We start from the raw sequence: 288358 nt of genomic DNA, 5'->3' as shown, positions 1-288358 counted from the left end.
TCTAGGATATATTTTCTAAGGTAGGTTTTAAGGGTTGTGCATGATTTCTCTCCTGTTTTTATAAGTTTCTGAAGGACACTGTGTGGAACATTTTTTGTAAAAAAATGTTTTTGGTATGCTTACTTGCCACTACATCAAGATTTATAGTTGCAGTGTTAGCAGTAGTGGTAGCTGAAGTCTTGTTAATCACTTTCTGTTTGAAAGAGGAGGCAACGTTTCTGTACTGGAAGCTTGTTTTGGTTCGCTTAATGACTGTATTAGCTGTTTTGTTTGAACCTTTTGTACAAATTCTGCTAGAGATGGATGCTTATTTTGCACACTTTTATTTTGATTTGCTCTACTTCTGTGTTGCTTTCTACAGAGTTGCTTTTTGGTAGGCATTCTTTGGAGTCTGTAGGAGAAAAAAAGAAAGTGTGGGTTGGGCTGTTGTGCATTGTATGTGTGCTTTGTGCCTGAGTGTCTGAGTATGATGGTAAGGATGTATGTGGAGGTGTGTGATTGTGCAATGCCCAGCTACATCAAGTTGAGAAGGCTATACTTGTATTTGTGCGTTAATATACTGGGGTTCAGATGACAATACAAAGTATGAAGCTGGTGAGGGGAAGCACTAATACTAAATCTAATGGTACAGGGTTAATAGACTTGTTTGTTCTACAATACTAGAATTCTAGTGTGTTTGAGTAACAGTTAGAACATTACGGTGGTATTGCATTTACTTTCTTTGTATGGAAAGAGTGGGTTTCTTCTAAATTCTTGTTTGTACTTCAGACGCTGCTGCTTTTCAAGACAGTGGTCTTCACTGCAATTGCAAAAGAAAGACGTTAGTAAATATATGTGTTTATAGCAATGTTGTTAATGTGGACATTGTTATTTTTGTTTTTGCAGTACTAGTGTTTTCTGATAACTGAGCATAGTATGTACATGCATTTTCCTTTGCCAATGTGCATCCTGTATATTTTACTTAGAATCTGTTAATTGAACATGCTTTACAAATGAGTATAATAGTAAGTGTACAGAGCACACTTGGCTTCTTAAGGCTGTGTTATTGGATGTTAGGAGATAGAAGAAATAGTCATATGCTTTTTTGCTATGTTTACAGTGTACATGGCAGGAACTGTACAGAAAAGCATGCAATGTATGCATTTGTGAAGGTGTAGGCAATAAAGCAGAATGATTTGATGTAGAGGCAGTGGTGTTGTTTCAGCTGGGAGCCTTTGTAATAATATTGTCAATCTGTGTGTATGAATAAATATGCATGTACTCATCCTGGCTGCGTGTCATTTTATAATACACTACAGAGCCTTTATCCACATTTATACTGTTATTTCTCTCATCTTTTAATATGAAATGACACTTTTTAGATAGCTGTGTGTGTAAACAAAGATGTGGAGAGCAGACAAGTTTGCAAGTGACACTTGATCATAGCAGATGGGAGAAATTACAGTACGTTTATTTTACAGGTTATATAGGGTAAGTGGCAGTTACTCTGTTTATATGCATTAATATACGAGCTGTACATGCACTGTGCAGAAAATATTCATACCTGTAGTTTCTGTTCATGCATGTGGGTGTGCATGAATCTGCAAGTAGAAATCTTGTGGAGTTTTATAGTAGCTGTTGCTGTAGGTCCTTTGCAGTCACAGCTCAATTATACTGAGAGTGATCAATAGTACATCTAAAGTGCTGATCTGTTATGATGGAGTTAGATGTTGAGTTCTTGTATGTGATTGGTGGATGGTTGTGTGACTGCTTAACAGTAGCCAATTAGGGAATGGTGCAGCAAGTGAAGTGGAAAGGGTAGAAGGGCTGCCACATTGTTACGTACTCCGCAGATACCACGGCTGTCCGCGGACAGAGCGTGCCACATACAGGACTTCTTAACATATCTGGCATAGAAATAGGACTGTAGGGATCAGCCAATCAGGTATAGAGGTTGTGGCTTGTATTGAAATAGGCTATGTGTAGTGAAGATGGCAGAAGTGGAGAAAGTCAGGGTTTTGGTGGTTGGGGATATATTTGTGAATGGTTTGAAGAAGTATGCTAAATCTAGGAACAAGCTAACAATTTTGACATAAAAGAAGTGGAGGTGATGTGGTGCACTGTGCCTGGTTTTAATTTGCAGGCAATGTTGGAAGTTTGTCAGGACATGGCTAGGTTCAATACTCCAGATGTAGTTGTCCTGCACTGTGGTGCTGTGTATTTGGGCTATTTCAGTGCCCCTACTTTGTTGCAAGATCTGCAAAACTTGGTTCAGGCAGTCATGAAAGTCCTTCCAAATGCCAAGGTTTTTTTTCTGCTTTGTTACCTAGGGCAGTATGGGAAAATAGTTCTGTTTTTTGTCCTCAGCAAAATGTTGCTACGTGTTTAATTAACCAAGGCAGGTTTGCTTTTATGAAGGGATGTTCTTTTGCAATAATGACAACATTGAATCTGGTAATGGTGTTTACTTTAAAGCAGATGGCATTTCTTTATCTTTCATGGGAAATTCCTGTTTTGGAATATATGGATTGCTTTGGAGAAGCTAATGTAAAGATATTTGGAGTAAATAAGAAAATAAAACTAAAACCAAAAAAATACAAAATGAAAGGTGTTTCTGAAGCATCTTCAAACAATACAAAAAAAGGCTCTTTCAGAGCCAACCTCAAAGGGGAAATGGGGTACACTATTTAAATTTTCATTCCCCACTCTCAGATTTTACGATTTGTCCACGGACACCATGGTTTTCCGCAGACAGCGCGTATTACATACGGGAATTTTGAGGTTGAGAGGTATGCAAATGAGACTTAGCAGACTGGGTGTGATGTGTAAGGAGAGAGTTTGTCAGAAAGTATTTTTCCTGAGAGGAGAGCACATAGCTATGGCTTGGATTCCCTCATGTGGAAGTGCGCTGGCATGGAGTGCGTGGAATGAAGTGGCTGTATTTGGTACCTCTTTGTGCTACTTTGATGACACAGTGTCATCCAGACATTATTATTATTCATTGTGGAGGGAACAGTTTAGGACATGTGTGTGGACTCTCTTTGCAATTTACAATGAAAGAAGGACTTGGGAGAGTTATGGACATGTTTCCAAACTCCAGAGTAATTTTTTCTCGTATAGCGGAGAGACAAATTTTGCTGCATTCTTCTTCATTTGGTCCACAAATAGAGAAAGCGTGGCGCAATGACAACAAGGCTGTTTGTGCCTTTTTGAGAGATGTTGGCATGGCCTTTTTTTCACAGTGAAAATATTATGTTCGGTAGCACACATATTTTTTAGCAGAGATGAAGTACATCTTACTTAGAAAGGCATTCAGATTTTTCTGCAAAACATACAAAAAGCATTGGAACCCTTTTTGGAATCATAGCAATCCATTTTGCAGTAGGTGTTGACCATTTTCAAAACACAAAAAAACCCCACGAAAAGGCTCTTTTCAGAGCCACCACTTCCTCCTGGAGAAAAGTGCAATGGGTCTTAAAAGTCAGCACTCCAAAAATTGTAAATGTCCGCAGACTTCTAAAAATGCACAGGGCTCTGCAGCATTTTATTGACACTTCTCTTTTTGAACTGTGAAAGGCAGCTCTGAAAAGAGCCTTTTAAAAAAAATGTGTGTTTTATATTTGTTTTGGTTTTTTAAACATGACACACAAGGAAAGGAGAGGAAAGGAGAGTGAGAAAGGGACACCAACCATGCGGATAAGAAAGGGCAGGTGGAGAGAAGAAGATTTAGGGTGGACCTTATTCAGGTAGGTAGCAGTCCTTTTCATGCTCCTTGACCGCAACCTCTAAAGCACTTTGAAAGGTCTCCCCCATGCAGAGTACTGCGTCGCAGTGCATGCACAATACTGTGACCCTCGAAAGGCAAGGGTCAACAGCATCACGTATGGCCTGTGAGGCAGCTGGAGGGATGCACCGTCCCTCAGGAGTGTTTCTTGTGGTGGCAGGAGCGGAAAAGGAGGATGCTGCATGGGAACTCAACCTACTAAGTTTATTGCAAGGTACAACCTCACGAACATCCCCACTGTAGAACGACATTGGGTGTCGCTTCATTGATGTAGTACCATAGCTATAGGAACCAGGCTTGCCACGACTCAGTACCATCTGGCACTGAGTGCAGCACACCTTGTTTGCACGTGCTTTTGCTACTCCATCAAGAGTGGCAAATAACCTCCACACCCAAGATTCACGATGAGTGAATGAGGTAGTGGAAGTAGGGACTTCCACTACCTCATTCTCTTCATCCTCTTCATCACTCTCCTCTGCATCCTCATGCCTGTTCCCCCCTGTAGGCCCTTGGGAAGGTGGTGGTGGTGGAAGGGGTGGGAGGGGTGGGGGTGGTGCTCAGACAGCAGTAGCATCAGCAGAAGCCATGGATGCCATCAGGACAGCTCTTAGCAATCAGCAAAAGCAAATAGCAAAAACAGCAAAAGCAGGTCAATCTGCAGTAGTAGAAAGACAGAATGAGGATAAGCTCTGGGGTGTGGCCTTAAATAGGGGTGCTGGGGTGCACTTCGCGGATACCCACGCCATCTGCGGACACTTCAAACACCAAGAAAGGGCTAAAAAGGTACCAAAAAGTATGTAGATTGGCAGGGACATTGTCTGGGGCATGTGCAATGGTGAACTTGTACTGGAAAATACCTTGGATTGCTCAAAAAAGCACTTTTTAAATGTTCATTGGCCTGGACAGTGTCTGTGAATAAAGAACCATGCTCAGCGTGGGTGCAGTCAAATGATGACATCAGGGACACGTTTGCGAATGGGACGGCTGTCCGTAGAACACCAAATGCGTGGGGTCAGTTGTGCGCATATGCGTGCATGTTCTATGGACAGTATTTCAGTCCCCGAACTAAATAAAAGTGCGACACACATGCAGCAGACAGTTATGGACAGCTGCGCTGTTCATAGGGCCCAAGAGTGTTGTACACATGTGCGCGGGTGTTCTACGGACAGTGTTGAAGTCTCCAAATAAAATAAATGTGCGTCAGAACTTTGCAGACAGGCGGACGGGATATGTGTTCTACAGACATATTTATTCTGGTTGCGAACATTGCCAACAGGAGGAGTTTTCTTAGGACACCTTAATTTGAATAGTTATGGACATGCGGACAGATTTAGTGTCCTGTAGACATCCCCATTTTAACTACGAACAGTGCGAACATGTATAGTGTCCTTAGGACACTCCCATTTTGATAAAAAACGGACAGGCAGACATCTTGTGTGTCCTAAGGACACCTCCATTTTGATTGCGAACAGTACGAACAGGTATAGTGTCCTTAGGATACTCCCATTTTGATTAATTACGGACAGGCAGACATCTTTTGTGTCCTAGGGACACCTCCATTTTGATTGCAAACAGTACGAACAGGTATAGTGTCCTTAGGACACCCCATTTTGGTTAATTGCGGACAGGTGGACATCTTGTGTGGCCTAAGGACACCTCCATTTTCATTGCGAACAGCACAAACAGGTATAGTGTCCTTAGGACACTCCCATTTTGATTAATTGCAGACAGGCAGACATCTTGTGTGTCCTAAGGACACCTCCATTTTGATTGGGAACAGTACGAACAGGTACAGTGTCCTTAGGACACCCCTGTTTTGGTATATTACAGACATCCCAGACACCTGTGCTGTCTGCGGACACCCTAACTGCCATTTTTATTTTGAAAATTAAGACACAGGAATATACTAACAACACACTTAAAATGTTATTATTGTATAACAGTATAAAAATTACGAAAGAGAGGGGGAAGCAGAAACTGACGCAAATACAGGGGAATTAGGGGTTTGGACATGATGAATGGGTGGGGAGGAAGGGATGGAAGCCTCATCGTAACATTTTTCTTGCTGGGGAGGGTTTGGGGATAGTTGACTGGGACATTGAGAGGGGGAACAGGTACGTGTGGGAAAGAGATATTTAATGTTTTCTTTTATATGGTCCTCTATAAAGTGTCTTAAAATAATGACATTTTTCATTAACATATCCATTTTTAGTTCCATTCGCTTCAATGAATTTTCTAATGTCCCTCTTGGTATATTATTGTTAGTGTCTGTATGGTCTGTTAAAAAAATTGTTAAGTACACATAAAGTAATGGTTATTAATTTACTTATATAGAGAAATGTTGTGTCTCCCATTAGTATCACTGTCTTGACTCATTTCATCCCGTGGAAAATTTTCTTCCAGCCATTCCAAAGTAGTGGACATTTCTGTGTAAAAAAAGAAATATTAGTTTTAGTGTACCTAATACAGAAAGTTTTTAAATATATGAAATAAATGTAGTGTACTTACTAGTTTCTTGGTAGGTTTTGCTGTTACTGCAGTGTAGGTCTGCTGTTGCGTTTTGCGGTGCAGTTTCTGTGAGGTAATTATGTTGGAGGCATATGTATTTTGTTTTGGCATATTGCATTCTGGTGCATATGCTATTTAAATGGAAGGTTGCTGTCTTAATTTACAGTTTCCACTTCTTATTTCTAATTGAATGTAATGTGTTTATGAACTTGTTCAGTGTTTCTGTTGCATGATACAACAATGTAAGATACCCCCTGAGTTTTTGGAGAGTATTGGTGTTGGCCTAGTCCATCCGCAGACATGTGCATAGTCTGCGGACATCAGAACCACTTGCACGGGTAGGGGGCTCAGTATGTTCTATGTTATATGTATATAAACTAAGAGTATCCTAGTAGACATTTATCAAATGTATATTAACTATATCTATATTCAGTGAAACAAGTTGTTAAAGGGGTGTTATGGTTAGGTTGAGCTACTAAAAACCTATGAAATTCAGTGAAAAAAATGTGTTAAGGGGTGTTATGGTTAGGTTGCGCTACTAAAAACGTATGAAATTCAGAGAAAAAAACGTTGTTAAAGGGACGCATGGTTCAAGTCAAACCGAAATCCCCTGAAATTCGCCAGTTATGGTAAGCTAAGCTACCATAACTCATGCCACCACTGTGCACTGCTAACACTAACACCCAGGACATTCAAGATGACATCACAAATGTCATTGATGACATCACTGATGACATCACATGTGTATTTACTTTTCATGAAAAGTCTGTACAAGGGGTTCTCATTGTAATGTTAATATAAAAGTGTCAAGGGTCATTGGAATACATATCATGAGGTACCTAGTGCATGAAGCAATGCAGTTTTAAAAATAGGATTCAATTATGAAGTTCTTTAGTATACTAAGATACTCATGTAGAAACATAGGCATTGTGTGGAGCATACATGATGGAGGTGCAATATTAATAATCTTGCCATGTTGAATAGTAAAATGATAAATGCTTTCTTATTAGAGTTTTGTGTACTGTGAAACATTTAATAAGTAGCTAATAAAACCTAGTTACTACATAACTGCAATATTGCAAACGAACCAGAAACAGACAACAACACATAGGAATATGAGCATATACAGGGAAAATGAAGTAAACAAAAAAAACAGCGGTATTACCAGACAATCTTCATAACCTAACTGATTATCTTCAAGTACAGAAATCATTGTGCTGCTTTAAAGCTACTACTTCCCTATGTACAAGTATCACATATTGTGACTGGACCTTAAGGAAAGTAGTGTGAATACAATGTATACAAATACGAGCATATCCAGGAAAAGTACAGTAATAAAAAACAGCAGAACTATAAAAAAAAGTGATGATAATCTTACTGATCATCTTCATACATACAAAGCATTGCTGTCTTTGAAGTCTGTGTTTTCCCCTATGTATATGTTTCATATGCTGTGAGTGAACCTCAAGTGAATTGTTGTAAGAACATATTTGAAGTATAATTTTTAGTTTCTAACTGTTACTGACCTACATATGTCAGTAAAGGAAAAAAGAGGGAGCCAGCCATGTGATGTAATCAGTGATGTCATCAATGACATTTGTGATGTAATCTTTGATGTCCTGGGTGTTAGTCTTAGCAGTACACAGTGGTGGTGCGAGTTATGGTAGCTTAGCTTACAATAACTGCCGAAGTTCAGGGGTTTTTCAGTTTTACTTGAACCATAACCTCCCTTTAACAAAGTTCTTTCTGTGAATTTCATAGGTTTTTAGTAGCGCAACTTAACCATAACGTCCCTTTAACAAAGTTTTGTTGGTACCATAGGAAACCCGATAAATGAATTGCTAATAACTTTATACTCAAAATTGTAGGTACGCTTTTCCCGCCATTGCCCCCCCACCCACTATCCAGACTGGAACATTTGGGAAAGATGTTTCGCCTAGTCCCCATTAATTTTCCCATAGAGGATTTGTGCTTGAGTGGAGAGCCCAAACCAGGTACAAAACAACTTGGGCACACATTTCTGGCTAGATTTAGGGGGATCAGGTGTTATTGTGTCTAGAATTTATTAAAATATTTGACAGAAAAGGGCTTACCCCTCCTCCCAAAATTATAGTAATATCTTCCATGGTGTTTAGCAGCAGAGAGTCTTTTCAGAAATGATAAGCAGCCATTTCTTTTTTGTTTGGTGCAAGTGATAATCCCAGTTATACCCGTGGCTACTCGAAAACGAAAAGGCAGAAAAATGCCATTTGGATGAGGAAAAACGATGCAATGGCATACGCTAGAACTGGGAGGGTAGAGGACTCCATTGGAAATTGGGGAGTTGGAGGGGGGATAGGGACCAAGTTAAGAGCATGTATGTTTTCTTGTAGCCACTGTTATTCAGCGAATAACCAGGGCTACAAAAGAAAACAAGATCGGGAATGAGAGTGCATCACACGGAACAACAAGGGTTAGGGCGAGGAATGGGAGAGGGCTAGGGAGAGAAATGAGTTTAAGGGAGTGGGGGAGCATACCAGGAGGAGAGGGGCACCTTGTGAGTGACTGGGAGGGCAGGGAAACATATCACCATTGTTCCTGATAACCTCAGAAATTGGACGCCTACCAATTTGTTATTATAACCGCAGTTATGGATGATTTATTTTTTAAAAGAACATGAAGAAAAAAAGTATTTGGACAGCTACAGTGAGGTAGGGTGGAAGGTGGACACAGCCAAAGGCCATCTCTAGTGGCCTGGTACTGTTGTAAAATATACAGTGTGCACGCCATCTTTGATGTCCTGGATGTTAGTCTTAGCAGTGTATGGTGGTGGTGTGAGTTATGGTTACACGGGGTACCATATCTTGTGAATTCCTTTGGTTTTTCGATTTTACTTTGCAACCCTTTAACAAAGTTTTTTTTCAATAAATTGAATAGCTTTTTATTAGGGCAGCTTAATCATAACGTCCCTTTAACAAAGTTTTTTTTTTTTATTGAATTCCATAGGTTTTTATTAGTGCAACCTAACCATACGTCCCTTTAATACAGTTTTCTTCAGTGAATTTCATAGGTATTTTATTAGTGGAACTTAACCATAACGTCCTTTTAATAGTTTGATCACTCAATTTCAATGGTGTTTATAAGTGAACATGTTTCATGATGTTACAGTACTGTATATGCTATTAATAAATTCTCTTTTACCATATGTCAAAGGGCAGTAAACCACCTTTAACAAATATTTTTTGCAGAGCATACTGATGTGTGTCATTTTTAGCAGCGCATACTGGGGATACAAGTCATGGATGAACTGCCTATGGCATGAGGCTCGACCTTGACCCCGGTTTCACCAAACCACCATGGTTATCCACTCTACATATCCTGCATCCTGGGCCAGTGCCCACTATACCTCCATAGTATGACCAATGTCCAGTGTTAATGGCTTGCAGCCATGGACAGTGTCCACAATCCAAGGGGCATGGGCTTCAGCCATGCTGCAGAGCCCAATAAACAAATAAGAGTAGACATTTGTCCTTTCTGGGGGCCAAGCCCACTGCCCAGGTACCAAAGTTATATCACTATTTTTTGTACCTACATTTTGACACTTTGGAAAAAATAAAACACAGGAGAGATTTGCAAAAGCATGCTATCAGGTCCTTGCTGATGCTCCTTGCGCAGGTTTGCTGCAAACCCGTCCAGCACTTCAGGATGTAGCTGCAAGCAGAATTGTTTTCCCTATCCCGCTAGTTATACTGTTCAAACATGTTGTGACCCCCATCGAATTGTGACCCCTCTTGATGAAACGGCACCAAACTTTGCGACAACATTCAAAGTTGGGTCTATATTTGTATTTCAAAATTTCCTGAAGTTTCGTTCAACAGAGCAAACGTTACAAGCCATCTAATAACTGCTCTTCACTGATCCTGTAATGCACAGATATGCACAGATGTCCTCGAACATTTGTCAAATTTGCAAACATCACAGCAATGTCCCTGAACATCTTAGATGCTCGTGGGCATTGGAGAAGAAGAAACACTGAAATGTTGTTTATTCTGGAAATAGCCCATCCCATCCTAATCACCCCTCACCTCCTCAGAGATAGTTTCATTTGTTTGACAAGTGTAATGCTGTGTTTTTTAATATGTTTTTACTGCAGTGTTCGTGGACTAAGAATCCAACATGTCATCTGTTTTAAAAATGCTGACTCACCTCACGCTTTTAATTGACCAATCAGCAGGGGTGCGTACAATGTCTGTGAAAGTTACGTGGCTCCCTGATTGGCCGAGAAGCGTCTGCGGACACTAAACCAGGACGGAGTCCACTGACCGGAGAGTGGTATCCAAATTGATTTTACCTACATTTTGGCCATTTTAAAAAAAAATCTCCTTGACGAATTAACATCAAATTTGCAAAAGTACGCTTTCTGGACCAGCCCGCTGTTCCTTGCACAAGTTTGGTGCAAATCCGTCCAGTGGTTTGGTCTTTGGCTGCAAGCAAAATGTTTTTCCATTCATGTCTATCCAGATTTCAAATGTTTTGGGACCCCCCTATAACTTTGATCTCCCCCTAGATGAAACCGTACAAAACCTTGAAAAATAATTCAGAGTTGGCTGTATACTTCTTTTGCAAAGTTTCGGGAGGATTCATCTAACGGCACCAAAGATATAAGCCACCCAATGTTACCATAACTACAATATATATTCAATGAAAAAACTTTGTTAAAGGGACCTTATGGTTAAGTTGCACTAATAAAAACCTATGAAATTCAATGAAAAAACTTTGTTAAAGGGACGTTATGGTAAAGTTGCACTAATAAAAACCTATGAAATTCAGTAAAAAAATGTTGTTAAAAGGATGTTTTGGTTACAAGTAAAATCGAAAAACCCCTGAAATTCGCCAGTTATGGTAAGCTAAGAAACCATAACTCGCGCCACCACTGTGCACTGCTAAGACTAACACCCAGGACATCAAAGATGACATCACAAATATTATTGATGACATCACTGATGACATCACATGTCTAGCCCCTTCATTTTTGTTCACTGCCATATCTAGGCCCGGTGGGTTTATTTACAGAGAGTCAGAATCTTAACTTTCTAAAAGGTATTACATTTATAGATATTGCTATTCTCACATGTTCTTACACTACTTTCCTTAGAATGTAATCGCATCTTATGATATACATATATAGGGGTAGAAGCAGGCCTGAAAGACAGAAATCATTTTTGTGCGTGAATACAATCATGTAGATTATACACATTTGCTAATGGTACTGTCTCTTGTTTGCTTACTTTACTCTCCATATATAAGCCGCATATTTGTATGCATTGTAGTCTATTTATGTTTTGTGTGTATTAGTAGAAATATGTAGTAAGTGATGCATTATTAGCTACTTAGTACATGTTTCACAGTACGGAAAAGTCTGATACAGAAGCATTCACCATTTTATTATATAACTTTGGAAAATTACAAATATAGCACCTCTGTGGTGTATGCTGCAGCCAATACCTACATTTCTGTTTGATTAGGTTCCTGTACTAGACAGAACACTGCAATGGAATGTTCTTTAGAATGCTACATTGCGTGATGGAGTATGTAATTTATTACACATCTCCCGATAATCCCTGATACTTTTTGGCCAACATTACATTCACAACCCCTTGTATGAAAAGTAAATGCACATGTGATGTCATCAGTGATGTCATCAATGATATTTGTGATGTCATCTTTGATGTCCTGGGTGTTAGTCTTAGCAGTGCACGGTGGTGGCGCGAGTTATGGTTGCTTATCTTACCATAACTGGAGAATTTCAGGGGTTTTTCGATTTTACTTGTAACCATAACGTCCTTTTAACAACGTTTTTTTACTGAATTTCATAGGTTTTTATTAGTGCAACGTAACCACAATGTAATTTCAATAGATGAAGACCACTAGCATCCTAGGTCCTCAAAGTGGGAACCCGGGGTGGTAAAAAAAAGATTTTTCTTCCCAAACCGGTACGTCTGTGGCGTCCCGGTGTAGGAAGGAAAATCTTTTACCAAGATGGCCACCATGGAAAGGGAAGGCGGGGTGTATAAAGAGAACACAACAGGGCATCAGCGGAGGTCTGGGGGGAACAAGAGGTCAACAATGGGCATCATAGGAGGGGGGGACAAGAGGAAGGCACGGGGCATGAGCGGGGGGTGGGGGAACAGGAGGAAGACACGGGCATGAGCCGGGGGTGGGGGGAACAGAAGAAAAATACGGGGCATCAGCGGGGGTTGGGGGGAACAAGAGGTCAACAAGGGGCATCATAGGAGAGGGGACAAGAGGAAGACACGGGGCAAGAGCGGGGGGTGGGGGGAACAGGAGGACGACACGGGGCATGAGCGAGGGGTAGGGGGAATAGGAGGGAGACACGGTGCATGAGCGGGGTGGGGGGAACAGGAGAGACACGGGACATGAGCGGGGGGTGGGGGGAACAGAAGGGAGACACGGGGCATGAGCGGGGGGTGAGGGGAACAGGAGGGAGACACGGGGGATGAGCGGGGGTGGGGAGAACAGGAGAGAGACATGGGGCATGAGCAGGGGTGGGGGGAACAGGAGAGAGACACTGGGCATGAGTGGGGGGGTGAGAGGAACAGGAGGAAGACATGGGCATGAGCGGGGGTGGGGGAACAGGAGGAAGACACGGGGCATGAGCGGGGAGTGGAGGAACAGGAGAGAGACACGGGGCATGAGCGGGGGTGGGGGGACAGGAGGAAGACACGGGGCATGAGCGGGGGTGGGGGAACAGGAGAGAGACACGGGGCATGAGCGGGGTTGGGGGGAACAGGAGAGAGACACAGGGCATGAGCAGGGGGTGGGGGGAACAGGAGGGAGAAATGGGGCATGAGCAGGGGTTGGGGGGAACTGGAGGGAGACACAGGGCATGAGCGGGGGGACCAGGAGAGAGACACAGGGCATGAGCGGGGGGTGGGGGAACAGGAGGAAGAAATGGGGCATGAGCTGGGTTGGGGGAACAGGAGAGAGACACGGGGCATGAGCGGGGGGTGGGGGGAACAGGAGGAAGACACGGGGCATGAGCGTGGGGTGGGGGACAGCAGGAAGACACAGGGCATGAGCGTGGGGTGGGGGAACAGGAGAGAGACAAGGGGCATGAGCGGGGGGTGGAGGGAACAGGAGGGAGACAAGGGGCATGAGTGGGGGCTGGGGGGAACAGGAGGAAGACACGGGGCATGAGCGGGGGGTGGGGGGAGAAGGACGAAGACAAGGGGCATTAGCGGGGATGGGGGAACAGGAGGAAGACACGAGCATGAGCGTGGGTTGGGGGAACAGGAGAGAGACACGCCATGAGCGGGGGGTGGGGGGAACAGGAGAGAGACACGGGCATGAGTGGGGGTTGCGGGGAACAGGAGGGAGGCGCGGGGGTTGGGGGGAACAGGAGAGATACACGGGGCATGAGCGGGAGTGGGGGGAACAGGAGAAAGACACGGGGCATGAGCGGGGGGTGGGGGGAACAGGAGGGAGACCCGGGCATGAGCGGAGGGTGGGGGGAACAGGAGAGAGACACAGGGCATGGGCAGGGGGAACAGGAGAGAGACACGGGGCATGATCGGGGGTGGGGGCACAGAAGAGAGACACGGGGCATGAGTGGGGGGTGGGGGGAACAGAAGGAAGACACAGGGCATGAGCGGGGGTGAGGGGGAACAGGAGGAAGACACGTGGCATGAGCGGGGGTGGGGAGAACAGGAGAGAGACACGGGCATGAACGGGGAGTGGGGGAACAGGAGGAAGACACGGCATGAGCGGGAGGTGGGGGGAACAGGAGAAAGACACGGGGCATGAGCGGGGCGTGGGGGGAACAAGAGAGAGACACGGGGCATGAACAGAGGGTGGGGGGAACAGGAGAGAGACACGGGGCATGAGCTAGGGTGGGGGGAACAGGAGAGAGACACGGGGCATGAACGGGTGGTGGGGGAACCGGAGAGAGACACAGGGCATGAGCGGGGGCTGGGGGGAACAGGAGAGAGACACAGGGCATGAGCGGGGGTGGGGAGACAGGAGAGAGACACGGGGCATGAACGGGGAGTGGGGGAACAGGAGGAAGACACAGGGCATGAGCGGGAGGTGGGGGGAACAGGAGAAAGACACGGGGCATGAGCAGGGCGTGGGGGGAACAAGAGAGAGACACGGGGCATGAGCGGATGGGTGGGGGGAACAGGAGAGAGACACGGGGCATGAGCGAGTGTGGGGGGAACAGGAGAGAGACACGGGGCATGAATGGGGGATGAGGGAACAGGAGAGAGACACAGGGCATGAGCTAGGGGTGGGAGGAACAGAAGAGAGACACAGGGCATGAGCGGGGGTGGGGAGACAAGAGAGAGAAACTGGGCATGAGAGGGGGCTGGGAGCAACAAGAGACAGGGCATGAGCAGGGGGTGGGGGAACAGGAGGGAGACACGGGCCATGAGCGGGGGTGTGGGGCAACAGGAGAGAGACACGGGGCATGAGCGGGGGATGGGTGAACATGAGAGAGACATGGGGCATGAGCGGGTGGTGGGGGGACGGGGCCTGAGGGGGGTGGGGGAACAGGAGAGAGACACGGGGCATGAGCAGGGGGTGGGGGGAACACGAGGAAAACACAGGGCATGAGTGGGGGGTAGGGGGAACAGGAGGAAGACACGGGGCATGAGCGTGGGGTGGGGGGACAGGAGGAAGACACAGGGCATGAGCGTGGGGTGGGGGGAACAGGAGAGAGACACGGGGCATGAGTGGGGGTGGAGGGAACAGGAGGGAGACAAGGGGCATGAGCGGGGGTTAGGGGGAACAGGAGGGAGACACGGGGCATGAGCGGGGGGTGGGGGGAACAGGACGAAGACAAGGGGCATTAGCGGGGATGGGGGAACAGGAGGAAGACACGGAGCATGAGCGTGGGTTGGGGGAACAGGAGAGACACACGTCATGAGCGGGGGGTGGGGGGAACAGGAGAGAGACACGGGGCATGAGTGGGGGTTGTGGGGAACAGGAGGGAGGCACGGGGGTAGGGGGGAACAGGAGAGATACACGGGGCATGAGCGGAAGTGGGGGGAACAGGAGAAAGACACGGGGCATGAGCGGGGGGTGGGGGAACAGGAGGGAGACCCGGGCATGAGCAGGGGGTGGGGGGAACAGGAGAGAGACACAGGGCATGGGCAGGGGGAACAGGAGAGAGACACGGGGCATGAGCAGAGGGTGGGGGGCACAGGAGAAAGACACGAGGCATGAGCGGGGGTGGGAGCACAGAAGAGAGACACGGGGCATGAGTGCGGGGTGGGGGGAACAGGAGAAAGACACAGGGCATGAGCGGGGGTGAGGGGGAACAGGAGGAAGACACGTGGCATGAGCGGGGGTGGGGAGAACATGAGAGAGACACGGGGCATGAACGGGGAGTGGGGGAACAAGAGGAAGACACAGGGCATGAGCGGGAGGTGGGGGGAACAGGAGAAAGACACGGGGCATGAGCGGGGCATGGGGGGAGCAAGAGGGAGACACGGGGGATGAGCGGGGTGGGGGGAACAGGAGAGAGACATGGGGCATGAGCAGGGGTGGGGGGAACAGGAGAGAGACACTGGGCATGAGCGGGGGGTGAGAGGAACAGGAGGAAGACATGGGCATGAGCGGGGGTGGGGGAACAGGAGGAAGACACGGGGCATGAGCGGGGAGTGGAGGAACAGGAGAGAGACATGGGGCATGAGCGGGGGTGGGGGGACAGGAGGAAGACACGGGGCATGAGCAGGGGTGGGGGAACAGGAGAGAGACACGGGGCATGAGCGGGGTTGGGGGGAACAGGAGAGAGACACAGGGCATGAGCAGGGGGTGGGGGGAACAGGAGGGAGAAATGGGGCATGAGCAGGGGGTGGGGGGAACTGGAGGGAGACACAGGGCGTGAGCGGGGGGACCAGGAGAGAGACACAGGGCATGAGCAGGGGGTGGGGGAACAGGAGGAAGAAATGGGGCATGAGCGGGGTTGGGGGAACAGGAGAGAGACACGGGGCATGAGCGGGGGGTGGGGGGAACAGGAGGAAGACACAGGGCATGAGCGTGGGGTGGGGGACAGGAGGTAGACACAGGGCATGAGCGTGGGGTGGGGGAACAGGAGAGAGACAAGGGGCATGAGCGGGGGGTGGAGGGAACAGGAGGGAGACAAGGGGCATGAGTGGGGGCTGGGTGGAACAGGAGGAAGACACGGGGCATGAGCGGGGGGTGGGGGGAACAGGACGAAGACAAGGGGCATTAGCGGGGATGGGGGAACAGGAGGAAGACACGGAGCATGAGCGTGGGTTGGGGGAACAGGAGAGAGACACGCCATGAGCGGGGGGTGGGGGGAACAGGAGAGAGACACGGGCATGAGTGGGGGTTGCGGGGAACAGGAGGGAGGCGCGGGGGTTGGGGGGAACAGGAGAGATACACGGGGCATGAGCGGGAGTGGGGGGAACAGGAGAAAGACACGGGGCATGAGCGGGGGGTGGGGGGAACAGGAGGGAGACCCGGGCATGAGCGGAGGGTGGGGGGAACAGGAGAGAGACACAGGGCATGGGCAGGGGGAACAGGAGAGAGACACGGGGCATGATCGGGGGTGGGGGCACAGAAGAGAGACACGGGGCATGAGTGGGGGGTGGGGGGAACAGGAGGAAGACACAGGGCATGAGCAGGGGTGAGGGGGAACAGGAGGAAGACACGTGGCATGAGCGGGGGTGGGGAGAACAGGAGAGAGACACGGGGCATGAATGGGGAGTGGGGGAACAGGAGGAAGACACGGCATGAGCGGGAGGTGGGGGGAACAGGAGAAAGACACGGGGCATGAGCGGGGCGTGGGGGGAACAAGAGAGAGACACGGGGCATGAACAGAGGGTGGGGGGAACAGGAGAGAGACACGGGGCATGAGCTAGGGTGGGGGGGGAACCGGAGAGAGACACAGGGCATGAGCGGGGGGTGGGGGGAACAGGAGAGAGACACAGGGCATGAGCGGGGGTGGGGAGACAGGAGAGAGACACGGGGCATGAACGGGGAGTGGGGGAACAGGAGGAAGACACAGGGCATGAGCGGGAGGTGGGGGGAACAGGAGAAAGACACGGGGCATGAGCGGGGCGTGGGGGGAACAAGAGAGACACGGGGCATGAGTGGGGGGTGGGGGGAACAGGAGGAAGTCACAGGGCATGAGCAGGGGTGAGGGGGAACAGGAGGAAGACACGTGGCATGAGCGGGGGTGGGGAGAACAGGAGAGAGACACGGGGCATGAATGGGGAGTGGGGGAACAGGAGGAAGACACGGCATGAGCGGGAGGTGGGGGGAACAGGAGAAAGACACGGGGCATGAGCGGGGCGTGGGGGGAACAAGAGAGAGACACGGGGCATGAACAGAGGGTGGGGGGAACAGGAGAGAGACACGGGGCATGAGCTAGGGTGGGGGGGAACCGGAGAGAGACACAGGGCATGAGCGGGGGGTGGGGGGAACAGGAGAGAGACACAGGGCATGAGCGGGGGTGGGGAGACAGGAGAGAGACACGGGGCATGAACGGGGAGTGGGGGAACAGGAGGAAGACACAGGGCATGAGCGGGAGGTGGGGGGAACAGGAGAAAGACACGGGGCATGAGCGGGGCGTGGGGGGAACAAGAGAGAGACACGGGGCATGAGCGGATGGGTGGGGGGAACAGGAGAGAGACACGGGGCATGAGCGAGGGTGGGGGGAACAGGAGAGAGACACGGGGCATGAATGGGGGATGAGGGAACAGGAGAGAGACACAGGGCATGAGCTAGGGGTGGGAGGAACAGAAGAGAGACACAGGGCATGAGCGGGGGTGGGGAGACAAGAGAGAGAAACGGGGCATGAGAGGTGGCTGGGAGCAACAAGAGACAGGGCATGAGCAGGGGGTGGGGGAACAGGAGGGAGACACGGGCCATGAGCGGGGGTGTGGGGCAACAGGAGAGAGACACGGGGCATGAGCGGGGGATGGGTGAACATGAGAGAGACATGGGGCATGAGCGGGTGGTGGGGGGACGGGGCCTGAGGGGGATGGGGGAACAGGAGAGAGACACGGGGCATGAGCAGGGGGTGGGGGGAACACGAGGAAGACACAGGGCATGAGTGGGGGGTGGGGGGAACAGGAGGAAGACACGGGGCATGAGCGTGGGGTGGGGGGACAGGAGGAAGACACAGGGCATGAGCGTGGGGTGGGGGGAACAGGAGAGAGACACGGGGCATGAGCGGGGGGTGGAGGGAACAGGAGGGAGACAAGGGGCATGAGCGGGGGTTGGGGGGAACAGGGGGGAGACACGGGGCATGAGCGGGGGGTGGGGGGAACAGGACAAAGACAAGGGGCATTAGCGGGGATGGGGGAACAGGAGGAAGACACGGAGCATGAGCGTGGGTTGGGGGAACAGGAGAGAGACACGCCATGAGCGGGGGTGGGGGGAACAGGAGAGAGACACGGGGCATGAGTGGGGGTTGTGGGGAACAGGAGGGAGGCGCGGGGGTTGGGGGGAACAGGAGAGATACACGGGGCATGAGCGGGAGTGGGGGGAACAGGAGAAAGACACGGGGCATGAGCGGGGGGTGGGGGAACAGGATGGGGACCCGGGCATGAGCAGGGGGTGGGGGGAACAGGAGAGAGACACAGGGCATGGGCAGGGGGAACAGGAGAGAGACACGGGGCATGAGCAGGGGGTGGGGGGCACAGGAGAAAGACACGAGGCATGAGCGGGGGTGGGGGCACAGAAGAGAGACACGGGGCATGAGTGGGGGGTGGGGGGAACAGGAGAAAGACACAGGGCATGAGCGGGGGTGAGGGGGAACAGGAGGAAGACACGTGGCATGAGCGGGGGTGGGGAGAACACGAGAGAGACACGGGGCATGAACAGGGAGTGTGGGAACAAGAGGAAGACACAGGGCATGAGCGGGAGGTGGGGGGAACAGGAGAAAGACACGGGGCATGAGCGGGGCATGGGGGGAACAAGAGAGAGACACGGGGCATGAACAGAGGGTGGGGGGAACAGGAGAGAGACACGGGGCATGAGCTAGGGTGGGGGGGAACAGGAGAGAGACACGGGGCATGAACGGGTGGTGGGGGAACAGGAGAGAGACACAGGGCATGAGCGGGGGGTGGGGGGAACAGGAGAGAGACACAGGGCATGAGCGGGGGTGGGGAGACAGGAGAGAGACACGGGGCATGAACGGGGAGTGGGGGAACAGGAGGAAGACACAGGGCATGAGCGGGAGGTGGGGGGAACAGGAGAAAGACACGGGGCATGGGGGGAACAAGAGAGAGACACGGGGCATGAGCGGATGGGTGGGGGGAACAGGAGAGAGACACGGGGCATGAGCGAGGGTGGGGGGAACAGGAGAGAGACACGGGGCATGAATGGGGGTGAGGGAACAGGAGAGAGACACAGGGCATGAGCTAGGGGTGGGAGGAACAGAAGAGAGACGCAGGGCATGAGCGGGGGTGGGGAGACAAGAGAGAGAAACGGGGCATGAGAGGGGGCTGGGAGGAACAAGAGACAGGGCATGAGCGGGGGGTGTGGGGCAACAGGAGAGAGACACGGGGCATGAGCGGGGGATGGGTGAACAGGAGAGAGACATGGGGCATGAGCGGGTGGTGGGGGGACGGGGCCTGAGGGGGCTGGGGGAACAGGAGAGAGACACGGGGCATGAGCAGGGGGTGGGGGGAACACGAGGAAGACACAGGGCATGAGTGGGGGGTGGGGGGCACAGGAGAGAGACACGGGGCATGAGCGGGGGGTGGGGGGACAGAAGAGAGACACGGGGCATGAGCGTGGGGTGGGGGAACAGGAGAGAGACACGGGGCATGGAGAGAGACACAGGGCATGAGCGGGGGTGGGGGGAACAGGAGGAAGACACAGGGCATGAGCGGGGGGTGGGGGGAACAGGAGGAAGACACGGGTCATGAGCAGGGGGTGGGGAAACAGGAGGAAGACATGGGGCATGAGTGGGGGTGGGGGGAACAGGAGAGAGACATGGGGCATGAGCGGGGGGTGGGGGAACAGGAGGGAGACACGGAGCATGAGCGGGGGGTGGGGGGAACATGAGGGAGACACGGGGCATGAGCGGGGGAACAGGAGGAAGACACAGGCCATGAGCAGGGGTGAGGGGAACAGGAGAGAGACACGGGGCATGCGCCGGGGGTGGGGGGAACAGGAGGAAGACATGGGGCATGAGCGGGAGGTGAGGGGAACAGGAGAGAGACACGGGTCATGTGCGGGGTGGGGGAACAGGAGGGAGACACGGGGCATGACGGGGGGTGGGGGGAACAGGAGCGAGACATGGGGCATGAGCGAGGGGTTGGGGGAACAGGAGGGAGACACGGGGCATGAGCGGGGGGTGGGGGAACAGGAGAGAGAGACGGGGCATGATCGGGGGTGGGGGAACAGGAGGAAGACATAGGGCATGAGCGGGGGTTTGGGGGAACAGGAGGGAGACACGGGGCATGAGCGGGGTGCGGGGAACAGGAGAGAGACACGGGGCATGAGCGGGGGTAGGGGGAACAGGAGAGAGACACGGGGCATGAGCGGGGGGTGGGGGTGAACAGGAGAGAGACACGCGGCATGAGCGGAGGGTGGGGCAACAGGAGAGAGACACGGGGCATGAGTGGGGGGTCGGGGGAACAGGAGGAATTCACAGGGCATGAGCGGGGGGTGGGGGGAACATGAGAGAGACGTGGAGCATGAGCCAAAAACACAGGCCGATATCTGGGACATGGGGTGCACAGTGCCACTATCCCCGCTTACCTTTGCTCTCAGACAACCCTGGCAGACCCTCTCCGGAAACCAGGAAACACCCATGGTCTCTGTTGAGAAAGCCCCTCTCGATGCGAACGATAAATAAAGATGGCGGGCGTCTCTGAAAATATGACGCACTGCACGCTTCACCGCAGCAAATGGGAGAGTGTGTCACATGTCATCAAACGTCACGCAAACCGCTTGCCCAAACCCTGTCCTGTCCGCGGACGAACAGGGAAGTTTGTCCGCGGAGCGGACATAGCGATCACTCATTTTTTTGACTTACATTTTTGTCATTTTAATAAAAACTACTGGACAGATTTACACCAAATTAAAAAAAGCACGCTTTTGGGACCAAGCCGCCGCTCCTGCCACAAATTTGGTGTAAATCCGTCCCTAGGTTTGGGCTGTGGGTATGAGCAAAGTTTTTTCCCATTATGTCTATGGGAAAAAAAGAAGTTTTGGGACCTCCCCTATAACTTTGCCCCCCTGGACCACGAACGCTGTGTGTCTCTCTCCCTTCCCCCACCCCCTGCTCATGCCTTGTGTGTCTCTCTCCCTCCGCCCACCCCCCGCTCATGCCCCGTGTGTCTCTCTCTCTCATTCCCCCTACCCCCCGCTCATGGCCCGTGTGTCTCTCGCCCTCCCCCCCACCCCGCTCATGCCCCGTGTGTCTCTCTCCGTCCCCCCACCCCTGCTCATGCCCTGTGTGTCTCTCCCCCTCCCGCCCACCCCCCGCTCATGCCCCGTGTGTCTCTCTCCCTCGAGCCCCCCCACTCATGCCCCGTGTGTCTCTCTCCCTCCCCCCACTCCCACTCATGCCCTGTGTCTCTCTCCCCTTCCCCCACCCCCCGCTCATGCCCCGTGTGTCTCTCTAACTCCCCCACCCCCCGCTCATGCCCCGTGTGTCTCTCTCCCTCCCCCCACCCCCACTCATGTCTCGTGTCTCTCTCCCCTTCCCCCCACCCCCCGCTCATGCCCCGTGTGTCTCTCTCCCTTCCCCCCCACCCCCGCTCATGCCCCGTGTGTCTCTCCCCCTCACAGCCACCTCCCGCTCATGCCCCGTGTGTCTCTCTCCCTCCCCCCACCCCCGCTCATGTCCCTTGTGTCTCTCCCCTGGCGCCCACCCCCCACTCATGCCCCGTGTGTCTCTCCCCCTCCCTCCACCCCCCACTCATGCCCCGTGTGTCTCTCTCCATCCCCCCACCCCAGCTCATGCCCCGTGTGTCTCTCTCCCTCCCCCCCACCCCCGCTCATGCCCCGTGTCTCTCTCCCCTTCCCCCACCCCCGCTCATGCCCCGTGTGTCTCTCTCCCTCCCACCACCCCCTGCTCATGCCCTGTGTGTCTCTCGAGACTCCCTCCCACCCCCGCTTATGCCCCGTGTGTCTCTCCCCCTCCCGCCCACCCCCTGCTCATGCCCCGTGTGTCTCTCCCCCTCCCCCCACCCCCCGCTCATGCCCCGTGTGTCTCTTTAACTCCCCCATCCCCCGCTCATGCCCCGTGTGTCTCTCTCCCTCCCTCCACCCCTACTCATGCCCCGTGTGTCTCGCCTCCTCCCACACACCCCCGCTCATGCCCCGTGTCTCTGCCCCTCCCTCCACCCCCGCTCATGCCCTTTGTGTCTCCCTCCCCCCACCCCCGCTCATGACCCATGTGTCTATCCCTCCCGCCACCCACCCCCCGCACATGCCCCGTATCTCTATCCCTCCCCCCGCTCATGGCCTGTGTCTCTATCCCTCCCGCCGCCCACCCCCTGCTCATGCCCTGTGTCTCCCTCGTGTTCACCAAACCCCCACTCATGCCCTGTGTCTCCCTCGTGTTCCCCCCACTCCCCACTCATGCCCTGTCTCCATCGTGTACCCCCTCACCACCCGCTCATGCCCCATATGTCTCCTGTTGCCCCCACCCCCAGCTCATGCCCCATGTCTCCCTCGTGTTCCCCCCACCCCCCGCTCATGTCCCGTGTCTCCCTCCTTTCTCCCCACCCCCCGCTCATGCCCCGTGTGTCTCTCCCCTCCCCCCACCCCCGCTCATGCCCTGTGTCTCTCTCCTTTCCCCCATGCCCCGCTCATGCCCCATGTGTCTCTCCCCTTCCCCTGCTCATGCCCCGTGTCTCTCTCCCCTTCCCCCCCACCCCCGCTCATGCCCTGTGTCTCTCTCCCCTACCCCCCACCCCCCGCTCATGCCCCGTGTCTCTCTCCCCTTCCCCCCACCCCCCACTCATGCCCCGTGTCTCTCTCCCCTTCCCCCCACCCCCCGCTCATGTCCTGTGTCTCTCTCCCCTTCCCCCCACCCACCGCTCATGCCCTGTGTGTCTCTCCCCTTCCCCCACCCCCCGCTCATGCCCCGTGTGTCTCCTGTTGCCCCCACCCCCGCTCATGCCCCATGTCTCCCTTGTGTTCCCCCACCCCCTGCTCATGTCCTGTGTCTCCCTCCTTTCTCCCCACCCCCCGCTCATGCCCCGTGTGTCTCTCCCCCCACCACCGCTCACTCCCTGTGTCTCTCTCCTTCCCCCCAACCCCGCTTATGCCCCGCGTATCTCTCCCCTTCCCCCAACCCCACTCATGCCCCGTGTGTCTCTCCCCTTCCCCCGCTCATGCCCCGTGTCTCTCTCCCCTTCCCCCACCCCCACTCATGCCCCGTGTCTCTCTCCTCTACCCCCACCACCCGCTCATGCCCTGTGTCTCTCTCCCCTTCCCCCCACCCCCCGCTCATGCCCTGTGTCTCTCCCCTTCCCCCCACCCCCCGCTCATGCCCGTGTCTCCCTCCTTTCCCCCCACCCCCCGCTCATGCCCCATGTGTCTCTCCCCTTCCCCCCTACCCCTGCTCATGCCCCGTGTGTCTCTCCCCTTCCCCGCACCCCCCGCTCATGCCCCGTGTGTCTCTCCCCTTCCCTCCACCCCCTGCTCATGCCCCGTGTGTCTCTCCCCTTCCCCCCACCCCCCGCTCATGCCCCGTGCCTCCCTCCTTTCCCCCCACCCTCCGGTCACGCCCCGTGTGTCTCTCCCCTTCCCCCACCCCATTCATGCCCCGTGTATCTCCCCTGTCCCCCCACCCCCCACTCATGCCCTGTGTGTGCCCTGTTCCCCCCACCCCCGCTCATGCCCTGTGTGCGCCCTGTTCCCCCCACCCCCGCTCATGCCCCGTGTCTCCCTTGTGTTCCCCCCACCCCCCGCTCATGTCCCGTGTCTCCCTCGTGTACACCCTCACCACTCGCTCATGCCCCGCGTGTCTCCTGTTGCCCCCACCCCTGCTCATGCCCCGTGTCTCCCTTGTGTTCCCCCCAACCCCCACTCATGCCCCGTGTCTCCCTCGTTTTCCCCCCAACCCCCACTCATGCCCTGTCTCCATCGTGTACCCCCTCACCCCCCGCTCAAGCCCTGTGTGTCTCCTGTTGCCCCCAGCCCCCGCTCCTGCCCGTGTGTCTCCTGTTGCCCCACCCCCTGTTCATGCCCCGTGTCTCTGTCATGTTCCCCCCACCCCCCGCTCATGCCCCGTGTTTCCCTCGTGTTATCCCCCACCCCCCCGCTCATGCCCCGTGTCTCCCTTGTGTTCCCCCCACCCCCTGCTCATGCCCCTTGTCTCTCTCCTTTCCCCCCCACCCCCGCTCATGTCCCGTGTGTGCCCTGTACCCCCCCGCTCATGCCCCGTGTCTCCCTCGTATTCCTCCCCACCCCCCGCTCATGCCCCGTGTCTCTCTCGTGTTCCCCCCACCACCGCTCATGCCCCGTTTGTACCCTGTTCCCTCTCACCCCCCGCTCATGCCCATGTGTCTCCCCTGTTCCCCCCCACCCCCCGCTCATGCCCTGTTGTGTTCTTAATACACCCCGCCTTCCCTTTCCATGGTGGCCATCTTTTTGTTTTTTTACCACCCGGCGTTCCCACTTTGAGGACCTAAGATGTTAGTGGTCTTCATCTATTGACAAGGATGTTATGGTGATGTTGCACTAATAAAAACCTTTAAAATTTAGTAAAAAAAATGTTACAGGGACGTTATGGTTAAGTTGCGCTAATAAAAACCTATGAAATTCAATGAAAAAACTTTGTTAAAGGGACGTTATGGTTAAGTTGCGCTACTAAAAACCTATGAAATTCAGTGAAAAAACTTTGCTCAAGGGACATTATGGTTAAGTTGCGCTACTAAAAACCTATGAAATTCAGTGAAAAAACTTTGTCAAAGGGACGTTATGGTTTCAAGTAAAACCGAAAAACCCTTGAAATTCGCCAGTTATGGTAAGCTAAGCAACCATAACTCGTGCCACCACCGTGCACTGCTAAGACTAACACCCAGGACATCCAAGATGACATCACAAATGTCATTGATGACATCACTGATGACATCACATGTCTGGCTCACTCTTTTTTCTTTTGCTGACATATCTAGGCCATATGGTTTTCTTCAGTAACAATCAGAAACTAAAAAATGTATTTTATTTGTAGACGTATCCTTCAAGTAGGTTCTTACAGTAATTCCCTTAGAGTCCAGTCACATCATATGAAACATATACATACAGGAAGACACAAGCTTGAAAGACAGCAAACCTTTTTGTGCATAAAGATAAACAATAAACTTATGAGCATTTTCTGATAGTTCTGTTGTTTCTTTTTTATGGCTTTACTTTCCCTGTATATGGTCATATTTGTATACATTGTACTCACACTACTTTCCTTAGTGTCCAATCACATCAAGTGATACATATACCTAGGGTAAATAGCAGCTTTGAAACAGAGCAATCATTTATTTGCATGAAAATAATCAGTTAAATTATGAATTGTTTCTGCTACTACTTGTGCTTTTTTAATAACTTCACTTTCCCTGTATATACCCATATTGGTATGTGTTCTTGTGTCTTTGTGTTTCTATAGTAATGCAATTATGTAATACATGTGTTTTATTAGCTACCTATTACATATTTCACAGTACACAAAAATCTATTAAGAAAACAATTATCATTTCATTATTCAACATATTAACATTACGAATATTATACCTTCATCTTGTACACTGCACACAATGTTATGTTTCTGTATGAGTAGTTTAGTATACTAGATAGAACTCCATAATAGAATGCTATTTATATCAATGCATCGTTCAATGCACTAATTAGGGTATGATATTTATTGCAATGATCCTTGGCACTTGTTTCGCAACATTATAATAAGAATCCCTTGTACACATATTTCATGAAAAGTACATACACATGTGATGTCATCAATGACATTTGTGATGTCATCTTTGATGTCCTGGGTGTTAGTCTTAGCAGTGCACGGTGGTGGCGCGAGTTATGGTTGCTTAGCTTATCATAACTGGCGAATTTCAAGGGTTTTACGGTTTTACTTGGAACCATAACGTCCCTTTGACAAAGTTTTTTCACTGAATTTCATAGGTGTTTAGTAGCGCAACTTAACCATAACGTCCCTTTAACAATGTTTTTTCATTGAACATATATATATATATATATATATATATATACATATAGAGAGAGAGAGGTTAGTTTTCTTGTACAATGTTAGCCAATGGTAATATACAAAATGTTGCTCCATAAAAGACAACAAGACGATACCTTAGATGGTTTTACAAAGTAATTTAAGCTTTTGTAACCTTCAGATCACTTCACTAGGCAGGCATATGAAGAATGAGGCCCTGATTCACGGAATTATTTCCCTGTAAAACAGGGATTTGCATGCTATTCTGCCCGCAAAACCCCATTGCTCAAACCGGGATTTATGGGCAGAATGGCACGCAAATCCCCGTTCTACATGCAAATAATTCCATGAATCAGGGCCTGAGGCTATTGGAATAGCAGAACAACTCAAGGATTCATCTCTGGAATATCTTATCTGTTTGTGTCTGTTTCTGATTTCTTTTCTTCGCAAAGAGCCCTATGGTATGACATGATATGATATGGCATTTGTAAACCACCTATACACAAGTGTTTCAAGACACTTCAAAAGTTCCCCCACGCATTCCAGTCACAAAGGTTTAAGTGGGGTTTAAGAACATACGAGCAGGCAAGAAAAAAAACAGTGCTGGGCTGTTCGCAAAGAGGAATGAAGGAATGGAGTAGTGTCAGTAATAGCATGTGCAAACCTACTGAAGTCAAGCATGTTTGAGACATAGTCAATTGCATAAGTAGCACCTTTTGAATTATAAACTTCTCTCTATTAGTGAACAAAACTACATGGCCAAGATATGTCAGTGAGCAAAAACAAGTGGCCCAGATATGTGATGTCATCAATGACATGTGTGATGTCATTGTTTATGTCCTGGGTGTTAGTCTTAGCAGCACACAGTGGTGGTGCGAGTTATGGTTACTTAGCTTACCATAACTGAAGAAGAGAATTTCTGGTGGTTTTGGTTTTGCTTGTAACCATAATGTCCCTTTAGCAAAGTTGTTTGACTGAATTTCACAAGTTTTTATTAGTGCACACTTATTTGCTACAACTTCCTAATATCCTACTCATCCCTAACACAACAGCATTGTTGGCCAATCCAGAAGTTCCAAGTGAAAACTGTGCCATTCCTCACCTTCTAGCAACATTCGTAATGCTTATATCAACTTTCTACAACTTTTGACACAGTTTTTTTGTTTAGCGAGTTTCGCAAATGTCTGATCTCATTGTGGACTTCCCGGATTGCGCGGCATGACCGTGTGCATGCGCGCAACATGATGACATGTCCCACGTGCTGGTACGCGCTTTGTGGACATTTTGAAACTGCATTTTCAGCCGATCTAGAAAGTTACAACAAATTGAGTATGTGGGCTCGACCAGGCTCTTGTGCGCTAGTGACCACTCTCTACTTCCTGTAAAAATACAGGAGAGAAAAGAAAAAGTATATAATGCTCAGAATTATGGGTGTCAGCAAGCTCACTATTCCTACAAACCACCCACAGGGTTTATGAATGTGAAAATAGTGAAATTAAGGATTTGGAAAGGCAACTTGTGCTCAACCCTCAATTTGTTGTAGAGAACACAATTTTATCAATAATAGTACTGATGAACAGTACTGATATTAAAGAAACATAGTTTTAATTGAAGATGATGGACAGCCGACATGTGTTTCAACCTTTTTGTCGTCTTCAAGGCTGTTACAAGATGTTCCCATGGGAAAACACATATTGCAATGTATAAATAGAGCAATCAAAGGATACATCACATTTGTAAATAATGTAGGTAACATAAAAAAAATTGTAAATGGAAAATAGTGTAAAAACATACCAACAGTGTCACAGTTCAGGTCAGGGATGGATGGTAGTCGGATACAAGCATATATGGGACACAACCATCAATTAGAATACAGCAGCATTGAATCTCATCAGAAAAACAGTAAGTTGGTTAGACATTATGTATGTATTGATGTATTAGAGTTACGACTATGTTACGTCCCTGTTAACTGGAAACGTGTATTAATATGGGTGCCAAGCCATTCTGTTTCACCATTGACAAAAACACCATGGGTGATCCTAAATAAATAACTGATCCTTCAAGACCTGTGTGATAAGTTAGGTTGATCGAAGAAGGTCACCAATAAGTATGCATAAAGGTCTCATGCATCACCTATCTTGAAATCATAGAATATTAAGATGTCAACCGCAAAGATGCATTGCTTACTGTGTGATTGTTCAAATCATAAGTTCTTGTCTGTTGCAAATAGATGGTTTCAAGAAGAGAAAGGGAGTGTAAGAGGACTGTACAATGCTGGATTGATAGTAAAAATACTGGTGTGTCTAGAAAATGGACGTACCTTATGGTTCAATAAATCTTGGCTTAAATACCAATCATCCGTATCCAAATTGCACTGGTAAATTCCAGAAAAGTTAGTGTGTGCGTAATAGTACAGTGCCAATAAGGGCTTGTACTGCTTGCTAACGTATGGTGTCAGAGTGTTATCCTAAAAGGTAAAAAAGGAGGAATTCAAAGTTGAACCCATTGTTCGCGAGAAATGTGAGTTGGTGGCATGGATCAGTCATAGTCAATATAATCAAAAATAACACTGTCATTTGATAGGGAAACAATCCGAAGGAAAAGATTATTGGAAACGCATCTCTATTGAATAATATGTGCCAATGTAAAGAAAACAACAAATTGGGCTGTGGGTAAATACGTGTATATTGCAATTACACACTCAGCTAAATGAGTAACTAGAAAAAACATTTAAAGATAATTGCTGAGAGGGTCTAATGAACTGTACCTGTGAACCAAAGGATAGATCCCAGCGATGAGGTCACTCGGCAGATGCCTGAAACAATAACTAAATCACAAGGAACTAGTTCCGTACCATTCCCGTATTCAAAGAAGCCGGAAATGTGTTGGAACGTGATGACGTCATACGCGCATCCAGAGTATGACATCACATGTAAACAACAATGATTTTTGGAGTAAAAGAGAGAGGCGATGGTGGCCAGAACTCTATTGGCATAAAGACAATATAAGTGTTCCTCTTGCAAATGTTAGTAACACTTATAAAAGTATAGGGGAAATCTGAACTACAGGGATAATTAGTGTGATGGGACTGGCATTAAAGTATATGAAAAAGAAAAACAATTGGCGAGAATTAAGGTGTAGACAACGGTATAAAATTGAGTCCCACTATGGCTAGAGGAATGTTTGATGGTGCTGAGAACCGATCAGAATATCATTTGTGTATGAGAGTCTTTCATGAGTTAGTAGTGATCTGGAAAGTTACCCTTCCACAGCTCCAAGACCCATTCTTTTAATTTTCCATCTGCAATCCAGGAGAGAAGAGTATTGGCACACCTGCAATTTAACTTCAAAAATGGCTTCAGCCATGGCCATGCCTCCTCCCCAGGGGCCACCACAACCACCAACACAACCACCACCACCTGATGGAGGGCCTAGACAAGGGAAAATGCGCAATGATGTAGAGGAGGATCAAGAGGACGAGGAAGATGAGAAAGAGGAAATGCCTACCTCCAGCATAGAGAATCATGAGTGTGGCAGTTCTTTAAAACCGTATGAGGGGCACAAAAGGCTCGGCTACCCATGTTTAATGCATTGATTGTAGAATCATACTCAGTCATGGACAACACAGGCAGTACTCTTTTAGTACCACCTCCATGCACCGTTCAAACCGCCTGGGTGAAAGGCTGTTCCTTTCTCAGGAGGTAGTAGGCTGTCTTTCTCTACCCCATCTACCTCAACTTCTCCTGCCGCCACACAGGCTACTCCTGTGGGGTAGAAGATCCCACCAGCTGCCTTGCAACCCACAAATGCGGCTGTTGATCCATATCTTTACAAGACAACAGCACTCTGTATATACTGTGGCACAGCACTCTGCAAGGGGGAGCAGTTTCAAAGTGTTTTTGAGGCTGCAATCAAGGAGCATGAGCAGCACTGCACCCTACCAAAGATTTAAGGTACGGCCAAGATTTTCCCCTGTCTACCTGTCCCTGTGTATCTGTGGTTGGTGCCCCTTCCCTCATTTCCCTCCCCCATCTTACTTCCTGGCCTCTCCTGCAAAAAGAAAATACAAAATAAAAAAACACCAAAAAAAGGTTCCTTTTGGAGCCACCTTTCACAGTTAAAAATTAGAACTAAAAAATTATCTTATAGACTCAATCTGCTTTAAATTTTTCAATAAAGTAATTAGACTCATAAAGATTCTCCAACACTTCAATTAGCATGTTGTACTATGCTAATAGAAGTAATGGACAATTGTATACTAGATAAAAAGAAAAAAGGACAGAAATTATTTTCTGTCGCAACAACTGTTCTATAGCATACATTTTGGACCACAATCCATTGACTTTCACAGTTGTACATGGACTCCACAGTCCCCTTTCCATGTCAGGCATCGTTAAAACAACTGGATGGCACATGCACACCATCGGACAGGACAGCCCTTCTACACTTTTTACTTTTATTTTTATAACACTCCCTCATTGCCTGCTTTCAAACAGTCACACATCCATCCACCAATCACATCCAAACACTAAACATTAACCCTGTTAACTTCCACACACCAACAATCTTATAGAAATATTTTGCATCTGCATTTCCCTTACTTATACAAAGTATTTACAGTACTGCTATAAATGCACATATGCATTTTGTATTCATTTTTTTACTTTCAACAAAATGCTCCAAAAAATAAAAATTTTAAACACACAGCATTTTTCATTTTTCCTCCCATATAAATGTCATCGATTCCAACCTTTCTCATTACATCCCTTATAGGGCCACCATTCTCCACCTGCTGACACATACGTGTATACTGACAAATTATCTATATACAACACTTCTACTCACATAAAAAGAGCCTCAAACACATAAGTTCCAAAGTCTCAACTGTGGCTAGCGCTCTATTGCTTCCCAATGCTAGGTCCGCACTCAATAAATATCCTAATAATAATAATAATAATAATAATAATAATAATAATAATAATAATAATAATAATAATATACTGTGATCTGGCATATGAACTTGTGCTTCTGTATTGAGTGATTAACACACTGATGCACTTGATCAATTTATTTCCCAAAAGAATGGAAAAAACTCTTGACGAATTGTGCTATAGTGAATGCACAAACTGTATGTACGAGGTACAGGAAATATTGATCCAACCTTAATTGCTAATCGCCAGGCAGCAGGTTTAGAACCTCAACAGTGCATTGGACAATATCATGACTTGTTATTTAAGCTGTGATGGTGTTCTGTTTCAGAACCAACAGTGACATAGGCTTGAGAGGTCTGCCTTTAAAAACAATGCAAGTGTTAATTGCACAAACCGTTCCTCATTATTTTTATTTTCCTACTCATTTCACATTAGAGACACAGAAAGGAAGGATTGGCAGATGTAGCTATCTGAGCAGGGTTTGCAATGGGGAATGCTGCACCCTAGGGTTTCTTTTCTGAAACCTTCTGACATGCCTTCAGCAGAGCAAAAAAGTAATGTTGTTTGTTATCTTTTTAAACAATGATGCAGATGATGCTGAAATTGCATTATACTTCCTTAGCAATGAGGATATATTTCTGTGCATTTCATTTCACTTTCCTTCCTGCGAAAAAGGGATGTCCTCGTAGGGTCAGAACAAAATTAAGCAGGTTAGTAACGCCACAGCAACACAACTGAATTAAAACACGAGTTTTCGAAGAATGGAGCCAGATAGGTAGAAGAATAGAAGTGAATGGAGCTTTTAACGTTTGTATTTCCTGACCATTGTATTGGCAATGCACATATCTCTGTTCATATGTCATGTGGTACCCAAGGGTCATGAAATGCAAAAATAAAAATGTACATTCTTGTGTTTGCTGCAGAATTCTAAGAGTGTTCGGTGTCGCTCTCCAGATGGAAGGGAAACTCAGGCACATAGAGTCACGTTAGTGAGTGCTTTACTCAACAAACCTGTGTGACCAGACCGGGTGAAATTGCCTGATGGGGCATTTTTCTCATCAAAGCCAACACACAACCTCTGTAGAGTAGCAGTTCGTCCATACACAGTGCAGTGGCTCGGCCTGTGCCCTTAGCGGTTGCATGCATTTAATGTACAAAAGCACAGACACAGCTGCAAAGACATCATGACCCTTACTAAGGTCAGACAGCAGACGAAGTATCCCTTCTTCCTAACAGTTCCTATACTTTTATTTTAAAAAGAAACCATTCCGCAGAGGTTAGTGTAATAGTATAGGAACAATGAAATGCAAAAAGAAAAGCAGGGGAGCACCGCTCCCAACTGCTCCTGCACACTTCAATTATTTAACTACCATCCCATTACCACCAAGCCACAGTTTCCCTTTTCTTTAAAAACACTGCAACACATTACAAATACAGCAGTCACACTCTTTCTACAATTTCATTTCTTTACTCTTTTATACCCCTGTCACTAACACACATTAGCACACATACACACACGTCCTCACCCCTTTTCAATTATTTCCGACACAGTACTCATACCTATGCACTAAATCACACCATTATAACAACCACTGTTTTCCTCAAAACAACATAATGTTCCTACTTGTTCCATCACGCCACCACTCCCATGCACACTAACACCAGTAGTGCTCAAAACATTCTACTAGCAAAACTTTATTACCCTATCCCCATCACATGCATTTTGTTATTTCACATCAAACTTATTGTTACTGCAATACTTTTCAGTAAAATCCAATATATTTAGAGTACACCAACAGATGTCTAACTGCTTTAAGCATATCCTTAATTACAACACACTTCAAACAAACCTCCCATAACACTTACACTCATATAATATAGCCATGCTACTACACACGACTATTCTGTAACATATATATTCTTTAAAACTATGTAAATGGCAAAAGCTGTATGTTAATATAGTAGGGTGTTTTTAATCCACTATGGATTTTCTCCCCAATCACCCAATCATTATTTCATGTTAATACAACAATAGTGTACCACACACTAATGTTGTACAAATATAATACATAGAATTCGCTTTTTATGAAGGTCAAAAAAGTAAAACTATATGTACAATTGTATGCAATTAAAGGTTTTAAACGATCTTGTTTAACAAAAGATACTGTTGTTTTCCCCCAGAAAAGAACCAGAGATTCATAAGGAAACAACTACACATTTTAAAAGCACTATCCTCAATGGTACTATGATCATAAATACCATATACACTTCAATTATATCATTCCACCATATTACAAATACTGTATACTCCCCCCTAGTGCCTTTTATCACTATTTGCAAAAGTACACTTTCAAAATTAATGCACCACTCCATGAGCAAATGTGGTAACAATACATACAGCAGTTTGCACTGTCTGGGCAAGCAAAATGTTTTTTCCATTATGTCTATTTTGATTTCTACATTTTTGGGACCCCCCTATAACTTTGCTCCCCTAAACGAAACTACTCCAAACTCTGCAAAATTGTTTTGATGTGTCCATATACTGTTTTTGCAAAGTTTGGTAAGGATTCTCAACACAGCGCCAAAATTATAAGCCACTCCAGAAATGCTCTTTCTATGAGTTCAGCAAGTTAACCATAACTATGCAGCTGATCTTGTCTTGACAATTGGATGAGCTTAGCAATTGCTTTAAGAAACTTCTAAATTAATTTAAAAATCATGTTATTAAAAATGTTGATTATAGCTCTCTGACTTGTACCTGTCGCCCTTGCCCCCAGCAATCACCCCAATCAACTTCACAAAATATAGCCATTACTGAAACCTGGCTACATGATGCCTCTGGCCCACTCCTCGCCTTATCCCTACCCAAGGGTTATACTATTATTAGAAATGACCGTCATTCCAAGACGTCTAAAGGAGGAGGAGTCGCCATCATACATAGAGACAAGATCACTATGAGAACTGCCAACAACACACAATTCAGCTCCGCAGAATCACTATCAGTGAAACTTTCTCTCTCTCCTACCAACACAGCAACACTCCATCTTGTGTACAGACCTCCAGGTCCACTGGGCTCTTTCATTGACGATGTTGCTTCCACCGTGTCGGCTAATACCAAGCCAAATTCCCAAATACTGTTATTAGGTGACTTCAACCTCGGCCTCTCTGACCCCAAGGACCACATGGCCTTTGAAGTCGACACTACCCTTTCCAATCTAGGCTTCCAGCAGCGCATTCGTGAACCCACACATAACAAGGGTAGAACGCTCGACTGGTTAGCGGACCTAAATTGCAATACTAATGTCATCTCCAACGATGCCTGTGCTTGGTCTGACCATCACGTTATCACCTTCCTCCTGCCAGCCTCCAACCCCCAGCCCACACCCATTATAGCCCCTGCTGTACCCACCAGAAATAAAAAGGATATTACCAGGGAGAATTTGCTTCCTCTTATCCTCCCTTGCCTGAACACTTTCGCTTCTCAGCATAAGGACAAGGACCCCACTGTCTTAGTAGACGCCTTCAACAGCTTGATGATCAAAGCTATTGAGAGCATAGCCCCACTAAAAATTTGCAAAGCCAAACAACAGTCCCACCTAAACTCCTGGTTCACTCCGGAGCTTAACGTGCTGCACAAAGAAAAGCGTAAGGCCGAAGCCCTCTGGAAAAGTCATCCCAGCCCAGCTACCAAAGCCTCCCTATTGATCACCTCTCTCAACTATAAGGAAGCTATCCTTCAAGCTAAAAAAGAGACCTATAATTCACGCATATCACAAGCAGAATCCAACACTAGAGAATTATTTAAAATCCTCAAAGAATTAGAATCCCCCTCCCCTGTCCTTGACGGGTGTACCAAAGACAGCACTTGGTGCAACAATATACAAAACGCACTTCTCAACAAAATAACCACACTGCAATCCAAAATTAACGCCAAACAAAACTCCCTCCACACTCCTACATTCAGTAACACCCTGCCACCCAAAATAACCACCCCTGACTCCCCGGCGCCATTCAGCTTCACACCACTCTCTGTTATGGAAGTTGAAAAAATTATCTGCAATTTAAAACCTTCCAACTGCCAAGGTGACGCATGTCCAGCCCAGATCATTAAGGAATCAGCTCATGACCTTGCACCGTATATCACCACGTTTATCAATGCCTCCTTTCAATCAGGAGTGGTCCCCAATAACTTGAAGGATGCCTGGGTCATCCCCCTCCTAAAAAAACCCACCTTAGATCCGGAGGTCCCAACCAATTACAGGCCCATCACGATGGTCCCATTTCTGCTAAAAATATTAGATAGAGCAGCGTATCTTCAGATACAAAACTACCTGGAAACAAACAATCTACTAGGCACGAGACAATCCGGCTTCAGACCTAAGCACGGTACTGAGACAGCCCTCCTAGATCTCAAAACCCAAATTGAGGACTTTAAAGACAAAGGCAAACTAGCCCTACTATTACTCTTAGACTTATCAGCAGCCTTCGATTTGGTTAACCACCAAATCCTCTGTCACCACCTGAAAACGGCCGCCCATTTCTCTGACAAGGCCACCAACTGGATTCAATCCTTCTTGGATAACAGACAGATGAGGGTATTCTCGCCCACCGCCGCCGCCAACCCCGCACCAGTCCCTTGCGGAGTCCCCCAAGGATCTTGTGTGTCCCCTACTCTCTACAATGTTTTCACTAAACCCTTGTTTGATGTGCTTGACTATCTGGGTGTCACCTACACTAACTATGCCGATGACACCCAGATACTCATCCCCATCTCGGGCGATTACACGGTAGACTGGAAAGCCTTAAATGATATATACCTCGTCATCCAAACTTGGATGGCACAACATGAGCTCTGTCTCAATGACGACAAGACAGAGCTCCTCATCCTAGGCACACAGCAAAGACTTAACAAGCTGAACCCATTGTTCAGCTCCTTCAACATCGATGGAAATCCCATAAAAGTCTCCAAAGATACCAAAACGCTCGGAATCTACCTCGATTCCATGCTCTCCCTCCATAGACAAACGAATGCAGTTGCGGCCGCCGCTGCTTACACCTGCAAGCTGATCACAGCATGCCGCCCTTTTCTGTCCACTCATAACTGCACAATCCTTGCTAGAACTCTGGTCATGTCCAAATTGGACTACTGCAATGCACTGTACCAAGGCACCAATCAATGCAAGTTAGACAAACTCCAGGTCATACAAAATAACGCCATTAGAGCAGCCCTGAATATCCTGAGATCGGCCCACAACTCGGAACGGAGGAAGAACCTTCGCTGGCTATCAGTCACCCAAAGGATCTCTCTAAAATCGCTTGCCCTAACCTACAAATGCATGAACAACCTGGCCCCCATCTACCTCTCCTCACGGTTCACGCACTATACACCATCTCGATCTCTAAGATCCTCCATCAACCAGAACTTAATGATCCCTAAATACAAGCTCCAAACAGCCAGTGGTTCCAGCTTCCCAGTTCTTGCAGCCAAATTATGGAACTCTGTCCCCCTTACTATCAGAAACCTTCCTTCTCTGAATCTCTTCAAATACAAAGCCAAACATTGGCTAGTCACATCTGAGGGCCAAGCTGCACTGTGAATACTTGCTCACCTATGTATATATGTATAAAATATCAATGCTGCTGGTTACTATGTCAATTTAAATGTTACTTGATATGTCGTTATACTTTGTAACCACTGCTGTTAAGATATGCGCCCGGTAGCCTCCGGCCCTGGTTTGCGCTATACAAATAAAAGAAATACAAATACAAATACAAATAAATGAAAGACAGTTTCATGAAACTTCTGTTCCAACCCTCCCCCGGTGATGGACTTTCTAGAAATTGCAAATTCTCCCATTTATGGTTCCCATTCTGATACCCCAACCCTTTACTAAATATTAATATTTTTTCTATACCATAAATATCTTGTACACTATTCTGTGATAAATTCTTTTTTTTTAAAACCCTAATTATAAGTCTGCAGACTATTTAGCTGTTCAGGGTGACTGTTTACAAAAGGGCAATGGCGGACAATGTGTCATGTTCAGGAATGTCCAGTCTGTCATGACACCCTTTTAATTAGTCCACAGATAACGCACTCGTTTGCAGACATCCATGTGCATACACCCAGTGTTTCCTGCTCACTGAGGTCAGCGGACAGCTGGACATCATCATGTGACTGCACCGGTGCAGTGTGACGCTGTGTCTGCGGACCGTGTCCTTCACTGTGGAAAGTTTTAAACTGCATTTCTGCCCAATCAAGGATGTTTCAAGTTGAAAGGTTACCCTTCCAGAGCTCCTGGGCCCACTGTTAGTTGATCTGTCAATTTTTCATAACTTTCGAAGCCCTATTTTGGGCTCTGTAGTCTGCAGACAGTCGCGTGCACTGCAGACGGTTCCTCTGAAGGGACCCACCCATTACTTTTAGTGATTCTCAATCTGGCTGTCCGGGAGAGAACAACAGGCGAGCACCTGCTTTACAGAACATTTATTACTTTATCCAATGGCATCAGTTATGGCCATCACTCCTTCCTAGGGGCCACCACAACCACCAACTGGAGGGCCTTGACAGGGGAACAGGTACAGTGATGCGGAGGATGATGAGGAACAGGAAGAGGACGGAGAGGAAGTGCCTACCTCCAGCGCCCAGAGAGAGTTATGGGTGTCGCAGTCATTTACCACCATTGGGGGTGTACCAAAAGCTCGGGCTGCCCAGGTGAAATGCATTGAGTGCAAGGCCATTCTCAGTTGCAGGAAACCTGGGCAGTACTCTTTTGGGACCACCTCCATGCCCTCCCAAACTCGATCCAACCATCCGGGTGCTCTGAGAAAGGCTGTTCCTTTCTCAGGGAGAAGCAGGTTAATATTGTCTACCAAGACTTCCTCAACCGCTCCTGCCACCACACAGGGTACTCCTCTGGGGCAGAGTATCCTGCTGACTGCCTGAAAAGCCAAACAGGATGCTGCAGGGTGGAGCAGTTTCAGAGTGCTTTCGATGCTTTGGTCAAGGAGCATGAGAAACACTGCCTCCTACCTTAGATTTAAGGCACAGGCACATACAACATCTTCCCCTGTCCACCTGCCACTCCGTATCTGTGGTTGGTGCCCCTTCCCTCACTTCCCTCCGGCACCTTACCTGCTCGCCTCTCCTACAAAAATAACAAAATCCCCAAAAAATATAAAAGCCAGAAAGACAAAGAAAAAGGTTGCTTTAGGAGCCACCTTTCACAGTTAAAAAATAGAACTAAAAAATAAATCACAGGACCCTTTGCAGCCTGCATAGTCTGCAGAAATCTGGAAAATTCAAGGCTTGAGGTGCAGGAATTAAAATCAAGAAACTTATTTTATGTAAAAGAACCTTTTAAAAAAATGTTGGGGGTTTTATATACTAAACTAACAAATGTGCTATTGAACTTATTTTTTTTTCTAACTTTCACAAAAACTGCTTCTAATTTTTTTGTTCTGTTTTTCATTTTTATTTACGACAACTACTAAAAAAATATGTATGTGTGCACAAAAACTTTTTCAATGCTTTTTGCATATTCGAAAGAAAAATCTGATTTCCGACATCAGTCAAATGCACTCCATCTCCTCCTTAAAATATTAACAATATCAAACTTGATATTTTCATAGTGTAAAGATGTCATTCCAACATCCGACAAAAAGTGAATACAGCTTTGTTTACATTCCACCTTGCTTTCTCGATTTGTGTACAAAATAAATTAGAACTTTTCTACATTTGTCTTTCAGCTATCTAAGAAAACACAATCTTCAAATATGAAAACAGTTCAATTAACTTTGCAAATGTATCCTTCATAGCAAACTGTATGAAAGTTCCAGTGCCATAGCCCCAACTGATGCCTCCACACTAAACTACGATGATATTGGGATGCTTCAAAGTAACCATACTCTCACAAAACAGGAGACATTCCGCCCACCTCATTTATCGAACTCCATACCAGGTAACCTCAAATTCTTCAACTCCAAGATTCACAGGTAATCCACACTGCTCACACTACAACTTGAAACCAATGGATCCAAGAATCACCCACCATCCAGACACTTTCTGTCCTCAAAGCCATAGCCATCTAGACTGCACACAACAAAAATGCTGCCTTATCTTCCTGTACACCGCAACCAGGAAACCTGATTGTCTAATCATCCAATGTCCACGGACATCCATAACATAAAGCAGACCCTCTACCCTTTTTACTTTTATGTTTGCACCGCCCCCTTATTGGCTGATTTCAAACAGTCACACATCCATCCACCAATCACTTCCAAAAACTCTACATGTAATCCTGTCATCTAAGTTCAGCATCTCAGTTCAACAATTCAGATGTACTTTTCAACTCTCAGAGTACATATTTCCTGTTACACACAACCACCTCCATCAAAGAATACTGTGAAACTCTCCAAGATGTCTTTGTGCACATTCAACATCTGCATCTAATTAGACATAGTACAGGTACAATATTTTTTTATATATATTTTTTAAAGTTTTTTTGTCAACACTTTTACAAACATATTTATATATAGGGTTGCTGCCACTTACCCTGTAATAAGCTTCGCAATAAGCACATTCTGTTTTTAACCACTCTATCAAATGCCATGTATTACAGCATTCTGCACCTGGTCACATCAACTGGCAGTTACCTACATGTACTACCAACATATTAAACTTCCACATATCAAGTACTACTTAAAAATGTTCTACAAATCTTTTACATCTGCTTTTCCTTTCTTTTAAAAAAAAGTTACACACAGTGCTACTGTAAATGCACATATGCATTTTTTACTTTCAACAAAATATACCTAACGAGAAACATGTTTTTAATGCACATCATTTTCCATTCCAAATGCTTTCCTGCTCACACATATGTGTATACTACCAAAGTATCTATGTAGAACACTTCACCTTACTGACCTCACTCACACTCAAAGTCGTACCCTTGATTGGATTGCCCAGCACAACTGCCCACTGGCTATTATGGCAAACTCACCGACCCCTTGGTCTGACCACCACGTCATCCAGTTTGACATCACTAACTCAAGGAATTCACACCCTCCTAAGCCACCACTCCTGCAAGCAATCGCTAGAAGCTCTCATCAACTCACTGCGGAAAGGTTATTACCCCACCTACAGGTGCCTGCCTTCAGGCCTCCCTTTTCTAATGACCCTGAGACCCTTACTCTGTCCTACCAGACCGCTATCAAACTAGCAGTGATGCTATTGACCCTCTGACAGCCCGGAAAGCCAAATCCACCAGTCAGGCCAATGCCTGGTTCACAACCGACCTTCTAGAACTGTGCTCCAGAAAAAGGGCAGCCCACTCCCTATGGCAAACAAATAATTCTGACTTAGCCAAGCTCGAATTCAAAAAACGCTCTACCGAATACAAAAAACCCATCATCCGAGCAAAAGCGGCATCATTCAAATCCAGAATCGTGGAAGCTACATCAGATACCAACAAGATCTTCTCTAGCCCCAGGGACTTAGATATGCTCCCCATCCCCCAGAACATCACCAAAGACATGACCTGGTGCGATGAAATCCAGACAGTCATGCTTAACAAACTATATACCCTCCAAACCAATATCAAAATGACTCAACAGTCCTTGACCAACTCTCCCCTGTCTGACCCGCCACTAAACAAAGAACCAACCACCACATTCTCATTCAATGAAATTAATGAAATTAACATCATGAAATCCATCAAACCCTCTAATTGCAAAGGGGACACCTGCCCAGCAGCCATTATTAATGATTGTGCCAACACCCTCGCCACCTTTCTTACCGCCTTCTTGAACGCATCCTTCTCCACCTGAAAAGTACTTGCCTACCTCAAAGAAGCCTGGTCCTGCCCGCTTCTAAAAAAACACCTTGGACCCCATGTCACCAAACAACTACAGGCCCATAGCCACTGTCCCATTCCTGTTAAAAATGCTGGACAAAGCGGCCTATGTACAAGTGAAAAAATTAATTGAGGACAAAAAACTACTCGGGCTGCGTCAATCGGGGTTCCGCCCGAGGCATCACACAGAAAAAGTCTTAATTGATCTGAAAAATCAAAAGAATGATGCAAGAGATTTGGGTAAACCCTCTCTACTCCTACTCCAAGACTTCTCTGTGGCATTTGATCTTGTCTATCATAATGTCCTCTGCCAACACCTGACATCCACAGCCAACTTCTCACCCAATGCAACTGCATGGGTCACCTCCTTCCTTCAAGGCAGGATCATGCAAGTCTTCTCGGACCTAGCCACCCCCTCACCTACTATCATCCTGTGCAGCGTACCACAAGGGTCATGCCTCTCGCTGACCCTCTACAATATTTTCACTAGACCCCTCTTCCACATCCTGGACTCATTAGGTATCTCCTACATCAACTACGCTGATGACACATCAAATCCTCCTTCCACTAACAGGGGACTATGACTCTGACGCCAGAGCTCTCAACATCATATACACCACCATCGAAGCCTGGATGGCCATGAATAGACTATGGGGGTCATTACACGGTAGGAGGTAGCCATGCCGCTATTGGCAGCATGGCTACCCCCTTACCATGTACCGGGTCCGGGTTCCTCGAATGAGGAATTATCGGGCCATTCCGACCTTGGAGGGCCCGGTAATTCCTCATTCGAGGAACCATTCCCCATTCCCATTCGAGCCGCCATAGGGCTCAATGGGAATGGGGAGGGTGCTAAGAAAGGGGCCATTAATAACGTGCCCTTTGTTAGCACCCTGGTCTGCTCGTGGGACTCGCTAAGGGCGCCTGGTTTTACCTTAGGGTTCCCGCGAGCAGACTCGTAATGAGGCGGTAAGGGGTTGACGGCTCTGGCACCATTACTGGTGCCGTTAACCCCTTACCGCCTCACTGGGAATGACCGCCTATGTCTCAACAGCGACAAGACTGAGCTTCTCATAACTGGGTCCACTGAAACCCTCAAGAAACTCAACACACAATACAGCCACTTCACTATTGAAAACATCATTATCAAAGTCTCTGAATCTGTAAAATCTCTTGGAGTATACTTAGACTCAAACCTCTCCATGACGAGGCAAGACAATGCCATTGCCTCCGCCTCTGAATACCACGCTAAACTCCTAAACGCAGCAAGACTTGACTACTGTAATGTCCTTTTTCTGGGAACCTCAGAAAAAAATATGGAAAAACTACAGGTTATCCAATACAGCGCTCTGTGTTCAACCATATGCATTCCCAAAAGAGAACATATAACTGCCGCCAGGAAACATGCGCATTGGCTACCCATTAAAGAGCGCGTCCTCTTCAAAACCCTTCTGCTAATCCACAAATGTGTGCACCCCAAACGGCCCCCACCTACCTGTCCCAAAGAATACACATATCCAATTCCACAAGACCTATCAGAACTCCCTACTCTAACTTGCACACAGTTCCTAAAATGAAGCGAGTCAGGGCAGGAGCAACCAGCTTTCCATACCTAACAGCCCTTCAATGGAATGCCCTCCCACCATCTCTAAGAGCCGAAAACTCACACATGGCCTTCCACAAAACACTCACGACCTTACTCTTCACCTAACCACCACCACACACGACTTGGAAACAACGCTCTCAACACCAACCTGTAAAATAGTATCTATATTGTATGTATGTATGTATGTATGAATGTATGTATGTATGTAGTTATCTATTCTATATTGAATCCAAAGGCTGCTCAAAGGCAGCATTTAACAAAGCTCATCACATGTAACAGCACCTCGATGCCCAAGGGCTGTTTGCGCGCTATATACATTTTAATAAATAAATAAATATAAAGTACTGAACTTTTCCATCCACTACTATAAGACACCAAAAACTGCTCCAACTACAATCTGCCATTGCATTACTACTAGGCCAGATTTTCCCTTTTCTTTAAAAATAGTACACCACAAATACAGCACTTATCCAACTAAGTAACCATAACAAGTATTATCCTAATTTATATCTTCACAAAGAAACAAATACATATTCCATAAACACTATCCTCAATTGTACGACAATCATAAATACTGTCTACACTTCCATGATATCAATCCACCATATTACAAATACTGTATACTCCCCTAGAGTATCAATAATCACTATACACACATTACTATAATGTGTGTGGCCAGTAACCAGATTCTTGGGGGCATGACCTATGGCCATGCCCCAAGAATCTGCCCATTGGCCACAACAACCACAATAGAATTAAACCATATAAAAAGTATGTACAATACACCTTCAACTAACAAGACTCACCCTGAACCTCCCCACTCTCAAGGATATCCGCAGACAGTAGAATTATCTGCGGACTCGCCAGCACCTGCAGGGCTTTTTTCTCCTATAAAAACAGCTCCCTACTTTTTTCCACTCCCCCACCCTTTCAAGGTCCTCTTTCAGCCACAAAATCACCCCAAATGTATTTTCCACACCCTTTTCTCAACACGCTATCCACAGACTATGCCTGTTGCCCGCGGATATAATATGGCAACTTTTTCAAAAAATCTAACGCACCTCATGTTTTGAACATCCAATCAGTGGACGTTTTTGGTGTCCGTGGATATTGAGCCACTGCATGACTGGCCTAGAGGCATCCGTGAACTCTGAATCTGGAAATGAGACCGCAGACCAACCCAGATATCACTAATTTGTTTTTTACCTACTTTTTGACAATGTTTTAAAAACAACTGGATGGATTTACACCAAATTTGCAAAAGCACGCTTTCGGGACCAAGCCGCCGCTCCCCATGCAAATTTGGTAAATGTCCATACAGTGATTTGGGCTGTAGGCGTGAGCAAAACATGTTTTCCATTGCTTCAATGAGGATTTTAAAAAGTGTGGGAGTCCCCTATAACTTTGCCCCCGCCAGCCGAAACCGCACCAAACCTTGCAAAATCATTCTGAGGTGGCCATGTACATTTTTATAAGCCATTCAAAAAGTGCTCTTTCTATGAGTTGAGCAACTTAACCATAACTACAGGGCCGGTATTGCAGGTATTGCAGGCTCTGTAGTATATAAATATCTTTATATATATATATATATATATATATATATTTTGTGACAAGGCCAGTATCCTAGTCTGGTCAAGATGGGATGGGAACCTCTCTCAGCCGAAGGTGGGAGCCTAATAGGGAGCCAATCAGGACCAGTACTTCCCCTAAATGTGTAGAGGAAGTTGCATAGAAACGGAAGAAGTTTTAATATGGTTGGATCATTTTGCTGCTGTAACTATCGGGATTGAGTGCATTCTAGTCCGTGTAGTTGGGTTTCATATTTTTCTATGAAAGGCCATGTACAGGAATATGCTGGTTAAATGTACACTGTATACTATTTTTTTTAAACTCCTCATCTATCCAAATAGTAGTACTGTCTGTAGTCTGCAAATGGGCATAATGCATGCGGCTTCAGCAAACATTGCAATCCGTGAGAATAATCTGGTCTGAAAAGAAAAAGTCAAATTTAATACCAAAATGTACATTATTTTAAATGCCACGTCGTTCAATATTTATCTTTTGCATTCCAAAAAACGTTAAAAAGTCTAATTTGTGTCCATTTTCAACTGCACACCTGCCACTTCTCAGCTGTCCATTTATTTTTCCAACTGTACATCTTCCCAACTGCTCATTTGTTGTTGAAACTGCACATTTTGTATCCAACTGCACACTGACAAACCCTCACTAAGCTTGTACACAAATAGGGATTCTGAGAAAATGTTTTCATAGCCTGGAAAAAGCATGTCTATGTTACAAAAGTCCAACCCTGCTGTATCTAAGGTCCCAAATGAGTGCGTCACTAGCGTCTTGTTCTGATGACAACAGTAGGGTTAATGGTTTTATTGAAATTGCAAATATTACACAACCATAATAACAGGAAATAGCTCACAAGGAGGATAAATAAAACTCTATTGATTGATTTTATGGCAGGGCAGAAGGCCGTAGGTGGCCATTAGAAAACCGCAGGTGTTATCGACTTTGCCATGGGAAAATTATGTTGGCTATTTACCAGGGAACTTACTTTAGCACAAACACAACCTATTCTCAGACTCACAGTAAGGGAGGTGATGGGAGACTAGTATGAATGCTGTTTCTTTTGAGCCAGGACACCTACATTGTAATCCTGGAATCCGTACTTTATCCATGTATGTGAAATCGGTCTTCTGGTCCATCAGTAAGCCTATCTGACAAAAGCTGGAGTGTTTAAAAATGAGCTAACCCCTATATTTAAACACTTTAATACTGTAGCTCTGTGTTATTGCGTACGGATTGCCCCATATTCTAAGCACTGTAAGAACAGGTGTAATTACTTCTCCATTTTAATGATACTTGATGTATCGACCTCGAAAATATGAAAGGCTAAGACACGCTTGCCTCATGACTCAAACCTGCACAGGGCATGCTGCCCTCATGCCAGGGAGCAATGCTTTACTCCTGATCTATCCATCCAGGCAAGCTGCCGTAGAAATAAAATGGGCAATATTGTTTCCACAGGTTTCTGGGTGGCAATATTAATAAGCGTTCTCTGGAAACCCAGCAATGGCTAATAAAAATGCAAGATTCTGATATTGTTTAGCAAACATTCATTACACTTTGGGTGGCATCTCTTAGGTTTTACATATATATATTAGCCTCTCAACACAGACACACAAACCATGCCATGCACTCAGGCACAAAACACAGCCTCTCTACTACAGACTTAACACAAACCCAGCACACAGTGATCGGTATTTCAGAACTGAAGCTACCAACAGCACATCAAATCTCTCTTGCGCTTTCCCCATTGATCCCACTAACTAACCCTTCCTTTTCAGATCTGCCAGAGTGCCTGGAGACCATAAAAATGGCAGTGATGCCCAGTATAATTCACAAAAACATAACATCTCTGATTGCTCTCTTACTGCTTCTATACAGACTTCCTGCAATATCTGTAACAGTAAAGTCTTTGGGATTCTTCTCCATGTCTAAGTTGCTTATTGTCAGTACTGTACATTTGAAGTATTTGCTTCTATCAGTAGCATATTGTACTTTGTAAGTCTTCTCCAACCTGTGTTACTTTCAGTCATCCTCCTGAGTGTTTTTCTTTCTTATGCTTTGTTCGTTCTCCTTCCGAAGCTCTGCTTTTTCATCAGTTCTTTGCCCTGAATTGAATTTATTTAACTTTTTATTGATTTTAAACATCACAAACGAGAAACAAAAACTACATTTTTACATCACTGTTACAGACCACAATATCCTCCCTTGATTCCCCCCACAACCTCCCTCTCCCAGCGGCAACCCTCTAACATCTCCCAACTGGAACCAAGCGTAGTTCAAAACACAAGTACATTTAAATAACCTTGAGCCCTAAACCAGCTCCCATGAGAACATACCCTTGATTCTGGGGGATCAACAAGGAGGACGGTCCTGGCCATTTCCCTCTAATGAATTTAAATTCCCCAACCTTGCTCCTTCATCGCCAAGAAAGATTCCTCACAGCCTCAAGTATTTATTGGAAAACCCCAACCACTCAATTTCTATGTTGCCCCTCCCCCATGGAGGGCCGCAATAATATTTCCAATCAAGTGTATTTCTTTAGCCTCTGACATCCATTCCCCAATACTTGGCAACTGTTCTCTCTTCCATTGGGTTGCCAGGCATGCTCTAGCTGCCAACAGTAAGAAATGCGCCATATGCGTTAGGTCCCTCCATTCCCCATCCATATCTTCAAGACCAAACAGGAATAAAATGGGGGTCCAAGAATCATGGTATCCCCTCCACTTCCTTTATCCATCCCAGCACTTCTGACCAGTACATCTTCACTCTATCACATGAGCAATACATGTGCCAATATGTGGCGCGCTCTCCACAATTGGGCCAGCAATATGAGCTAACCCCACCAAAACATCCTGGAAAAGTGGACCGGATCATATTGCCACCTGTGAAGTAGTTTTACTGCATGAAGCTTATACGGGCATGATATTGATATCTTGATAGCTCTACAACCCTTCCTACACCACAGCTTATCATCTATCACTCTGCCTAAGTCTCTTACCCAGTTGGCCCGGCGCCCATATGTTCCACTCATCGTCCCCTCAGCCAATGCCGCTTACAACAAGATCAAACTGTTCATCTCTAAGTGCGTGCCAAGAATCTTCTCCATCTGTGTAAGCTCCCTTTGGACCTGTGATTTCCTTTTCTTTGCAGAGATAGAACCCCTGTTATCTGCACATAAACGAATACTAACAATGTCCCTATTCATAAAGCCCCCTCCAATTCTTGAATTGAAATGAACTTTCCCCCCTTCCAGAGTTGTCCCACTCTTGCCAACCCTGCTTCAAACCATTTATGGTATCTATCTAGGTCTAGAATCTCTTCCCTTATCTCTGATGCCCACAAATGTCTCTTAAAGTGATCCCCTCCATCCCGGGTCCTCTACTCCCTATGTTTCAGATGACTCCCATTAGCCCTGATTAATCTAGACTGGGAGAGAGGCCTCATCATGAGCTTGGAAGTTATTAGCCATGCTTACTTCTCCACACTGAATTACACTTACCACTTGTAACTGTGACATATTATGAGTTGTGGTAAGTCCCCATTCTGAAATCCAACAGGACTATAATGAAGCCATGTGTCATGGTTACAACAATAAAACAACAAAGTAAATTAAAGAAAACAGACCAAAACATAAAACCAAGACATAAAGCAATAGAGGAACCCACTGATCTCGGGCAAATGTGTTCAAACCAGAAGAGTGGTTTCTAAGGTACTGGCAATGGCCTATTCAGCCTGGAGAAGACCGAATGGGGCAAGCAATATCAGTCCATGTTACAGACAGACATCCTGGATTATCTCGAGGGCAGCAGCTCAAATATCTCTCTCAAGATGGTATCCAATTTGGAATCCAAGAACAGGGACAGGTAGTCCACTTAAACATATGACTCAAACGCTACACAAGACTTCCCCCATGCCCCCAAGTGTATTGGTGGCCTTGTGATGGCATGTGCTTTTGGTGCCAGATAACCCATTAGGCTTGTGCCCACTGGTTGCCACGGTTTGGGAGTCAACATAATTACATGATTCATATTCCCAGAGCTTATTGTGCTGCAATTATTTGTTAAGTGTCCTCAAAAGACCTTCAATTATTGTTTTGTAATTGTTTTGGACTAAAGTAAAACATGAAGGCTGCTGGATATGATTTTTGGTTTTCATCTGCTGCTGAAGCCTCGGAATCAGAGCACTGCATTGATGCTGAAAAGACCTGCAGCCCAACATTGAGGCCGCCTAGTAGAATGCAATGGTAGATGAATCTTACATGCTCATTGGTCACTTTAGAATGGGGACCGCTATCTAAAGTGTTCACCGAAGTAACACATGGCTTTGGCTTGTTTTTGAAACTAGCAGCAATTCAATGGAGGGGTGTCCCCTACTTCGCTAGCAAAAAGGGGAAGCAACTAGCAATAATAAACAATAATAAACAAGTCAACAGACTCCATTGGGAAACTGTACATTTACATTAGGGATCATTGCGATTTTCCCTCTGTATTGTAAACTGGCAGTGAATTGTTTGCAGCCTCCTTTTGATACTAGCACTTTTATCACATATCACACTTTATTAGTGTCATGTTTTTGTATGTTATATTTCTGTGTGAACTCTAAACTATTTAATAACTTTTTTTTTTTAAACTTTGGTTTTATTAGCATTTTTGTAAATATAACAAACGGGCTCCATACATGTTCAAGAGCTGTGTATATGACCGGCCCAACAAACCCCCCCTCCCTCCTTTCCTCCCCCCACCCCGATGCACCCCCACCCCCTTACCGCTTAATCAAACCTGAACTGTAATGTTGGGAGACTTGGACTTTTCTTTTGTGTCCAGTGCTTGGTAATGAATGTGAACGTCGACAATCTTTTATGGCTGTGATTCGACCGCCTACCCCCGGGCCATGGGCGCCCATTATGTCATTGGTACCTCCCAGTCTTGACCCACTGGGCCCCACCTGGGCCTCCACCGGGCATCAGTGCATGTCCCATCCCCAGGACTGCTGCACCCCATACCAGTTTTCAAGGAATGAGCCAGAGTCATTTTTCACCATTGCCGTTAGCTTGTCCATTAAGAACATATTTTTTAACTTCTTTAGCCAGTCCTCTTTTGAGGGGGTCTCCGGGCTCTTCCATTTCTGCGCCAGTGCCACCCTTCCCGCCCTCAGCATTGTTTCCCACATTCTGGGGTACCTGTAAACATCCGAGGCCTCCGGGGGGAGACCCAGCAACACCGTCAGAGGGTTCTGGGGAGCAATTCCTCGGTGACCTCAGCCATCCAGCCCCTGACCTTTTCCCAGTACGCCTGTATTTTTGGGCAGTGCCACCACATGTGGCCCCTCGAGCCAGTCTGACCACACCCCCTCGGACACATAGGGGACACTCCCGTAAACATTTTTGATAGTTTCAAGGGTCTCTGTGCCACCCCTGCAAGATTTTGAAGTTGTGTTCCATGTCCGCTGTGAATAAGTTCCCGTGAAAAGCTATTCTGAATATCCGTGACCAGGCGTCCTCCGAGATCACCTCACCTGCCAGGTCATTTCAGAATGTGCGGAAACCCTGCCTCTCCACTAAATTTACAGTGTTAAGGATTTTGTACATCCGAAGACCGCTCCCTTCCTAGAGGTTGCTGTGTCAAGTAATTTCTCAAAGGGGGTTAGCTGCCTCTTCAAGTTCTCGCCCCATGACTGGTCGCAAAGGATGGCCTTTAAGCGGAGATATTCGAATATGGAGAGGGACCCCTGCCCGATGGCATCCCTCAGATCCTCATATGGTAGGAATTCCCCCCCGGAATAACTGCCCCGCCCATTCCAGACCCGAGTCGGACCAGGCCACTGCCTTGCTGAACCCCCTGTTACCCAATCTGAGGGGGTGTCCCCAGAGTGAGGACATCGGAGATGGCCACGACGTTAGGTGCGCTGTCTGGGGGCCCTCCCTCCAGATTGCCCAGGGAACTCCCAGGGTGGGGTGGGTTTTGAGTCTATTCGGGATAAACCTGCGTGGGGCCCAGAGGAGGTCTCGAGCTTTAAGAGGGTGAGCATCCATATCCTCCAAGTAGGACCAATAAGTGCCCATCCCCTCCCTCATGTGCTCCAGGAGGACGCGCAGTGGGGCGGCACGGAAATAAAGTTGGAAGTCAGGCAAGCCAAACCCACCCTCTTGTCTCGGCAGGGTCAGGACCGCCTTTGCGGTCCTCTGGGTCCTGCCCTGCCAAATAAACCTGCGGACCGCATTCTGTAGAGTCCTAAAAGTGTGGTCGGGGATGTTGGTTGGGAGAGAGGTGAAGAGATACAGCAGACGCGGCAGTACGTTCATCTTCACTGCCGTCATGCAGCCATACCAGGACAAAATCATTGATCCCCACCTCCTGAGGTCTGCAGTAATTCCTGCCAAGACGGACTCATAGTTGGTTGGGGCTAGTTTGGATAGATCGCTAGTGAGGAGGACGCCCAGGTAATGGATAGAGACCTTTCCCACTGTTATCCCATGAAGTGTACCCATGGGGTCTAGGCCCGGGTCCCTTGTTCTCATGGGGAGTAGAACAGATTTGGATGCGTTAATCTTCAGCCCCGAGAAGTGCCCGAATGTGTCCACTAGGGACAGGAAGGGGGGGAGGGAGGAGCCGGGGTCCACCAGGTAAGCCAAGATGTCATCGGCGAACAGGGAAAGCTTAAATTCCACTTCGCCCTCCTTAACCCCTTTGATGTCCGGGTGTGATCTAACTGCTATGGCCAAGGGTCCCATTGTAAGGACATATATCAAGGGGGACAGTGGGCATCCCTGTCTTGTGCCCTGTGAAAGGGGGAAGGGATCCGACAACCTGCCATTTACTTGTACCCTTGCTTTCGGAGCTCTATATAGTGCAGCCACCCATCCCCTGATGTGTGCGCCAAAACCCATTTTCTGGAGGAGGAGTTCCATATATCTCCATTCGACCCTATCGAACGCCTTTTCCGAGTCCAGGGAGAGGACACTCGCGTCAAGGTCCGACTCCTGGGCGTGGTGGATCAAATCTATGGTTTTACGGATGTTATCTGAGCCCTGCCTACCCCTTATAGACCCTACCTGGTCCCTGTGGATCAATTTCGGTAGTATCTTCTCCATCCGCCTCCCAATTACCTTGGCAAGAACCTTAACATCGATGTTAAGCAGGGATATCGGGCGGTAGGAGGAGCACTCTGTGGGGTCTTTACCTTCCTTGGGCAGCACAACAATTATGGCCTCCATCATGGAGTCCGGAAGGGTCCCCCCACTAGTACCGCGTTGAAGACCTTCACTAAGTGTGGGGCTAGGGTTGAGCGAAACCTTTTATAAAAATAGACTGTGAAGCCATCCTCTCCCGGGGAAGTGCCCACCTTCATTCCGCGAATTGCATGTTCCACCTCGTCCTCGGTCACTGGGGCCTAAAACTCTGCCGCCATCTCCCTGGTCAGGGCTGGTATTTGTATTGAGTTCAGGAACCCTTCTATCTCCTCGTCCTGACCATTGTATTCTGATGAGTAAAGTTTTTCATAATATCTGCGGAAGGCCTATGTGGGTAGTGTCGTGGCCCATGGTCCCCTCTTCGTTCCTTACTGCCTTTACCATCCTATCTCTCTGTACCTCCCTCAGTTTCCAGGCCAGGATCCTATCCGCTTTATCCCCCTTTTCATAATATCTTTGCTTAACCATTTGGAGACTTCGTTCTGTTTTGTACAGGAGAAGATCTTTTAACTGGAGCCTATAATCGGTCAGAGTGATGAGCTGATCTTGATCCAAGGGACCTACCGGAGGGCCCCCCGGCTGGAGTTGAGTTATTTTCTCCCTCAGGGATTTCTCCTGGGCATTCCTTACTTTATTTTGGGCACCCATTTTGATAAGGAGGCCCCTTAGAGTTGCCTTAAAGGCGTCCCATAGGGTGTGCGGACCTACCTCCCCATTGTCATTACATTTGAAAAACTCTGTTATGGCTTCTAGCACCTCCTGAGCGTGGACCTCATCCTTCAACAGGGAGTCATTGCATTTCCATCTACCTCTGCGGTCGCTTAGCCATCCCCTTGCAATGGTGGTTCGGACCAAATCGTGGTCTGACCAGGGGATGGGGTCGACCCTGTGGCCGGTAACAAATGGGTGCAGGGTCTCACCCACTAAGATGTAATCTATTCTGGAAAAAGAAGAGTGGATGGTAAAATAATATGTCAAGGAGGGGGCTCCCGTCCTAGGGGTCGGGATCGTGTCCACCAGTCCCAGCTCTGAGTTAACCCTTTGGAAGATCTGGGCCATGATCTCATCCGTTGACCTGGGTAACTGAGGGCCAACGCGTTTCCTGTCCTGGGTTGGGTCCATGACCATGTTGAAATCTCCCCCCACCACTAACCCATCCTGGACAAAGAGCTTGAGTTTCTCCCCCACAACCTCCCAGAACTGGGCTTGGCCCTCATTTGGACCATATATCACTGCCAGGGTGAGTGGGGCTCCCTGCAGGGTCCCTCGTACCAACAAGTACCGGCCTTCGGGGTCTTTCAGTATTTCGGCTTTTTCGAAGCCAACATTCCTCGCCAGGAGGATGGCCACCCCTCTCTTTTTGGCCTTGTGGAACGCGTAAAAAACCTCCCCTATTCCTCCCCCCTGAATCTTGGGTTCTTTCCCTCGTGCCCAGTGAGTCTCTTGTAAGAAAAGGAGGTCAAGGCTGGCCCTCCTGAATTCCCTACAGACCAGGGACCTCTTTGTGGGGGTGTTTAGGCCCCGTACATTGAGAGAGCCCACTCCCAGGGCCGGCAGACTTTCAGCCATTTTCTAGAATCGCTTCTCTCCTTGTCGACATACCTTCACCACTCTTTTCTGCGTGCTCCCGTGGTTGTAACTAGTGTCCCCCCCCTCCTCCCTCCCCGCCCCCCTGGGTGGGCCTGAAACTATTCCCTAACTGCCCCCAATCCCTGTCCAAAACTGAACAATCCCAACCTTCGTGTGTCCCCCCTCACCCCTCCCCGGCATCCAGCCAATTAGTTCTGCCATCGCTGGCTATGGCCGAACCACCAGCCTGCCCACCTCGGCCAGGCCATCTGTGTAAAGCTCATCGCCTTGAGCCCCCCCTTCCCTATTGTCGCATTGTCCCCCTCTGGCCCCCTTATACTTGCTGTTCATGGGGACACTGTGAGTGGTAGAACTTCCGAGACACCACTACACCTTTCCAGATCCTGACGGGTCGCCCCCATCCTCAGTCCTCAGAGCTGTTCTGCTCCCCTTCTTTCGCTGGCGACGGTGTATTCAATTTCCTGAATTTCCTTGCGCTCATTTTCCTTCTCCTGTCTCCCGATGGGCTGGGGCCAGTTGGTCTGCCCGTCTCTGGACCCGATGGGCCCCTCCGGGGGTTCGAGTCCACTACGTAGTCTTGGATAGCTCCTCTTATGTTGTCTTCCGTGATCAGAGTCGACCTCTGGCCCATATATTCAAAGGTCAGGGAGAAGGGGTAGCCCCATCTGTACCGCACCCCTTTCTCTTTAAGCAGTTGCGTTAGGGGGCGGCACATTCTACGTTTGGCCAACGTGTAGGCCGAGAGATCCTGGTAAATCGAGATCTGGGCATTATTGTAAGTGATCTCCTGGGCTTTTCTGGCCTCCTCCAGCACTTTTGTTTTCTCGTAGTAGTAGTGGAACCGGACCAGGATCAACCGGGGGCCCCCTGCTCTGCCCCCCGCCCTGTGCACTCTGTCAAATGTGAGTTCCGTTGTCATCTCTTCCGCGAACAGGATTGTGACAATGTCTCTCACTGTGCGGGTGATGTCTCTCTCTGTTTCACCGTCCGATTATGGGACCCCAAAGATCCTGAGATTGTTCCTCCGTTCCCTTTTTTCATAATCGTCCATCTGCCTGGCCCGCTCCTCGTCTCTCTTCTCCAGGGCTGCTAGCCGCATATCCGTTTGTAGTTTGTGGGACACGGCCGAGGATTGGTTGGTCTCCACCTGTAGTAATCTGTCCTCGACCTTGTCCACCCTCTGATCCATTGTTTCGAGTTTCTGAGCAATATCTGAACGCATGTCCCTGATCTCCTGCAGGACCGAGGCAAAACCCTTTTCCATTGCTGCTGTGGAGGGCGCCGGGCCCTCTGGCTGGGCCATCTCGCTCCTAAGGGTCGAGCCTTTGCTGTTACTCGCGGCCTCCTGAAAGCGAAATTCCTGTAATGTTTGCCGCCAGTTCATCTGGTCACCCTGAATCCCCCTCAGTCGGGACCACCGCGGTCCTTAGGCCCCTCCGGGGACAGCTGGTAGTCCTCCCACAGGGGGGGGCAGCGAAGAAGAGAGGGGGGAGACCAGGTCCGGGTCTCTCCCCACCTGCCCATAATGTGACTCTGCAGCCGCGAGGGCGTAACAGTGTTGGGTGGGCACACGCCCCGCTGTCGCCGGGCGGGGGCCTCACACCCCTTCCAGTCTCACCGTGGCAGCCGGGGTTCCCGACGGAGCAGGCCACCGGATCCGTTCGACCTGGCCCAGGAGGGGCAGGGCTCTGTGGCTACCTTCCTCAATGTCTCCCGCTGGAGAGGTAATGGACCGATGTGGCCGGGTCTTCCCCTGGTCAGAGGGTCTGGTCACTCCGCTTCGCCGTCTTCACCCAGTACTGGAAGATCCCTCCACTCCCGAGGGCGGCCTGTTCGCGCCTTCCACTCCTGTACTTCTGCTGGGATCGGCACCTCTGATCCTGTGCCGGGGTGCTGGGCCCTCTGTGGTGCGGCCCGCCTGACTGTTCAGGGCCCAGGAACGACCCATCCCAATAAGTGGGGGCCTTACTACTCCAGTCCCTCTAACCCCTACTCCCCTATGGCCTCTGGGCAGTGTGTTCCTGCCCGGGCAGGGGAGGGGGGGCTCGCCCCGTGCTCTGGGTCTGTGCTCTCGGTCCGCCGGGGGCTGCTCCTCCCGCAGGTGGGGGGGGCCCGTCGAGGAGCGGGGCGACTCGCCCGGTGTCTCCTCGTGGCCTCGGTGAAACGTCTCTGCTCCTCTGGAGCCGCGGCCGCCCAGGCCTCGTCTTCCTTCTCCTCTCGCATGTGTCAGGGCCTGTTCTCAGGCACCACGAGGCTCCCGAAGTTCGCTCTTTCGAGCCTGGGGCGCCTGGGGGAGTCACAACACCGAGTCGCCCCGTTAAGTTCGCCTGGAGGGTTCGGGGGGCTCAATCCTCCAAATCAGCCCGGCCTTAGTGGGATCTGCACGCTCAGGCTGCCATTGCCTGTGCGCCCCCTGGTGGCCTCCTTAATAACTTTTTAATTAATTTGACTAAATAATTAAATCTAGTTTTTTACAACTTTGTTGAGATTTGTATGAGGTGATCTGCAGTGTTGACTGAGGGACTTCTTTACTACATTGCTGATGGGACTGTGTCCTTTCGAGTGAACCCATTTCAAAATCCGCTGGCTTGACCTTTGTTTATTATTGTTTTTGAAATTACACACAGCAATGCCCTTTCGTCTTTACCTGGATCCATATTTGCAGCCTTATTTCCACTCACTTTTCGATAATAACTCCAGGCAGAATGTGTTTATACTGCCTCGTGGAATCTCCACAAGGCCACCCACGGTGACCACTGACAGTGCCAAGAATCAATGTACATGGCAAATGTTGTGCTATATAAAAACCGCCTAACTTCCCAACCTTCAAACCTTCCTGAGGTCATCAGGCTTGCTCATATTTGTAATAGGCATTGACACCACACTTATTTGTAAATTAAAAGCTGCCACTGGTGTTTTCTTTGTTTAAACCTTACAAAATGTTAGGTTGGCTGCCTAATGTGCAACAGTGGCCACTGTAAGAGGAGATGGGTAGCCCAGTTCAAAGGTTCTCCACACATGTTGGTGCCGACCTGTGGTGCAATGACGCAGTGGCCCACCCAGCTCTTAACCGCATGCAGACTTCATATTGGAACCTCAAAGGCTCGATACTCAGTGGCATAGGGAACATGGGCCCATCAAGGGCTGAGCGCAGCTGCATAGACTCTTGGGTTTGTTGAGGGGCAAAGGACAGCTGAAATGATTGACATGGGGAAAACCGCACCACAAAGCAGAAGATCCCGCTCCTCCCCTGCTGGCTGCTGAGTGATCGACAGGTCACCTGCTGGAACTCTGGCATTCCAGCTGTGCAAAATGTAACCAGCTTCTCCTTTTTTACTCCAACTTTAATCGCCATTGAGTTAGTTCTCTTTGATGTAGTTACAGTAAAATATATCCCAACTTTAGGAAGCTAAAAAGACCGTTTGGTAACTAAAGTAATGTTCCACGCTCCACTTAAACACAGCGTTACAATGAGAGAAATGTATCTTTTTTCTCTCATGTCAGTCCTCTATTCTGTGTGTGAATTAGGACCCTGGAAACATGGGTTTGGGGGATTGTCACAGAGCCCTGTCTCTTTAAGACAGAGACAGGGGCCTGATGAGGAAGTCACGTGTTTTTTGATGTAGGGGAAGGAAGGGGAGGAGAAAAGGGAAAGCTCACTCTCCGTATTGTATTGAATAAAGGACGACGTTATTTCACAAGCTGGTGTACAGTCCCTTATTACCCAGGCCACTCCGGGCCAACAACTGGCAACAAGGTTCGTCCTCCGCACACCAGCGTCCTCCTCCTTCAAAGCACGGGCGATCCCGCCATGCTGTGGCTTTTCAGCCCATTCTGCGGTGCACCCGATCCCGGGCCCCACTCCATTCCAGCGGTCCAGGCACTCTGCCCAGCACCGCTTGCAGTACACCCGATCCCGGGCCCTGCTCCTCTCCAGCGCTCCAGGCAATCCGCCCACCGACAGCAGCGCAGCAGCAGACCCGATCCCGGGCCCTGCCTTCCTCCTCCTCCTGCAGCCACACGAAGTCATGCTGCACACAAAAGGCGCGGAAGGATACACATGACGTTCCAGAGCTGCGCGGCAACCCGCCAGCGGCTGAAGCCTCTATTCCTCACGGAGCCACGTGTAATCTCCAGGTGGGTGGCGCCCCAGCCCCCCCAATCTGCCACTCAATCCAGACTCCTCTTCACAAGCATGTGCACTTTGAAAAAAAATCAAAGGTTACACGGGCCAGTGTAGTCCATCCCAGGCCGTACTAAACACTGCTACTGGGCACAAAAAAAACTGCACCACCTGTGGCATCCAGTGATACAGCACAAACACCAGGTGACCACCAGCCCCCAGGAGGACCTTGGCCAACCCAGCCCACTGCCACCATGAGTTCATCCCCTGACCAATGTGGGCAAGCCGCGGCGCCGCCAGCACCCACAAGGTCAAACACCACTGCATGGCAGATGCCGCCACAGTTCTCCCTGACACCACTAGCTGACAAAGGGCCCGGTGGGTGGAATAGCTCGAAGATTTCAATGATTTCATTGCTGCAGCAGGTGAAGAGACCTCACCAAGACTACGCAGCATGTTTCTCAACACAGTTGGGAATGAGGTTAAAGCACTGATCAAAACAATTCTAGCGGCTGAACACCACGATTTCACCTCGCTAATTACAGCCCTTAACAAGAGACTCGTGATAGAACTCAATAGGGACTATGAGAGATATATGTTTAACCAATGCACCCAAAGAGTAGATGAAACGGTGAGTTCATCACCCAACTACAGATCAAAGGTGCACACTGCCAGTTCCACACATTCTCACTAGAAGAAGCTACACTCAAGAAACAACTACTCAAAAAACCTCTTGCCATCGAGGAAGTCAGTTAAATGGCCAGGATCCTTGAAAGAGTCGACAGACAAGCAACCCACATGTCTGGCAACACTACGCCCAAAAAAGAGAGAAACTATGTAACAGCTACAATCCACACAAATGCAACACGAGGAGGAGACAGAGGCAATAGTCCCAACCCCCAGACGACACCGCAAATGCAGCGCCAGGGCTACTGCTGTGGGATGGCCTTTCCATGCGCAGGTACATGCCCTCCGCTCACCCAGAAATGTGGAAACTGTGGAAGAGAAGGCCACTTCCAGTCAGTCTGCCGGGAAGACAGGCCATTCCCCACACCACGAGCACCCACGACACCACAGAACAGGTCGTACCAAAGGCTGCCGCAAAAACAGCCCTACCAAATGCGCCCATATCAGCAAGGGCTGAGAAGATACGTGAGAGTCGTTGAAGAACTCTATCTGGAAGATGAACCGCAAGAGCCCAAAGCGGAAGACCTGGACTCACAAAGTCGCAATGAATTTGATGGTCCACCACCTCCACGCCAAGGGTACTATGCCATAACACCCTATGGCCAAGACCACGTAAACGAACAATATGATCTCTACGCCCCAGATGAGTATGTGAACCTCATCATGGATGACAGAGAGGCCGGAGAAGCACCTCGGATAACAGGGGACATATGCGGGAAGCTACTTTTCGTCATTGACTCAGGAGCCACCATGAACATCATGGGGGAGAAGGAACCAGCAAATCCACGACAGATCGAGGCTAACACAGACAACCTCCAAAATGTTCCAATGGGGTGCCGACACCCCACTACAATCCATAGAATCCTTCAATCCCTAGCTCATCCATCGAGGCCACACCACAACCTCGGTCATCGACGTGATCCGGAGTCCAACAAAAGGGAGGTGCCTCTTGAGCTACAGGACAGCTTCATGTTTGGGGTTAATCAACATCCATATACAGGAAGGTGAACACAGCCCCCTTGCCCGACACAAAGGAACAGATCTGCAACTTGGAAGTCAATCCACCAACAGCACCTACCATCATGAGGGAAACGATCTTAACAGAGTTTCTGCTCCTATGCACATGACTGGGCAAAATGAAAGGCCCTCCCGTCAAACTACAGATTGATTTGTCAGTCCACCCCGTCCCTCAAAACCCACGCAGAGTTGGCTTTCACCACCAAACAGCTGTGTCCAATGAACTTAACCAACTCCTGAAAGATGACATTATCGAACCTGCCACAGGCCCAACCCCATGGGTCTCACCATTCGTCATCATGCTGAAAGAAGGGGGTCGCCTACGACTATGCGTAGACCTGAGAATGGCCAACACCACCATCCAGAGGGAAGGACATCCCCGGCCAAGGATAGAGGACATGATCGTGCAACTCAATAAAGATGTCCTTTTTTCCAAACTTGACCTCAACCAAAGCTACCATCATATGGAGCTTCACCCTGAATCCAGGGGCATTACCACCTTTGCCACATATGATGGACTCTTCCGTTACAAACGTCTAAACTTTGGCATTTCGTCAGCGGCCGAAATCTTTCATGAAGCCATCCGACAAGTCATCCAGCCAATAAAAGGGACACTCATCTACAGTGAAGACATTCTCGTGTTCAGGAGATCACGGAAAGAGCACGATACAGCCCTACGGGCTCCCTGCACCGCCGTCAAAGAGGCAGGGTTGACACTCAATCTGGAAAAGTGCCGGTTTAGCAAGTCCAAACTCACATTTTTCGGTCACATCTTTTCGTCTGATGGCATGATGCCGGACCTTGATACAGTTTCCACCATATTTAACTTGCAGGAACCAAACAAGTGGCAGACGTCAGATCATTCTTAGGAATAGCAGGCTATTGTGCCAGATACATTCCCCACTTTTCCACCATCACAGAACCATTACGGCGGTTGCTGAAGAAAGATGTCCTGTTCGTATGGTCTGAGGAATGTCAATCAGCATTTGACTCCATCAAGCAAGCGCTAGCAGAAGCCAGGAGACTCACATACTTCCACCCAGACTGGCATACAGAGATTGTAGTGGATGCAAGTCCAGTAGGATTGGGAGCCATCCTGGCTCAATCCAGCGGCTCAGATAGCCACCCGAAGCACATTGTGGCTTATACCAGTAGAGCGCTGGCCCCTCTGGAATCAGCATACTCACAAGCCGAAAAGGAGATCCTGGCTGCCAGATGGGCGTGCAAACACTTCCATAACTTTGTAATAGGAAAGAGGTTCACCCTCATCATGGACCACCAAGCCTTACTATCTCTCTTCGGAAACCCCAGGACAAAAATGCCTCCGAGGATCGAGCAGTGGGGCATCAGACTCCAGGAGTACGATTTTCAGATCATTCATCGTCCAGCCGTGAAAATAATCCAGCGGACTACTTATCAAGACACCCAACAGGCAAGCCCGTCCCCAGACATGGAGACACTGAATATATCAGCTACGTCACACCCAACACAGTACCGCTGGCCATCTCCCTAGAGGCAGTGGCATTAGCCTCAACAGCAGACTCGTCCATGGCTCTTCCGATTAGCCTCACCGAAAACAACAGGTGGAAAGACTTTCGCCGTGCTGTGCTCAGACATCCGGGCGTGTGCAAAGACAAACTTGAAAGGCTGGTCAAAGAACACACAGAAGTGGCCGTGCAAGACAAATCAATCCTTCTGAGAGGATGCCGCCTAGTCATCCCAGCGACCCCTTCCTCGGAAGTCATCAAGATGGCCCACGAAGGCCATCGTGGGGCTGACAACACCAAGAGGCAACTCAGATGCCACGTATGGTTCCCGTTCCTGGACGCTATGGTAGACCGGTGGGTGAAAAACTGTGTAGCTTGCCAACGCAGAGCCAGGCCAAACCCTCAGTACCACTCCGACATACACAGATCCCAGACCACCCATGGGAGAGAGTCACTGTCAACTTCTATGGACCCCATGAGTCTGGCGAGCACCTACTACTCTTCATTGATGAAAACTCCAGGTACCCAATCATAAATAAGGCAAAGTCCACAGCTTTTGCCCCAGTAGCCACCATCTTCGATGAGGTCATCAGCAAATGGGGCATCCCGGAGATCATCAAATCAGACAATGGTCCACCCTTCAGTGGCCATGAATTTGGGATATTTGCAAAGCACATGGGATTCAACTATCAAAAAATGACACCACGCTGGCCCCAAGCCAATGAGATGGCAGAAAGACTTATAGCCTCAATCGAGAAGGTACTTCAAAGAGCACGTGTTGAAGGCACTGACACACACCAGGCACTATGCCGAATATTAAGAGACTATCGCAACACGCACCATGAGGCCACGAATAGAACCCCGGCGGAACTAATAATGAAATACCAGGTCTGCACGAGGATCATCAGGAACACAGCACAACAGCCCAAAGCAGGCCCAGAAGTCCGAAGGAGGGACGCCGAAAGAAAGGAGAAGACACAAATAGAGACTGATGAAAGAAGAGGAGCTCGACCTAAAGAGTTCCAGATAGGGGACGAAGTCTGGGTTCAACAACCCATGAATAAGAAAACTGACCCACAGTTTGCACCGGCACCCCTTGAAGTCACGGCCATAAAAGGGACAATGGTAACCACCATCAATGCCGATAAGGAAGTAACCAGAAACAGTTCACAGTTTAAGCATGCCAGCAGAGGAGAAGAAGATGGACCCCCAACTCCTGAGCCAGATCCAGAGTATTATGATGCCAGAGAGGACCTGTGGACTCCCCCAGAGCCTCTGGCTCGTCAGCAGGTGGAACTGTGTGACCCACTTGATGGTGGCCTGACTCCAGAGCCACTAAGGCGACCGCAAAGCAACGTCAAGAAACCTCCAAGACTGGTCGAAGAATGTTGAGCACACACAAGGACATTTGTTTGGTGGTGTTGTCACAGAGCCCTGTCTCTTTAAGACCGAGACAGGGGCCTGATGTGGAAGTCATGTGTCTCATGAAGTAGGGGAAGGAAGGGGAGGAGAAAATGGAAAGCTCACTCTCTGTATTGTATTGAATAAAGGAAGACGTTATTTCACAAGCTGGTGTATGGTCCCTTATTATCCAGGCCACTCCAGGCCAACAGGGATGGGTAGATTCCGAATGCATGTTTAGTTGGGCAGTAATGCCTCGCTTGTGGGCTTTAATAGTCCCCAGAGCCAGTTCATGGGGCATCAGTCAGTTACTGCTACATAAAGACCACCACTCCAGTGTTGAAGAAAAGCTTCCAGACTCTCACTCCAATTTGAAAAAAGGTTAGCTCAGTCAATCTAAATCTAAATAGCAGCAAGGAAAGCCAGGCAAAAAGATGACATGGGCACGTACAAAATGATAGGGCAGCTTGACTGGCAAGTCTCTTCCACGTGCCCCTCCCCTGAGCGTCTTGGTTTATATCCATTGCTTCGTACATAGAAACGTCTGAGCGCAGGGCGGAATTCCAAATAAACGACTTCAACTAAGTTGGTTTGGTCTTCCACTTATCTTAAGAGCTGATTCGAAAAAAAACAGTAACTCCCAACCACCCTAAATGCTTATTCTGCGGCTGCCTGCTCGTTATTAATTTACAGCCAGTATCGGGTGCTGTTTGAAGCAGAGTATCGAGTATCAGGAAGTACATTTGACAGTGTGAGCAGAGTTTAGATAAACAAAGCACAGGGCAGCAACTTTACAGGCAAAGGAATATTCTTACTTACTGTGCCAAAATGGAAATGCGTATTGTAGACAAATGTACATTATGTCAAGATGGATTTCTCTAACTTACCAGACGGTTATAGGGGTATATGGCCTACTCTAGAGTGATATAATAATGTCACCATCGTCCTTCCTTTCCCGAGTTTACAAACCATTACATTGTAACATTCTCATGTTTCCTTGCTTCAACTGACGTTTTTCCACCACCCCGGTTATGAATGCTATTAGCACCAGTATCAATCGGAGAAATGCTAATGTCAAACAGTTCCATTTGGGGAAGGCTGCTTGAGAGAAAGCACTCTTTCACACAAAAAACATATGCCAAATCAAAGATGGCTGCACTGCACAGTATAAAAGAAGCTAAACAAAAGGGAGATTATTTTCCATTTCAATGGTATAGAAGCTGATCCAGGCCTGGATGGGAGGCATACAAAGTTTAGCATGAATTTGTCTTTTTAAAGTGGACTGTGCGGCGGGGTGGGATGAGTGGAAGTAGTTGGGGAGCAGGTGGGGGTGGTGGGGTTGAAGACACCAGAGTACAACATGGGCGGATTATGCGCCTGTAGATAATGCTTGTATTCTCCACTCCACTCTTTTCTGCTTATGATCCGAGAGTATATAGTTCAAGAATGCGGATGCAGACCAAGAGCCTTCTCAGGGATGATTACACATATGCTCATCTCTGTGTGACTTACACATCCAAGCAGATATCCCTGCTAACGGTTATACAAGTGTGTGTTTATGCAGCTCTTCTTGATGGGGAAGAGGCAACGCCTCATCCCACACAGTTTTTTAGGGAAGAGTCTTACAAAAATGCATAGTTGAAAGTCCCAGTTGGCCCAATAAAGCCCACAACAGTCACGGTGGAACAATGAAGGGAAGATGTATTGCAGGCTCCTCATGTAACAGGTAATTGAGGTTATCAGGTGGGTAATACAAGACGATAAACTGGCAAATTCCCTATATACCACGCATTTACGCATGTCCAATTGATTCTAAAGACTATTCAGAGTGGTTACAAGATATAATGTAACGCCCTTTATCCGAGAAAGAATACAACTCCTCGCATTCCGAATCCAGACCCTTATTCATGCCACAGCCTATTAATCGCCCACAAAAGATCTGCTTCCTGCAGGGCTACAGTAATCTATCATGTTCCATTGAAGCACTGGCGAGGAGTTCCTATTAGATCATCTTCCCTGCTCCAAATATTACAAGCGTTCCAACATGTTCAGTGGAGTGACTTTGCTGAAAATGTTGGGGGGGACATGATACCTGAAGAAAAGGTGCCACTGTCAAATGAATGGGGACACAATGGTGTGCCATGAAAGTTGGGGGGGGACAAACACCCCTGTTCCCCCCTAAAATTACACCCATGAATAGGTTCTAGAACTTCAAGAAAGACAATTGTTGTATCTAAACCATTCACACAATAAATGGTTAATGTCATTTCTTTTATTCAGCCCTATTTCAGCCTCATATCATGCCCCTTAGTTCCTTCCACGTGGGCTACCAATGAGCCAAGAACCAGGCCGGTGGACAGAAATTATATTTGCATTTATTTGAATTATAGGTAATAGAAATCAACTAAACTACTTACGCCACTTTCTTTGTGGCTCACAATTAACTTCTTGTTACACAAATAAATCACACCAATGGGTTGGGAAAAACACAAATTATAATACATTTCTTCCTACAAATTTCACTTCAATAAACAATTAACGCTGGTCAGTGAACACAATCAATTTACAGATGTAGTGCTGTGCAATTTCGATATTCCTGCATGCTTAAATCATGGGGAATTGAATACAATGACAGTCGGGTCCACACTATGTCGCATGGCTGTTTGGCAATTTCCTGCTGTCTTTACAAAATGCAGAATAGTTAGGAACATGTAATATATGACGCACATTCTTAATTGTACCCCTCACCAGTTGACCATGCTTTAAAATCCAGGACATGTTCATAGCAGCCAGCAACAACTTTTAGCTCGCCATTACCATTATCCAAGTCGCAGGTGGATGCATTTTATTTCAACAAAAATAACCTGGAAATTACCTAACAAATTACACATCAATCAAAGAAGCATGACTTATAGTTGCTGAGAAAAATGCTTAAATGATAATAGTCATTTTAAATTAATACAACCTCCTGTTCCCAGCACCATTTGCCTCTCTTGACCAGTTTTTTTATTAGTCTCTTTGTCGTTTGAATTGTAGGCTGCAGCTCGTAAACACTGGGGCCTTGGCATTTGCTACAAAAGGATTTCACACTGCAGATAGGGAGCTAGCCCGGGCCTGTAATTTCACAAGGCCTGTCCTCTTATCTGAAGGGGACCATCATTCCGGTTTGAAAGGCTTCTATTTCTTGTATTTCTTTCAAAGTCTCAGCTTCCCTTGATTGTAGCCCCTGTTTTGACACCTCCACCCTATATTCCGATCATGTGCCAGCCAGGGTCAATTGTCTGGCCCAGAACCCAGCCTTTCAACACCTTTCAGGCAGGCCACATTTTATTGCAGTTGTAACAGTTGGGATGCACAACCCAGGCTGGCAGTGGGGGAAGCCACTTGTGAATTTTGCCCATTGTCCCTGGCTGAAATGAACTCCCATACTGAATTTTCTAACATCAGCCCTTATTCTTTGACACAAATTATCAGAATTCACTTTGCTTTTGTGCTGAAAGTGCAGGGCTGTTTCTTTCAGTCGTTAACACAATACATTTTTAATGACTTGCTGCTTGTTTTTCTGCTGAACAGTGGGTCTGAATTGTCGTAGTGCACCTCCTTCTGATGGATGACAATTTCAGTGAAAAAATTGCTGCGTTTATTTCTCAGCCCGCAATATGATGTGTTTTTGCAATCTGCACTTGGATTACATTTTTGTTTTAGCCTCCTCTGGATTTCCCTTTCAGAAAGAAACCTGCATAGTCTGCCTAAATAAGCCCAATTTCTCAGCGTGCAGGTTTCTTAATATTGGCAGGTCAGTTTCCCAAGTGGGCCGTTCAGGTCCATTGGTTTGGAGCCTTTGATTACACCCCTCATTACCCCCTCTGTTCTTCCAGGATTCTTTGGTGAGGAATAGTAGGGCAGAGTGGGGTTTCATCCAAAGTCTCCTTTTCTTTTTTTTTTAATTTTTGTTTTCATTGGAACCTGTCCGGCTCAACATCCTTCATTAGGGACTGAGCATGTGAGTCTCCCCTTCTGTCTCTGGTTTCTGGGGTGTAGTATGGCAACCCCTTTTTTCCATCATCAGGGAGTGGGCACTCCACACTCCCCTTCCATTTTGGAGTTGGGGGGTGTAGCACTGCACCCTCTTTATTCTTTTCTTCTGGGGTCCCTAGGGTCCTCTTTGGGATTTCCCTATTTCCTCTAGGGTGGAAGTTAAGGAGGCTAGTTATCTAACGATAGAAAGAAAAAAAGGTGCAGTACTTTTTGCACACCACATTTCCCTGGAAGATGAGATGGACATGTCATTCGATAGAAAATGTTTACATAGAATAAACCTCAATTTTAAGACTTCCATTCAAAAGAGCAAAACATTACAAAAAACTATACACCATATTTGAGAACATCAATTTTGCACTTTTTTTTCTACATTTCGCAAACAATATGAATTAAAATACTCACCTTCTATAATTCTCCATCCAAGGTTTTCCCTCTTCGGATGGTTGCTCTGCTTGACGGTCGTAAAGCGTGTCTAGGATGACGGCAGCTTTTCATCTGATTGATGTGGACCCATTTTTCTTCTGTTAGTTCTCCTTTTGGGATGCAGATCTTGTAGGCAACAGGTGATCTTTTATCTACAATTTGAAAGGCTCCATGCCAAGATGGAAGAAATGTCAACTCCCTGACCTTATTCCTTTGAAAATTGCACAGGTAAACCTTGCCACCTACTTCTTATTCTTTCTTGGTGGTCGTTAGATCATTATGGGTCTTTATTCTTTCAGACGACTTTTCTAAACTGCGCTGAACAAAAGCAAAAGCACGCTGGAGGTGCTTGTTTCAATGTACTCATGAGTAGTGGATGCATTTATCAGGGTCTGTTCCTGAGTTCTGTGGAGCAAATGCTGAGGTAACACCATGTTTTGTCCAGTCATGAGCTCAAAAGGAGAAGTCTTTGTTGCAGAAGATGGTGTAGACCTAATAGCCATCAGGCCAATCAGTGATTGGATGTCCCAACTGGGTCCAGAGTCTGCCACAAATTTCTTAAGATACACCTGTTTTATTGAATCCCTCTACCCCCCTGCTTGAGGCCCGGCAGTAGGCATGTGGAGATATTTTCTTTACCCCTAGAATCTCCCACATCTTCGCCATTACCTCACTGGTAAAATGACTTCCTCGATCCGACTCAATGCTTTGCGGGAGGCCAAAACGAGAGAAGATGTGAATATCATTAGTGCAACAGCTGTCTCCGCCCTACAATTCGGGGCTGGAAGAGATTCTACCCACTTTGTGAAAAACCATGTCACAGTCAACATGTACCTGTTTCCTCTAGAGGAGCAAATCAATCGCCCAATGAAATCGTCTAGCAAATATGACGAAGGCAGTGTCATTCCACTTTTGTGTAGGGGAGTTCTGTGTGTGAATGAACTGGGTTGAAATTGATCACACCCCTTCAGGTAAGTGTTGAGGACCTAGCTGATGTGTGGCCAGTAGGACTCCCACGAGCCCCTTTATTATTTGCATATTTTAAATAACTTAGGCTCTCACCATATGTTACTATGGGAATCCAGACGTGGACCCCTTGCTCACTATTCTTAGAGAGGCACAGCTCCATCCTACTGATGAGGTCCAACCAGACTGAAACACGTGTCTAAGGTTGCTGTTGGTACTCTTGTTCAGAAGGGAATTGCCTAGCATTTCGGTGCTGGACTGTCCCAAAGTCGGACAGACTGATATGTTTTGGATATTTCTCCTCTGTGAAAGATAGTGAGCTAAAGACTCTGTTTAAGGCTCTCGTAAACAGGACTAATGTCTGGCAGAGGGACTACAAAGGACCGTCCTTGTTATTTGCATTTTTAAGTAAATTTGGGTCTCATCCTAAGTTACTAGGGGAATCCAGGCGTGGACCCCTTGCTCACTATTCTTAGAGAGGCACAGCTCCACTCTACTGATGAGGTCCAACCAGACCGAAACATATGATGTTGGTACTCTTGTTCAGAGGGGAATTGCCTAGCATTTTGGTGCTGGTCTGCCGCAGGGCAGGACAAAGACTGATATGTTTTGGATATTTCTCCTCTGTGAAAGATAGTGAGCTAAAGACTCTGGGTAAGGCTCTCGTAACCAGGACTAATGTCTGCAGAGGGACTCCCAGACCCCCCTTGTTATTTGCATATTTTAAGTAACTTTGGGTCTCACCCTAAGTTACTAGGGGAATCCAGATGCAGACCCCTTGCTCACGGAATGGACACGAGAGGTAACCAGTATTATTTCACAAATACAGGAGCCATCTCGGGGTCTGTGGGTATGGTGGCAGGACAAAGACTACTATGGTTTGGATATTCCTCCTCTGTGAAAGACAGTGAGCCAAATACTCTGGGTAAGGCTCTCGTAACCAGGACTAATGTCTGGCAGAGGAACTCCCAGGACCCCCCTTGTTATTTGCATATTTTAAGTAACTTTGGGTCTCACCCTGAGTTACTAGGGGAATCCAGACATGGACCCCTTGCTCACTATTCTTAGAGAGGCACAGCTCCACCCTAGTGATGAGGTCCAACCAGACCGATACACGTTTCTAGGGTTGCTGTTGGTATTCTTGTTCAGAGGAGAATTGCCTAGCATTTCGGTGCTGGACTGCCCCTGGCAGAACAAAGATTGATATGTTTTGGCTATTTCTCCTCTGTGAAAGATAGTGAGCTAAAGACTCTGGGTAAGGCTCTCATAACCAGGACTAATGACTGGCAGAGGGACTCTTGTTAATTTCATGCTTTTGATACAACACTGCTGTTAGGCAAGTATCTGAGAAGCATGTCTCCAAGAAGAACTCCTTGTTCTTTATGGGGTAAACCAAACAAGGAGCCTAGGAAAGGCTTCTTTTCAGTTGTTTAACTGCCTCAGATTGTCTGGACCACACTTCCACTTGACGCTGTCCTTTAATAAATGGACCAACGGTCGAGTGACCTCTGCGTGATCTTCAATGAACTCCTGACTATAATTAGTGAGTCCAAGAAGACTTCTTAATTCTCATAGAGTAGTAGGGTCTTTTAATTTCAGTAAGGCTTTGACCTTCTTCACTTGGAGATTGAGACCCTCAGGGGTGATCTTGTGCCCTAAGAAGTTCACTCGAGTCTAACACCACTGTGCCTTCTGAAAGCACAGTTTTAGTCCGCCTTTCTGCAACTGGGTTAGACCATAGCAGATTTCTGCTACATGTTCCTCCATCGTTGAGCTCTTGATCAGGACATCATCTACATAGGCCAGGATTCCCCTTTTGCCCAAATTGGGCATGGCCTTATGCAGGAAGATGTTGCTAGAGTTTATGTATCCAAAGGGGATTCTGGTCCACATGTACTTTTGCCCCCTGAAGTTAAAGGCAAGCACGTACTGATCTTCCCAACTCTTGGGTACTGTCCAGTAGCCATTGGTGTGGTCAATGGTGGCGTACACCTTTGACCCTTGGATCTGTGTCAGTCCTTGATTGATATAGGCAAGTGGCCATCTTGACATGTGGACCCATTTGTTCAACTCCCTCAGATCAGCACATAGTCTCCATTGGCTGTTGTGTTTGAGTTGCCCCAGTAACGGGTTGTTGAAGGTACTGTGGATCGGACAAATTATCCCACAGGATTCTTAGTTCTTAATAATCTCTGTGAGTGATTCCATGTACACGAGAGGTAAACAGTATTATTTCACAAATACAGGAGCCATCTCGGGGTCCGTGGGTATGGTGGTTGAATGAATGGATGTGCGTCTACAGTTGTATAAGTCCACTCAAAAGATATCTTGGAATTCCAGGAAGACCTGTTTCAGCTTTTGTTTTTGCTCCTCGGTTTCACAGTCATCAGCAAGATTTATCCTTTCCACGACATCTACTTGAAACCTGGAAAGGCCGTGGGCTTGGCAATTTCAGTTGTATCCTCCAGTTGGGTGGAGAGATCTCTTTTGATGGTGCTGACCTGGACAGTTGGTTCCAGGGATTCGAGGAAGCGGTCCTTGACTGGGAGTACTAGCTCCTCCCTCCTGATGTGCAAGGTCACCTCTTCCACCCCAAAGGAGCAGTAAGAGTACACCATGAAGTTCCCCCCTGCCTAGTAAGAATCTTTTCTGGAGGAATACCGTTGAAGTTGTCGAAACAATAGTATGAGATTGGTGCCATGATTTCATTACCTAAATCAATAGAATAATGTTGGGCATCAACCGCCATTCCAATAAAGGTGTCTGCGTACAAAGTTATACTTCGAGGGGTGCTGTTATCCACCAATATTCAAATGGTGTCATGTTCTAGGTCTACTAGAGGTGTCAGATTTAAATACAAACCTTGTTGTTGGAGATGGGAATTTAAATGTATATAAGCGTCCTGATGTTTGAGGTTCTGTCCTTGCTTAATTTTGATGGGAATAGTAAATTGTCGCACCTGTCCTGAATGGTATCCTCTTCTCATACCTGAACTGCAACTTCATAAAACAGCAATTGAGCTGACTGAAATGCTTTTTCCAGTGTTGTTATAGCCCATTGGGCTACCCCCCAGTCAGGACCAGGCTTTATTATTAATTAGGTACAAATTGATTGGGAATCGCTTGAGAAAGTCACCTCCCAGATAAAAGGCAGAAGGGGAATCTTTCACGATCCAACAATTATTTTCTATGCTTTTGTCGCCAATGGAAATTCTTAGCATACACCTAAGGAGATGGTTTGGAATTTGGAGTTTCCAGATATACTTCCATTTGTCAATCAATTTAAATGTGATTATGGTTAGAACTTTTGGCAGTTTCCTGAATAATCCTTCGGTGATGAAGCTCCTTCTGTTATTCAAGCATACTCTGACGAGCACCTGCTCCTCGGCCTCATTTAACTGAATAGGGAAAAACAACTGTTTGCCCTTTTTCTGAATGTTTGTCAGACTTTGAGCAGTTTAGTTCAGTTTCTTTATTTATACCACGCGCCGAACCCTGAGGTAACTGGGCATTAGAGACTTAGAGCAGGATCAACAAGTCACATGCAATTACATACTATACAGGCAAGGACAATAGCGATAAGTGCAAGTGACCAGGGTTACATGATGGTCGCAGAGAAAATACATGGCGACATACACTACAGATGAGATACAGAGATTGGTCAAACACATGGGCAAATCTTGTTAGCGAGCCAAGACTTCATTTTTGCTCAAAGGGTCCAGAACAATGGTTCCATTCTAAGATTAAGGGGTATAGCATTCCATTGTTTGGCCGCTAGGACTGGGAAGCTAGAGCCACCGCTTTTTTTAGGTTGAATTTGGGAATGGTGAGGCAGTGCAAGCAAATACTTGGGGCGGTATTCGAGAGGCATTTGTGGATGATGACAAGTGATCTAAGGGTAATTCTGTCTCGTACTGGGAGCCAGTTGGCATCCTGTCTGAAGCTAGAGATGTGGGCCTGCCGAGGGATGCTTAGTGCAGCTCTAAGGGTATTATTCTTCAGAACCTGGAGTTTGTTCAGGTTACGCTCTGAGGTGCCTAGGAAGAGGGTGTTGCAGTAGTCAATTTTCGATAGCACAAGTGCCCTGGCTAGGGTGATGCAGCTAATATGTGAGAGGAATGATTTATAGGCGTTGATAAGCTTGTTTGTGTAGGCCGTGGAGGATGCAGTGGCGTTGACCTGTTTTTTGAGGGAGATGGTACAGTCCAAGTATACCCCTAGAGTTTTGATCTCTTTGAGCACTTTGATCAGGTTTCCATCAATGTTGATGGAGGTGTAGTGAGGATCAAGTTTGTTTATGCGTGGTTGGGAACCGACGAGAAGAAGCTAATTTTTCTCGTTGTTGAGGCATAAACTATGTTCAGCCATCCATGTGTGGATTTCTAGGTATAGGTTGTTAATCAATTTGTAATCCTTTTCGTAGCATCCTGACAACGTGATGAGAACCTGGGTAGTGTCAGAATAGTTTGTGTAGGAGACACCCAGGTTATCAAGGCGGTCAAACAGGAGCTTCGTAAAGATATTTTATAAGGTTGGCGATACACAGGTTCTTCCTTGTCAGGTTTGACAGAACTCTAAGTTTCTTCTGATTTTGGACTGGTGAAAAATGTTAGGGTGTTCCCTTCCAGTGTGGATTGCCATTGCAACTTAAAACTGGGAGTAAGTTTGATTTTCAAGAATGGAGAAGGGTTCCCATCACCAGTTTGTTCTCCTACAGAGATGACTGTGATGTCTGGGACTTGGTTGTTCTTGAAATGGAATTCTACTTTCTCAGAACGTTGATCAGTTAAATGACAGGTACCAATCATGCTTACATAATTGGTACTCATTTTTAATTTTATAGGCCGGTTAGTATGGGTCCAAAGGACCTTGTTTAAACAGACGATAAGAGGTGATAACTTCCTCAGCAGATCGTTCCCCAGTGAACAAGGTGTGCCCTCTGGAATCACGACTATCACCGGATGTTTCAGGCAATGTTGCCCAATTTATATTTCCAGACCTGCAGTCCCTTTGACGGAAATCTCATTCCTGTCGAAATTTTAGAATTGTCCGGGAAGTGGTCTGAGGTGAATTTGGTGGCCCTCCCCCATCCTGTGTTTAGTTGCTCAAAGGTCTTTTTGGACTGGAGTGTGACTGGAGATCCAGAGTCCACAAGAGCTGATAATTCACACTGACCTTGTACCCTGACCGGTGCATAGAATCTGTCTTCTTTCTCCCCCAGGGTGCAAAGAAAGTGTGAGTTATTTGGTCATTTTCTTAATATTGACCTTCGACACCATGTGATCTTGGGCAATTTTCTGTGTCGGAATTTCATTTTTGAAAGAGAAGGTCTGCTTACCTGAATCCTCTAGGAACTGTTCTCTTTCAAAGGTTCTTGAAAACTGTTCTCTTGAAACACTTGTGTATAGGCGCGTTATAAATGCCATATCATATCGAAGGGGATGACCTTGATCTCCTCCACAAAGTGGGTTCTTCTTTGGCCTCTCCTACTTACCCTTTGCCCTTTGGCATTTCAGGAGTAGAAGAGACACTTTCCGGCTGAGAGGTTGTGAGGGGTTCTGTCTGGGTGAGAAAGGAAGCTTCCTCTAAGGATTGGCATCTCCCCTCCACCCATGCCCCCTCCTCAGGAACCTGTGGTTTGTCAGATGTCCCCTCCTGTAATTTTTCAGCTGCGGCATCAGACCTGGGTGTTGGGTAATGCTGGGAAGTCGGGTTAGTTTGAGGGCTGGACTGAACCCTCAGCATGTGCCCCAGATCATCGGTCAGTTGCTGGACCTGTCGCTCCAGCTGCAAGACTTTTTCTGGGTGGTAGGGAGGTCTCGGGTGATACTGCTGCTTGCCGGAAAGGGTAACTGTCCCTTCTCCTGGAGTGGCTAGGTACTAGCTTTATTTTCAATCCTCAATCTCACTTCTCCAGACTTCAGGGATCTATTGTCCAGGAATCGGTGAGAGAGAGGAGGATTATTTTGGAATTTCTGGTATGGGGGCTATCTGCTGAAAGTGTTCCGATTTGGAGGGAGAGTGATACTTCTCTCCTGTGGGACGTTTGGGGGGAAGTTTCCTGGGTGCTACTTACCGGATTGCTTCTCCCCCTTCGGCCATGGGAGTGTATACATACCCCAGGATTGGTTTGGTACCCTTGTACCTAGTGCTTACACTGGTGGCCGGGTTGGGAGGTCCCTTCTGCCTTCCATTTTGATTGTTGGCAGGAGGGTTACTTTTAGGCCCCCGTCTCCAGATCCAATGGAGGGGTCATTTTTACCTCTGCCACCTTTGCAGCTGCAGGGTTGTTAGATGGTTTGGGGGTATTTTTACTGTCAGTAGGCTAATGGACCTCATAGATCCTAGTGGCCTGTTCAACCACCCAATCCAGGGTCCTATGCTCGTGAAAATCATGCACCAACTGAGTCATTATGTATTTGGGGAGCGCATAGAAATATGTAGTTATGAACTCCCTACTAATCGTGTTCACCCGCCGGGAAGTCTGAGCAAATGCCTGCTTTAACTCCTGCACAAACTCTCTAGTCGCCTAATCCTCCCCACATGGCAAAATATATGCAGCTTTACGGGCCTCTTGTGGGTTTGTATGTGTGGAAAAATGTTTCAAAATGGCTGCCTTATATATGGACCATTTATAATGATTCTGGTCCTCCAGTCTCAAAAAAGAAACTGGAGTACTCGGGCGAGAACGTCCATTTCACAAATGCTATACAATTCACATCATTTCTGATCTGGAATGATGCCATCATCTGCTCATAAAGTTCCAGGTGCTCCCATACAGAATTCTTGGAATTCTTGTGGTATGGGGTCAGGAAGCTCTTTATGGACTTGATTTGTCTTATTGGGACTTTCACAAAACCCTTGCTCTGTTTCCCTTTATTTTTCTTCTTCTGCACCGGACTCCATTCACCTTCTGACTCAGATCTAAGACCCCTGTCTGGCCTGATATTTCTACTCTAAATCTTCGCCTGCTGGTGGTCGCAGGCTTTCACTCAGGGAACACGATGCGCACAACCAAAAGGGTAACTGTAATACAGGGTAAAACCCCCTTGGGCTGCACATGTTGATGTTTTATTGTGCTACTTTTATTCATCATGAGCATGATCGTTCCTGAACATTGCAAGCATTGCAGCTGTGCTGCTACATTCATCAACAATGCTCAGCCCATGAGAACCAAAGTAGCGATCATAACCTGAATTTCCTGCTTATCCCGTGAGGATGTTAACACTTGGGGCCTTTTTACATCCAAACATGGCTGCCGCCATGCCTTGCACGGAAGCGCCTCCACAGCCTTCCCTACGGATGCGCTAATTGGCCCAAATCTTCCACCTATAGCCAATCGGCAGGCGTGAGCCGGCCCCTGATAAAGGCCCACACTAAGACCCCTGTCCGGCCTAATCTTTCTACTCTGCATCTTTGCCTGCTGGTGGTCGCAGGATTTTACTCAGGGACCACGAGGCACATAACCAACACGCTTACTAAAATACGAGGTAAAACCCCCTTGGGCTGCACATGTTGATACTTTATTGTGCTACCTTTATTCATCATGAGCACGATTGCTCCTGACACCGCGAGCATTGCAGCTGGGCTGCTACATTCATCAACAATGCTCTGGCCATGAGAACCAAAGCAGCAATCATAACCTGAAGCTCCTGCATAGCACGTGGGGCTGTTAATACATAGGGCCTTTTTACATCCAAACATGGCCGCCGCCATATCTTGCACATGCCTCCACAGCCCGCCCTACGGATGCGCTAATTAGCCCAAATCCTCCATCTATAGCCAATTGGGAGCTGGCAGGCGTTAGCCGGCCCCTGACAAAGGCAACACTAAGGCCCCTGTCTGGCCTGTCTAACCGTGCCAGAGTGCTGCATCACATTGCCTCCCCCCTCTGTGAGTTTCCTAATTCAGCAGTTAAGCGCTGTCCATCAGTGCTTTCCCACTGCCTTGTCTCCCACTGTGCCCATTTGTTTCTCACTGCACTTGGCAGTCTGCTACTCCCTCCCACCACCCCTTGTGTGCATACCTGTGTGGCTGTTTTTGCTCCTTCTGCTACACTATCTGCCCTCAGCAGCCTCATACTAATCTGTCAACTCTGACTTTATGTTTCATGTATCACTCTTCGCTCTTGCAGCAAGCTGTGGAGTGTCTGCCTCCTGCCTGTGCCTGGCTCACACATTAGCCCACTCCTGCTTAAGGCACTGACTACCACCTTCCTACTTTGCCTACCTGCCTAACTCCACCAAGACTTCTTTGTGTTAAATTGAGTCCGGTGAACTCCAACCCATTTCCCTTTGCTTTTTCAATTCTACTTGCAGCCTTTTACTCATGCCTGTTTCCTACTTGTATCCCTGATTGCTGTGATGCTCTGACTTTTAAATCTGCATTTTGCTTATCAGCAAATTTTAGTCTATTTTGAATCTCAGATCTAGTTGTTTCACCACTCGAACTGCATTTTTTATGTGAGCAATTTTTAGTCCAATTTTGAATCTCAAATCTAGTTATTTCACCACTCCAACTGCATTTTGCTTGTGAGCAATTTTTATTCTAACTTTACTGCTCACTTCCAACTGTTTTACTTGAATCTCAAATCTGTGCTGCATTGATTATCCCAAATGTGTGCCTTCTGTAATTCCTGTTACCTGACTGACTATACTTTCCATTTTCTTCTCCCTATATTGGCTGCTAGACAGCCTGGTGAATTCCTCTTGCACAGTGCGGTATCTCTTCCTGACGCTCCCACCCAGCCACCTGTACTCATGGTTCTCTCTGTCCTCCCTATCTACTCTAATTGCTACTCTGTCACCTATCATACCTCTCTCTCTAAGTCTGGAAGGAAAAGGTTAAAGAAAGCTCTCCTGGCTTCCAACCCAGGCCTCCCCATTGCCGACACCTACGTCAATGCTTCATCCAGACTATCACCCACATCCGCTACACTGTCCCTTCTCCAGACCTATGCTAACCCATATGGTCCCCCCATATAGTCTCTATCCTCTCCCCCTTTTCCTCCTCACCCATTAATGGTGGAACCAGATGGGAAATTCTCTTGGCATACTTCTCATCTTCTAGGTGCATCATTAATGTCTATCAAAATGTCACTATTATGGCCCAGGGCTCTCAGCACAATCTCCTTCTTCTGCATAGACATCTACTGTCTCTCATTAACTTACACCCCTCTCCTGCTTCCCTGCTATCTGCCATCCCACTGGCCTCTCCTCCCATCCCCCAATGGGTATACCATGCCCCTGCACCCCACCTTGGAAGACCTTTAAAGGTGGCAACTAGCTCCTCTCAGATACCCTCAACTCTTGCTCTGCTGTTGAACACTCCTCTGACATCTGTCACCTCCTTGAAGACGTTGACCTAGATGTCCTCGCACTCACTGAGATGTGGTTCAATGCCAGCTCTGTCACTGCTTTTGACACTCTCTTTCCTGAGGGCTAGAAGATCCTCTCCAAGCCCAGGACTCACCGGTCTCGAGGTGGTGTTGCCCTTGTCTTCCCTGTATGGATCCCTGCTCCTATCATTCCCACTCAGTCGTACTCTTCTTTTGAAAGCCTCGTCTGTAGGCTGGGTGTCTCTCCCACGCTCAATCTCACTCTTGCTACTATCTACAGGCCCCCTGCACCTATCCCCTTTTCCTCTCTGAATGGCCCCACCTCTCCACTTCTCTCCTGACCTCCTCCCCCAAACCTCTCTTCCTTGGTGACTTTAATATTCATCTTGGTAACTTTAATATTCATCTACATTTTTTTTCCGGATGCGACCACTGTATCTTTCTGCGACCTCTATGACTCTCTTTCCCTCTGGCCCAACTGCTGGAAACACCCTAGATGCTCGCACCCCAGCAGACATCCCTCTCTCCAACCTCCTAACCACTCCTCTCAGCTGGTCTGATCACTCTCTCCTCTCCTCCTGCTAGGAGCACCATGGCCCCCCAGCATTGCCTCTGCCCGCACTGCCAGTCTCCTCTGTCATTCGACCAATGAAGCACGTGTCAGTCGCTGCATTTGCGGCCACCTTCATTAGTTTAGTTTAGTTTAGTTTATTATTTGTATAGTGCCGCCTGGCCCTGAAGCATCCAGGCGCTTGAAATTGGAAATTGGTAGAGCACAGCAGTGTAATACAACATGGTCCATAGATGGACAATACAGAGAGTTTAAAAACATTGTAAAGCAGATACAGGTAATATGTACAAGATAAGGCAAACAATGCATAATTTACACAATTTACACGGGTTGCAGGCAGTAATGGAAGTGATAACAGGGTAGTTCTAAGGAGTTCTAGACTTCTTTGGTCAGTAACCAAGTTTTGGCATTGTGTCTGAACCGAATAAAGGACGGTTCAGATCTAAGCTCGAGTGGTAGTGTGTTCCAAAGTTTAGAGGCAAGCACTGGGAAGCTAGAGCCTTCTGCTTTTTGGCATTTGTATCTGGGGATATTTAGGCAAAGTGTTTGAGCTGATCTGGTCAGACGAGATGGGGTGTGGCGTGTAAAGTTATCTGATAGGTATCTGGGTGCTTGGTTAGAGAGGCATTTGTGAGTGAGTGAGAGGGTTTTGTATTCAATTCTCTGGGGAATAGATAGCCATTGGCAGGAACATCTGATGTCGGAGATGTGATCATGTTTGGGTAAGTTCAGAGCTGCTCGAATGGCGTTATTTTGTATGACTTGCAGCTTATTGATGTTTTTTTGGCTGGTGCCAAGGTATAGGGCGTTACAGTAGTCAACTTTGGATAGGACTAGCACTCTAGCTAAGGCGGTGCAGTTGGAGGGTGAGAGGTAAGGTCTGCTAGCATTGATAAGCTTACCAGTGTAAGCTGTGGCGGAAGAGATGGCGTTGATCTGTCTTGTCAGTGTGAGGGAGGAGTCGAGGTAGATCCCCAAAGTTTTGACGTTGTTGGAGACGGAGATATTGTTGCCGTCGATAGTGAATGACTGGTACAGTTTGTCAAGTTTGTTGAGTCTGGGTTGGGAGCCTAGGAGAAGGAGCTCAGTCTTGTCGTCGTTGAGGCAAAGGCCGTGCTTAGCCATCCATTCTTGGATAATGGATGTTGTTGACTGCTGTATTGTCTGTAGAGTAGTTGCCTGTTAATGGGATCAGTATTTGAGTGTCATCTGCATAGTTTGTGTATATGACGCCCAAGCGGTCCAGTATGTCGAAGAGGGGTTTAGTAAACACATTGTATAGTGTGGGGGAGACGCAAGAGCCCTGAGGGACATCACATATGACTGGGGCTGGTTTGGCAGGGGCTGGGGGTGCAAAGACTCTCATGGATCTATTGTTTAGGAAGGCTGGATCCATGCGTTGGCACTGTCTGAGAATTTGGCTGCTGAGGATAGATGTTTGCAGAGTATGTCGTGGTTGACCAGGTCAAAGGCGGCTGACAAGACAAGGAGGAGAAGGAATGCAAGTTTACCATTATCTTTGATGTCCATTTGTATCTTGAGATCAATCAGTGCAGTCTCTGTGCCGTGTTTGGGGCGGAAGCCTGATTGTCTAAGTCCTAGTAAATTGTTTTTCTCAAGGTGGTTCTGTATCTGCGCTAGGCAGCTCTGTAAAGGATTTTTAGGAGGAAGGGTACGGTCGTGATAGGTCTATAATTGGTAGGGATATTTGGGTCTAGGGTGGGCTTCTTGTGTAATGGTAGAACCCAGGAGTCCTTGAGGTTGTTGGGCACTGTGCTGGAAGTGAAAGAAGAGTTAATGAGGGATGTGATAAAAGGAGCAAGATGTCTGGCTGCGTCTTTGATGACTGGCGCCGGGCAGATATCGCCTTGGCATTTGGAAGGTTTCAGTGAGTTGATTATGTCTTCAACCTCTCTGATAGTTATTGTGGAGAATTCGAATAGGTTATTATCATCCATTTGTGTGGTGTGGGTGGGGGGATGGTGTAATCTGTAAGGGAGAGACTTTCTTTTTTAGACTCGATTTTGGCTTGTAACATGGCAATTTTGCCTAGGAGTGCTTCTTGTATATTCGGCACCAGGCAATGTCTTTGATGCATGTGTCTGGAGTGGGGTAGGTGGATTCGAGCTCTTTCAGGATGTTGAAGAGCTCTTTGGTGTTTGATTTGGCATTGCAGATTCTTTCATTGTACATATTTTTTTGGTCTGGATGATTGCTGACTTATAGGTATTGGTGGCAAGTACGTAGGATGTCTTATTGTTGGTGGATGGCGACTGTTTCCATGCTAATTCAGCTTGTCCTTTGAATTTACGGAGTGTTTTTAGTTTGGGGGTGAACCAAGAATTGAGATGTGCTCGTGGTTTAGCTTTCTGTAATTGGAGAGGTGCTACGGTGTTTATGGCCTTAAGGATGCTTGTATTGTAAAGCTCTACTAGTTCAGGGGGGTTAGTGGTGGTGGGTGAAAAGTCGATGATAGTTTGGAGTAGAGGGAGGAGTTTCTCTACTGTGATGTCTTTGCTATTTCTGGTGAGTGTAGGTGGAGCATTGGGTTGGGGACCATGTGTTTGCTTGTCTTTGTTGATGGTGAAAGTGATGAGGTGGTGGTAAGACCAGGCGCATGGTGTGTTGGAAAGTATGGTGGCGTTGCAGTTAAGGTCAGCTATCCAATCAAGGATGTGACCTTTGTTGTGTGTGGGTTGTGAGATATGGTGGGTGAGTCCTAATTCTGAGATGGTGTTGGCGATGGATTTAGCTTTGTCATCTTTCTCTTCATAGAGACCTAGATTAAAGTCGCCTAAGATGAGTAGACGTGAGTTAGGTTTGGTATTGTTTGAGAGTAAGAGTGCTATGTTGTCATTGAAGGATAATATAGGGCCTGGCAGTCTGTAGATGAGGTGGGTGGTGATTGTGCTTGTGTGAGTTGGGGATAGTTTGATGGTGAGTAGTTCTGCGGATGGGAGGGATTGGTTTTGTATGTGCCTTATGTTGAGGGAACTTTTAGCAATAATGGCTACTCCCCCACCTTTGGCTGTTTGTCTGTCTGCGCGATAGATTGTGTATTCGTTGGGTATGGCTAGTGCTAATGCAGGGCCGGAGGCTGGGTGGAGCCAGGACTCGGTGATAGCTATGAAGTCGAGTTCATTGAGGGATATGATGTCGGCAATATCTAAGGCGTGGGCTACTAAGGATCTTGCATTAATGAGTGCGCCTTTGATTGTTTCGGTGGTAAAGCAAGGTTTTATGAAGGGGGTATGAGGGGAGGAGGCGTTGGGGCAGGGAGTGATCTGGATGGTGGGTAGTATGGGGAGTGTGAGATGAGTGGCAAGTTTAGGTTTGGTGCTGGGTTTGGTGCTATATTGTTTTTTAACTGGTTTGAGAAGAGTCGAGGAGGTATGTGTTCTAGATCTAAGGCGGTTGAATCTTGATGTGCCTGTGCAAGGGTAAGAGATGCTGGTAGCGAGGTTCTTGTGGGTAGGAATGACAGGGGGGTTTGTGGTCTGTATTGCTTTTTGGAGGGTGGAAGTATCTGCTGTATGATGAGACTCGGTAACAGGGGCATGCTGGAATGGGTTTATATTAGGTAGGAAAGGAGTGGGACAGGGGATAGGATGATGTCTTGGGCATGCTGGTCTGCTGAGGCCATTGTGGTGGGAGAGGAAGTGCAGCCCCGTGCATGGGGTGTCATGGGGGACCAAGCAGAATGGAAACATGATTCATTCCACCTCCCACCGCCACTTCAGACTCTCATACCGACTCATCACTTGCTAACCTTTCTCTCTCCATCTCCGACCCTCTCGACATCCTTGCCCCTGCCATGAGATTCTGCATGAAGCCTGCCTCCAACTGCAATTCTTGGTGTGACTCTGACTTGGCTGGTCTGAAACGCATGTGCAGAGTTGCTGAGTGGAAGTGGCAAGCCTCAGGCACATCCTCTGACAAACTGACCTGCCGCCTGCTCCAAAGGCAATATCAAGTCTCCATCCACTCTCATGTCCAAGCCGCATTTCTGGAGTCACCAATACCATGGCTGAACTTTTTAAATTCTGCAAAGAACTTGCCACTCCTATTGCAATCTCCTCTTCCCTCCCAGGCCTTCTGAACTGCACTAGCCTCCCACTTCTCCACCAAAACTCAGGACATCCTGTCCTCACTCTCATCTACTCCCCTCCCCACTCCAGTTCCACTCCTGCCTCCTTTGACACTCCTGTGGCCCTCCCCCATACCAACCTCCTTCTCTCCCATTGTACTGGATGTGGTCTCTAGAGTAGTTCTTTCTATGACAGTCTACTCTAAACAGGTGCTCCCCTGCCTACTCCTCCAGAACTATTAAGGACAACATCTCCTCTCTTGCCCCTGCCTTGACTGACATCTGTAACCATTCCTTCACCACTGGCTCTTTCCCACAACCCCTCAAGCACTCCCTTGTGCACCCTCTGCTTTAGAAGGCGTCTGCTGACCCTTCCTGCCCTATCTCCATCACCCCTTTCTTGGGCAAACTCCTGGAGAAGTTGATCATTTCCCAACAAACCCACCACACCGAATCTTTTGGCTGTCTCCATGACCAACAACCTGGCTTCAGAGCAGCCAGAGGCACAGAAACTGCTCTCATGAACACTGTGAAGACCTGCTCTCACATCTTGATTCTGTTAAGGATACCAATCGGGAATCACACACCGGACCAGGACACCTGGTCTTATCCTGTCATGTGGCACTCAATAGGAATGCTTTTTCTTTAATTTCAATTAATTCAAATTGACCCGATACCCGACCCGTCTCACACCCCCCTTTGCAAATACCCCAGGTCCCAATGGACCATGAACCAGGCCGGTTGGTGAAAATACAATATTCATTTATTTTGAAAGTTCACAAAAATCACACAAATTTTAATAGTGGGCAGCAATCACCAATGGGGTGATAATGAAAATGGAAATGGAAGCAATGCACTTGGTTAACCTTCTAAAAGAACATATCCAAACCCTTTGTAATAGCATAAAATGACACTCGGAAATTGCCAAATAAATAATTCATGTGCGGTTAAATCTTTGAGACAAATATGACTTCTCACGACAACAGTAATGCATGAACCCTGGCAATCAAAAGGCAAGGGATCAACAAGAAGCACACAATTCAAAAACAAGTGGAAAATTAGAACATACTGCAGCCGAATGACATGTTGGAAAGTTGCAATTTTCTCAATTCCCGTTTAAAATGACGCAAACGAATTTGAGGAAAAACGGGTGAAATACTTGAATTCTTAATGCGGTTTTTGGGCTGGGGGATAGATATAAATCACAGGGACAATATAGCGGTGAAAATAAGTCTCTAGCTGGTGAATTGAGAGAGATTTGGAAGGCAGCGTGAGGTTTGTTTTTAGGAAAATATAGCAGTGAAAAAGAGAAAATCGGTTTTAAAATGAAAGACAAATTTTACTTAAACTAGATTTAATGGCTAAGAAAAGAGGAACGCCACCCGCGAATATCAAAGTTACACTGCAGTTGTAACTCTTCAAAAGTGTACCCCTTTTCTTTAGGGAAAATTAATTTTTTAAACAAAATATTGCTAATGACTTATGATCTATGCAAGACAGAAATGAAGAGAAAAGTGGGGTTTACGCTTGGAGATCAAGGGCAAGAGGCACAGAGAATTCTGACAGTTGGACAAGTTATCAGGATATGGATTGGGTTGCTTAGAGCGTGAAACAAAGACAAAGGGTAAAGATGGGGTAGACTGTGTGTTATTGGATGTGGGATACTCACAGTCCATGCTTGGGTTTGGGAATTTGGAACAGTCAACAGGGTTCTGGTCACTGCACCGCTCGGGTCACCAGGTAGCGGACTCTCCTGGCAAAAGACAGCTGGACAAAGGTCTGGTCACCAGACAGCAAGCACAGCTGGGCAATTCGGGTCACTGATGGCACAGGTAGTGAACAAGCCGGTCTGGTCTCAGAATGCTAAGGTACCACAGCCTTTCACCTTTTTAGTGGGGGTAGTGGGATTTTCTTAATTTAGGCCTTTGCTGGAGTAGAGTCAGCTATGCTTTGGCCTGACAGTGAAATCTGGTCAGCTTTGCTTGGGCCTTGTAGTGGAATCTGGAGTCTGGCAGGATGAATGTGGAAGATCAGGAACGCAGGTGCTGGAACTTCAGGAGAGAGTGTGTGTCTGGAGCTCTGTCAACCACTCTTATTTATAGAGCATGGTGACATCACAGAATAATTGGTGGGCAGAACTGAACTAGGCCTACCTCCAAGAAGCGGATAGGCCAATCAATGTTGGTTGCCTCCTCGAGGAGGAGTCCCAGTTCATGAGGTTGCACTTTATGAGGTAAAAAGCCATCCCACAGTCCTTTTTGCCAAAAAACAGTCATAACCTAATTTACACATTTATACATTTGTGGCACTTTACCCAATCACATGGGCAGGTTACATATTGTAGGTAGAGCATAGCAGACCAATCCTCGCGGTTGTGGGACCTTGTTTCACCCTTCTACCAGTTTTTCATGCTTTTCAGTGGGTGTGGTGGGGAGTCCCAGGAGACTCAAAGCTGAAGCCACCGCAATCATAAATACAATAAATGCTGTGGTTTTCTTTCTACGTTTCCCGGGCTCCTCCGGCCCGGGGGAGCCAAGAAGACTCAAAGCTGAAGCCACCACAATCATAAATACAAAGTTGTTGTATTTATGGTTTCCGTGGTTTTCTAACCACGGAAATCATAAATCCAACAACATGGTATTTATAATTGCTGTGCCTTTGCTTGTGGGCAAGTCTAGGCAATTATGAATACTTTACCGGCATCCAGCAGAGTTTTCATAATTGCTGTGACTTTCTTGTCTAGTTTCCCACATGGGAAACTAGAAAAGAAAGTCACAGCAATTATGAAAACTCCGCCGGCAGCCGGTGAAGTATTTATGATTGCTCTGCCTTTCATTTTACGTTTTCTGTGCTTCCCTGGGTTTGGGGAGCACCGAAAATGTAAAATGAAAGTGAGGGCAGCCTCTTCTCCATGTTCAGCTCTGCTCTGGCTGCAGTAAACAAAAGGTCCAGGTAGGGGGCTTTTGCTGCTTGATTAGTGCCACCAGAGCAGAGCTTAACATGAACAGAGGAGGCTGCTTGAAATCACAAAATGGATGCTCCCATGTAAACACTTTAAGCCTCGTTTGCTCAAAAGTTTACATGGGAACTTTCTTTAAAATGATTTTTGATAAATGTTTTTGATTATTGCCCATCTTTTAATACACATTTTTTATAGCGCACTATTCCTTTAATTATACTTGCGGGGCATGCATCATTTGGACATACTGTTGGTTCCAGCCTTTTCATCATTCTTATCATATCACTATCATCTATTTGAACAAAGCAAAATTCCAGAGGGCTGTAAAAGTGTGTCAGCTGAACACGATTGGTGATCACACAATTAATTAAGCTATCAAGTTTCTCAAGTTGCATATTAATAGTTTCCTTATGGAGTTTTAGTTTGGCCGAGAAACCTTTTGGGATTTCTAACTGTTTAAGTTCTTTCTGCACCTCATTTAGAATTTCAGCCTGACTCCGCGCACAGGCTTCACTCTTCTGCACTCACTCTTCCACTAACTGCAAGTGGAAGTATAGATAGACTGTGAGCTGAGCCATTTCATTCAGTTCTTCTTGAGCATTTCGGGACATATAAAATGCCTGTAATGCTTTGTGTCATATCTCGCCTTGACAACAAATGTCAATTCCTTCTGATGTAGCATCTTGCATCATTTTAGCTTCCCAGCTCCCTTCATCCGCCTCTGTCCACTCACCATGAATGAAGAGCTTAGTAACAAAATGTCTCCTGGCATCATCTAATTTAATTGTGTTTGTTTTGAAAAATGGCCTTTTTGAAATTTTGTAGAATTTCCTTTGCACACAGGCAAAAATCACCCTGTTATCGCTTAATTTCCACTCACAATGCCAAATCCACATCAATTCTTACTCAATCTTAATTTTTCACCTGTGCACCACCCTGGAACTCAGGGTGCAAGTCCTCACGGCACTTTAACAAAGCAAAGATGATGTTCCCTCCACCTTAATGCAATTACATCAAAATGAATGGTCTGTCCAAATCCCGGCCACGAGCTCCCAATTTGTAAAAGCTTATGGAGGGGCCACCATCAACACTGGGAGTTCCTTCCCTCCACAAACTAAGTATCACACAAGAAACTGTTAATGTCAGTTCTTTTATTCAGCCCTTTCTCAGCCTCATATCATGCCCCTTGAATCCCTCCCCCTGAGCTACGAATGAGTCAAGAACCAGGCCAGTCTACAGGCCATTTTTATTTTTATTTATTTGAATTATAGGTAAAAGAAATCACACTAAACTCCACACGCCACCTTCTTTGTGGCTCAAAATTAACTTCTCGTTACACAAATAAATCACACCAATGGGTTGGGAAAACACAAATTACAATTCTTTTCTTTCTACAGATTTGGCCACAAGAAATAATTAATGCTGGTCAGTGAACACAATCGATTTACAGCTGTAGTGCAATGCAATTTCGATTTTCCTGGGTGCTTAAAAGGCTAGCAGTTTGTTTTACAGATTCGGACAAATGCCAATATGGCAATTATTATTTTAGACAAGAAGGTAGGGCAATGAATCCTGGCAGGACGCTGCGCTTGCGAAGTAAGTTAGTACAAGGAAGGCAGCAGGTGACTGGTGGTTGTGGTTATGTTGCCTAAGTACTCCACAGAAATAGCAAGATTTGACAGGTGTTCCAGTCTCACTGCGCCAACAAAGAGAATGCAGAAACTGCTTCGATTGCAGAATTGTTTAATGGGAATATATGCAGCCTGACACGTGTTTCAAGCAATCCTTGCTCTTCCTCTGAGGCGGATACAAGTTGAATGTAAAATAAGATTCAACACAAACAAAGGTAAGTAATACCAAAACAAAGAATATGTGTATACGATTGAGGTAAATGGCATGGCAAAAGCAGCCATATCCAGTGGGAACAAGGGAAGTGGCAAAGAAGCACCACACGTAGATAACCCATGGGTTAACATGGGTATGCACAGATAATCATTGTTAAAACAGCACAGATGCACATATCCGTTCCATTCATATGATTTCAAAATTAACGTGAACCAGTAAGTAATGTGAAAATAAATGGTAAATTAAGGTGAGAAATTCAAAACATGTCATAATTATGTAAGATTATTAAATACTGTGAATATGATGTATGCCAATAGCAGGCGGAGCCATGGTTGAAAGAAGTCAATCCATCAGTAGGAAAAGGAAACAAAAGGAAGAAAGCCATCCAGTGATTATCTCCATTAGAGATAGTAGCTTTCTATTGTGTGCAATAATTAAAGAAGTATTTTGCCATTCATTGTCTCAATAAAATGCTTTTATGAGGGTAAGGATTGAGTACCTTCTATTCGATTGATTCTTATGAGGTTGGCCATATTGTTGGTTGATTTAACTAGAAGATTACAACATATATATGACTTAGTGTGATGAGATTTGTCGCTGCGGCAATATGAGCAAACTTGCATATAATAAGTAAGTAAATCAATTGTAAAAGGTAACTATATCGTGGTACATACCTTTTCTTCCTCGCGAGTGTGGAATCCATAAATTAATATCCTAACTGTCAGAGATGAACACATGGAGATAGTCATAGTAATGGAAGTGATTCCAGAATGTGAGCGGTCCCAGTTTGGTGAAGGAAAGAAAGAGATAAACAAAGCAAGTACTGGAATTACTAAACGTCTCATCTGTTATGTTCCATCAGGGGTTAACACTCAAGAAAGCAGCTGTTTTCTGCGTGGGGTCTTAGGCACTGTAGATAAATCCTTACCTGGTGGTCTGCTAGATATGCAACTGATCCCCACACGGGTGCTGAGCCATCTAACATAGTTATGTTAGTACCTGGAGCTAGCTCACAGATGGCGTTTTAAAAGGCTGCCTTTTGGAGCCGCCATTTTAGGTGAGTATTAGTCATGTTTCGGCTAGGACAATGGCAATTGAGCCACTGAATGCTACGTGGCTCTAAAGGATAATATGACTCATTCTAACCTCTAATAGGTACGGTGAAGGATGTGTATGTTTGGCAATTGAAACTTAAATAAACAAGGTTTATGGAGATATGCCGATTGGACACATATAAACATGACTGGATAAAGTCATGGCAATCGCGGAAAGTTACAATTAAGACAATGGTGCAATCACCAATACTGCCAAAAAATTAAGATAAATAAATTAGTGGATGGTGAACAGACTGGATGTCTAGAGTTGTGAGACCAAGTCAATCCCGTGGTCTTTAGTAGTATTTGAGGCAACCTGGCTCCTATTGGCATATTAGTCAAACCATACCAATTGGCAATGAGCTGAATTATTTTACATTCAACTTGTATCAGCCTCAGAGGAAGAGCAAGGATTGCTCTAAACATGTGTCAGGCTGCATATATTACCATGAAACAATTCTGCAATCTAATCAGTTTCTGCATTATCTTTGTTGGTGCAGTGAGACTGGAACACCTGTCAAATCCAATTATTATTTTACCCACTCTTTTGCTTTAAAATAAACACAGTGATTTAGCAGTTTGTTTCCCCCCCCCCCCGCCCCTACTTTGGTCTGTGTTGGGGAAATCGAACAGAAAAATTTGAATGATTTGGGAATTTTGGATTTCAGACCCCCCCTGCACTTAAAGGTCTTTGTTGGGGAAGCTGGTCCGAAACACATTGGGATGATTAGAGAATTTTGGATTTCAGATCCCCCCTCACTTAAAGGCCTGTGTTATGGGGAAGTTGGAAACATAGGATTATCCAATTAAATTGCAGTCTATAGTTTACAGCACACACTGGGAATGAGCTTTGTTAATTTAGAATTGTAAAAATTACCCTTGGTATTCTGCCAAGGGGAATTCATTAAATTAATATTTTTTTTTAAATATGCTAACGATCTACACAGTTTTGCCCCCCACCCACTATAAAGGGAAAGTATTTGAGGCAAGCAGAGTCATCCACCATTTGGTTTCAAATGGTGCAATTCTACTTCCATTTAAAACCTCTGATTGAAGTTCAGGGAAGCCAGGTGCATTTCAGGACCCTCTGGAAAGATGATAGGGCAGGGGTCTGGTCACTATAATCTCAAGGATGGCCCCCAGTTCTCCACCATAGAACCCAGACAGCTTTTAGGCCTTCCCAGCCATAGACAACTCCACCCAGAAGCAATCTCTGCAAAATCTCAATTTGGTGTTTCCTTTTGGCTGTAAGATGGCAAGTTTAAGCAGCTGTGTTCCTTCTGCAATAGTGCACCCAACTTACATAACTGTGATGACACCATCAAGATTTTCAATTTTGGGTAGTTCCCTGCAAAAGTTCTCACAACCAGGATTGGGCAGCTACCCTTCTCTCTCCTGCCAAGTCCAGCCTTTCTCTGTGAATTGGTTTAGGAGTCTGGAATAGACATATGGCAACTTCCATCTGAAATCCCCCTTTGTTACGAAGTCTACTTTTTGGCAAAAATTAGTTATGTGACAAAACTTCAGAATTGACTAGTAACTGCAATTATATATATGTATATTCTGATTCAGCTAATCATAGGGAATCAAATAAAATGACAGCTGGGTTTTACACCATGTCGCATGGCCGTTTGGCAATTTCCACCTATTTTTACAAAAAGCAGAATAGTTAGGAACATGTAGTGTATTACCCACATTCTTAATTTTACCCCCACCAGTTCCCCAACCCTTAAATCTGGGACACGTGCATAGCAGCCAAGAACACCTTTTAGCTCACCATTACCATTCCCTAAGTCGCAGGTGGATGAATTTTATTTCAACAAATTCGCCTTGAAATTACCAAAATAATTACACATTAATCAAGGAAGTAAGACTAATGGTTGCTGAGAAAAATTCCCAAATGATAATAGTCATTTTACATTAATAGGACATTGTTAGGTTATGCCAAATGCAGCCCTCCTGTCCCCAGTGCCATTTGCCTCTCTTGGCCAGTGTTTTTATTAGTCTCTTTGTCATTTGAATTGTAGGCTGCAGCTTGAAAACACACAGGGAATTTGCTACATAGAGATCTCCCACTGCAGATAATTCCGATCTGAAAGGCTTCTATTTCTTGTATTTCTTTCAAAGTCTCAGCTTCCCTTGATTGTAGCCCCTGTTTTCACACCCCCCCCTACGTTCTGGTCATGCACCAGTCAAGGCCAATTGTCCTGCCAAGAGCCCAGCATTTCAACACCTGTCAGGCAGGCCACATGTTATTGCAGTTGTAACAGTCGGAATGCACAAACCAGGCTGGAAGTGGGGGAGGCCACTTGTGAATTTTGCCCATTGTCCTTGGCTGAAATGAACTCACATACTGCATTTTCTAACATCAGTCTTTATTCTTTGACACACAGTGTGTTTTACTGATCAGAGTTCACTTAGCTTTTGTCCTCAAAGTGCAGGGCTGTTTCTTTCAGTCATTAACAAAATAAACTTTTAATTATGTGCGGTTCATTTTTCTGCTGAAAAGTGGGTCTGAATTGTCACATTGCACCCACTTTTGATGGGTAACAGTTTCAGAGAAATAATTGCTGTGTTTATTTCTCAGACCGCAAGGTGATGTGCTTTTGCAATCTGCACCCGGATTACATTTTTGTTTTAGCCTTCTCTGGATTTCTCTTGTAGAAAGACACCTGCATAGTCTGCCTAAATAGGCCCAATTTGTCAGTGTTCAGGTTTCTGATGGTGCTTTTTGTGGCATCCTTGCCCAAGCAGTAGATTGCTGTTTTCCCTTATCTGGGCAATTTGCTAGTGCACTCTTTAACCAAGAGATGAAATGCGAGACATGTGGAGTTGGTCTGTGCAACCCTTGCAAAGCACAGGTTCTTAACAAATTGGGAGAAGTTGTATGTGTGTCCATCACAGGGCTGCCAATTCATTGAGGAGCTTTCTGTACTCGTCAGGTTGGTGTGTATCATGTTGGTGTGTAGTCCTTCAGTGGCACAATTCATCTTGTGTCATGCAGCCACTATCAAGACAAATACACACATATGCTGTTTCCTTGGACATGTGACACACAGCAGCAATACCTTCAGATTTCAGACACAGCACTCCCTCTCTTTTAAAGCTACTGCCACCCGCTACCAGCTTTTGTGTAGCCTAAATCAGCATTGTTGGTTTGGGATATGGCTGTGTCCTAGTTATTGAGGTACAAGAGCTGGGTTTAGGTATGACAGGCAGCAGGCAGCAAAGAGTAGAGTGTTGTAGGTCAGGATTTGTAAGGGAGGGCTTGGCTGGGTGGCTAGATTTGAACGTGTAAACAAGACTGCATACGCGCACAGGGGAGATGGGGTGAGGTAAATAGAAAGGGGCAGCAATTGGGAGAATCTCAGATATTGTATTGGTGGGGCAGAGTACCTCTTGGTGTTAAGTGGATTGTTCCCATGATTCAAAGAGGTCCTGTTACCCAGCTCGGGTGGTGGGAAAGGTGTTTTACGCTAAAGGGGTCATGGGGACCTGCTCTTGTGATAGGGTGGTGAGCTTAGGGGGAAAAGAGGTTGGGTGTGTGCTAGTCAGCCAATGGGTATGTTTGGTTTTTAGATGTCGAATGCAGCACAGCACAACTTTGTCCCATGTAGGCTCCTGTTGATTCAACGCGTCGCTAGGACGCACAAATGCAAAACTCATAGACAGTGAAAAGTAATGTGACGGACTGCCAATGAAGGCCCCACCACTGCTCATGGGCAAAATCCTGATGTGGGAGTGTGTCCCCACTACTGGCCTCCCATGTCTCTACTGGGTGCTGCACTTAAATAATAATGTTTATACCTAGCAACCGTTGACAAGGCCTAGCCAAAAAAAGGACTTGAACTCAACCTGCATCGTATGCACATCATGTTTCTAAGAGAGAGGCATGGATTTTTGCAGACGGCCATCATGTCTTGTGCAGACTTGACTGCAGAACAGGTTTGCAGCATCTCCAGCTTTCCACATCTACGATCATTCAACACACGTAATGGTGCGTCATTGGTGTGACATTGCTGTACGATGTGGTAAAGCTGTCTCAACATTTATTTTTGCGCCCACGCCACCAGAGACGTGGACCCAGCAGTATATCAGTCAATGCTAATCCATGAAGTGGTTCGAAAATATGCATATGCTGCCCCTATCCTTACTGAACATGGGGAACAAAGATGACTACGAAGTGGTGACCAAAACTCTCATTTCAACTGTCTGGCTCACCCTCCATTGAAAAGTTCACGCTCAATCAGCCATGAGAAAAATCCACTGACTTGCTAGATAGCTCACATGCAAGGGGGTGATACCTAGCAGAGTTACCAGACACAGATGTTAAAACCTACAAGTAATCTAAGGGTGTGTGTTCACCCACCTCAGGAAACACCTTCTTTTGGAACCCGAAATGTCTCTCTTGAAAGTTTGAATGTCATCAGAGGATCCACATTGGTAACGGTCTTAATTGGATGTAACATGGCGGCGGCCTAGGGCCCTGTGTGATGTGGCATGAAGCCCCAAAGGATAACCGGGGAAATGAAGTAAACAAGTGTCACCCGAAGGTCCTGTGAACACAGTAGTTGATACTTTGCACAAGGTCATGCCTGCCAGGAGTCCAGCAAACTCAACCTGTGATCAAACCCCTGAAAGCCACTGTGGATGATTTGATGTCTAGACTGAGTTGAAAGCAAGGCTGCTGGCTGCACAGAAGTCTGAGAGTGGTCCAGTGATGAAGAAACATTCTATGTCACTGCTGTTGCCAACAGCAGTGACGAAACACCTGGGGGCCTACATCTCCCAAGCAAGGCATGCACATGGATAAAACATAACTATTGGTCCTCATTGCCACTGCCACATCAGTAAATGTCCTACTCAAAAGAAATCCAGCTACTGATCCCAATCTCAATTTTACAGCCACTCAAACTCAGATCTTCGAATGTTCTTGCACTCAGTCTATTATGCTACTAGTTGTGCCCATCCCTGTACTGTGTCACGATGCACATAATTCACAGGAGAGACTATTGTCCTAGATTGGGCCAGCATTATGCACGTTAATTTATGAATAATTCGTATAAAAATACACGGTCACAATGAAAAGAATTTCAGTTACATTTCATTCTGTCATGAAACAAAAAAATACAACAAAATGAGGAAATGAAATGAGAAAAACTAAGGCAATTGCAAAATACAAATCATTAGAAAGGCAAGGCATTCAAGGGTCGGAGAGCAGCTGCAGAGAAGGATTAGACAGAAAATGGTTGCGCCTAAAACAGGGAATTAATCAGCTAACTACCGATATCACTGACTTGCAAGCAGTGCTCATCAGGCTCCCATTTGACATCCAGCACTCCATACTTGACAACATGGTCAATGAATCTCACATCACATTCTCAGGCACTGGCTGCATGAAGAATACTATTATCAAGCTCTGCATCAACAAAGTAATGTAACCCAGCCACCTAGGCCAGTAGCCTGCCCTCGTGCCACCTGACTCGCTAGACGCCATCCGCCCCTCTGTTCCCCACCGCCCTGTACAGCTGTATCCCTCCACTGGGCCCCTCTGCATCCCGATCCCCCCCTATATATCTGTTCTGTTGTTACCTCTGAAAAGCGCTGCCCTAATGCATCTGTACTGTTGTACAGCTCTGTAAAGCGCTCCGTTGTGTATCTCTGTTGTTGTATACCTCTGTAAAGCGATCTCTGTCTTCGGCTGGGGCCACCCTTTGGAACAGCCTTCCTGCCACCTTAAAACTAGAGGAGAACCATCTCCGGTTCTGGAAACAGCTCAAGACATTCCTCTTAGCTTCTGCCTTTGCCCCTCTTCTCTCCTGCTGATCTGCTTTCTCTCTCGGCACCATGCACCTGGAAACCCTCTGTCCTTCAGGCCCAGGTACCTGCTCACCGTGCCTCCCTCCTGCCTGTCTCTGGCCCACCCCTTGCACTGGGGTCGTATCTGTAGCCATACAGCCCCCCATCCACTTTTTCTTCGCCTGCACTTATCAGATACACCCTAGCTGACTAACCTAGCACTTTACTACTTGCTGGCTGCACTACCACTGCTTATCGCCTTTATTTATTTATTTTTACTTATTACTATTTCTTCCCTACTCTGCTCCGCGCGTTCCATTTTTACCCCCTTCCATGCACTTTCCCCCTTTCCCATTCCCATGCGCTTGCACGCTCTTATGTCAATGGGCCTAGTAAGAGCGTTGTTTTTGTTCACTCCCCTGTTCCCCTCCCTTTGCCCGGTCACACTCTGAAACACTTGTGTATGAGCGCGATATAAATAAAATATCATTTAATTTCATTTCACCTCTGATGTTGCTCAAAACTTGGTCTGTGCTCAATAAATACCATAATAATAATAATAATAACCCAAAGCCGCCAGGTATCAGAAAGTATCCTTTCATATGTGAGCCAAGGTAGATGATCTGGCAGTCCTGGAGTAGGATGGCCTCATTGAGGAGGTACAAGGCCCTACACTGTGAGTGTCGCTGGTTGTGGACAGGAGGAAGCCAGACAACCAGGACAAGTCTGTTTTTGCGCAGAGATGCTCTTGTCCAAACTGCCAACCTGTATGGAAGGACACCCCACTCCCACAATCGATTACCACTTATCAGACCTTACTGGGACCACTTATTTCCCATAATACCAGAAAGCAAGGTGGCATCAGTTGAAATTGAGCAAAGAGTGACATCCAATAACAATGTTTTCAGTAGATGTGGGGCTTCAAAGATGCTGGCACCTGAACTTCAGTTTATCCTCCCATGGTCAGTCTTCTAGGACCCCATGCATCATACTAATGAGTCTCAGGCCACAATAAAATGAGAAACAAACTTTTAGAGCATTCCCAGACTATAGAGGAGCACCTACCAAGATTGAAAGCCATGGTGCATTGGATTACAGCATGCGGCTCAACCTTGCAAAAGGAGAAATGTGAGAAATATAGCTCCTCCACTATATGTTCAGCTGAAAAAGCATCATGGCAGAAGGCAGGGGTGTTGCTAGGTCTGGAAAAGATCCGGGGCTATGCTAACATCGGGACTCAGGCCAGCTAGTCTTTCGGTTGTAGCCCTGAGCTTCTATGTGTTAATTTATTTATTTATTGTTTTCTTGTAAAGCAAGTATACAATAAGAACATACTGTTTCACAGCGCCCACAGGATAGGGAGGGAGGGAGAGTGGAAGTATGTTAAAACTATTACAACACAATATTTAAGAGCAGAGGGGGAAGAGGGAGGGGGCAAACCTACAATGCCATGTGAGTATTCAGAACGTGCAAGTGCAGAAGGAAGAGGGAAGAGGGGGTAAGTGCTGGGGAGTCCGAGTCCGTGGGTGAGTCATGGACGAAGTGCTAGAATGTTGAGTACTACACGACCTGGGCCGCAAGAGGAGTAAGCACGAGTCTCCAGAGCAGAGGGAATGCAGATGCAAAGTGCTGTGGAGAGACAGGAACTGTTAATAATTGGTGTGGGACGTCAAGACCCCGAAGATGCATGAGGGCCAAGGACACCGATACAGCAACTGTGAGATTAGCAGAGCAGAGAGGAGGGAAGGAGGAGGAAAAGAGGAAAGTCTTAAGGAGCTTCTGGAATTTGAGGAGATCCTGCTCCAGGTGCAGGGGCAGGGGGAGGCTATTCCAAAGGACGGAGCCTGCAGAGGAAAGTGAGCAACATCCTGCCCTCTGTCTGACAAAAAACTTTACACACAAAGAGTTTGTGCCAGAGGAGCGAAGTGGTCTAGAAGGAGAGTATTTGGTGAGATAGAGTTAGATAGCCTTGTGGATGATGCAGAGGGATTTGAATTTAATCCGTGCAGCAACCAGGAGCCAGTGAAGACTTTTTAGTGCAGGAGAGATGTAGTCCATGGGCGTAAGGCCAAGGATAAGTCTTGCTGCCCTATTTTGGATAAGCTGGAGGGTTCGCAGAGTGGAAGAAGGAGGGTTCAGGAGGAGGCTGTTACAGTATTCAAATCTTGAGAAAACAAGAGCTTGAGTCACATTGAACCTCTGAGGGAAAGTGCGAAAAAGGTAGAATTGCTTTGAGAAGGAAGAGCTGACAGTTGGACTTCTTGGCAATATACTGAGTGTGAGGGAGGAAGGAAAGCGAGGAGTCGAAGATGACTCCAAGGTTTCTGGCTTCAGTTGAAGGTGCAGGGGGAAAGCCCAAGGAGGAAGACCAGAGTGAAGGGACGAAGGAGGGAGCAGGGGTCCCAATGGCAAGGATCTCAGTTTTGCAGGTGTTGAGGCAGAGATCATTGGAGGTGCATCAGGACTGGATGGCAGATAGGCAGTCAGGGATGATGGAGGATGCAAGAGGGTCAGCAGGGAGTCTGAAGAAGTGATGTGTGTCATCTGCATAGCACTGGAAGTTGGGGGAGAAAGAGGAGATGATGGGTGAAAGGAGAGCAAGGTAGATGTTAATTGTTAAAGAGCCAGGGCGCAGAGTATAGTGCCCTGGGGGACATCGCAGGTGGAGATGGAAGAAGGAGCCCAGGATGACTTGGAAAGAGCGGTTAGTGAGGAAAGAGGACAGTGTAACGCTTACCTGGTATCCACGGGGGTGCCACCCAGTTCGAACTGTTTCACCCTTGGACCTCTTACTTTGGACCCTCGTGTGGCTGAAGACCAGGTCTTGCTTCTTGATAAGATGCGCTCTCCGTCCTGCCACTCTGTGCAGGGGTGCGTTGGGGTTGGGCTCGTTGTTGCCTAGTTACTTCTACTGGAGAGACTCTACAGAGTCCAGACCTGCTGCGACTCCGTTCTTCAGGTAAGTCTGTCTTGATGGTGTGTTCTTTGTTTTGTAATTGTCTCTATTTAACTCTTTCCTTTGTTTATAGGTGTGGATGCTGTCCTCGTGATGTCGCGCAGTTTGTGCACGAGATGGTAAGAAAGCACGTAGCGCGGCGCTATATGGTTTTCTTGTGCTAACCTGTTTATATTGTCTTTCTTGCAGGCTGCGGTGCTGATCCGGAATACGTGTGCCGAGAAGATGGAGAGCGGTGAATAGTGGTGAGCGAACCGCTTACTGGCACTCTGAGTTGGAACCAGCCCTTCTGTTCTTCTGCTGGTGCTGGAGGCCGTTCTATGCAGGTAAGCGAGTGTTTATTGAATGCGAAGAATAAACGCTTACTAATGTTGTTTTCTCTGTTTCTTTTCCCAGGTAGCGGTTTTCTTGATGGAGCGAGATCCACCGAGATGTTGACTGTTCGGGATCCTGGAGCGGAGTACGAGAGATGATTCCAAAAGGTAAGCAAATACTAATGGTGTCTTATCTTTGTTTCTTGCAGGAGATCAGGTCCGGCGTGCGGATGAAGATTCTAGCTGACCGCGGTGAACGTCATGCTGCAGCACGCAGAGCAACGCGAAGCTTGTTCTGCAATCCGAGCGTGGTTTAAATAGACTGCAGGTATCCCAGGTGTCCCTGGGCCTGCCACACCCAAAATGCTAGACCGCATGACTCATTTGTGGAACTGAGCCATGTGAGAGCATCCATGTTGTTGAATAAATGCCCTTATGGGCCCAGATTATTGGCTTTTCACATGAGCCTGGCGCCAAAGGCGCCAGGGCTGACTCCAAATGAGTCTGGGGGCAAATGTCAAGACCCTTGAGGCCCTGATGGAGGTACTGGGTGCAGCCCACATGGTCTGCCCCAGTCCAAGGGCAGGAGTCATGACAGCACTCCCCCCAAGGCCCCTCTCAAGTAGTTCTTGCCTCTGGTACGGGCTTGGTAGGGTCAGCCCAATGAAAGCGCCAAATCAGGCGTGGTGCGTGGATATAATCATAAGGCTCCCAGGTCCTGTCCTGTGGGCCATACCCCTTCCAAACCACTAAATAGTATAGTTTCCTTCTGACATACTTTGAGTCCAGGATGGTTTTGACTTCAAACTCTGGTTTCTCATTTACCATTACTGGTTCAGGTGGAATGGTTATTCGTGTCCCTGGTTGGACTGGTTTTAAGAGGGACACATTAAACACCGGATGAATATGCATGTTAGCCGGAAAGGCCAGTTTCACTGCAGCTGGATTTATGATAGCCTTGATGGTTGAAGGTCCCAAATACTGCCGGCGAAAAGTCTGAGTCCCCTTAATAGGCACATGTTTTGAAGCTAACCAAACTTCATCCCCCACCTGGTAGTTTGGGGCTTTCTTACGATGTTGATCTGTATATTTCTCTGGCGATCCTTGGCTTGACATAGGTGTATGACAGCACTTGTGAAGGCCTGAGAAATGATGGTGTACAAGGTTTCAATGGCCGGCATCTCCAGTGTCGTTGGAACGCTCAGTTCGGAAGTGCGTGGGTGTCGGCCATAGATTGTGAAGAATGGCGTCTGTCCCGTACTGCTGTGCAGGGAATTGTTATATGCATAATCAGCTACCCATAACAAGTCTTTCCAGTTTCCTTCAACTTGGTGTAACATGCAGCGTAGGTACTGTTCGAGCGTTTGGTTCATTCTCTCTGTTTGACCATCTGTTTGGGGGTGATGGCTAGTGGATAGTCTGATGTCTATTTGAGCCATTGAGCAGCACTTTTTCCAGAAGTTGGACACACATTGGGTACCTCGGTCTGAGATCAGCACAGATGTAAACCCGTGAAGGCGTATGATGTGTACAAGGAATACCTTTGCCAGGCTGGATGCGTTTGGGAGACCTTTAATTGGCACAAAGTGGGCCATCTTTGAAAATAAGTCTACTACCAAGAGAATGGTATTGTATCCCTGACTGGGTGGTAAATCAGTGATAAAATCAAGAGATTTTGCCAGGGTGTAGGTGGAATTTCTAACGGTTTGAGGAACCCAGCTGGTTTCTGCTTAGATGATTTTTTTGTGCACAGACCCACACGAAGAGATGTATTGAATAACATCCTTACTCCACGTGGGCACCAGTAACTTCGCTTTACTTTGGGTAAAGTTTTCGCAATTCCAAGGTGGCCCTCCAGTAAAGAGTCATGATACCCTGAGATTACTTGGACCTGAAGCTCTTTTGTGGGAACAAACAAAAGGCTTCTGAAGTAGTTGGTCCTTGATTGTTTAGGCTTCTCCTCGCAAATCCCATTTCTGTAACAACTTGGGAGTCATCTTGCGTTGGATCTCATGCCGCAATTCATCCTGAGTCATCGTGGTTGTAATGCCTAGGACCTTGTCACTCGGAATCATAGCCACAGGATCGGGGGTCATATATACCAGTTCATCCATACCCATGCAGGAAAGGGCGTCAGCTTTTCTATTCTTGACTCCTGGTCGAAAAGTGATTACATAATCTTATTCTGTGAAGAAAAGGGCCCAGCGTAACTATCGTGAAGATTGGGCCCTGGCAGTCTTTAGGTATTGCAGATTCCGGTGGTCTGTTATCACAGTGATAGTGTGCCTGGCACAGAGAAGATAATGCCGCCAGGCCTTAAAGGCTGATTTGATATCTAGTAGCTCCTTATCCGTGATAGCGTAATTGAGTTCTGGTGGTGAGAACTTACGGGACCAGAAGGCTACCGGGTGCAGTTGGCCGGTTTGTGGGTCACTTTGCGAAAGAACTGCGCCCACTGCCATACTGGAGGCGTCTGTTTCCACCACGTATGGTAGATCCGGTCGAGGGTGTCGTTAAATCGGGGTGGCGGTAAATCTCACCTTGAGTTCCTGGAAGGCCTTTTCTGCCTCTTCCGTCCACTGGAACTTCTTGTTGCACTTTCTCAATAAAGATGTGATTGGATGCACTATTTGAGAAAATTCTGGAATGAATCGGCGGTAAAAATTTGCAAAGCCCAACATGCTCTGGATTCCTTTGAACAAGTTTGGAGCTGGCCAGTTTAGGATGGCATCGAGCTTATGTCCATCCATTCGGATTCCTTTTGGAGTGAGAATGAAGCCGAAGGAACTCCACCTCGGTGACATGAAACAAACATTTCTCGAGTTTGGCATAGAGATGATGCTGGCGGAGTTTCGCAAGGATGGAGCGGACATGCTTCACGTGGTCTCATTTCGAGGCCGAGTATACCAGAATATTTCTATATAGACCAGGGCACAGACGTCAATCAGCTATCAGGACATCGTTCATGAAATACTGGAATACAGCGAGGGCATTACAAAGGCCAAATGGCATTACCTGGTACTCGTACAGGCCATATTTGGCGCGAAATGCGGTCTTCCATTCATCTCCTTTTTTAACTCGGATGCAATGGTATGCGCCTCTAAGATCTAATTTTGTATAGATTTGGGCATCTTTGATTTGGTCCAGCAATTCCGGAATAAGTGGCAGGGGATAACGATTCTTTATGGTGATTTGGTTCAGTGCACGAAAGTCGATGCAAGTCCTCAAATTTACTTCCTTCTTCGGTACGAAGAATAAGGGGGATTCTGCTGGTGACTTTGAGGGGCGAATAAAACCATTAGCCAGGTATTGCTCAAGGTAGGTTTTCAAATGTTGGTTTTCAGGTTCCGTGAGTGCATAGATTCAGCTACAAGGGATTTGAGCTCCTGGTACCAGATCGATTTGGCAATCATAAGGCCTGTGTGGCGGTAGACTGTTAGCTTGTTCTTTTTGAAACACATCTTGAAAGTCCTGATATTCACTCGGTAGAGTACCAACCACCCCCAGGGTCATTGCTGTGGTTCCATGGACTGAGGGACTGGTAGTCGTTGCCTTACTTTCCTTGGGATAGCATGTGCGGAGGCAGTCTTTAGAGAACAGCAGCTCTCGAGTATGCCAATCAGTAAGCTCGATTGTGTGCAACTAACCACAGCATCCCGAGGATCAACCGGAACTGAGGTGCCTTGATGAGGTTGAAGGCAATCAATTCCCAGTGGCCATCTTGACACAGAAGGGTAGGACTGTCGTGCACTGGGATACTGGTCCGGAAGTGATTTAAGTACCATCTACTGTGGTTACTGTTTCAGTGGTCGATTTAGGACATAGGGAGAGCCCCATCTTTGCTGCAAGATCCTGGTCCATATAATTCCCAACTGCTCCGCTGTTGATGTAAGCCTCCACGGAATGCATCTTAGATGGTTGTTGGTGGTTGATTAGAATCACGGGCAAAGCAAAATGGGAGGTTTGTAGTTGATTTTCTTCGCTCGACAAAAGGATCTCCACATTTGCCGGGCTTGGTAGTTTTCCGACTCTTCACTCGTGGTCTCCTTATCCATGGCACCCACAGTTCTCCTTGGAGGTGTTACTGGGCACTCTTTGAGAAAATGACCTGCTTTTCCGCAGTATAAACATAGCTGCAGTTCCCTTCTCTTATCTCTTTCAGCCTTAGTTAAAGGCGGTCTCACCCCTCCCAGTTGCATCGGTTCCACCGAATTACCCGTTGCTCATGGAATCTGGTCTTTGGACCGCACAAACAGTGGGCGAATGCCAGGTCTGTTCCGATCTGCCCTTCGGTCTTGCAACCTGTGATCAAGTTGAACCACAAGGTTGATGAACTCTCCACAGTCTTTTGGTGGATCCACCACTTGGGCAAGTACGTCCTTTAACTCCCCCATAGACCCCGATGAAATAACGTGGTCCTTTTCTCCTCCGGCCACCCTGCTTCGACCACGAGCCTGTTAAAGGTTGCTATATAGGTTAGTAGGTCCTGGTTTCCTTGAGGAAGAGACAAGAGTTCATTATCTACTGCCTGTCCATTAGTACGACGGGCGAAGAGCTTGTCCATCTCATGCTGGAGACCCCCATAAAACGTTCTGGTGGAGCTAATGGAACTGCTCCTCGGAGAGTGATTTGTACCGGATTGGTCAGTGGTGGTGTAGGCATTGATGAAACGTTCCCAGGCAAAGGAGCTTGTCCGGCCTGTGATTGGAGAAGCTGTCTACTCAGCTTGTCAGGCTGTTCCTTTGACACTATCAACTCCCTCCACAATGCATTGGTCTACTGTCTGGCTGTATGCACTTCCGCGCTTAACTGCCCCAACAGCTGTGCTAGCTGGTCGGTCTCAGAGGTTTCCATGACGCCCAGGTGGATTTTATATTGTGAGACTTCGCATTCTGTAACGCTCACCTGGTATCCACGGGTTGCCACCCAGTCCGAAATGTTTCACCCTTGGACCTCTTCCTTTGGACCCTCGTGTGGCGGAAGACAGGTCTTACTTCTTGATAAGGTGCGCTCTCGTCCTGCCACTCGGTGCAGGGGTGCGTTGGGGTTGGGCTCCTCGCTGCCTAGTTACTTCACTGGAGGGACTCTACAGAGTCCAGACCTGCTGCGACTCCGTTCTTCAGGTAAGTCTGTCTTGATGGTGTGTTCTTTGTTTTGTAATTGTCTCTATTTAACTCTTTCCTTTGTTTATAGGTGTGGATGCTGTCCTTGTGATGTCATGCAGTTTGTGCACAAGATGGTAAGAAAGCGCGGAGCGCGGCTCTATATGCTTTTCTTGTGCTAGCTTGTTTATATTGTCTTTCTTGCAGGCTGCGGTGCTGCTCCGGAATACGTGTGCCGAGAAGATGGAGAGCGGTGAGTAGTGGTGAGCAAACCGCTTACTGGCACTCTGAGTTGGAACCAGCCCTTCCGTTCTTCTGCAGGTGTTGGAGGCAGTTCTATGCAGGTAAGCGAGTGTTTATTGAATGTGAAGAATAAACGCTTACTAATGTTGTTTTCTCTGTTTCTTTTCCACGCTAGCGTTTTTTTTGATGGAGCGAGATCCGCCGAGATGTTGACTGTTCGGGATCCTGGAGCGGAGTACGAGAGCTGATTCCAAAAGGTAAGCGAATACTAATGGTGTCTTATCTTTGTTTCTTGCAGGAGATCAGGTCCGGCGTGCAGATGAAGATTCCAGCTGACCGCGATGAACGTCACGCTGCAGCAAGCAGAGCAACGCGAAGCATGTTCTGCAATCCGAGCGTGGCTTATATAGCCTGCAGGTATCCCAGGTGTCCATGGGCCTGCCACACCCAAAATGCTAAACCACATGACTCAGTTATGGAACTGAGCCATGTGGGAGCATCCATGTTGTTGAAAAAATGTCCTTATGGGCCCAGATTATTGGCTTTTCACATGAGCCTGGTGCCAAAGGCACCAGGACTGACTCCAAGTGAGTCTGGGGCAAATGTCAAAGCCCCAGAGGCCCTGATGGAGGTACGGGTGCAGCCCACATGGTCTGACACCCCAGTCCAAGGGCAGGAGTCGTGACAGACAGCCACTCCAGTGCCCCTTGCGAGATACCAAGTGTATCGTGGAGCCTTTGAATGAGGATGGAATGGTTAACTGTGTTGAATGCAGAGGAGAGATCCAGAAGGATAAGGACAGCTGGGGAGTTGGAGTCCAGAGATGTGAGCAGCTCTTCACAGGTGTTCAGAAGAGCAGTTTCGGTGCTTCTGGATGCTCGGAATCCAGATTGGTGGTCAGCGAATAGAGTGGAAGCAGAGCCATGGGAGTCCAGTTGAATGCTGAAGGCACCCAGGAGGAGAAGGTTAGAGGTGGAGGAAAGTAAAGAAGAGCAGAAGTCAGCCCATTCAGAGAGGAAAAGAGAGGTAGTGCCTGGAGGCCTGTAGATGGTGGCAGTAGTCAGGGTGGAGGTGGGAGAGGTGACCAACTTTCAGACCAGGCTTTCAAAGGAAGAGTAGAGCTAACTTGGTAAGATGGAAGCAGGAACCCACTCAGGGAATATTAAGACAACCCCCCTACCAGTGCGGTCAGGTCGAAGCTTGGAGATTATCTTGAAGCCACCAGGGAGGAGGGAGTGAAAGGCAGTTACTGAGCTGGCATTGAACCAAGTCTCAGTAAGAGCAAGAATGTCGAGGACAATGTCTTCAAGAAGGAGACAGATGTCAGAGGAGTTTTTGCTGGCTGGTCGGGCGTTAAGAGTCGCCAGGTGGAGGAGGTCGGCACTTTTGAAGGTTTTCTGAGGTGGGGTAAAGGGGTGTGGTACACCATAGAGAGGAGGGAGAGAGGGAAAAGGGGGGATGCAGGCAAAGGAAGGAAGTTAATGAGAGAAGGCAAGACGCTGTCAAAAAGAAGGAGGTTGGGTTGTGGACCCTGAACCAAAACGGTGCCAGTGTGATAGACATTAACGAAGCAACGCCAAGAGGACTTCCCACTTGGTGCCATCGTTAATAGAGGAGTGTGAGGAGGGAGAGAGAGTGGAGATGAGGTGGGGGGTCAAGCGATCAGGAGAAGGGACTTAGAAAAGGATATTAGTGAAAACCTCTCTAGAGGAGGCACTGACATAAGTGTCTGCAATGGGATGTCCAGGGTTTGCATTCAGGATATCTTTTTTGTGCTTCTTCCTACCATATTTGGAGAGAGAAGGGGGATAGGTGTTAGTGTAGCAATTAGAGAAGAGAGATGGAGAAAGCCATAGGAAGACAGAGGATTAGCCAAGGAATGAGGGAGGAGTGGAACACACTGCACAGTTCTGGGTGAATGCACAAGGAGGCCTAGTAGAATGAGTTTGGGGAGGATAAGAGAAACCCAGAGGAAGTCGAATTACATTTGATGATTGGTACAGAGAGGTGAGTAAACTATACAGACCCAAATTAGATTATTTTTTGTAAATGGGACAGCAAACAGTGCAAAGAATATGGTACAAAGCAATGTAAAAAAACACAAAGGTTCGATTTTTCTAAATGAGGCAGCAAACAGTGCAAGGCACATGGAACACAAGTATACAATAAGAATATAAAATACAGTGAGGAATGAAGGTAGATGGGGAGGAAGGAACAACAGAGGAAGCTTCAGGAGAGCTAGTGATGGGAGTCAGATGGGCTCACTTTCATGGCAGCAGAGGTCGTGGCAGTCCTTTGGGGGCAGTTGTAGTGAAATCAGCCAGTAATATGTTTGGAGGATGGATCATCGTTTGAGATGTGGGGCTGTGGCTGTCCAGGCCTGGACAGGTCCAGACAGGAGCCTTAGGAGTGGGGCTTGGGAGGCGTGCCAGCATTCACAACTGGCTACTTCTGATTGGTCTTATCAGGCGCACAAGGCTCAATCAGTGAAGTCCCTCCCAGACCAAGGCACTCCAGTGCCAGAAGGACAGGCGGCCATATTGGAGAGAGGGTTAAAAGCAGCCATGCGAGGAAACAGGATCGCCCTGCACCCAAAAAGCAGTGCACACGTGTTATTTAAACACACGTTATTTTCGGGAATGTTACTTTTCTTCTTTTCTTTTCTCTATCCGGGGCTATCGTCCCCTCAGCCCTCAACAACCACCACCACAGGCCCCACCCCAGCAACCCCTCTGGCAGAAGGTTAGCAACCTTAAAAAAGCTTCTATGGGATGTGATTCACTCCAAATCTGGCAACACTCACAGAACTGCTATGTGACCTTACGAACACTGCAATTGAATGGGAATGGGTGATACCAGGATGCATTTCAGAACTCTAAATATGTAATTGTTGCACACACCACAATGCATAATTTGAGATCAGGAAGTACAGAAATATCATAGTGGATATAAGCCCATGGGGCTTCAATGCAACCTTGCACATTAGGACAAATTCATAAAGTATCACACTGTCACATACAGCAGTCAAGCTTTTACTCCAGATAGAGTTTATTCAACTGTTAAGAGGGTTAAAACACGTACGACTATAAACTGACAAGCAGTGATTAAAGGCCATCACGGATGATAAGCCACTTGTCTCCATCTTTCAAGGTAGGGCTTCTCCACCGGCAGTCAAGATCGAGAAGTGGCTGCTCCTATAGTAAGGTTACTATGGTATCTAATCTGGCTTCCTCTGTTCCTGTCTGTGTGTCGAGGCATGTGAGTGTCATGTCACAGTGTCTGAGGTCATGCAGGAAATGTTGGTCTATGTGGAACGTCCATACCACTGACGTTCCATCAGTGACCTTTTGAGACACACAGTCAAGATTAAAGCACAACTGCAGAATAAAGTGAGGTTACCGAAAGTCAACCAGTTGGTGGAAGACACAATATGAAACTGCATCCAGTGTTGGGACACGAGCTAAGCTGATCTACCAACCCAGCTCTGCCATAGTCCATGGTGCAGCACAAAATATGCCCCCTCCCGCGAGCCATGCTGAGACCCCCCACAAAGCTTGGCAACAAATCTTGGGTCGCGCCACACTCTGGGCCGGCCTCGACCACCACGCTTGCACAATATACACGACGATCATGGTGCTGCATGGCCATGCCACACACTGCACTAGGAGAAAGAGATACATATGTGTTTATTGCATTATACAGCACACTTTCTGAGAAAAATTGGCTAAAAAGCCAGAGTGTTTGCAATTGTTTTGAAGGCTAATACCAATCCAGAAATCCAATACATGCAATTCACCATAGGTGCACAGGAACATTAATACTTTAATGAATGTAATGCTTTGCTATTAAAAGTGCCAATGCACAATTAAATCATGTCCAACTGGCTGCACAATGTAGACAGTCTAGACACATAATAATCATATTACAGTAAAACATGCCATGCCACATTAAGACGTACTTAAACTGGTTGCACCAAAATGCCAGTCGAAGCAAAAACAATTATTATCGTTCTTTTATCACAGATGCCCAGACAAATAAGCAATGCCACAGTAAGAAAGTAAGAAACGGCAGAGGTTGCTGGTGTATTATTTAAGTAGAAGGGCGTAAATATCACCCCCTAATATGTCTTAGTTACTTAGCGTAGCGCGGGAGCCCGAACCAATGAAGGTGGTTGTGGAGGGTTCTCCCCCATTAATTTAAAACAAAATAATGGGTTAAAATGGTGCAGAAAGATATAAGACACCATATTTAACTGCATCCAGTGTTGGGACACCAGCTAAGCGGATCTACCACCCACTCTCTGCACTAGTGGAAAACGCTGCTGCAGACCTTTGCTCTTTGACATGTGGTACACACCCACTTATATGGTCGTGGAAGACGGGAACCCACCCACAGATAGAAACTGTGGGACACACAAGTGTCAAAGCGGTAAAACCAAAACTGGAAAAGGTGTTAGTAATTTCTCAGACAATGGAATCCTGTTTCAATAAAGATACATTCAAAGCTGCATTGGCCAATGGCCAGATTATCTAACATGTGCACAGAGTCAAAAATTTGGCAAATGCACTTAGCACCAGTTTCGTTACTTAAACAATATAGAATGAAGCAATGTGGGCAACTGGGTGCATCTAATGGGTTAGACAGGCACTCTCCTTTTGCTCGTTTTACCTTAGTCATGTGATCAGCTCACAAGAATGTGTACATTTGACCATGCCCTTGTTTCAGGTCATTCCAATGACAGTGGTACATTTTACAAAAAACGTTGACACTGGTATAGTGTATGACTGTCTTAGGCCTTCCACAGGTTTTTAAGGGGCTTTGTCAGTCACTAGTATTAGACCAATTCCATTCTGTGGTCATCGACAGTACTACTTTCCTGTGTGGTCACTATTAGCCTCATTACAAGTACAGTGGTTTGGTAAAAATGGTGGTTAAGTGGCGGCAATTCCGTAACCGCCATTTTACTGTCGAACTTCAGCACCACTGCACTAGTGGTTTCTTGGTAGGGTGGAGTTTTACCTTCAGCAAAAAAAGGGGTTAAGTCTTTCACTTTACCACCAAAACTCGGCAGTGCAGTGCAGTATTACCCATAGCAGTAAATGGACAGAAAATGCCCAGAGATTTGGTCTCCAAAAATGGGGCTTTACATCACTCAACCACCACTTGCAGATTTACCGCCAGATTACCGGCGAACTTGTGATAAGCCCTTATGTGCCCTGAGTAAATTCCTCTTTCTGTGATGTAAATGCATCTGCGGGATGCCAACAGACAAGTCTTTCACATGGTAATGTATATTATCTGACAACGCCCGGAAGGAATTTACAAGAACACGTTTTCAGAATCCTCACTGCCTAGAAAAATCCCCATGACGCTTCACAATACAAAATAGCCAGTGGCATTCCAGAGGCTGACTGCCTTCCCTGCAATCTCATTGAAATTCATTGGTATCATAAAGTCTTATCTTTTTCTTTTATGGCCATTGGCAAGTCAGCACTGCAGCTGGTACAAGCCGATGTGTGCTTCTGAAATGGGCAAAGTGCGGGAAGTGCTTTGCTTGCTTCAGACATGAAGTCAGCATGCACCTCACAAGTTCCAATGCCAGCAGCGTGGACTCAGCCCTCCATCCTCCTGTGGCCGATACATTCAGTGCCATGACATTGTCCACTATAACAACAGTGCTTTAAGTGGCATTAGAAATTGACGGGGGGCGGCCATCCTAACGCATTACAAAACAATGCTTAGGGTCATAACTAAGAACTGTCTGGCGCAGCCTAAGAATCCCACAGCTACGGAAACTATCAAATACTTGGGATCCATGTCAATAGTGGAGGGGCCTAGCAGATCTGGGCGCGTTTTCATACATAGAATGAATGGGAGCCAAATCTATTTTAAATGGTGTGTTAATTATATTGTGCAGTTAAAAAGTGGTCTTAAAGATAGTCAAACATGGGGCGCGTGGCTTGGAGCGCCATCGGTATGGTCGCTCCCTTGAGGCCGCCCGTGGGATGCCCGCCGCCGCCGTCAAATTCTGGTGGTTCTGATCGAGCTTCCGAATCGCCAATGCCATCTATGGCGATCGGAACCGATATGGCACAACCTGGCCCAAGATGACCTCCGAACGCGGGAGCGTTTCTCCTAGAACTTAGAGGCCGAATCTCTCCCCCGTCACCTCGCTGGAACTCAGCAACATATTACGCATCTGGTGGTGACGGGGCTCTGGACCGCCGAAGAAGAGGAGCGGACGGACCCGCCAACACGGAGCCAGCCGGATCATATCAGGGTTGCCCGGAGTGCACGTGAGAGCTTCCTCGCGGGCTGCTGCGTGGAGCCTTCTCCCTCCTCGCTGCCTGGCGGGGCCCGGGGCCTAGACGCACACATCAAGGGAGTGATGGGATCTTCCCCTCCCCCGCTCTGAAGCTCGACTCCGGCCCCCCGCCCAGCATCAGCCGGCGGCACTACGGAGTCACACGCGGAAGGCGCACAGAGTGATCACGGACCCCCCCAGCGATCGACATACGGTGAGGACGGGGGGGAAAATACAGAGGCCGCGAGATAATCCCTGCTACCCAGAGAAGCCTCGACCTCACGGGCCATACCGCAGTGACACACCCCCTCCCTCCACGCACCGATGGGTCGTCCTGCTCCGGTCCGGTCCCACTGAGATCCTACCTGCACTAGTACTTCCTGGGGCGCCCCGGCCCATTCATCCAGCCAGCGACCTAGACCACTGCGGGATCACGGCTACTCCCACCGGCTTCTCGCTCACACTTTTACGCTTGGACACTCCAGGGCGGCTGGCGCCGAAAGCACATGACCTCCCACCCCTACAACGCACTAAACTCTGCGGACCTGGAGGGAGCTAAGTGCCGTCTCCCACAGATTTGGTCCCCGCTGCAACTCTTCCAGCCAAGACCGCCCAACACGATCATCATGTCCAGGCAAACAAAGGTTAGCAAGGGTGCAGATATTTCCACCATGCTTACTGCATTAGATAAAAGCAAGAAGCAAGAGCCCCCTAAACTTACCCCACAGAAACCGCAAGAGGACGGGGGAGCCCTCACTACCAAAGGGGACCTGATAGCCTTCATGGCGGACATTAAGTCGGAGTTTCGCTCATGCCTCTCAGAACTCACCAAAGTCGAACAGACAGACCAAAGGGTTACGGAGGTCGAACAGAGGCTCGGACAAATCGAAGACCACTCTCGGGATCATACTACCACTCTAGGGGAAATGCAAAGAGGCATTGACACCCTGCATCACAAATGCGAGATCCTAGAGTTTAAACATGAGGACCTTGAAAATAGGGTGCGCCGCAGCAACCTTCGCATTCGGGGCGTTCCAACCTCCGTCCCTGAAAACAAGCTAGCGGACTATGTGGGACGCTTCTTCGAGGCCCTCCTCCCAGACCTGGATAAATCTCAGCTCTTGCTAGACCGGACCCACAGACTCCGCCCGCGCCGAGGGGCAGAATCGGACCCCCCCCAGATGTCATCACCAGGGTCCACTTTTTCACAACTAAAGAGGCGATTTCGGCGATTAGCCGTCAAGGGGAGGAAATCACCTTCCAGAGCAGACCACTTCAAATTTATCAGGACCTCTCACCACTCACCCTTCAGAAAAGAAGAGCACTCCGACCCCTGACATTGTTCCTCCAGGAGCAGCAAGTCTGCTATAGATGGCTGTTTCCAACAGCTCTACAATTCACATATAAAGGCACCCTACGCCGGATTAGTCACTTGGAGGATACAGAGAGAATCATGCATCCAATCTCGCCCCAGGAACTTTCCAGGCCAAACCCGGAGGGATCTGAGGACTCTGGGCCGCTTCCCTCCCCAAAACCTAAACGTGCGCCATGGTCGTCAACTCAGCGGAGCAACAGAAAGAGATGAACAATGGCGCTCCCGCGCCCCTAGGTTCCAACAGCATCTTTCCCTGGTCTCTTCTGACCTGACCTAAATACGGATCCGCCACCTAACGCTTAGACTAATGTGCTCTGAACGCGGAGACGGCGGACCATACCCACGGTTCATACCCACTACAAGGATACTTTCCAACTTTCGTTCCTTGGAAACCCACAGTACTCGATACGCGATGGGACAGTTGGCCCTGTTGGCCAAGGGTACGCCCGTACTTTCAATGTTGGTCTACCCGCCAGTTAAAGTTGCAGCCCCCCGTTGGGGCTCCGCGTTAAAACTTCAAGTGCAGGATGGTATCACAAGATCTCACGACAAACATGGCAGCTGAATCACCAGCTCACAACCCCCCCCCCCAACCTAAGACACAGAGAATGGGACACCACTGGACCACCAGGTTCTGCGAATCTTCTCCCTAAATGTTAATGGACTGAACTCCCCTAACAAATGAAAGGCAATTCTATTAAAACTCCAGGACGAAGACGCAGCGATAGCTATGCTCCAAGAGACTCACTTGCTGCCGGCGACGTGATCCGGCTTCACTCTCGGCTATTACCGCTTCAATTTTTTGCCTCTGGAACAAGCAAAAAGGGAGGCACGGTGATCCTCTTTAGGAAAGACTTGAACCCACAAATCCTGGAAACGAAAATATGCCCAAAAGGCCGATATACAGCAGTCAAATGCCTCCTGATGGGAGACCTATACACCCTCATCTCGGTGTATGCCCCTAACACTGGACAATCACACTTCTATGACTTCTTGGGCACGACGCTCGCTAGTTTTGTGGAGGGCCAAACGATTGTCGGAGGGGACTTCAATGGGGTTCCCGACCCTACTAAAGACCAGTCACACCCCCCGACTCCAAGCGATTTCGCCCAGGCACTCAGCCTCCTCCGGCTGTTCAGGTCCTTGGAGATAATAGACTCATGGCGGGTGTTTCACCCTGACAAAAGAGACTACTCCTTCTACTCGTTCGTCCACCGCACCTTCTCAAGGATCGACCTGTTCCTGATCTCCCCGCAAACCTTTCCCTCTGTCAAAGAGGTTTCCATCGGCACAAGAGCCATATCCGACCACGCTCCAGTGATCCTGGAACTCCGGGTTCAGAACCCCAACCTCAATAACCCACGTAAATGGTCTTTATACGACCCGATCCTCAATGACATGGCTACGAGAGACAAGATCGCAACGGGGATAAGAAATTTCTTTGACGAAAACCCAGCCTCGGACACTCCGCTAGCGAATAATTGGGATGCCATGAAGGCAGTAATCAGGGGTTCCCTGATTGCTCAACGAGCGGCCTACCATCGGAACAGACGCCAGACCCGGTTAGCTCTAGAGGATGAGCTAAGAGAGGCCGAGGCAATCCACAAGGAAAAAGGCTGGTCCCCTAAGACGCAACGGATTACACGAACAGCGAGGAAAAAGCTAGAAGCCCACTATGCGGAACAAACCGCTCTACTGATGGCGAAGGCCAAACAATCATACTACGCGAAGGGCAACAAGGCGAACAGGTTCCTGATGGCCAAACTAGCCAAGCGGAGATGCGTCAACACGATCGCGGGTCTGCGTGATTCCAAGGGGGTCACATGGTACTCAGAGCCCGAAAAGCAACGGCTCGCAACAGACTACCTGACCCAAATCATGAAGGCAACCCCACGGAACCTACCGCAACAGATGGAATATCTGCAGAAGGCAGCAGTGCCCCATCTCGCCGATACAACGAGAGGCGAATTGGAGGAGCCCATTACAGGGGAGGAGGTTGAGGAGGCCATTAAATCGCTTAAAACACGAGCCCCAGGACCAGACGGCTTTTCAACCAGGTTCTATAAACTATTCAGGCCACAACTGACCCCCCACCTGGTGACCCTGTTCAACTCCTTCAGGGAAACAGGATCAGTCACCCCATCGATGCAGGAATCAACCACCATCCTCCTGCCCAAACCAGGAAAGGACCCAAGGAGTCTGACCTCCTATAGACCGATTGCACTCTTAAACATCGATGCAAACATATATTCAAAAATTCTGGCAAACCGCTTGAATCGCGTCCTCCCGAAGATCATCCACCCCGATCAAGCAGGCTTCATCCTTCACCGGTCAGCAGGTGACAACATATGGAGAACCTTGAACCTGGTGGACCTGGCCTCCCGGAACTCCCAGAAACTAGTCTTAGTGGCTCTGGACGCAGCCAAGGCATTTGATCGTGTAGATTGGACTTTTATGAAACACACCATAGAGGCCTTCGGCTTCGGGTCAACTTTCCAAACGATGGTTCTAGCCAACTATAATAGCCCAAGCACTAGCCTGAGAATCAACGGACACAGCTCAGCTCCGATCCCCCTGTCATGCGACCCCCGGCAGGGCTGCCCGCTGTCGCCCTTACTCTTCGCACTCACCATTGAGCCTTTGGCCCAAAGGATTAGGGGAAACGACCCAATCAAAGGGCTACAGAGCGGCCCCATGCAACACAAAATCGCCCTATATGCGGACGATGTTCTATTCACGATCTCAGAGGCCCACTCATCATTGAAACATGCGATACGAGAACTTACCACCTATGGTGAGGTCTCAGGCTTTACTATAAACTTCGACAAATCCTCGGCTTTGGGCATCAGCCTCACCCCAGCAGAACGGGTGCCACTGACTGCAATGTGCCCGATGACATGGGTGAAGAAGGCCATCCCCTACCTAGGGGTCCACATCCCGGCTAACCCAAGAGACACATACAAAGCCAACTTCCCCCGGCTACTGAAAGAACTGGAAGGCGACTTGAAACGATGGGAGACCCAAGAGATCTCACTGCTGGGGTGCATCACAGCATGTAAGATGAACCTACTTCCGAGGTTCCTATATGCCTGCGCCTCCCTTCCAGTAGCGATTCCCACCCCAACCCTCAGGGATATCCAAAGGAAAATGCTGACATTCATCTGGAAAGGTAAGAGAGCGAGAATCCCTCTCAGAACGATGCTGGGGGGCTCCAAGCTAGGAGAACTAGGGGTCCCGGACTTGCAGGCCTATAGAGTGGCAGCACAACTAGCACAGGTTCAGGCATGGCAAAATATAACAAACCGCCCTAGATGGGTAGAGCTGGAACAATCACAAGTGCCCCTACCGTTGCGATTTCTGCCACACATCCCGCCCCCCCTCAGAACACACTGGGGAGACCTCCTTCTATCAACTAAACATACCCTTAAATCAATCTGCAGCTTTTGTCACCATTAGTCTTTCCATTCTGCTCCTTAGACTGAAAGAGCTCGACATCGAAGGCACTGCGTTAGACTGGATTTGATCCTTCCTACAAGTTCGGCAACTGCTTGTCTCCATGCCTCTGTTCTGCCCTGCCTTCTCCAAAGTATCACGTGGTGATCCGCAGGGATCTATCTGCTCTACACCTCTACATGTTTGCATTTTAATATCTCTCTTCATCCCCATGTGAAAATGATGCAATCATATGGCGGCCGCCTCTTCACCTATGTGGATGATACGCAGATGACCATTGATAACTTTCAAGGGATGCCTCTAAGCAATTGGATGATAGTGAACATGTTAAAATGTAATAATTGAAACACTGAATATGTAGCTTCTGACGCTTCTAAAATGCATATAGCATCTTTCTGGCCATATTATTATTATTATTATTATTATTATTATTATTATTATTATTATTATTATTATCCTTGGGCCATTGTCCTTAACTATCAAACTCAGTGAAAGTCTGGGATTTATGGTTGAGCAAGCCCATACCCTCAACTTCAGATCAACCACACCCTAAAGGTAGGTTTTTAACATCTAAGACCTCTAAAGAAACTCTTTCCATAGCTACGACAATCACATAGGCTTTAAGTTGTAATCGCCTTGATTCTTTTGTGCCTAGACTATTCAAATGTGATTTATATAAGCATTCCCCGTTATTTACTGAATAGTCTACAGCGCTCCCAAAATGTGGTTTCTGGTCTGCTTACTAGATCTACACCTAAACAAATACAGAACACTTTCCACCGGTTATCACATCTTTGCACTGGAGTGTATTTTAGCCTGCACATTGTACAGCAGGTCCTTTATGCTAAAGGCCCCAATTGTTTTTCTCTTGGTTAAATAGATTTCAATGAAACCGAGTTCTATAATCGCCCGCCAACAAAATGTTGATGGTCCCAAGAATGAGAAGAAAGTGCACTGGAGGATGATATGTTATGTGGTATTTGTATAGCACCTGCTGCCGTTGGTAGGGCCTCAAAGCACTGTGAGGATGAATACCCTTCGGAAGACTGCTCTGTGTTGAGAGTAATGAAAAGAGTGATCAAATGCATGCGTAAATTAAGCCAGATAGAAGGCGGGTAGATAATAGCGTGGTCTCTCACAGCAGGCCCTATTACAAAGACGTGCGGAACATGGGTTCTGTGTAAAATTTTCAAAGAGTCAAGCTATGTAAACAGATGGACAAAATTTTAGGTGGGACGCAGCTGTATTCTATGGGTTGTAGTATATGAGGTCGAGGGTGATGTATGCTTAGGGCAAGGTGTAGGTGTATCCAAAAGGTGTGTGGCTATGTCAACAGATGGACTGAATTTTTTGTGGGACTCAGCTGTATTTTGTGGGACTCTGCACACAAGGGTCCTGTGAAGAAGGACTGAAGAATATTTGTTTAAACATGCAATGCGTATCATATAGGTGTGGGAAGGAGTGCTATGATGCACCTAACAGACTCCTTTTGTGTGCCCAAATACCATGCAAGGGAGGGTGAGTGGCGGTTAGCGGTCGAATTGGTCGTGAGATCTGGACTAAATGTGTGAGAGGGTCAAGAGCCAGGTTTTGAGTGCCTTCCTAAAGGCTAGGTGGTCTTCTATGCAGTAGATGGTTAATGAAAGGGAGTTACAGATGGTGGGTGCTTGGACTGATTTTGTCACTGGAATGACAAGAAGAAGTGCTGACCCTGTTCTGTGTTCTTTGTTGTAAAAGGCTTGATGGGTGATGCACATCGCCTTGAAGGAGAATTTCCGTCCAATCGGGCTCCACTGAAGGACATGGAGGTCGGGGAGATGTGTTCTCTGGGGCCTAGGGTTAAGAGGAGCCTTGCGGCAGGGTTTTGTACTCTGAGCTTTCTCCGCTGTGATATCAGGGGGCCCATAGGTACAGGTCGTTAGCATAGTCTGGACGTGAAAGGACGATCGCAGAGACTTTGTGTGGGAATGTCAGGTAAGGGAAAAGGTGGTGGAGGTTGCGTATATGTATATTCAAAAAGAAGAGGTTGGGTATATAACTTGTCACTATGCGCCACCGGTTTTCAACTAGTTCTGATGTTAACACACACGTGGGGCACTCCTTAAACAAGGTTCCTCTCTGTAAAAAGAAGGGCCAAGGGAACCATTCCACAGAGCATCAATGTTCTAACTCCAATGGAGGAATTCTACAATTACATGAGAATAACCAGCCCAGATTTGAGAAAGGCCTAAGTAAGGCCGAAACACGTGTCACTTTATGGGCAATCTTGTGAATGGACATTGTATAATATAAAATGTCCACCTTCAGATACGTCTTCTGACCTCTCAATGCTATTCAACAAAAATGAGCACCTGTTTTACTGTATATAATGGAATGCCTGGCGCACCCCTAGGGTGCATCTTTTCATTGATGCGTATATGTAGGCAACAGTATTTTACCCTGAAGTTGATGTGATAGGGTCAAGTCTGTGTCCATAGTACATCTGAGATTTATTACTGTGCTGTACATGGGGGGAGATGGGCCTAGGGAGAGATGCCAGGGGGTGGGTTGAGAGAAGAGGGTGGTCTTCAAACATAGCACGATCTAGGTTTTGCCCGGATATGAGTAGGAGGTGCTTGGCCATCACCCAGAGTTTGATCTCTGAAAGGCAGGTTGCGAGATTGTGGGAGGTAGACACAGGGCTGTTTGGGCTTTTGAAGATGATTTGGGTGTCGTCTGTGTAATTATAGCACGATAGACTGTGGGATAGAATGAGTGCGGATAGTGGGCTTAGGTAAAAGTTAAAGAGCGGTGGGAGAGAGGCACCCTGCGGCACTATGTGAGTGACTGGGTGGGGAGCTGAGGAGAACTGAGGCATGTATACTATTTGAGATCTGTTGGAGAGGAAGGGGGCTATCCAATTCAAAGCTGAATCCCTATGCAGAGGATGTGTAGTCTCTTGGCGAGGATGGAGGTTGATGGGGTTGAAATCGGCTGAGAACTTGAGTAGGATTAGGGCGGCATAACCTTCTGCATCTGAGTTTCTTTTAAGATAACCACAGATGGAGAGTAGGCAGTATTTAGTTCCTTGTAAAAGTCTGCAGCCAAATTCGGCAGAGTCAAGGATCTTGTTTGATTCTGAGAAGACGCATAGTTGTGTGTATGTTGCTCGGTCAGCGTGTTTAGATACACAGTGGTTGTTCGAGATGGGTCTGTAGTTGGTCAGGACAAGAGGGTTGAGGGGGTCTTTTTGAGAAGCGGATAGATATAGGAGGTCTTAAAATCTGCTGGGAAGGTACCGGAAGTGAGTGACGAGTTGATGATGGATCTTGGGAGGTCACCACCACAGGTGAATGTCAAGATTTCTTTTAACAGTAACAGGGGCAAGGGTCCACCGGAGATCTTGAGGCCCGGATGAGTGATTGTAGCTTGAGGAATACCTGGGGTCGGGGTTCAGAAGGTATGGAAGAGTGGGAGGATTGACTGAGGGCAGTTCTGGTGTTGTGGGCGCAGAGGGGAGAACAATGAGATTTTAGAGAGGATGTGTATTTTCATATCTGGCTCCTTTGCTCTGGAGCAAACTACCACCTACCTCAAATTCATTCATAAACATTAAAGCTTCAGAAATATATTTGGGTTGTGTAAAGCATTCCTACCAGTTTGACAGATTTTTTCTTTCTCAGTGCCAAGGGGCCTCCCAGTGAAATAGGTCAGTGCACGTTTCAATTTCTGTTCATTTGAAGGTTACCAATGATTCTTATGAAATAATTGTATTCAATCATTATACTGATAAGAATGTACTCTATATATTACTCTTTCCCTTCTCTTCAATGTTACTGTTCCAAATGTGTGTAACTGATGATGTGATTCTGAACATGCCTGAAAGCGACAGCTGCAGTATTGTCACTTGTTATTTTATTTGTTAATTTTAGCACGCTAGATTACACTTAGAAGTGTGAAGAATGTAGCATGGTGCGCTTATATAACACATATGATATTATGAGGCCGATTCATGGAATTAATGTGCGCTGAAATTTTCAGCGCAAGCGTGCGAAAGAGTGCGAATCGCAGTGCCAGTGCGAAAATTGCAGCGATTCATGGAAGTCTGTGCGCGTGTAAATTCCAGAATGTGCGCCAAAATTCTGCATGGCGCACGCTGGCGCACACGTCTCCAAACAGCGTGCGCTACGTGCACAGTGAAATCGCACATAGCGCGGCACACACAACAAAAGTAGGAGGAACAGGGGGCGTGACACGCCGAATGGGAAACAACTCGTGAAAATGTGGGCGTCACGGGGGAAGTACAGGAGGCAAGTGCGCGGAATGCCCAGACGCACGTTCAAAACACGTATTCATGGAATCGAATGGTCCACATACGCCAGCAGGAAGCAGGCGTACGTGGACCCACGCAGCGTAAAAGTGTGCGCAAACAACAAACAAGCACAGACGCCAGGATGAATATACCGTTCCTAGCAGGTCGTGGGATACCGTAGGAGGAGGAAGAGGATAGTCAGGCCCAGAATTTTTACAGCCACAACCAGCCTTTTTGGGATGCCTGATGACCAGGTGTATGGGAGGTACAGGTTTCCACCTCACATAATACTCGACCTGGTCAGTGAGTGGGAGGATGACCTCACATCACCAACCCTGCACTTAGCCCCCTGCATAAGGTCCTCAATGTACTGCACTTCTTGGCCACTGGATCATTTCAGCGGACAAATGCCATAGTGGGGGGGGTGTCACAGGCCACGCAGTCACGCTGCCTACACCAGGTCTTGGCCATCATGACTGCACGCCCATCAGTCTGCAGGCACATAAACCTGCCCAGAACACCTGCAGAAAAGCAGGCTGTCGTCCAGGATTTTTATGGGGTGGCACACTTCTCCAAAGTGCTAGGTGCCATTGACTGCACCCATATGGCTCTACATCCTCCCAGGGCATCTGAGCACATCTATAGAAACCGCAAGCACTGGCATTCCATCAACATCCAGGTAGTATGTGATGCCAAGGGAATCATCACCTCAGTATAGGCCAACTATCCAGGGTCCACCCACGACAGTTTTATTTACAGAATGTCAACCCTAAACCGGGACCTAGAAGCTGGGCAGCATGGCGATACATGGCTGCTCGGTGAGTATAAATGCCACAGCACATGCATGCATGTCACATACTGAGTAATGTCACAACCCCACTAATGATACCCATCACCACCTCCCCAGGGGACAGTGCCTACCCTCTGAGCACCCACATGATGATGCCAATTCAGAACCCCACCACGCCACCCGAGGTAAGATACAACACAGCCCACATTGCAACCCGGGGCATAGTGGAGCGCACATTCGGAGTGCTCAAGTCATGCTTTCGCTCCCTTGACAGTTCTGGCGGGCAGCTGTTATACGCTCCCCCAGTAGTGTGAGGATCATAGTGGCAGCATGTGTCCTGCACAACGTTGCAACACGCTGGGGTCTGCCGGTGGACATGGTGGTGCCTCCACATCCCCAACCACATGCACGGCCGCTGCCCATGGGAGGGGAAAGGGCAAGGGGTGAGGCAGCCCGTATGCAGCTGGTGGCTAATTACTTTACCTAAAATCACACCCCTGTGGAGTGCACACCGCCCTGGCACTTACCAGCTGACAATCAATGATGATGCCATAAGGGACAGTCAACTGTCACAACCATACCAGCCTGAGATTGGTCACCTGGAAGTGTTACATTGTGTGCATCCCTACCTACACAAACACCACCAATGCTGTGTCATCAAAAGACACACTTCTATGCTGCTAAATTCATTAACCCCTTGCAAAATACAACATGACAACAGTGACATGTCACCCAACCCCTCCCCAGCACCGCCACCCAACACACCATGGCATGTCATGCTATGTGAGAGCAAACAAAGCAATCTCCAAAACATGACACAAGTGTCAAAGTACAGTGTCCCTAATGGAAACTGCCCACACACAATATGCTCCCAGTAATGTTGAACTAACAACACACATGACCAAATACTTACCAACAATACAATGCAGCTACACAACCTCAAACATAGCATAAACATGACAGTACTAAGTTAAAGTAGTGGTAGTCTTACAACCTGATTATGCCAGCACATCGACCACTTCCAACTGTACAGTGCTGCTGCCACGCAAATGTCTAAGTGCACTGCTTACAACATGAACTCCATCTCCAAAGTAGACGGCCTTGTGAAGACATGAGGAATTAACCTGCAAATTAGGAGAAAGACATGGATGCACAAGCACATATCAATACACCATGCAGTGTACAATTCAACAACAATATCCACTAGGAATGTATACACAGTATTAACTACAGACTGCCCACACAGCTCATGGGGGTCCTACGTCACCGTGTAAGTCACTATCACTTGGGCACACCCTTTGTAAGCCCATGGAAACGGGAAGCAGGAGGGGTGTGTGTCTCACAAACCCAAGCATCTATCCCAAACTCAGGACAAGCCTGCATGTGCCCAGTCGGAATACAGTGGATGCCCACGGGAGCCACACAAGGCAACACACTGTTAAAAAAAATCTAAAATCTAAAATCTAAAATCTAAAATCTAAAATCAAAAATCAAAAATCAAAAATCAAAAATCAAAAATGGCCATGTGGGGGCCGGGGGGGAGGCCACCCAGGAGGTCAGAGGACAGGGTGCGCACCAACAGCCACCTGTGTGGATGTTGGGGGAAAAAACACCTCCATGGGCTCATGGCCTGCACGGCTATGCCATTGTGGGAGAACTGCTGCTGTCGCTCTCATCACCCTCTGCTGCTGCCACAGGAGGTGGTGCTGCCACAGGAGGTGGTGCTGCCACAGGAGGAGGTGGTGCTATGGGAGGCAGCCCATGCAAAGCCCTGGTATGGTCCTCCATGGCAGCAAGCATGCGGGTGTGGAAGGTCTCGTTCTGTAGGATAATAGTGCGGAGATCCCCATTCAGCACCTGACGTGATGCCCAGATCTCCTCCCGAGTTGCATGCATCTCAGCTGAGAGCGAACGTGTGAGCCGCTCAGCTGCTGTTCTGTCCTCAAGTTAGTGGAAGCCTCAAGGGCAACAAGAGTCTCCCTAGGGTGATGGAGTTCTACCCTCAGGGCTTCCCTGTGGCCCTGGGACTCTATTGATATCGATTGGCGTAGAGTCTCCAGTGCCGCCCATCTGTCCCTGTTGGACGCCAACATGTCCTCCCTGTGTGATTGGCAAATGGAGTCTGTTGCCTGTTGTAGTTGCTCCATCTTCCTTTCAGGGGGGACAATGGAAGTGGCCACCCTCTCCATTGCTTGAGCCATCATCTCAACTGATGCTGCCTGTTGGCTTGCCATACCGTACATGGATTGTTCCCATACGGTATTGCCTGGTGGCGTACAGCCACCGTGTCAGCGGGCACCACACCTGTTTGGGGCAAGGCGATCTGCACCTTGCTGTGCCGGCACTGCCTGAGGCTGCATGACTGCATTCCCCCTCTGATCTGCTAGCCCAGGAACAGGATCAGATGTTGTGGAGTGTGACCCTGCATCCGTAACCGCGAAAGGCGGATTTACCAACACTGACATCCCCATAGAGGGTTCTACCCCTGGTGCAGGTGGGTTGGACAGAACAGAATCCCTGCCAGAAACAATTACCTGCGATGGCACATAGGTCTCATTATCCGAATCAGCACCTGAATAGAGGTCTGGGGAGGTGCACCCAGAGGCACCCCTCGACAGAATGGTCTGCAGCAAGATTGGGTTCTCACCCACCACCACACCACGTCCCCCACTGGTGCCCGGTCGTGCCTGAGATTCCTCCTGGGTCTGCACCATCTCCTCAACCTCAACAGCATCAAGTGCGTTATCCCCTGCAAAAACATGAAAGACAAAAAATGGAAACAGGCATTAGCACCATAGCACACAAATAGGCCTGACAAGCTACAGAACCAGTACATGATTTACACATGTCCCACATGACTATAACCCTCCCATGCATGCACTGTCACAGAGTTGGAAGGGGAGGCAAAAGGCAGACACTGATGACACCAAGATGGAAGAGCAACACATTTGATGCATGCTGGGTAGCACTACTATCACACATTGACCTGTGAGTGGCATGTCCAATACACATACATGACACATGCCATCACACAGATGGCATGTACCATAGCCATGGTACATTCCACAAGTACATCCATATGTCAGTGAATGAATACTGTCAGCCATCCATGTGAGATGGACATGATGAGATGAAAAATGCCTCACATGTGACAAAATAGGCATGTGCCACACACTGCAACACACCCACTGTACAAAAATACAGTGATTGTAGGCCGATGTACACATCAATGGTTGTGCACTTCAACATGACAGGAAAGAACTATCATGTTACACATTCAAACAGGCCCCAAAAATTCCTGTGAGCATGCCAATACTCAATTAGCCTGAATGGTCAAATCATTCACCTAACAGGGTAACACATGTGGGCCAAAGTGGGGTTCTTCAATGACAGAAGCATGTCACAAATGTGATAACAGGGCTGAGGAATGCATAGCAAAAGTGGGAGAATTGAAACAATCAGCCTGAACTAACACTGAAAAATACAAACAACGTTGTTGCAAGATGCCACTTCAAGGGCAACTGCCGTAATGTTGCGCTAAATTACTAATGTGGGCAGAAGGGATACTGTCACACCCAAATCCAAGGCCGCTGAATGTTTTGGATGAAGCACATGGGTGACCCATACCACTCAGGCACACACATCCTCACCTGGCACTCAATCAGAACCCGTCACCCAAACAACACACACATGCATTACACTCACCGGACAATGCATCATAATCAGGTAGTCCTCCCACACCTTGGATCTGTTCCTCTGTGACGAAGGCCCCAGCAACAGACTCATGTTCAGTAAGTTTGTTGTCCTCTTGTGGAGACCCACCGCCAGTCACCACAGTAGTGGCATGATTTGAGGCCATCTTGTTCTTTGCTCTGCGTTTCAGGTCATTCCACCGCTTGTAGCAATCATCAGCTGTGCGCCTCACAAATCCAAGGGCACTTATGCGGTCAGCGATGGTCTGCCAGTGTGCCTTACGTTGACCAGGTGTGGTTTTGCACCCTGCAGTCACCAGCATTTCGTGGCTATGTGCCGACACATAGCCCACAAGTGCATCAAGTTCCGATCATTGAAGCAAGGCTTCCTTGAGGTACCGGAGTGTGTAGCCGTTTCTGGGGTCTCAGCCTGTCATGCCAGAGCACCCTTCTTCCTCTTCTTGAAAGGTGGAGCAGAGCCAGAGTGGCTTACGCCGCTCTGGTCAGTAGGGGCAGAATCACCGGTGGACTGGGTAGTAGGAGTGTGGGACTTCACAATGACCATAGGTCTTGATGCAGGCATTGGTTGCAGGGTAATGTTGGCAGGGGGAACGTCAGTTTGATGGACTGGGACTGACACTGTCCTGGCTGGGAGAGTCAGAGCTGGGGGGGATGGAGCTGCAGCTGCCCCTGCAGCCTCCCCACCCTGCATACTTGGGGCAGCAGATGACTTAGCTGCCCCAGATCCACGTGGATTGGTGACAACAACTTGCACTGATCACCAACTCATGTCCCCCTGCACCCCTACCCCCCAGCAGTGATGGGCACCTGCCAGCAGGCCCCCTCTCATGTCCCACTCATGTCACCTTGCACCCCCACCCCCCAAGCAGTGCAGGGAACCTGCCAGCAGGCCCCCACTCATGTCCCACTCATGTCCCCTTGCACCCCCACAGCCCAGCAGTGCAGGGCACCTGCCAGCAGGCCCCCACTCAGGTCCACCTGCACCCCCACCCCCCAAAAGTGCAGGGCACCTGCCAGCAGGCCCCCACTCATGTCCCCTTGCACCCCCACCACCCAGCAATGCAGGGCATCTACCAGCAGGCCCCCACTCAGATCCACCTGCACCCCCACCCCCCAGCAGTGCAGGGCACCTGCCAGCAGGCCCCCACTCATGTCCCACTCATGTCCCCTTGCACCCCCACCCCCAGCAGTGCAGGGCACCTACCAGCATGCCCCCACTCAGGTCCACCTGCACCCCCACCCCCCAGAAGTGCAGGGCACCTGCCAGCAGGCCCCCACTCAGGTCCACCTGCACCCCCACCCCCCAGCAGTGCAGGGCACCTGCCAGCAGGCCCCCACTCATGTCCCACTCATGTCCCCTTGCACCCCCACCCCTAGCAGTGCAGGGCACCTGCCAGCAGGCCCCCACTCAGGTCCACCTGCACCCCCACCCCCAGAAGTGCAGGGCACCTGCCAGCAGGCCCCCACTCATGTCCCACTTGTGTCCCCTTGCACCCCCACCCCCCAGCAGTGCAAGGCACCTGCCAGCAGGCCCCACTCATGTCCCCTTGCACCCCTACACCCCAGCAGGCAGGGCACCTGTCAGCAGGCCCCCACTCATGTCCCCTTGCACCCCCAACCCCCAGCAGTGCAGGGCACCTGCCAGCAGGCCCCCACTCATGTCCCCCTGCACCCCCACCCCCTAGCAGTGCAGGGCACCTGCCAGCAGGCCCCCACTCATGTCCCACTCATGTCCCCCAGCACCCCCACTCCCCAGCAGTGCAGGGAACCTGCGAGCAGGCCCCCACTCATGTCCCCTTGCAGCTATAGCCCCCAGCAGTGTAATGCTAATCTCATGACACAAACCAAAAGTCAACTATGTACATCAACACATGTCCGTCACACACATACACTGTTTGGCATTGCTTGTGTAAACCTACATTTTCACATGCATCAACCCAATGAGCGAATCCCACAAATGGAACTAAAAAATGAAAATGTATTATGTACATGAAATCAAAAATGAAATGAAAGCATATCAAAATATGAAACATGAAATGAAAAGCATGTGAAAAAGATGATTGAATGAAAATGATAACCAATCCATATAAATTTGAAAGAAAAACAGACCAAAGTCAGCCTCCAACAACGCAAATCCAAAGGTAATGTAAAAAAAAAAAAATCCATTGCTTCATGTTCATAAAAAAAAAAAGAGAAAAATCAATCCATAGTCCAACTATTTACAATCCATTGTCCGGGAAAAAGGAAAAAAAAATCCATTGCTCCATGTCCATAATGCAAAACAAAAAAAAAAATGAAAACATGATTAAACTATATACAATCCATTGTCCAAGGATGTAAAGGGTCCATGATCCCAACCAAACAAATGAAACCTACCTACCTAACTACCTAAAAATATAACTATATACAAATTTGGGTGGCATTGTCCATTGACCACAAATAAAAGGAAAACATAAAGGAAACCTAACTCTAAAAACTATTTATAAGGGCAGCGGGCTAGTCCGACGGCTCACTTTTGGATGTCCCGGGCCAGGGCATCATCGAACTCCTGCTCAATTTACTGCAGGCGGTCCTCTTCCATTGCCCCGAGGGTTCGCAGGGACGACATGTTCTTCTCCAACTCCCTGCGAATTGCCTCGAGGCACTCTGCCCGCCTCAGGGCCCTCTGCATCGAGTTCTCTGCCCTGACCATCGTGAGCCGTGCCTCTTCTGCCCGCTGCCGCTCCAGATCTATAGCATGGCCTAACAGCTGCCACACGGAAGACACTTCCAGTCCTGGGTCCTCCTGCCCTCTGGCCGATGCCTGCCCCTCCGATGTCGAAGGCCCCAAGCCATCATTGCTCCCACCTAGAGCCTGCTCCTGCTGCTGCTGTCCATGTGCCATGTCTGATGGTGCCTGCACATCCTCCATCAGCTGGTCTCCAGTTGTGTCCACCCCTGCTGGGCCACCGACTCCCGACTGTGGCAGGGATGTGAGCTCCACCAAGCTGGCTGTGTTGGTCGGGCCAGGTCCACAGGGGCCCTGGTGGAATTTGGGCCGGAAGACGGTGTGGAGAATGACTGGCGCGTAGTCTCCACAGAGGAGGAGAGGTCCGCTAGAGTGCGCGACAAATGTAGGGACCCACCAACCAGGACGGAGCCCATACGTTCGTGGGACCCCTCGTCCACAGGTAGTGGAGAGGCAGATGACATGGCACTCTCCCCTACCTGCGGACGGGCCTGGGACGGGGCCTCCCTGCTGGTGCATGGTGGTGCAGTCACAGGGTCAGGGACAGCGACATGCACAGGCCCCTCCGCGGTGACCTGTGCTGCCTCCTGACCCTGGCCCTGGACTGCACCACTTGCACCAGTGGTACTACCCCCACAAGGCCCCATGTGCGGCTCAGTAGCGGGCTCCTCCTCCTCTGTGGAGACCAACAACCTGGATGTCTCCACACCGTCTTCCGCCATTGGAAGCCCCTGTGGGGGCTCACCCGGCCCTTCCGCCACAGCCGTTGTGGCAGACGCAGCACAAGCCCCCTCGGTCTCGGATGATGGTAATTCCTGGGAGGGTGGCTGGGCCTTGCGTCGCCGCCCAGTGGAGACATCCCCACCGCTTGGCTCCACAGCGCCGTCTCCGCCCTCTTCTTCACTTGACGCTGTGTAGAGTTAGACATAGAACACAAACATCAGGGTACAGTACAAAATACCCTAGACAGGAAGCAATAACACATGATTGGCACTGTAAAATGTCACTTCCATCCTGTCATTCCACAACACATGGGTGACTGCACACAACACACATGCAGAAACAGTCCTGGTGCCTGCAATCAACATCAACATCCACGTAGAAGGGCCCCTGTAAACCAAGATGCTGCCTTCAAAGTCACATGCAGCCATGGCGTTTCAAAGTCACACACACACTTCTCTGGCACACACACACACGTGCACCATACAAGTACATGACATCAGCACCAATTTCTCACCCCCCCTTCATGTCCAGGGACAGAGACAGCCATGCTTTCATGTGTGCATTCCGCATAGAGCTCCCCATGTTGCATTAAAACACATGCACCAACCATGTGGTTCACACATAACTGGTCTCACATGCATGACCATGATGTCCCTGCACACACACATCCATACATGGCCTATGTCACACATACAGGCAAGCATCAGACTAGCAGCACACTGCAACATGCCCTGTCTCACACAGCAATGCTTGGCCACTTACCGCTCAACTCTGGACGGGTCTGCCTCCGAAGGATCTGGGCGTGGAGCGCTGGGCCTACGCATTCCAGGACCCTCATCTGGATGTTACTCATGCGTGCCCGGCCCCTCTCTGCGAGGCGCCGGGCCTTGTGGAGGGTCCTGGACCTGAAGCGCTCCCAGCGCTTCTTGATGTGCTTGATGTCGCAGTTTGCCACCCCTTCTGCGTTGATGGCAACCACTACGTCGTCCCAGCTCCTCTCCCGTCCTTCCTTGTGGCGCGTGATGTTCCGAAGAGGGCATCATAATGCCCCAGGACATGCTCCACCAGGACTCCAACTTCAGTGGCAGTGAAGCTGGTGGCCCTCTGCCTCTCTGGCTGGGGGTTGCCAGTGGTGCCAAATGGAGATGTGCCCGACATGGCAACCCCAGAGGCAGGAGTGGGTGGGCAACTGGGTCCTGGGGCTGGGCTGTGGAGCGATGGTATCCCAGTCGGGAGTCTTCTGTTCCAGCAGGGGTGGACACAGCAACTGGACCCCTGCAGATGGCTGATGTGCAGGCACCAAATAGCAGGGCACGTGGGCAGCAGACAGTCAGGCAGCAGCAGATGGCAGGTGGGAGCATGCTCGGGGTTCTGGGGGGCAGGAAAATGGCCTTCTGGGCAGGAGCGTGGTCTTCTGTGTGTGTATGCTTGGCCAGCTTGATACGGAGTGATTTGGCACGTGAAAATTTGCACGTCAGCGTGTGATTCGAGGAAAGGCCCTAAGCTCGCAAGCGGGTCAGCACACGTACGCGATTTCATTGGACAAAAGGCCCTTAGCGCGTAAGCGCGTCTGTGACATATCGCGCATGGGCGTTGCCCTTTCGCATGTAAAACTTCACGCAAACCCCAGGAATACACGTACCCCACTCACACAGGGCCCTTTCGCGTGTAAAACTTCACGCGAACCCCAGGAATACACGTACCCCACTCGCACAGGGCCCTTTCGCATGTAAAACTTCACACGAACCCCAGGAATACACATACCCCACTCGCACAGGGCCCTTTCTTGTGTAAAACTTCCCGCGAACCCCAGTTATACACGTACCCCACTTGCACAGGGCCTTTCGCGTGTGAAACTTCCCGCGCACCCCCGAAATACACGTACCCAGATCCAATCGCGTGTGTGACTTCACACGGACCCCCATAATACACGTACCCTGCTGAAATCGCGTGTGAAACTTCCCGCAAACCCCAGTTATACATGTACCCCACTTGCACAGGCCCTTTCGCGGGTGAAACTTCCCGTGCAACCCCGAAATACACGTACCCGGAACCAATCGTGTGTGTGACTTCCCGCGAACCCCCGTAATACATGTACCCTGCTGAAATCGCATGTGAAACTTCCCGCGAACCCCAGTTATACATGTACCCCACTCGCACAGGCCCTTTCATGTGTGAAACTTCCTGCGCACCCCCGAAATACACGTACCCGGATCCAATCGCATGTGTGACTTCCCGCGAACCCCTGTAATACACATACCCCACTCGCACAGGCCATTTCGCGTGTGAAACTTCCCACGAACCCCGTAATACACGTACCCTGCTCCAGTCGCGTGTGAAACTTCACGCGAACCCCAGTTATACACGTACCCCACTCGCACAGGCCCTTTCGCGTGTGAAACTTCACGCGAACCCCAGTAATACACGTTCCCCGCTTGGCTTTGCTGTTTGGCAGCCCTGTAAACTGGTCCAGGGTTAGCGCAGCTCTTTGCGCTGGATTGGGGATTTTGATGGCTTTTCCTTGCGCGAGGGCGTTCTTGGGGGCGTAACTGGTGCTGCTGCAGGGTCGCTGCGCCACTCTGCACCACGGCTGGCTTTGGAGGCTAAAATCCATGAATACGCTGTGTGCGAAAATCGATTTTAGCGCACGCGGCTGCCGCAGACATTTGCACGCGCACACTGTGCGCCAGCCGCGTGCGCCACTTTTGTGCAAAATTCTATGAATTGCCCTGTATATTATTATTGAATGTTTGTTACCTCCCAAATTTACCTTAAACTGCAGAAACACAAAAAAAGTCACATTGAAGACACCTTTAAAAGCAGAAAGGGAACATAGCAGCCAGTGTAATTTGCCACCTCCATGTTCAATATCCCCCGGGAGTTTAAATAAGAAAAGCGATAGTGAAGCCAGCAGTCTAAATGGCACCACCCAGCACAATGTGTGCATTTCATCCCGAGACGTTACTTACTGTCTGGTCACTGACATCATTGCTGTATAAAATGATATCTTTGTAATGTCATGTGCGATGTCATCGGTGGTTCTATGGTTATGTTGCAAAACAACTATCAGAATTCACCTTAGCATTAGTATTGCAGACGATTGAGCTAGTTTACTTGTTTATAATTCTTTTTACCACCACTGTTGCGGAGGAAAAGGAACGCATCACTTTAAGAGGGCAGAGACTGCAGCAGGAAGAGGGAGGAGGCAAGGGGGAGGAAGAGGAGGAGACAAAGGGAAGGAGATCAGTTAGTGTACGAGAAATAAAGAGAGAGGACGTGAGCTAACTGTGTCCCATGTTATTTGTGTAGGCAGATACAGTAAGGCCCCAAAAACTGGCGACGAATCGCCAGAACCCGCAACACCCATAGCGACAGTGGCCCATCAAGTAGGTGACCGCCAGCCGCAAGGAGGGTGGCAGCCGCAGGTGGAGACCAGACCAGGAGGGAGCCGGAGGCGGAAGACGTCGCACCAACCGGAGTACAAAGGGGACACGCGGTCCCCCACAAGGAGATCCGGCCTTCCGGACGGAGGCCAGACCTGAGAGGAAGCTGTGAAGAGGTCTGCAGCGCTGCTGGGCAGAAGGAGAACGCGCTGGTGGAAGAGGAGACGGACAGCGCAACTACGCACACTATCACCGCGGTAAGGAGGACGGCTGGGGAATGGCTGGATGGCTCAGGAGAAAGTAGTGGGTGCCGACATGTGCCACAACACTTGCAAGATCCATTGCCAGAAACGAGGCTGCATAGTAGAAGTAATACGCGGCCTCGCGCAATCACATAAGCATGCGGGGAAAGGGTATACAACGGTGAAGGGCGCCAGCACACACACACCGGCACATCGCATCAAGGAGGCCTCGTATCAATAAGTACACACAGCTTTCTCTCGTAATAAAAAAAAAATCATGTTTTTCAAAAGGAGAAGGGGAGCACAAGAAGGACACTATAACAACAGGCTGCATGCCACGTGACTCCCCACACCTACAGGTCACACCAACAGAGAAGCACAGCGAAAGGAAGCAGATAGGACAGAGGACAACAGGAACATACGCAGGAGAAGGGAACACACACAGATACACCCGCCCTACGCACAAGGAAGGCACGCCCCACCAGCACCATGTCACAGGGAACATCACCAGCGGTAGATGCAGGTGCACAAGGCGCCGCAGGGGCATGCCTCACGCCCCCAACCACTTTTCTACGGCGTCTCATCACATTCACACTACAGTCACAGCAGGATCTAGACCAGAGATGGGAGGAGTGGATGGAGGAAATCAGAGGGCCTCATTACGACTTTGGAGATAGCCATGCCCTTATTAAGGGCATGACTGCCTGCAAAACCGTATCCGGGTTCCCGAATGGGGAATTACCGGGCCATTCCGAGTTTGGAGGGCCCGTTAATTCCTCCTTCAGGGAACAAGGGCCCGGACCTTCTCCATTCCCATTTGAGCCCCCATATGGCTCAATGGGAATGGGTGCGGGAGCTAACAACGGACCAATTACGACCGGCCCGTTGTTAGCTCCCTGGTCCCCTCGCGGGACCCGCTCTGGACGTCTGGTAAAACCAGACGTCCACATCGGGTCCCACAAGGGAACCTCGTAATAGTGCGGAATGCATTTAGCGGCGCCGGCACCATTACCGGCGCCGTTAAACGCATTCCGCAATTGTTGTCATGAGGCCCAAAGACTTTATGAGAGTCATGGGGAACCAGGAAGCACCCAACAAGATAGACATTTTCACAAACCTTGTGGGAAAAGAGATCAAAGGGATCATAAAAACCATGCCGCCTCAGGAGAAAACAACATACCAAAGGCTCATGGCGGCAATCGACGGAAAGTCAGTCGTCCCTGCCAACAGGGACTATGAAAGATACACTTTCAACCAGTGTACACAACTACCACATGAGACAATTGGTGAGATCATCCTCCGACTCAAAAAAAAAAAAACATACTGCGATTTCGCTAATTTCAACGACATTGAAGCCATCAGGCTGAAAGTAATTGAAGGATGCATATCCTCACAGTTCAGAAAACACCTGTTGAAGAAACCCCTCCCATTAAAAGAAATAGCTTACCTCGCGAGGGTGTACAAGAGAGTGGATGTGCTGGCAGCTACCATAGAAAACCCGAAGAAGGCAGACACAGTCGCTGCTCTAGCCACCACCCCACAGGGACAGACCTGATACCCTGGCCCACCGAATCGCCAAGAGACATTGACCAAAACGACGGGCCCCAGCAGAGACACAGTGCTACAGATGCGGCTTTGAGTTTCGCCACAAAGGCCAATGCCCAGCCATCAGACAGATGTGCATGAGATATGGGAAAGAAAATCACTTCCAAGCGATGTGCCGAGAGAAAGTACCAGTGTTATTTATTTATTAATTTATTTTATTTGTATTGGCTGAATTTTATCAACCTTTCAAATATATACAAAATAATTAAAACAGTGACAATATAATACAAAATTAATTATTTTCCTATAACCTTCCGATTAATCACACAAACATAAAAAGAATGCAACTCAACAAAAAGAAGTAAAATCAACACAGGATAAAGTATATACAAAATACAAATCAGTCCTGATATTCATTAAATGCATCGAGGTTCACATCAAATCACAAATTACAAATACCTTAAAAGTCACTTGAGACAAAATGCGCTTGTTTGTCAGTAAATAGACATCAATCAACAGTCAGTAATTACAGTGTTTTTCCCTTTTTCCATTATTACATTAGAATATCGTCGGCTCCCTCTTCCAAATTTAAGTTAATGAGATAATTGATAGCAGCTATTTGAATGGGCATTGTGTTCAAACCCAGTATTATGGACCAACATTCTTGCTGTGTGACGTTTCCCAGTCGTTTACAATGTCTGCCAAAACAGATTTCTCTTTTTGGCCGAAGCGTGTGGCATTCCGTAATTATATGAACTAAGGTTTCACGTGTATCATCCACTGCGCAAAAACAACATATATTTGTTTTTCCTGCAGGCAAAAGTTTCCATTTTGCTTTGAGATCAAGTGTGGGCCATATATTAAAACGCAAGCGGAGTATACCACTTCGAAATTTGGACATCGTAACAGATATTGTGGTAGGATGTTAACTTTTTTAGGTGGAAATCGGAGTACATCTCCATCACGATAGGTTAGACACAATTCTCTCGTTTTTATCCAGTCCAACTGATATAACTTTGATTTGGCTATATATGGATTACCTGGCAATGTCTCAATCGATATCTCTGCTTCAGCTAAAATTTCATATACGTTTCCTAACCAATTTATTACAAATGTATGTTTAGCCGTGAACATGTAGTGAGAGACCACCTTCAACAAAACATTTAACTCAGTTGACAATAAACATTTTCTAAAGAGAGCGCACACTCGCCAAGTGTAGTGCGCCTGGAGCGAAACCAGCCCAAGCTCATACCTAATCCAGGATGCTGGGATACAGTGAGGCAGATGCAATACCGCTCTCCAAAATTTGGCTTCCCATTTAGAAATTGGAGGGATGATTCGCAAGGAACGGTTTCCAATCCATACATTAAGACAGGTAGGGTTTTCATTTTCCAATAATGCCAAGCCGGCTGAATTGAAAATTTCCCATATCTATACAGGATGATACAAGCTTGGGAGATGGCTGTTTGAAACAAAAAGAGATGGGTCCTACCACTTGCTTTTGGTCACTTTACATATACATTTTTGTAAAGGCTGGATTATTCAGCATGCTTGGTATGACAGAAGCCATTTCATTAAGTTAACTCTCATACGTAATCAAGAAGAGGAGCAGTTAAGCCCTTAAAGGTTACACTGTAGCTTTTTATTTAGCCAGTGTTAGTAGGTGCAGAGAAAATGTTTCTACATTCAGTTTAACATGATACTTTTTAGTTTTTTTGTGTACATATAAATCAAAACACATTCATCTTGTTTAACAAATGCATCAAGGAAAGGTAGCAAATGCTTAAAGAAAATTAACAAACAAAACATACAAATACATAATCATTGGTGGTTTGCCTAAATGTGCAATGTATGCAAAGACACATAGTGTAGTGTTTTAACACAAGGCAACCAACTGTATAAAGTGCATGGAGTCAAAATCATGAATCAAAGAAAGGACATTTTTTCCTTCCTGACACTGAATATATTATTATTGACTCCTAGGAGGAAAAAAGGGGACCTAGTCGTTGGTCAACGTCTGGAAACAGATCGAATTATGAAACGGGATTGGGGGAATTATGCCTTCAAAATGATGTGGTCCTGTGACGTTTCGGCGGGAAGCCTTCTTCATGGGCCTCGACTTGGTCTCCCCTATGTGAGAAACAAGAAAATATAATAAAAGAGGGGCTCAAATAGTTGTGGAGCTCATCTAAAAAGAATAGATCTGATGATATTTATACTGGCATGCAATCAAATCTAAGTAGGACCGTGTAGGTGGGCAATGTTAACATATGGCTGTGACTAGTTTAGCCTCCACACGCGCCAAATGGCCCTGTGCCTTCTCTTTCCCTTCAAAAAGCATTCCTAGATAATTGTAGTGTTGAACCACCATGATGGGGGAGCTATTGATGTTCCAAACATGCGCAAGAGGGCCATTGCGTTTAGGCGAGTATTGCAAAATGTGTGTCTTTGTTATATTGAAGTACCAGTGTTATCAGCGTACAGGCCACCACCATTGTTAGCATTGAACAAGAGATACGACCCACCGAAAACGCCTACTTCCCCGACCATACCAGGAGAGAGATAGTGGGAGAATGACCCAAAACAGAAACACAGCAATTGTCCCCACCCAGCAAGGGTTCATAAACCTAAACTTTCACTCACCAGGAAGGCAATTCGACATCCCTGAATACTTCTCCGCCTTACTTTACTTTACTTTACTTTAATGCATTTGTATAGTGCATCCATGGACCTGAAGGCGTGAGGGCACTACATGATATATACAACAAGAAACAAAAAATCGAGACTCCAGTAAACAGAGCCACAGAAAATGAATTTTTGGAAACATCTCAGAACCATTTAATTGAAGAGATGGGTCTTCAATCTTTTCTTGAATAATTCTAGTGTGTCAATGGATCTCATCTCTAAGGGGAGGGCGTTCCAGGCCCTTGGTCCATTGGAAAAGGAGGCTGGATTGGCTACTCTAACAGTGTGGCACTTTGGTTCGGACAAAAGGTGCAGATTATTCGACCTTAATGTTCTCATGTTATTTTTCGTAGAGAGTAGCTGTTGCAGATATCCCGGCATATTTCCAGATCTACACTTATGTACGATAGTCAGGGTTCGAAAGAGAAATCTGGATGCTACGGGCAGCCAGTGGAGCTCTCATCTTGCTGTCGTAACATGATCTCTGTATTTAAGTTTCATGACGGCTCTAATAGCCCCATTTTTACATGTTTGCAGCCTATTACAGTCGGACTTATTAAGTCCCATAAGAAGGTTAAAACAAAAATCTATTTTTGAGCCTACTATTGCTCTAGCAAAAGTCTCTGCATTATCCTGCGATATAAGGGGCCTTAGATGTGCTAAAAGTTTAATATAGTATGCGCATGACGAGACAAGACTGCTGACATGCTGTTTCATGGTCATATGTTGATCAAAGGTTACTCCCAATGTTTTCACTTTTTTTAAAGGTTTAATTGATTCTTTTCCCAACTGGAAGTTATCATATTGTGGACCAAGTTTGTTAATGGTATGTCGAGAGCCTATGACCAGCAGTTCGGTTATCGATTTGCTCAAGGCCAACTTGTTGTGGAACATCCAGGTTTCGATTAGAGTAAAAACTCTGCAAATGACCAGTTTGTCTACCCTGTGAGAACCAGAGAGCGGGATGACACATTGAGTGTCATCGGCGTAGTTGGTAAATATTATGTTCTCATGATCAAGCATTGCGAACAGGGGAGCCGTCAATATATTGTCGAAGCATGGGGAGGTACAAGCACCCTGACGAACACCACATGTTGTTGTAATGGGCTCAGATTCAGCATTACTGCAAAAGACTCTGCTATCGCGATTATTAAGAAATGACAGAACCCATTTACAGGCCAGCGGGGAGAAATTGGCCACTTCATACAACCTGGTGGCCATGATATCATGGTCCACCAGGTCGAAGGCCGCAGAGAGATCAAGCAACATGAGCAATGACGCTTCTTTATTATCCATACGGGCCATTAGTTTAGACTTAAGTTCAAGGAGCGCGGTCTCAGTGCCATAGCCGACCCGAAATCCAGACTGATGGTCATTTAGAATAGGATGTCTTCAGGTGATCTGCAATTTGTATGTAGGCCACACAATCTAGAATTATGAGTAAGAACGCTGTATTGGTAATAGGTCGATAATTGTTTGGCATATCGATAGCCTTTCTACAAGACTACGTAGAGGAACAGAGGCTGGGGAAAGAGTATGCTGCACATGACCCGTACAAAATTCCCCCCTATTGAGGGAGAAGAATCCTGAGCAGGAGAATCATACTACGAATATGACAGGTACAGCAAAGAGTATGTCCAATTGATATATGACACCTCAGAGGACAGCACAGCGCCAAAAGTGGCAGTATGAATAGAAGGGTTGCAAAATCAATTCATTATAGACACAGAAGCCACATTTAACGTGATGAATGAAAGAGTCCACAATGCCATTGCGAGCATATACCCCCTACAACCTTCGCAAGATTGCATTTTCCATTGGGGAGTGGCGATCCCTCTTCAGTCCAAGGGCAAATTCAACTGTGATTTGATACACAGAGGGCAACGGATATCTACCACCATCCATGTCATACACAGCCCGACAACCGGCAGATTTCTTCTCAGCTACCACACGGCCAAGGCTCTAGCACTGATTGACATTCAATACCACCCGTCAGAAACCATACACGGCCTTCCTCCTAACACCTAAAGTCTCAGATCGCTGTGCCAACGTGAACTGAACATCTTAGAGAAGCATTCCCGGAGTTATTCAAAGGAGTGGGAAAGCTGAAATACGCAGTCATAAAAATTCACATCAACCCCACAATAAGATCAGTGCCGCAGCACCCTCATAGAATAAGATTCCACTTAAAAGCTCAGTTAATGAATTAACTGCAATTACTCCTCGAGAATGACATTATCGAGAGAGTAGATGGTCCTACCCCCTGAGTGTTCCCCCTGGTGGTCGTGCCCAAAACAGATGGCTGCCTGCGCCTTTGTGTAGACATGTGAATCCCCAATATCGCAATTCAGAGAGAGAGAGACTCCTGGGACCCAACATCGAAGATATGCTGGTGAGACTCAACCAAGCCACCCGGTTCTCCAAGTTAGATCTCAACCAGGGTTATCACCAGTTAGTCATCGACCCCGCCTCCAGACCGATAAGCACATTCACAACACACGAGGGACTGTTTCGCTAAAAGCAGCTCAACATCGGAATATCGTCAGCAGCAGAAATATTTCAAGAAATGGTCCTACGGCTAATAGCGCCCGTTACAAACGCATTAAACTATAGTGACGATATCCTGGTGTTCAGGATCACACAAGAACAGCATGACACAGCACTAAAATCAGTGTGCGACATCCTCCACAAGGCCGGCCTCACCCTCAACGGACCAAAATGCACCATCAACAAGTGGAGCCTACGTTTCTTTGGTCACCTCTTTTCCAATCACAGCATCATGGCCGACCCTGACAAGATAAGCGCCATTGTCAACCTGGAAGCGCCAAACGACGTCGCAGATTTGCGCTCCTTCTTAGGAATGGCAGGATGCTGCACCCATTACCTTCCCCATTAAGCCACACTCTCAAACCTCCTCTGTAAACTTCTCTAAAAAGGACTCCCCCCTTGAGTGGGATGAGCACTGCCACAAAGCATTCTGCACCATCAAGGATGAACTAGCCAACAACCAGTGGCTGGCGTACTTCAACCCGGAATGGGACACTGAGATCACTGTGATGCCAGCACGGTGGGCCGGGGAGCCATACTCAGACAAATAGACCAGAAGAACAAAGACAACGCAGAGGTAGTAGCATATGCCAGCAGAGCACTATCCACCATCGAACAGGCATATTCCCCGGCCGAACACGAGAGCCTACCAGCGGTCTGGGCGTGTGAGAAATACCATCACTTCATTATCAGCCGGACATTCATCCTCATCACAGACCACCAGGCGTTGCTCTCACTCTTTAGCAACCCCAAAACTAAAATTCCCCCACACATAGAACGGTGGGGTATTCGACTACAGGAGTATGATTATACTGTTGTTCGCAAACCAGGGGGAGAAGCCAATCCAGCCGACTATCTATCCCGGCACCCAGAATGAACAGCAGAGGAGGCCATGGGGAAAGAGGCAGAGGCCTACATAGCATACCTATCGCTCAACACTCCCCCCCAACCCGCCATCACAATTCACCTCTTCGCAGACGAGAGCAGAGCAGACCCCACTATTCAGGCTTCAATACAACAAGTGGAGACATCTGAACATAGAACACTTTGTGAATGGGAAGGTGGACAAAAGACCTTCAGAGGATGGCGAAAATCCACAGCGAGTTTGCCACAACAGAGCAAGGGACACTGGTACAAGACAACCTCCTGGTGGGCCTCAAGAGCCTAAGGGAAGCACTACTGCTATCGCCCTTGAGGGTCACAGAGGGGTCGCTAACACAAAGAAGATACTTCAGAATCAAGTGTGGTTCCCGTACAGTGACATCATTGTAGAGGACACGCTAATGCACTGCACACCGTGCCAAAAGACAGCAGCGAATAGCCCACCATGCCCACTCCAAACAGTACCATTACCAGACAGACCATGGCAAAGAGTTGCAATGGACTTCTATGGCCTTCTAGAAAAAGGGGGCCACATTCTAGTGACCATTGACGAGTACTCATGCGTTCGCCTTGTGAAGCATATACAGTCCACAGCATTCCACCATGTGGTGGGAGTGATAGATGAACTATTTAGTGAATGGGAGGTCCCCAACACCGTCAAAAGTGACAACAGGCAACCGTTCCAATGCCAAGAGTTCTGGAAGTTTGCGATACACCTCGTCTTCCGCCACCAAATAATCACACCACTATGGCCACAAGCCAACAGCATGGTGGAACGATTTATGACCACCATCAAAAGGACCCACCAGAAAGCAGCCGTAGACCTGATGGCGATGCTACAAGCCATTTCCCAGATGCTAAGGAGCTATCGAAATACCCCCCATGAGACAACCGGACAAACACCCACAGAATTGATGATAAAGTATAAGCCAAGACTCGGCTACCACAGCTGGAAGATTGCACCCCAGAAGAATATGCAGAGATCAGAGAAAGAGAGGCAGAGAAGAAGAGGAAAGCGAAGGAGTGGACTGATCGGAAAAGGAGGGCAAAGGGACATCAACTCCCGGCCAGCAAAGTTGTAATCATCAGACATAGGCAACAAAGAAAGACCGACGCGAGATACGCACCAGAGCCACTCCTGGTCACTGAAGTAAATGGACCGATGATCACTGCGATGGGAGAGGAAGGAGCGATAGCTTGCAATGCTTCATTCTTCCGCAAGCTACACCAGGAAGAAGCCGAGACCAGTCCTGTGACCACAGGAAAAGAAGAGGAGCCTTGTTCAAGAGAGACCGATGACCCGCTGGTCAGAGCCCCGGACAGAGAGACTTGTGGGTCGCCGGCCGACTGCAACGGGTCATTCGGATGCCCCCGCGTCTAATCGAGAAAATATAGACTGTGACCCTCCATGATAAGCAACAGGGGGGATGTTGCGGAGGAAGAGGAATGCAGCCCCTTTAAGAGGGCAGAGACTGCAGCGGGAAGAGGGAGGAGGGAAGGGGGGGAAGAGAAGGGGGCAAAGGGAAAGAGATCAGTTACTGTATGAGAAATAAAGAGAGAGGACGTGAGCTAACTCTGTCCCGTGTTATTTGTGTAGGCAGATACAGTAAGGCCCCAACAGCCACGTTTGTGAAAAGCATGGGTGTTGCCAGGTCTGGAAAAGATCCAGGGCTATTCTAATGTTGGGACTGTTGGGACTCGGGCCTAGCTAGCCTTTTGGGTGTAGCCCCTGAGCTCCTATCAGGGGCTACAACCAAAAGACACGGGGCCAGGGCTATAAGTGGGGTAAGAAATCGAGGTGGGGCCTCATTTGGGGGCATGGCTTGTGGGATGGGCGTGGCCTAAAAAAGTACACACATTGTGGTAAGGTACGCAAATAAATATATAAATGCATGTAAGCATATATATATTTGTATGTGTACCTTACTATGGTTTGTGCAGTATGCAAGACATATTTTATAAACATAGAAATATGTAACATATTTCCATGTTTATAAAAGATGGCTTGGAAACTACACAAACCATAGTAAGGTCGGCACACAAATATATAACATTTATATATTTGTGTGCATACATTATGGTTTGCGTACTTTTCAAGCCATCTTTTTTAAACATTTCTATGTTTATAAAAGATGGCTTGAAAAGTACACAATTCAATCCATCTTTTATAAAGCTTTGCCGACAGACAAAGCCTGAGGCGTCTTTGTCCATCGGCAAAGCTTTATAAAAGATGGCTTGAATTGTGTACTTTTCAAGCCATCTTTTATAAACCTCAAACTATTTCAAGGAATCCCCAGGTTCGCTGTGGGTTAAAGACGTCTCGGCGACCTGAGGAAACAAAGGCACAGTAACTTCCTCTGGTGACCCCTCAAAGGGGGTCACCTAAGGAATTTACAGTGACTGACAGAAGTTGCTGTGGCTGCTGGCACTTCTGTCAGTTTGCCTTATTTAATGTGGGTGCATCTCCCGTCGTGGCTGCGGCCGTGGCGGGATAATGTATCCCAGCAACGTTATGGTGGGACTGGGGGCCCCGGCAGGGCCACGGCTCAGCCCCACTTTTTGGAGACTGCCAGGGTCCAGCCGCTGCTCACTTAAAGCACTGTGCAGGGCTATAGTCCCCCGCCCCTCACGGCCCCTAGCAATGCCTCTGGTGAAAAGCATCAAGTAATGTGTATGAAAAATATGTTGATCTATGCCTGATAGCTGAAGGAATGTAGACCTTGTGGTCAGTGTAAAATTAACTACCCCTGTGAAAACATTATTGGTATAATGGTCATAGGTTGATCAAAAGAAGTCCCTGACAGGCAAGGTCTGATCCATAAAAAGGAAATTCTCATAAAAGCGCCTCCTTGAGCAATGGCACCGAATCGACAAAAACAAGCTATTTGCATTTTCTTGAACGTTCGAGAATCTTCACAAATATCCACGGAAATCTGCGTCATCTGCACTTACATTTCCTTTTGTGGCTCAGGTGCATTTTTCTGACGTGTATCTTGCACACCATGAGTGGGTGTACGCATTTCTGCAACACGCCTTCTTTTTCTCCGGCCTGCAGAGTGCATTGTGTAAGCATAATACCCCAGCCAAAGAATTAATGACTTTATAACACCACAAGGCGTCATTGCTTTTACTTTGAACAGCGTATGGCTATTATCTGAGTCCCCATCCCAAGAGGAGCTCCTGGAGTCATAAAGTGAGCTTGTGAGGTCAGGGAAGCGCCGTAGCTTGTATATTCCTTCCCATCCCGACCATGTCCAAGTGTTTTATTGATCAGATTTATTTCCGCATTAGCTGGACCCTGAGCCATTACGTAGTCCCTGCTTAGTTACTTATCACGGACGTATTTGACTTGTTGGTACTCTTTAACTCGCTGACGGAAAATAAAAACCAAACTCAGTGGCGAGGCTAGTGTATGGAGAGAGAACCCGCAGACGAAATTCCGCAATGAGCTGCTGCGAAGGTTGGACATCCTGCAATGGCTTCACGCTCCTTGTTTTATCAGTGCTGGCTATTTGCTTCAACTTGACCCCCATCATCGTTGACTACGGTCAAGATGGTCGCCTGCTTCGCTATCCCACATCCTGCTACGAGTGGTTTCTTCCAGGAATTCTAGGGGGAGGTTTGCTGGTAAGTGGCTACCCATCCCTTCTGTGGTCACTACAAATCCCAGGCAGACTACTATTATAGAGTATCTATATAGCGGCCATGCAGGATGCATTCAGTTTATTTTTCTATTCTACTCCAGGTCCACATTTTGGTTTCTTAGCCCGGATCCGGCATTCGAACTTCTGTTGTTCTGTGTGGTCTTGCTTCCAAGACCAGCTTGTTGACCCTGTGCTATCATGTGACAGTCTGATTTGTAACCCGTTAGGTGCCTGGGCAGAAAATACCAGCACTTTTACTTGAAAAAGACATAGAAGACATAGCACGACCACCCTGGGGAATATTTTTCTACATTTTGATTTGACATGTTCCCACAGGGAAAGATACATAGAATCAACATATTTCTTTAGACATTTTGTTGCACCTGGTGAACATTACTTTGGCAGTTAATATCAGGCTTTGGTTCTGTGTTGAGGCTTTTTTGCCTCCATGAATATTTACAAATGTAAGGCTAGATTTGAACTGTGTGGAACTTATAAACAAACCACAGCCATGCCAGTGTTTTCACAACACACAATTTTAGATGTTTGATGGTGGGTAAAAAGTAATAGAAAGCGTACATAGATGAGGGAGGATGGATGAACATTCTAGAAAGCAGAGGGAACCATTAACGTGCATATACATATGTTTAGAAGGGTTATGAGGGAGGAGGTATGCGTGGTGTGGGGTGAGGAAAAAGGGAAGTGGTATATAGATACATTTTTTGAAAATATGTGTACGATCAACAAGAGTGAAACAAAAGTTGGTCTAAGTAACTGTGTTTTAGGCACCCTAGTCATACCGCAACCGTGAATGAAGTCCTGGATTTAGCCAACAACAAAATGGAGGGTGAGTTAGTGCATTTCTATACTTATTAATTTATTTATTTTTACATTTGTAGAGTGCTCTAAACCCGGGGCCATCAAGGCATTGGTTACAGGATTAGATAGAGGTTAGGTTCTTAGTCACAGATAAGTAAAGTCAGACCATGAGGGGGCCCTGGGAAAAGAGCAATGTCTTTAGGCGCTTGAGGAAGATCTACTATGATTGTTTCCGATCTTAGTGTTTAGAGCAGTCAATTCCAGTTCTTGGTGGCGAAAACTGGGACGCTCCGCCCACCGGTTCTCTTTAGTCTGTATCTTGGTGTGATAAACCGGTGGGCGTGGGAGAAATGGATGGGTCTTGTGGATTGTGCTTTATTGAGTTTTTGAGAAAGGTAAGTGAGGTCAGAGTTGGATATGCATTTGTTGGCGATAACTTAAGTTTTGAAGGTAATGTGCTCACCTATAGGGAGGCAGTGGCCATTTTTCCTGGCAGCCGAGATGTGCTTGCGCCTAGGAATATTTAGGGCACCCCTGAGTGCATTCTTCTGAATTACCTGGAGTTTATTGACGTTTCATGAGGAGGTGCCAGCGAAAAGGGCATTACAGTAATCGAGTCTGGAGCCAATAAGCGTGCAGACGATGGTAAGGCAGCAGAAGGTGGAAAGGAAGGGTCTGCCGGCATTGATCAGCTTAGTAGTGTGTGCAGCAGAGGAAGCAATAGCGTTGGCCTGCCGAGTTAGAGACAGAGTGGTGTCTAGGTGAACACCCAGGCTTTTACAACCCTGCATACTGGAATAGTAATGCCATCAATGGTGAAAGATCTGTAAACTTGGTTTAAGCTGAGTAAGGCTTGAGAACCGACCAGAAGAATTTCGGCTTTCTCGTCATTGAGGCATAGGAGATGACAGGCCATCGAGGCCTGGGCGGTTTGGTAAACCTTATGCAGAGTTCCTGAGTCAGTAGAGAAGTTTCCAGTTAGAGGGAGAAAGATCAGAGTAACATCTGCATAGTTGGTGTAGGAGATGCCCAGGTCGTCTAGGTGGTTGAGTAAAGGTTTAGTAAAAATGTTGTAGAGGGTGGGGGAAATGCACGAACCTTGGGGCACACCTCAGGTAATGGGGTCCAGGGGGGCCGCGGCATTGTCAGCGAAGACTCTCATGGATCTGTCTGTCAGAAAGGAGTAGATCCAGGAGATAGCTTGAGGTGAGAAGTTGGCTGCCGATGCAAGTTGCTGACATTAGATTTGGTGGTCCATGAGTTCAAAGGCGGCAGAAAAGTCAAGTAGAAGGAGAGCTGATTTACCCGAGTCTTTGATTTCATCCAGTTGATTTTTAGATCCAGTACCACAGATTCTGTACCATGGCCAGGTCAGAAACCAGAATGACGCAATCCAAGGATGTGGCTAGATTCAAGATATAGCTGAATCTGCAGGTAAGATGCCAACTCCAAGATTTTGAGCAGGAAAAGGACTGTGGTAATTGGGCAGTAAGTTGGTAGGGATGTCAGGGTCTATGGTAGTTTTTTTTTAGTAGTGGGAGAACCCGTGCTTCTATTAGGCTGGTTGGTACTGAACAGGTGAAGAAAGAGGCATTGATGAGGGTGGGGATGAAAGGAGAGAGAGCTGCAGTGCAGTCCTTGATGACAGAGGCAGGGCATTCATCCCATTGGTAGCGGGAGGGTTTGAGGCCTTTAAAGACCAGGGTGACCTCAGCTTCCGATGCTGCTTTGAACTGGAATTGAGTTAGATCCAGTGGAGTAACTAAGGGAGGGGTGTTTGTGGACTTGTGTTATAGCTGATAGTGTTTTCTATTAGTAGGATGTTTTTCTGTAGGGTGTTGATTTTATCTAGGAGAGCATTTGGGATTTTAGTACACCAGGTAATGTCCTTAGTACTGTTGGTGGGTGGAAAAATGGGAGATTGCAGCATGCGTAGAATTGCAAAAGGTTTGCGGGTGCTTGATTTGGCATTGGATATCCTTGTGCTATAAGTGCCACCTTTTGCTTGTAATGTGATCTGTTTAAATTCTCTTGCTAAGGAGGCAAAGCAGGCTTTGTTGGGTTCAGTAGTGGGTTTCTTGGACATAAGAAAATTCGCCATATGACCGATTACATGACTAGGTGTCCCTCGACTCACCTAAGAAGCCAATACTTAAGATTCAGATTAAATCTGTGGCCTATCAATGATATGTTAGCAAGGACCAACCTTGCTATAACCAAATAACAACATTTCTCTCGCTTTTGTTAGGATTTGCCGCAAAAAGAAACTCTGCAGCACATAGAGGTGGAACATCCTGCCTTAAATGCAAAACGGAAATCTTTTTTTAAAAACTCACTTAATATATGTCGACCCATAACTGTGAGTGAGGCATGGCAAATTCTTTTTATCTGCTCTAGATTACGAGTCAAAATTGCCTTAGTGCACTTTTTACAATCAGTGATTCCTCAGTTGTCAGCTCAGAACTAAAATGTATGTCTTAGTAGATACATTTCTTGTTTTTTTATCTTCTTTTTATCTTTATGTTTTGTCTCAAACTATTTGTTTTACTGTATTAAATATTGTAATGAATACAATGGCATGTTTTTATAATGAATTTGAAAGGTTGAATAACTCAGCCAACCAAAGAATTTTTTTCTTTTTTTCTTTTAAAGTAGGGGCTTTCCTCCCTTTGGTTTTCTCCTCACGTTTTTTCAAGTGGAGGGATCTGATGTCATCTTTGAACCACACGTTGAGATGCAAGGCAGGTTTTGATTTACGATGAGTGAGGGGAGCATTGATGTCAACTGCCTGCGTGAGGGTTGTGTTGTACATGTCTACCAGGTTGGCAGGGTCGCGGAGAGGTAGCTGTGAGGGATAGAGCTCGGTCTGCAGTGGCAGGATGCTGTATTTGTTAAGTTGTGAGAGCTCTAAATTAATCTGGGAGGTAGTGGCAACAATGGTGTAGGCGAGGGGGTTGGTGTGGATATGGTGAAGGAGCCGATGTCATGGTCAGTCCACCGGCAAGGCAGATTGGAGGTAACTGAGACATGGCAGTTAAGGTCTGCTAGCCAGTCCAAGATACAGCTTTTGGAATGCATGGGGCTAAGGATGTGTTGTCTGAAGTCAAGTGTGATAAGGGGGCTGGCTAAGGAGGAGGTGTTGGTGTCTACCTCATCGTTAAAGCCTAGGTTGAGGTTGCTGAGGACTATGGCTTTGGAAGTGGGTTTGCGTTTGTGGAGTGGACATGCATGACATCCTGCTCCCACTTTCTGGGGATCATGTCGAGGATTCGGCCTTGGTCAATACAGTGTATCTCATCATTCAGGCATGGATGGCAACCGATAGACTTTGCCTGAATGAGGATAAAACTGAGTTTATCATCCTGGGTACACAACCCAACTTTGAGAAACTTGGCATATTTCTTAATAGATGGTAAACTCATCAAGGTGGCCAATGAGGTGAAGACTCTGGGGACTTACCTCGACTCCACACTCTCCTTTGCTAAACAAGTAAATGCAGTGGCCTCCGCCACGGCCTACACATGCAAGCTCATTAGTTCAGGTAAATCATTCTTGTCCGATGACAACTGCATGATTCTAGCCAGAGCCCTCATACTCTCCAGGTTGGATTATTGTAATGCCCTATACATTGGGGCCAACAAAGCAGCCACCCAGAGGATACAAATCCTACAAAACAATGCCCTAAGAGCGGCACTCGGTGTGGCAAGAAGATCTCACATTTCTGCCATCAGGCGCCATAATAATTGGCTTTCTACTCACAATAAAATCCTGCTAAAAACAGCCTCCCTCACCTATAAAGCTCTCAACAACGCTGCCCCCAGCTACCTCACCGACAGATTACACAGGAAAACCTCTATCAGACCCATGAGACTAGCCCACACCAATTGCCTCACTGTCCCAAGATTCAAGCTCTCTAAAATTGGTGGCTGCAGCTTCCCTGTTAAAGCGGGCCAACTGTGGAACTACCTACCACACACCATTAGAGAAGACTAACCTTACCAGAATTACAGATTTAAGTAGATTAACTGCCTTAAATCCACAGATCAGTAAATCCTACACATGTCTACACTGGCACTCCTCCATCCTTCCTCCCATCTAGTTCCACCAGATCTGTATATAGATTGGATATATGTTTATAATTTTCCTTGATGTATGTCAATGTATGATCACGATGCACCCATATTTGTTTTCTGTAACTTCTGTCCTCAAGCTTCGCATACTCTTGTAATTACTGCGCCCTGATACCCCTGGGTCTGGAGCGCATTACAAATGATTAAACAAATAAACAAACAAACAAAACAAAACAAACAAAAGATAGCAAAGGGCCTGGAATGCGGTAGATCAGGTACATGGTATACTGGGGGTGTGGGATAGGCTAAGTAAGGTAGTAAGTAACTGGGAAAGGTCGAGGTACAGATTTCTCCAATGGGGAGATCCTTCCTCGCCATTAACGCTACTCCCCCGCCTCTAGAGTCTTGTCTGTCTTTGCAGAGGATGGTATATTCAGGTGATATGGCCAAACACAGCGACGGGCCAGACGCAGAGTGTAGCCAGGTTTCAGAGATGGTCAGCAGATCGAGATTGTTGGACATGATCAGCTCTGCGATATCCAAGGGGTTGGCTGGTATAGACCTAGCATTGAGTAAAGCGCCTTTTAAAGAGGTGTCAGCAGAGTTCATTAGGCACTTGGTGGAGTTAAGTAGCCCAGGGCTCAGAGTGCTGTTTTTGGGGCTGTTCAATAAAGGGGTTTGGGGAGGCAATGATGTGTGGTTTGGGGAGATGCTCAGATACCGTTTTGCTGAGACAATGATGGATGGGGGTTGTTAGGGGCACTGTTCTGGTGTGTGCTTGGTGCGATAGGCTGGCTAGGCATTACAGCCGACCTCAAAGATTGCTCCGGCGCACTGACCAAGGTGCTGGTTTGGGGCATGGTACTGTGATGCAGATGTGGTTGGCTAGTAATAGTTAGGCTTATGTTAGTTGTTGGAGCGTGAGGGCACACAAGGGTGCTTGCAGGATTTGGTGTCGATGCCGCGGTAGCGGCTAGGGAGTACGGCAAGGTAACGGAAGTGGAGGGTGCAAGCATAAGACTGGTGGGAAGGCTGCTGGGGGTCAAAACCCGGTGATAGACCAATATCTGTTCAGATTGCACAATGGACATGCCTAGTGGTGTAACAATGCTGTGTGTGCCGTGCGACTTGCCAGTGGGGGAGCTAAACATGCAGGGGCGGGACCGCAGGTGAGGATTCCTCAGCTTCAGTGCCATGGGTCTGGCGATTAGGGTGTGGGGGCTGGTGGTGCGGGTTGTCAGTTGGGCTAATTTAGAGGGGCCAAATGCAAGGCACAGTGTTGCACTGCAAAGTTGGTCTAGCAGGGCTTGCTTTGGAAAGTCTTGTAGATGCCAGGAGGGAGGGTAGTGCAGTACTGGGCCATAGCTGAAAGGAGCAGGGCGGCAGGTAGGGGGTGGGCAGGATCGCAGTATAATGTGGCAGGTTTTGGGGAACGAAGCTAACTCACTAGCCCAACATTTCGCTTTTTGCTGCTGGTGATGTTACACTATGGTGCTCAAGGAGGAGGCTTCCAAACGACCTCAGGAACAGCCTTATAGGGTCATTTTTCGTGTTAAAGCATTAGCGACCTTGGGGGCTTCCACCACAAAGAATCCTCCCCATTTGGCCAAAAATGGCGACAATAGACATGCTGTTAGTCAAATGTTACTACTATGGCCGTCATTGTAGGGTAGGCAGTCATGGTAAAAACGGGTCGTACTTCTAATACCACACATTTCTCCACTCTGCCTAATTATGTGTACATGGAGTATTCACCTCGGGCATATTCAGGCACTAGTGCATGCGGTAAATAGAGCAGAGGTATAACCAACAAGTACAGCATATTTTTACACAAATGTGGAGGGAAAATGTGTAATCCCCCTAACCACAGCCAGGCAAACAAATGCATGCTCTTTGAGAGAAACACATACACTCACGCCTCCATTCCACTTATAGGACGAAGCTCTGTGGGGATCCGCCAAACAGGGATGAGAATTCCCTTTTTTTTATTCATATTTAAAAAACCCGACATCCAGAGTATCATACAGACTGAATTCAGTATTTCTGAAAGTCTGCTTATTTCCTAGGAGTTTACCACCGCTATGATGCAGCACTGCTTGCAACAACAGTATTTACTGCATGCGGAAATCTGAACTGTAAGTCTTCTTCCATATGCAGTGTTCCTGACAGGGCATGTTCACTGACTTCTTTCAAAAGGGGCATTGCAGGGTGACATCTAGTTGGCATTTGAGTGCCAGCTATGCTGCTCTTGAAGAAAGACCATCCTTCGCTGGAAACCAATGTCAAAGTCATCTGGCATGGGTTGGGTTGGGTCTTGCCCTGAGCTGCGGCCACATAGAAAGCTGGGTATCGCATTCTGTGCCCTCCGTAGTTTATTTATTAGGCAGTTCGTCTTGCAAGCAGGGAGTGAACTGGCACAATGGAGCCTGGCAGTACCAGCGATTTGCCACCTAGGATCTGTATTTAGGCTCTAGCATTGTCGAGCGGACAGAAGCAATTGCTCCTCACAGCAATGATGTGAATAGTCATGCTGATATCATTAGCAAAGTGCAAGTCCAAGGTTTTAACTATATTTTCTTAATGATTTGTATATTGCGGACAAGAACACACGTTTGTTTCAAGGCGCCAGGGGATAATGGACGGTGGCGAAAGGGGTGTGATGGAGAGGACGAAACGCTGGGGGACGAAATGATTAGGAGCCTTGTAGTGTAAGGGACAGATTGACATTCAGATATTTTACATTTTACATTACACGCACGAAGTAAGCTCAAAGTAAGCTGTTGGGCTGTACACCCTGCTAAAGATTTCGTCTGGATTCCTATTTTCAGCGCCTTCTCTACCCATCTCCCTGCTCCATCTGATGCCTGTAAGGAGAAGAGGAAACGCGGATCACTTATAGCAGCGAAAACGCCTGCTGGACTGCTGGACTGTTTGGACTAGCTTTACCAGAGTAATTATCTAGGATATATGGAGCCTTCTCCTTTTGGTTACTTCATCGGCTCTAATCACTTTTTTGCGTGGGCTGGGCTTTGTTCCCGTGGGCTGAGCTTTACTCTGGTGGGCTGGGTTCTGTTCTTGTGGATTGTCCACTAGTGCTATAGTAAAGGAACTGAGCTCCAGGGTGCTGATAAGATCTTTTTTTTGTTTCTACTATTCCAGAAGCTGAGCGAGCCCTAGCCACGCCCCCAGCCTTTCGGCTTCGTGCGCTCTGCTTACTAAACCAGGGGATTTCACGCACGGAGCGCACGTACGAAGTAAGCTCGAAGTAAGCTGTTGGGCTGTTAGGTTGTGAGGGTGAGTGGGTGAGTGGGGTGGAGGAAGTGAGGTATTGACAAAATATTGGGTTAACAGACTTAAAAGAAATATAAATTGTGTTTGAGTAGAATGGCAACCGTGTTGAGGAATGGGAAGGTATGTCTCGTATCTACCAGTTTAGCGAAGACTCCAGGTGATGCTTTGAGTATGGACCCTAATTTTCCTACCCCATGTAGAGGGAGTGAGGTGAAATCATTTAAGGAATTTCATGAATCCCATCAGATTGGCGAGGGGGTGGATGGACAAAAAGTAAAGGTTCTCACTGTTAATATCATGACTGAGGAAGAAAGTACTTGGGATCTGAACACCGAGGAATGTGAAAACAAAAAAAAGCAGAAATTAAACAAGAGGTGGAACTCTCATATATGTACTCACAAATACATACAAAAATGGGGGGCAGTTTCTGGGGGATGAAGATATATCCTTTGTGCCCGCTGGCCTTTCTTTTGATTCTCAGATTCCCATTCAGTCCAGTTTCATGAGTATAAGAGAGCCACAAAATCAACAGCTTACTGAGGAAGCAAACACCAAGATAAATGATATAAATCTAGATGTTTCCATGATGGCTCAAACAGTGAAGATGGAACTGGGTAAGCGTACTAGGCTTTCCCGGGGTCCCTCTACGCCGGTAAATGCAACATGGAATGCAATTGACAATGTACATCTTTTTAACACTCTGCCACAAATGAGGACTCTTACACCAAACAGAGTGTTTTCAGCAAATACGAAATTCCCTCTACCATTGGCCTCAATCTTTACTGACGTAAAGAAAACTTGTGGAGTTGAATATAAAACTGCTATGGGTGAACAGGAGGGGGCGGATGAAGTCCGAGAATTGGGCCAGCACTGCGCCACACCTGCACTCTACCTAGCCTCAAACATCGAGGGTTCCCTTACGAGTTCCCCCAATGTTGAAAATAATGATCAGTTTGAGGAATCACTTCCAGTGATTTCAAGGATATTGAATCTCCTGGACAAGGGCCATGAGCTTACCAATTGGGAGATGAGAGCCCTAAAAAGGATTGTGGTAGAATCTCAACTAAAACTTAGCAGAGTGTAAGGTTTCCTAATGGGTAAACTTGAGGGTAAGGACCTCAAGTTGAATAAGGCCCCAGCGCCAACTGACCCTATATCTAAATCTCAAGGCTCTCATACTATGGTAGCTGGAAATGAGGGACCTAGCTTTGCGAATGTGTTATCCTCCAAAAATGGGATGAATATGAGCAAGGATAAAAAAGGAAATAGTGCTTTGAAATTATAAGCAGAAGGAGAAAAGAGGATTATCGAGGCAGTTAATGAGCTCTTGCTGAAAATTACTACATTAGAACATGCCCTATCAACTTTGGCTGGGAACACCACCCCAAGAATAATCTTGGGGATGGCGATGCCGGCTAAAGAAAAGGAAACAAACACCAATGAGAGCCCAGATAGCCCATCCGCCCTAACTGATATTATGGAGACTGGTACTGGTCCAGGGGGGCGAGAAGACTTAACTAAAAAACAGGAGGATGGTGTAACTTCGGGAGGGTTACTTCCTCTCTAGGCATCAGAAACGCCTGGCTTTAAAAGCATAAAAAGAGGATGATAAAGAAAGGATTGAAGCCCGATAAGATGGAAACAAAGATAAAAGAATCTAAGGTTCCATCAAAGGAAGTGGCCCTATCACATCTAATACAACTCAATGAAGAAAGAAGGTGGCTTTGCAGCTCCATAATATCAATGCTACCACTCCCAAATTAGGACCAACTCTGGAAAATAACAGCACAAAAAAAAATCTGAAAAAAACTAAAAACACAAATAAAGAGCAGGATGGTCACATGATACAGGGTGGTGGCAATGTGGTTGAAGGGACTGAAAATGGCAAACTAACTATACAGATGATGGGGGGGAGTATAAGGAAGTAAGACAACTCCAACTGTCAAACCTCTACAAGGTATTAGAGAAATCAACCTCTCAGCAAATATTGCCAAAGGAACTTCCAAGTCAGATGGCTGAAAATCCAACGACTTCTGCTGAATCAAATAGATTGGGCTTCTCCTCTAAACCCATTGATGTAAATCATCTATCCACAGGGGTTCTGAAATTCCAGAGCTCAGCTGGAATAGAGGGGAAAACCCAATTGTTACGCTCACCTGGTCTCCACAGGGGCGTAGCACGTAGCCGTACGAATGATGTCTGCACTGGCGAAGCTCTGGTGGTAGGATGATGTCCTCTCCCCTGTTATCACCCCAGGAGGCGTTTGTCTGCAATGTTGAAACAAGATATTAGCTATTGAGTGGGGGCTGGATTGATCCCACCTCCTTCAACCTCCTGATGCCCAACTCCTCTTCTGGCTCATCTTTGAGTTTTGTGAGGTTGGCTCTCCGTCCTGCTTGACTTTCAGCAGGGGCGCAGTAAGCTCAGTCTTTCCCCGGAAACACAGTTACTTCACTGGTCCAGAGTGGCTGTTGCTGTGTCTGGAATATCTGGATTAAGCAGGTAAGTCTCTATGCCAATGGATGCTTGGTATAGGTGCTCAATGTCTTTATTTCCCAAGGTTTAAACATGTTTTGTCTTTCTTCCAGGCGCAGTTTCGTGCGGAGGTTTGGATGAAGAATTGACTCTCCTAGGATGCTGAGCAGGTTACCTCCAGGTGAGTATTAGCGCGGATGAGTGGCGTAGAATGGCTGAATAATTGTTCATTTTTTTTGTGCGTGACTAACCTGCTGTTTAGGTTCCTTCTGTGCAGGTGCGGCGCGGCCCCAGGATGATGAATGGAAGAACCGCTCTGACGTATTCCAGAGGAATGCAGATCCCCGGGTGAGTATTGGATGCCTGCGCGGATGACCTCTTCCCAACAAGGACGGGGATCCGAAGATCAGCTGAAGGCGAGACCAATGGATGGAAATCTCACTTTCTTCTTTCAGGCACCGATGGATGGAAATCTCAGAACGGGCGTGGCCGTAGAAGCTCAAGGACAGAGAAGGCACGGTGAGCGTTACGCTGCAGGAGTGCAGAATAACAAGAAGCGTGTTCTGCCTGCAGGGTGTGGCTTAAATAGCCTTGCAAGTAGTTCTAGGCAAGCAGTCCCTTTACCACACCCTGCCTTTCAGGTAAAGTAGTCCCTCGGTCACGGGCTGGATATGCAGAAAGGCTCAGCCTCACTAGGCTGAGTAAGTAGTCCATATGGTTTAAACCATCTTATGAGCCTTGCGCCAACGGTGCCAGGACTGAGTCCAGGAGGTTCTGGGACACTCCTTTGGGGCTTGATAAGCCCTATTGGGTGTCAATAAATGGGGTGGGCCCATCAGTTCCAGGGGTTTTGGAGCACGCACCATGACACCAATCTAAATAAGGAGAGACTGAAAATGATGAGGTGGTGGCTGTGGAACCGACACCATTGTCAAATGGATCATATCAGTCCTCCGACGAAAATGATATAAAAAAACTGGATCTCCCAAATACCATCAAAAAAAATATATTGGATCTATTGCCAAATTTAGCCCTGTTCAAAAACAAGGCAACAGCGGGTAGTGACCGAGAAATAAATGGAAAATGTATCCCGGAACAAAACGAGGTGTCCAATAATGTGAAGATGATGGGAGGGGGGATTCAAAGACACCCTATGCATGTGGATCAGTTGGGACATAAGGAAGAACCTGAAAGGGATGGGGGGACCTCTTCTGCACACACTATCAATATGCATGTAATCAATATGCATGTAACTACCCAAATTAAGGAACCCTTGGAAGCGGAGAAATCAATACTATATGAACTGGCTAGGCCTCTTCATATTAAGGATAGTGATTTAAGGAACACAATGTGGCGGAATATCTCCTTTCCCGAAAATCCAAGTATCTTACTCTATAATTTGTGTGATATTGGAGGTCCATCTTCCCTGAATAGACCCCGTGTTTTGTCACTCTTTAATGAGGTTCCCCGATTGAGGTTGATCTCCTCGGCAGACATCTGTTTGGTGGATTTCATCCACCCTACGCGCCTTGATCATGTCCGTATTGTCTCAAATTCCCAAAAGATCTTTGATTTGATTATACAGGAGACAGAGCAATTTAATAGGATGGGATATGATATCCTGATCTTTAGTAATGGCTGGGAGAATGGGAGTGACCTGATGCATCAGAAGGTTAATTCCAATTTACCCAGCGAGGAAATACATAAACCTAAGGAAATTAATATGCTCCCTAAAGGGGGAGAGCACCAGGAATGGAGATGGGTTGCTCTGTCTCTAAAAGAGTCCATCCCACAAATCCAAAATATGCATCAAAATCATTAGTCGCTCTAAGATAAACCACCAATGGCGACTTTTATCATGGAATTCTAGGGGATACTCGAATTTGATAGCTTCTAAGGTATTATGTAATAAATTTAAATCCTTTGACCTGATATGTATACAGGAGTCATGGCTTACTGTTCCCTTACAATTAGATGGTTTTGAATGCAGACATTTGCATGCCCAGATGGGGCTCTGTGGTAGACCAGCAGGAGGTCTACTTATTGATGTTAAAGTAGCAGTTTGTACACAAATTCTGGAATCTCTAGCAATATCGAGTCGGGTCTTCAGCGCTGTATTGGAATATGGGAATATCCATCACTCGCGTCTTATCTTTTTGTTGAATATTTACTGGAATCCCCTAAAACTGTTGGGCAATGTTATCTTGTCATTAAACAAATGCATATCGTCCATGCTGCTCAAATACAGAGGATTAGAAATAATAATTGCAGGGGATCTCAATTCAGAAATTAAATACGGAGAAGGAATGGGGAAAAAGATGGGCTCTTCTGTTATAAGATCTATGCGGAACTCTGGGGAACTCTGGGGAAACGTCGAGGGGGTTCCCTTTGCAGTGACACGTAAAACAACCAATGGGCAGATTTGGCGAAAGCTATTTGATTAATGGGGCCTCATCCACATTAATGTTCTTTTTAATTCCTCTGTAAATGAGTATACATGGTTGAATGGTATTCATAAATCACATATTGATCATATTTTTATCAATTCTCTCCCCGCTTTATGTGTGGAATTCATGGTAAATGATTCTAATATGAGTGATCCCAGATTCCTTGAGGTCAAATTGGTATGGAATATAGTAACATCTAATCAAGGTGCCATCCAGATGAACTCAACTGTTTCTTGTGGGGGCAACCGTATAATCTGGCATGAAGGAAATATAAACACATTTAATGCCGTTTTTGTACATGAATATCATAGCATGCCCCTGTCAACTAGATCGTACCTCTTTTCTGTACCACACTTTACGGAGTATGTCAAAGATATGATGGATAGGTCAGTGAAACAAAGTAAATATGGTATTACGAAACGCCACCATGCTCATGAAATCTAACTTAGATCAGTTAGATAAAAGGAGACAAATCCTTTTAATTAAACAAGTTAAAAAAAATTGGTTGAAAAACCACAAGATGGTCTTGCTGGAAAAAGACAACACTAACATGCTCGAAGCATTAAGAGACACTTCTGGACCAGATTTCTGGTCTCTTATTAATGCGATGGAAAACTCCCAGATGATGATACAATCAGTCAGCGTACAGGAAGATATCTGGATAAAATATTTCTCCATACTCCATAAAGGAAAATTGGAGATGACAAATAAATTGGTGGTTTTTAAAAAAGGGCATTGGAAATGTGAGTTCACCATATTAAACATTGAAAATCAGATTAAGGGGGCGAATAATTCAAGGGCGGTTGGCCCTAATAAGCTGACTAATAAAACATTAAAGAGAAATCCTGAACATTGGGCTTAAGCGTTATATATTCTATTTTATGACATCTTATTGACTAGTTCAATTCCATATTCATGGAGGATATCCTATGTTGTCCCAATCTATAAAAAGGGGGATAGAATCTGCCAAAATAATTACCGCCCGATCTCCGTCATGGATGCGGACTCAAAGATATTCGCAGGATTGGTACTACAGAGAATTGTGGATTGGGCCGATACTAATAAGATCCTACCTATCCAACCGTTTGGTTTCCAAAAAGGTATGGATACGGAAATAGGTGGTCTGATCATCTGTCTACTTTTAGAGAAGGCCTGTAGAAAAACAACAACTCCCATCTATTTGGTATCAATCAACCTCTCTCTTGCCTTTGATAAGGTGGACAGGGTGAGACTATGGACCAAGCTGTCATCAATGGGGTTACCCCCGGGACTATTGTCTATTCTCATTAATATCCATGAGGAATCAGCCATTCAGGTAAGATTGAACTTGTCTAGTGATCTCTCTAGATTAATTCAAACAAGCAATGGTCTAAGAAAAGGGTGTCTGTTTGCACCCACTTTGTTTAATCTCTATACCTTTGATGTGAATGCCCCTTTGACAACTTCCTCCATGATCTCACCTAAGATAGGAGGAATAAAAATATGTTGGAGCGCATATGCTGATGACCTTCTTTTGCTCGATAGCACTCCTATTGGTTTGCAGCGAAAATTGGTGGCTCTAACTGCATATGTAGAAGAAAACGCTCTGGTTATAAATGAAAAGGAATCGGTGGTAATTTCACTTACTAATAGGAAGAAAATTACACATTTTAAGTGGAAAATCAATGCCTGTATCTTGGTAAAAGTAAGATCTCTATGCTACCTGGGTTTTCCTGTGTTTGGGGGTACCACAATTCATATGTATTGGAGCTTCTATTTGGATAAGGTAGATAAACTCATCTTTCAAATGAGAAAGGTATCGAGCAAATATTGTAAATATTCGGTAATTCGATTAATTAGGTTTTATAACCTTAAAGTAGTACCAAAACAATTATATGGTCTTGAAATCATACCTTTTGTAACATTCCCAATGGTGGAGAAGTTGGAATCAAAAATATGCGAAAACTTCTCTACTACCTACCAAGGAGTGTTTCTATGTCTGCAATACGTTTTAAACTGGGTCTCTTTTCTCTGATTATTAGAGTTTGTTGGAAAAGAATGTCACTGTACCGAAACCTTATTATGTCTAGACAACACTTCCTCTATGACTAACTGGGAAACAGATTGAGAAATGGTACCACCAAATCGTGGTGGTTGTTGAATTTACAGATAGAATGCGTGGACCTTCTCTACGTTATTAACTACTCGCACAAAACTTTGATTTCTAACCCTATGGGTGTGAAAAAAAGGTTGCAATGGATAGATTGGTTGAAATCTATGCAAGCTGTGGGTGCATCTAAGATCTACAAGCAGTTATTCTATGAGGGGAAGAAACTGGGTACGTTAGAATCATACCTGATTAAATTCCCAGACCCAGTAAGGAGAACAGTGTATTTACTATTTCGATTTAATCTTCTCCTTACTGGGGAAATATTAGAAATTAGATCTGGAACACTACAACAAATTCCTTGTCGTTTTTGCCATTGTAGAACGACTACCAAATCATTTAAACACCTATTGTTGGAGTGTGAAGCAATATCTCTACAGTGGTTAGCGGTCTTTGGTAGATTTGTTCACGACCCTTCCAGGGTTTTCGTTGAGACTCTCTGGTGGAATATGCTACATGGTAAACTAAATGCGCTTAAACTGGCTGTGGTTCATTTTCTAACAGAAGTGTGTGGTATGGGTGCAACATGTAAAGATACTAATGACTTAGAATAAGATGCGTGTCAAATACTGTTGAAAGGACAATTGTAATCTATGAGATAAGTTGTATGATGGGGAAGTACCAGAACAGTGGTTGAGAATGTACAAACTGACAAATATAATTTGCCTAATTCTTTGAATGCGAAACATATTATCTGTCTTGCTAGTCCTTTTATTTTTGTTTTGTCATTTTAAGCAATTCTGATTTTATATGATTCTTTATTTGAATGTAAAAAAAAGTTTTTTTTAAAAAAAAAGAATGTGATGTTTTAGTTGGTTTCTGTAAAGGTTTTTTGGGTATAAACCAAATACAAATAAAAAATAAAAAAATTGTGTTGGTTATTTTATTGGGCTATTTTACCCTATGAAGGAGGACAAGACCGTAAAGTATCGAGGAGCTTTATGAAAATAATGCTGATATCTTTTTTTAATCATAAAATCTAATCACTGTTTTCAAACAATTCAGACTCAAGTTAAATCATTTTCCAACCTACACAATGTCATGCATGGTAGACATATTACCTCTGGACCTGGAACATCGTCTTCACGCAGAACGGCTTATGCTCATAGAACTACTAAGCCTTTCTATTCTTAATGGAGGTTGTTTGATATTTTACCTGGAAAACGACGTTTGTATTATTCACGTCGTTGAATTCACGTGCTTCAGGATAATCTCGTGTATTACTGCATTACGTTCATAAGCAGCGTGGAGACGTCGCTCACTGCTTCTGATTTAACGAACATGGTGTTTTGGTAGCTGAAACCTTGATCTGCGCCCTCGCATCTCTTCAGTTACATCTTTGACTTTCTCCTGCGTGTTACTTTCACCCGTGAACTCCTGGAGCTGCATTCAAGAAGTTACGGGAGCTTTTCCTGTTCGCGTGTATTTTTCTACACGCTACCTTCGGCAGTCGTCCATTACATGACCAACGGACGGCATTTTCTTCACACACGAGTTATAGCAGTCCTGTCTGCGTGTACTTCATTCGTGTGTATAAACACACGTGGGTTCCTGATATCTTCGCGTGCTGCTTTCCTGGCTGTGTGTAAGTTTGGCGCGTGTAAAACCACACACGGTTTCCTGAATTCTTCAAGCGCAGCCGTCCTGGCTGCACATACTTTTGTCGCGTGTAGAACCACACGCTGGATCTTGAACTCTTTAAACGTGCAATTCCGCACGCAAGTTGTGTTTCATTTTGGATTTATCCCTGGCACCTGTGATGAGATAACAGGTGGACTTCATTTCATCATTTCTGTTCTACGTGGGAAAGGAAGTATTGCCGACAACTGTTTATTTGAAGGTGATTGTGCACAGTACTTTGGACGCTATACTGTGGTGCACCAACCCGGTATCTAGCGTGAGGCTCGTGCCATTCGGGAGAAGTTTCCCTTACTAACCTTTCCTCCTTTTGTCGTTGTTTCAATTCCTGGATTTCTTCAGAGACTTGTTGGCGGAGCCTCCATTTCTAAGTCTACAGGTTAGTGTTGAACTAGGTGCTATTGCTGCGCTATTAGTGAGAGTTTTAGTTAGGACTTTTTCTCATACCTTATTGTATCCTTGGCTTACTTCCAATGATGTTCCCACACCCTTTCCAGTGATCCCTCTCTCTGCCTGTTTTATTAATCAGAGAGTTGTATCATTTGGAAGGTCTATTTTTGACTTCACTACTATCAAGCCGTGTGATTCAAGGATCCGGAAGAGCCCTACCAATTGTATCCATTATCGTTACCTGTATCCTTTTTCATAAGATACTTAGGTGATTTCTGACAGAATCAGAAGCCATGGAGGGTATGGATCCTTTAACGGTCTTGACTCAGTTAATCAGTGATTTGAGAAATGAAATGATTACGACACAGGACATATTGCGTCATCGCATGGATGTTATGCAAGACGCCATTCATGCCTCTCCTCAGGGAGCGCAGGCTCCAGCGGCCACTGCATCTGGATCCGGGACACCGGCACCACAACAAAAAACCCTTAAAGTCGTTATGCCAACACAGTTTCCTATGGCTCCCCTGGAAAGGTTCACAGGTGATCCTAAAACCTACAGAACCTTTGTCAATCAATGCCAACTCCATTTCCTGTGCCGGCCTAACTCGTTTGCCGATTAAACCATAAAGGAAGCATTCATGCTTTCCCATTTTGGGGGTACTGCTGCTGCTTGGGCTAATCCTTTGTTGGAGACAAACAGTCCCTTGCTTTACGATTGCAACAATCTTCTGGCCGCCATGAGCAAGATCTTTGATATGCGCTATGCCACTCTGTTAGGAAAGATTTCGTAATTGTAGGGAATTTTCCTTCCATGTGGCAACCCCTAAACTTTTTGCTATTGTTTTTAACCTTGTTCTTGACTTTGCCAGAGAAGTACAGCCTTCTGCCGCACTTCTCTGGGCTTTCGCTCCTTTTCTTACGGGGAAACTGACATGCCCTTAAGACAGTCAGTACCGGGGAACGCTGTTTCCCGTAGTTTCTTTTATCGTGTTGCGGCTTTAGTGCAACATGACACAAGAGGGCACTGTAAGCTAAGTTACAGCTCTCTTGGGTCTCTAGCCTTCTACAGACCCTAGATACTCTTTTAGGATGGTATTTGATCGGTGCAAGTCATTCAGGGACTCGAATGGTGGCAGCGATCGTTTTGTTTATTTTGAGCTCCTTTTGGCGTTCTGAGCACGTTTTTCGCACTGAACCCAAAATGGTGGCCTGGCTCCCAAAATGGCCAGTCCACGAGGCTCCTTTGTCCTGTCCACTGACCGTCTTGCTCCCTTCACCTTCCCCAGGTCGGGCGACCCGGGGCCTTCCTTATTTGGGCATGTACTTTCCCGCGAAACGTGGTTGCTTTCGCGGGCTTCTACATGTCGTTTGTGTGCCTCCAGGGTGTGGGCTGGGATGTCTGGTCCCAATACACATCCTGGGTGCCAGAGAGTCTGGGGTGGTGTGAATGCCTGGGACCACCGTGGTCCGTGATTGGGCCACGTATGGTATGTGTGTTGATGAGCGGATCTCCGATTGGCTCCCCTCGTTTTGGCGCGAAGGGAACCGTGGATAAGAGGGAGCTGGAAACACCACTACCATGTCGATCTCCTGAGTTCTCACGAACGAAGGAATACAGGAGCCAAGTATCCTGCAACCAAGAGGCTGGACCGAGGAATCGCTGGTGACCCGCTGAAGGAATCCTCCTTTGCACTGCTGTCGTCCTGTGAAGCCCTTTCCTCCTTTGATCGAACCAGAAGGCCTGTACTGGTGCTTCGACCTTTGGAATAGCAGGAACAGCTATTCCCGGCGACTTCATCATCTCCTGCCAAGTAAGCCTTCGGAAGTGTCTCTGGGCCATCCAGTTGACTGACCAGCTTACAAGGGAGTCCTGCTCTGTAACTGCCGCCAGGTTGTGTTGTATTTCGAGTCCTTGTCACTCTCCCACGCTTCGTACACTTGGCGTTCCCAAGTCTGAAGGGAGGAGTGTACATTTGGCTTGAATACACACGGCCGCTCCGTTGTCCTGCTGCGGCAACAAAACTGTGCTGGTTTCGTCGATTGGGACGCCTTTTTGCTCTACACGACTACGAGGCGTTCCCTGCTCTTCTGAACCTGCCAGCTGCTGAAACTAACGTGGAGAAGCCTGGGTCTGCTTGCTTCGGGACCGGTGAGTAGTTTAGCTAGGATCTGGTCGCCCTCCTGCAGTATCCCATTGCTTTTCCCTGCTGTGTAAAAACAGCACCCTTTTGGCCGTACTCGCGCTCTGCTTCTGCCCGCTGTGGAGGCTGCGCTTGAGTTGCGGAACCTGTTCTCCTTCTGCTGTGCACTAACCCGAACTGCCTGACTTCCTCCGAAGAGCTTCCCCTTTTGCCCGTTGGCACCGGCGTGGCAGGTACTTTGAGCACAAGGCTCCACTCTTCGCAGGGCTCGGACTTCCATCTAGTTAGGTGCCTCTAAAGGCGAACTGAGTCTAAAGCGTTATCGCACTGCCTGTTTTCCTTTCCTTTCAGGTGGACTACATATTTCGTGCTTTAAACGCTTGCGACTGTGTATTTGTATATATATTGTGTTGATATGGTATGTGTTGGTTTAATATTGTGATATTGTGATCTTCTCGCTACGGTCATTATTTTAAAGGCCTTAAAATAAATGTGTATCTATTTTTGATATAACAACTGTTTGGAGTAGTTTGTAAGCGCTCTTGCTTTGTGTGCTCATTGCGGGCTTTCAGTCACCCTCACCCCTCTTGAGACCTAGTCTTGACCGCCGCGATCGCTACCTTGATTGGTCTGGCTTGTCCAGAGGTTACCCTGTTCCAAGTAATTAGGTTGGCCTTCTGAACTTCTGCGCCACCAGGACAGAGTTCAGAAATCCGTCTTAACAAATTGGTGTACAGCGGTGGGATACGACTGAAGGTATCCAGTGTTGCGCTCGAACTAAAGCATTTCAGGTTATTCCAAACAGTACACGTAGTGAATTGTTGTAATATAACTTTAAAAAGGCCATAGTCCTATCAAACAGTATGGAAGCAAATACCTTGTTAACTTTAAATGCTTCCAAATCAGAAACGCTGAAAAAGATGTGTGCGGAGAGAGGTGTTTCCTCTCAAGGCACAAAATTGGAAATGATCCAGAGAATCGTGGCGTGGCAAGAAGCGCAGCTTGACGCTATAACTTCCGAGGACAGTGCAGAAGGTGGTGGGGCTGCTCTCACTGGTAGAACCGACGGTTCTGCCGCTGCACTGATCCATCGCGACCACGAGGACAGGGACGATGTAATGTCTAATGTTTCCTCTGCCAGTGTTGATGGGGAGGCTATGCTTGAATTCAAGAAGCAAGAGCTGCGGTTTAGGCAGCAGGAGCTTGAATTCAGCATAGCCAAACTAAAAATCGAACAGGCAGAAAAACAGAAAGACAGGGATCACCAGTTGGAACTGGCCAAGCTTCAGGTTGCAAATGGATCCAAGGGTCCTAGACATGGGTCTGGGGCTTCCTCTCATCCACGGTTTCCGAAAGATCTGCTCAGTGTGTATGAAGAAAGGAATGACATTATGGACTGGCTGAATGCGTTTGAGTATGCATGCGAGGTTCAAGAAGTTGACAATGCTGATAAGATTGCGTGGTTGCTCAGTAGACTGCCCCATTCTGGCTGCAGTGCCATTATGGAAATGTCGAAGGCTGAGCGGGCTGATTTCGCAATGTTAAAGCAAACTCTCATTTTAAAGTTTGGGAAGACTCCGGCCCAATATTTAAAGCGTTTTCGAGAGTATAAGAAAAAGGAAGGTGGTACTTGGGTATCTTATGTCGCTGAATCTTTGAAAAACTTAACTGGCTGGGTCGAAGGTTATAAGGTTTCTACCTTCGAAGGCATGATCAATCTGGTCATGCTGGAACACATTTTTGCTTCTTCTTCCCCGGAGCTTAAGCAGCATTTGGCCGATTCGAAGGAGATAGATCCTAAGAAGCTGGCCATTGCAGCAGACTTATGGGTGTCACATCGAGTGTCCCATAAGGACAAAACTCATCCTGGTAAGCAGGAGGAAGGGAAAAAGTCCAAAGATATGGAGGGTGGGGAATCTGCTAAATCTTCTTCCCATAAGGGCCACAAAAAGAAAAACAAGGGTAAGACACAAGAGAACTCACAGGGTAGTGGAGGTCAGCCTCCAAAACAGAACTCTGGTTACAATAAGCCTCCCTACGTAAACAGACCCACTGGGGCTTGTTTTTCTTGTGGAGCAACTGACCATGTGAAGGGGGATCCCCGTTGTAAGGTTAGACCTTTGGGGGTCCACTCCGCTAATCTGGCCTTCTCCTCCTACGAGGAAGAAGAGATTACAGGAGCATCCTTCTCCTCAGACTCATTTCCCAGCGGAATAGAGGCTGAGGTAGTTTTAGTGTCCCTGGGTTCCTGGGAGCCTAAAGTCGCAGAGGCTTATGCTAGGATTCCGGATAATACCAAGCACTACTTTAAAGACAGTGTGCTGATCAATGGAGTGGATACTCCAGCTCTTAGGGATAGTGGGCGCAGTCGCACTGTAGTGGATTCTACCTTGGTAGACTCAGAGGAAGTTGCCAGAGCTACTCTGATGCCCACTAAGTTGGCTGACGGCCCCCTCCGTATGTTTCCCGTGATCCCTGTAAATCTTACTCTAAATGGTACAGCAGTCAGGATTCCAGTGAGCATTCAGAGAAACGTCCCGGGAAAGGTCTTGTTGGGCAATGATCTCAGAGCTTTAGGGCTCGTAGGAGACACTGCCGAAAGACCCTACACACGGTCTCAAGCACGGGCAGCATTGGCCAAGTCCAATACGCCGCCCCAGCCGAAGGGGAAACCCAAGGCGAAAGGAGTCTACAAGTCAAGCCGAGGGAAAGAGAATATTCCCCCGAGCTCGCCTACCACTGCGGTGGAGGAAGTTGGTCAATCGCCCGGGCCTGACGAGGAGGTGGCGATGCCTGAAGTATTCGACCCCAACGATCATCCTGAACTAAAAGACTTGTTAGTTGAAGGAGGTCCTGATAGGGATGAATTCAGTAAAGGCCAACGTGAGTGCCCATCTCTGGAAGGCCTAAGGAGACAGGCCTGCTCCCAGCTTGAGGGTGAACCTCCTGGGAAGCATAGGATTTATTGGGAAGGTGGACTCCTGTATAGTGAGCCCACAGAGTCTACAGAAGGAGACCATAGGAGGTTGGTGGTTCCCCTTGCTGTTAGGCCCTTCCTCCTGCAGTTGGCGCATGAAGTTCCCCTTGCTGGTCACCTTGGTATGAAGAGGACCAAGCAAAGGTTATCCATGCACTTCTACTGGCCCAAGATGGGGGTGCAAGTAGAAAGTCACTGCAGGAGTTGTGCCTCCTGCCAGTTGTCTGGTAAGGTTGGCGCGACAATCCAAGCTCCGTTGGTACCGCTCCCAGTTGTGGGGGTACCATTTGAAAGGGTAGGGATCGACATTGTTGGTCCCCTTGACCCGCAAACATCCTCGGGCAATAGGTTTATCCTGGTGCTGGTCGACCATGCAACCAGGTATCCTGAGGCCATCCCATTGAAAACTGTAACTGCCAAGTCAGTTGCAAAAGCTTTACTCGGCATATTTACTAGGGTTGGCTTCCCTAAAGAAGTTGTGTCAGATCGTGGCAGCAACTTTATGTCGAAGTATATGCAGGCTATGTGGAAAGAATGTGGGGTCACCTACAAGTTCTCTTCTGCATACCACCCCCAGACCAATGGTCTGGTGGAACGTTTCAACAGAACGTTAAAGAGCATGATTGGGGCTCTGGAGGAGCCCCAGAGAAGAAAATGGGATCTTCTTTTACCATGCCTACTGTTTGCCTACCGAGAGGTACCACAGGAGGGTGTTGGCTTCAGCCCCTTCGAACTTATGTTCGGTCATCCCGTACGGGGACCCTTAGCCATCGTCAAAGAGGGATGGGAGATGCCCACTCCCCCTGTTACTACCAATGTAGTTGACTATAGAAAACGGATGGTACTTCTGATGGGCTTGGCTAGTGATAAATTGAAGGCAGGGCAAGCGCTGGTGAAACATTGGTACGGCCAGAAAGCTTCCCTCATCAACTTTACACCTGGTCAGCAAGTCCTGATCATGAATCCAATAAGGCCTCGAGCTTTACAGGACAAATGGTCAGGCCCTTACACAGTGGTGGAGCCCCTGGGTGAGGTGAACTATTTAGTGGACCTTGGAAGGCCTGGACAGGCTCCAAAAGTGTTCCACGTGAATAGGCTGAAGGCTTTCGTCCCAAGAGTCGAAATCGCAGCACTGCTACTGGCTTCAGATGTTGAGGAAGAGGAGTCAGAACCTCTTCCCGACCTGTTCCAAAGCGGTCCTTCAGATAGCTCCGTTGAGGGTGTCCGAGTGGCCCCTCACCTGACTTCTGATCAGCAGGCTGAGGTGAAAAGTTTGCTTAGGCAGTTTTCCCCCCTGTTTTCACAGTCCCCTGGTTTGACACCTTGGTGCAAACATAACATTGACACAGGAGACAGTGTACCTACCAAAAGTAGGGGATACAGGATGTCAGATAAAGTACGGTCTTATATTAAGACCGAGGTCAACAAGATGTTAGACCTTGGGGTGATTGAACCCTCTAGTAGTCCTTGGTCCAGTCCTGTGGTTTTGGTTCCAAAGGCAGGCACTTCTGAATTGAGGTTCTGCGTGGATTACAGGGCTCTGAATGCTGTCACCAAGACAGATGCACACCCCTTGCCTCGAACAGATGAGCTGGTGGATACTTTGGGTGCCTCCAAGTACCTCAGCACGTTTGACCTCACTGCTGGCTATTGGCAAATAGCTTTAGCAGAACATGCCAAGGAGAAGACAGCATTTTCTACTCCAGACGGCCTTTACCAATTCCGGGTAATGCCGTTCGGGTTGAAGAATGCACCTGCCACTTTCCAGAGGCTTGTGAATCATGTGTTGAATGGGTTGGACGAATTCTGTCTTGCATATCTGGACGATATAGCAGTTTTCAGTGCCACCTGGGAAGACCATGTGAAACACCTCAGGATTGTGCTCCAGGCTCTTCAGAAAGCCCACTTGACCATAAAGGCTAGTAAATGCCAGATTGGACAAGGCTCTGTGGTTTACCTTGGACATGAAGTAGGTGGAGGGAGGGTACAGCCTCTACCCAGTAAAGTACAAGCAGTACAAGACTGGCCTACCCCCACTACGCAAACCCAAGTGAGAGCCTTTTTAGGACTCACGGGGTATTACCGCAATTTTGTGGCAGACTATGGCACCATAGCTGCTCCTCTGACTGCCCTCACAACTCCGAAGAAACCCAAGAAGGTAACTTGGACTGACGAGTGTGAGAAGGCCTTCAATGGCTTAAAAGACTCCTTGTGCCAGGCCCCTGTGCTCAGGGCCCCTGATTATCAAAGACCTTTTATCGTGCAGATGGATGCCTCTGACACTGGGATAGGAGCTGTACTATCACAAGTAGATGAGAAGGGTAAGGAACACCCTATCGGTTTTATTAGTCGCCAGCTTAAGGACAGAGAGCTCAGATGGTCCACGGTAGAGAAAGAATGTTTCTCTGTTGTGTGGGCCCTAAGGAAGCTGAGGCCCTACCTCTATGGGACCCACTTCACTGTGCAGACTGACCATAAGCCGTTAAAGTGGCTAATGAACATGAAGGGGGAGAATCCAAAGTTTCTTAGGTGGTCCATAAGTCTACAAGGCTTCGACTTCACTATTGAGCATAGGCCAGGTGTCCAACATAGCAATGCTGATGGGTTGTCCAGAATGTTTAACCGACCTGAACAAGAGACTCATCCAGGGGTGGATTAGTTCCCCCTGTCCATAGTCTGGGAGGGGCGAGTGTTAGGAAAGATTTCGTAATTGTAGGGAATTTTCCTTCCATGTGGCAACCCCTAAACTTTTTGCTATTGTTTTTAACCTTGTTCTTGACTTTGCCAGAGAAGTACAGCCTTCTGCCGCACTTCTCTGGGCTTTCGCTCCTTTTCTTACGGGGAAACTGACATGCCCTTAAGACAGTCAGTACCGGGGAACGCTGTTTCCCGTAGTTTCTTTTATCGTGTTGCGGCTTTAGTGCAACATGACACAAGAGGGCACTGTAAGCTAAGTTACAGCTCTCTTGGGTCTCTAGCCTTCTACAGACCCTAGATACTCTTTTAGGATGGTATTTGATCGGTGCAAGTCATTCAGGGACTCGAATGGTGGCAGCGATCGTTTTGTTTATTTTGAGCTCCTTTTGGCGTTCTGAGCACGTTTTTCGCACTGAACCCAAAATGGTGGCCTGGCTCCCAAAATGGCCAGTCCACGAGGCTCCTTTGTCCTGTCCACTGACCGTCTTGCTCCCTTCACCTTCCCCAGGTCGGGCGACCCGGGGCCTTCCTTATTTGGGCATGTACTTTCCCGCGAAACGTGGTTGCTTTCGCGGGCTTCTACATGTCGTTTGTGTGCCTCCAGGGTGTGGGCTGGGATGTCTGGTCCCAATACACATCCTGGGTGCCAGAGAGTCTGGGGTGGTGTGAATGCCTGGGACCACCGTGGTCCGTGATTGGGCCACGTATGGTATGTGTGTTGATGAGCGGATCTCCGATTGGCTCCCCTCGTTTTGGCGCGAAGGGAACCGTGGATAAGAGGGAGCTGGAAACACCACTACCATGTCGATCTCCTGAGTTCTCACGAACGAAGGAATACAGGAGCCAAGTATCCTGCAACCAAGAGGCTGGACCGAGGAATCGCTGGTGACCCGCTGAAGGAATCCTCCTTTGCACTGCTGTCGTCCTGTGAAGCCCTTTCCTCCTTTGATCGAACCAGAAGGCCTGTACTGGTGCTTCGACCTTTGGAATAGCAGGAACAGCTATTCCCGGCGACTTCATCATCTCCTGCCAAGTAAGCCTTCGGAAGTGTCTCTGGGCCATCCAGTTGACTGACCAGCTTACAAGGGAGTCCTGCTCTGTAACTGCCGCCAGGTTGTGTTGTATTTCGAGTCCTTGTCACTCTCCCACGCTTCGTACACTTGGCGTTCCCAAGTCTGAAGGGAGGAGTGTACATTTGGCTTGAATACACACGGCTGCTCCGTTGTCCTGCTGCGGCAACAAAACTGTGCTGGTTTCGTCGATTGGGACGCCTTTTTGCTCTACACGACTACGAGGCGTTCCCTGCTCTTCTGAACCTGCCAGCTGCTGAAACTAACGTGGAGAAGCCTGGGTCTGCTTGCTTCGGGACCGGTGAGTAGTTTAGCTAGGATCTGGTCGCCCTACTGCAGTATCCCATTGCTTTTCCCTGCTGTGTAAAAACAGCACCCTTTTGGCCGTACTCGCGCTCTGCTTCTGCCCGCTGTGGAGGCTGCGCTTGAGTTGCGGAACCTGTTCTCCTTCTGCTGTGCACTAACCCGAACTGCCTGACTTCCTCCGAAGAGCTTCCCCTTTTGCCCGTTGGCACCGGCGTGGCAGGTACTTTGAGCACAAGGCTCCACTCTTCGCAGGGCTCGGACTTCCATCTAGTTAGGTGCCTCTAAAGGCGAACTGAGTCTAAAGCGTTATCGCACTGCCTGTTTTCCTTTCCTTTCAGGTGGACTACATATTTCGTGCTTTAAACGCTTGCGACTGTGTATTTGTATATATATTGTGTTGATATGGTATGTGTTGGTTTAATATTGTGATATTGTGATCTTCTCGCTACGGTCATTATTTTAAAGGCCTTAAAATAAATGTGTATCTATTTTTGATATAACAACTGTTTGGAGTAGTTTGTAAGCGCTCTTGCTTTGTGTGCTCATTGCGGGCTTTCAGTCACCCTCACCCCTCTTGAGACCTAGTCTTGACCGCCGAGATCGCTACCTTGATTGGTCTGGCTTGTCCAGAGGTTACCCTGTTCCAAGTAATTAGGTTGGCCTTCTGAACTTCTGCACCACCAGGACAGAGTTCAGAAATCCGTCTTAACACACTCACAGTACAGATTTGGAGTTGCTAAGTCTACAACAAGATAGTCAAACCTTATTGGCTTACATAGCCAGATTCAACCAATTAGCAGCCGAGACACAATGGCCTGAAGACAAGAAAACAGCTGTTTTTTACAAGGGTCTTTCAGAAGATCTAAAATACGCCTTGTCTATGGTTCCTGTGGTCCCTACAGGGTTCACAGAACTGCTCAATCTAATTCTGCAAATCGATGCTCGACGAAATGCTTGCAAAGGAGAGAAAAAACCTTTCTTGCAAGCACCGGTTTGTCCGGATGTACCGGCAGCCCCCTCGAATGACCCTGACCCAATGCAGATTGGTGCCGTGAGAGGTTGGTTATCTAATGCAGAAAGGGGGAACCGAAGAAAAAACAATGTATGCATGTATGAAATGTGTCTTTCGTCCCGGGAGGATAGCTCAGCGGCAGCGTGCGCGTCTTGGAAGCAAGACGACATGAAGCAACAACAGGTTCGATCCCCGGGTCCGCGCTTAGAAACCTCTGGGTGTTTAAGCGTGTTATAAATATGTAACTAAGACAAAAAACAAACAATTCCTGTAACAGCACCTCGATGCCTGCGGGCTGTGTGAGCGCTTTATAAATGTAAAATAAATAAATAAATGTAAAATAAATAAATGTATTGTGGTTCATCTGAGCATTTACTGGCGGCATGTCCCAAGAAACCAGTTAAGCGTTCGGGAAACGCCAAAACTCGACATTAGCAGGAGTCCCTGTGTCGAGTGTTACATCGGACTCCCATACCATTCCGGCGTACGCACCCATAGCTGCGGAGGTGGTGTTACATTTTGCTGACCAAGAATTAGCTTCCAGGGCTGTGGTTGATTCCGGAGCCACAAATAATTTCATTGACATCACATATGATAAGAAATGTTCTATACCTCTGATAACCAAGAAGAGACCTGAAATAGTGAGCACTGTGGATGGGTCAGTTCTGACTTCGGGTATGGTAACCCAAGAGACTGTACCTATTTGAATGATTTTATCAAATGGTCATTCAGAGGAAATGATTTTTGATGTAATTGCGGCTCCTCATTACAAACTATTGCTTGGTCCTGCCTGGCTGACTCTCCATAATCCATCCATTGTCTGGGTTACGGGATTGAGCCAATATCCTTCTGTTTATTGTAACAAACATGGCTTTACAAGTCAAGGGGTGTCAACCAAATTGCATATGTTGGCCTCTTTGGAGGGAGGTTCATCTATCAGTGTTGTACATCAGAGCGGTACACATATACCATGCGAGTATACGAAATATGCAGATGTTTTTGACAAAGGCCAGGCAGAACAGCTGCCTCCACATAGACAGTATGACTGTCCGATTTAACTTATTCCTGGGGTCAAAATCCCTACTGGTCGAGTCTACTCATTAACTCCCAAAGAAGATGTTGTCTTGAAAGAATACATCGATAAAGCTCTTGATATGGGGTTCATACGGCGATCCCAATCGCCTGCTGCCTCACCCTTATTTTTTGTTCTGAAAAAAGAGGGAGATCTAAGGCCCTGCATAGATTACAAGGCTCTTAATGACATCACTATAAAGAACCAGTATCCATTACCATTGATAAATGTGTTGTTAGATCAGCTAGGTACTTCCATGTACTTTTCCAAATTGGTTTTACGAGGAGCATACAATTTGATTCGCATTTGTGAGGGCGATGAGTGGAAGACCGCTTTTAACACGTGATACGGCCTTTATGAATATCTTGTGATGCCTTTTGGTCTTTGTAACGCTCCCGCCACTTTTCAGTTCTTCATGAACGACATCTTCAGAGACATGATGGACCAATTTGTGGTGATCTGTTTGGATGACATATTGATATATTCATCGTCATTCCCAGAACATGTTAAGCATGTGTCAGCTGTCCTTCAAAGGCTCAGAGAGAACAAACTTTTTGTTAAAGCTGAGAAATGTGTCTTTCATACACAAGAAGTTGAATTCCTGGGTTATGACATTACCAACCATGGTGTCCGAATGAGCCATTCCAAAGTGAAGGCCATATTGAATTGTCCCATTCCACATAATGTCAAGTCATTCCTAGGTTTTGCGAATTTTTATCGCAGATCTATCCGTTCATTCTCCAAAACAGGGGCCCCATTGACAGCTTTAACTAGTTCAAAGGTACCATTCTGTTGGAACCAGAACGCTCAAGTATCATTTCAGATGATAAAGGAAGCGTTTACCACTGCACCTGTACTACAACATCCTGATCCTGATTGTCAGTTTATCGTAGAAGCTGATGCTTCCAGTGTCGCCACAGGAGCTGTACTTTCGCAAGTTTGTGCAGAAACCAAGGAGGAGCATCCAGTCACTTTCTTTTCTCGTAAGCTAACCCCATACAAACAGAACTATACCGTTACTGAGCGGGAATTGCTTGCAATCAAGGATGCCTTCCGAGAATGGCGACATCATCTTCTTGGGGCAAAACATCAGGTGTTGGTGTACTCTGATCATTGGAATCTTCAAGCATTCAAGACTATAAAATGTCTTACGGCTCGACAGGCCAGATGGCATGTGATTTTTGCTCAATACGATTTCCAAATTACATATCGCCCTGCGAGATAACATGTCAAATCGGATGCTTAATCCCGCATCGGTGAGGAGGTGAAGGAAGGACCTCCGGTTCAAAATACATTGTTGGCAGACCACGTGATATGTAGTTGTTCTGCACAGTCTTCATACACAAAGGTTTGCCTTTAACACATGGGGTGCTTTATCTACCAACAGATACCACTCGGAACAAGGCTCTCAGTTGGGGACACGACTCCATTGTGGCAGCCCATCCTGGACAAAATAAAACCCTAGAGCTGCTAAGGAGATGGTGTTGGTGGCCTTGCATTACACGAGATGTAATAGATTATGTTTCTACATGTTCAGTATGCATCCAATGCAAGAAAACTCCTGGCAAACCAGTGGGTTTATTACAATCTTTACCTGTTCCTCACAAACCATGGTATGTGATATCAATGAATTTTGTGGTAGAACTGCCAAGAAATAATGATTACAATACCATATGGGTTGTGGTGGACTACTTTACGAAACTGACTCTCTTTGTTCCCTGTACTGGGTTACCAACAGCTGCTGTCTTGGCTGATTTATTAATCTGGCATGTGTTTCGGTTTTTTGGTCTGCCTTCAGTGGTAGTTACCGACAGGGGTTCACAATTCGCATCTCGTTTTTGGAGAGCATTGACCTCTGCGTTGCTTATTGATGACAGGATGTCTAGTGCTTATCACCCACAAACGGACGGACAGACTGAGAGGGTCAATAGCACTATGGAACAATATCGGCAGTGTTTGTGTCTTCAGTTCCAATCAGACTGGGTAACTGTCCTCCCGGCCGCACAATATGCTTAAAATAATTCCTACCATAGTGCCATCGGTACCTCTCCTTTCTATGCTCTGTATCGGCAATACCCCAGATCCATTCCTTTGGATTCTGGTTTGTCTAAGGATACGCCTGCAGCAGGCTGTAATATCAGAGATCTCAAAAACTTACAGGCAAAGGTGAAGGAGCAATTGGAAAAGGCAAAAAGACGAGACAAGATCTATGCTGATGCTCGTAGAGTACCTGCACCTAATAACAAAACTGGATTGAAAATATGGCTGTATACTAAGAATTTGCAGATACCAGGTAAAAATAAACTGTTGCCTAAGTACATTGGGCCATATGAGGTACTCCATGTGATTAACCTGGCTGCTGTCTGTCTGGCATTGCCACAACGATGGCGAGTGCATCCTGTATTTCATGTGTCCCACATCAAACCATGCTCCGATGCTACTAGATTGCCTATATGGCCGGTTGCTGTTTCAGTGAAAGGTTCAGATGAGTTTGAGGTACAGGAAATATTGGATATGAGACTTTGTTCCGGTCGACCATATTATCTGGTGGATTGGAAGGGGTATGGTCCCCAAGATAGATCCTGGGAACCTCTTTCCAATATCCATGCTCCCGCTTTGTTACTTGAAAAGGGGAGAGGCTGCTCCTTTGGGGGGTGGCACTGTCATGCATGGTAGACATATTACCTCTGGACCTGGAACACCGTCTTCACGCAGAACGGGTTATGCTCATAGAACTGCTAAGCCTTTCTATTCTAAATGGAGGTTGTTTGATATCTTGCCTGGAAAACGACATTTGCATTATTCACGTCGTTGAATTCACGTGATTCAGGATAATCACGTGTATTACTGCATTACGTTCATAAGGAGCGAGGAGACGTCACTCGCTGCTTCTGATTGAACCAACATGGCGTTTTGGTAGCTGAAACCTTGATCTGCGCCCACGCATCTGTTCAGTTACATCTTTGACTTTCTCATGCGTGTTACTTTCACACGCGAACTCCTGGAGCTGCATTCAAGAAGTTACGGCAGCTTTTCCTGTTCACGTGTATTTTTCTACACTCTACCTTCGGCAGTCGTCCATTACAAGACCAACGGACGGCGTTTTCTTCACACGCGAGTTCTGGCAGTCCTTTGTGGTAGCCCCTCAGGAGAAAGGAACCCTGGATGAATGAAACGTGCCAGAATAGGAGCCAGGGAGTGACAAGCGGATCACTTCAAGACAAAAGGAAAACACCCACAGAGTGCATAGAAAGTAAGTTGAATGTTTGAATTGTGGCAAGCCCATAGAAAACGAAATTGCAAATTAAATCTCTCCTGATGATCCCTTGTGACTAGAACAAGGGTGAAACACGTGTAGAGAGTAACATTTCAAATATGGAATAAAACTATTTTAAAAACTTTGATGAAACAATCAAAAAGTGTGAGCAAAATTTATTTGGCACTCGCATCAAAATCAAAATACTATCATGGAATGTCGCAAGTGGATATGTATATAATTTAAAAAAGAAATGCCCTAATTAAACTGCAAGGGTTGGAACCATTTGACCACGCCCTGGTACCCCCTTCCTCCAAGGCGAGAGGGTGGGCCTTTGGGGGATCCAGTAGGTTGCAGTGTTGAATGCTGCAGAGAGGTCTAAAAGGACCTGAAGATCTCCCCACCCAAGCGTACCATCCTCAAGGCACAGAACATAATTTAGATCGAATGGGTGATAGAGAGGCCTAGTAGTCTAAACAATTCTCTTAATGCCCACAAACATCTTTTATATATTTTTTAGTTATCATGATAAGGCTAATTATGGGAGTGAAAAATGGGCAGTATGGTCAGGTCAATGTATGTTTTTTTATCTGCATCGTAATGATTCCTGCTTTTCCTTGAAACCTAGATAGATCAGACCTGTAATGTTCAAGGTGAATGTTGCAAAAGGTACTTCTTTGGGTCAGGCTGGTGTACGTTCTGCAGAAGAGTCACAGGTTTTAGGTGTGGGATCCATATTTTCAAATAAGAAGTCCTCGACTGAGGTATGCATGAAAGGGGACGTCCTGAAGCACGCGGAAAGATACAGTGTGTGCGGCAGGAGTCGACGTGTAACAGTTCTGACCAGTCCTGACTTAAATGTCTCAATCTTCTGAATGAAGAAGACATAGGTATAGGAAGATAACCGAGCTGTTGAGAAGCACTGGCTGGTGTTTGTACGATAAAGAGACAAAAAGTGAGTGAGTGAGTGAGTGAGTGAGTGAGTGAGTGAGTTAGTCAGTGAGTGAGTGAGAACACATATATTTCACACTGAGAAAATAGGCGGCTCCTATGAATATGCAAAGGGGCGATGGCACCTTATTTTCAGCATTAGGTGAAAGAGGTAAGATTTTATATAAATGTCATCTTTCACCTAGAGAAGCTGTTGCATGCAGTTTAATGTAATAGCATAGATAGTGCATATGTTCCCGATGGTCAACCAAGGGGAATCCTATGTAATGCCTGCATTGCAGCACAATGCCTGTCCTATGCAGGGCGCCTCACACTCTAGCAACACTTTTCCATTTTCTGTATGCAGCCCAAATGGATCTGCAAATAGCAAAGAGATTTGCTATTAGAGCGAGCGGGGCATCGCATGTCAAGCCCTGCGCCTCTCCTAGGAAGTCACGAGCTGCGTAAAGATTGCAACATTGTGTTCTATGAAGCATGACTGGCAGTAGACTTGGGCCAATAGGGAGCCATGGTCTGCTGTCAGTCATGCACGCATTCAATACTTCATGGCTGTTTTTTGAGCCAATAGAATATCCATGTGTATTGTGCAGGGGCGGGGCTGACGCCGTAACTTTGTTTTTCCCCCTGGGATTGGTCTAGGAAGCACGTGCAGACTCAGGGCCTCATCACGAGATGGGCGGTATCCCAGCAACTTTATTCGCCACCCAATGGGGAATTTTTGGTGCAATTACCACGCGGTAATACTGCTGGCGGTAATTGCACCAAAAATGGGAATGTGTACGGCATGTTTACTCCCAGCTCTCAGCTGGGGGTAAACACGCTAGACTCAAGCTTGGGCAGACGCCTAAATGCGGTGGTAAAATACTCCCACCTCAAAATCTTATTTGGAATTTGAATATTGATGCTCAGCAGCTGGAGCTTATTTGCATTAATTTCACTTATTCACACTGTCATTTAGAGACACGTGGGGATTATCTGAGCAGCACTTGGGAGGAATGGGGGGCACTGGCCAGGTAAAAGCTAAGGTACACAGGTGCATGTTTGGCCAGGGGTTAACTGAGGTGGTATCGGGCCGGGGGGAGCGAAAGTCTAGCACAGGTCTTTTCCACAGTGTGGGAAAAGAACTCACCAGGCCCCCAATTACTGGGAGACCCTTTCTTTCTCTGTTGGTCTTTGAACCAGCCCGGCCCGGGCTCCCTAGAAGAGGGTCTGGAAAGCATGGGTTGATCAACAACAGGCTCCTGTGGAAGGGGAAAGATAGGTGTGCCAAACTATGGCATGGCTCAGCTTTTTAAGAGTTTGGGAACATACTAAGGACAAGTGACGGGGGATGGGAGGGAATCGGGATGGATGTAACAAAGAACAAACCAGGAACGATGGTGCAATAACTATATATTTCCGACAAAGTATATGACTTGAAAGCTGGCGAAAAAGCAGTGAGACTGCTATAAAAATGATGCAAACTCTGAAAGAATAAAAGAGTTACACAATAGTTTATGATAAAATAAAGTACATTAATTACAGCATACACAAACACCACACCAGGTGCACCTCCAGGGTAGCATGAAGTCAGAGGTGGGGGAATCCGCCTCCTCTTCCAGGTGCCAAGAAGTCTGTGAAAAACAACTGAATGTAAAGTACAGGAAAATAACAGGTGGCTGGAAGAATGGTTTGCAACATGAGGGTTAAATCCAAGCTGAGAAACCAACGAACACAAGAAAAAGGTGGGGGCTGAGGAGGTTTGGGTGAATCCTGGGGGCTTTAGAGATCTGAGCTGAGGAAAGTTCCAGCTCTGCTGAGTCATTGCCCCTTGACACACATTGCTGTCCACTCAAAGACATGGCTGCCCATAGAGGTCAATGTACATTGAAAGCCTACTATTTGTAATCATTCTTCTAAAGGTTAAAATAAAGCTATTACTACCAACATAAATGGTTCCTTTGTCGACTACTCTTAGGACAGGCCTTGCTTGTCTGTGGTTTCAGACTGTCCATAATGGAACTCCACTGTATGACCCGCCTGGCAGGGCCGGGCAGCCACAAGATCAATGCCTTCATGTTGCAAATGTACTGTTTATTTCAAAATGTAATATTTGTGTGGATTGTATATGTTAAAATTTGAGATTTTAATTTTTCTAGATTTTTCATTAAACCTTTTGAGCAATCTTTTTTGTTCTACATATTGGCTGGTAAACCTTGGACTCTATTAAAAGCTGCAAATGGCATGTATTCAAGATTTAAAAGCACATTGGGCCTCATTACGACATTGGCAGTAGCCGTGCTGGTAATTACCGGCACGGCTGCAGCCGGAGTCCTTTTTGTTACCTGCACCCGCTAATGGGGATGTATCGGGCCATTCCAGCCCCGGCGGACCCAGTACATCCCCATTGCTGGGTGCCAGTAATAATTACTTTGCATTTCCACAGGGCTCAATGGGAATGGGGAGGTTGGATGCACCGGCACCATTTGTGAATGGTGCCGATGCATCCGACATGCTCTGCTCGCGGGTGCCAGTACGCCTGTCAGGTCAGACCGGGCAGGCAGAAAGGCACCCTTGAGCAGAACTCGTAGTTTGCCGGTCCGGTAGTAACGGCGCCGGTAGTTTACCGGCCCCGTTACTACCGGACCAGCAAACTTGTAATGAGGCCCATTGTGTTTCACTGAGTATTGGTCAAGAGCCTCATGCTTATCATATGATATGATATGTTATTTATAACGCAATACTCAGAGGTTTCTAAGCGCAGACCCGGGGATTGAACCTGTGTTGCACTGTGTCATCTTGCTTCCAGGGCGAGCACCTTGCCACTGAGCTATCCTCCCGAGACCTATCATAACAATCCAAGTCAAACATATGTCACATGAAGACGTGGTCTTCATCCACAAGAATCTCGCAGAACGTCGTGTTGATGCTAAGCTAGACACATGCTCAGAATGTACCCAAGCTTGGTGAAAAGTGCCTTCTTGATGTAGCATAAGGATTTACTATTCATCAATGACCTTTAGTCTCATATTGGAGTCAGAGATGCTCAATAAATCAATATCATAATAAATGACTAGTGTTAGGCATGAATCTGATATTTTGGAGCACAAGGAGCTCTGACCTTGTAACTGATGCTGGCTTTATTTTTGGCAGCAGTGTTGATTTTCATCCTTTCTTGGTTTTGCAGGTTTTCCCAGCAGCGTCAATGTCCTTTGCAGCAAGGAAAAGAAGCAGCTGCAACACCAGATGTGGGGTATGTGCAGTTGCGAGACCATTTTAGTATTTGTGTTCCTCTTTGGTGACCTCCCTATGCTTGTTTAGAGTTCTGTCCTACAAAAGGAGATTTAACCGCGTTTAACAGCGTGTAGGGCTTGGGGACCACAGGTGCCTATAGATGGCAAGGATCCTTAATCACCATCATTTCAAGCCGCTTAAAAAAATACCATGCACACCGCCCCACGCCCCCTCGGATACCTACCACTGGCACCAATGGGGCGCTGGGCTCAAGTGAACTAGGGGGAGCGGGAGGGCTGTGGGCCTTTATTTGCAAAGCAGAAAAACATTGAACCTGAAAAAGCAGCCACCGAAATCAAAGTTAAGGTGGTGAGTGAGGAAGTGGATGGCGCTCGGTCATATCTCTCAACCTTTTATGCCACCAGGGTGGGTGAAAACAGATATTTTTGTCTTGGCCCGGCTGGCACCCATTAAAGTCTATTGCCAGGAATGGGTGCACTGTGCCTGTCACCTGGGTACACAGCAGGTAAAACCCACCAAATATGAGTGAGTTGAGAGGCATGGGCACTGGAAACTTTCTGCACCAGCTTTTGCCCACACCTTCTTGGCCTCTGCGTTACTACCAAGAGATGTCTGTCTATATGGGGAAATGTGCCAACACAGAATGAGGGCGAAAATGTGGTTGTGATGCACCACAATGTCCCAAAGGCGCTCGGCCTGTCACTTGGGATCTGTCATAGGTGGGACTAGCATGTTAGGTTAAGGGTAGTGATGCATTTGTGGCACTCCCTCTTCATGACTATGGTTGAGGCCATGGAACGCCTGCATGCCAATAACCCCACTGTAATTTGGTAATGTGACTGATGCAGCGAAAGCATGACTGGAGCAGCGGTAAGTATAGCAATGTTTTAATTGTTGTTACAATATTTATTTCTTATGTTTACAGCTTTAAAGAGTGGATCGGTGAGTTTCCACTTGCTGCTGGCTCTATGCTGCGCCTAAATGCCGGCTCCACCTGCGTACCTTTGCATCATTTGTCCTTTACATAGACGTCTAGACCATCGTTGCACATCACTACATCCCTTATTTTCTCAGCAGAAGCTGCAGTGTCCTGTTCAAAACAGTTCATCTCAAAGTTTGGAAGTAAAGCTAATTTTGATTTGAAAACAGTTGCTTAGCTTCCTGCCATGAACCGGGTGGAATGGTCTAGTCTCAACGACTTGTCTGCCATGACTGGTTGTTTGCTTCTATCTGATGTTCAAGTGATAAGCTGGTGTCAGCAATGCAGATGGGTTCCAGTTATTCACTGTAGTCAGTAATGGGGTCTTCTTGAGGCTGTGTGTGTTCTCTTTTGATGTATGTGCCTAGATTGCTTCCATGATAGCTTGATGAGGGTCTTTTTCGGAGAAGACTGCCTTTAATAAAGGGTTCCCTCTCTCGACTAGGCCATGCTCTTGGTGATGATAGAATGTGACTTTTCATTGTTATTTGTTATGGTCCAATGTGAATCGTTGCATTTCCCTTGATATCAGCTGTACACCATTGTCTGTTATTAATTGTTTTGGTATTCCTTCACTTTTGAAGATGTCTTTTTGTGTCTCTATACCAGTGGGTGTTGTGGTGCTTGTAATGAAATGCTGTTAAATTAATTTAGACACATAGTCCACTGTTACATTGGTATACTTCTTTTCAAGCTCCATATTAACTAATGCACCGATAAAGTTGAGCCCAACTTTTTACCATGGGTTTCCAGGTATTGCAAGTCTTGAGTCTTTTGTCCTTCTGTGGCCACCAGTATGATTGCCTGATTCATTTCTTTGTCAGCATAGTGCAGAGGTGTCCATTGTGAGCCTTTTCAATCACAGTGGGTCTGGTGGGGGAGTGTGGTATGGCCTTCTCTCCCCTGAATAGAACTGACCATGTGGAGTGTAGTTCAGTGGACACAGCTCTGTACGGTCTGAAGGTGGGAAAGAGACTTTTCGTAAGGCCAATTTGTTGTATTGTAATCTACTTTCTTGATGATTTTCATTTGTTGCCATGGCTCGCTACCTTTCTGTTTCTCTGATGGTTTGTAATCTATCTCCACGCACGCCTGTGATATTGCAACTCTACATTAATCTCTTAGGGGTAATGTTTTGTTGGGTGCTTCTCTGTTGATCAAACAGGATATACAATCAACTTGACTGTTTTTCCAAACTGGAATCTGCTGGAGGTTGAATGAATATTCTCGTAGTTTTGCTGCTAATCAGGTTAGTCTTGTGGTAAATGACTTTGTGCCGCCGGGTTGCAACATGTACACTAGTGACCTCTGTTCCCCAAAACGTATGTTCTAAAATGCTCTATAGCCCATACACAGGCCAGCATTTCCTTTTCGATCACATAATTGTGTTTCTCCGTGAAAGTGCTTTCAATTCAAAGGTAAGGATGGGTTCTTGGTTGCTCTTGCACTGTTTTAGTGTGGGTTGAGCCCATATGCACTTCCGTCAACTGTTATTGAGGTTTCAAGTCTTCCATAAAATGGCTTCAAACACAGTGCATTTAGTATGTGTGTTTTCACATCTTCAAGACCATGTTGCTGTAAATCAGTCCATTTATTTTCAGCTCCCGCCTTTGAACAGTGTGGCAGTGGCTCAGTCTTCGCAGTCTTCTGCAATCCAGGAGTGGCGGGCCGCCAAATATCTCTGCCTTAATGTCAGTAAGACAGAGATCCTACTCATCGGCAGACCTGCACCTTCCTTTCCTCTCACTCTCTGGCCGGCCTCCTTTGGCCCTCTTGATGCTCCCACCTGTGAGGATAAGTGCCTCTTGGTCATCTTCGACGCCACACTCTCCTTCTCTCCTCACGTCTCTAACGTCTCTAAGAAGTCAAACTACCAACTGTACCTCGTCAGAGGTATTCTTCCTTTAATCACCTTCTCCCAGAAGCAAATTGTCTCCAGAGCTCTGGTTCTCTAGTCTGGGCTACTGCAACAGCCTCTTTTTAAATCTGCCTGCCTCTACTCTCCTCCCTCTACAACTCATCCAGAACAGGACTGCGAGATTTGTCCTTTGTACTCAAGCTCAGGGATCGTATCCCTCCAGCCCTGAAATCTCTCCATTGGCTCCCAGTGGCTGCAAGGATTAAGTTCAAAACCCTCTGCATTGTCCACAAGGCCTTCTGGGGCCTGAGACCGCAATACCTCCAACTCTCTCTTCGGAAATATCTTCCTACTCAAGCTCTTCGCTCCTCCACCTCCAACTCCTTGAGGGTCAGTCGCTTCTCCAAGCAACGAGTTGGGGGTAGATATATTTCTTCGGTTGGCGCCTCCCTCTGGAGCAGCCTCCCTGCCTCTGTGAAAATTGAGCAGAACCATCTCCAGTTCCGGAAGCGCCTCAAGACCTTCCTCTTTGCTTCTGCCTTCTCTCTTCTTCTTCCCTCCTGATCTCCTGTCTGATACTGCACTGGTCACCTGGCTACCCTCTGAATTGGGGCCCAGGTACCAGCCCGCCCAGTTCCACACCTGCACTGCCTCCTGGCCACTCCTGCACTTGGGTCTGTATATGTAACCCTACAGTCCTCTTACCTGCACTTATTTGACACCTTTTGTCTGCACTTTAACCCTTGCACTTGTCGCCTATTGGCTGCGCTAGGTGCTGTTTTGATGCCTTGTACGGCACTCGCCCATCCTCACCTTCCCTGGCACTTTTTCCTTCCCATCTACCCTGTACATGCACAATCTCGATATCACTAGGCCTAGTAAGCTTGCTGTCTTTTGTCGTCACTCTGTTTCCACTCCCTTGCCTCATTGTGCCTTGAAACACTTGTGAATAGGCGCGTTATAAATGCTATATTATATCATATCTTCCTGGAGAAAGCTGGGACAAATTTCAAATAATATTTGGATATTCTCAGTAAGGACTTCAATTCTCTTTCGAGTTTGGAGTTGCAGCTTTAGCTATTGCTGTGAGTATATTGATGCCGTCTGCTGAGAGTGAGTAGCCCAAGTGTTCACCTGATTCTGCATGGAAAGTCAATTGTTTGCTCTTCTGGAGCATATCCCTCAATGATTAGAGTTTTCGGGGCACTGCTTCTAAAGAAGTATAATGCATTGCCGTCAAGTCGACATATATCACAACACCATTTTAAAAGTATGCAACAGTTGGCACTTTGTTCAGTAATGAATCCATCATGCGTTAGAACACAGACGCGGCAGGAGACTGTGCTAAAGGCATGCATGTTTATTGATAGGTGCTAATGGTGTACTAAAAGCTGTGAGAAGCTTGTGTATTGGGGGTCCCTCTCCATCCCATAAAGCTTTCTGGCATCTGTGAATTCATTTTGAGGCAAGGACCAGGAGCAAAAGAAACAGGTGCTCGGGTGGTTTCCACAGCAGTCTTTATTGGAAGTAAGTTCAAGACACTTCTGAAAAAAACACACTGCAGTTTTGCTATCAACCTGCGTATATAGATCTTTTCGGATTATTCAACATCCTCATGCAAATTACTACTATGTTAGAGCATATATCTTCTAGGTCCTTTTAGTCAGAGAAAACCCGCCCTTTTTTCTGATAGGACGGTTTATGAGTTGCTCATCAAGCCCACATGTAGTCATACTTGGCATTAACACTTTCCGCCTGACGCATAGACTGATAGGCTATTTTAATCCGGCTAAACACAATTACAACATCCTTCAACTTCTGCCAAAAACAATTATAATAACATCACTGTCAATCTCTTATCTGCTTCTCGAGGCCTTGCCAAGTCAATTAGCACTTTAAACCATGAAAGAATGAATAATCCCAATGTATACAGTACCAAATAATGTAGCTGGTCTGTCCAAATTGGTAGCTTCGCTTGCCTTTATCTAACTTCATTATCAAATGTGTCTGCTTTTCCTGCCAAGTCCCAATATTAATCTCACAGACTCACTGATCTCACTGTGAGATGCTGCCAAAGAACATTTCTTATCAGCACGAGTGAGGGCTTTCACACTAGATACCATTTTGTGCGTGGGCATCCAGTTTGAAATATCTCTCTGTCTTTCTACTGTGCTACCCTTCAGGTAGTCATTATTTTATTATTTAAACACGTCTTGCTTTGTATCTCTTTTACATAACATACTTTTGCATATTCATGATATATGTTTGATACTTAAAGCACCCTTCACTACCTGGGTCATTTCAACCAGGATATTGCAGCACTACGTGTACTTTTTACCATTTTCAAAAGAGGCGCTATTACCTTCATTTCTGCAATAATGGAACCGTTGATCCGCCTATCATGTTATCTGTACTCCATTGAGGGGGGATGGGCCGGCCCCTCTATACACTTGTATTCTTCACAGAGCTCTATCTGATGATAAGGTTTACTCTTGGGTAGTTTTGAGAACGCCTTTGCCTCTCTTAGCATCAGAATCCGCTCTGTGAAGCTGGCAAATGGCAGTAATTGAAACTTATCTCATGGTTAAGGCTTCTTTGATTCACACACATGCAACGTTTGTTGGAAGGCTGTTTCTTCACTAGGACTACCTGGCTCAGCCATTCCGAAGCCTCAATGGTCATGATAGTTTTCTCATTTTGCAGTTTCTGCAGTAAGTGTTTTAAGGTTTGTCTTTCTGAGGTGGGTACTGGGTGCACTCTGCTTTACTGGGACCACTCGAAGGTGTTGCTCCATTGTGTGAACATAGTTTCTGACATACTCGAGTGTTCTGGAGAAGAGATCTTTACGGCAATTGACTATGGGCCTCATTACACGGAAGGCGGTAATGGTTAACGGCCACCGTTAATGGCAACGGTGACCGTTAACCAGTACCGCCTTACTACGAGGTCCCTTAGCGGGTTGGTGCTTTAACGCCTGCTTTTTGCAGGCGTTAAAAACCAACCCGCTAAGGGACCTCGGAGCTAATTACGGCACCGCAAAATCGCGGTGCCATAATTAGCGCCTTCCCCATTCCCATAGAGCCCTATGGGGCAGAAATGGGAATGGGGAAGGGCAATGGCGGAAGGGGGATTTACCGCCCCACCAACCTTGGAATAGGGCGGTAAATCCCCTTTCCGCCAAGGCGGTGCCGGTATTTTACCGGCATGAGCCATGGCGCTAATAGCGCCATGGCTCACCGCCTTACGTGTAATGAGGCCCTATGTCTTCCCATGAGTTTCTTTCAAACCTAGGCTCTTGTTCTTGGATTTAAGGGATTGAAGAGTATGCTAATTTGGCCTGGACATGTCAGCCAAGCACAGTTCAGTTGGTCCATATTCTGCAAAGTATACTATGATAGTGGCAGTGCAGTCTTTGATATCTAAATTGCACTTTTCATCATGACCTAGAGGTTTAATAGAAGCCCCACTGCACACTGTGGGTTTACAGTTCACTCTTCTGACCACATAGTGAGGTCCTTTCTTAGCATGCTTTTATAAGTGCCAAATGTAAATACTGAGCCTGAATCTGCCTTCAAGGTCGCTTCATGATCCTCTGCTAGAACTTTGCAGTGGGTCTTTATGTGTCTATTGTTACACGTCCAACACGTCTATTGACACATGTCCCACAAGAGAACAGTGAAGGACCAATCTGACAGAGAACCAGAATACAGGCTGGGCCTATTACACAGTTCAAACATCTGAACACACAAGGGAAATCCAAATCTTCATCCAGAGAAGGGTCCAGGTCATGAATACAGTCTCAGTAAATGTGCAGCAAAGCATAATCCAAATAGAACTTCTAGAGATAGGACAATGTCAAAGAAATTAGGAGATCCAGGGAAATACCCTTCACACGTATCTGCTAGTAGAAACCAAACACATTGAGAAGCACCCATAGTCCGGCTGAACTAATCTGAATCACTGGGGCCTGCAGGTTTCTGTAGTCAGGGCTTGCTTAATTGGTTGCATGCCAATATGTGTCTTAACATAAACGCATAAGCAAGATGTACCCATCCTGCATGGAGGACTGCAGTAACTGGAATCCTGACTTCGGTATTGCTCTAATGCCATATTTACCACCAGCCATGGTACCAGAGAAGCCGCCTCTCAGGGAGACTATGTGGGGGTGATCAGGGGATCTTCCCCATATTTGGGGTCTTCATATCACAACCAGCTGCTTCTGTGAACCAAATGTTCTTGCCTCAAACAACCTAACATCACCCACACCTCAAGACCATGCAAACGGCAGCAAGCTCAGTATAAATATTAATAACATCCAATAATATACCACCATGGTCCCATAACTGACTAGCTGAGGGAGACACCCAGCCTTCATGGTTGCCCACGAGTTGTCCTTGGAGTCTGGCAGGTGACATTGTCACAAATATAAGACCAGTTCTGCTTAAATTGGCAGGCGATACTTTACGACCGTTGAGGACTGGCTTTTGCAAGGACACAAATAATGTTAAACACTACAGTCAAGCGTGCATCTTCCCATGGGACAATGTGAATTCTGTTCATTTTATTGGATACAATGGGCCTCATTACAAGTCTGGCAGTAACCCTGCCGGTGGTACTGGCGCGTTGCCGCCAGACTTGCAATATTTACCAGTGCCTGGCTTGCCAGAAACACCGGGGGATTACGATCCCAGCGTTCCGGGAAATCAGGCGCCGGTAAATGTTAATCCCCATTGCCATTTGAGTCCCATGGGACACAATGGGCATGGTGACCGCAGAAGCACCAGCACCGTTAATTACGGTGCCGGTTCTAAAGACTGGAGGGGGTGTCTGTACTCCTGCTCTCTATATGGTAGAGGAGAGGCACAGAGGACGCCAGCCAAGATTCTCTATTACGTTAGCAATGGACGAGCAATCAAGGCCTAGCTTCTCAGGAGGTGATGCAGGCAGTTATTAAGTACAGTGTTGTCCCCACCCCCCACAAAGGAATGTCCACACACTGTATAAGTTAAGACACAGTCTTTATATAATTAATATTCAATGTTACGTACACTATCACAATAACTCACTTTGTGCTCAGAAAATCAACAATGGTAAATATATACAGTTCTAAAGTGGTACCACAAGTATTATCAGATCTCCTTAAAGTGCATTAACTATACTCTGGTCAAATGTCACACAGATCACTTAATAAAGGCAGACAAACCATAGACATAGGAGGAAAGCAGTTGGTTAGAACAATTGGCAGAATACTGGCCCTATTACCTAGACACAATTCTGTGTGGAGATCCCCCCCCCCCCACCTGGGCAACCTGTAAAGTAAAGATATCTCACAAGCCCAGTCCATATATTGTTCTATAAGTCTTATTTACTTCTATGATGTTTCTACCACCCCAATGTACCTGGAATAGCAGAGTTCAATGACGGGTCATCGACGGATCCTTCTTGAGCAGCTCCCTTTAAAGCAGGAGCCACGGGTCGTCGAGATCCCATGAAGAAAGTGAACTCGGCGTTGAGGCGGCAGCTTCGGTCCATGCGGTGCTCATCGTCGACGAAGCAAAGGTGTCCTGCAAGGAAGAGACATGGCGATGACGATAGTTCAGGACTACAAAGAGTTTATGAAGAATTGTGGCCCAGCAAGCTCATCGAGTCGTCCAGCGCCTCTACGGTCGTTAGGTGGCAGGAAACCCACCGGCGGATGCTCCTCGGCGTGTCGATGGCCTGGCCTTCTCCGGCAGGAAAAGGCAGGCGGCGGTGCAGACGAGCGCATCCGTGAATCAAAAGTCTTAGGCAAAGGAGCGAGCGGCTCTGGTCGTCGGTGGCACAGCATCAAGTGGTTCCCTCTTCTGGGCAACACGGCTTCGACGGGCCTCCAGCGGTTAAAGCAGACTGGCGAACGCTGGTCAACGATGGTGGACAGAATGTCCGGTGCTGATCTAGTTCTCCTCAGCAGTCATAGTCTCCGGTCGGCAGCCTTTCTCGGGTCTGACTTTCAGGGCGCTTTGGCGAAGGTTAGCAGTGCTCGATGGTCCCTCAGAGCAGAGGAAGAGGGCGCCTAACCAGGTCCTCTCTTGAATCAGTCCTGATGGCTTTCGGCTTTCGGATTCCAGCGAAGGGAGACAGCAGTCAACCTTCTTCTTCAGGCTCAGCTTCGAGGTTAAGCATCAGTTTCAACTTCAGCTTCTGAACAATTTCCAATGGTGAGAGGTCCCAGATATACTACTCTGTCTCTCATCCACACTGCTGGGTCACACTCAGCAGCCAATCATACAGAAGGGCATTCATGCAGTCAGTCAGCCAATCAGGCATACAGTGCATTCAGGCCATATTCCTCCCTCTCAGACACTCACAACAAGGAATGTGGATTGGGACAAGTACCCAGCCATTCAACACTACACACTGCATTCATACCAGTTTCGGGCAGGGCTGTCTCAGTCACTGTGTCAAACACCAGAAACCAGACATCCACAACAAGAAGTGCATATTGGTCACACACTCCATTCACCCAAGTCCCACCCACAGGGTGTACCCACAACATACAGTCACTGGGAAGGCTCCAGCCAGTCTGGCCTGGACTTCACAACAACACCATATATGGAACGTCCACCCAACAGCCAGTCAGGGGGAAGGGACAGAGTCAGGGCTTCCCAGGACTTTGCGAAAACAGGATAATAGGCAATAGAACGCAAGAGGCCACAGGGGCCATCTTGTTTCCTTTCAGGAATCAACTGATTCCAATCTCAGGGCCTGGGTTTCCCAAAATGGAGGATACTTAGAGCACCTGTCAAAATCAGCATGGAGGTGCCACCAGCCCATACCCTGCTCTGTGAGCCCACGTGGACACCTGGGCAGAAAACAATACAGATACAGAACACAAATGAAAAAGGACTACAGGATAAGGACAGGGAGGCCCTGTCCCTCCAATGCATTTCCAGCATCACAACAGTGCTTCTGTGAAACTCTGCGGGCGGGTGCCGTTCCCCCTGCCCAGTCTGACCCTGGTGGGTGGGACGGCACCCATCCGCGGAGTCGTACTATGCCGGCCCGGTAACAACGGTGCCAGTAGGCTTACCGGCACCATTGTTACCAGACAGGCATGGTCGTAATGATGCCCAATGTGCATTTTTTGCCCTTCTCCTGCTTGTGAGTCTGATTCGCGGAACCTTGTAGACGGCAGCAAAGCGTGAGAATTCAAAGGTTTGCAAAGGATATGGACAAGAACTGACGCTTCAGCAATGCATTCCTATCTATGGGCATAGAACAAGTGAAACAAAGTTGGAAGACCCCACATTGTAACTTCAGACCAAGGGCCATGTTACAGTACGCAGAAAGATTAAAATCAGCAGGGATTTTCGTAGTCCAGCAGTCAAAAGGTTTGCATTACATGAAACCCCATCTTAGTGTAATTATGCAATCACAATGTTAGCTATCCTCCTGCCTCCCCACCAGTAGTCCCCAGAGCTAGGCTGCAGTTCTTGTAACAAGAAGCATTGCTCACATTAACCTTAATGCAAAATGATACACTAACGTGTTGCTAGATAGATTGGAACCGTCCTTCTGACCATAATAGGCCCAGATCAATCAGAATGTATCTTTAATAGGAAATCTTTTTTTTTTTTTAACTTTGTTTTATTAGCATTTTTTATAATACAACAAAAGGGCTCAAGGCAAATTCAAAAAGATATACAAATAGCTGGCCCAACAACCCTCCCCCCTCCCCTGTCCCTCCCCGAACAGACCCTCCCCCCCCTGAAACTTTGACCCAGATGGGTCTCCTTGTTTGGGGAGACGCTGCAGAAGTTTTATTTGTCCGGAGCATGAGAAAAAGGTTGTACGTTGACTACGTTTGTGGCTGTACATCGTCCACCATACCCCGGGCCGTGGGCAACCGATCCCTCCTTCTTTCCTCCTCGTGGGTCAATGAATGTCCCATCCCCAGGTCTGCTGAACCCCGAACCAATTCGCTTGGAATGTGCCCAACTTGTTATTCATCATTGCCGTTAGTTTGTCCATCAGAAACATGTTCTTGACCTTTTTCAACCAGACCTCCTTCGATGGGGTCTCCGGGCTCTTCCATTTTTGTGCCAGGGCCACCCTCCCCGCCCTCAACATGGTTTCCCACATCCTTGGGTATCTGGATATGTCTGTGTCCTCTGGGGGGAGGCCCAGCAACATTGTTAGGGGGTTCTGGGGGAGCAGTTCCTCAGTGATTTCAGCGATCCAGCCCCGTACCTCTGCCCAATATGTCTGGACTTTCGGGCAGTGCCACCACACGTGACCTCTTGTGCCAACCTGATCACACCCCCTTGGACATGCGGGGGACACTCCCGTGAACATTTTCGCCAACTTCGCAGGATCCCTGTGCCACCCCTGCAAGATCTTGATATTGTGTTCCATGTCCGCTGTGAATAAGTTCCCATGGAAAGCTATCTTAAATATCCTTGCCCAGGTGTCCTCAGAGATCTCCTCCCCCGCCAAATCATTCCAGAAGGTACGGAACCTCTCCTCTCCCCCAGGTTGACAGTGTTCAATATTCTATACATCCCTGATACCGCCCCCTTCCAGGAGGTCGCTGTGTCCACGAGTTTTTCGAAGGGGGTCAACTGTCTATTCAAATTCTGTCTCCAGGATTGGTCGCACAAAATCCCCTTCAGGCGGAGATATTCGAAGATGGAGAGGGTCCCCTGGCCCAGGGCTTCTCTCATTTCCTCATAGGGGCGGAATTCCCCCTCCTTGAACATTTGCCCCGCCCATTCCATCCCCGAGTCGGACCAGGATTGAGCGTTGCGGAACCCCCTGCTTCCCAGTCTGAGGGGGTGACCCCAGAGCGATGACATCGGTGACGGCCATGACGTTAGATGCGCCGTCTGGGGGCTTTCCCACCAGATCGCCCAGAGGACTCCCAACGTTGGGTGTGATTTTAGTCTATTTGGAATGAATTTGCTTGGGGTCCACAGGAGGTCCCTGACCTTGAGTGGGTGGGCGTCCATGTCCTCCAAGTACGTCCAGTATGTACCCATCCCCTCCTTCATGTGTTCGAGAAGTACTCGCAACTGGGCAGCGCGAAAGTAGAGTTGGAAGTCCGGCAGCCCGAACCCTCCCTCCTCCCTCGGAAGGGTCAGGATTGCTCTTGCTGTCCTCGGGGTCCTACCCTGCCATATGAACTCATGAACTCACGCACCGCATTCTGAAGGACCCTGAAGGTTTGGTCGGGAACACTGGTTGGGAGGGCAGTGAAGAGATATAGTAAGCGCGGGAGTATGTTCATCTTCACAGCCGTCATACGGCCGTACCAGGACAAGATCATTGACCCCCATCTCATCAGATCCGCAGTGACCCTTGCCATTACGGGGTCATAGTTAGCTGGGGCGAGGCTGGAGAGGTCCCAGGTGAGGAGGACGCCCAGGTATCGGATGGAAGCCTTCCCCACTTTTATCCCTCCCAGGCTGGTCAGGGGGTCCAGGGTCGGGTCCCTCGTTCTCATGGGGAGCAGGACTGATTTAGAGGCATTGATCTTGAGCCCCGAGAGGCGACCATATGCAGCCATCAGGGACATGAGGGGGGGAGCGAGGATCCCGGGTCCACCAGGTAGGCCAGGATGTCATCGGCGAACAGGGAGAGTTTAAATTCTACTTCGCCTCTATGGATCCCCTTGATGTCTGGGTGTGCTCTGACCGCTATGGCCAGGGGTTCATTGGTGAGGACATAGATGAGGGGGGAGAGCGGGCAGCCCTGCCGCGTTCCCCGCGAGAGGGGGAAAGGCTCTGACAGCCTGCCATTCACCTGAACCCTGGCGTTTGGAGCCCTATATAGCGCCGCCACCCAACCCATGATGTGTGACCTGAAGCACATTTTCTGGAGGGTGAGTTCCATGAATCTCCACTCCACCCTGTCGAATGCCTTTTCTGAGTCGAGTAACAAGACGCACGCGTCTAGGTCCGACACCTGGGCGTAGTGGAACAAGTCTATGGTTTTTCGGATATTGTCAGAGCCCTGTCTCCCCCTAATGAACCCCACCTGGTCTCCGTGGACCAGCTTTGGAAGGATCCCCTCCATTCGCCCTCCGATCACCTTAGCCAGGATCTTTACATCGGTGTTCAGCAAGGAAATTGGGCGGTAGGAGGAGCACTCCGAGGGGTCCCTACCGTCCTTGGGGAGCACCACTATTATCGCCTCCATCATGGAGTCTGGGAGGGGTCCCCCTTCCAGCACTGCATTGAATACCCTAACCAAGTAGGGTGATAGGGTTGAGCAGAACCTCTTGTAAAAATAGACCGAGTAGCCGTCCTCGCCGGAGGAAGTACCCCCTTTCATCCCTCTGATCACGCGCTCCACCTCCTCCTCCGTCACCGGGCCCTCCAACCCCTCCGCCGTCTCCCTTGATAGGGCCGGGATCTGTATTGAGTTCAGAAACCCCTCAATCTCCGCCTCCCTCTCGTTAAATTCGGACGAGTATAATTTCTCATAGTATTGGCGGAAAGCCTCCCCAATGTGGGTTGTGTCGTAACCTATCTCCCCCCCCCTCGCTCCTTACTGCTTTCACTAATCTGCTTCTGTGTACCTCCCTCAGCTTCCAAGCTAAAATCCTGTCCGCCCTGTCCCCTTTTTCATAATACTTTTGTTTGACCGATTGAAGGCTTCTCTCTGTCTGGTGGAGGAGGAGGTCCCTCAGCTGGAGTCTACAGTTCTCCAGGGCGGCCACCTGGCCTCGGTCCAAGGGGACCGTGGGGAGCCCCCCCGGTTGGAGTTGGGCTATTTTCTCCCTCAGTAGTCTTTCCTGGGCCTCCCTCTCCCTCTTTTTCTGGGCTCCCATTTTGATCAGGACTCCTCGTAGAGTGGCCCTAAAGGCATCCCATAGGGTATGTACACCTACCTCCCCATTATCGTTAAGGTTAAAGAAATCCGTGATGGCCTCAAGAACTTCCTGGGCTAGTACCTCGTCCTTTAACAGGGAGTCGTTGCACTTCCACCTCCCCCTGCGTTCGCTTAATCCTCCCCTTGCTATCGTGATTCAGACCAGGTCGTGGTCGGACCAGGGAATGGGGTCAACCCTATGGCCTGAGGTAAATGGGTGCAGGATCTCGTCCACCAAGATATAATCTATCCTGGAGAACGATGCGTGGGTGGCTGAGTAATATGTGAAGGGGGGGTGTTCGTTCTGGGGATCGGGATCGTGTCCATCAGTCCCAAGTCTAGATTAACCCCTTGGAAGTTACGCGCCATGGTCTCGTCTGATGCCCTGGAGGGCTGCGGGCCTGTGCGTTTTCTGTCCCGGGTTGGGTCCAGGACCATGTTGAAGTCCCCCCACCACCACCGAACCATGAACAAAGTGCTTGAGTTTGTCCCCTACCTTTTCCCAAAATAGGGTTTGGCCTTCGTTTGGGGCATAGATTACAGCTAGGGTGAGCGGGGCCCCCTGAAGGGACCCCCGTAACATCAGGTAGCGGCCCTCTGGGTCTTTCAGCGTGGCCTCGTTCTCGAAGCCTGTATTCCTCGATACTAAGATGGCAACCCCTCTCTTTTTGCCTTTATGGGAAACACTGAAGACCTCCCCTATTCCTGCTCCCTGCATTTTGGGCTCGTTACCCCGCGGCCAATGAGTCTCTTGCACAAAGAGAAAGTCGAGGTTGGCCCTTCTAAATTCCCTGCAGACCAGGGATCTCTTCGTGGGGGTATTTAAGCCCCGTACATTTAGGGAGCCCCCACCCAGGGGGGGCAGACTGTCAGCCATAATCTAAGACTTCCTCTCTCTCAGTCAACGTACTCAACATGCTCTTCCTGGCGTGCTCCCTTGGTTCGACTTTTCGTCCCCCGACTCCCCCCTCCCCTTCCCTCCGGGTGGGCCAAGAACAAAACCCCAACTGCCCCCCTTCCCTAAACCGTAACTGAACAACCCCAACTTCGTGTCCCCCCTCCCCCTTCCCTGGCGTCTGGCCAAATAGTTCTGCCATCCCTGGCTACTGGCCGAACCACCAGCTTACCCGCTGCAGCCGGGCATTCTGTGGAAAGCGTGTTTCTGTGAGCCCCCCCTCCCTCCTAGCCGTGCCGTCCCCCTCATGGCTCCCCCATACTTGCTGTTCGTAGGGACGCTGTTAATGGTGAATCCGCTGGCTTTTCTGTGTGTCCCGCATGACTCGGTGGGTTTCCCCAGGTCTCAATCCTCGGGATCGTTCCGCTCCCCCTCCTTGACTGGCGATGGGGTATTCATTTTCCTAAATTTCCTTGCGCCAGTTTTACGTCTCCTGTCCTTCGACGGGCCCGGGCTCCCCAGGGTTTCCCTCCCCGGCCCCGACGGGCCCTCCTGGGATCCGAGTCCACAACGTAGTCCTGGATGGCTACTCGTATGTCATCTTCCGTGGTCAGGGTTGACCGCTGGCCCATGTACTCAAAGGTCAAAGAGAAGGGGTAGCCCCAGCGGTAGCAGACCCCCTTTTCTTTTCAGCAGGAGTGTTAGTGGGTGACACATCCTGCGTTTGGCCAGGGTGTAGGCGGAGAGATCTTGGTAGATTGAAATCTGGGCGTTGTTGTAGGTGATCTCCCGAGCCTTCCTGGCTTCCTCCAACACCTTTGTTTTTTCGGAGTAATAGTGGAACCGGACCAGGATAGAACGGGGGCCCCCCGCTCTCCCCCCAGCCCTGTGCACTCTATCGAACGTGGGTTCCGTGGTCATTTCTTCGGCAAAGAGGAGGGTGTTGATGTCTCTCATCTCGCGGGTAATGTCTCTCTCCGTTTCCCCGTCCTGTTCCGGTGCCCCAAAAATTCTGAGATTGTTCCTCCTTTCCCTATTTTCGAAGTCGTCCATCTGCCTGGACCTTTCCTCCTCCCTTTTCTCCAGGGCCGCTATCCTCAGTCCTAGATCCATCTCTAGGGACGTCGATGATGTCTGGTTGGCCTCAACCTGCAACAGTCTGTCTTCGACCTTGTCCACTCTTTGATATATCTTTTCGAATTTCTGGGCAATGTCAGATCGCATGTCCCTGATCTCCTGTAATATGGAGGCGAAGCCTCTTTCCATGGCGGACGTGGGGGGACCTGGGGTCTCAGACTGTGCAAGTCCCTTGGGGTTGCTTGGGCTTCTCTTGCTGGACGCCTGAAAGCGGAATTCCTGTAGGGTTTGCCGCCAGTCCATCGGGCTTCCCCCCCTGGGTTAGCCAGTGGTTCCCCTCCTGGGGCTCTCAGATCTGGGGCGTGATGGTGGGTGGGGAGGGGTCCCCCGGGCGAGGCGCGCCCCTCCCTTACCGTCGTGTGCTGCTGCAGGGGGTTTTCACCGGGCGGGCACACGCCCCACCGTCTCCAGGCGGGGGCCACACACCCAGGCCGAAGGAGCCGCAGTCCGCTTAGGCTGCCGCTGGTCTTTATGGGCCACAGGATACGTGGGCTCCCCCCCTCAAATCACCACACCTCCGTCCCCAAGCGTGGGGGGGAAACGATGTCGTCCCCGGGCGGGCACACGCCCCACCAAGGTCTGGCGGGGGCCTCGCTCCCGGGGACCGTGCGTAGCTGCCAAGACTCTCCTCGTGGGGGCGGCGGGGCCCCGAGCTCAACCCGGGGGGAGCACCACACTTGCCTGACCCAGGTGGATCTTCCCGCTCCGGGCCTTCCTTCTTCACGGCGTGCGGCCGCCCAGTGGAATCTCGTCTGGGCTCTTCACGTTGTGGCGTGGGGCCAGCTGTCCTGCTGGGGGTGCCCCCCCCCGGTGTTCTGGGGTTCCCGCACCTCTCCAGAGGGGTCACCAGCGCGGGTCCTCCCATCGCGGGTTTCTTTCCATCGACGGGGGTGGAGGGGGCTAGAGGGGGACGGGCGCGGGTCCGTGGTGCGGATCGATCGGGCCCCCGCGATCCGCCCCGGTCCCCGACTGCGGGACCAAGTGCTCGATTGGGTCGAGGGATCCGTCGAGAAAGGCGGGAGAGGAGGGCGCCCCCTCCGTGTGCGCGCGGCTTCCCTGGGGCTCTTCCACGCTTCTTCGGCGCCGCGGTCGCCGAGGCTTGGAGCGGCCTCGTCCCCGCCTGACACTGCAGGTCTCGTTCTCGCTGGTCCCGGGGGCCCCGAGCGTCGCTCCTTCGCTCGTTGGGTGCCCGGGAGGTTCCTCGCGCCCCTCTGTCCTGCTTTGTCCACCTGGGGGGCTTCAGGGGGGCTCAATCCCCTGCTACAGCCCAGCTACGGCGGGAGCAGCACAATCAGGCAGCCATTGCCTGCGCGCCCCCTGGTGGCCTCTCCAATAGGAAATCTTTTGATAACATTAGATGGATTATTCCTCTTACCAGTAAAGTGGCACAATCAAAACGGTCAGTGTCTTAGCGCTAGACTTTGATAAGGCATTAGATCGGGTAGACTTGGGGACCCTTAAGAAACTCAAATTTGGCTTTGGGCTATCATATTTTGTATGCTTTTAGTTAACTACAGTTCCCCTCAGGCAAGTCTAGTTGTTCATGTGTGTTTCATGGATATCTGTAATTGCACAACGGGCACCATGCAGGGCTGTCTACTGGCACCACTGCTTTTTGTTCTAATTTTCTCATTTCTGAGCCCTTTTCAGCACACATGAGCAAACTCGGTAATACATGGAATACAATGCTCACAAATTCTGCTTATTTGGACACAATACGATCCTACCAACCTGCCTATTCTAAGTCAGAACTGTTGAAAATATTAGGAGCCTCTACGAAAATAAAATCCTTAAAAATCCGGACTACTTTTGCTTGATAGATGATCATATTAAATCTCTCAGCCAAAGAATTACTCCCAAGGTTGCCTCCCTGATGGGGCATGCTGCCATCTACTATTTGCTCAGCTTACAGAGGATTTATCGAAATGGAAGCATCTGGTAGTCTGATGTCATGGGCAAATTACTATAACTAAAATTATATTTTGCTGTGCCTTCTATATTTCTTTCAGGCTCTTCCTACTAACATACTTCATGCATGGATAAAATATGTGCAGAAGAAACTGTTTCATTTAATCTGGGAGGGGGGGGGCACAGAGATCATTATTATGGGTCCCAGAATTGGATGAGGACTGGGCTGCCCAGGCCATCAAAACTACTTTGTTGTGCCACAATTAAGGATTCCGGCTGAGTGGATGCAGGTGGAAGCAGAAGAACCATGGGTTTACGTGGAACAGCGAGTTACAGGCCTGCATTTACAGGCACAACTCTGGTTACACCAAACATGTAAGACTCCATCACTCTCTCAACCCCATAAGCAATATGACCCTTTAAATGTAGATAAGAACAGTTAAAAATGTGACCTTGCTAAATTGCCATCACCTTCTATTCTGCTGTTCCAGAACCCTGATTTTACACCCTCACTGGATTAGAGGGCTTTTCGTGTTAGAAACATTGATGGTGTCTGAAGGTAGGTGATATGTTTAACAGAGGGAACATTACATAATTTGAAACCTGTCAAACATATTATGAAATCCAGGAAACAGTTTGTATGCAGTACTGGCAAACCCAACACAGGATTGTACATGGATCACTGAAACCAAATCCTGTATGGGCATCATTTCATCAATATACTGCCTGTTAGTGGGTGCTAAACAACCCCAAAGGGATAATTACAATTCTCAGTGGGACACTATTACTCTCACCTGGTATCCACAGGGACGCCACCCAGCCGGGTTACTCGCTGGTATGCTTCTCAGCTTTGCCCAGATGTGGTCTCCGGGGAAGGTTCTGCCTGAAAATACAGGAGGACTGTGTTCAAGGCTGACCGACCTGGGTAAGTATCCTCCCTCCACCCCAGTATGATTTCAGCCCCTCTGGGACCCTCTCCTCACCTTGTGGTCGAGTTAGGCGGGCTCTCCGTCCTGCCTTCTTTGCAGGGGCGCGTTGTCTTTCATGGGCATGTGCGGTCCAGTTACTTCACTGACGTCGGCCCATTTGATATTGTTCAGGTAGGTCTTATTGCTGTTCTTTACTTTTGTTGCTATCCTGCATGCCTTTCTTTGTTTAAAAATGTCTCTTTTTTCTCCCATAGGTATGCGGAGCTTCAGCGCGGCAAACTGGCTTGGTTGAGCCCCACTGGTAAATGATGGCGTATTAAGAGCGCTATGATGCAGTAAGTAAGCACTATGCGCAGCGCTGTGAAGTCTTGCCTTTGCTAACCTGTGTTTTCCTTCCTTGTAGGTCATGGTGTTCTTCAGAGCGAGTGGAATGTCCAGAGTGGTGCCAGCCGAGAGGCGACCAGCCAGGTAAGCCTTTTGAGCATTTTGTAACTTGCAAATGTCTCTACTGCTTTCTTTGATGTTGTCTCTATCTTCCTCTTTCAGGTCGTTCTGTCTGGGAGGTGTGCAGGTTCGAGGAAGGCTGTTCTCAGTAGCTGCGAGTGGCTAAAGATGAAGACTGCAGGTAAGATGCTGCTGCTAATAATGTTCCTTTTGTCTCCTTGCAGGTTCTGCTTCTCCGAGGTCCGAGGTAATAGCTGGACACGGTGAGCGTCACGTTGCAAGCTGCAAAGTAACGCGAAGCGTGTTGTCTTGCTCGGGTGTGGTTTAAATAGCCCCAACAAAATAGTCCAGGTAAAGCAGTCCCTAGGCTGCCACACCCAAAACACTAGACCGCATAGCTTGGTTCTTTGGAACCAAGCTATGTGGAAGCCTCCATGTTGGCTGATAACACATTAAGTAGTTCCCAAGCACATGTTTTTCATGGTGTATGAGCCTGGCGTCATAGGTGCCAGGAGTGGCCCCAAGAGGGTTTTGGAAAAGGATGGCAGGTTCTAGAGGCCCGAGTCCTGACTCCACCTGGCCAATGGGTTTGCCAGAGGGGGTTTTGGGCGAGGGTCGTGACAGACACATAACTAGTGAATTCAGCAGAATATAACTCTTAATAGTTTCATAAAGAGGATTGCTAGTGTGCTATTGACACATCTCTAGTATTAGATTATTTAGCAATGGCATCATACGCCTACTAGATTAAATACCATGTCTAATGGCAGGTTTAACATTTGTTGGAGAGAATGTGGTGAAGCTGGATAAAACATGCATATTTGGTGGGGATGCCATAGGTTGTATCACTTTTTGCTAGTAGTATGATCCATGTTGAAAATCATTGTGAGCTACTTCATCATGGCCGATAGAGCCTTTGTTCTCCTAGGAGAATGAAGAAGCAATCTGGAAATAAACCCATCATCTTGTCATAGAATTCTACAAAACTACTTACTGCTGGCTGCAAAATGGTCTACAGCGATTCATTGGAACACATGTTATCCACCTTGGATCAACACTTGGCTAATACAAATCTGGCAAATATTAAGTATGGAAAAATTATCATTGGTTGTAAAAAATGCAATATCCAAATTTGATAAAGTCTGTAGTCTATTCCTTGCCTTCGTGGCAGAAGATCTTCGTGGATCATGCTGCTCCAGGGGGTTTCAGGCTGTTGGTTTTGCAAATGTCTGAACACATTTCTCTTTTGACAGATCAAACATAACTATTCAATGCTTTTTACCCGTCATCTTTGTTTGACTGCACCTAATGTCTTTTCCTCTGTCTGGTTATGGCATTCCAATGTGGGTGAGAGGTGGGAGGGTAATGGGTAGACATGTTTTTTTGCTGCAATAGCTTTGCTTTTAATCAATTGCTTGCTTCTTGTAACGTGTGCCTTCTGCTGTATGACAACATAACAATTTGATCTAATAAAATGGTTTGAAAAAGAAAATGTGGCACACATGAATTATTCTGAGTCACATATGTCTGCTTTGATCTAGGCATTTGATTCAAAGTGCTAGTTTATACCACTAGCCAGACTCAAACCTTAAAATCCTCGTCTTTCCTAGTTCCCTGCCCCATAGCACAATCTGGTCTTTTAGCATATGAACCAGGGGCATGAAATCACTGATGATACCTGTCAGGAGCTGGCAGGAAAACTCAGGGTCAAAGATGTATGTCAGAGTATGCACTGTAGATTAGGGGAGTAACACTTAGCATATAACAGAAATGGGGTGCATACCAGGCTGATCTGAGTTGACACACACACTCACAGGAACTGCAAATAGACACAGAAAGACAGCAAAGGCAAGTATAGACACTAGGTACCATAGATTATTCAGAGGAAAAGGGGCACTGGAATCTGATAAGGGGTATCAAGGGATTAATGAAAGCCCTTGGGATAAGTACCAACAGATTACTCTTAACAACTGTCATGCAGCTGCATCATGAATTGTGCATGCTGAGGGGACTGTTGTACTCAGTGTAAGAGTTAAACTGGAGACCATATCCTGAGACATGTAAGACTCCAACTGGCTAGAAGAAGGCAACAGAAGTCTTTCCATTATCTGATCTTAACAGAGACCAACCCATGGTCACACTGTATACGGATGTGGAGTGGAGGCACAACAATGAACCAATATATAAATCACGCAGAAAGCAGGGATGATACAAATAGCCAGGTATAAGATAGGTCGAGCAATAAAGTAGAAAGCAGAGACTGTAGGCAAAATGCACATGGGAATGTTGATACAGAGGAAACCATGGGGGAAGAAACAGAACAGGTATCTGGGATAAGCACAGAAGCAGGCAAGTAAAGCAGCATCGCAGAAACTCAGAATCATATCATTCTAGGAATACCAGGTACACATAAAGCAATAGCCCAGACAAGAGAGGTTGCTGCCAACTTAGTGAAGATGAGGGGTTCAGCAAACTCAGTGCGCTAAAAAGCCGGCACTTAAGCTTTGGACTGAAGTCTAGTAGTAAAGTAAGAAATAAACAAACAGGAAAGCTTAATACTTCAGGTTGCTGCTATCTCTGGTACCTCCCAGGGAGATTTTTTTTGAGTTTACTCCTATTACTTATGAGGAGACCTCTCTCATCCTTGCTTGGGCTCACTCCACCTCCTCCCCAATGGACTCCATTCCATCCACATGTATATCTAAAGTCTATCCTTTACTCGTCCCCTACCTTACAATTCTGTTTAACTCCTGTCTATCCACTTCAATATTTCCATCCACATGTAAGCATGCTACTATCATCCTGATCCTAAAGAAACCTACTGCTGATATATCCTCTGCTTCTCATTTCTGCCCCATTTCGCTCTTGCCCTATCTTTCTAAAATTCTTGAACGTATTGTTTACTCTCAGGTTTCCACCTTTGTCTCTCGTAAATCCATTCTTCCTTGTTTTCAGTCTGGCTTTCGTTCTGGCTATTCCATTGAGACTGCTCTTTTCCCTGTTCTGGACTCCCTACACTCTGCACGTCACTTTAAACACTTCTCTCCTCTCATTCTTCTGGCTCTTTCTGCAACTGTTCATCACTCGCTTCTATTGTCTGCCCTCTCTTCTTTTGGTTTTTCTGGCTCTACTTTATCTTCATTCGAGTCATACCTCTGCCAGGGGGATTTTTCAGTCTATTGGGCTGGGGCTTCTTCCAAAACATTTCTGCATACCTATTGGTGTTCCTCAAGGCTCTGTCTTGGTCCCTTCCTCTTTTTTCTCTATGTCTCCTCACTCGCTGGTGTCATTTCTTTTTTTGGGCTATCCCACCATTTCTACGCCAATGGCACTCAACTCTCTCTATCCTTCCCGCACTGCACCGATGATATTCACAACAAGCTCAGTGCCTTTCTCCTTGCTATTAAATCTTGGATGACGGACCACTTCTTGGTACTTAATGCTGCTAAATCTGAGGTTATTTTCTTTCATTCCACCACCACTCCAGCCCCCCTTGCCCTCAATTCATGTCATTTCCCCCAGCTCAGGTACCTACTTCTTCTACGGCCTGTAATCCAGGTCTTTATTTAGACTCAGATTTCTCCTTTAGTTCCTCACATCTCTATATCGGCCGATTCCTGTTGATTCCACCTGCACAACATTCTGAAAACCTGTCCTTTCATGACTTTTAAGGCCACTCAAATCCTGGTGTCCCCCTTCATCTTTTCCTAGCTCTTCTACTGTTCTTCTACCATCTTTGGACTTCCTTTATCACATCTAGCCCCTCTGAAATCTGAATTCAATGCCTCTATTCGTGTTCTATTTCTCTTTGCTCCTCGTGACTCCATTTCACCCTCTCTGGTTGACCTGGGATGACTTCCTTTACATCACTGTTTAAAATAAACATATCTCTCCTCTCTTATCTCATTGTACACTCCTTCTCGTTCACTCTGCTCTTCTTCCCATTCCCTTCTAGTTGTTCCTCACCCTCACTGTGCTCAGTCTCGTTTTCGCTCTTTTTCTCTTCTTGTGCATCTAGACGGGAATGCTCTCCATCCTTCTTTGTTCTATTTCTCTCTATTCTACTTTCCGGGTCTCTTTGAGATCTTATCTTCTCTTTACTGGTGAAGAAGTTCAATGCAAATACAGATATCTGCTGTGTTTTCTATTTTATATTCATTTGAATGTACTGTTCTGTTCTCATGTACATCGCTTTGGTGTAAAGCGCTGTATACAAATTAAATAAATACAAATCTCAGCCAATTTCTGGAATTGGAAAACAGGGGAAGCATTTAGTTAAGCCAGAGGTTGGGATTTCAGGGAGACATTTCCCATTGGAAAACAGAGTGTTTACATAAAGTCAGAAAGGCAGCAAAGATACCGGCATAGAACAGGATGTCCTTAAAATCGAACACATCGGGAGCTGCAGAAAAGCAGCTTCAGCATGCAGGATTCAGTAGCCTGTAACAGTGGATTTTAACTGAGGTCTCTCTAACTCTTGGCAGACTAGTGAGTAGCTTGTAACAGGTGAATCTAATCAGATTATCTTCAGGTCTTAGGAGCCAACTGCAACCAAATGTACTTGGTATGCCTTCCAAAGCCCTCTACCTCTCGGACAACATGCATATAACAGAATGCACAAGCCCAAAATGTGAAATGGAACATGAAATTAGATTGGTCCAAAAGTACAGCGGTAAAACAGGTAAATGAATGCAGAGGTAGGTCATAGATTTTAACACAGTAATTATGCCATAACCAGAATTGCTGAATGTACACATGCAGTGGTGCTGGGTGACAGGCCAATAGGATCCTGGCAGTATCATTGCAGACAGCGTGTGTAGCACATATAAAGGCTCTAGAAGCAGGGTGAGCCATGTCAGGAGTCCTCGGTGCGCAGGCGTCAAAGACATGGATGACCTTGCGTAATGTTTATGTTGCATCACCTACTCATAATAGCTTTGTGAGGTTCAAAGAAGCGTTGAAGCATACATAGGGTCAAAGTACATTACACAGAAACCTTCTGTATAAGTCCAGGTTGGGGAGAGGAAACTCACTGTTTGTACTCCTCTCAGCATCTTGTGAGCTTTGTCAGAATGGCTAAAATGGCCACAAACGTTGTGGCATATGTCCATTATGTTGGTCATTTTTCAGGAAGTCCTGTATTATGAGGATCAAGCAATGCACAAAACAGGGCACCCAGTAGTAATTGTCATCTGCAATTGCACACACAATATTTCTACCATTGCCTCTGACAACAAAACAAAATAGTCAAGCATTTGGTCGAAGCCATCCCAAAAACCTGGTATTAAATACTCCCCGGATTTTGGCTGTTGTGTGTGCCTTCTCCAAGACAAACATATAAAGAGTTGCTTGCTGAGATTTTGTGGTATGGAAGTTTAGGTTGTGTCTCGGCAGGCTGGAGTCAGGCAGATGACAAAACAATCTCAGGAGTCCTGGAGGATGAAGGATGCGCATCCAACCTTGTTTGGGCAAGTATTATCTGAGTCACTCTATGAACACCAGGGAGAGTGTATCCTTCCGATGGCAGGGGCAGCTTACAGCTACATCTCCAAATAACACAATGCTACCAAACAAAGGAGCTTGGAATGGCACAGCACAGCAGCACAGCAGCACATCAGCATAGGTTGTTCTTGGTTACGTTCACCAGGTCAGCAGCAATTAACCTCCCTACATAATGTCTGGGCTGACCATGGGGCTTCCTACAGGCGTGGTCCTGCGGTTATAAGATCCACAGGCAAAAACAGCATTTGGCTCCCAACCTTTGTGCCGGTCTGGAACAGACTAACAGCTTCATCACAAGTTTGGAGGTAACCCTTAAATGCGGCGGAAACGCTATTACTGCCGCATTTAAGGGTCCGCCAAAACACAGGTTTGGTTGCATTTACCCTGAGCTCTGAGCTAGGTAACGGTAACGCTATTAGCCCGGGCGGTATCCCGGCAGTAATACCGCCAGGATACCGCCCAACTCGTGATGAAGCCCTAAGAGTCTTGGCCTAATAGATTCAGCAGTGCATACTGCCGAGTAGTAATTTAGAGAAATGGTTCCCAGCGTATCGTTTTCTTATGAATGCAGCACTCTTTTGGGTCTGATGAAGTGAGCACTTCAGTCATACCTCTGTAATCGCCAGGGTTATTGAGGAGGAAGCTGTGGTCAGCCCCCCAGTCTGATGCCCCCTTGAACCAACATCCCTACTACTCTGGTGCCTTTCATGAGGGCACAATCATGGAAAGTCCAGTTGGATTGCCACCACCTACCTGGAAGAAGGCAAGAGCCCCCTGCCCTCCTTCGGCACAGGAATGGATGGTTTTTGCCATTGAGTCCAAGCCTCCTATCATGGGGTTTCAGTAACCATTATGAGGTTTCTTAAAAGAATCGCCACATGAGGTAATGCATATATGGTCTCCTGCCCATCCACTGGTTCCTACATCTGTTGTCACATGAATGGTACACAGTGGACTCCATTAGTGTTTTTCTGCTTGTCACGGAATGTGCTCTGTTGTCAAGCTGACTGTCATGCTTGCGCTCTGTACCTGTATTTCTCTGGGAGTCTGTCGCAGAAGTCGGTGTGGCCGTGGTGGAAGTTGTAGAAGTTGTAGCACAAGGAGTAGCCCAACCAACCCAGAGATCGACACTTGTTAGTCATATGGGATCACTCCCTATTTCATGTATGGGCGTCCCCTGTATTAGCGTGACACAGGAACAGTGCAAAGCACTGATATGGGAGCCTGTTGCATGGGATGACGACTGCTAGAAATCCAGCAAACGGGTTGGTGGAAGTCTTCTGTCAGGCAAAGATGGAAGAATTATACGAAGTAGGCATGCCATCAGGAAAGAAAGCAATCAGGCCGAAGGCGATATAAGAAGACACAGACTGAAAGGCAGCAGAGGCAGGGATCAGGCTGGAAAAATGAATGAGCAGGAGATCCCTCCCAGCCCCCCATGATGGACTGATACGGGAAAAGCAAGGGTACCAGAAAAGAGAAAAGGAAGAAATCAAAACCCTGGCTGGTGGCAAGGACAAAGGCAGCCGTGCACAAAAGGTAAGAAAAGAACCAGGGGCTCGAGAGCTTGGGAACTGATCGGACAGAGTGCGTTAAGACGCACCGTTCTCAATGTTTTCCAGACTATTATAGTACAAGACCCCTGCTTGCTGGCGCGCGCCGGAAATGTTTCGTTGGTTACGTAGACACTCTGATGGCCTCTGCGCAACCAGGGGATGGGGCCAACACCCAAATGTGGACTCACAGATATGGTGGCTCCCTCACTGCTTCCTGGAGCAGAGCACTGTAAGGCGCCGCCCACGCGGGCTGGACCCCTTGTGGCCTGTTTGCAGCCTGCTGAAGCATGCACCGGGGAATACGCCTGAGCGGATACAAGCTTCATATCCTGGCTGGTAAAATGGATGACCAGTGGCAGCTCGTGCTGGTCACCACACTCCTTAAAATCTGCAAAGATCAGGACCTGCAACTCTGTAAAAACATGTGCATCTGGGTACCTGAAAATTTGCATGCAAATCTTCAACAAATTTCCAGAATCGTAGAATGTACACCAAAGAACATGGAAGGAATTGAACTGCCAACATTTTGGGCAGCTTCCTGTTGTAAGAACGCACAACACGTTGGTGTCTGCACTACTTTGAAGACCTGGTTAAAAGTGTCTTGAAATTGGCTTGAAATTTCACTTGCACCCTGTGAAAGTGTCCTAGGAATGCCAATATGGGTGCCTAGCTCAGGAAGATGTAACCCACGAAAAAGCAGCAGTGACATTCTGGAGAGCCCAGTGTTGTGGAAGGAAAAGGACACGAGCCCTTTAAGGCAAAGCGAAAGGGGAAAGAGGAGGAGGGACAGGGCAGGGAGGAGGGGAGGCGGGAAAGCGAGAGGCGGCAGTTAGATCTTAATAAAGTTGTGGTCAAGACGTACTATGTAGTCTTCATTTTATTTCAGGTCTACATAGCCCGTAACAACTGGCGACGAGCAAGGAGGGACCCCGCGCCCGAGGAAGCAGCTGGAGTCATGGAGGGACACGGCGCCAACTGCGGTGAGCAGAGGATTGACGCCGGTGAGGAAAATCCGGCGACACATGCCATAGGAAGAGAAAAGAAGACAGAGACGTGCGCCGACCTGCAGAGTCACGGAGGGACCCAGCAGCGTCGCGCCTACGCCGGAAAGGAGATCCAGCGGACAGAGAAGTGCGGTGAGCTGCGGAGTCAGAGAGGGACCCAGCGCCACCTGTGACGTGCCAGCGCCGGAGAGAAGATCCAGCACGCCGGCCGCAGAGAAGGAACAGGAGACACGCGGCGAGACGCCGGAGACGAGGAGGGCCTCCAGCGAGACGCCGAGCAACACTGCCGACAAGGAGAACGAAAGAGGACAGCAGTATGCCACGCCCAGAAGAATCGGAGGTGCCGCGCACACGCAGGTAGGGAAACGGAAAAAAAGGGAAACACAACCGCCCACATATACGCTCCAGAGAGGGGAGACAAAGGCACGCGCCAGTGACTATTACAAGCCACTTGAAAGCGAGGAAACCAAAGCACATGCCAGTGCCAGCCATAAGCCACTTGAAAGCGAGGAAACCAAGGCACATGCCAGTGCCAGCCATAAGCCACTTGAAAGCGAGGAAACCAAGGCACACACCAGTGCCAGCCTTAAGCCACTTGAAAGCGAGGAATCACACACACACACACCCCAACGCCAACTACAAGCCACTTGAAAATGAGGGAGCAAGGGCATGCAGAGCCACGTGAAAGAGAGTAACCAGAGACATTTGAATACAAGGACCGAGGCCGCAGCGCCACGACCGAGCATCAGTGACCATATCACAGTCTGGGAGTGCAGCAGTAGACACCACAGTGCCCGCCAAACCCAGTGTGACGCCCACCAACCCGGTTTCCTTTCTACGCCGCCCGAACCCCTTCTCATTAGAACCTCAGGAAAACCAAGGACAAATATGGCAAGAGTGGATGGACGAGTTCGAAGAATTTATGAGGGCGGTAGGAAACCAAGATGCTCCAAACAAGCTAGACATCTTCACAAATCTGGTGGGGAAAGACATAAAGAGTGTCATCAAGACCATCCCGACAGCAGAAAGGACCACATACCAAAAACTCATCGAAGCCATCAACAGTTGCCTTGTAGTCATCCCAAATAGAGACTATGAGTGCTACATTTTCAATCAGTGCACCCAGATGCCCCAGGAAACAATCGGCCAGTTCATATTACGCCTACAAAGGAAGATCATGTATTGCAACTTCGCCAACTTTAACGACGACGAAGCCATCCACCTGAGGGTCATAGAAGGATGCTTGTCATCAATATTCCGCAAACACTTAGTGAAGAAACCGCTACCTTTGAAAGAGATAGCTGAACTGGCTAGAGTGTACGAAAGAGTGGACATCCAGGCTGCCCACATAGAGAACCCAAAGAAGATAGACCCTATCACGGCCATCACCACTAGTCAAACAAGCCGCCAATACAACAACACATACAGACAGGACCAGTGGAATAATGCGAGACGCCCACCACTAGAAAGACAATGCTACCGGTGCGGGTTTGAATTCCCACACAAGGGCCAATGCCCCGCAATAGGATAAATGTGTATGAGGTGTGGCCAAGAGAACCACTTTCAGAGCATGTGCCGGGAAAAGACACCCCCACTACCAGCATACCGGCCACCCAACCAACAAACAACTGCGAGTAGATTTGAGGCGCCGAGACCCTTCAACCCACGACCATACCCGGAACGGGAATATACCAAGCCTGCCACCAACCCCAGGCCCGCGGCCAATGCTGGGTTCATCAGAGCGGTAGAAAACCTGCAGGTAGAACAGGCGGACGAGGCATACGCCAACCAAGAACAAACATACCACATGCAATCATATCCCGAAGAAGAACGCCAGAGGGAGAGTGTCACCAGGGACTCCTACGAAAACCCACCAGTCGAAGAACACCCAACAGAACCGGCACAATACGCAGAATATGACCGATACAGCAGGGAGTACATCCGCCTCATCTCAGAAGCCTCAGACGACAGCATGGCACCCAGAGTGATAGTACACCTAGGAGTAATTGACACACCGTTCCTGGTAGACACAGGCGCAACCGTCAATGTCATGAGCCATCTGACATACGAACACTTAGCAGACAAGTTCCCATTTCAACGATCACACGCCCACATATTCCAATGGGGCGCAACACAGCCGCTGACTTCAAAAGGACAATTTGCGTGTGACCTCATCCACAGGGGTAAAAGAGCTCAGACGATGATACACGTCATCCACAGTCCGGCAACGGGAAGGTCCCTACTCAGCCACAAAACCGCTGTCGCCCTACACCTCATCGACATCAACTACGACGAATCAGAAGCAATCCAAGGAATACCGCCTGACTCCCAACTCATACAGGCCATCCACCACAAAGCCCTAAACATTGAAGATCTAAAATCCATCTATCCAGCCCTATTCGAAGGAGTGGGCATGCTAAAGAATAATGTCATCAAGCTACACATCGACCCAAAGATACGGCCAGTACCACAACACCCCAGGCGGGTAGGGTTTCATCTACAAGCGAAAGTCACCCACGAGCTGCAGACACTACTGAACAACGATATCATAGAAAGAGCGACAGGGCCCACACCATGGGTGTCTCCACTCGTAGTCGTCCCCAAAGCAGACGGGCACCTCAGCCTCTGCGTGGACATGAGGATTCCCAATACAGCCATCCAACGGGAGAGACACCCAGGCCCAAAAATCGAAGACATGTTTATAAGGCTCAACCAAGCCACTAAATTCTCAAAATTGGATCTCAACCAGGGATACCACCAACTTGTCATAGATCCCACATCAAGACCCATCACTACATTCACTACCCACGAGAGCCTATTTCGCTACAAGCGACTAAACTTCGGGATCTCATCCACTGCTGAAATCTTCCAGGAAACAATCCACAGACTAATTATCCCGGTCACCAACGCATTCAATTACAGTGACGATATCCTCATATTCAGAGTCACCCAAGACCAACACGACACAGCTCTACACCAGGTCTGCCGTATCCTCCAAGACGCCAGATTCACACTCAACAGCCAGAAATGCGAAATCAACACACACACCCTATGCTTCTTAGGCCACATTTTTTCAGACCAGGGCATCAAGGCTGATCCAGACAAAATCCGCACCATAACGAACTTACCCAGCCCAAAGGACACCTCTGAACTCTGCTCGTTCTTGGGCATGGAAGGGTACTGTGCTTGCTACCTCCCACAATACGCCTCACTCACGTGCCAACTCTGGCAACTGCTAAAAAAAGATCAACCCTTCCAGTGGACAGACCAATGCCAACAGGCATTCTCCACCATCAAACCTAAACTGGCTGCCAATCGCCAACTAGCGTACTTCAATCCGCAAATGGCAGACCGAAATCACCGTAGACGCCAGTCCAGTAGGGCTAGGCGCAATTCTGGCTCAAACCGATCCACAGAACAACGGCAAAACCCACATCATAGCGTACGCCAGCCATGCGCTCAACACTACCGAACAAGTATACTCGCAGGCAGAGCGCGAGAGCCTGGCAGCCGTATGGGCGTGCAAGAAATTCCACCATTTCATCATCCAAACCTTCACCCTCATAACGGACCATCAGGCTCTGCTGGCCCTCTTTGGCAACCCAAAAATCAAAATGCCTCCATGCATCGAACGATGGGGCTTCCGCCTCCAGGAATACGACTATACAAACATCCACAAACCTGGAGGCGATGCAAACCCAGCAGACTATCTGTCACGACACCCAGACGGGGCGTCCGACACCACAATGCATGGAGAAACTGATGGATACATCGCATATGTATCTGTCGCTAAACGCCCTTCCCCCAGCCATCACAGCACAACTGTTTGCGGAAAGGAGCAGGGCTGACCCCACCATCAAGGCAGCAATACACCTCACCAACACGAACAAGTGGCGACAGGTGGCCAACGAACACTTTGAGCCAGGGGAGGGGGGGAAGTCGACAGAAGAGACCTAGCCAGAATGGAGAAAGTACACAATGAACTAGCCACAACTAGCCAAGTCACGCTACTCAGAGGAAACCGCCTGGTAGCACCCAAAAGCCTAAGGAAGCCACTGGTCATGATCGAACACGAAGGCCATCGAGGCGTGCCAACACAAAAAAGATATTGCGGAACCAGGTGTGGTTATCCCACATGGACACGATTGTGGATGACATACTAAGACACTGCAACCCGTGCCAAGTAAATGCAGCCAGCTCACCACTCTGCCCCCTGCAGATATTTTCCACCCCCAGATGGACCGTGGCAGCGCGTAGCACTCGACTTTTACCACTGGAAGAGGGAGGCCACCCTCTAGTGGCCATAGACGAGTATTCCCGATTCCCACTGGTGAAGCACATACAGTCCACAGCCTTCCACCATGTGGTAGGCATAATAGATGAGCTGTTCAGCGGGTGGGGCATCCCCAACACAGTGAAAACAGACAATGGATCCCCATTTCAGGGACAAGAATTTAAGAAATTTGCGGCACACCTTGGATTCCACCACCAAAGGATCACACCACTATGGCCCCAGGCCAATGGGATGGTGGAACACTTCATGGCGAATATCAAGCGCATGCACCAGAAAGCGGCGACAGACCAAGCTTCGATGCCACAAGCCACCTCACAGATGTTACGGAGCTATCGGCATACCCTACATGAGGTGACCGGCCGCACCCCAGCCAAACTCATGATCAAGTACAAGCCACGATCCCGGCTTCCCCAACTCGAGGATTACACGCCAGAGGAGGACGACGAGATACGACAGCGAGAAGCAGAGAAAAGACAAAAGGCCAAAGAATGGGCTGACAGGAAACGGAAAGCCAAGGAACCCCTGATCCCAATAGGAGAAACCATGCTCGTCAGGCAAGCCCAACGCCGGTAAACAGACTTGAGACATCGGCCCGAGCCCATGATAGTGACGGAAGTAAAAGGACCCACGGCCACCGCTTCAGGAGACCAAGGTGAAATAACCCGAAACGCATCATACTTCAGGTGAATGTTCCAAGTAGATCAGACCGAGGACATGCCTCTAGAGGAAGAAGATCCCGAGGACCCAGAGACTCCCCCAGACCGGCCCGACGACAGGAACGAACGAACCGGACGACCTCACAGGTCGGCCAGGAGGCCCACCCGGCTCATCGAAGAAATGTAACCACAGACTCAATCGATAAGTAAGGGGGGAGGTGTTGTGGAAGGAAAAGGACACAAGCCCTTTAAGGCAAAGTGAAAGGGGAAAGAGGAGGAGGGGTGTGGCGGGGAGGAGGAGAGGCGGGAAAGCGAGAGGCGGCAGTTAGATCTTAATAAAGTTGGAGTCAAGACGTACTATGTAGTCTGCATCTTATTTGAGGTCTACATAGCCCGTAACACCCAGCGGGCAAGGGGCTTGATGCTCTGCCCACATCTTGTGGATGCATTTCAGCATAAGCACTCTCTCTACAGGGGCAGTTACAGCAGCGGAAACCCTTTTGCTATTTTCCTGATGAGCATCACATTCCCTTTGATTAATGTTTTCCAAGTGACTACCCAGTCCCAGAGTGCCATAACATGTGTCCGGCTTCCCTCCACGCACAGGGTTTTGCCGAGTGTGCAGATTGATGGATCACTAAAAAATATCCCTTAAAATTACAATTTGTTCTATAACATTCCAATGACTCAGAGATATTAGAAAATAATCTACTGTAGAGGTCGCCCTTTGCCTTTTAAATGTTACAACCCTCTGGTCGATCCCACGGAATTCTCCCATTGAGTGATCGCAGCCCCAGTCTAAGAGCCAGCTGTCGAAAATAAGTCCTTCACTACATATCACCTCCTTGATAATATGTTAACTATTTCATCGCTTTCTCTTAAGTGGGTGATTATAAACATTGATTAATAACATTCTTTGTACAGTATTGCAATATATTTTAAAGGCTTGCAGGGATAATGCATTTCTTATGGTACCTTCTTCAACTCTAAATTAATGAGGTTGTAAAGAAGACAGCCAAACCTTCATACGCTCTCCCTCTGGAATTCCTACTGGCTTTAATTTGTTAGGCAACGTACCCGTCCAAAATTAAGGTGGTTTCTGCCAATGTTTCTTTGAGCATTATGATGTTCAAACTTTGCAAACAGGGCACAGTATTGTGAGAGAAAGAGTGTGTGCCTTTAAGGGGGACGGTGATGGAGGAGGAAGAGGAGGAGCCTCAAGGGAGTAAGAGGGAAGTTAGTTAATTAATAAAGAATGGTGAAGCAATGAGACGGGTCTCCGTGTCGTCCTTTGGGTACGTGGGTCAACCCTTAACAAGTGTATGCATTATTAATGCTGGATTGGGCACCTGCAATGTTCCTAAAGATGAAGACAGCGCCAGATTATTAAAACTAGATTTTGGTGTTTCAATCCTAGTGGTTCGAACAAGGCCAATACGGGCCTCCTTCAGGTCCTCTTCTAGCATATGAGATGCTGTTAGTCGATCAATGTCCTTAATGAAGGACAAAAGAGGAGAATCTAGCACTGGGCCCTTCGTCACAATCCACAATCGCAGGATCACTGATGGTACTTCGATCTTGTGATTCTCCAGAGCTTCCTCGCAAGGGAGATATCTTTGCTGGAGGAGGTACATTGTTCTTCCTCCAAATAGGGAGAGAGACTGGGTTCATAGGTGCTTCAACATTTTCCTCCTCAGTACTATTATGTATGGAAACAACAGAGCTCGTAAGGTAGAGGAAGGCTGGTGGCACATTGAAAAGTATAACATGTTTGGTTAATGAAACCTGCTGGCCTTAACATGCAGATTCCAAAGGATCAGCTTGTTTCTCATCCAAGTTCTGTTTCAGCTCTCCTTCTAAAATGATCGAGTGCTTAGTGCCTAGTTAAAGGACTCAGGCACATTTTCTGTCTTTTACACTTTGGGCCTGATCACGTGTTGGGCAGTATCCTGGCTGGGATACTGCCCAACTTTATTTGCGTTAGCACCCACCCATTCAGCGGTATTACTTCCGGATCACGGGTTGGGCACCAACTGTAACTTCCCATTCCCCATTGGATCCAGCGCCCAATGGGGAATTTCCGTCACAATTACTGCGCGGATATACCGCTGGCGGTAGTTGCGCCAAAAATTGACATTTTTCTGGTGTGTTTACCCCCAGCTCTAAACACGTCAGACTCAAGATTGGGTGGAGACTGTTAACGCCGCATTTAAGGGCTACCACCCAACTCGTGATCAGGCCCTTTGAAATGGTTTATAAAAAGAATTACACTATAAAGAGCAATGCCTATCTGCCTCACTGCTGCTGATCTCTTGCATTCCAAAGGGCCTGTTTGACGATTTCATCAAGTCTTATAATGGTGTAAGCAGATTTGGGCAGACGCAAGGTTATATTACCATTATTCACAAGGCCCCACATAGTGTAACTACAGAAGGCACTGAAGACCCTCATCTGATATTGAATGCTGAATCACTGACAAGCCCCCCCCTACTCCAATTATTGCTTTGCTCCCCAGTCTTGCAACTCTGTGTCCACCCCTCATTTTCTGTGCATTGCTCCTTTGCTAGCCAGCGAGGTTTGGATTCTAGAAATCCCACTCAGACCTAATAGACAGCTGCTCCATCTATGCCACTTCCCACAATCAGAACATGGTTCATGCTTCAGGGTCAAACATGTTTGTACATTATTTTCAATGAAGCGGACCAGCTCCAAACTGAGTTGAACGTTTCACATTAATCTCGAGAAAATCGTGAGAATATGCAAGCGCAAAAGTGCTTCACAAATTGAGAACTTCAAACTTTATGCTAATCGATTTGTCCAGGAGTAGGTGGCAAGTATCCATGGTGTCGAGTAGATCCCTGTCTATGTTGGTCTAGATCTCCAAATGCACACCCATTTTGTGATCCCACAGAATAGACGTTGATGTCAGCATTATTTAAGGACGACAAATCAAGAATTTAAAAACGTCTGTAATTCTAAAAGTGCTTTATGACAAGGAACTGTGGTGGAAAATGTATGGGGAAATTAATAAAAAATGGAAGCAAATACATATATTACACTTTACACATTGGGCCTCATTACAAGTGCGGCAGACTCTAAGACCGTTTCCGCTGCCTGAGATCCCAGTGCCACTGGGGCATTATAAGTACCGGTGGCCCGGGTTATCAAGCGGCGGAAAATGTGAACCCCCATTCCCAGGGAGTCGCATAGGTGCCGGTGCTTCCACGACAACCATGCCTATCAGGGCCGTTGCGCCCCGCAGGTCAGACCTGCCGTGTGCAACGGCACCAGCAGGCACAGTTTTAGTTTGCCGGTCCGGAACGGGTGCGGGTACGTTGCTGCCGGTACCCTTATTTCCGGACCGCAGACTTGTAATGAGGCCCATTACCTCTTATCGCTCTGTCAGTGGCTACTTCATTGTTTATGTCAAAACTGTGTAAAATACAACTTATTGAAGTGATGCCTAATCACAGGGTTTCCCCAAATAGCAGGTGCAAAATTGTAATTATTCTATGTTTACAGATGATGATGTCCTCCTTTTTGAGCCTGCTGGGCATCCTGGGTGGTGTCTATTGCGCTTTGATCGCCATCTTTGCTGTTGCTGAGGGTCCTCTGATTTGCAAAGAAGGAAACCAAGATGTGTCTAGCTGTGACTTTTCATTGAGGAATCTAAGGTACGTTCTAGGGGCTGTTTCTCCTGAGTCCTCAATAAGCTGTAATGATTGTTAAAATGTTGTCCTATCCTGAGTTTTGCTGGCCATAAAAGAATCTCAGTCCTTCAAGGGAAAAAACTGTTCTGGCATTAAAGAAACATGTTTAAACATAACAAGCCCCTTGCATCAGTTGCCATGAGTGTCAATGACCCCTCTTCATTTGTAACTAGCCCCGGTCTCAATCAGAGACAGAGCACTCATAGTAGACCTCATTGTAAAAAACAGTCATTATTCATAACCACAATGCGTGCTGGTGCACTACAGCCACCAACAGATCTGGTTCCTGATGAAAACAACCAGAACCAGAGTCCACAGCCACCATTATTACATTAATCTTAGGTAACATTACTGTCAATGCTCCACAGCCACCATTAGAACCACTGACACCAGTGCTTTTAGTAACCAGTACAATTATGCCTTGTGTGTGCATGCTCACAGAAGTTTAGTTAGCTCCATTATGGTTCTAGGACATCTGGAAGTGTGCTGGAGGGGTGGGGGTATCAAGGAGCATATGTTTTCCCTCTGGTATTGTTCCTGTGTGTTGAATGAGGGAGATCATTATGCGTGTTTGGGCAAGACATACACACACAGAACCTGAAAAACAAGCTCAAATAACAACAAGCAAAGGTTGCACCTTTTTTAAATGGGCTTGTTTGAGAAATGCACGGGTCATCTTATTGAAAACGGTGACTTGCATGTTTGATGGGGGCTGTGCAGGAGTGCAAAATATGCGCTGCTTAGACCCTTTGTATATATTGGTTTCTGGCACACAGTCCAGGCGCTAATGTAGGACTGGCCGAGCAGCTTTGTATGCTGGTCAGATAGCACAGCGAGTAGAGCGCTCGCTTTGCCATCCGTGCAGAGGTTCGAATCCCGGCAGCGCCAAACTCAGCCTTTCATCCTTCCGAGGTCGATAAATGAGCACCACACACCAAGCAGGGCTCAGAGGGTTCGTAGCGCTATATAAATGCAAAATTATTATTATTGCCCAGTGCAGACCCTTAAACCCCCATAACTGTGTATTGATAAAAAAGAGATCAACGCATACATCCCTGTAGGATGATAGAAATGCAAATGTGACAGTAGTGATCCAAACAGCTTCTGTCACACTTGAACATACATGACAGGGTCAGGGATGACCTTGTCATTTACTGTGTACCCCCTTTGCCTTTTGCAAAGAAGCACATGGAAATTAATGTCTTTTCTGCTCATTTCAAGGCGCATCCCATTATTGAATTTTAAATTCTCAGGAGAGGGCAGGAGCCCTTCTCCCTTCCCTCCTGCATCCATGTTCCACGTACCAGCAGAATCCGCCGAAGCAGATCCCATCGACGCTGTATGAGTGCTATGTGCTGCAGGTGGCTGTTGTATTCCAGCCCGCGGTGGGCGCACGCGGGGGCTGGAAGGTCCGGGCTAGGCCGCGCGGCCTGTGGCGCAGCGCCAGCGCGAGCTGCAGGGACAGACACCCACACGCGTTGCTGGTCTGCCCCGGAACTGCCTCCCAAACGCGGGGGCGGGGCTTTTATTAGAGACGCCCTGCGTCACCGCGTAGCGGGACGCAGGGCGGAACATAACATTCCTCCTTTATTATAAAACAAACACACACAATACAACTGCAATCAACTGGACGTTCACCGGTAGTCTACGGGGTGTGTTGGCTACCACACATAGTCACTTAGCTTGGCTGGCGGCCTCGTGGCAGTTCTCAGGCCGTATCGCCCTTCTCGGGGACTACCCCCCTTGGCCCCTGATCTGGCTCACCTTCATTGGTGGTGTCCTCGAGGCTAGGGGCATCCGGCGGTTCCCAAGTCCTGTCCCCCGCTCCTGTCTCGTCCGGGATGGATCCAGGCTCCTCTTCGCTGGACCGAGCATCCTCATCCTCCCGGTGGTCCTCTTTGTCTGTCCACATGGTGTGGGGCACCGCCTTGAACCACGACGAATTCCTCGTCACTTGACGGCGTCCTCGTGTCACTGTCACCATAGTTCCGCGCCGATCACTGACGGTCCATGGCAGTTCATCGTATCTGGTGTCGAGTTTTGCCTTGGTGGGGTTGCGTAGCATGATGACTTGATCCCCTACTTGATGGTTGGACGGCCTGGCTCTCCTCTTGCCGCTCATGTGGGCATTGGCACTCCTTCTCCTCATTTCTGTGCGTTCTTCGTTGACCCCGTCCGGGGTCCTGCTCGGATGGTGCGGAATCGAGGATCTGATAACGGTGTCGAACATAAGGTCCGCCGGTGGTATACCGGTTGTGCTGTGGGGGGTGACCCGATAGTTTCTGAGGAAACGGTACAGATCAACTTTCCATGGGCTGGCATTCGCCTTGGATACCCTTAGCACTTTGTTAATTGTTCTCATGAACCGTTCCACATCCCCGTTTGCCTGGGGCCATCCCGGCATGATGTGGTGATACTGTATATTGAGTTCTTGCAAATAGTTCTTGAATTCCACCCCTGTGAACGGCGGCCCGTTGTCGCTTTTGATGGAGGTGGGTAATCCGTGAGTTGCGAACATCTTCTCGATGGCCGGAATGACCACTTCCGCCGCGGTGGATTCGACTATTTCCACTTCAGGATAGCGCGAGTGATCGTCAATGGCCACCAGTAGGTAGAGGCCTTCTCGTAGCTTACAGAAGTCAATGCTGATTGCCTCCCACCGAGAGCGGCCGCGTTCAGCCGATAGAATTGGTTCCGGTTCTGGCGGGGCTCCCGTTATCTGACAGGATAGGCACGTGCTGATTAGGGCCTCTACACGTTCCTCGATCTGGGGAAACCATACCCTGTGCCTTATGCGGGCCTTTGTTCTAGCCAGTCCTTGGTGTCCTTCATGTGCTAGGGCCACAACCCTGGCTTGTAGTTTGAGAGGAATTACGATGCGGTTTCCTCGGAGTATCACCCCCCCTTCAGTGATCGACAGATCTTGCCTGACTGTGAACATGCCGGACAGAAACCCTTTCGCTTCCTCTGTCCTGTTGTGGGTGTGTCTCATGAAAGTCTTCCAATCACTCGAGATGATGGCATCTTTCACCAAGTCGCAACAAGGGTCCTTGTGGGTTTCCGACTCAATTTCCTCGATGCTCACCGCCTTAGGCCTCATTGCGCGTACCACTTGGCATATGTGTTCCCCAGTCTCTTCGGCCACTTGGATCTCTTGGTGGGTCGCCGCTCGCGGATGTCTCGAGAGAAAATCCGCGGGGTTTCCACTGCCTGGCTGGTAGATGAGATCAAAGTCGTATTGCTGAAGATGTAGGAGCCATTTGGTGATTCGTGCCGGAGGGTGCGACGATGTCCCCATGAAGATGGGCAGCAGGGGTTTGTGGTCCGTGATTGTCGTGAACCGACGCCCATATAAGTAGAGGTGAAAATGCCGGCACCCCCACAACACGGCGATGGCCTCCTTTTCGATGTGAGAGTACCTCTGTTCGGTCTCCGTGAGGGCTCTCGATGCGTACGCTATCGGCCTTTTCTCCCCTTCCTTTGTTACCTGCATCAGGATGGCACCGAGCCCAACCGGGTTTACGTCCACGAACAGTTCAGTGGGCAGCTCGGTGTTGTAATATGCCATTTTGGTGTCGACAGACAGGGAGTCTTTGATGCTTTCGAACGAGTCCTGGCATTTCTTCCCCCAGTCCCACTTGGTGTTGGCCTTCGTCAGTTCCCGTAATGGCTCAGATAGGGTGGCCAGGTCTCGGATAAACCTCCCGCAGTAGGTGGCCATGCCTAGGAAACTGCGTACTTCCGTGGGGTTCATCGGTGGGCTTGTGGCCTGAATGTCTGCGACCTTCTGGGGGTCGGGGGAGATGCCCGTGCTGCCAAACTTGTAGCCAAAGAAGGTGATCTCTGATCTGAGGAACTCACACTTCTCCCGGTGTATGGTGAGCCCAGCCTCTTGTAGTCTGTCCAGTAGGGTTCGAAGCCTCTTGATGTGCTCTTCCGTGTCGGGGGCGTGAATCAAAATGTCATCACTCACATTGAGGACACCAGGGATGCCCCTGTTGACCTCTTGAATGGTTTGCTGGAATACCTCAGCTGCCGACGATATCCCGAAGCTCAGGCGTTTGTATCTCCGCAGCCCCAAATGCGTCGAGAATGTCGTGATATAGCGAGAGTCCCTGTGGAGCTTGAGTTGGTGATACCCCGCCTTCAGGTCAACCTTAGAGAATACACAGGAACCCGTGAGGTCAGGCACGATTTCATTGATTGTTGGTGTGATGTGGCGCTCTCTTTTAATGGCAGTGTTCGGGAGGCGCATGTCTATACAGATCCACACTTTTCCAGGCTGTTTGGGTTTCCGCGTTACCACCATTGGCGAGACCCATGGTGTGGGTCCTGTGACCTCTTCTATGATGCCGGCTTCTTCCAAAGCCTTGAGTTCCTGCTCCACTTGCTCTCTCATGTGGAATGGGGTTCTCCGATGTCTTACGGCCTTGGGCTGTACTGTTTCATCAATGTGTAGTTTGATGGTTTTGCCCTTCAGACAGCCTATTCCCTCTTGCAGCTGGGGGTATTGCCTCAGTATGTTCTCCACCTCCTCGCCCGCATCGACGTGGCAGACGAATTTAACCACTCCCAGATCTTCTGCTGCGTCCCCACTCAGGAGGCTTTCAATTCCTGCCCTCACGACATAGACTTTCGACCATAGTCTATTTTCACCGTGTTCCAGCATGGTGCGGAATCTGCCAATCACTGGTAGGGGCTTCCGGCTGCCGTATGCGTATAGCAGCGTGTCTGTGCTTTTCAGCTCTGGTGGAGGGTTTAGAGTCTGGAATGTGCTTGTGGGCATCACATTCACTGAGGCGCCTGTATCAATGGTCATAAGGATGCTCTGGTTTTGGACGGTGACCATGCATTTGCGCCTTCGGGCAGATTTTCTTTGCGGTCCTTGACCTTGGCTCAATGCATGCACCAGATATACCTTCCTTCCTTTTCTGTCGTTGTCTTTACTGGGACTCTGCTGCATCGTCGAGACGTCATCCCCTTCTTCCTCCGTGGAGGAGTTGGCCACTGCGACCCGCCTTGCATTGGCTTGCTTCTTTTTCTTGGTCGCATTCTTCTCAGGAAGATTTTGTAGAGGCTGGATGTTTCTGCCCGCTGATCTGCATACATTCGCATAATGATCCTTCCTGCCGCATGCTCCACACGTGTTTCCTTGTGCGGGGCAGTTGCGACGGCCATGTCGTGGGCCACCACACCAGCCGCACTCTGTGGGCCCAGGAATGCGCGGTTGCCACCTGTTCTGGCCATATCCCCTACTGTGATCATCCCTCGAGGATGGTTTGTTGGCAATCTGGGCCACCATGGCTGTGTTGAGGGTAGGTTGCAATCTGTGTAGCGTGGCCTCCATGTTGGCCGCTCTGGTGTGAGCCAGTTCCCTTTGGCGTCCGAGTTCAAGGATGCGTTGTAAGGGAATACCTCTTTCGCTGAGGACCAGGCGTCTTAGTTTTTCTGAGAGTATGCCGTTGATAACTTGCCTCCTGATTTCCCTCTCCACATTTGTGAACTCGCAGGACATAGCCAATTTTCTCAATCTGGTGTGATACGCGTCTAAGGTTTCGTCCGCTGCCTGTATGGTGGTGCAGAAAATAAAAGTCTCGTAGTCCGGGTTTAGTTGAGGGAGAAAGTGAGCCGTGATGGCATCTTTCGCGCTTTGGTATGCATCTTGGCCATCATCAACATTGAGGGAGTTGAAAATGCGCAATACCTCGTCACCCACACTGAGCAGTAGGTGTGCTTTCATCTTCCTGGCCGCCGTAATCTCCTTGCACTCCATCGCCATTTCAAACTTCTGGATCCACAGCTGCCATCTGGGTCCGCTTGACGATGGGTCCGTGAAGGGGTCAAACGGCTGGATTAGAGTTGACGACCCTCCTTGCGTGCGCAGCTGGGGGGATGACAGCGACAGGTTTGCTGCAATTCTGGATGGCGTGGTGGGCACAGGGGTTGATGTGCCGGCCGCCATGTCGACGTGTACCTTGTCGGTGTTGTCGTGATTCGCTTAGATCACCGCCAGTGGAAATGCGCCTTCTCTGGACGTGCTGCGGTCCCCAGCCACTGAGTGATGAAGCGCAGGACCTGGTGTCTCCATGTTGTCCTGGTTGGCAATCCGTGTCGCTGCACTCAAATGGGGGGGTGCCAGATGTTGAAATGGCTCCACCATGCCCAGCAGGAGATCGTAGGGCGAAGGAGAAATGCAGAGAAAAAAAAAAATGTTTTTTTTTTTTTTTTTTTTGGGGTGGGGGGGTCACGCGAGTGATCCACCCCCCACCGAGTGTCCAAAAATTTCACCGCGATGGCTGTGGGCCATCGGTATGCTTTACACGCCGAGCGCGTGTTGAACTTCGTTCCGCCTCGTCGCCATTGTTGTATTCCAGCCCGCGGTGGGCGCACGCGGGGGCTGGAAGGTCCGGGCTAGGCCGCGCGGCCTGTGGCGCAGCGCCAGCGCGAGCTGCAGGGACAGACACCCACACGCGTTGCTGGTCTGCCCCGGAACTGCCTCCCAAACGCGGGGGCGGGGCTTTTATTAGAGACGCCCTGCGTCACCGCGTAGCGGGACGCAGGGCGGAACATAACAATGGCCACAAATTGCGTGCATCGTATGCCCACAGCACCATCGCTGCCCAGATATTGCTATACGAGGCACCATCAGCCTGTTTTGGGCTTTCCTTGTGCCGTGCCACACTAACCTCCATGCAGCGACCGACCCAAAATGGCTGCTGCACTATTTTCTTAATGTGTTGCTAGGCAACGAGCTCTACTTTAGCAGAGCGTATCCGCTGGCAGGCAGAAACCGGCCCTCTCATGGAAAGGCCAGCGAGAGGCAAGGCCCTGTTTGCCCCTGTGGCCACCACACCATCCACACCTCAGGAGAGAGCAGGAGCCCTTCTCCCTTCCCTCCTGCATCCAACATCCACGTTCCATGTACCAGCACAATTCGCCGAAGCAGATCCCATCGACGCTCTACGAGCGATTTATGCTACAGGTGAGCACAAATTGTGTGCATTGTATGCCCACAGCACCATCGCTGCCCAGATATTGCTATACGAGGCACCATCAGCCTGTTTTCGGCTTTCCTTGTGCCCTGCCGCACTACCTCCATGCGGCGACTGACCCAAAATGGCCGCTCCACTATTTTGTTGATGTGTTGCTAGGCAACGAGCGCTACTTTAGCAGAGCGTATCCGCCGGCCCTCTCGTGGGAAGGCCTGTGAGAGTCAAGGCCCTGTTTGCCCCTGTTCGCCACGGGTCACAAATAGTCCTTTACCAAAGTGGCACAAAGGGGAAGCAAGTCCACCCATGCAGAGCCCCACTCCGGTTGTCCGACTTTGTTGCAGCATTCAGGTAATGCGTTCCAGATGATCTTTATTGACAATAAGCATTTTCCATCTAGTGAGGCAGCTAACGAGCAATGGCTCCAGTGAAGCACCCTAATCGGAAAATAGGTGGCTAAACATTTGGCGGCACAGCCCTCTCCTAACTTTGTAGACCCATAGTATCGAATGTATAATATTTCCCATATTACGGAGCTAACAGCTATATCATAACGTTGTTACTTGCATATTCTGTATTATCGCACACTGGCATGTACATATGAATGTACTTCCGAACCACCCTATTTTAGTAACCGTAACTAATTTGCTCCCGCCTTACTGCTAGCACCTGAGTCTGCCCTCATCTTGATTCACTACACCTGGTAGTGACCTGATCTTTATACCTATTGTGATTGACTTAACCTTGCCAGAATTCCCCAACTTGTATATGTGTTAATCAAGTAAGCTGCTGCACTGCCTCCATGTGACACTCGCTACTAACTGCATTCTTTGTCAATATTCCAATGCAACTGCTGCCGGTATGGATTGATGTATCAATGATTGTCTGATAGTTTCAAAATCAATATATGTGGCTAGACTTAGTATGTATTGAAATACTGATGACTGTCTGGTAGTTTCACAATCAGTACATGTGCATAGACTTAGTATGTATTGAAGTACTGATAACTGTCTAGCAGTTTCATAATCAGTGTACATGCCTAGACTTAGTAACTTGAACTGACACGGCCATTACATTGTACAACCTACTGTGTCTCGCCCCAGTGATAGTGTAACATTGCTATATCGAACGGCACATTAAGATGTACATCTCTGTGTTACTCCTGGTCTCCCTTATCCCCTTATTAGCTCTGGGCCCACCAGCTACTCCATCAAACTCACTAGTCTACTAGCACCTTACTGTAAGACCATAACAAACATGACAATTACCTTGCTTACCACTCCCACTTTATCTCACCCTAACAACCTTGTCTATAAACAATTGGCAAGTAATTTGAACCCTTTTCGGGGACCACCCTATGCCTTTATACCATGTAACACTGCCCTGAGAAACATAAGGCTCCGTTCTAGGCTAGCTAACCAATTCAAATCATTGGCCAGCTTCCAACCAACCTAGACTTTATGAGAAAAAGCCTACATAATAGGCAAACCACCACTAGAGAAAAAATCCCACTCATCTCCTTGCCCTCTCACTCCTTGCTCAACCCCTCTCTTACAAAAGTACGATCTACCTTACCTATCATAGATCTAGAGCCAATGGGAGGTTCTACTAGACTAGCTTCTACTAGTCCTTCACACCATCCATCACCAGATAGATTATCCGCCGACCTCAAGGGCTCCCTAATAAACGCCAGATCTCTAGTCACACATGCCACGGAGCTATTCGACCATATCCAGACTGAAAATTACGACTTTCTGGCTATTACTGAATCCTGGCTACATGCCGCTGCAGGCCCTGCCCTCATGCTAGCGATTCCCAATGGCTATACCATCCTAAGAGCAGACAGATGCGAGGCTAGTGGAGGAGGCATAGCTCTGATTGCCAAATCTAACCTATCCTGAGACTAGCCCCAACATCAAATCCTGCGAAACCTTCACAGCCAAAATATCTATTATCAACTCCCAAACCCTCACCATCCACCTCATATACAGATCCCCAGGTCCCATCGGCTCATTTGTGGAGGACATTTCCACCATTCTTTCAGAGAACTTAATAAGTACCTCTCAAGTCTTACTGTTAAGGGACCTTAACTTGGGCTTAAATGATCCGAAAAACGTTGAAAACACTCTGACTGAACTTGGCCTCACCCAGAGTGAACCTACCCACACACAACAAAGGGAGAATACTCGACTGGGTGGCAGATTATAACGGCAATGCGTTAATTTTGTCTATAATCCCCCAGGTCTGGACAGACCATCATCTCCTGACATTTACTTTAGCAACTAGAAGGCCCACTGCCGAACATACCCTTTCGGCTCACACCATTCCTACAAGGAACAAAAAGAATATTACAACTGACAAACTATTACCCCTTATTCTTCCTTCCCTCAACTCTCTACCGGAGAGCATGGAGCCTAACTTGTTAGACAATGAGTACAACAAAATCATGTCTGCATCACTTGATTCCATTGCCCTACGTATAATGAGACAAAGTAAGTCCAAAGCCCACCCCAATTCATGGTACACTCCACACTTGAAATCACTGCGAATGGAAAAAAGAAAATGCAAGGCCTCTTGGAGATTACTCCCCTCCTTGGAAAATAAAACTAACCTCCACAATATATCATCTCTAGACAAGAGGGAAATACTCCTGGCCAAATGTGAAACCTATAACTCCAGAATCTCGCAAGCTAACTCGAGTATGAAGGAATTATTTGTAATTCAGCAAGAATTAAAAGCACCTATCCCAGTGCAAGACAACTGCGTGAAAGACAAATCCTGGTTTTCAAACATTCAGCAAGCACTAGCCAATAAAGTCATCACCATCCAAGATAAAATTGCAAAAAAAAAGCCTCCATAACCACCTCAACCTCACTGAACAACCCCCATGCCTTCTCATAGCTCCGCTCTTCTGCCACGCTTCAGTTTCTCTAAAGTCTCTATTCTTGAGACTGAAAAAGTCATACTCTCCCTTAAACCTTCGAACTGTCGGGGTGATCAATGTCCCGCCCAACTCATTAAGGATACTTCAAGAGATCTTGCACCTTTTATCTCGAAGCTAATTAATGCCTGATTCACCTCTGGCATCATCCCAAGTAACCTTAAAGAATCTTGGGTACACCCCGTACTTAAAAAAACAGACACTAGACTAGGCCATACCCACCAACTACCAGCCAATCACAACAGTGCCATGTCTTCTTAAAATCTTACCAACCAGCTACTAGGAGCGCGTCAATCAGGCTTTCGGCCACAACATGGTACGGAAACAGCCTTAATTGACCATAAGGCCCAAATCGATGAGCTCAGGGATAATGGGAAATCAGCCCTACTTCTGCTTCTCGATCAATTGGCTGCATTTGACCTTGTGGACCACAAGGTCCTATGCAGCCATCTGGACACAGCAGTGCATTTCTCTAAAGAAGCTATAGTCTGGATACAATCATTCTTAAGTAACAGGACTATGAGAGTCTTCTCACCCACAGCAGCCGCAGACCCCATCCCCATCACTTGTGGTGTGCCCCAGTGATCATGTGTCTCACCTACATTATACAATATATTCACTAATCCCCTTTTCGACGATCTGAACCGTCTTGGCATCACCTACACTAACTATGCAGATGATACTCAGATTCTCCTCCCTCTTTCTGGGGATTACGTTAAGGATTTGGCCTTGGTGAATAGGGTATATCTCATTATCCAGGCATGGATGGCTGCACATGGTCTATGCCTGAATGATGACAAAACTGAGCTCATCATCCTGGGTACTACCTCAAATCTCAAAAACAGGGCCCTACATATACCACCTTCAATATCGATAATAACACTATTATAGTCGCCAACAAGGTAAAAACTCTAGGTTTCTACCTTGACTCCACCCTCTCATTCGCCAAACAAGTAAATTCCATGGCGTCCGCCACTGCATGTACCTGAAAATTAATCAGAGCAGGTAAACCATTGTTATCTAGGAATAGTTGCATTACCCTCGCCAGAGCTCTCATATTGTCAAAACTGGACTACTGCAATTCTATTTATATCGGGGCCAACAAGCACATTATCAAGCAAATTCATACTCTCCAGAACTACGCCCTGAGAGCGGTCCTTGGAATAGCAAGGAGAGAGCACATCTCTGAGACCAAAAGACAAAACAAATGGTTATCTACCCATGATAAAATCTGGCTGAAAAACTGCCTCACTCACCCACAAATGTCTGAACAATGATGTGTCCTGCTACCTCAGACAGAGTCACCAGAAAATCCTCATTAAGCCCACTAGAACAGCCAAACTCTCCAAGGTTGGGGGCTGCAGCTTCCCTGTCAAGGCCGCTCAGCTTTGGAATGCCGTACCTACTTAAACTTCAGACAGAACCTCATCAACTAGCTTAAAAACAATGACCAAAAATGCCTCTGTTCCATACATTTCTGCACTGTAAATAGTTTTCAGAATGTCGTGTTGAATGATGCCCTTATCTGTATAGCCCCTTGTTGATTGCCTCTAAATACCTCTATTATATATGCTGTTCTTGTAACTCCTTTTATGCATGATGTATTTGCACTTTCTTGATTTGTATATTCCACCGATGTGTAACCAAGCTGCAAGATTTCTTGATTCCAATGTGCCCTGATACCCCAGGGTCTGGCACGCAATATAAATAAATAAACAAACAAACAAATGCACATTGAAATGTACAGAAATGCCCCTTATTTAGACAAATGTGCAAGGTGGTGGAAAAGGAAATCTAAATGTGTGTAAACCTGATGCCCACAGTCAGATGCCCTTTGTGAATAGGGCACATCTTTTTTGGCACATCTGATGAGGTGCACTGGCACATCTCATCACTTGCGCCAAACACATGTTGACCATCTGGCATGCAGAGTCAACACGCACACAAGCTTGCAGAGTGGTATTTCTTTTTGTAAAAGTGTATGTATTGGATTATTTTATTAAAAACTGAGGGAGACACCATCACGTACCCTTACTTGCATGCTGTTGGGTCCCCTTAATGCAATTTTTGGCAGGCTCAAAGTGGAGAGTAAAGCTGAAGAGTAAAACGAGGTGAAATTGGGCCTCATTACGACCCTGGCATAGCGGTGTCAGCCTCCATTGACCACCCCATCCTCTTGCTGTGAGGAAGAAACATACCCCAGGACCTACCTACTAACAACAGAAAGATAGACACTGGTTTTACATTTGGAAACAACAAATCACAATTTATTGGAGCATACAACACGGGAGTAGTCCCAGCCCACAAACATCATGGTTCACAACCATCCTTTCAAAGTGGCCCAAAGTTCTACTGCTGAATGTTCTCGGTGTCCCCTTGCCGCCCCTGGCTTCCGCAAGGCACCAGACATAGGCTCCAGCTTTGTACTGCACGCAGTACTTCCTCCTCGGGCCACTGAATCTTGAAGGTGAGGAATCTCAAGTGTCCCTAAGGGACTCAGTGCCCTTCGTCCGATTTTGGCTCGCGTGCGGCCATCGGGAAACCTGCCCATGGTTCAAGCCGCGGCGTACTCTCCTCCCTAGCTAGGACTGCCCCAAACTCTGCCACGCTTTGGGGGTGGCCCCTCCGCCGCCCCCAATGCCCCCATGCTCTGTTCAAACTTACCATGTTACTAGCTGCACCCAGCCTTCAGCAGGGCCACCAGGATGGCCGTGAGGAACAGATCGTTCCCTTTATTCGACAGATGTACTCCGTCCGTCGCATAGTGTGAAGGAAGCGAATTCAGGCAAGTGTGCCTCACAAAACCAAACCCCTCTGCCTTTGCAAACCTCTCAATCCCCTTGTTGAGCCTGCGTCGGGACTTCTCCATACCACTGTGCGAGTCCGTCCCCCGCCATTGCAGCCTGGGCACAACCTCTGACCAGATGATTTCGGTGCCCGGCAACTCCTGTGCCAGGGTACGGAGGCCGACCTGTATTTGGGCCCACAACCGCCCCCTTCCCATAATGGCCAGGTCATTGCCACCTAGATGCACCACCAGCACCCTGGGCGCAGGCTTCCACTACAACCTTCTGTGCACCGCAGGTAACAATTAGTGCCACCGCATCCCTGACGTACCTAACCAGACCACCTTGTTCCTTTCCATTGCCAGGTTGAGGCCCAGGTGCCATTGGCGGGCCGCTGCCTCCGCCCGTGTTATAAAGGAATGGCCTACCATCCATACGCTCTCATCTGCGGGTACAAAATTAATAAATTATCATTTGGTCAGAGCAAAGAAAATTCGGTCGTAGCAAGCAAACGGGAAAAACACAAATCCAATAACCTCAAATCTGTCCCATTTTTGATGCAGCAGGTTCCCCTTATGTCCCACCTAGCCCGGATTGCCTGCTCTCCTGTGGCCTCACATACAGCTGGAAGCGCTTTGACTGCCATCTCCCTATTTTCTGAATGGCAGGTCCAGGTAGGTCCAGGTATAGGCTGCACCTACACGAAAACTGTGAGAGGACCAGCCCTGCCCCTTAACACCCACTGCCCCCAGGGTGGTTGATAAAATCTTCCTAAACTGGTAGTTGGTGAGTGGAGTGCCGTTTTTGTGCATTAGGAGGGGGCCCAGATGCTGGGCTCTCACAGTCATGTAACTTCTCAACAAAGTGACCGTGCAGCTGCTGCTGCTGGATTGGTGAAGCACCACCAGCTTCCCTCTTCCGCTCTGGTCTGTCTTGCAGAAGCGCAGTTTTATTATTAAGACCTACTTGTCATCCTCTGGCCTGAACTGTACATCACCCAATGCCAGAGCCCTACCAGAGAGATCTCCCTTTCCTGCTGCCACCAGTTCACTGATCCTAAAGGCCCCAAAGAATGCTAGTGAAAATGCTGCCCTGAGCAGTGCCACCTCGAAACCATCAAAACATATCTCAGGCAGTGCACCCAGTAATTTCTCAAGCAATTCAAAGCTAATGGGTTTCCGGGTGTCGTGTTTGGGCCCCTCCACCCGGCCCCATCCCTTCAAGGCTGTGCGCACCACAAACCCTTTGGTAGGATCACACAACCCTTGCAATTTGCAATGGAAAGCAATGGCCACTAGGTGGCCCGTTGCCCAACACCTGCTCTTACCGTTACTATTAGCCCAGACAACAAATGCCCCTACCTGTTCTTCTAGGGAAACTCCAGCAATTTCTTGACCCTCAATCATGCTGACAAACTTACCGTAGCACTGCCGGTAGCGGGATCTAACGCCTGGTGTGAGCGATCGCTCCCCCAATTTCCAGAGCGCCTGGTCCACGTCACTAGCTGCCACCATTCGTCCCTGAACGCCACTCCCTCCACCTTTGCAGTTGGGTGTGCTGCCCGGAACTTGCGCCACTGAAATCGAGAAAGAGCATCAGCAGCCATGTTTACACCTTGTACATGCCTTGCCCTGAATTCAATGTTCCTTCTTAAGCATGCCTCCACCAATCTCCTGAGTAGGCTCAACACCGCAAGGTAAGAGGCCGACTGTAAGTTAATGGCCTGAACCACAGCTTGGTTATCGCACCAAAAACGCACCCTGCTGTTGCCCAGTTGCCTGGGCCACAGCATTAGAGCCAGGACAATGGGAAATAGGCTGCGAAGTTCAACTTTCCTAACAGCTGCTGCACCCTTTCCGATGTGGTCCTGTCTTTTGCTAAAGCCGCTTCAATTTATTCAATCAGCTCAGACACCTTCTCTAGTGGCAGCCTGCAAGACCCCTTCCTGGTATCTATCTCAATCCCCAGCAAAGTCAGCACCTCTGTGGGGCCCTGTGTTTTCTCAGGCGCCAGTGGAACACCCATCCTGGCCATCAAGCTCTGAAATTAAGTTAAAGAGAGCCCACAATCCTTGGATCCCTCCTGACCCATAAACATGAAGTCATCCAGATAATGGATCATGTCGCCCCTTTTTTCCACCTTGCGTGCTGCCCACTCTAGAAAAGTGCTAAATGCCTCAAAATAAGCACAAGAAATTGAGCAGCCCATTGGCATGCATTTGTCCACATATAACTGCCCCTCCCAATGAAACCCCAACAAGTGAAAGCTATCCGGGTGGACCGGTAGAAGTCTAAATGCAGACTCAATGTCTATCTTTGCTAAGAGTGCGCGCCGCCCAGTGACAGCGACCATCAGCATGGCCTGATCGAATGAGGCATAGTGTACCGAGCACCGGTCCTGGTCCAGCCAGTCATTCACCAAGTCTCCTTTTGGGTAGGACAGGTGGTGGATTAGCCTAAACTTGCCTTTCTCCTTTTTGGGCACAATTCCAAGAGGTGAGATAATACAGTTAGGGAGGGGGGGTTTGGGAAAAAGGGCCCGCCACACGGCCCAATTCCAACTCCTTGCCAATTTTTTGTGTCACCACCTGTGGTTGGTTGAGTGCAGACGGCAGGTTCCTTGCCATCCGCCCTGTCAATCCCCGTAGGGGATTTTAAACCCCTCAGAAAAACCTTCCCACAACAAATCCCTATTCCCCAATCTTGGGTACTCCTGCAAGAATTCCCAGAGCACCCCTTTGTCCACTGGGGATGGGCACATCGCCAGCCCCCCGTTACTGGCCACCTTTATGCTGCCCCCCTGCCCTTGGAGCCCCTTCTGTCTTAAAGCAGGACGAGATAGGATGGCTAACTCCACACTTGAAACACTGATGGGGAAACTTGCACCTGGGCCCCCAAGTACAGGAGCCTTTATTGGATGAACGACATGCCTTACCTGCCATGGGGCCCTTGCGTGCTCGATCGCCCCCTTTCTGTCCCGGGGGGGGGGGGTGATTGAAAAGGGCCGCCAGTCATTCTTCTTATTGTGCTCCCCTTTTGCATACCATGGCTTCTTAGATCCCTTATACAGCTCGTCATTAGGCCTGCTGGTCCTATTCTTACCTCCCATGAAGGCTACCCATGCCTCCATATCCTTCTGATCCCAAGTAATTTCTGGTACTAAGGCCATTTTCCTCCTAAATGCCCTATCATAGTCGATCCAACCCGTGGTCCCATATTGCCTGTATTCCATCGTAATTCAAGCTGGGGAGGCACTGGAAAGAGACTGGGCTCCAGTCCCTCCCCAGCTTATAAGCAGTCCCCAGGGCGAGCCGGAAGCTCGTGCCCTGAGAACTGGCTCCCCCCTTCCTGCGGGAGGGGTGGAGAGACCCTGTAGAGGGGTGGGGTGGCCAGAGGGGCGTCCCGCTATGTGGGATGTCCCTCTAGCGCCCCCTGCGGTGGCTTGGACAACCTCTGAATGGGTTAACGGGCTCCGCAAAAGGAAGCGGACCCGTTAAACCCGTTCCGCCACATTGCGAGGTTCCCTCGCGGGACCCGGTAAGGACGCCTGGTAAAGCCAGGCGTCCTTACCGGGTCCCGCGAGGGGAAGTGGGAGCAAACAACGGGCCACTCGTAATCGGCCTGTTGTTTGCTCCCTCTCCCATTCCCATTCAGCCCTATGGGGGCTGAAATGGGAATGGGGAAGGTCCGGGTCCGGGTTCCTGGAGGGAGGAATTACCGGGCTTCCGAAAATTGAATGGCCCGGTAATTCCCCATTCTGGGAACCCGGACCCGGATGCGATTTCGGCGGCAGCCATGCTGCCAATAGCGGCATGAATACCGCCGAGGTCGTAATGAGGCTCATTGCCTTTTCTCTTCAGTTTTACTTTCAGAGTCCAGAGATATAAAACACTGCCTGCAAATACGGTTTGCAGCCAGTGTTTTATAATGTTTTCAAATGGAATCCACCTTGTCATTAGTAGATGCTAAACCACTGCCGTCATGGGGGACCCAACAGCCCCTGGTGTGCTGGGCCCTTTGCTTCTTCGAGAAGCTTGGCGGTGGGGGCGGTGGGGGTCTCTCCCATTTTGTGCTACGCCACTGTGCTAAACCAAAGCTTACTTCATTGGAATGTTTGCTTTCATGCCTGCATTAAAATCTCATGCAGCTGTAAAACCAAGGTCTCTTTGGAGACAGAGGAGTAAAGCAAAGTAGAGATGCTGGCTCCTATTTTCTGCCCTCCTACGCCTCAGACTGGCACAACAATGAGCTGGAGTGGAAAATCAAAGCATAAAAACAATTGTACGCTTGCATTGTAAAATGACCCCCAATGGAGTTCATGTTTGAGTTCCAAAGTAATTCGACGGTGCGGACTTGTGTTTTTGCACTTTGGCTGCACAGGTCATGGGCGACGAATTTCGGTCATTTGCACGGCACAGTGCAAAGATTTGGGTCACAAGGCGTGTACAAGCACTTTTCCACTCCACTGTGAAATGAAGTAAACGCTGCCTGCCAAGTACGTATGGCAGGTGGCGTATGCAATGGAGTACGTAAAGGAGGCGGGCTGCATAGGGTCCCCATCATTTGGGCCCGGATGAAAATGCATGTGGGTGCAGATGGTGAAGTATTTTTATGACAGAGAAGAAGGGAGCGGCGGAAATGCAAGTTGCAACCTGCCCCTCCTCTCCGCTGTACAATTGAATAATTGAAAGAAAATGTGGCGTGGCTTGAATGAAAGGAACCTTTCATTTGCATTATCCCACAGAGCAAAACGAGCCCCTATGTCTTCTTTGACATTGCTTACGTCTCCCTTCGCTTTCTCGTTAACTGCAAGTAAGTGCATTATTATTTGAGCAAATATTTGGGCTCTCGAGCAGGTTTTAAGAAACAGCTTTGCTGGTTGCATTAAAGCATTTAAGAAAGGTTGTATGTATATTCTTCTCAAGCTAGCACACCAGCCCAGTTAAAGAGAGAAATGTATTGTACGCTCTTTTAATCCCTTTTTTCGTAAGGTTACTTCACGTTCGCCTAGCTGCAGCCATTTGCTTATGCGCATTGGGAAAGATAACTGAAGCAACCCCAGTGTGTGCAACCGCCAGCCTTCAGCTTATTATATAGAATATATAAGTCCTCGATTCTCAATTTATCCGGATTTTATGGTAACAGTGATAGTTATCTTTGTAGTTTCTCTCCAAGGTTTCAAACGCGCTAAATCTTTTTTAAAGAATTCTTGTACCTTGGCCAATACACTGGTTGGGTTTTGATATAATTAATCCTGAAAAGTTGTTCAACTGAAACTCAAAATAAGGTAAAGGGATATTGGGATCGTCTTGCCTGAGTCTAAGGTTACCCACCATAGGACTGTAGGTAGAATTTTTGTCCGGATTTCCACTGGGCCTATGATCCAGGGGGAGGCGTCCTTCATAAATACCCCATCCACAGTTAAGGGCCCCTTTTTGGTGGCCTTATTTCTCTCATGACTTCCGTTTGTTTTTTTGTAAATGGGTGGCTTGACCCTGATAACCCAACCCACACCCTAGACCGTGCTGTCACCCCCCCCCTGTCTTAACCCCCCCCCCTCCTTTTCCATTTTTTTTAGCGTTTTAATGTTTTATGTATCCTCCCCTATAACCTCCCTGTCTGGGGTAGTCAGGAAGGAGTCGTCAAAAAGGGTGTTGTCGATTTTGTTAGTTAAAATGACTTCTAACCTTCAGATTGTGGCATTAAAACGCACGCCCCTGTTTCTGTAGAGGACAGACTTCTCTTTCATCAAAATGCAAATGAAATCTTCTTGCCAATGTGTTTTGTTGTCAAATGAACGCAACAACATATTGCTGTGCAACTGGGTAACTCAGATGATTAATCATACTGTGTCTAGTTAAGTCATTCTCTGAGAAATATGTCTCTTTCACTCCAGGGCTTTTGAACGCTCTCTGATAATAATTAACAGCATGTGATACGCTGTAGTCAGGTACTTTATGTAACACTCCGACATATACGTTATTAGATCATCCAAACAAATTCCTGTTTTTTAAACGTTCAAAGGAGAAAAGCACAACTCAAAGTGGAACCACTTTGCAGGGCACAATGAACAAAATGCCACAAATGACATTTCCTTCCATGACCCCTCAGAATACCTAAAACGGGCTATCGGCTTTCCATGACCAAATTGAGCCGTTTCTAATGAGCCCTAAAAAACGTAGATGCACTTGTCAAGCATTGCTCGGCATTATCGCCAGATGCTCACAACTTGTGGCAGAGATTGACGTTATCTGAAAAAGTACTTGGTCCACGCCAGAATTTGCCAACAAATGCCCAGATGGATACTACCAGTGCATGCCCAGGTACACACGCCATTGGTAAAAGTGCCCTCAAATGTCCAGGTGCCTACAACAATGCTGTTCATTTTCATCAACACTCCTGGTACTCATACGAGTACCACTGATTGACATCAAGGGCCTGACTCATGGGATGTATTTGTCTGGTTCAAAGTGACTTTGCCCTGCTGAAAAGTGACTTTGCCCTGCTGAAAAGTGACTCAGCACTGCTGACACAAACCCTGATTCATGGAACTGTGCAGTGTATTTTTTCAGTGCAAAGTTAATTTTGTACTGCAAACATACACTTTGCACAGTTTCATGAATCAGGTTTTGTGTTAGCAGTGCAAAGTCACTTTGAACTGTGCAAAACATTCCGTGAATTGGGCCCCAAATGTCCACGTGCTGAGCCCATGGTTCGGGATTGCCAGCAAATTTCCTGGTGCCCATCGCCATCATACCCCTGCATACTCACTTCATTGCAATCAAATATCTAGGCACTCACCCTATTGCTCAGTATTGTTATCTAATTACCAGGTGCACTCTGTACATGCAGCTGGCTTCATCGTGATGCCAATGCGCAGGGGTTTTCTCGTACCCCCTGGAGACATGGAGGAGCCAGCCGAAATGAGTATTCTGGAAAACAGACCCACACTGCCTCCAAGTACTGGGAGCAAGAGGGAGGAAACAAAAGAAAAGAAAGTCTGTGAATGTAGCACCAACATCACGTGCGTGTATATTTGCAGACACGGGGGACGAGGGCAAAGGTACACACTGCATAGGCCAAGATGAGAAGAGGGAGCAGCATCGGGTCAGATAATGAGAATGTACACATTCTTTAACGTTCACCTCATCATGATATGCTTTAAGATTCTCATTACGCAACATGTCGCATGTTTTCAGAGAGCAGCCACCAGTTCTCTCAGAGTGAACAGCACAACCTGTGTTGCTTGCTTTCCATTATGTAGAAATTCTGCCTGCCTTTGGGTGTGTGTCCCCTGTGACAGAGTCACTTCTAGGGGTGTGCTGGAGGAGTACTGCGGGTATCTGAGGGTCAGGGGAAGCTACCCACTCCAGGATGTGACCCCTAGAGGTGGTTTTAGGAGTCCATTCAGCCTCCCCTATCCGTCTATGTCCCAAGTCCCAGAGTCAGCCTGGCAGGAAGAATCCAATTGGCAGACCACCAGGAGATGTACCATATGGGAGGAAGAGAGAAGTAACGCTCAATACAGCCCCATGATAGGGAAGTGTGAGAGGTCCAGTGCACAGGGTATCACAAAGTATCGGTGTGTTTGTGGAAGACACTATTCAAAATGTGGCAATCCGCAAATTTACTTAAAGAGCAGAGGAACACTAACACATGCTCCCAAAAGTCAGGAGACTCCACAGGTGGAATGCAGACAGGATTTCAGAAAGAGAGATGGGTTTCAAGAACTTTAGCGAGTGAGCAAGGCACATGTACACAGCTTGCCAAGAGCATTGATGCCAGGACGCTGTCACAGGCAACACAGAAAGCTGGGACGCAGGGCTACACAGCTGCCATATTGGTCTTGCCTGATCCCAAGATGGCAACCGGCATTTTTGAGATTTCAGCCTTAATCAAGTCATTCGCGACCCCAGGCAATTAGAGAATGCATACCACATGATTGTAGTGTGGAAAAGAGGGGACACACAGAGGAGGGGCCATAAACATTAGCAAATCCAGTGACACAAAAGTAACAAGGACCCGGCCAATTCCTGACATTGTTGAGGTGTTTGAATCTAGTAAATCAGTATAAACAGAGGCAGAATCAGACCCTCATTCAGGGAGTTAGGACAGCATTCTAAAGAATCAGTGTGTTCATGAAGAAGGTGTCAGGATGAGCCAGCTAGCCGAGTCTCTAAGAGTGATTAAACATCAAGGAGAGCTTGGTATAAGAAGCCAACCGTTGGCTTTGGTCCTGACCCTGACAAGAGCCAGCAGCCTGTGAGGACAAGGAAATGGCCAAACCGCTGCCAGCCACATACTTAGATCAAGGGGATAACGCTGAGCTTGTGAAGGAGGGACTCAGCGCCCATGATGGGGTCACCACTACAATGATGAATCCAGAGCCTGTGGTGGGTTCACAACTTCGAAGGAGACCCTAGAGGATGTGGTGGGCTCCTGCCTAGGAGGATGAACTTCAGCTGGGATGTGAGAATTGCTGTAGCTTGGAAAGCAAACAAGCTGGAGTGAGACCCTCCTGCAAGTAGACTTCTGCAGGTGGACCCTAGGGCAAGAGGGAGAGTTTGATCCTCTAAAAGAGTATGGGAATTGTGCTCCATTGCACGTGCTCTTATAGGCACACACATTGATTATGGTGGCCGTCTTTTGGTTGGCACTGCTCAGAAGTGTTTGAGGAAACTGCAAATGATACAAAACAGTGCACTGCGCATTGTGTCTGAATTCAAACAAGAGCACACATCACTCCAGCTTGTAGGGCACCACACTGGCTCCCGGTAGAAGAGCGCCTGAATTTTACAATCCTGGCCATCACACAGAAATGTATTTATGGCTGAAGTTCTATTTAGCTGAAGAATAGGATTCAGGAGAGGCTATGCTCTACATTGCTGAGATCTAGTCAAGTTACGCTGCTCCAGATACCACGAGCCAAACTTGAGAGAGCAGGAAGACGATCCTTTGGTTGCTGAGCTCTGACACTCTGGAAAAATGACCTGTTAACCTGAGATTGGATTCCTCTCATTCGTCTTTTAAAGAGGCCTTGAAGACATTTGTTTTTACTTAGCTGTATTTGTCTGCTCCGTTGCTCTTACCCTGCCGATAGCCTGCTGTTTTTTTCCTTTTATTTTTTAATGTTATATTTTAATTTTCTCTGTTTTTATTCTGCTGGTTTTAATATGTTACTTTTCGTTTGTGTTTTATTGTGGTGTATCTGTGATTTGGTGTATTTGTATTGATTCTATGTATTTGTTTGGTATTTTGTATGCACCTGCTTGCCTTCGGGTCTAAGGCGCGTTATAAGTACTCAAATATAAACATATACTGGACCAAGTACTACAGAAAGGCAGCTTCACTCCAGGAGCTTTGCTAAGGCCAAGAAAGAAGGGTACTTGGGTACTTTAAATACCCTCAGACTCTGAGTAAACTGAAGGACACTTCCAGGGTGAGGTAATCCTGACATCTTGTTTTGCAGAATATGGACATTGACAATGAGCTAATACATTAGGTCCTTATGGTATATAACCCTCCACTTGTTGTTCTTCTCCATTCTGACACTTGTTAGACATAGATTCAACTACTTATGTTGTAGGCATCTTCCCAGAGGTCCGGTAGGAATTTCCTCAATCCCAATATGTAAGGGGAAAAAAGGTGTTAGCCTATTCTTGGCGTCTAAGTGTCTGTTGCAGCCTCACAGCAATTGTGAGAATAATACCTCTAAGGAGGTTGAGTTGGTAGTATGACATCTTAGAGACGTCAGAGATGTGAGGAGAGAAGGAGAGTTTGGAGTCGAAGATGACCCATAGGTTTTTAGCCTCACAGGTGGGAGCAGGAGGAGGGCCAAGGGAGGCCGGACAGAGTGTGACAGGAAAGGAGGGAGTGGGTGTGCCAATGAGGAGAATCTCAGTCTTACTGGCATTAAGGCAGAGGTCATTGGCAGCACACCACTTCTGGATACCAGATAGACAGTCAGTGATGAGGGAAGGAGAAGAGGAGGCTGAAGGTAGCCTGAATTTGAGCTGAGTGTCATCCGCATAGCACTGAAAGTTGGGGCAGAGAGTGGCAATGCGGTGGGCAAGAAGTGCCAGGTAGAGGTTGAAGAGCGAGGGAGAGAGGTTAGACCCCTGGGGGACACCACAGGTAGAGAAAAGGATAGCAGAGAGGAAGGACCCCAGTTGGACCTTGGAGGGTCCGTCAGAGAGGAAAGAGGTCAGCCGGCCTGACCGGTGATACCCAAGTTATCACAGAGACATTTGAGCAGGATGGCATGGTTGACCATGTCAAAGGCAGAGGAGAGATCAAGCAAGATGAGGACACAGAGTGGTTAGAATCAAAGTTGGAGAGCAGGTCTTCACGGATGTTTAGGAGAGCAGTTTCCGTGCTTCTGGCAGCTCTGAAGCCAGACTGATGGTCATGAAGACAACCAATAGTTTCAGTGTGGAGATTAAGCTGGGAGATGGCCAGCTTTTCTAGGAGTTTGCCCAGGAAGGGAGTGATGGAGATTGGGTGATAGTTGGCCGGGCAGGAGGGGTCAGTAGAGGGTTTCTTAAGAAGAGGGTGCACAAGGGAGTGCTTCAGAGGGGAAGGGAAGACTCCAGTGGTGAAGGAGTGGTTGCAGAAATCGGCCAGGGCAGGAGCCAGGGAATCAATGTGGTCCTTGATGGTTTTGGAGGAACAGTGGTGGATCTGTTTTGACAAGACTTTCATAGATCGGACTTGTCTAGAAACCTCATCAGCCGAGAACAGGGAAAGGCAGAGAAGGAGGGAGGAGAGGTGGCTGCAGAAGGGCCAGAGGAAGAGCAGGGAGTAGAGGAAGGGAGGGGAGAGGAAGAGAGTGAGGACAGGATGTCCTGACTTTTAGAGATGAAGTGAGAAGCCAGTGCTGGGCCTGGGAAGGGACAGGAGAGGTAGAGACTGCAGCAGGATTGGCCAGTTCCTTGCAGATTTTAAAGAGTACAGCCGAGTTGTTAGATGCCGCAGAGACGCGGGCTTGTATATGAGCTCTCTTCTTGGTGAGGACAGAGAGCCGGTATTGCCTTTGGAGCAGGCGGCAGGCCAGTTTGTCAGAGGATGTACATGAAGCATGCCATTTCCACTCGGCCACCGTGCACTTGCATTTAAGGGTGACAAGGTCTGACTCGTACCAGGAGTTGCACTTGACTTTGGGCTTCAGGCGGATTCTCATGACAGGGGCAAGAATATCAGATATAGCAGAGTGGAGCATGGAAAAGGCTAAGTCAGGGTGAGAGTCAGCCAAAGGGAGAGTGGGGGGGGTTAGAAAGTGGTGGCGAAAGCCTCAATTGACACAGGTTTCATGGGTCGGATGACCGAGAAGGTGGGTGGCAGTGATGGAAGTGGCTTGGCATGAGGGGTGGAGAGGGAGAGATGGGAGGAAAGGAGAAAGTGATCACTCCAGGAAAAAGGAGTGGTGAGAGGGACAGAAAGGGGAAGGTCTGATGAGATCAGAACATCCAGAGTGTGCCCTGCAGAGTGAGTCAGGCCATAGGGGAGAAAAGAGAGTTAGAGAGAGTCGCAGAGGTCGCGAAAGAGTCCAGAGGGAGGACAGGAGGCGTCCAGGTGCATTTTGAAACTGCAGACATATGGTGTATGCTGCTTCTTCTTGCAGACCTGGGCAGCATTTGCTACTGACAAGGCTGCCAGTAGAAGAACAAGTTAAGATTTGCTTCCGAGCTATTTCAGGGAGAACTGCTGACAGGTGTCTGTGCTGGCGCATACTTGCAAACGTTTCCCAAAACAATCTCAACAAACACGTTTGTAAATGTGTGCATGCCTGCCCTTTCGACTGTAGCTGTGAAACTAGATTACAGTGATAAATACCGAGTTATTTACCTAGTATGTGACTGACTCTGCGCGAGCCACAATTGATGTTTTGAGACACCACGTTTGAAGGCAAGTGAAAAAGAGGAAATAGTGCGGTTTTTCAGTCTGTTAATTCCCGGACAGACAGACATTTTTCATCTCTTTGAGGAGGGGCAGTGCTATAGCATGCCAGTTCTGATACCATGCTCGAAATTAAAGTTCCACTGTTGTGGCTTTGGTTTATTCATTCCAAGGCCAGATTGTCAGACTATTCGGGTCATCCAAACACGTATGACCTCTTTTGGGTGGGTGAAATCCATTGCATGCTGGCATAGCTTCCACAATAAAACCTCAGCACTACTCTGCAGTTGCTTTGGTGTGTTAATACAAGGGTGGACTTTGATCCGAGCTGAGAACACACATGTTGAGCGCCAATACTGACTCATCATCAATCACCAACCAAAGGTTCTTGCAGCCCATAACCCTTAGCATGACACATGAATACATTCCGACGGTCTTCGTTTGATGGGGATACGCCAGTGTATAGACTTTGAGATGAAAGATGACCACAGTATTTGTGAATGTTTCTCACCTGTATGTCAGATCTGTTTGCATGTGCTTACGGATGAGTCAAAGGGTATGTTCCATAGCTTTACCCAGATCCTAGAGATTCACTAAACATTCCTGTCTGCAGACATTGCCCAGATGTATTGGCTTGGTGGCACAGACACACTGCATGTCATGGCACAGGGTTCCTGGTATGCTACCGCCTGTGCTAAAGTCACTCTGCCCTACACATATTGCTGGATGGATGCTGGCCTGGGTGCCACTAACCTGTAAGATGGGCAGATTGTGTTTGGCCATGACCTCAGAGACCTATCTATGCAGTTGTTTATACTCTTCTTTGCACCAATATAAATTGACACTAGAGGGTTGCTAGATGTCCCTTACTGCACCCAACTCCACTTGGGTGCCCTGTCCACTGCGGCATTCAGTGCCATCTAGCTAGAGTTTTGTCAAATATGGTAGACTTCCACTTTGCACCTGTAATTCGGCAACAGTGGCGCATATTGCTTTGCCTTGCTTGGGGCAAAATCCTCAAACTGTATTACGCGCATTTACGCTTTTGTCTGCTAGGTGTAATTCAGTTTAGTACTGCTTAATGGGTCTCCAATTCACAGGTTTCCACAGGCATGGTGGTCACAGTGGTATTTGTATTGCTGTATGCCAAGGGGGTGGACAAATAAGAGAATGCTTCTTGATATTCTGGACGAGTGTGGCCAAAACCAATGCCATGTGACCATCACAGTGAATACGTGGGTCTCCAATTGTGCCAGTCCAGTTATGGTCACAGGTGGACAGAAGCAGCATCTCTATGCAAAGGTACATGTGGCCAAGTACATTCCTGAGGTGTGTGTGTATTCACCGAGACTCGGCTGGGAGCCTGCACTGATATGAGGTCAGGGGTCCTAGCCATCTTTTTTTCTCCCAAGGCCTCATTATAATAGCTCAAATCTGCCTCTTCCGGTTCCGTGCATCTCAGTCTAGCTTCTGGACAGAAACCCCCTGACCCTTGTACTTGTTGTGCACCTCATCCCCCGAGGTGGGGTGGGCAGCCACTGCAGCCACCTTGTTGGCAATGCACTGCCGTATCTTCTTCTTCTTCCGAGTAAAGGTTTTCACACTCACAACATACGGGCATCCATCCCTATTGCCTCATCCTCAAGGATGGACAGTTCCTCCTCGGAAATAAATTGTAACCTTCTTCTGTCAGCCCTCACCACTGCTTCCCCCTGAACCACTTTTGCTACTTTTGGAGATTGGCTGGCACTCTGTCAGGCAGGATGGCACTCGATTGTTTTTGTTCAAAATGGCAATGGCCACCTAGGTAGATGATATAGCCTCGTGGAGTCTAAAAAGAACTTTTTAAGGAAGTCAGCTAGTGGATAGATTTTCTTTTGGAAAGTCAGTCAACCATAGCTGTATTCTGGGATTTTGCTCCACCAGTAATGGTATTTCAAAAACCACTAACTTTGTCATGGTGGTCAAGTCTTAATTGACTCCCAGTCTACAAATACCACCAGCAGGGGTCGTATCCGGGTAAAGAGACTTTTTAGGGCAAATATCATCCAACATGTAATGAGGCCCAAACCATTCTATTTCCATAGAACGGACTACCTTAGATGGTTGGTCAGCTGGAACACAGTGGTTTCCAGGTGCCTCTTCTGTGGCTCGAATCAGCAAACTGGGCTGTTTCAAGTCTGCATCTTGAAGGGAGGAAAATTAAGTTATTCTTTTGATCCATAAGAAAATACATAAAATAGAAATGCCAAATGTTGCTCTTGTGTTCGCAAAGCTCATTCGTAATATAATTATTTTCATTCACCCAGAATATGTAAATGTATGCCCGTGATGGGTTTTTGTATAAGGGAAACAGCTGTGAAGCAATGGAGCGCTGTATAACAGGGGGATATTGATATTGATATTTTATTTGTATCCCGCTCGTACACAAGTGTTTCTTGCAGTAATATGGTGCATTAATAAAGATGCAATTAGAAGGATAGACTATTGAGGGTAGACTTGGAACGGCATTGGAGAGAGGGGATACATATGGTTACAGACAGGAGATACAGGATACTGCTTTCACTCATCCTTATCAGTCCAACATATCGAGGATAATAAGTCTGCAGAATTAATTGACATGAGAAAATGTACCTTCTATAAAAGGGTTTTTACAATTCTCATGCCGCTCATTGACATTTTGCTCATTCAGCCAGACACATTCCAGATGGGAACTTTTGTTAAGGCCTTCGTTGGAAAATTTGCCCTTGGACAGGCATTTCAAATATAAAGGGCCTCATTACGAGTAGCGTGTTAAAAACAGGGTCATTACCGGCATGGCGGTAAGGGCGGGTCCGTGCTCGTATGATGCCGCTAATAGCGGGTGATTACAAGTGGGCGAGCGCGCGCGAGCCCCCATGCCGGTAATGGCCATACCGGCATGCCGCAAAAGGCCCTCCAACCCCCAGATAGCGGCATCACGGGACCCGCCGATACCGGTACCGCCTATGAGGAACCCCTAAATACCAACCCGGTAATACCAACATGCTAATATCTGGCTCATAAAACCGGACCCGGAAATAACGTCAACGCGTCGGAACGGGAAATTGGCCGACGGCCATCTTTAAAAACACAATCCATTGCAATCCTCCAAAACCACCAGTCTGTTCGTGTTGTGCTGTGTTAAAAAACCCTGAGGATGTTCAAGGCCACCCGGAAGACGACCCCCCGCAGCGGAAACAGCGTTTCTCTGACGCAGAGCTAAATATGCTGGCAAACACTCTGGCTGAACATGCAGACATAATGAAAGCCAATGACATGAAGCATGATGCCCAGATGAGGAAAAAGGAAATCTGGCAGGAGGTTGCCCGTAAGGTGTCGGCCGTGGGGACCACCCCACATACTGTGCATGACTGTTGCAAGAGGTGGGACGACCTCCGCTTGAGGGTGAGAAAAATCCTGTCAAGCAACAGGAGGGCGGCCATGGCTACAGGCGGGGGTCCCCACTCACCTGCAAAGCTGATGCCCTAGGAGGAGACTGCCATCACATTCATCGATCCTGAGTCGATTGAGCGATTTGGAGAGATGGAGATGGGTGCAGCATCATCCCCAGAAGGAGGTGAGTGACCCTGCACATCTCTGTAGGGGAACCATGATGTAGCACAATTGACATGGAAGTGAGAATAGGCAAGGCAATGCATGTCCCTACACCCACATCGGCCATCGCAGTGAACACAGCTGCCGTGAATGAGTCGGCTGTGCTCATGAGGGACTGTCTGGGGGCAGTAACCCAAGTCCTAACTTCCATCCTGCTTCATATGCAGCGGCCACACCTTGGAACAGGCGTGGAACCTGCCTCGGACACATCCACTGCCACAACACCTGCATCCTCAGTCCCCGCAAGCCCTGTGCGGCAGACCCGGAGGAGTGCACGGCACGTGGAGATGTCACCCCCGGACAACAAAAAGTCCAGGAAGTGCCCAGACAATGGGAGTGGGACACATGGTTGTGGGTGAAGGGAACCATTTCATGGAGTACATTTGGGGACGTTTGGGGTTTGTAGGGTGGGTTATGGAGTTCACTGGGGGATTTGGGGGTTTGTAGGGTGGGTTAGGGAGTTCACTGGGGTTTTTTAGGGTTTTTAGGGTGGGTTAGGGAGTTCACTGGGGGTTGGGGGGAGTGGGCACATTTTTCCCTGTTTGAAAAAATACACCCGTTGTGTGCAAAAAAATTAAATGGCTGGACATTGTTCATTTTGTGTCTATCCATTTAATGTGTGATGGTTTTCAGTGGCCAACTCCCAACAATCCCAGTGTGCATGTCCACATGGAGCCAGTGTGTCACTGACACATGTCTATCATAGTCCCTGTGGTTCAGAAGTGTTTGTGAATCAGTGCTTGGCGTACAGCATGGCCATCCCGTGCATCACGTACTGGCAGGGGGGTTACTTCACCTTCGTCTCCATCCTCATCATCCTCACCCGGGGCATGCATGTCAATGTCAGGTGGCAGTGGTACATTTCTCCGGACGCACATGTTGTGCAGCATGACACAGGCCATGGTGATCTTTGCCACCTTCTCAGGACTATATAGGAGTACCCCCACCAGACCCACTTAGGCAGCGGAAACGTGCCTTCAGCAGGCCAAAGGTCTCCTCAATTACAACACGGGTAAGGGTGTGCACACAATTGTACTCCTCTTCATGGCTGTTCTGCGGGTTCCGCACAGGGGTAAGTAGCCACGGCCTCAAGGGATATCCTCCATCACCTGCAAGCAAATACAAATAGGTGTGTGTCACTCTGAGCTGCCACCTTCAGGAAGCACAACATGGCCACAGCTATTTGGTGTGGACATGCACATGTCCCTGTACGTATGCAAAATTGTTACCTAGATGCACACTATACTGTCATGAGGTGTGGTAGTCTGGATGGCGTTCAATAGATGATGCAGGGTGTAAAAATGCATGCTGAGGCGGATGAACTGCGGTAGTACGACAATGTTTAGCCTCCCATTCATGCTGTGTATTCTACACTGTGCATGGGCACACTAGCCACATTGGCACAGTTACAATCCTGTTCAGTCATGCATTGCTTGCCATCACCATGGTGGCCTGGTTGTGCCTCTTACTTGTTCTCTTCGATATGCATAATTGGTAAAATGTGTGCCAGTAATGCGTCATGTTCCGTTTGGGAGAGTCAGGAGTGTTTAGCTCTGCATGCATTCTCCAATCACCGACATATGCCACCCAGGTGGAGTATGCATCCCCCCTTTCCCACCGAGGTGGAGAATGAATCCTCCCCCTTTTCCACCCAGGTGGAGTATGCATCCCTACACATCAGTGCCCCAAAGCACTGCCATGGGCCAGTTGTGCAACTCACCAAGCAGCCAATCACGTGGTCCAGCATGTCGCTCGATGTGACGGGGTAGCGTTGAGTTGCGCAGCACCATGGCATCATGTGTTGATCCGGGATATCGGGCTCAGCAATGCGTGATGATCTTGCTAGAGTCACATACCATTTGCACATTGATGGAGTGGTATTGCTTGCGATTGCGGTACACCGCCTCTATAGCATGGGGGACTACTAATTCAAGGGTGCAGTCCAGGGCACCAACACAATTGGGCATGCCTGCCAGTGCATGGAAGCCTACTTTGGTGTCGGCTATCTCCTGGGCAGTCCGTGGTAGGGATATGTGGGTGCTGGTGTGCTTCAGGAGGGCATCCAGCACTTGGTTCAACATGCGTGAAAAAAGTGGTTGTGAAATGCCATGCAGCTGACCCACTGTGTGTTGATAGGTGCCTGTGACCAGGAAGTGGAGCACAGACACCACCTTTAGTAGCGGGGGAATGGCAGTGCGTATTTCTATGAGGCTGGCAATGTCGTTGTGTATCGGGTCCACTATGGTGGTGATGGTGTCCCGGTCCAACCGGTACAGGGTGTGGATCTGCTCAGGGGTTAGGTTGAATGGCCTGGGTTTGATGCGAGGGATTGGTGGCTGCCTACGAGGCACTGCTGGCTGCACTGGTGGTAATTGCTGGGCCTGTCTCATCCTCCTTCTCCTCCTGCATCTTCTCTGTGATGCCTGTTGTTGCTGCTGTAGTTGTTGTTGGAGTTGGTGTTGTTGCTGTAGTTGTAGCAGTATTGGCATGTCCTGCAGCGCCATGATTGCAACAGCTAGTGGTAGCATTTTAGTGTTGGAAGGAGTGTGCTCATTTTATACTGGCACAGCCTCTATTGACTCCACCTGTGCGGATTGTGTGCACCTGTGGCAGTTGGCTTGATTGCTGATTGCTGTTTGCGGATGGTCTGCGATGCCTGTATGGCCAGCATCGTGCAGCCCGTGATTACCAGCTTCTCGATGCCGGTATTTGCATGTCTGCGTGGGTTGGGATGTCCTCCTATTACTGGCATGCCGGTATTTGCTCCACGAAGGGGCGCGTGTACGCGCCCATGCCGCTATTAGTGGCACCGTTATTTAGGGTGCTGCTAATAGCGGGTTGCCAGGTCATAATACACTGGAGTGGTAAGAGATGCCGGTAATCCTTTACCGGCATCGTTTTTCCCTTACTGCCAACCTCATAATGAGGCTCAAAGCTTTGCAGTCGCTTACAACTTGTTTTTATTGTTTTAGTGTTTGAAAGTTGTTTATTGTGTACCAAATTCTGAATGGCAGACTTATCAAACCTTTCAGATCAGAAGAAGTTTCAGATGTTACTCTTTCACTACAGCTAGGATGCACCTGCATGCCCTACTCCATGGGAAATCCTTCGAGTTCTAGCGGTGAAAACGGTTGTATACGAATTGTTCGTTTTACAACTGTTCGAATTACAATTGACCTTTTCACAATTTACCGAATTGTGAAGGTCAATTGTAACATATATGTGGAGGGAACCCCCCACAACCCCCCACCCAACGCCAAACCCCCCAAAACCCCTATATGTAAGTCAATTGTGAAAAGGTCAATTGTGACCCTTTAAATTCGGTCAATTGTTCATTCGAACAATTGCAAACGAACAATTTGGGTAATACCGTGAAAACATGCTACCTGGGCACTTATTTTGTGGATCCAATAAAATGTATAACAACCTACAAATATTTTACATTTGAATATGGTTCATTCGTTTTTCATGTGAAATAAGCATCATTAATATTTGTAAGATTTGCAGTCATTGCTGTGCTTGAGCTAACTTTATAATTTCCTTCTCAGTTCCTTCCAGCAGCTGAGCTTTGATATGCAATGGTTTAAGAATGCCTCTTGTCTCCCTGCACCGGTTCCACCAGTCAACAATGGGACGAGGCCTGTGCTTGAAAACCTATTCGATGGGATACCCGCCCTAGAGATCAATGAAGAGATGCAGAGGATCCTCCATCTCACGGTCTACGTTGGCCTCTCGGTGGTTGGTGTAGTCGAGATCTTGGTTAGCGTCAGCCAAGTGGCTGCTGGACTTTTTGGCTTCCTTTGTGGAACTTCGAAGAGGAAACGAAATGCAGCTGTGTAGCCGGGAGAAAACAGTGTTAAGTACATGTAACATCAAACTGGTGATGGCTTCCAATGATAAAAAGGCACGTCTTGCTTATGAAAACATGAAAACCTTAAGGTCTGACTATGATCATCTACAACAGGTCTCCCAACATCCAGAGATAAATAATGTGGGAAAATTAGTATATAAATACATAAAACCAAGATTGTTTTCTGGCTCTATTATTCTCCTTAATCCGCATATTTGACTAGACAGACCAGTGTTGCTGTGTCTCTTAGAACTGCATATTGAGAGTGCATCTATTGGTTTACATCTGCTATGAGAGCTTTGGGTCTCTGAGTGGAGCCTGGAGTGTGCTTGTGAGACATGGAAGGTGGTGAGTGAGAGGGTTCCAGGATTGACGGTTGGGGACTAGCAGGGAGAGAGCCAAGGGAAGAGGCAGCATACTACTGAGCTCCTTATCTCACCTTTCCTACTGAAGCTGTAACCAATAAAGAAGTTTTACCTTTTTTTTAACCCTGGCTCTCTGGTGGTTCCTGTGTATCCTGCTTGTGTCCTAAACCACCCTCAGTTACATCACATATACTATAACACTCTGATCCGCCTCCCACACATGCTTTCTTTCATATGCTTCACCAGGTTTATGTAGTCCTAGATGCCTCAATCTTCACTTCACATACTACTGCCTGCAAATGTGTGTCATGTCACTTTCTGGCGAGGCCACCTAACATCAGAAGTGTTGGGGCAAGATCAGTGCATTAGTGTTTGAAAAGCATGGAAAGGACGGGAGTGATCGCAATGCTAGAGCAAATACATTGCCGAAGACTCAGCAGAATCAAAAGAGTAGCAGCATGTGGGTAAATATGCCAGCAAAAAGGGCCTGCAAGTGTTTAAATGCTGCCAATATATGCACATCGACTTTCTTTGACAGCCAGCATTTTCCTCTACTGAAAGACTATACCTCAGCATTCAGACTTGGGAGGATAGCTCAGGGGCAAGGTGCTCGCCTTGGAAGCAAGACGACACGGAGCAACACGGGTTCGGTCCCCGGATCCATGCTTCGAAACCTCTGGGTATTAAGCGCGTTATAAATAACATATCATATCATATCATATCATTCCAGGGGAGTATAGTGCAGTGGCCTTCTTGGAAATCATGTTCAAGGTATAAATACAATGCAGTGTAAGTAGTTTCTTGTAAATTGAGACGTGCTACCTGAAAGCTGCATCAACCCATGGGTGCCACATGTAAGGACCCAGTGCCCTCATTCTGTGTTCCTGGATGACCTTTTCAGGTGTAGGCAAGTGCTCTGCACAAAGGCGGATTTTAATCCTTTTTCCTCATTGCCGATGGTCCTGTTCTTGTTGCAGTAATTTGTTCCAGATATTATTTCCTGCAATCAATAAACAACAACTTAAGCAAATTCTATTGGCTGTAAATGGAATTATTTACGTCAAGGAAGGTCGGGCTGTGCCTTCCTAACTTTCTTTGAAGAACTGGCTGTGCTCCTTTGTCCTGTTAAGGTTATAATGTGTTCTCTGTCTGGGCAGCAGCCAATGCATGGCTGTGAGTACCAGGAGAATGTGTCTGTGATATGTGTGTCCAGTGGTCATCCGGGTAGTTTCATGCCAAACCATTTTGTGACACAAATATAGAGAGGTTGTGTTCAACTTTGCGCTTTGAAATCACTTAAACACAAAAAAATCACACTGAGTCAGTGATTTGTGATCAGAAGTTTCCTTATTTCTTAAATTCACAAAGGATACATAGCTTATTGTATATAATGCTACATCATTGTGGATCCTTGTAGTGTTTCTTGTATGATTGCACATCATTTATAGGTCCTCGACATGTGTTTCATTGTATAACATCTTCAGGAGGAAAGAAAGTGAGACTGCAGGTTGGTGAGCACAGCTTGACTGGTCCTTCTACAACAATATGGAGAATCTTTTCATGAAAATACTTATGTGGCAATGGGATGTGCGTAGGAGATCGCCCTCCCCATGATATGCGAGATGTGCACTAACCTTCCAGCCATCACCTCTTTTGTTTTGCATAAGTCACCTCCAGTGGTACGGGTATGCCCAGACGTGGGTCCCAACCATGCTGGACCAAGCTACTTCTCACTGATGATACCCAACGAGGCCGAAACATGTCTGGCAAACCCTGTGTTCTCATGCAGAAGGGATGTGACCAAGCAGTTCGGGCTGGACTGCCCTGTTTGGGGTGGGACCAAGCTGGATTTGCATATGGTCTTACCCCTTCTGTAAAGACATGGCAAGTTGAAGAACGATGGTCTGGAGGGTTGCCCAGAGCAAAGCCAGAGGTCAGGATTAATTCAAATCCTTACAGCCATCACCTCTTTTGTTTTGCACTAGCATTCAGTGCCACTTTTTTTTTTACTCACTATAAAGGTTACGATTTTGCATCCATCAGCAGAGTCTTTCTTAAAAGCCATCACTGGATTCTGGAAAGGAACAGAACATTACCATAATTTCCTGGACTCCAACTCATGTCTTGGTTTATGTTTGTGCTATCCATGTTAGATTTAATTCAATTCAATATCGATTTATGAGGTGGATTTGAACATATATTCCTAATATGGCTATGGGACACTACATTGTACTCTGAGAGGTTTGGTGTGCACTTGCCTGCCATTACTGTTAATTCATGTTGGGAAAAATAATAAGATACATCCACCTGAAGAGACAAGCAGACTCCTAGGATGCAGAGAACTATAACCGCGACTGCTGCTGATATGTCGAGTTATGAGAGGATGAAGCTCTCTCCTGAATCCATTGTTAGCATCCAATGGTGTCTGAAGTTTAACATTTTTGAAATATGAATGCTCTGTGACTGTGCTTTTTATTCGCAAGCACAGTTAATACACTTTTTTTTAAAATAAACTTTATTTTTCTATTTTCTTCTCAAGAGCATAGGTTACAAGTATACTTAAAAGAACCAGTGTAGTATTCCCATGCATTCTTCTTATAGTCAGTGTTCATTTCTTTCATAAGTAAGAACTTAAGTATAACAATTAAACAATTAATTCCCCCCCCTTTCTTTTCCATTATTCCCTTTTTAAACAGATTTATTTTCTCTTCGGGAATACCGTATTCCAAACCTAGTAATTGCAACGTAATATTTCTTACAACATAGTCTTCCCTCCCCCAACCCCCCAAACCCCACTGGCCAACTCTATTGGGTTCTTAAGTCCTTTGTTGCCTCCTTCTGGCTTTCTCATCGTGCTGTCTCTCTGTCTCTCTCTCTCTCTCCCTGTTCTGGGTTGTTAGATGATCGATATATTTCTGAGGGATCGCGGTTTGCAGAAATGGGCTTCCCTGTCTCTGACAAAGTCTCTAAAAGGGGACCATATGGACAAGTATCTCTGGTATGTCCCGTTCTTATGGCAGTTACCTTATCCATTGCCAATACTCCCCATATTTTCACCCACCACCATGGCGTCGTCGGGCCATCTAGCGTTTTCCACCGTTGTGCCAGTGTCATTCGTGCTTCTGAAAGTAAGTGTGTTATTCGGGTGGCCGTATGTCCCGTTGCAGCGTATAAACCCTCTGCCTCTGCTCCCAGCAGGATCACCTTAGGAGAGAGCGGTAAGTCTCTGCTAGTAATGTCTTTGATGTGTCCAAGTATCTCCTTCCAATAGGAGATTGCCTTGGGGCATGACCACCACATGTGGAATAGATCTCCTCTCCCTCCACATTGTCTCCAGCAGTTTGGGGGATACTCTGGGTTTATTTTGTGTAATCTGTGGGGGGACATGTACCATCTGTAGCATAATTTATATGCGGCTTCTTTAATTGCTGTACATTTGCAGGATCTATGGGCTCTTGTCCATATCTGGTCCCACTCTCTTTCCGTTATCGGCTCTCCTACATCTTTTTCCCAATTCTCTTTATATCTTAGGTTGTCCGTTGGATGTGTTCCATCGAGCAGTCTGTAGATTCTTGATATCCCCCTCTTTGGTTCCCCCTCTTGCATCGTTAGTTCCAAGCCTGTCTGGGCTCTTGTTCCAGCCCTTTTTACTGACGGGTGGGAGATCCATACTTGCATGTATCTGAACCTTTCGTTTTCTCCCAGATCGAATTTCTTTTTGCATTCTAAGAAAGGGATTGGGTTCCCGTTTTGGTACATGTCCTGCAGTGTCAGGGTGTCTGCGCCTTTCCATCCCTCCCAAAATGTTTTCTTCAAACCTGGGGTGAAGTCGATGTTATGTGCTATTGGGGATAGTGGGCCCAACCCTCGTTTGATCTTTTTCATTTGCATGGCTCTGTCCCAGTTACTCAGGGCTGTTTCAGTGGCTCCTAGTAATTTTCATCTGCTTCGCTGGCCTTGGGGTTCAGTGCTAGGAGCGCTGTTATCGGGATCGGTGTGGATGCTTGTTCTATGCCTCTCCATCATTTGGTGTCGGCTGGTTTAGCCCACTGGAGTATGGGGGCCAAGTGTGCTGCCATGATGTATCTGCCCAGATCTGCGATCCCAGGCCTCCCAGGAGTGGGGGAGGGGTTAGTATGCGTCTCTGTATTCTGGGTCTCTTTTTTGCCCATATGATGCTATATACTGCGTTTTGCAGTTCTCTGATTAGCTGTGGTGGGATCTCAGCGAGTATTGAACTGGTCACATATAGTAGGCGGGGGAGAAGGGTCATCTTTACTGCTGCTATTCTGACAAACCACGATAGTTCCTGGTTATCCCATCTCATCAGGTCCGCTTTTAGGTGTTTCCAAAGAGGGGGGATGTTTAACCTGTATAAGTCCTCGAATTTCCTTGCCAGGTAAACTCCCAAGTATTCTAGAGTGTTTTCCTCCCATTTCAGGGGGAATCTCTGCTTCATGCTGTTTATCGTATTTGTGTCCTCCGTTATGTTCAGTGCTTTTGATTTATTGTAGTTGATTGTAAACCCGGATATGGTGGTAAATTCTTCCAGTGACGCTATGGCTCTTGGTAATGTATTCGTAGTGTCTCCCATATAGAGCATTACATCGTCAGCATATAATGCTATTTTCTGCGAGGTCTGCTTGATTTGCACTCCTTTTATATCGGGGTCTTCTCTGTATTGCACTGCTAGTGGCTCCATAGCCATAGCAAATATTAGTGTGGATAGGGGGCAGCCATGTCGTGTACCTCTCCGTATTTCCACTTGTTTTGAGTTGCGGGAATTTATCCGGAATGATGTAGATGGGCGTTGAAAGTTTGCCAGGATCATCTTGCTGAATTGTGTCCCGCACCAGAATTTCTCCAGGGCCATCCGCAGATATTCCCAGTCCAAGCTGTCGAAAGCGCGTGTAGAGTCTAGGGCTGCTATGGCGAATTTCTGATTTATGCATCTCCCCCATTCGATTACATCTATAGCTCTTCTGACATTATCTTGGGTGTGTCTTCCCCTGACGAACCCTGCTTGATCCTCATGAATGATGTCTGGGAGGACCTGTGATAGCCTATTCGCTAATATCTTTGCATATAGTTTTGCGTCCGTGTTTAGGAGTGCTATCGGGTGGTAACTTGAGCATTCAGTGGGATCCTTGTTTGGTTTCAGCATCAGGATTGTTGAGGATCTTGCCATATCTGGGGAGATCGATCCAGTGTCTCTGATTGTGTTGAAGAGCCGGGTGAGGTGGCACAGTAGTTGCGTTTGAAATGTTTTGTAGTACGCGTTTCCGAAGCCGTCTGGGTCCGGGGTCTTGTTCCTTGGTAATGAGGAAATAGCTTAATTGATTTCTTGGGCTGTGAATGGTCTCCCCAGGATTTCTGTGTCCTTGTCCGAGATTTGGGGTAGATGGGTAGCCTGTAGATAGGATTTTTGGTCCGTCGCATTTAGGTTTGCTCCCTGTCAGAGTTCTTCGTGGAATCGGACCATTATATCCAATTTTTCTTCCTCTTTTTTGATCACATCCCCCTTTTCATTTCTTAGGGCAACTATATAATTCCGGGATTTCTGTTTGTTTAATTTGGTCGCTAAGAATTTATTTGCCTTTCCTCCGTGGACATAGTATGATTGCTTAGTGTTAAGCAACATCTGCGCTACCGTATCAGCGGTGTGACCTTCCAGTTGAGCACGGACTTTCTTTAGCTCTCGCCACAATTTCTGCGTTTGTCGGGACTTGTGGTTTTTCTCTGCGTCTTTTAGAGCTAGTTCCATCTTCCGAGTTAGCATAGCTCGCTCCCTACAGTATACCGCTGCCTGGGCCATGAATTCTCCCCGCATCCCAGACTGTTTTCAACCTCGCTGTTGTCGTTCTCTCTAAAATAAGCATTTATAGTTTGTTCCATGTGTGTGCTAAGCGCCAGGTCGCGCAGGATCAGGTCGTTGAGTCTCCAAGGCGGGCATTGTTTGCTTTTTTCTCCGTCCATTTCTAGGTTGACTAGCACTGGGGCATGGTCTGTAATGTATTGTGCCCCGATTTCCACCTTCGTCACTTCGGGGATTAGGGTTGCTGAGACCAGGATCATGTCTATCCTGGAGTACCCTCTGTGTACTGCAGAATAGTGAGTGTATTCTCTTGTGTCTCCTTGGAAGAAGCGCCAGGTCTCGATTAGTTCTAGCTCTCTGAGGAACTTTTCAAACACCTGTCTGTTTCTCTGGTCGGCTGCCGTGGGGGTCAGGGTTTTGTCGAGGCTAGGGTCCATTACACAGTTGAAATCCCCTCCTATGATTGTCTGGCCTTCGCACCAGCTCCCTATTTTCAGTAGGTGATCTGTGATGTATCGATCTTGTCTGTCGTTAGGTGCTTATATCGCCAGGATTGTGTAGGTCTTCCGCTTAATCGTTGCCTTGATTCCCAGATATCTCCCTTCAGTATCGTTAATTATTTGTTGTTTTCAGAAGTTCAGTTCTTTAGCCAGCAGTATTGCGACCCCTTTTGATTTCGAGCCGCTGGAGGCGAGGTATTGTTATGGGAATGTCTTGTTGCGCATTACTTCTTTCATCCGCTTTCAAGAGGTGGGTTTCTTGCAGGATCGCTACTTTTGCAGGCATCTTCTCGAGCCTGTTGAGAATCGCTTGGCGTTTCTCGGGGGAGTTCAGTCCTTGTACATTTAGTGAGAGGATCAGTGTATCTGCCATTATTGTATGGGATTCGTTTGTTGCTTCTATCTTTTAGTGTGTTTTGTTTTGGGCTATTTTGAAGTGGCCCAGCTGCTGTGTTTCCTCAGTTTCTCTTCCAGTCGCTTCTTTATTTAGTGTCTACTTCAGGGTGTCTCGCTCGTGATATTTGAAGGGGCCTGCCAGTTTCTTTTCTCTGTTAGTCCTTCTTTTCTTTTTGGATGACCATTCCCATTGGTTGTTTTGGCTGTTGGGTGCGCTATTTTGTGGGCTAGTTTCGGCTTGGCTTTGTTCACCCTCAATTTGTAGTTATGAGAGGCCTTCCTCGCATGTTCTGACCCTCCTTTGTTCCTCGTTCCAGGAGAAGGCTAGTCCAAAGGGGAATGTCCATCTATATGCAATTTGTTTGGCTTGTAGTGCTTTTGTGATCGGTTGCATAAGCTTCCTCTTATGTAGAGTGACTAACGCTAGGTCTTGGTATAGTTGGATCCGCCCTCCATTGATTGTTAGTTCTTTGTGGGTACGTGCGGCTCTCAAGATGTCTTCCTTGAGACTATAGGAGGCCATGACGATGAGAACATCTCTAGGTCTCGCTCCTGGTTCATTCCTTTTTTGGCCTTTTCTGTGAATTCGGTCAAATTCGAATCTCTCTGGGGGGAAGTCGTTCAGGATGCTGCTGAAGCAGTGCTGCATGGTGTCCCATAGGTCTTTGTCCTGGATTCTTTCTAGGAGGCCCTTGACATGGATGTTGGATCTTCGTGAGCGATTTTCCAAATCTTCAGTTTGGATCTCAAGATTATTTGTGGCCCTGGCAACTTGGTCTAGTAAGCCATTGTATTGCTTTGCCTCCTCTGCCATATGAGAGAGACCATTTTAGAGTGTGTGTATTCTGCCTCCGAGTTCGTCTATTTCTTGTCGAACCTCTTTCAGGGATGTCTTCAGCTCTTCTTTCATCGTTTCTAGTTGGGTCTGGAGCGTGTTTGTTATCCTGGTTTCCATGCACTTTAGACAGTCAAGTAGCTCTTCCTTATTTATGGCCATGTCGTCCTGGGGTGTGGAGTTGTTAGGCGTTGTTAGTTCTCCCTGATTCAGGGGGTCGTGGGGGGCACTCTGTTGTATTGTGTTCTAGCAGCTTTCTAGCGGACGACTTTGATTTTTCGCCGGTGTTTTGGTTCGTGGGTGGGTGGTTTTCCCTTTGTTCCCAGGCATCAGGTTCTCTCACCGTTGAGACTCTGTGTGGGCCTCCTGACACTTGTTTTCGTGGGTTTCTGCTGAGGGTGGTTCCGTCCGATTGGGTTTCCCAACGGTATTATGTGTGGTTGGGTATTATGGGATTTTTATTGCCCAGTGTTGTTGGTCTGTTCAGGTGTCCACTGGTGTCACAGTGGTCGGCTGGTCTGGGATTATATCTGGAGTAAATTCCCTTGTGTGACCACTTAGGTCACCACTTGGCGTTTACTGACCCCTTCTTCTCTGCTTCAGGTTGTTTTCGTGGTTCTGCTCCGGGGCAAGTTTGGGCCTAGTCTTATTCTGATAGATAGGTTGGTCCCTGCAATGCGTGGTACGGCGTGAGTTTGCTGCCTCTAGGTCTTGTAAGACAATGGGCGTGTTATAACGGTATTACCCAAATTGTTCGTTTACAATTGACCGAATTTAAAGGGTCACAATTGACCTTTTCACAATTGACCGTATATATATATAAATATATATATCTGTTTGGTAATATATATTTATTTATATATATAGGGGTTTGGCGTTAGGTGGGGGTTGTGGGGGGTTTCCTCCCACATATATGTTACAATTGACCTTCACAATTCGGTCAGTTGTGAAAAGGTCAATTGTAATTCGAACAGTTGTAAAACGAACAATTTGTATACAACCGTTACAACAGGGAGCGGAGAGCAGTTATGCTGTGCAAGTCTTTATGAAGGTAGAGTTAGGGGTTCTCTTTCGGTACACACCGCTGAAGATGTGAGTGGCTGTAATGAGGCCAAGGCATATAGTCTGTTGTCAGGTGGGTTGTCTGGTTTCTCTCAGGCGGGTTGTGGCCTCCAACGTAGACCTGGTAATCAAATCCTATAATAACAGTGGCTCCGCTATTAGGGTCTATCATAGGATTTCGTGCCTGTCCCTCACATGTCACTTTAACAGGTGGTTTGAGATTTTATGGTCCGTGTGCAGGTGCTGACCATATAGTTCACATGCTGGGTACATGAATGAAACTAGGTTTGTAAACATATATAGGCGATCAGACCCTGGGTATCAACCGCAAGACACATAGACCTGTTTAAGGACTATTGCTGGTCCTAGTATAGTGGTGGGGAGTGCAGGCAGACGACGGTATGTATAAAGGAGGAAACGTTCAAGGGAGCCAAAGGAGGCACGGATAGTGCCAATCTCACAGATATCTCCAAGTAGCGTTGTGCCTGCAGCTCATGGGGCCCAAGGGCAGAAAGAAGGCCGGGCGGTCTCGAGCAGCAGCTGGGCCTTAGCTCACAGCGATGAATAATGGGCCCTATGGACTGATTTGCCTGTTGCGAGCTACTCCTGGTTACTGGTGGACAGAACTATGGAACTGCCCTCGCCGCTGCGTGATTGCAGTAGGGTTGTGCCACATGGCAGTGCGCCTCAGCTTGTTCGCATATAAGCCAGGGCCAACAGGTTCATGTGATCCGACCGGGGATTTTGTGGGTGCCTGCGCCTGTTGTACGCTGGTGGAGCCCACGGATGTCACTGCTCCTCCTGCTTGTAATAATGTTTTGATGGGTTAGGGGGCGCTGCACAACGAGAAGGTAGCAAGTATGTTCTCTGGATTGAATTTGCCCCAGAGAGCTGTCAAGTGGTTGGTGTCTTCTAAGCTAGAGGGACCCGCTCCCGGGGTGATAACATTTCAGCACCAGGATCTTTAGGTGTGCAGACAGGGTGAAAGGTGCCGGGTACTGCAGTTTGTTTGAGTGCAGTGGTGTTCCGGGGGGCTGTGGATATTGCCTGTTTTCGACCGGGCTTCCTTCCGACAATCGTGAAGGTGCCTACCTGCAGGCTGTCGCCGTCTGGCACTCAGCGTGCACGCCCAGTGTGAACGCCTGGTCGCTCTGGTGGTGCTGCGTGATGTAGGCTCCTGTCTCCTCCGGGATCTCAGGTCTGCGGGGGTCGTGTCTGCTGCTGGGGAGCGGGTGGATGCAGGTGCAGCCCATGCCCCCGCCTCCCCCGCCACCCACTTCAACCCAGGTCCGATGCCAGGATATTTCTACGCCATCTGGTGCCGATGCGTGAGGCCTTGGAGGGACCCGGGGCGGCCCCACCGTCGGCACACCGCTCCGCAACCCGTTCCACCACCTGATGGAACCGGTGTCCAGAGCGACGCACTCTGTAGCTTCCGCAGAGGAATTTGGGTGCCCAGTCACTCCACGCCCCAGCCCGGCGGCCGCTGAGTGGAGTCTGGTTCAGCTCCGCTCCACTCTCAATGCGGCCTGGTACGCATGCAACCTGTACCGAGGGGCTCTTCCAATATTAATATGGTGCAGGTGATATACTGTAAATTTGCGGAGCCCAGACGTAACTCAGTGGCGGGCCACCCACCTTCCTTTTAGGTATTATGATGTTCAAGGGTGGTGAAGGGGGCCGGGTCTGCCCGGGGAGGGATGTGCAATGAACGTGGTCCTGGGGACCAGTGTTAGGGAGATTGCGTGCCAGGTGGCTTCCTTGCGGCGGTATTGGGTCCTAGGGGTGCAATGGAGTCTTTTCCTGGACAGCAGTGGGAGGATCAGGGGCACCACACAAGGCACGCACCTTCAGTGCCACAAGTGCCACAAGCTCCACAACTGCGGCTCTCTCACTCGCAGCCCATTCAGGTGTGCAGCCGCCGACGGTAAGGATTGGGCAGGGCTCCGAGGAGTGGACACGTTGCGGCTGGAGCTGTCATACGTGTTCTTGACCCGCTGCCACTCGGTCTCCGCTCCACCCAGCCCTCGTTGGAGCCAAGTGTGCAGCCTCTCGGTGTTCCTCCTGGGTGATGCTGTCTCACGGGCGATAGGAGCCCGCACTCCCAGCCCCTCCGCCTCGTCTCCTCTTCTCCTGAAACACAGCCGGCGGAGTCGCTCCACACCGGCCCCCACTTCTATGGGTATTTGAGAGTTAATACACTTTTACAGTTTCTGTCAAACATTTCAAAAATTCTAGACATAACTGAGTACAGAACAAGCAAATGTCCAAGTTCATTCACACAACATAGACTTATTGACTGAGGGAGGGGTACAATTGTGACCAGAAGCATACTCAAGGGTCATAAGTTTGGGATGGGCCATTATTCAAAGCAATGATTAGTCCCCCGAAGGTCTATAACACAGTTGTAACGGCAATAGATGTTTTGGCATCGTGGCTTCAGGATTTGTACATTATATATCTATTGAGTATCATATTTTTCTTTATATCTTTATCATTTATATATTTTTTGCTTTGTTTAATACATTTTTCATAATATCAATAACCATACAAAGCACAAAACAAATTAACAATAAAATGCAGCGGGGGGTGTGACCAGCTACAGAGCAATGTGGACGTGAGTCCCTGAAGCTCCTGCGACTGTTGCACACATCCTGGGAAAATAGCCTGCTATCCATGACAAATTTGCTCAAAAAACAATTCTACTGAGAGCCGAACCCTCGGAGCACAGACAGGTGAAGTGAGAACGTTGGAATTGACCTCCTGACTGATTCATGGCCATCGGAATGACTCGCGGGAAGAAGGAGGCAAGATGGCCGCGAGGTACGAATCGAGCCTGGGGTATTGAGCGTAAGGCTTATACAGTGGAGAGGCTGCTGGGATGTGATCTCTGCCTGGCTGGAGAGGACCGATAGCGTTTCAAATTTCTGCGGCTCAGGGGGCTGCCAAATTGCCCTATGGCCGCTGTGGTGTGATCCCATGCAATGTGGCGACCCTGCCAGAACATACCACGCGGGCTGCTGCCTGAAAGCGGTGAGCAGCGAGTGGACCGAATCGCATGTACACGGGAGGAGGGAGACAAGGTGACCGCACGCTGCAGATTGAGCCCGGGGACCTGGGTGCAAAGCCGACTCACCGGAGAGGTGGCTGGTGTGCCGCCTATGTCCAACTGGAGGTGATCAAGTGTGTTTTGGTCAGCAGTGCTTTGGGGGCTGCCAAGCCGCCGGCTACCTCCCATGGAGTGATCTCACGCAGTGCAGAGATCTCAACTGCAAATACCACGCGGGCTTGACCCATAGTGGGCGAACAACAGGAAGAACGGCCCGCCCATATAGAAGGACGACCTGGGGGCCAACAAAGCCTGCCTGGTGTGAGAGTGAGATTGATCTGCACATGGACTGCAAATACACTGCCGGGCAAACGGGGAGCTGAAGGAGCCCTCCTTGCCCTGAGCTCCACACAGGAGAACGGTCTGTGCGACCGGGGGGTCACCAGGGCCTGAAGACGCCACAAGCATAAGGGGGCCGCACTGCGGTGGTCTCCGAAAACAGGCTGGCGAGCCGGCATCAAAGGCCTCCACAGCTGGAAGGCAGGGCGCCGGGCTACAGTGATTCTTAGTGAGGAGGCCCCCCCCCCATATCTTGAGCTGCCCTAACGACCACCAGGGTGCAAGGCAATTACCACCCACCGTATTGCAGACTGGTCAACACTAACTGTCGTACCTGTGAGAGGAAATACCGCGAATGTAGTACCTGCCGGTGGATACCCTGCCCAGAGTCGGCCTGAACCATGAGCACCCCGGGCAGCAGCACAGACTGAGGTGCCAAGCAGCGCTAAAGGGCATCGTTGATCAGGGCAGAAGAACCACTGCCGCACTAGCATGGGACTGCTGGTAGGTTCTCTGCTCACACACCGAGTGCCCCCTGTTGTGGCACAGCCTCAAAACCTTGGTGGGATTCCTGCCTGGGGATGTCACCTGGGAGGGGAGGGGATTGAGGCTCCCTTTTCCCTTTCCCCCCCTTTGCCCCTCTTTCCCCCTTGCTGGGGGCATGCAGCCCTCGCATATCACCAGTAAACACTCAGGAGTGGGCCACATGTGCTCGGCTACACAGCGCTATAACTGATTCAGCAAGGAGACGCACTGAGAGTACAATACTCACACAATCTACCCTGAGCAGCCTAAACGGGCAATATAACTGTGCCACGAGGGTGGATAATTGGCGAGAGTCCAACAAATCAGAACTACGTAATCGCCTCATTGCTGCGAACCTCAACCGTATGACTGAAACCAAGGGGGAGACAGGCGGAGACCCTCTGGAAGTGTGCAACTGCAGCAAGGGTTGTAATAGGACAAAGTACACCCTAAAACTCTGCGGTTGCCCAACTTTGAGTGGAGAGAACACAATACTAGGAATATAGACGTTGGGATTCACAGCCGTCCTGGATAGGAACGGAGAACAGAATTTGTTACAGAAGCCTGCTCCAGGTGCAGTGAAGCAGCAGAATACCCTCCCCACTCTCTCCACTACTGGCAACCCATAGCAACCTCGAGCAGACCATGCGATCTGACCTAACATTGTAGGCCAATCACTGGTGCATGGGCTGTACGTGCAGACCAAAGAATACGCTCCTGGAGCGCTGAGCTACTTGGCAGTGAATCACCCATTACGGGGGCCTGACACCCATACCAACTAGATCTGGCCCCCAGATCACAGTGGCCAGTCCTACCCAACCTATGCTATATAAGAAAAGAACTGCTACCCTGGCAGGGTTGAGGTGAAAACAGTACCCCGACTGGAGAAGCGAACGACTGCATCCGACATGCCACGCCGCTGGCCTCCCCCCTCGGAACATACTGGGGTGCTCTGGAATCTCTGCCACTTCAGAATCGTAGTCAGTGCCGGAGGTGGAAAGAACATGCCAACAAGACGATATAGGCGCTCTGCTGGCTGCCTTGGCCCATTGGTCGAATGTGAAACTTGCCATCCGCAACTTGGACCCCAGGTAATCACCATACGCCCAAATAAGCAACGCAAGGCCATCACAAACATTGCTCAGGACAAACGCACCTTCAAAGGTACTGACCCCCCGTTTTGATCTGCGACACGGAACCTCACACCGCAACCTGACTCTGCCTGTGCCCATCATGGGCAAGGAAACATCCTAGAAAGTGACCACACAATGCAGGATGGACCAGTTCACCACACCTGCCACAACTATCTCAGCGGAACAAGCTCACTCAGATAACATGGCGGAAACGGGTCAACAATATCCCTAAGGGATGTAATGACTGCAATCGCGAACTCGTGTGCCTCCATGGAGCAAAAAATGGACGGCATCAGTATGGATGTCTCACTCCTCCGACACAACCTACAGAAGTTAACATTGCGCACTGGGGAGGCAGAACAGCGAATATCTGGAACGGAAGATGGGCTGTGAAATCTAGAACAACAGCTGGCCAGAGTCACAACACGTCTGAAATCAATGGAGGAAAGGGTGGACAAAGGCGAGGGAAGGTCAAGATGCAAAAAAGTCTGAATCCTAGGCCTACCAGAAAAAGAGGAAGGGCCAAATATTGAACTGTTCCTGGAACAATGGCTCACAGACATGTTTGAACCAAAGACGTTCTACAAATTCTTTTCAATAGAACAAGCCCACCGCATGCCTACTGGGCGGCCAATGCCCAGATCTCCATGCACTGTAATAGCAAAGCTATTGAACTACAGAGATTGTGATGTATTGCTCCAAATGGCCCGAGCCAAAGGCACAATAACCTACAATGGATCCAGAATAGTGTTTTTCACAGACTGCACCAGGGAAGTCCAGAAAGCCAGGCAATCATTCGACCAACTCAAGAAACAATTACAAGTCTTAAAGGTGAAATATGGCCTGATGTTCCCAGCCCAACTCAAAATATACCATACGGGCACGACGGTCCATTTTACAGATCCTAAAGACGCCTGGAAATGGGCAGAGCAACACATTGAGGGGGACTGGAGTGCAGTGCGGCACAACAGAAACAGAAACCCCCGAGCCGTGCCTGGGAGAGGCCCTCGGCCCGCCACCACTGGTGCTGGAACATGATCCACAACAGCAAGAAGGGGAGGAGTAAGGCCTAGAGAACCATAGTGTGGGTATATCCTCACACCCCCACATTTGATAGCCAAGTAAGACATTACCATACGGCGCTCAATGAATGCACATGCTGATCACAGATAGACACAAAGATGAGCGGCCGGCTCAGACAGAAGCCCCCCACCCCTGGAATACCACCCCAGCGCTGTTGGGATGGATGTGCCTCAGGGATCTGTAGGTGCTGTGCTTAGTCTAGACTTGCTTGTTTAGCAGTTAATTGTTGTTTAACTGTTATTTGATGTTCGGTCGACAGATGCTTCATGTTGGGATGGAGTATAGTGAGGGGGAGCGGAGAGGGCAGAAATATGTCATATGTTGTCCACAGATCCACCGAATATATCACACATACCCCAAAAGGGCACTCCGCCACGCTGCGGTCAATTCACAAACCGTGCTTGAAATGCGACGCTACACACACCAGTTTCCAATATACCCGAAATGGCTGTGACAGGGAATATTGTAAAAACCCTGAAATTCCTAACATGGAATGTCAACGGTATGGGCAGTGGAGTGAAAAGGCGTCTAGTCACACAGTTCCTAAACAGGCACTCACCAGAAATAGTGCTCCTTACCGAAACACACTTGGCTGGCACACCATGCACCTTATTTAGACAAACCAACTATCGCATGGCGCTGCATGCCGGTTTCTCCATGGGCTTGAGAGGATTGCTCATAATACTACACAAGAGACATCCCTTTAAAATGTCCAAGGTGACACAAGACACAGGGGGTGGATTCGTATACGTACAGGGAACAATATGGAACCAAACCCTTGGCATCATGACGGTCTACTCCCCAACATCACTTATAGCTGACCTAGTTCACGATATCACGCATATTATCACTAATAATATGGCAGACATCCTGGTAATAGGAGGAGACTTCAATGAGGTCATGAATGTGGAGTTGGACCGTACACACCTAAGAGAGAGGAATCCCAGAGCCAATACCAAACTTTTCACCTTCACCTCTGCGCTTGGGTTGAAAGACCTATGGCGAGATCGACGCCCAAGAGATCGCTAGTACTCATACCACTCTAGGGTCCATGCCTCACTCTCGACACTGGACTAATTCTTCCTCCATGCAAAAGACTTACACAAAGCAATAGAAGCGACCTTACTCACACGCGGCATCTCTGATCACTTTCCCCTCTTAATGGTGCTTTCAACAAATAGAGCACTCCCTGCCCCCTCGTTGCGCCTTAACAGCTACTATTTAGGATTTCCAGACCTCATAGAACACATTCAAACAACCACTAATACATATTTTGAACTGAACACTGGGTCGGTAGATAACCCTGCGATACTATGGGAGGCATACAAACAGGTACTCGGGTGAGATTCTCTCCTGGAAGACAGCCCATAAGAAAGCACACCAGCTGGCACTGATGGAAGCAGAGCAGGATGTGCAACAAAAAGAAGCGGCATATGTCGCAACTGGCACCCAAGATACACATTGATCTCTCCTACTGGCGCAAGAGCGACTCCACAACATAGCCCTAGAATGTGCCAAACAGGTGCACAAGATGATGCGCACACAACTATACGAATCAGGTAACAAAGCTGGCAAACTGCTAGCATGGCTGAAACGAAGGGATGAAGACCACTGACAAATTAGAGAAATTCGAACAGAAAGCTCAGAACTGTTACAAAATGACCACGATATTGCGGAAGGTTTTGCAGACTACTATGCAGAATTGTATGAACCTCCGGAAGAACCCATTTATACCTCAGCGCTGGACGGGGTCACAATCCCCTCCCTAAACGCCAATCATCAGCCCTCCTTGAGCAAGATATCACGGAAGATGAACTCACATTAGCTATATTACAATTACAATCGGGCAAAACAGCATGACCAAATGGTTTCCCGATCGACATATGGAAAAGTTTGGGCGAAAACGGGATGGCCCTGCATCTGCTTAGTATTTTCCTGCACTATAGAGATCAAGGAACCCTGTCTACCGACCTGAGGAGAGGTAGTATAATTGTAATACCCAAAGCAGGCAAGCCCCCAGACAAATGTAGCTCGTACAGACCGATCTCCCTGATAAACGGCGAAACCAAAATCTAAGAAAAATGCTGGCGAACAGATTACAAAAGGTGATAACCTCACTGATCCACCCGGATCAATGCAGATTCATGCGACAGAGGTCCACACACACATGAACCTCCGCAGACTCTACCTAGTGCTAGAGAGAGGTCCCGCCCTCCAAGAACCCCTTGTCTGTTGGCGATAGATTTCAAGAAAGCTTTTGATTCTGTGTTCTGGGAGGCCCTGTGGGAAATGATGCTCAGAATGGGATTTGGGGAACAGTATATGAGCTGGGTACAACTCCTGTATAGCGCTCTGGAGGCAGAGGTCAGGGTAAATGGTTGGACGTCAAGAGTCTTCCATCTAGGTAAGGTAACAAGGCAAAGTTGCCCCCTATCTGCGATGCTCTTCTCATTGATAATTGAGCCTCTTGCCATACTACTACGGAACACACCATCATGGAGAGGCTTCCGCTGGCAAAATAATTGGGAGGATAGAGTTTCCTTATATGCCGATGACCTGTTAATATACCTAGGAGAACTAGTTTGCAAAGGTAGCGGGCGCCCCTCTCTCGACAGAACAAGGCCTGATAACCTGTTCAGTGGTTATTAACCACTTGAGAGTTCGCAGCCACTGCTTTTACTCACTGTGCCTTTCACAGATGGGAAATATCCATTTGCATATCAGTCTTTGTCCTGCCCAGGGACAGTCCAGCACCGAAATGCAATGGCAATTCCAACCTGAACGAGAGTACCACCAGCAACCCCATACACGTGTTTCACCCTTGTTGGGGATCATCAGTGAGGTGAAGCTGATGCCTTTCTAAGCACAGTGAGAGGGAGACCACGTCTGGTTGCCCCCAGGAGACCTAGGGTTACCAATCCCAGGTTCCTTGAAATTTAGTTTGCAAAGGTAGCGGGCGCCCCTCTCTCGACAGAACAAGGCCTGATAACCTGTTCAGTGGTTATTAACCACTTGAGAGTTCGCAGCCACTGCTTTTACTCACTGTGCCTTTCACAGATGGGAAATATCCATTTGCATATCAGTCTTTGTCCTGCCCAGGGGCAGTCCAGCACCAAAATGCAATGGCAATTCCAACCTGAACGAGAGTACCACCAGCAACCCCATACACGTGTTTCACTCTTGTTGGGGATCATCAGTGAGGTGAAGCTGATGCCTTTCTAAGCACAGTGAGAGGGAGACCACGTCTGGTTGCCCCCAGGAGACCTAGGGTTACCAATCCCAGGTTCCTTGAAATTTAGTTTGCAAAGGTAGCGGGCGCCCCTCTCTCGACAGAACAAGGCCTGATAACCTGTTCAGTGGTTATTAACCACTTGAGAGTTCGCAGCCACTGCTTTTACTCACTGTGCCTTTCACAGATGGGAAATATCCATTTGCATATCAGTCTTTGTCCTGCCCAGGGGCAGTCCAGCACCGAAATGCAATGGCAATTCCAACCTGAACGAGAGTACCACCAGCAACCCCATACACGTGTTTCACCCTTGTTGGGGATCATCAGTGAGGTGAAGCTGATGCCTTTCTAAGCACAGTGAGAGGGAGACCACGTCTGGTTGCCCCCAGGAGACCTAGGGTTACCAATCCCAGGTTCCTTGAAATTTAGTTTGCAAAGGTAGCGGGCGCCCCTCTCTCGACAGAACAAGGCCTGATTAACCTGTTCAGTGGTTATTAACCACTTGAGAGTTCGCAGCCACTGCTTTTACTCACTGTGCCTTTCACAGATGGGAAATATCCATTTGCATATCAGTCTTTGTCCTGCCCAGGGGCAGTCCAGCACCGAAATGCAATGGCAATTCCAACCTGAACGAGAGTACCACCAGCAACCCCATACACGTGTTTCACCCTTGTTGGGGATCATCAGTGAGGTGAAGCTGATGCCTTTCTAAGCACAGTGAGAGGGAGACCACGTCTGGTTGCCCCCAGGAGACCTAGGGTTACCAATCCCAGGTTCCTTGAAATTTAGTTTGCAAAGGTAGCGGGCGCACCTCTCTCGACAGAACAAGGCCTGATAACCTGTTCAGTGGTTATTAACCACTTGAGAGTTCGCAGCCACTGCTTTTACTCACTGTGCCTTTCACAGATGGGAAATATCCATTTGCATATCAGTCTTTGTCCTGCCCAGGACAACTTTTTTTTGTACCTAGGAGAACTGCTCAGATCCTACCCAGTGGTGACACAACTACTAGAATGATACAGGTCCTTCAGTGGTCTGAAAGTGAACTGGTCCAAATCCATACTCTTCCCGGTCAAAGGGGCAGGAAGTGCTGTCCCTGATAATTGCCCATACCGCATTGAAACAGAGCAATTCTGTTACCTAGGAATACAGATCATGGTTAATCTCACAGAGTACATCGTCAGGAATTTACATCCAAACACAAACAGATACATAGAATACGTGCGCCACTGGATCCTACTTCCATTAACCATAATGGGAAGAGCAGTACTGTTCAAAATGCTAGCCCTACCCCGGTTTCTGTATATCCTACAAAATGCCCCACTCCATGTCTCAGCATTGGAATGGGGGGGACACCCATGTATAGCGCTCCAAACACTTCAATGTTCCATTTGGGAAGGAGGTATCGGGTTACCACATTTGCAAACCTATTGCTGGGCTAGTCAAATGTCAGTGGTTAACGACATACTACACTCAGATAAAGAGCTACCACACATCAAAGCAGAGATTGCCGTAATGCAAGGGTTGTCCCCTTTAGGAAGTCTCTACCAAACACTGAAACCCCCACTTCCCCACACCATGTCAACGCATACAGCACTAATCTGGAAAGAAACCCACAAACATATAAGTTGGTATGGTAGAATTACCCCAAAACAAGTACTGTGGGGGAACAGGAATCTAGCCGAAATAGGTAAACTCCCGGCATGCCCGGCTTGGGAATCAAAGGGAATAATCAAGGTCAAGGATGTGATTGTGGAAGGCAAGCTGGCGCCCTTCGAAGACCTAGCTGCACGATTCGATCTTCCCGACACTGAGCGATACCAGTACACACAGCTGAAACATGCACTGTATGCACACCTACCAGTGTTGTCTGACATGTCTGATTGTACATCGATAGAAAGGAATATAGTCCTCGATCGTATTGTCACTAAAGTCACCTCAGTGATGTATAATGCCATATCCTCGTTTGCAACGCTGAAGCTTAAAACTTAAGTGGGAAAATGACATTGTCCCAATACTCACTGAGGACTGGATCCCGATCCTGATGTACCCACGAGAAATGTCTATCTCAGCCAAGTTCAGACTGATACAACTTAAAGTGTTACACAGAGTGTACTACCCAAGGGTGGCTCTCTATCGTTGGAACAGAGCCTCAGACCCCAACTGCTTACGCTGTTTACAAGAGGAAGGTACCTTCTTCCACATAATATGGGACTGCCCCCGGATACAGGTGTACTGGCAACATTGCTGTGATAAAATATCAGCGGCGCTAGGTCGCACCATCCCTAGAAACCCCAAACTGATGCTAGTAGGCATTGAAGAGGAGGGAAATATGACACGCTTTGAAACATTGTTCCTATCAACGACCACGGGTTTGATTAAGCGCAATATAGCAAAGTTGTGGTTCATCTACAGTACCGCAATAAGAACAGTGGGTCACAGATGTTGACATCTGTGTAGCAACGGAACAATGTATCTACATGGCCAGAGGCTGTCCTGGGAAGGCCCAGAAAATATGGCAGGAGTGGGTAGATGCACAATAAGCTAAAACTACTGTATATTAGAAGAGTGTGAAGATTAAAGTATGTAATAACACAATGTAATGAGACTATTGAAGGTGATGAATCTGTGTCAGTTGTATTTTAGTTATTTTCTACTTTACTTTCTGTACTGCACGTGTTCTTACGTTATATAATGTATGATATGTAAAATCAATAAAATGTGTTATCAAAAACAATAGAATGCAGAAACTGATTAGAACATATGAGTTAACAATAAAAAAAATCTAAATTAACAGTTGGCATAAATTGAAGATTTGCATGGATATAGGCCTAAAAGGAGTAATCAACCCAAAGTATTTTGATATGTGGGGAGGAGGGGATTAAGACATACATGACAAACAAGACTGAACGTAACTAAACATATACAAAGGATGGGTGGGTTCAACAGGAAAGGAAGGGGTGGATACGAATAATGCGCACAGATTGAATTAGATGTATCATTGTTAATGAGAGGTGGTATTGGTTAAAAATTCCATGAAAGGTTTCCATTTTTATTCATGTTTGAGTAGTTGTGAGGGGGTATAAGCATTACATTTTTCTAATCTATCAATATTACATACAGCGTTCCACCATATCTTAAAATGAAGTTTGTCTACATTTTTCCAATTGGATGTTTTCGTCTTAATGGCTATTAACATGAAAAGGTTAAACAAGTTCACATTACTCTTGCGTAAGGTGAGTGTAAATACAGAGTAAGTATTACCAATAAAAATAACTTGGGGCCAAAAATCACATTGTAGATTAAATATTTTCTTGAGTACACCCCAAACAGTAAGCCAGAAAGGTTTAACAAAATTGCATTCAAATATCATATGCTTAAAAGTTCCTGAAGGTTGGAGGCAGCTCCAACAGTTGTCATCCTGGGAGACACCACATTTGAAGAGTGATGAAAACTCTGTGATGAAGGAAAAATAAGGTTTGTAATAAGTTTGCTGAGGTAGTAACTCTTGATATATGTTTCCACATTAAAGGCCATTTTAGTTCATCATCGGGAATAGCACAATCTTGTTTGCATGCTTGAAAGCTATTTTGCATAGTGACAATTGAAGAGGTACCTAGAAGAATTTTATTAAAAAATGAGGCAGTCATGAGGGAACTATGGACTGATTTTAGTCTATCAGCATCTGCAGTTATATTATTACATATGAGAGATTCATAATTTTCCATAATCGCATCAATTATTAATACTTATTGTCGAATAAATGAGGTTGGTATATGAAATTTAGTAACAAGTTCATTGAAAGTACCTGGAACACCATATGCAAAAATTTGATTAAGATGTTTGATGCCTAGAGAGAGCCACTGCCCCCAGAAGAGGGAACGTTTTTTAAATTTTAATCAACGGATGAAACCAAAGATATGATGAAATACATTTGGTGGGGTTTGAAGTATGGGGATACAAATACATTTGAAGATACTGAGATGACAAAATAGTGATTGTACATTTAATACATTTGTTATTTTTTGAATAAGATAGCAATCTGCTAAAGGAAATGGGGATGCAATAGCTCTCTCCAGACACAGCCACTGAGGTACATCAATAGGAGATGCCATAATTTTAATATATTTCAATCTGCCCCACCAGGACAGAAATAAAGGAGACTAGGAGTTTGTGAGCTCTTTAATTTTTGACAATATAGATGTGGTATTAAGTTTTATGATTTCTTTGATGGAATTAGAAATGTGGATTCCTAGATATTTTAAACCATTTGAGGACCATTTCATTCCTGATGCAAGGATATGGTGCTCAGTACAGTGTACATTTAGGGGTAGAATTTCTGATTTATCTACATTCAATTTATATCCTGATGCTAGGGAGAATATTAAGATGTTGTTCAAAAGATATGGTATGGAGAGATCTGTTTTTTTTTTTAATAATAACAAGATATCATCAGCATAAGCTGCATTTTTAATTTGTACATTGCCACACTGTATTCTCATTATTTTTTCATTTTGCCTAATACTATCTAGGAATGGTTCCATAACTAAAATGAATAGAAGTGGGGAAAGTGGACAGCCTTGACGTGTACCTCTAAAGAGAGAAAAATAAGGGGTCATTTGTCCATTAATGAAAATGGTATTTCTGGGATTTGAATAGAGTATTCTTAAAAGGGAAAAAAACTAGAATCAAAACCATGCCACCTAAGGGCTTCAAACATATAACTCCATTCCACTCGATCAAAAGCTTTCTCGGCATCAAGAGATACTGCAGCAGATTTATGAATATGGTCTAATGTGTTCAGGAAAAGTCTAATATTTGAGGAAGAGAGTCTACCCTTAATATAGCCCATATGATCTTGTTTGACTAGCTTAGGTAATAGGGGGAGAAGTCTATTCACTAAGATTTTAGCAAAAATCTTGCAATCTGTATTGATGAGAGATATAGGCCTGTAGCTTTGAGGCAGCTCTGTATCGTTATTGGATTTTGGAAATGTTCTGTGTATGATGCAAATGATCCCCAGCCTGAGAGACGCTTCCGAGGAGTTCAGGAAGACCTGGCTCAACTGGTCTACTCCTCTGATATGGAGTGCATGGAGAGACAACAAATTATCCCCTGTTAAAATCCTATTCATTACTTCTAGATGACCCAGATTCCTGGACCTTGTTCCCCAATCAGCTGGTTTATGTAGACTTTTGTAGACCTATTTTCCACCTGGACCATTCCTGCCAGAGTACTTAATGGTGGAAGAAACACTCTTAGGGCTCTATTGCTGACAGCTCTCTCCGGTTTGAAGACTGATTTACTTTGGGAGGATTCCATCTATCCTGGGTAGTTGCGCTACTCCCAATCTTGCTGGTGTCTGTGGTAAAAGTGATCATGCCAGGTAGATCCAACTCTACCCCCATCTCTAAGTTGGCTATTTGCTACCATCACTTGCAGTCATACCAAAGTCCCAGTAAGAATGCAACCAGAGCATCAAACCTCTGTGATGCCAGAACCCAGAGTTTGTGAATGTGATTGACTAAAAGTCTTAGATGAAGCTGTGCCCACAGAACTACAATGACAGAGGGAGGCAATGTGCCCCTGTAACTTGACAAGTCTGTGTGTATGCTGTAGACCCATTGAGACCCTTATTAGCCCCCGCACCCGCAAGAACCATGTCGCAGGGAAAGAACACTTTACCCAAATACCCAACTTCAAGCAAAACTGGCCCCAATGAACTGTAGTGACTGTGATGCTTACAGTTGGGACTTCTTCCAGTGGGATTTCTTCCAGTTTCCAATGGAGCTCTATTGTTGTAGAAACTGGCATGTCCTCTGTATGTGAAACAATGTATTTTTCTCTGAAGGCTCGTCTCACTAGCAAGTCCTACAGGGAGCAGCAGAGATCTGAATTTCTTCCATATGCAAAGCTGCCACTATCGTAACTAGGAACTCTGTGATCACTCTGCATGCCGTTCTCTGCCAGAAGGGCAGTCATGAGGGAACTATGGACTGATTTTAGTCTATCGACATCTGCAGTTATATTATTACATATGAGAGATTCATAATTTTCCATAATCGCATCGATTATTAATACATATTGTCGAATAAATGAGGTTGGTATATGACATTTTGTACCAAGTTCATTGAAAGTGACTGGAACACCATATGCAAACATTTTATTAAGATGTTTGATGCCTAGAAAGAGCTACTGCCCCCAGAAGAGGGAGCGTTTTTTAATTTTAATCAACTGATTAAACCAAAGATATGATGAAATAAAACTGGTGGGATTTGAAGTATGAGGATACAAATACATTTGAAGATACTGAGATGACAAAATAGTGCTTGTACATTTAATACATTTGTTTCTTTTTTAAATAAGATGGCAATCTTCTAAAGGAAGTGGGGATGCCATAGCACTCTCCAGACATAGCCACTGAGGTACATTAATAGATTGGTCAGGTGTAAACCACATTTGAGTTTGCTTCAGGACAAAGGCCATATGGTATTTCCTAAAATCCAGAAAGCCCACTCCACCAGATGTTTGTGGATACTTGAGGGATTCTAGAAGGGGCTTGTAGTGTTTTTGCAAGCAGCCCAGTGGCTAGCAATCAGAGCATTCAGAAAATACTTGAACGGTACAGAAAAAGGGAAAGAATTTGTAAATAGGCTAATCAAGAGGTTTTCTACAGGCAGGCCTATGGAGCATGCTAAGGCCCCTCTGTGGGATCTCCCGCTAGTTCTCATGTTTCTCCCAACACCATCCATTTGAGTCTTCGGAGAAAATTAATAGACAGCATCTCACTCTCAAGATAGCCTTTTTTTATGGCAATTACCTCTGCCCGCATGCTTGGAGAGATAGAGGCCCTCTTGTGTAGAGCTCCTTTCTTGTCTATTCTAACAAATGCACTAGTGGTTAGGTGTGACCCAACATTCCTTCCAAAGGTAGCCTCTTAGTGCTTGATTCATGGAACATTGCACATTTATCCTGCAAAGGCTGCGCACTGAGAACGACACTGTGCAAGTCTGCGTGCATTTGTTTTTCTGCATGCTCCGCGTATTCATGGATCCAAACGTGCATTTCAACCCGACCCGCAATTCAAAATGAGCTGTGTGAGGAACGCCCACAACAGGCCTCCATGCAAACCAAAAAGCAATCCATATCCTAACCTAAGTTGGACCTGGGAGGGTCGATCAGAGAGGAACGAGGTCAGCCAGGCCAGGGGCTGATCGGTTATACCCAGGATATCACAGAGACAATTGAGCAGGTTGGCATGGTTGACCGTGTCAAAGGCGGAAGAGAGAGCGAGTAAGATGAGGACAGAGGGGAGATTAGAATCAAGGTTAGAGAGCAGGTCTTCACAGATATTTGGGAGAGCAGTATCCGTGCTTCTGGCTGCTCTGAAGCCAGACTGATGGTCATGGAGACAGCTCACAGATTTAGTGTGAAGATTAAGCTGGGAGATGGCCAGCTTTTCCAGTAGTTTGTCCAGGAATGGAGGGATGGAGATTGGGCGATAGTTAGCCGGGCAGGAGGGGTCAGCTGAGGTTTTCTTGAGAAGAGGGTGCACAAGAGAGTGCTTCAGGGGGGAAGGGAAGGCTCCAGTGGCAAAGGAGTGGTTGCAGAAATCAGCCAGGGCAGGAACGAGGGTGTCAATGTGGTCCTTGATGGTTTTGGAAGAACAGGGAAGAACCTGTTTTGACGAGACTTTCATAGATCGGACTTGTCTAGAAACCTTGTCAGGGGAGAACAGAGGAAAAGAAGTGAATGAGGGAGGAAAGGTGCAAACAGGGGGGCAAGAGGTAGAGGAGGGAGGAAGAGGAGACAACGTGATGGGTTGACAAGATGTCCTGGGATTTAAAGATGGAATGAGAAGCCAGGGGCGTGCAGAGGCCCTGGGAGGGGACAGGAGAGGTAGAGACTGCAGCAGGATTGGCCAGTAAGTTGTTAGATGCCGCAGAGATGTGGGCTTCGATGTGGACTCTCTTCTTAGTGCGGGCAGAGAGCCGGTATTGCCTTTGGAGCAGGTGGCAGGCCAGTTTGTCAGAGGATGCACAAGAAGCTAGCCATTTCCTCTCAGCCACCCTGCACTTGCATTTAAGGGTGACAAGGTCAGAGTCATTCCAGGAGTTGTGCTTGGCTTTGGGCTTCAAGCGGATCCTCATGACAGGGACAAGAACATCAAGAGTATCTGAGATAGAATGTTATTATTATTAATGTTAAAGGATATTTGTACCGCGCACTATCACCACCGGAGTGGTCCCCTGGTGCTCTGGCGGCTCTGAAAAAGGGAAGGGGGGTGTGAGTTAGTGGGAATAAGCTGTAAAAGTGCAAGAGAGCAGTGATGTGCTGTTGGCAGCCTCAGCCCTGTGGGTCTGTTGGCTGGGCTTGGGGTGTTTTACAGTCAATAGTCGTCATGTGCTGTTGTGCGAGTCTATGTGTGGTTTGTTTTGTTGTTGCAGTGTAGTGAAGTTTGTGCAGATTGTTGTGTTTTAGGCTTGTGGTTGTGTTTGGTTAGAGTTTGAGAGGTGTATGTAAAGGGGGGAAATTGTTAGTGGATCGGTTAATTGGCATTGCTGTCCTTGCAATTATGTCTAGGTGTGATGCTTGCTATCATTCACTATTCCATCTGAGTGTTGCACTTGCTAATCTTCAATATCCTATCTAGATGTGAGGCAGGCTAGTGATCATGATTCCATCTAAGTGTGGCACTTGGTAACATTCACAGTTTCATTTAAGGGTGGTGCATGCTAACATTCACATTTCTATCTAGATGCCACGCAGGCTAAAGTTAAGAATTCCATCTAAGTGTGGCACATGCTAACATTCACATAGAAGAGTGGAGCATGGAAAGGGCTGTGTCAGGATGTAAGTCAGACAGAGGAGGGGGCAGGTGAGAAAAAGTGGTGGCGAAAGCCTCAACTGACACACGCTTCATGGGTCGGATGACGGAGAAGCTAGGTGGCAGTGCTTGTGTTGACTTGGTCTGAGGGGTAGAGAGGAAGCAATGGGATGAAAGGGGAAAGTGATCACTCCAGGACAGAGGAGTGGGGAGGCGGATAGAGAGGGGAGGTCTGAGGAGATCAGAACATCCAGAGTGTGCCCTGCAGAGTGAGTCAGACCAGAGGGGAGAATAGAAAGAGAGAGAGTTGCAGAGGTTGAGAAAGAGTCCAGAGACAGGAAGCATCTAGGTGGATGTTAAAATCTCAAGAAGGAGGATTTGAGTGGTCGAGGTCAGGATGGAGGAGGAGAGGTCCACTCACTCAGAGAGGAAGGAGGTGATCTGACCAGGTGGCCGATAGATAGTAGCCATGGCAAGAGAGTTGCCAGGAGAGAGAGCCTGCAGACAAAGCTTTGGAAAGAGGAGTAGGCCTGCATAGGAATGACAGAGGCATGAATCCACTCCGGGAAGATCAAGGCTACACACCCTCTGGAACGGTTGGATCTGGGCGCAGAGAGGATCTTGTAGCCATCAGGGAGGAGAGTGTCAAAGCTTGCGACAGAGTTGGCCATGAACCATGTCTTGGTGAGACCAAGGAAATCGAGATCAAGTTCTTCCAGGTGGCAGCAGATATCAGAGGAGTGTTTGACAGCAGAGCAAGAGTTGAGCGTGGCAATATGGAGAAGGTTGCCAACCTTGAAAGACTTCCGGGGAAAAGTACAAATCAGAGTTACGCCCTGAGGTGGTGTAGAAGGAGCCTGAGAGGGGGGCAGAAGAGGAAGGAGGAGAGAGCAAGGTAGCCAAGGAGGAGGCAGAGGGGAAGGCAAGGAAGCCGAAGAAGGGAGGGAAGGGAAAGCAGGAGAAAGGTGAAAGAGCAGTGGATAGAATAGAAAGGACAGAGTAGATAGGAAGGTAAGGCAAGGTAGATAAATTGATGTTGCCACACTATTCTGGTTGATTCTCTTTCCCTCTGTACTGTTTTATAGCTCATGTATTATGGCTTAACTTTTGTTGCTAGGGCATGATTGTTTGGGATTCACCTTTCAGGCTATTTTTTTCAGGGGGTCTGCAGCATTCCGTTTTTATTTTTCATGCTTTGAAAATAGTTTTCTTCATGGAGATGGGGTGTGTGGATGGAAGCTGAAGTGAATAGTGAATAGAAGGTCAAAGTAGTGTGGGAGTTTATGGAAAGGAACAAGGGAGCAGATGGAAGAGGAGAGCAGAAGACTCTGGAATGGGTACTGTAAAGCATGTGAATTTTGGAACGGGTGAGCGGATGGAACTAATTGAGTGATCCTGGGCAATTCACTTTGTCAGGAAAAACATTTAAAAAACATACAACATTTGTCACAGTTGTGGTAGCCATTAACTCCCACCCTAAGTTCCACTTCCATGCCCAGTCTAACCAGGGCCCTCCGTCAGTCTTGCGCCTGAAACCGTTCGCCTTAAATCTGCCACTGAGTGCAATCCTTACAAGCATCCTGATCAGACATTCAAGTAGTCTTAAGGGATGGTGTCTTGCCCGTTGTACTAACAACCTGGATATGAATCCAGGCTTATGGCCCTTTTAAAGCGGACCAGACTAAACCAATTGAAGGGTGCAAATGGATTTTTCAAGATCCGGGAAGACATTTTTTGCTGGATCACAGATATAGGAAATCTAGCTCAATGTGTTTAGGGTACTCCTACACTCATACCCAAAGGAAATTGGGCCCCCCTGATCACAAATCTGTCCCACCCAGATGAAAATTTCGGGTGCCGGGTCTGGGCCTCAGACAACTCACCTCTAGGGGCAGCACCCTCGCCAAATTGGCAGTGTTGGTTCTTGTATATACATTGACAGGATTGTGGTCCCACATTAATGTCTGATAAAACATTTAAACAGTTTATCGTGAAAATATGGTGTCCCTCATACCATAGGTTAAAAACTCCAGCTTCTTTAGCAGCACCGGCATTTAATTGAACAATGTGCTGTAGGCCTACTACTGTCAGTTATGGTGCACAGAGACAATTGTTTCCAAATGTGTGCCTGGGTGCTGGGATGCATTGGCTGGGGCAGAGGTAGATAGGTTGGGTCTAGAGCTTTTTGATGTCTGTAGGGAGGGATTTTTAATAGCCACGTTTGAGTGGCCTAACTGGAATGGGTACAGAGTGTTCGAGCATGCACAATGAGAGAGTTAGTGCAGGAGAGACCTTAAGTAAAGATTTTTGAGGTGTAGGCTCCAACGGCTCTTATTTAGATTGCCTTGGATTCAATTTTCTTGGCATCTGGATGGAGTCCTCTAGGGCCATATGTTGAACAAGAATACACAACTTTGTAGTTGGGTTTTATGGCAAAACCTGATGCAAAAAGAAGCAGCATTCATATCCAGACCGAGAGAGAACTGCACAGATATTAAAGCATGTAACTATTTCAGGTAGAAAAAGGCAGCATGCCAGAAATGGTTTTAAGTGACAACAGATGCAGGCAGGCTCGGACTGGCCTATAGGGCAAAATGCGAAATACTGGTGTGGGCCAGTTTTTCTGGTCATAGTGGGCCAATTTGACGAGTTACTTTACCATGCGGCTAATAGTTTTTACCAGTGTTGCTGTTAATGTTATGTTAAAGGATATTTATACCGCGCACTATCACCACCGGTGTGGTCCCCTGGCGCTCTGGCGGATCTGAAACGGGACGGGGGAGAGTTAGTGAGAGAGAGCGGGAAAAGAGCAAGAGAGCAGTGATCTGCTGTTGACAGCCTCAACACGGTTAACACCGTTCTCTGGGCTTGGGGTGTTTTCCGGTCGGTAGACGTCGTGTGCTGTTGTTGTTAGTCTATGTGTGTTTTTTTTGTTACAGTGTAGTGAAGTTTGTGCGGTTTGTTGTGGTATAGGGTTGTGGTTGTGTCTGGTTAGAGGTTGCAAGGTGTAGGCGTAGGGGTGAAATTGTTAGTGGATTTGGTTATTGGCATCGCTGTCTTCAGGCAATGTGCTGAATTTCTATGTTTTTCCTCGGTGTGGCACGCGAACATCACTGCATGTCAATCAAGCTTTGGCAACAGTCGATATTCACCATCCCTTCCATAAATGATGCTCGCCAATATTCACAACTGTGTTCAAATTTGGCCCTTGCCCGACATTGGCACCTGTCTATGTGTGTGGGTATGTGGTGTTCGCGAATCTATCCTAATCTGGCCTCGGTAGCATTCCGGTGCAGTCTGGACGTGGCTTCGCTCAGCAACCACTACTCTTAACAGATGTGGCAATTGTCGGCATTCATTATCCTACCCAGCTGCTCACACAGGCTATCGCTTACAATCCTGTCATCTGAGCGAGGTACCTACCACGATTTGTAGCTACATCTAGGCGCGGCATTGCCATCACTCACAACTCTGTCAGGGCTCTGTGCATGCTAACGTCCATGGCTCTGTCCAAAAAGGCAGCTGTTAACATTCATAGTTGGCACTTGCTAGCGTTCATGGAGTGGGTGAGGTTGTTGGATGGAATTGGGCAGGGGTGCTATTTCTGTCTTCCTGGGTTGTCACTTGTGTCCTATTAAACCTAGCGATGCCTCTCTCGTTGTTGTAGGACTTTCCCCAGTCGTTTCTGGGTGTTGTCTGTGTCATCCTTATTTCTGTCAACCTGTTCTCTCTGTTTCATGTTTGGTTGTTTAGTTGTTTCAGTTGGTTTCTGCAGTGTTGAAAAGCCAGGTTTTTAGTAGCTTCCTAAATTGTAGGTGGTCTTTGGTGTTTCTTATTTCTTTTGGGATGTTGTTCCAGGTTTTTGCGGCCAGTTGGGAGAAGGATGAACCACCTAGTTTGTTTTTGAGGTATGGTTTTGGCTCTCGTTGGCTTGTAGATTGTTATTTTCTTTCGTAGGAATTCAGCTCCCTGTCTACTGATTGCCCTGTGTGTTATGCACATCGTTTTGAAGGTGATTCTGTGTTTGACTGGGAGCCAATGTGGCATTTTTAGTGATGGAGTGATATGGTCTCTTCTGGATAGTTTGAGGAGGAGTCTGGCTGCTGCATTTTGCATGCGTTGTAGTTTCTTCAGGAGGTATTCTGGCATCCCGAGTTAGAGACTGTTTGCATAGTTGATTCTTGACATGATTAGGGCGATGATTGTGAGTGTTTTGTGGGAGAAGGAGAGCAAAGGTAGGAGGAAGAAGCATTTCTTGATTATTGCACTTATTTGCGGTTCTAAGGCTAGGGAGTTGTCCATCAGGACTCCCCGGTTTTTTACTACCTTTGATGGTGCTGGCGCGGTTCCCATTTCCGTTGGCCAGGGAATGCAGTTGCTGTTTTCTTGGTTTTTGGATATGATCATGATTTCTGTCTTTCCTGGGTTGATTTTCAGGTTGTTGGCGTTCATCCAGTTAAAGACTTTTTAGACACTCAATTAGGTTTGAGTGATCGGCCTGAGTGTCTTTGATTTTGTAGATTATTTGAGTGTCGTCTGCGTAGTTGTAGCACGTAATTTGTATTTTTTGAATATTCTGATTACTGGAGTCTAGTAGATGCTGAAGTATAGTGGTGATAATGAGGATCCCTGTGGTAATCCACAGTCGTTAACTCGTGGAGTAGATTTGGAGGGTTTTATCCATACGGTTTCTGTTCTGGCTGCAAGGAATTATTTAATCCAGAGTAGTGCCATGTCTGTTATACCTATGTCTTCCAATCTTTTGGTTAGGCTGTCATGGCTAACTATGTCGAAGTCTGCGGACAGGTCGAGCAGAATCAGAGCTGATGTTGTGTTGGCGTCTGCATTCGTTTTTAGGTCGTCTCAGATGGATAGTAGAGCCGATTCTGTTCCTCTTGCGGGTCTGAAACTGACTTGTGCGTTGTCTAGCAGTTGGTGTTTTTCTACATGTTCTTGGGTTTCTATGAGTTTTGCCGGGTAGGGAATATTTCAAATGGGTCTGTAGTTGGAGAGGTCTTCCACGTTGTCACTTGTGTTCTTTAGCAGTAGTTTGATATATGCTGATTTTAAGGATTTTGGTACAGTTCCTGTTGTGAGTGTGAGGTTTAGGAGGTTTCTGTAGTATTCTGATGGCGTTCCTTGTGTGAGGATTGATTTGTATATGTCATGGGGGGGCAGGGATCTATGGGTGATCCTGCTTTCTTGCTGTGTTTAAACCAGCTTGGCGAATTCCTCTGCTGATATTTCCGGTAAGTTTTGGAGTTTGTGCTGTGGTTCTTCGTTAGGTCCGGTTGGTTGAGTGTTGTGGGTCATTGGTCTGTTTTGTTTGATTTGTCGGATCTCGTTGATTTTGTTCTTGAAGTGGTCTGGCAAGTCGTTGCAAAGTTTTTCAGAGGGGGTTGGAGTGTTGTCGCAACCAGCTGGGTTTCTGATTTCTTTAATGATGTTGAACATTTCTTTTTGTGTATTTGTGGCATTAGTGATTCTGTCATCATAATGCCTTCTCTTCGCCTTTTGTATTTCCTTCTTGTACACGCGAATTTGTTTCTGGAACAGTATGTTCTTGTCTTGGTTGTATTCTTTCCTCCATTCCAGTTCCATCTTCTTCTTGTCCTTTTTCATGGTGCTTAGTAGCAGGGTGAACCATTTTGCCATTGCTATTTTTTTGATGGCGTAAATGTGTTTTCCGGAGCAATGTTTTCAATTGTATCAGCAATCGATTTGCAGAGTAGCTCTGCTTTCCCGTCTAGGTCAGCCAGCTCTAGTTCTGTAGTTGAGGGTTTTGTCATCTCCATATGTTCCATTAGGTTGCTTGATTTGACTGTTTTCCAGTTTCTTTTTGTGATGGTTGTGAGCTTGCGTAGCTGGATGTGGACTTGAGTTGGTAGTCTGATCACGAATGGGATGATGAGATGGTTGCTCCATAGTATTTGTATCAGTGGCGCTGTGGTGATGAGTTTTTCCTTGGCAAAGATTGCGTCGAGGGTGTGTTGCCCCTTTGACCAACTGTTGTAGTTTCATGGTTGTTCACTGCCCAATTAGTGAGTTTTGGGAGTTGGCGTAGTTTGATTCGAACCAGATGTTGAAGTCCCCCAGGATAATTAGATGTTCGTGCTGGATGGCTATGTTGGTGATAACTTCTATGAAGTTGTCGACGAAGGTTGCATCGTATGTCGGTGGTCTGTAAAACAGAATGAATGTGATGTTCATTTTTGGATTCGTTGATACGTGTATGACCATGCTTTCGCAGGTTCCGCATGGTTTTGTATGATTGCTGAATAAATAGTCATTAAAATGCACAATTTGCATCACATTTTATCTAAAAACTCCCCTTGGGTACTATTCAAACAGTGTCACAAAAAGAATGAGTAACCATTTGCAACGGTAGGCCACTTTTTTATTGGTGCCCAAGACAATGTTATGGCCCAGTACGACCCTGGATGCAGGAGGGAGGATCTCACTAGGCTGTGAACACAAAATACGTGACCATGTTGAGACCCCCACATGCTTCTTGTCCACAAATAAAAACCTATCCCAAGAGATGAATTTGCACCAAAAATGTACCTTTCACTTTTGTTACATAAATATAAACACAACTGCTGTTTTATAATATTAGAATGTGCCAGTATGCACTTACCTGGCAACAACATGTTGCAGACATCGCAGTTCCTTTACTGAAATATTGTAGACCATGTTCTGTAACTCTTGGTTTATCGAAGTGCCAAGTACCTTAAGCAAACATGGGTGGATCAGAACTAGCGAGCACAACTACTGGGAAGTAATTCTCAACTGGTAAGAGCACAATTGTCAAGATTGTGTTGTCAGGTACATCACAAAGAACTGAAAAGTAGGTTTCTTGAAGATGCCATATGAACTACAGAAAGCAAGCCCAAGCCACAGAAACAATGCAAACATATGTAAGACACTTCTCAATTAATTTTCAGTAGGTTTCTTACATGACACATGTTTTGTGAAGCTCGGCCATTTTGCTTCAGTAACAGCACATCTACAGAAAGCTAGAAAAGAAGCTTTCCAACCAAGCCAGCCAAAAAGGAATACTGCATTCTTTCAACACTTGCCTAATCATAGAGCCAGACAATCAAAGCTTTACAAAACAAGGGGAAACCCCATCTGTTATATATAATTATAATTGTTTTTTAATCACGTGCTTAATACCGAAGAGGTTTCTAAGCGTGGACCCGGGTTTTCGAACCTGTGTTGCTCTGTATGTCCTGCTTCCAAAACGAGCACGTTGCCATTGGACTATACTACCCATGACAATTCTATGCTCTACCAAAATTAGCAGGTGTAGTGACTTATCTGTTATTTCTCTATATTCACTATGTGCAAGCCACCACCCATCCTTTTTATTATAATAGGACCATTTTATACACTTCTCAGACTTAATCAGAACAAATCAATGAATTTACATTACCTCCGTTAAGGACTGCGCTGTTCTCATCTTCCAAAGCATTCATCATGATTTCTCCTTGTGACGCACAATTCGGACGCTCTGGAGCAACTTGCTGGACGCAGGCTCTTTCTAATCCGTTCACAGTAGCATTTTCTAGCCACCATTAGAATTCATCAATCCACATGAACCATGGTTGGATTTTTCCTGGTGAACTAAAGGGATTAATTAATTGGGAGCAGGAGCCGACTTCAGCCCTAATTATTATCACATGAAGGTGGTCAGTGAATAAAAGACCTGAGTATAAAAGAAACTATATTGCAGTTGCAAATCCTTGGTGATGTAGTGATAAAACTGTGTAGGGAAGATATATACTAAATACTCAAGGTTAATAAGCACCAGTTCCGTGATACTGTAATGGTTGACCCACGGTACTATTGCTGTCTAGGAGTAAGCCTGTCATGTGCTAAGGGTAGTGGTTAGTCTTGCACAAAGTGTAGAGGTCCACCTCTCTCCAGATCCTTGCATTGGGTACAGCAATATTCTCCTGCAAGAAACCTGACAAAACCCCAGGTGGGCATTTCCACTACCTTTCAGGTAGAGGTTAGACTGTGGCATGCAGGGTATGATGAAAGTAATGACAGAATGGACGGTAACTGTAAGAAATTGTGGGGAATTGACAGCATATTTTGAGATGGTGAACATCTCAACACGTCCTGTCAAACAACCATAATTACCTACATGTCTAGTAAATACTTTTGAAGGTGCAGAAATGTGCGCAAGATTTTGTTAAAATAGATTTTAAAAAGTGATAGCCATGGTAAAAAGCCTATTTTTGAGTGGGCAGGAGTCTTCACTATGCATTTGTTTTTCAAAGTATGCAAACAATACCTTACATATATTTTCATTCTTTAAAAAGTATTAGATAGGTTGGCATATTTTCATTGCAATGGCATGTATTGATGTACTTTTAGCCCAGTCCCTCCCTTCTCTCCCATGCACCCCTCGCCATTTAAACTCTTCAGTTTGCAAGTCGGGGATACTCCCTCTTGCAGATTATATGCAATAACCACAGACATTCCCCTTGGGCACTGCAGAGGTGCTACACTCAGTGGTGGCAAAAAGAGGGGGACATTAAAGTGCATGCTACAATGGAAACAAAAATGGCATTTAAAGGAGACCAGCGACAAAAGACAATACTTTTGTTGAAGAAGACAATTTCAATTTTTTATTTTAGAAACTAATGCTGATGTCTAAAGCGCAGGTTCCATTTTTAGCATAACTTCTGTAAGGCCCTACAGTTTTGAAGCAAAGGCAGAAAATGGATGATGCCCTAGCACATCTGCACTATGAAACACATGACACACATTGTGCACAGTAGGTAGGTGAATTCTTTATTTTGGATTAACAAGAGTCCATAAAAGATACAGCACATTCAACATATACATTAAGAAAAAACACCTGATTATATTTCATTATTGATTCCCTTTCAAGTCAGTTTAAAACCAAGTTATTACAATATTACATAAAATATCACACACATTGTAAATAACGTAATACGAAGACATATGTGCTTTACCTACAATTGATGTAAGGAGACGAAGAAGAGTTAAAATACAGAACACCAAAACATCATAGAACCTGTTATAAAAAAAAGCCCTTGTTTTAAAATCATCTCAGCTGTTTCGTGCACGCTTTCTAATCGCACTTCCTAGCTGTTAGGCCCCTTTCTCGTATACGCCAGGTGACTCTTATATACAACAACACATTTCAGGCTATTGCAGGCTTAAGTACATTCAACAAGTTGTACAGGGCTGGCCTATGTTGAGAAAGGCCTCTGCCTATGAACAGTGGTAATAGATCTTCTTTCCTTTGCACGCTATAGGCTGGACAGAACAATAAAAAGTGAGCTAAATCCTCGGATCCAGCATCACACATGGGGCATTTTGCTTAGAATTCACAGCCTGATGTATGACTACGGAGGTTGCCTAAGACCAAGCAACCAAAACGTGCCCTTGTGATTGGAGCCCTTTCGTATTTAGAATTATTCTAGGGGGGGTATTCTTTTGTGTTGATTGATGATAGTCTCATTAATTCTCTATTTGATGGTTTCAATATTTCATCAGTCTCTCTCCTATCATTTATCCACTCAGGCTCTGTATCAGGGGGTCATCTGCTTTTTTCTATAAGTTGAGCAGATTCAATAAAGGTGTTGCTAATACCCACTTTCCCCAACATATTCCTTACATTTTCTAGCCACCCAATGTTGTTGTCAGCCTTCTTGCACATTAGGTGCTTCAACAATTTTTGCGTTGGCCCCACCTTCGGATTGGGCCATATGCGTAGCCACAATCTACACAGCTCCAGCACCAGTTGGTCCTCTAGAAAGGGCCAACCAATTTCTTTGTGGCAGGCAAAGTTTGGCGCTGATATTGGTAAACCCAAAAGGGATTTTGTAAACCTGTTTTTTTCTTTTTGTAGCAGGCTAGCATCACCACATCCGCAAATTGCGGCACCATATTTAATGGCCCCTATGATACGAGCATTATATCCTTTTCCCACTATACATAGAGGCTGCTGCTTTTGGGTTTTCATAAATCTATAGTTACCACCTATCAATTGTCGAATTACTGGGGCCTGTTTTTGTACATGGGCCTGCACGTTAAACCTTTCATTAAAACGAACCCCGAGTTGTGTGCACAGTGTTTTCCATCCAAGATAGTGCAGTCTGTATTCCAGAGAGAAAGCTTTGCATGCTTTGCTCTCGCTGGTTCAGATAGTTGGCAACATCAATAAGCCGATGTGCCTTAATGACAAATCCTAAGGCAGAATTTAAAACAAAGTGCTGCACCCCGGCTTCACTCTGTAAGAAGCACATAAAGTTACACCTAGGCCTCCAGATTAGATTGTGTAGTGAGGAGTTTGCACCGTATTTTTTTAAGTCAAAAATAAAATGATTTTGTGTAGAATAAAACAAATTCCCATTCCCACTAAGGGTATTTTTTTAGTTGAGTAAGTAACACTAAAACATATCTTTTTGCCAAACTGCTTAACAAAAAATGTAAACAGTAATACAACAATTAGGCAGTAAACCGAGACAAACTGATCAGTTAAGAAGAGACCAGAAACTGGCCTTTAGGTCGGTGTGAAGATATGGTAAATGGAAAGAAGAGCGGACAATAAGAGTAAGTGAGTCCTGGTGAAGTGGGAATAGCAGAGAAAATGAGCAAAAAAAGGTGGTTTGGGAACAACTAGGCGAAAAGCTGACTGGGAGCGTAGGGGGTGAGCAGGGGAGAAGAAAGACAATAGAGAGCTAAGATATGAAGGAGCAAGACCATGAAGACATTTAAAAACAATAGACAGAAAATGGAACAAGAGTCGAGATTCAAAGGGTAGAATAGAAGCAGATAATGAGACAGAAATAGAAGTGTATGGAGGAAGTAAAAAAATCAGACAAATAGAGTTATAGATGGAACGAAGAGGGATAAGGCGTGATGCAGGAAGATCAATTAATAGGCTGAACGGTAGTCGACCTGGGAAAGAATTAGGGCAGAAGAAGAATAGAGGCATGAAAAAAGAGAAAGGGATGAGCGTGACAAAGGTTGAAAAGAAGAAAATGACAGTTGTGTGCAGTGAGTGAAATATGAGAGGAAAAAGAGAGAAGCACTGACTAGCACGCATAGATTATGACCAGTGTTGGAAGAGGAAACTGAAGGGGGGGAGAAAGAAAGGGTGGCAAGGAGGGGAGTGAGAGGAAGAAGGAAAGAAGAGAATCTCTGTCTTAGAAGGGTTCAAGTGTAGAAAATGGGAGGACATCCATCATTGAATAGCGGAAAGACAAGCAGAGACTGTAGAATGAAGGGCTCAAGAAAAGTTAGAGAAAGAGAAATAAATGTGGGAATCATCGGCGTAAAAGTGGGGCGCACCATATAAGAGAGGGCATGGGAGGGGCCAGCAGCCCATGACACCGAGTAAGAACTGAGTAAGAACGGCTAAAGAGATATGAGTTGAATTAGGTTAGAAGAGGAAGAGGAAAGAGTGGTGAGAAGAGTGGTGTGGTTAATGGTGTCAAAGGCTGCAGAGAGATCAAGAAGAATTAGTATAGAGGACAGTTTATTGTGACATGCGGAAAGCAGTGAATCACATATATGAATATGAATTTCGATCGAATGAGCAGGCCGAAAGCCACACTAATGGTGGAAGAAGGGAATGAGCATGTAGGAAAGAAGAAACGTGGGAGTAGACAATTTGCTCCAAAGGTTTAGCCAGAAAAGGAAGAAGGGAAATTGGGCAGAAGTTAGAAGGGAGAGAGGAGTAAATAGAGTTTTTTCTTTCAAGATGGGGCTAATAGTGGCATGTGTAAAGGAGGACAAAAAGAAAGAAGAAGAAAGATTAATGTGGGAGGTGCAGTAGGGAAGAAGCTGAGCATGGATGGAAGGTATGAGAATAGAAGGGATAAGATAAGTAGGAGAAGCGGTAGGATGGGCACGCAAAAGTGGCCCCCTTGCTCACGGTGCTTAGAGAGGCACAGCTCCAACTCACTGATGAGGCCCAACAGGGATGAAACACACGTATGGAGTTGCTGTTGGTACTCTTGTTCAGAGGGGAATTGCCATAGCATTTCGGTGCCCATGTGGGTAGGACAAGGACTGATATGCAAATGGATATTTCCAATCTGTGAAAGGTACAGTGAGCTAAAGTGTGGCTTAGGACTCTCGAGTGGGTACCTTCCCAAAGAGCAGGTCAATGGGCCGTGTTTGTTCTCTCAGAGGGGCGTCTATGGACTATTTTGTTAACCATAACATCCCTTTAACAAAGCTTTTTCAGTAAACTTCATAGGTTATTATAAGTGCAACTTAACAATAATGTCCCTTTAACAAAGTTTTTTCAGTGAATATATATACTTAAAACACACCATGTACAATAATAACTTACTAGAAAAACACTGCACAAAACCAACCCTTGAGTAAAGAACACAGAATAAGCAAAGATAACAAGATGCAGCGCTCTGAGTGATGAATCAGGGGTGTACAGCAAGCAATAACCACAATGTTCTTTAAAAGGATATGTTCTTCAGTGCAAAAGGGATACAAGTGGCCTAGCCAGTCTCTAGGGCCCAGAAATGGACCAAATGGGGCAGCTAGCAGTCAATAGTACCTTTTTGCGGTCCTTGGTGATTCGACAGCACCCAAACAAGACTTCATGGTGCTGTGCGGGCAATTCAAAGATCGAGAGAGTGCAAAAGGCAGAACCGGAGGGTCCTGGTGGTACGAATGTGTCCAATGGTTTATAAAAACTGCTCCAAGAAGTCCAAAAGCAAAAACAATAGGGTCCTGCTGTCTTGGCTCGCAGGCTGCTGTGGGTTCCAATCCAGTGGATTAGGGACAAGAGGAGTAATTTTCCTGCGCTCCTAAACACGGGGGAGGCTGGCACACAACTGCAGGGGTCCTTCAACACAGTGAGGCCCTGGGTACCGCTGTGGCTGGCAAAGAGGCAGGTCTTGCTCCAGCAGCAGGCTCGCCCCCAATGGTCTCTGGGAACGCTTGGGGGACAGAACTTGCCTCTTCCTTGGAATACCTGCCTTCACCTGACAACTGGAGGACTTTTCTCCCAGAAGGATCCAAATGAAATCTTCTTCAAGGGTTGGAGTCCAAAAGATGATTGAAAGTAGTGGTGGCAGGCCCCTTCTTTTAAAGGTAAAAGTCCACAGGTGCTTGGACTAAAGCTTGCCTTATTTAGCCTTATCTAATAGCTGTTCCTGAAAGAAGGCGACTGTGTCTTTCTGACATGACACTCAAAGGGTTTTGTGCTTGATGAAGTGGAGTAGACAGGAAGGAGAGGCAGCGAGAAACAAGATGATGGGCACCTCCATCAACTGTACAGACCAGAGGCATTGCTAGAGGGGAATAGGGGGGCTATAGCCCCTGATCTTTTGGTTGTAGCCCTGGATAGAATCTCAGGAGCTACAACCAAAAGGCTAGCTAGCCCCCAGTCCCAACAGTTCGGACATCAGCATAGCCCCGGGTCTTTTCCAGACCTAGCAACACCCCTGTTACAGACCTCTCCCTGTCTACACTAACCCACCCCTTCCCTTCTCAATAGGAACAAAGGCCTTTACATATGCAGCATCCTGGTGTGAGGTCAAGTTTTTGTAGATGGGTGTTCCCTTTGATTCCTGTTCCCAGGCCAGATTCTTATGGAGTGGCTGTCCCTGGGAAAGGGTGTTACCTGCCCTTACAAAGGAACAAAGAGAGGCAACTCCCCCCCGGCTACATTCCTGCCAGTATGAGCAGATCCAGCCTGTCTGGGGAGAATACACAATCCTTCCACTGCAGAACCTTGCCAACATGGCGGACACATGTGTGAAATCAATTTGGATAGGACTGCAATGATTGGATTTCAATGCTCGCATGGGTCCCTTGCTCACTGTGCTATAAGGAACCAAGCTGCACATCACTGATGAGACCTAACAAGGCTGAAACATGTCTGGGGTTGCTTGTATTTCCATGCAGAGGGGGCCTGGCCTAGCAGTTCAGGCTGGGCTGCCCCCACTGGTTGCAGTACCTGACTGATTTGCATATGGCTGCACCCCTTTTGCCATGGTGCAGACGGGCAATTTTATCCTTAGGTAATTAGCTGATAGTTGCTTTCATGCACATATATCTAATTCATCCTTTAATACCCAATCATTAAAAATTGGAAGTAAAATTGCTTGAATTACCAAATTGCATGGAACATTCCAGAGAAGGTTTAGTGAATTTAAAATGTTTCCAGATTTACAAAACCAATATAAATTCCTAGCACCTAATGTCTTAAACACATCTGAATGAACAGCACGGTAGCTTTTTTCAAGTTCCAATGGCTGAGGCAATACAAGAGAGTTTTCAATCTAACATTATAATTCATTTAAGTCTGCCGGTGAAGAGCCCCGCTGTGTGGTGCTTCCTAGGCCTGTTATTTTGCTACCCATTGGCTCCGCCCCTTCCAGGAGTGACGAAGAGGAGGGTACAAAACCCTGTGGGAGCCACCCTTGTGGCGTAAGCCCACCGGTGAAGGGCAATGCTGTCTGGTGCTGCTGGTGCTCCCTAGGCCTGTTATTTCACTGCCTGTTGGATCAGCCCCCTCCAGGAGTGAGGAAGAGGAAGTGGAGGGTACAAAACCCTGTGTGAGCAACCCTTGTGCCGTAAGCACACCAGTGAAGTGCGCCACTGTCTGGTGCTGCTGGTGCTCCTTGGGCCTGTTATTTTGCTGACCGTTGGCTTCGCCTCCTCCAGAAGTGAGGAAGAGGAGGGTACAAAACCCTGTTCCAGCCACCCTTGCTGTGTAAGCATGCCGGTGAAGCGCACCGCTGTCTGGTGCTGTCCGGTGGCTGGAAGAGGCCAGTCAAGACAGGGGGCTGCCAACAACGCGTGCCCAAGGACCTTCATGGAATTTTCCTTGCAAGTGGATCAGCGGACCAGGCCACGGGGTAAGCTGTGAGTCATACTATCTTGTGTCAGTATCTCTGATAAATTTCCTGAGTGGCTCTTGGGAGCATAGCGGGCTTGATCTCACCGCTGTGTACAAACAAGCCATAGAATAAGCCACAGAGGGGACTGGTCACATCCTGTTTTAACATTTTTTATTGTTTTGCATTTTTACCATTTTTCATTGCTATTTTTAAAGTGGGACTCTTTTTTCCCTCTGGAATTTGGTGTCTCTGGTTTATTCACACATATAGCCCTGCAGGATAATTGGACAGCTTGTAACTGGAAAACCGAACCGGGGTAACTAAAAATGGTGAAGAGGAAAGCAGCCAACCCCATTTCCCCGGCAGAGGGACATAAAAAACCTATAAAACTGTTTAAAACCTATCAACGATGCAAATGTCCTGATTACTGAAATCCAGTACCTGTTGGGAGATATCGAGGCTATCAATGCCGGAGTCATTGTCGGTGAATCCACAAACTCACCAAAACTGGGTTCATGGGTGGGATTCTAGTTGTGAATGCTAACTGTGCTGTGAATTCTACTGATCGCTGCTTGTCAGGACCACATAGCGGAAATACTAAGAAACATCTAGACCTACTTGAAGATTTTAGGGTATGGAACCCGGGCCCCCCCCGCAGAATGCAAGAACTTTATAATTCTAATATCACACATGGACTCGAGCCAGGGGGGAGGAGCTATTGAATGTCACCCCACCCCGATTTCCGCCCCTGACATAAATGATCAGCCTACGCTCAAGGGGACTGAGACGGCAGGGACAGGTACCTATAGGCTGGATGGCACAATTCAGGGGGCCAAGAAAGCGATGTTGGGTGGGGTGGCGGCAGTAACAGAAGTAGCTGAACCTCTGTCACTGACAAACCAGTGTGAGATCCTGGAGGCTGTGAGTGGGATTGGGGTCTTGGATGATGATTGGGTGGAGGTGGGAAATATGAAGCAGACTAGAGCGAAAGGGAGACAGTGTACAGGACCGAGGTCAAGGCCTAAGGGGTCTAAGCCCACAAGTTTTGTGCCTAAATCTGTTTCACCTAAAAGTGGGAACCCCAGCATGAACTGTGTTTGTCACAAATATCGAGAAATTATTACATCCCTCCATCTACTTACGGACGAAGTAATGAGCCTGTGATACCCCCTGTGATCAGTTCAAAGAGTGGTATATCAAGTAGCACTGCTAGTATAGCACAGAGCGAGGCAATCATGACCTGCACCCCAATCTCTGTGCCATGTAACACAAGGGCGAAGGACCTAGAAGGCTCTGCCCCAGCTCAGCTAGTGGACACGGATACTGAGCCGATGAGAATGTGACAAAACCTGAACTGTCTTTTAAGACGACCTGGCACGACCAACAAGAAGGTTGCACGCAATGAACATCCAGGCCAGGGAGGGGGTGTCCTGTTAGCTAGATGCACTCCTATGAGCCCCGCAGGGATATGTTGCAGGAAATGTGTTCAGGATTGGGATGAACATGAGGATTTACCTAACAGAAGGAAGTGATGAGGGGCTGGAGAGAGCTGAATTACTAGCAGAAGTAGACCATGCTATTGGGCCCTCTCCAGCCCCGGAAATCCCAATTAGGGATGAGCATAGAAAGATAGAGACAATTACAACTATTGTTGGGGCCTCTGATGGCTTGGTAACCTCGAGCCAGGATAATACAGGAAGCCTCAAAGAATGCAAAGTGTTGTCCTGGAATGTGGCAGGGGTTATGAGATTAAAGGAATAGTGCGCTCAAAAATGTTAATGTCTTAAAAGATGGGCAATAATCAAAAACATATATTAAACATATTTTTAAAGAAAGTTCCTATGTAAACTTTTGAGCAAACGAGGATCAAAGTGTTTACAAGGGAGCCACCATTTTGTCATTTCAAGCAGCCTCCTCTGTTCATGTTAAGCTCTGCCCTGGCGGCACTAATCAAGCAGCAAAATCCCCCTACTGGGAGCTTTTGCTTACTGCAGCCAGAGCAAAGCTGAACATGGAGAGGAGGCTGCCTTCACTTCCATTTTACGTTTTTGGTGCTCCCCAAGCCCAGGGAAGCACAGAAAATGTAAAATGAAAGGCAAAGCAATTATAAATACTTTGCTGGCTGCCGGCAGAATTTTCATAATTGCTGGCACTTTCTTTTCTAGTCTAGTCTAGTCTAGTTTCACTATGCCTGATCTAGGAGGAGTTTCCCTACCTCAACCAAAACTAATGGGTCTGTCCTTTTTCAAGATGTCCAAAGCAAAAATATGCCCTGTGTCCAAAATCCTTTCCTGACCCTCACACTCTAAAACTAACTCTAAAGTGTGAAGGATATTGTCTCTGATTCTCAAAGTGTGCAAATCTTGAAATCCAACACAGAATTATCAATCCAACCAAAACGATCCAAGTGGACAATGTTCACAGTTCCAGGGAATGGTTCACGTCCCCAGATTCCATTTTCTCAAAAACGAAAAGTACAAACAAAGAATAACCAAGTTCCTTGTAATCCAAGAGGATAACTCTCTCCTCTTGGTAGGTTCACGGTTCCTGAAGAAATAGCTCCCTTGCACAGGTTTCTCTTCACATTTA

General features: G+C 47.4%; 1 protein-coding gene across 2 annotated transcripts; it reads left to right on the top strand.

Moving 5' to 3' along the window:
• Nucleotides 1-139697: 139697 nt before the first annotated feature.
• Nucleotides 139698-244238, top strand: TM4SF20 (transmembrane 4 L six family member 20). Of its 2 annotated transcripts, XM_069618203.1 has the most exons (4): nucleotides 139698-139919; nucleotides 175864-175929; nucleotides 211467-211618; nucleotides 243449-244238. In XM_069618203.1, exons 1-4 carry the CDS (start codon nucleotides 139737-139739, stop codon nucleotides 243738-243740), a joined length of 693 nt encoding a protein of 230 aa, XP_069474304.1. In that variant the 5' UTR covers nucleotides 139698-139736; the 3' UTR covers nucleotides 243741-244238. The 2 variants fall into 2 exon arrangements, 1 of the variants encoding a protein (XP_069474304.1); XR_011276048.1 differs by lacking the exons at nucleotides 139698-139919; nucleotides 175864-175929; nucleotides 211467-211618 and adding an exon at nucleotides 229003-229181 and having other exon boundaries at nucleotides 243449-243581.
• Nucleotides 244239-288358: the final 44120 nt, after the last annotated feature.

The sequence above is a fragment of the Ambystoma mexicanum genome, chromosome 10 (genome assembly GCF_040938575.1).
Source record: "Ambystoma mexicanum isolate Mex_15411 chromosome 10, UKY_AmexF1_1, whole genome shotgun sequence".
Classification (NCBI taxonomy): Eukaryota; Metazoa; Chordata; class Amphibia; order Caudata; family Ambystomatidae; genus Ambystoma; species Ambystoma mexicanum.
This window is presented reverse-complemented; position numbering and strand designations above follow the sequence as displayed.

Excerpts from the sequence above, each read along its gene's own strand:
- TM4SF20 (XM_069618203.1), top strand. The coding sequence starts at position 139,737 with ATGAGCTGCTGCGAAGGTTGGACATCCTGCAATGGCTTCACGCTCCTT. Across the intron at positions 139,920-175,863 it reads TTCTAGGGGGAGGTTTGCTG|GTTTTCCCAGCAGCGTCAAT; the intron begins GTAAGTGGCTAC and ends TTGGTTTTGCAG. Across the intron at positions 175,930-211,466 it reads GCTGCAACACCAGATGTGGG|ATGATGATGTCCTCCTTTTT; the intron begins GTATGTGCAGTT and ends CTATGTTTACAG.